Below are 229793 nucleotides of genomic sequence, written 5' to 3'. Positions count from 1 at the left end.
TTTGTTGAGCCGGAGGAGGGACCAAGTTTAAAGTTTTAGTTACAATAACAGACAGTTCTTGTATAGTATGCACTGTAAAAAAATGTTTGTAGAAATTACAATAAAACACTGTCAAATTACTTCAGAAATAAGACTTAAAATTTAAAATGGTGTATCACCGTAGTAGACACTTATTTACCGTAAATCAAAGATGACTCAAAGTCATAAACTGTAGGAAATGCACAGTTTTGCTGTAAAAATATAATATTTTCATGTAAAATAATGGAGAAATACCATGATGTGTGAATGAATGACACAATTACCCAAGAAATTACAGGAATTTTCAGTCTAAATTACAGTTTTTGTTGATATTTACATTTAAATTTACAGTAGAGAACCCACTCACTGTACTTTTTACGGTGAAGTTCTGGCAGCCACAGCTGACGGTATTTTACCCTAAATTAAACAGATTATTTTTTACAGTGTGCCTTTAAAGTCATTCATTTAATACAAATGCCAATTATTGTCTGGTTCCAGCTTCTCAAATGTGAGGATTTGCTGCTCTCCTCTGTCTTTATATCTCAGTAAATGGAATATATATTTGTTTTTTGGACTCTTGTTCTGACAAAACAAGTTTAAAGACTGTGGGAAGATGTGATGTGAACATTTTCAGAAATTTTACAGACTATAATTATCACTGGGAAACAAATAATCGAGATAAATTAGAAGCAGCGCAGGTCTAATGTGCAGTATGTGTGTATTTTTATCAACCCCCTGTCCCAGATAGAAAATGGAGCTGTGGTCAGTGAAAGCTTTAACCTTTACTACATCTACTGACTCACTGATATGTCATTTACAGTGAGCTGCACAATCAAACGACAAAAAATAGACTTATTCTACATGGAGCAGGGAGGAAAGTGAGTGGGGAAATGGCCTCTGTGCTTATTTTATTTAGTCTCTCTCTCCCTCTCTCTCTCTCTCTTTCATTTCATTTCTATAAATAGACAGACGCTTGGCAGCTGAGGGGTAGTCCACGCAGAACAAATGCACCCCCTGGCTGTTTCACTTCATTCCCCACATAATGAGCCAGACGGAACGCGCACAGATCGCCGCCGTCACTTCCACTCTCCCCAGGACCGAGGCAGGGGCCACACGTTGCCATGGAGACGTGGCTATTGGGCAGAGTGGGGGGGTGAAGTGGGGGGGGCATGCATCGGCGAGCTGACCCCTCCGCCTTGATCCCTGTCTCATCCTGTCTTCCCCTACTTTTGATTCTCTGCCCTTCTTCCTCTCTTTCATTCAGCACCATAAGGCACGGGGGAGATGAGTAGATGAGTGTGGAGTCCAGTGTCCTACACTCGTCTTCTGTGCACCGTGTCTCTGATGTAATGGAGTCAGTGCGGGTATCCCTCTCTCACCCATCTTCCTCTGCAAATATATTCCGGACCAGTGAACCACTGAATGCTCAGCTCCAATAGCTGCAGCTGCAGAAGGGGCACTCTCCACAGACGAGCTATACTATATTTGTGCAAATACTGGTCTCTATGGATCTTATTTGAGCTCAAAGCACATACAGTGTGAAGGCTTCGCGCCGGGCTCCTTTTCATCTGCATTGCACTCTGTATATTTATGGAGTGTCAAGGTTTTATTTGAGGAGAGGATTTATTAGTGCAGCGTAGTCAAGGTTATGTAGCTTTATATTCTTCCCTATATGATGATGTGCACCTATCAAGCCTGTGTGTCTGGATGAGGAGATGACAGTGATGCTGTCTGGCTGTAGATACAAACTTATTTCTAAGGCGATAGCTTGTGGCCTTTTTGGCTCGTGGGCCTGTAAAGTGAAGCAACTTTTTGTGATTACTGCTCAAGTCTCAGTCACACGAGTTGTGAGTTGTTTTTAATCAAACTTTTTGTTTGATTTTAAGGATTTTTATGGGCTGAAGAGATAAATGTATTCAATATTATGAAAGAAAAACTAAACATTAACTTTGTGTGTTCTCCCCGTGTCAGCATGGGTCCTCACCAGATACTCCGGTTTCCTCCCACAGTCCAAAAACATACACTTAGGTGAAATTGGTGACTCTAAATACTCTGACTGACTCTATACTCTGAATAGTTAGACTCTCTGTCTCTGTGTGTCAGCCCTGTGATAGTCTGGAGACCTGTCCAGGGTTAACCCCACCTCTCACCCAATGTTAGGGTGCTGGGATTGGCTACAGCACCCTGCGACCCAAGTGCAGAAAAGCAGTTAAGGATAATGAATAAATGAAGGATAAACATGAACTTTTACTGTCTTTATTCAGCTTGTGACCCCTCTGATTAATTTAGGAGTTGGTTCTTCGTGGACTGGTCACAGACCTCTTCTACATACTGTAGGAGCAAGACACAGACTTAAAGTTGTTAAGGGTCTTGCTGTTGCTGTTTTGTGCCTTTTTTGAGTCATTACACATCATTTTGAGTCTGTTTGTAGTTATTTAGGTCTCTTTGTAGTGACTTTGTCTGTGGTTGCTTTGCCCCATTTTGAAGTCATTTGGTGTCCCTCTGCAGCTCTTTTGCATCTCTTTGTAGTTGCTTTGGAATCCTTGTAGTTGTTTTTAATGTTTTTTGTGGCCATTGAATGTCTTAAGTCTCTTCAAGTGAGATTTTATTTGTAGGCCAGAGGGGCCTTTGCCCAGTAGACCCGTTCAGTAACCCATCCATGCCAATCTTCTCTAGTGACCCCTCCTAGAGTGGTATCTAGTTTTGGTTTAATTTGTGTTTTAATTTGTTTACTGTTATTTGACCAGGATTTGGATATATTGCTCTCTAATATTTCAGTTTCCTCCTTCTGGCTCCCAAAACATTTGTTGCCATACAGCAAAACTGTTGTGAAACATTCCGAGTTTGGTTAGGTTTAGGTAACAAAACTACTTGGTTAGATTTAGTAAAGATTATGGTCTGGGTCAAAATAACTCTATTTGTTATGAAGCTTGGTTGGGTTTTGGCAAAAAAGTAGCCTTCTTTATTGGGTTTAGTAAAAGATCATGGTATGGGTGAAAATAAGTATATTAGGTAAATAAGTCATTTTGGTTTGACACTTGATGTGAACATCAGCCTCATGGGTGCAAGTTTTGTGTGTTTTATCCGTCAATCCATCCAGACCTCCCTGCTACACAAACTTTGATTAGAAACATATTTTTGATCCATCAAAGATGAATAATCTTGGAGAAAATGTCTCCCTTAAAACATTACCATGCAGTTCCACTGTATGAAAATTAAATTTTTAAGGGACCAGACTGTCTGAAAAGAGGGTTATGAGCTCCACAAATGAAATACCATTCACCTACATCACATTTATCGGGTTAAAAGTAGAAATATCTCGAAACTTTGGCAAATAAACCCAGAAATATTCTCATGAACGAACTGCACTCGAGGTAAGTTTGAGTTGTTTTGTAGTTTGGGTGAAATGACCCTTTAATAACACAGTACTTCCATTAAACTCACACATTATGTCCCTACACTCCATGCATCTTTTAGAGTGAGTCCTCAAGGGCTGGTTGGTGCTGTGCTCTGTGTCTGACCCCCACCACCACACCACCCTCTAAACACACACATTCACCAGTGACAGGAAGTGGCCCTCCAGCCTTGAGGGTCTGTAGATCCTGATGCGAGGTGACTCTTTACCTTTCTCATTTCACAACTTCACTATTCATTACTGACCGTCATAAGTGGACGTCGCCCATGGGTGATGTCAGTGTTAACTCCTCTGATGACCCCCTCCTTCCTCCCCTCTTTCTCTCACCAGCCGGGCCCACTGTGTCACCGCCTCACTGTTTTTTTCCACTGAAGTCGTTGCAACTCGAGCCTACAAATTATCAGCATGTGCAGAGTGCCGAGCGCAGCACAGAACGGAGAGAGAAAATACAAATCACAAAGTGCAAGAGCAGCATTATTCTCTTGTGCTGTACTGTATCGTTTCCCTGCTCCAGATTCTGTGCTGCTGCATGCCAGACAATTTAATGAAACCGATCCGGAGCCGACGTCGAGCGTCCTGTGGCAAAAACAGGAAGGAGGAAAAAACAGGAAGGAGAGGTGAAGTTGCTTTACTCTCAGAGAATCAATGCAGCCAGTCAGTTTCAGGGCTGCGGCCATCAAGACGCCCGCCCTTGGACGCGCTGCTCCTCGCAGTGGGAAGCACAAGCAGGCCTGGTGTGTTGATTACAAGTATAATCCATTAATCATCGCTGAACGCATGGAGGACTTTGATGAGAGAGGCAAGAGCAGGCATTGAATTCCAATCACATGATGCATGCTGGCTGCAGGTAAAGAGCCTGCACACCAATCTGCCCACTGTGTTTTCTGCATCCACCCTTTTCCCTGCAGATAAGAAAACTTCATTAAAACATCCAACCATATTCTCCATACTAATTACAGCATTACATGGAGAGTGGGTGGAGGTGGTGGCGGTGGCGGGTGCCGCCTGACCAGATTGGCCCATCTCGTCCCTCCCGTCCCCATTTGGGAAGCGATTGTTTTTGAATTTCATATTTGAATTTAACAAGCATGGAAATCTGAACAGGCTAATAAGATTCTGTACCACAGTGCCGGACTATGTAATTAAAATCGGATCCAATTGATTTTTTTCCCCTGCTTTGCATATATTGGCTCCGTCCCAAAAGAAAAAGGGACTCCGCATGCTGCAATAAGATGACGGCTCCAAGCCTCTCCATGTTGTTTCTGGGTGGATTAATGATAATTCATTATTGATTGGCCACTAATTAATTTAAAAGACTTTAAAATACCTGTATTAATTTTACATACAGCCTGGTTTGCCCTGGGACTCTTCTGAGTTTCTCCTCCACAGTGCTTCAGGCCTGTATGATTCTGTAATTGGAGGTGGTGGCAGTGTCAACATCCTGCTTTGCTCCTGTCTCTGGGGCTTCTTGTGTCTCGTCAGCAGTGGTTATGGGTGATTGTGCTGCATCAAGGACTGTGTGCCCAGTGAAGCTCATTATCTACTGGCTATGATGCGTTTGACTGAGGTGGAAGATCACTAGGTTGTGCAATGCAACTACAAGAAGGGATGAGTGTTTGGTGAGAATATTCTCTTGAAATATAAGGAATAGTTAGATTTTTAGGGAAATACACTTGTTTGTAAGATTAACACCAGTCTTATTTCTGTTGTATGAATATGAAGCTGCAGCCAGGAGACAATTAGCTTAGCACAAAGATAGGAAGCAAGCTTAACTCTGTCTGTATGTACAAATTCTATGTGTTAATTTACTAATTAACATGCTGTATGTAGTGCTACACGGTGGTGTAGTGGTTAGCACTTTAGCCTCACAACAAGAGGGTCTCTCTTGCATGTCCTCCCTGTATCAGTGGTTCTCTTGGGTTCTACAGGTTCCTCCCACAGTACAGGGTCAGTATGACCATAGGTGTGAATGAGAGCGTTAATGGTTGTCTATCTCTATTTGACCCTTGTCCTATGTACTGTATCGTCCTCACGGCCAATGTCAGCTGGGATTGGCTACAGCCCCCCGCGACCCAAGTTTGGAAAGGTGGTTTAGGATGGATGGATGAATTAATGTTATTTTTTGTATTGTTTTAAATCATTTTAGATGACAAGTTGTGGTTTTATAGGTAGCTATGTGACTAATGACTTCCTGAAGTCTTATTGCCAGGCAGACAGCCACAACTTGTAAGAAACACAAACAAACTTGGAGCTGGTTACACTTGGTTTTGAAAAAATAATTAAATCTTATTATGAAATTTAGAAACTGGGACAATTACAGTTTCATTTTTTTGGATACATTTATTCATATTTAAACTATAATAATCAAGTCAGTGTAACAGCAGGAACACACTGCACAACATCACTTAACCACTCAATCACTTTAACTTTAACTGTAAACTTGAACTGATCTGAAGAGCAGGGTCTGAAGCAGTGGTCCTGATATTGTGACTCAACAGTAGTAACGTTACCGACCACGAACCAAACCTTGATTACGGCATGGACCATGGACCTAAAGCCTTGAGTCAAGGTCCAGAAGGCGACCGGCTACCATAATCAACATTGCTCTCATCTACACGCAACTTTTTTTTCTCATTCACGAAACGCTAAAATCGGGGACAGCTTTAGCCGGGGACAGGTCATTCTAAACGGGGACTGTCCCGGGAAATCAGCTACGTCTCGTCACCTTAATATGACCACAAGCATTTAGTAATAGTAGTAATAATAGGAGCGTCCGGATGCGTCCGGATGCGTCCCTGACAAGGACGTATCAGGAAGCTACGTCATTGATGCAGGCCTTTCTGATGGTACTTTTGATGACACAGCGTCAACGGTTGTATAAATGGAGGGGAGCACTGATGAAGGTGTTTAGGGTGAAGGTGAAACCAGATGTTTAATCTCAATTTGCGCAGAAGATTCAGTCCAAAGAAAACTTGATGACTCATATTGTAACGGTAAATGGACCTGCACTTATATAGCGCTTTTCTAGTCACTTTTCGACCTCTCAAAGCGCTTTACAGTACAGACTGCACCCATTCACCCATTCACACACACATTCATACTGGTGGCAGAGGCTACCATAAACGGTGCCACCTGACACCATTGGGAATTCATTCTCATGAATGCAGCATCGGGAGCAATTTGGTGTTCAGTATCTTGCTCAAGGATACTTCAACATGTTGGCTGCCATGGTCAGGGGTTGCCCACCAACCCTCCGATTGGTGGGCAACCCACTCTACCAACTGAGCCACAACCGCCCCAACGGTATTGCTAGCAAGATGGCAACTATCGACTTGAGTTGTTGTTGTTGTTATCTGACGTAATAAATGTGCACGGGGCAGTTTCACCTTCTAGCAGAAGTGGCGTAGGTAGTAACGAAATCTGAACACAAGTGGTCAGCTGGACACACTTGGAGACGCATGACACACACAGACGTAAACTGAGATGTATCTCACCTGTCCACTTGTGATCCGATCACCCAAGATGCTTTTTAAACAAGGTCTATGATATAATGTGTTGCTTAGCAATATGCAGTGGATTTATTTTCTACCTTTGGACAGAGCCAAAGCTGTTTCCAGTCTTTGTGCTAAGCTAACTGGCTGTAGCTTCTTTTTAATGGTCAAACATGAGAGTGAAATCTTCTCATTTAACTTTTGGCCACAAAGCACAAAGGCCTAACCATGTTTCCCAAAAATATCGTTTTAAGGGCCTTTTGATGATAATTTGGCATTCATAGCCTCTACTTGGTATGTTTGTATTATGTTTTTATTTTCGCATAAAGAAACACTTATGTGAATTGACACTCTTAACTCAAATGTGTTTGATCTGATATTAGTTTTGTAGAACGCAACACTTATAAATGTGCTATTTTCGCATTCTAGCTCTTGTGATTATGCACATGGTTCCAGTTTCTGTTTCTGTGCATACCATACATATTTAATCCAATATCATGCTCATTAACCCTCATCCTACATATTTAACATACAAGGACTGCCGACTGGGGACCCAAAGAATAAATTACTGTAAGGGAAATTTTTAACTTTTCTTCCTTCTTCAAAATCAACAAGCAAGCATTTTAGAAGTTGTTTGCTTGTTGTCTTGCAGACAAACCTAACAAAACATACATTAAAATGTTTTTATTCATGAGCATCATGCTGTAATCATTTGAACATACTAATATGTTTATGCAAGTAAAATGCAGCAATTGATGGCGTTTTCCAGTGTATCTGGGACTTCCACAACAGGAACAAAGCAGCAATAGTGGTTATTTTGGCCATGGTTGATGATGGAAAGTAGTTAATGGCAGCGATGTTTTCACTGCAGTATCTTACAAGAGTAGCATGAATAAACACAAATGTAATGCTGCGGTTAAACTCACAGGTTGCAGAAATGAAACGCTTGAGATTCTGCTTTGAAACATGCAACAAAGGCAAAAATGTGGCCTGCTACAGACAAGAAAGGCTTGTTTGTAGCTTAGCTGATTGCTGGAAATACCTTTGCTTTGTAACTGAAACAGTTGGTAATGAGTTGTGACCTCTACTGGTCAGCAGAGTGAGGAGTCAGCAGTCAGTGGCTATATCAAATAATCAATATAACAGGTTTGTTGAAAAATGATGATTTATCCCAATAATGAGAGGTCCTTGAGCAGAGTCATAGATGTGGAAAACAAATCTAAGGCCGGAGATATTTGCTATTTAACCATGCGGTTGTGTATAAAATCAGCATTGTTTACATTCTTGTCTGTGTAAAACCATAGACTGTATATAAATAATGGACGTAGTCGCCGTGATGTCACCCATTGGTTTGTGGACTGCCCATTGGAAGCATCGAGTTCAGCTTTACACTCGTCGCCATCTTGTGTCGCCATCAGACTACTCATCAGACTACAGCCTCTCTACACCTCAACCTGACTGATTCATGTTAGCATTAACTGGAGCATTAACTGGGATGTTAGTTTTGGCTAGCAAAAAACAAAAACTAAAGGTGTGTTACCAAAGAAAAATGAGCAGCGACTCCTTGGAGTGTCTGTTAGTCCAACCAATCGCTGAACAAGACATTTTTACTGAACAAAACATTCAAATAAGCTGTCATTAAGTGAAAATATAGCGTGGAAGGGTCAAAATTATGAGACCAAACCGCTAAACGTCCTTTTTTATATGTATATAACGTTGTATATAACTTTATTGACACGTTGCCGTGGATATGCATTGTTCTGCTTCTCTCCTGATGACGGCTCGCCCTGTTAGTGACCAGTCAAAGGTAGCCACGCCCCAAATCATATGATTCTTTATCTTCTATTTTCTTCTAAATGGGGCCATTATTTACACTATTAAGATATATTTGTCTTGAAAAGGATTTTTTACTAGTGATTGAGACCATAGTGTTGTCCTAAAAATAATGTCTGCGGTAATAAATCAAGTGAGAAGTTTTCTCATTTTGTATTGAAATGAATGGACCGAAATGCTTTTGCAGCTGCCGTCAGCGCCCCCTGCTGGAATTTTCGGTAGAATGCAGCTTAAGGCACTTCCTGGTTTGCCTCCATGCTCAGACCCGGAGGTTGCCGCTTGAACTCATCATGTCTTTGAAGGTTTGTTTGCTCTCTCTGTGTTTCAGCAGACACTGAAAACTACAACAAAAGACATAAAAGTTTCAAACACACATACAACTCCTTATAACTGTTAGGTCTCTCATGGTAGTGTCCATTAAGAAGCACATTAAATCAAATCAAATCTTCAAATGCATCACCATTGTCCATAATGAGGTAGCAACATGAAACATAAAAAGGCAAACCACTTGGACCACATGTATATTGTTACTCTGTCGCACACTCTTCATCTAAAACCATGTTTTTCTGACCCATAATGCAACTGACATGACCTCACCACACGACCTGACATTTCCCACGATGCCCTCAACTAGACTGTGACCCTGTTATATTCTGTAGTTAAAAGTTCACATACACAATAAACACAAAAATGAAACTGTGCCTGAGACAGTTACATTCAATATTGTTCATTCTGAGATCACGGTAGAAAAAGTGGCAGCAGGCCTTTTTAGATGATTAGTAAGGCCCTTTAAATTAGGCACACTGCCCCTGCTGCTCATATGTGTATCGCATCTTAAGAACACACGAGGCAGCCATCGTGCACGTGCAACCATGGAGTTAACATCAAGTATATTTCCAGCCTAAGGAGAGGTCCGGTAGTATGAGAAATTAGCTTTGGACATTCAGACACACAGCAGAATGCCTATAAGGATATGACTTTATTCATAATAGAATAACACACCCCTGAGCAGTGGTGGAAGAAGTATTCTGATCCCTTACTTAAGTGAAAGTACTAATACAACACTGTGAAAATACTCCATTACAAGTTAAAGTCCTGCATTCAAAACTTTCTGAAGTAAAGGTACAAAAGTATCAGCATCAAAATTCATGTAGAGTATCAAAATTAAAAGTAGTAGTTATGCAGAAAGGACCCATTCACATTGTTAAATATCTTCTAAATATATGATTAGATTATTTGTATTGATGCATTTATGTAAGCAGTGTTTTAATTTTGCAAAGGTAGAACTAATTTCATCTACTTAATATACTGTTCTGAGGTTTAATTTAAAAAAAAAATCTAATCGCTTTAAATGTATCATGTTGATAATGTATATCAAATGTATCATGTTTTTATGTTGAATCTCAACCTAAAAAGGTAACTAAAGCATGCAGATAAATGTAGTGAAGTAGAAGTAAAAAGTTACATAAAATGGAAATACTCAAGTAAAGTACAAGAACCTCAAAATTGTATTTAAATACAAATACTTGAGTAAATCTACTTAATTACATTCCACCACTGCCCATGAGATATGACAAAAGTGCCCCTAGGGTGTGTGGGAGCCCCAGTCTGGAGGATCTTCAAACATTTGTCACTGCAACTATAAAGCTGGCACGAGAAGAGCTGTTTGTAAATCTTACATCTAGCTTTCGTCCATCTCAGCATTTACTGTATAAAGCCTGATGTCTGTGTGTGTGTGTGTCTGTGTGGTGTGGTGTGAGGGGGTGTTTGTGGCATGTGTCCAGAATAAATGTCAGTGATTCAGTGATCATCTTCCTGCTGTCACTTATTTGTGTGTCTTGAATTAGCAACATGTGACCCCCACACACTCTCTCAGTCTGTAGGGGTAAAATAGTGGCTGATACCTTAATTACAAGCTTCTCCTCTTTACTCCTCCCCCTGCCTCCTGCTGTGAACACTTGTCACAGTGGGCTGTGGGGCCTGGATCAGATTCATGCTTTGTGGTGCAGGTTTCTTCTCTCAGCCGATGGTGACGTAGCTGCGCGCCTTTAACCGAGCCTGTCTGTGCGACTTTTGAAAAAAAAAATGGGGGGCGGAGGGCTGTAGGGAGCAACCATTTCACACCTGCACCGCGAATAATAGGCCGAATATTAATAATTATTATCCGAGGGATGACAATTTCTAGATAGATCTCCAGCAAAGCTCCAGAAACTGAGTCAGCGCAGAGGAGGAGACGCACCGTGGTCATTCCGATGGTGCGCAAAGTCCAGCTGACAGGCTTTGGTAACTTGACTGCACAGCGGAGAGCTTTTCTAATGTAAGACAGTGTTTAATATTAATTTCAGCGTGCCGATTCGGTAGAGAAGAGAAGCCGGGGGAAGAGAGGAGCGACATCATAGATTTCCTGCAGCGGAGAGAGAGAGAGGGGGAGGAGGAGAGCGCTGATTCACGGCTTGCAGGAGGAGGGAGAGCCGTGCGGACGCTCTCACAAGATCCATCTCTAATCTTAAAATACCGACCCCCCTCCCTCCACACCTCCTCCTCCACCTCCTCCCTCGTCATTGACAGCTCTGCGACCCGGTCAATCCGTCAGACAGGGAGGATCTGGGGAGGAGGGCGCCAAGGCAAGGAGAGGACGAAAGGCGATCACCTCTGGCCGGTTTTTGATCCAATCGCCAATACAGCGAGCAGGCTGGGGGACCTGCCTCTCCGTACATGAGGACGACACAGTGGCTGGGCTTTTTTGCTCCGAGGAGCACGTTTGACTCAAGAGATCCAAACAGCGAGATTATACCGAGACTGTTGAGAGGGTGATCCGAACCAAACAATAATAAAGGGGGCGGACTGGAGCTATTTCGCAGTTTCTACATAAACTCCCCGGAATACAAATCCAGGTAATGAATAACGCATGATGCAAACTCAGTGATATGGAATAATCAGTGTGTTAATGCAACATCACCAGTGATAGATAAATGGATATGTGAGCGATCATAGTGGGCACATTAGATGAAATTTAACATCCGTGTCGATAAGTGATGTGATGTGGTCCGTCAGTCCGGAGCGCAGGTCTGAACCTGTCTATACTCCCATTGCTCCTCATCATCGTGCAGATATGATCCATTGCAACGGGCTGCAATGGATTCGTGATACCGTCTAATGGGTGTGCCATTAAAATAATTGGCGTCTGTCAACGCAAGTATCGGATACCGGTGCTTACAGCCTGGTGAGCCCATCCTGCTGCTGATTGGCTGAACACCTGGACCCCCAGTTTTAATATATGAATCTGTCGCTTTATGTTCTGGCATCTTCTGCACGGCCTGGCAATGTTTGGAGTTGGAGACAAGTGCTTGCAGAACATATAGGCTCCGTGCATGTTTCCACGTAGGCCTGTGTGCACCCTATAAGTTGTCGTGCGGGCCTATGGGTGCTCCAGCAGGGATTCCCCCCTCAGGTAGCACTGACATCGGTTTAGTGAGCGAAAACGGCCTTCCGATGATTAATCAGCAACAGCTGAGGCTCTCTGTGTGTCTGCTGAGTCCATGTTTACGCGCATCTCAAATAGCCTCCTTAAACAAGACCCTCTTCCCAAAATAGGGAAATAGATCTGTGAGCAGAGCAGCAACTGTCTCAGCCGTAATGCTGCCTGCATCAGTATAAAGATGCACCAAATCAAACATTAAAAATCTACTGTCTTAGAGGCGTTAGACTGATTATCACTGCAGCTATGTGAATTATTTTATTAATTTATCGGTTCATTAGTTGATCCATACAGTTTCAGAAAATCGTCCAAAATGACCAAAAAAAATATCACAACTTATAAATTTAGTTTAAATATAGGAAGAAAACAAGCTGGAACCAGATAACTTTTGGTACTTTCACTCTAAAAAAAAAAAATCCATTTTAAGTTTCTTTAGCATAAAAATTAGTATTGCAATACATCTGAACATATTTGTTTACTTGGTTATTTTTGTTGATTTGGACACATTTCATGATAAAAAAATACATTCAATTTAGCTTATATTAGCATGTTATGCTAGTAAAATGCATTTAAGCGGAAATGTAAAAGGAATTTAATCAGTTTGGATTTATGTGAGAGGTTACTTTCGCCCTCATGACTGTCTAAATGGTGTTTCAGACCTTCTACAACTAACATGACATGATAACATCAAACATGAACTTTTAAAAAACTTTTTTGACATTTCATTTTGAAATGTGTTATAATATAGCCTACTTGTATGTTCAATATGATAATATTTGCACAGTTCTAACATAAAATAAAACAGATTATTATCTTAAGGGAAATTTATTTGGCAGAGATTACTGGACAATAACATAAATAAACAATATGCATACATATTACGGTTAAAACAACAAAAACAAAAATGATAGTTTACTATTAAATGTAAAGACCTGAAAAAAACAAGGCCAACCCCATTTATTAATGTTTGTATTGGTCTGCTTTATAGGATGGGATATACAATTGTATTGATAAATTGTGGTATCAGTATTGACAGTTGAAATATATATATATATGTATATATATATATATATATATATATATATAATTTTGACAATTTTTCATAGCTGAAATAATAACTTTTCCCCTGAACTTTATAATAATAACACTGTGAGACATCCTCAAGTCGCTACATGTTATTGCATTATAAATATTGAGGCATTAAGTCAAAGATTATCTGACGTCTGACCTGGTAAATATCACTACATTTTCTAATGAAAGTGGCTAAAAGTTGTGTAAATGGAGTTTAAGTGGGTTCACCCTCAACTATTTGTGGTTGAAGAGGTCAGTGTTGGACTTAATTGGAATATGTCAGAGCTGAACTTCACCCTTAATTTAGATGATGTCAGTTGCAATGTTAAGTTTCTGTTTTTCTTCTAAGTTGGTTTTTAATACTTCCTGGTGGCAGCTGAACAGTGTTGATTAAACTGCAGCGCCGGTCCTCCCCTACATTCACAATTCAGAATACAATCCTTAAAACAGTAATTAGTATGCAAATTGTTTTGTGTAGCTCCTAATTTAGGGGTCACGGCTCTAATGTTGGTACACATAGAGAAATGGAATCGTTCCCTCTGCGTCAGCTGACGCCAACTAATATACTTAGTGTTGTGATAGGAAATCAATATTTAAAATACAAAATCCTTGTGAGGTCACACGGCTGAACTGTCCGTCTGAGAGCTTAAATGTCATCCTTTTAATGTTCTGTCTCTTAAATAAAGTTATCAATCAGTTAACTAACTAATCAAATCAATCAATCCATATTGGATATTTGACAATATTTCTTGCAATATGAAGATTTTGTTAAAGGGGCTTCTGTGGTTCTGGTTCTACCAGTCAGAGAAGGTCCAATTAGCAGGTGCATTGTGGAAATTGTAGGCTCCAGCATTTTCAGAACGTCTAGGTAATATTGCTGCGCTGATGTTCTCCTCGGATGATCTCATTTTCCAAGTTGAGAAGTTCTGACTTCGGTGTGTTCATGAACTTTAAGTCTTAATGTAAAAACAACACGGACACTGTAAAGAAGATGTGTTGTATTTTATTGCTCAGAGCGTTTGGGCAATGCATTTGTTTTCTAAAACTAAAACCTGTTATTAGGGTTAATTAGGGTTGGTTTGAGATAAATCCATTTTCAAATTAATCTAGGTCAGTCTATGTGGACAGCAACTAACGGTAACAACCTTGTACCACATTACAAATTACATGTCAGCAAAAAATAAATATTCAATATGTGAATGTTAACATCAACCCAACATTTACATTTTTTTCTGCCATGTTTCTGCTTAATGTGACGTCAACTCAGCACGTCATGTAGCAAAAGTTTACACCACCATCTTTTCCTAACCTTAACCAAGTGCTGTAAGTCCCCGCATTTGTAGTAAACATTTTACAGATACATGATTACAATTCATATTTTGCAACTTTGTAGATACTTTAACAACATCTCCTCATTATATTGATAAGAAAACATAATCTGCAAGGCATAATGTTTCTTTCAAAGCATGTTTTTGCAAATTAGTGTGATATTAATGTAATTTACAGGAGACGGTTCTTACAGAAGTGAAATAGTAAATAGCTTGAGAACTCCATTCAGGCCATGGTAGAAGTTGTAATAGTAGATTATTAGAAGTAGTAGTAATAATGCAGGTGGTAGTAGTTTGTAGCAGTATTGTTAGTGATAGTATAGGCAGTATAGTAATGGTTTAGGTAGTAATATTATAATATATGAGAACAGAAGTGTAGTAGTAGTACTATAACGCTTGTCGGGTAAGGAATTTATTTTTAAATGCATAAAAAGAATCAAATAAGATCCAAAATTACTGCTTGGAATAGTGCAAATATCTAATGTGTCCTTAGGGAGACCTGGGAATGAGCATAGTTTACAATTATTAAATAATCTTCACGCAGACTGAAATGTGTAAAGAGATGCAGAGAGACAGGACAACTGAGTCCTTGTGTCCAGTGTTACTGTCCGGTCTTTATGTCTTTAAGATCTTCTGTGTCACCCTGATAGTTTGCTCTTGGATTTATGGGTATTTGGCCTGTTTGTCATTTTGTTGCTCCTCTGTTGATCCAGAGTAGGTTGACTGAGCACATTAACTATTTTTCATCACTGCCCTCCTTCTATATTCTGATAACACACATCCACACATGGAGACATGAGAGTCTTCAGCATTAAAGCTACAGTTAAATAATGGACAAAATTTCAGATTATTTAAAACAAATGCGATGAATATTTTTTATATAAACAATGGCTGCTGGACTCACATGCAAGCGAGCTTGTTTGTAGTGAAAACAGACAGTTACAATTGTTTCAGTAGTCTGAATTTTTTTCTGTTCTGATTCGCTGCTCACAGTGCACATTGCATTGTTTTTGGCTGTAGTAGCTGCTTTAAGATAAGAAAAAACCCTCCAAAAACCAATCCATGGGTCCTGTATTCCCAGGGTCCAAGGGTCCTATTTCCCCCAGCTCTATATAGCACATAATGATGTTCCCCAGTTCTGTATTCACTTAATGTGACATAAGGATTCGATTTTGGGGACTATTATTGCACTGGCTCAGGTCTTATTCTACATAATAGTTACTTTTTTGTATTGAGAAAGACTCACCAAAAATTTAGCAGTAAAGGATAAAGAAACGCAAAAGATAAGAAAGGGAGAAAAATAATTATGTAACATTTTGGGGTTAGGAAATCAATAAGTTAGTAGTCGGCTTTGACCATTTCCATCAGGAAAGGCTCCAAAAACCAACTACTGCCATCTGCAAATAAGGTTAACTGGATAATATTTCTGAAATATTTTAACTTAAAAGAGGTCAAAATGAACTGAGTACAGTAAAGGGGTTAATGTGTTTTAACAGAATATTGAACTGGGGAACATAGATACAGTACACAGACTAGTTAGCCAGCTAGTTAGCCAATGGGTGAACAGTTTGAGCATCGAGCTGCTAAAGAGCCAGTTATTTTCCTCAGGAGTCGGTGGAGACTAAAATGGAGCTAAAACTAAAGTTAATGCTGGATTTGTATTCACTGGATGGACAGAAACACGACATCAAATGAGTGCTAACGTTGCTACATATCCATAATTATTTGTTCTTTAGCTGACTGGTCTAATAACAGTGACAAATAATGTAATTGTCGTAAGTATGAGTTGATTTTGATTTGACACATTGGATTTAGGATACGCTTACTCTTGTGTATCACCATACAATGAAATGACCAGTCATTTAATAATTTCCGCCTCTCTAACCTTTAAATTCTGGATGCTTCATCTGTTTCTGCCTCATTGCAGTTTGTGCCCATCCACCCCAGCTAGCCACCATGCAATAAAACAGACAGGGAGACTCTAGCAGGTCAGCAGTGCTGCTCTGATTTTAAAACAGGAGGATGCACTTCCTTTGGCCTCCCTGCTGTCACCGTTTAAATAAGTAATTTATAGTATATGTTGAGGTTTTATGGCTATAATTGGAATCATTGCATGCATTTTCCAAGAAGTTTACCATTGTAGGTGAGTTTCAGGCTGACACAAAAGCCCAAACAGCTGCAAAATCCATAGTTTTCACATTCAACTTTTCTCTCATTAAGTTTCAAGTTTGTCACTCAATTATTTCCTTGTTGTTTTTGTTTGTGCTCAGCGCCGCTGATTCTCACAGGGATTGCATAGCTGGCTCCTGTCCATATAAATGGCTCTGCTGATTCAGTTAAATTTAAGTTGCTTGTCTCCTGCTTCTGCTGCCGTTTGCTGTCATCCCCTTTTCTATCCTCCACATCAGCGTGCTGCTCTGCATTCAACATCTTTTTCTAGTATCTGAGGAGTTTCATTTCAAGCCGAGAGATCCTGTTTTTAAAAAAAAACTTTTATCGCCTTTTAAAAAAAGTACTTCTGCAAAGACATATCTCTCTGAATGTTATTAATCCCTTAAAAGACATCCTAATAATACTGATAGTGATGCAATTATTTGTATCTGTGAACCATTAAATTGGAAATAGGGGGAATAATTTATTCCAAAATATATTAATTGGTTCTGCTAAAGCCTGATTTGCACACAAGGCGTTGATAGAAACTTTGCCAGTTTGTTTTTTGCAGACAGTAGGTGTGACGCTGCTCAGGTTCCAGAGACAATATTTGGCTTTTAAATTGGTGTGAGTGCTTCAAATATGCCAGCTCCAGTTTGACTATCCACACCTCCATTGAAAAATTTGTCAGTTATCCAAACTGGCCAGTAGTCCGTCTGGATGATGGATATCATTTCCAAAAATATCACCTGGAAGCTGAAGTGGTTGGAGTTATTTTAAAAGTCTTCAGATCCAGTGTACTCCACAAGACTTAAATCAAATAAGAAATCTGCATTACACAGCATAACACATGCCTTTTAATGGATGCTTTTACCCAAAGTGCTTTAAAGTGCCATGAGTGCGTACTGTACACATTTTAGTGCGGGCGGCCCCAGAGGTAATCAAGCCTTTAACTTAGGAATAAGAACACAAGAATGCACTTTTAAAAAAACTACATTTAGCTCAACAAAAGCAAAGGGAAACAAGTGTGACAGTAATAAAAAATTTGAATCCTTCGGTGAATTTGGGACAGAAAGATTAACTTACATAGTCTGGATCTCTCTGAAGAGATACTTCAAATTCAGACTAAAGTGTCTGTGTGTCTCAGGGGCCCTAAGGTGTGGTGGAGGCTACAGAGGGGCCCCGCCCATCCTCCTGAACCACCGAATAATCCCAGGTACCACTGAGAGTTACGCCTTTATAATAAATCCCCTGTGTTATCTCCTAAAGCGGCTCACATCTTCTAACTTTGTGGTGGTTAACTGTTCTCCGTGCTCCCGGTGCCTCTGGCCTCAGCTGTTAGCATCAAAAGAATTGTCAAGTCCTATCTCATAAGAGCTGAAGAGGTGCGTAAGATGCTTAGCCTGAGCTTTTATGAATTCGGACAATGTCGGCATTGTTATTGTAATGCTGCTCTCTCTTGCAGAAGTGGTAAGTGTGCATTTAGAGCTCAGTATATAATGAATTTGGACGGGACATCTGTACCCTTTGTTTCAGTTTGCCTCTTGACGGTCTCTTGCCTCCCCTCTGCTGTTTTTTTTGCCAATGCGACATTTTGGACAGTGCTTAGTTTGGCAACATTGCACGCCTGCTGAGCGAGCTGTTTGGTTCAGAGCTGTGTATTACCCCTGAGATCTCAGACAATCACACTCAAATCCACATTATTGGGTGCACGTATCCACATCTAAACTGAAAAAAACCCCTTTATGATTAGAAATGAAGCCACAGGCTATGATTTTATTAAACTAATGTTATCTACATAGTTCACATAGTGGTGTACAGACCTGAAAATCTCATGAATTTCTAAGCATGGGGACGGATTTTCCAGCCCGCCTCTCATAGATAACATAAAGGGCTCATGACTATGCTGTTTGTAAAGGAGGCAGAAAGTCATTGAAGGATATAGTGGGATCATTTGAATATTTGCACTCATATGAAATAAGGAAATTATATTCTTGCTTGAGATACAGCGTGTGTTTCTCCATGTGAAATGCAGACTATGGTTGCAGCGATATATCTATTTTCAAGGTGTGTGTGTGTGTGTGTCTGTGTGTGTGTGTGTGTGTGTGTGTGTGTGTGTGTGTGTGGTGTGTGTGTGTGTGTGTGTGTGTGTGTGTGTCTTTTTGTTCAAATGGGAGATGTGAAGAAGGAAGACTTATGACACATACTTCTATAAAAGTACAGCACATTTAAACTAAACTAAATTAGATAAGTACTGTCATGAAACACGTCAAAGGCAGTGTTAATATTGACTTTTCTTTCTAAATGTATAAACATTGGAATTTTATGGGTTGAAAACACTCCCTCTACTTTTTTAAAGCCCTGAACCATGTGACTGGTTGTTTCGAAAAAAAAAAAAAAAAAAAAAAAGTTTTAAAAAATGCTTAATTGTTATTAATTATAATAAAAACTGTGAAATAGCATGATATTTTTTGAGGCGTCTCATACTGTGAATATCTAATACCATTGCAAAAAGCAAAGCTACATCATGCAGTTGTTTTACCACTGTTTTCGCTGTCTGAAACCATCTATATAATCTCTGTTGTTTCTGTCTGTTGTGTTCAGGTGGTGGGTGGAGAAATAGCACAGCCCAGTGCTGGATCCCAGGGGGACTGTCAGTGTGGTAAGGACCCTTGAGACGAAGGAGGGTGCATGGAGGGTTCAAGGCCTGTAAAGCCAGGGTCGTCAGCCTGCCTCTGGTTGGGGCTGGTCTCTGTGGCTGTAGCCTTCCTCTCTACAGAGGCCCGGACCACTCCGAGCCCTCTCGTAACCCCCAGTAATGCAACCTGTGGGGGAAACTCCAAGTGTAATCCTGGGATCATCCTGCCCATCTGGTATCCCGAGGATCCCTCAATGGGGGACAAGATCGCACGTGTCATTGTGTATTTCGTGGCCATGATCTACATGTTTCTCGGAGTGTCCATCATTGCTGACCGATTCATGGCAGCCATTGAGGTCATCACCTCCCAGGAGAGGGAACTTGTCATCAAGAGGCCCAATGGGGAAACGACCACCACCACGATCCGGGTGTGGAATGAAACGGTCTCGAACCTCACTCTCATGGCCTTGGGCTCGTCCGCCCCTGAGATTATGCTCACTGTTATTGAGATCTGTGGACATGGGTTTAAATCTGGTGAGCTGGGGCCCAGCACAATTGTCGGCAGTGCAGCCTTCAATATGTTTGTCATCATTGGCCTCTGTGTGTCTGTCATTCCCCAAGGAGAGGTACGCAAGGTCAAACACCTCAGAGTGTTCTTTGTCACTGCAGGCTGGAGCATCTTTGCTTACATCTGGCTCTACATGATTCTGGCGGTGTTTTCCCCAAACGAAGTCCAGGTCTGGGAGGGTCTCCTCACACTGGCCTTCTTCCCCATATGCGTACTCCTTGCGTGGGTTGCAGACAGAAGACTGCTCTTCTACAAGTTCATGCACAAGAAGTATCGCACTGACAAACACAGGGGTGTCATCATTGAGTCGGAGGCCGAGCGCGCCAAGGGGATTGAGATGGACGGCAAGATGGTCAACTCTCACTTCATGGACGGAGGCGCAGCAAGCAATCTTATCGGTCTGATCGAGAGCAAAGAGGTAGACGAGTCCAGGCGCGACATGATCCGCATCCTGAAAGATCTGAAGCAGAAGCACCCCGAGAAGGAGTTGGATCAGCTGGTCGAGATGGCCAACTACTACGCTCTCTCGCACCAACAAAAGAGCCGTGCCTTCTACCGCATCCAAGCCACACGCATGATGACAGGCGCCGGAAATATCCTGAAGAAACACGTGGCAGAGCAGGCGAAGAAGAGCGTCAGTATTCAAGAGGTGCACGTGGAGGAGCCAGAGGAGTATGTGTCTCGAATCATCTTTGAGCCAGCCGTCTACCAGTGCCTCGAGAACTGTGGCGCCGCCATTCTGACCATCACCAGAAAGGGCGGCGACATAAACAAGACGATCTACGTGGATTATAAGACGGAGGATGGCTCTGCCAACGCCGGCGCCGACTATGAGTTCTCAGAGGGTACAGTAGTGTTCAAACCAGGCGAGATGATCAAGGAAATAAACATTGGCATCATAGACGACGACATCTTTGAAGAGGACGAGCACTTTTTTGTGCGGCTCAACAATCTGCGCGTCCTGGAGACGGAGGACGAGGTGCTGTCCCCCAACAGTCTGCCGTACCCGAAGGCTATGCTCGGCATCCCCGCCGTGGCCACTGTGACCATTCTGGACGACGATCATTCGGGCATCTTCACCTTCGAGAGCAGCTCAGTGCATGTCAGCGAGAGCATGGGTATTATGGAAGTGAAAGTGATAAGGACTTCTGGAGCAAGGGGGACGGTCATTGTGCCTTATCGCACCGTGGAGGGCCTTGCCAAAGGAGGAGGGGAGGACTTTGAAGACACCTACGGAGAGCTCGAGTTCAAGAACGACGAGACCTGGTAAGACAGCAACTCTTTTTTTTTTTCTTCTCATGATTGTGCGGCCGTTGCCTTTCCAAATGTGTTGTTGAAGATTTAATGTTTGCGTTTTTTAATCAACCAAGGTTATTGAAAATTAAAGAGTCGTAAATAAGTGTTTTTTCTTCGTGTTCTTGTTTTTGCATCTCTTTGATTTGTGTTTTGTTTCTGAATTGGGGTTTGATGGAATGAACCTGTCAGGAAACAATAGCTTCAGTATATAAGATATGATAGCTAGCTTCAAAGCTGTTCAGCAGTCTGCCAGACATGCTTCCCATTCTTCGTTTGATACAAAGATGTTGTCGTCTTGACATCATTTAATTTTGAACATACTTTGGTTACCCATTCATGTGCTGTTTGCACTCATCACTCTGTGAATTTTAAAGGCTTTTTTCTTTCTACATGGTTAGACAGCGCAACGTCTCATCTGAGCGTGCACTCTATATCCCCTTGTTTTCCTGTCAAGAGATTTTGCTCTCATCAGAGCGCTTTGGTAGCAATTCTGTGTGTGTCGCATGCAATAGGGATTCAACTTTGGGATTCGTCACACAACTGTGGAAACAGGAAGTCCTTAAGTAACCCCCCCCCCCCCCCCCCCCCCTTCTCTAATCCCTGCTGCTTTTGTTTCTTCGAACTCTGGATTTTTTTGGTCTTTTCTTTTTGTATTCTGTCTGTTATGTCTGCTTCAATTAAAAGAAAACAGTATGGAAGAATAGGAAGAGAGTAACAAAGATAGGCAACAACAAAGGTCAAAGGCCGGGCTCAGGCCCATGTAATATTGAGTACATGGCAGTCTGTGTGATGATGAGTGACAAGACTGGAGGATTGGCTCCTTCTGGGGGCAGCAAAGCTAAAAAAAAGAAATCTTGCAATTTGGTAGTAAGCGTCTATGAGTAATCGGGATGTTTTATGTAAATTGCGTATGTGCTGCCTTGTCAGCGGTACCATCTGTGTACAAGACAGCACACAGGCTTACAACAGAGTGGGCATATTTGACAATGTTGCAATAACCGCAACATACTCTACTGTAGTACAAATCACACCGGAGCCGTATTGTGTGTTGTATAATAGTACAGCCTTTTGTCCTGAGCATGTAAGTAAGGCAGTGCTCTGAGATGCTGGCATGCGTACAGAAATGCGCCTGAGAAATATTGATTTGTTTATTTCACAGCTTGCATCCGCTTGCATCTCACACATCGGACTGCAGGCTCTGAATCAAAGTGACATGCCTCTGTGACATCCCTCTTCCCCCACCAATCAGGACACTCTCAGCATGCTGTTGCTCACTGGCAGGGTCTGTGCTCCAGGGTGTGGGTTCCTGAGGGCTGAGGCAGCCCAGGAGACCGGCGGCGGGGGGAATGAGTGTCGGGGTGATCAGCATGCTCTTGGGGCCCGCTGAGCTCTCAGGGTTTTGCTTGATTTATGTGAGAGACGCTTTATGGGCCAGGCCTGAAGGCTGCCGGGGGAGTAGAGGGGAGAGATGTGGAGAAAGACTATTATTATGAGACTGCGGTGATGTTGTTGGCATTGTGAGGGAATGCTGGTCTATCGATCTGTTCATTGTGTTGCGCATCGTGCTGCGAGTTAGATGTTCTTACAGTGCAGCAATGCTCCGTAGTGAGAGTGCACAACTAGACTCTCTGTGAACTCATGAATGCTCGTAGTGATCTGGGACACTGGGACATACGGTCAAATAATTATCGCTTCAAACATCTTAATATGAAAGTACTTGTGTTTAAATGATCTCGGAGAATAACCTGACTTTATTTCCAAATAATATTTCAATTATTCTCATATATTCATATTAGGGATGCACCGATAAGACTTTTTCAGTCAGATACGGACACCAGCGCTCTGATACCAGTGTTTAATTAATTATCCATATGCCTCATTGTGTGGAAGTGACTCAGTCCATTCTGTTATATGTAAGGCAACTTAAACATTGCTTTTATAACTTTGTAAAACTAAATGAAACAATATAAATATCCTGAATTCAAGTAATTACACTGAAAGTGGAAACCTTTTTTTAATACAGCAACAAATTGGTCAAAACTTAAAAAGGAATTAAAATCCCATTATGTAATGTTTATAGTATATAAACATTTTTAATTGAATAGATCAGCCCCACTGTCACAAATACCCGATCCAGCTATCAGTATCAACCCGATATCAGTATCAGTGCATCACTAAGCATGTCGGTTCCCTCATCCTACATTTTATGATTTTTTAAAGAAGAACCACATGTTCACATCTCACCACTTCGGCATTTGAAAAAGTATTCTTATTTTCTTTCTTGCCAAGAGTTAGGAGAGAAGATTGATACCACTCTCGTGCCTGTACGTGGGCAAACCATGTAGCTGGAACCAGCAGCCAGTTAGCTTAGCTTAGCATAAAACATGGATACATGGGGGAACATGTCTGCCTCTACTCACACATTGTCCTTTTTACACTTTACTTTTTGAACAGATTAAACAATCTAGATATAAATCCATAATCTGAGTTTTGTTACCATTCGAAAAAGCCTGACTAGCTCTTTTTGTCTCTTTTCCACCCTGATGCTAAGCTAAGCTAACCTGAAGTTTCATATATTTGGCGTACAGACATAAGAGTGGTAGCAATGTTATCATCGAACTCTCAGCATGAAAGCAAACAAGTGTATTTCCCAAACTGTCGAACATCATTGATGTCCTAGTCGATAAACACAACTCCATTATGCATTCAGGACATGAAGATTTATTATTTAATTGTAACATTGCATGTAGATTAATTATTGGGTTGAAGAGATTGAGGTTAAAGGTCAGGCCAAAGGTCTTAATGTCTGACATTTGACCGCTTTAGAAAGAATTAAAATCACACTGTTGCTTTTAAATCAGTTGCAAATGTAAACTGTGACATTTTTAGTGAAATTGCAAAGAAAATAACAATATGATAACTGAATAATAAGTGTCAAAATAATCGCCCATGGCATAAATGTCAAGAAAACGGCCTTGTTGACATATGTGCGCACTGAGTACAAACTAACGAGATGTGACTTTAACTGCAGAGGGACAGCACAAGACATATTGTGGATATTAAGCTAAACTCACACAGTCAGTCAGAGCTGATTAATGTACTCACTATAGAATAATGATACATTTCTCAAAACATACAGGACATTATTCAGTTAAGCAGTTAAAACAATGAAAATTGTTCATATGCATGAACACGCTCGAGTATTAATACGAACCCCCCCTTCAGAGACTTCTGGATCTTTTGTAGAAATGGCAGACTGCTGTTACAGAACTCCCAACAAATCTCCAGAAATTTCCATAATTACACTCGGATAGTTATGAATTAGATTCTGTGTGCATCCATAAAAAAGACAAAGAGGAGCAGTGGAAGTGACAGCTTCATCCAGAAGCATACTAGAAGATTCATGAGAACATTTCCATACACAAAACAAAGGGGATGAATGTGTAGAATATTCACTAAAAGGCATAATTACAATGATGTTTCTTCTGCTGCCTTGAAAGCTCTCCTCAGGGTCGTTTTCACACGAGCGACATGAAAAAAAACAGAATTTATTTGCCTGCATTTCCTTCACATTCATATTCCATCTGAAATTGACAATGGAAATGTTATGTTTATTTCCATTTTACATAAATGTTGAAATGACAGAAGGATTCCCTCTTTGGCACATAGTTAAACCAGTTTTCCGTCTTGCTGCTAATTTAGTGTTAATTGTGACGACTAAATGAGGACAGAGCGGCTCCCCGGCTAAAGGGCAAGGGCTTTTTTTGATGTCCTTTAGGACAATTAGACCACATAATGCTCCGGCACTCATGCTCTCCTTTTCTCTCTCCCCCTGTTTTACGAGGCATTGACTCTCAATCTCTTTTGACACACTTTGGGCCCATTGTTATCAACCAGAGTGGAAATTTATTACAGTCCTAATCTGGAGCTCTGGAATACATCACTCCAATTCTTAGCCAGACAATAGTCCTCAGCACGAAGGATGAACTTTAATAGTTTCTTGGTGGCAGTGCCTCCGCTCCGAGCTGACGGATACGAACCTCATCTAGTCACCTTCTTAAATGTACACTTAATGGCTGTCAGAGCTATAAAGTGACTCACAAGTTAAATATTGCTTCTTAATAGGTCATGTAAAGCTAACAGAGACATTATCTGGGGTTAGTGACTTCAAGCCTTTTCATCTTGTGACCTTTAAAGACCATATAGACCTCTCAGGTCATCTGGGTCAGGTACAGTGGTTGAAAAAGTGTTTAGGTCCCTTCCTTAAGTAAAAGTACTAATACCACACTGCAGAATTACTCCAAGTAAAAGTCCTGCATTCAAAACTTACTTCAGTAAAACTACAAAAGTATGTGTGTATGCTTTAAGGTATAAGTATGCATCATTCATTTTAAGTTTATTATGTTTTTTTATGTTAAATTTTGACCTGAAAAGTAACTAAAGCTGTCAGCTAGATGTAGTGGAGTAAAAAGTTCAATATTTGCCTCTAAAATGTAGTGAAATAGAAGAATAAAGTTACATGAAATGGAAAAACCCAAGTACAAGCACTTCAAATGAATTGTACTAAGTACAGTACTTGAGTAAATGTACTTAGTTACATTCCACCACTGGTCTACTTTCTGTCCCCAGAGTCAAAACTCAACATGGAGAAGCAGCGTTAAGTTTTAATGCACCAAATATCTGGAACAAACTCCCGGAAAACTGCAGTTCTGATGCAACTCTCAGTATTTTTAAATCAGGGTTGAAGAATCATATAATCATTCATTTTTTACGCTGTACCTCTAAGTCTTATTTTTAATTCCTTTATAACTCTATTTTAGCTTGTTTTTGTTAGATTCTCTTGGCTCTTAAATTACTGTTTTTAATTGTGTGGAAAAATGGGAAATATAAAGCACCTTGAATTTTGTGTCAGCTGATATTGACCCATCACAGACGTATTGGTATTGATATATATGTTATCCTATATGAACAGATGAAAACTTTTTTTTCAGAACATATAAAGCTGAAAACAATGCTAGAAATGGTGTTAGCTATTTATTCTTTATTTAAAGAATTTTTAATATTTTTACTTTTATTTATTATTTATTTTCTCTGTTAATTTCAATGTTTGACAATGTAATACAATATATAGTAATGTTAAAATGTAAGTTATAAGTAATTTTTTAAAGAAAGCAGCCTTTTAAGTACATTTGCATTGTCATATGGGCGCAAAATTGGTGCAATATCCACACAGAAAAGTTCTATTTTGATTCCAGCATTTTGCCCTCTAAAACTGGATCGGTCAAGTTCAACTTTTTCCACTATTTTCTAACATTTTATAGACAAAACAATTAAGCAAAAAAGTAATCGTAGGATTTATCAGTGGCTACATTAATCTTTAGTCACAGCCCTGAACAGCACTTCTTAAATCAACCTTTTTAATCCTCTTGTGACCCCTCAGAGTCGACACCCCCATAAACAGCCTTTAAGGGGGTCCCGACCCCCACATTAGTCACCACTGGTATCTAGGCGATTTTGCTTCTGAGAATGTTAAATGGCTTGAGGTTAGGGGCTTCAGTTTCCTTTGACCGAGAGAAGATAACACAGCTGCTAGGTGGAGAAGCTCTATCCCCAGAGACACCCATGTTTAACTAGGCGCTGATGGATTCATAAACAAATGAGTGGTGTGCAGCGGACAGACCAGAATCAGCCAAAGTAATTGCCACTGTGGTCACGCTGTATGAGCATGACTCTCCTGTGCTTGTAAACCTGCCTTATATTTTTTTATAAATAGCATCATGCAGGGGGGTTGCATTATGTTCATGTTATTGGATGCATGGATTTGTCCTCTCCCCATATCTTCCCCGCCTCCTCCAGCTCCTGCAGCACCCTCACCCAACCTTTTTCCTTAATATCTCTTGAATGTGTAGTTGTCACCCCTCTGGGCATCATGACTGACAGAACACATGTCCACGCTGATCCTCATCCTGCTGACCACTCAGCTTTTCCCCCTGCCAGCACTTTTCCAGACATCCTGGAATAGACCCACAAGGTTTACCTTACCACCCTGCAGCCAGGCCTCTCACACAGCCAGGATCAGCTCAGCTCAGCTAATCATATTCAGTGCTGTACTTCTGTTGTTTTATTCATACGAGCCTCTTACTTTCTGTTCTCTCAATAATTGGAATGTGTCTTTGTATTTTTACAGTGCCTCAGGGTGCAATCACACTTTGTTTTCTTTGGTAATGTGGTGAAGTTTGTTTTGTAGTATTTTTGTATTTGCTTCATTACAGTTTACGTCAGGTTAGAATTGAACTAGGGCTTGTAAACAAAAGGCACACTGACTCACATGTGGCTTTTGGACAGTTTTGGTTTTGTGATGTTATCAGGTCTGAGACTGGCAGGAAAGGGACCAAAACAAATCTCATTCCAATTGTTGTAACTTCCATTTAAGAAAGTGTTTTGCTGTTTTCCAAAAGTTTTTGTCCAGTAAATTGTCTGTCCTTGACGATACTGACTTATAAAGTGTGTTGCTAGAGAGGTGTTTTCACGTTCCTCAACTCCTTCAGTACAAGAATGTGATATTCCAAAATGTGAGGAAGATGAAGTTTGATGTCTGTGCACTTTTCTGAAATCTTAGATCCAACCATACGCCTGGCACGCTAGATAAGCTAACAAATGACACAAAGATGCCAAATTTTCTTACCATTTTCAAACTTCATCTGCTAATTGCCAATTTTGATGCTCAACAGACTCTCATCAGGTGGCTCGAACATTAATAGATGAATCTCTCCAAAGTTCCCTTTAACATATAAAATAGACCAGAAGCCGACAGGTCCACAGCAGTCTCCAAACTGCTAGCCACTGCTCTTTCACCGGTCAACCTAGCATGAGCAGCGGTGGTGGACGTGGTAGAGCCCAGATTCACAATTTCAAAAAAGGGACAAAGTGTAGATGAGCGTCCAACCCATCGGCAAAGATTTAAATTTTTATGTGGGAAAACTGTGTGTTTGGAGGACTTGTAAAGCATGATGTATTGATTTGGTGACTTGCAAATGTTAAAAAAAACTTGCAGGCTTCTTTGTTAAACCCAAGAAACATTTAGTTTACAACTGAATGTTTAAATTTAGACACATAACCACTCAACCTCTAGTGGCGCATGGAGCTAAATGCTACATGCTGACAATGACCATGCTAACCTGTTGGTGTTTAGCAGGTATATGGTACTATGTTTACCATGTTAGCTTAGCGTGTTAGCATGCTAACATTTGCTAATTAGCACAAACGTAGGGTTTTTTTTTAAGTACAGCTGAGGATGGTGGGAATATCATTCGTTTTGCTGGTATTTGGTCACAACTTTACTGGACAAAGTTAAATTATGACCTGATGATGTCATTTGATGTAAAGTTAAAGGATTACCACTGTTAGTAAGACATGTTTCACTGCACAAAAGACCATTTTAAACCTGCTGCTAGCACTAGGTGGAAAGTCACCAGAGTCTCCATTATTCGTCCTCGGGGCACCGTGTATATCGGTACTAAATTTCTTATAGTTGTTGATATTTTTAGGTCTGGACCAAAGCAGTCAAACAACACTGCTATCCATCGAGTCGCACTGCTAGCGTTGCTAAAGTCAAGCCCTCTGTGGTGCAGTGAATGCATTCTTAGTAGGAATTACTGGCTGTAAAATGGCATGAAATTGTTTTCTGTACCACTAACACCTTTCCTTCTGCTGCTATCCTCTCAGATCAGTTTGTTAACACACACACATAAAGACAGAGGTCCTTACACAGCCACAGACGTACAGTACTGGAAGATTCATGGGAACATTTCTTATCTTCGCAAACTTATTGTAGCTTTTGCACTTTGGCTCCTGCTTACAAATATTGTACAGAACACACACACACACACACACACACACACACACACACACGCACACACACTCTAACTCGCGCACAGGTTGAGTGGCAATAAATATGCTGGCCCTGCGTTTGTTCCTCCCAGTTGGGGGAATGCAATTAAGTTAAAGCTTATTTATAACACGATTCAGTGCAGGGCGTGTCGCCAGCTCCGAGCCTCCCCCTGAGTGTTTGTGTGTAAATCTGACTGAGGATCATATATTCAGGCTCCCCAAACTTTTGACAGTCTCTCTGGCCTAATAGAGTTAGAATGAAGGTAAATGCATCAGTTTGAACTGTTTGACTGTCAAAGCGTTTAGCTACAGTGTTTTAACAAATCAACACTGCACTGTTTTATAAATCTGTTTTATCCTAAAAAAAGATGAATGAATCCTGTAAGTACACAGTGATTGATAGTGTGAACTTTAAATAACTTTGTTTGTGAAGTCAGAGTTCTTTTATGGAGAATTTGAATGTTTCATTTTTGGAATCCCAAAATATATATGCATCAGCATTTAAAGCATCCAAAATAAAATGTTTAAATAGTTAAGCCATATACTTATGTATAGTATGTTTATTTGCCTTAAAGCAACCCATTGTTGTTGTTCCTATAAGCTCATTATGATATAGAGCTGAACATGGAGGGGTGGTGTGGTGGATCAAATCAAAGCACTCATGTTGGATTGTTGTATAATTAAAAGGTCAATTCACCTTTTAATTACCCCTGGTGGTATCCAGGCATCCTTTTAAAGCGGTACACATTGTATTCTGTGCTTTCTGTATGTTGTAACAGGTACATTGTTTCTGGGGGGGAAATAGTTGTTTTTAGTCTCTCTAGCACCATGGCTTTGGGGATGGCCAGATGTTGATTCACCACTTTGGTCTATACTGAAATAGCTCAACAAATTTTCATCAAGATTTCTTCATTTTCTAGATTAATGTCCCCAGACTTTTTGATCCTGACATTTCCTGTAGGGCCACCATGAAGTTGACATTTGTGGTTTTGAAAGAAATGTCTCAACACATATTGTATGGAAATAACTTTGGTAAACCCAGATTTGGTGATCTGACTTTTCCCCTCTCGCCACCATCATGAAAATATGAATTTGTCGATTTTTTGTTTAATAGCTAACATGTTTACATTTACATCCTCTTATTCACTCACATTTTAAATTAATTTTCAGTGCATTGTTCTAAGATGAGCACATATATCTTGGAAACCGATATCTTGTAACCTGGGCAAATTAAATCCCTCCATGCTGGCGAGGAGGCATACATTTTTTTCTTTTTTTTCGTCTGTACATACGAATGTCCAGCCTCACAAATGCGATATCACAATTTCCAAGATTTTAAGATCCACTTAGACTCACAGATGAACTGATTTGATTTTGGTGGTCAAAGGTTAAGGTCCATAACTCCAGAATAACTACACTTATTTTGACAGAATTTCACACAAAAGTCTGATGGGATAAAATGATGAAGTGATGACATTTTTTATCCAAAAGGTCAAAGGTCAACACTTTTCTACCCATTAAAAATACCATAACTCAGGAACTGAAGAGGATATTGTGTCCATATTTCACACTTTGTCAGATACTGAATTGGTGACACTAATCTTGGGTGCCCACCTTGAAACTGTGGTGATTGTGTCGATCTTCTATGCTGTAGGGTTAAAGGTATGTGTGAAGCATCCATGTTTTAGAATTTTTAGAATTTCTTCTTTGCAGAAACATTTATATTTAAAGCATTGTGTGTTGTCATGGCTAGATATAGAATGAGTCTGGACAGACATTAATGTAAACAATTTGACTGGTTGGCATACAGTACAACCACAAGACAGTTTTTCTAATTACTTTTTGTAATTAGGATAACTGACCCTTTAAACTGTATTCAGCAACATTTGCCTTATTTTCTTAATTTGGCATCCTGCTGGTTAATTATAATCCTGAAGCTCTCCTGCAAAACACAAACAAAAAACCCAGATCTTCCCAAATAACAAGTCGTATTCAACACTAAAACATCCGTGCTGCAAAGGGAGCTGCTCACAGCAGATGTGATCATCCGCAGCCTGAAACCTGAGTACACTGTGGTATTAGATGTGTTTCTTTAATTAGTGTGAGCTAGTTTGTGAGTAGACAGCTCAACTACTCTGATGCTGCCTTCAGTCATATCAGATGTGCTGTAAATAGGAACTGCCTGCTGGGAAAAACTTTTCATGTCGGCCTCCTGGAGGTGACAAGTAGGATATGTGGGAACTTTTTATTGGCTGTGGTATCTCCAGCTTGACGGCACAAATTGTGGAAGTGTGTCAACAAAAAGAGAAAAGCAAGAAAAGCCTGCGTTTGGAGGCTGCACATTTTTTACACAAAGCTTGTATTACAAACTGGAGGTGTAGTGTTTGAAGGACATGGGTGTTTACCAGGCAGCAGATGCTTTCGAGTTGTATTATGAGAAATGTAGAATCTATCATTTTAAAACAAAATATTCAACCTAAACGACAGAATAGGTCAATACCATCCATAACGACCGCGTTCTATAAATAGCGAACATGTCATTATGCATATACGTTAGGGCTGGCCGATATATTGATAGAAAAAATATATCGATATATTTTTAAATGTAATATGGAATTAGACCATATTGCATATATCGAAATCATTAAAAAAAAATCTTTCTTTATGTATAAATGCTGCTAAGGATGCTAGGGTCTGTCATATTTAGTTCTTTTGTAATGTTCAGCATTCTTTTCTCATATAAATATATTTATTTAAAAAAAAAGATTGGCCTATTTTATTTCATGGGTTATTTTTATTTAAGATATTCATTTTTAATTAAATGTATTGTAATGTATTAAATGTGCACTTTATGGAGCTTTTATTTAAAAAAGAGGTAATCCTGTTATACGGTATCTATGTTCACTTAAATAAACAGTTTCAATAAAACAACTTGTGACATGTCATATTTGGCTTTGACTGAACCTTTGCTCTCACTTTGCGATAAAAATATCAGGATATATATCGTATATCGATATTCAGCCTAAATATATATCGGGATACGACTTTTGGTCCATATCGCCCAGCCCTAATATACGTACGGTTCACGGTTCTGAATAAAAGACTGCAGTTTAGTTGAATTTAGGCTATAAAACCCCTGACCTGGTTTAGGGCAAAAAAAAAACCTATGCTATATAAAACAGCTTAAAAAGTAAATAAATGTACGTAAATGCTGGAAGTGAAGTAGTTATGAGGGCGACGTGACAACCAGAAGTGACAAAGTTATGTTAAAGCATGATGCACGTAAACGTGAGGCACAGAAGTGATATGGACTCAGCAAGACGCCCAACTCTTCTTTTGTCCTCTTCATCTTCTAACTGCTTGTTTTATCTGATCCAAAAGTCCAAAACCTATATATAACTTTGATTCATTGTTGCATTTCAATCAATACGTTTCAGCTGGAATTTATTTTGTGTTTCTGCCTAAAGATGGTCTAAAGAACCCATTCACTATCAAAAAAGTTGTTGATTATTCCTCTCTAAATTGACTAATCAATGAATCCACTAACTGTCTCAATTCTCATCAGGTTGGTGCTCTCTCTTGCTAAATTTAATGGCATAAGATCTGTGTCTCCACACAACAGTTCATTCTGTCTATATGTCACTTTGCACTTGAAAGAGAGATGAAGAGTGGTGCGTTCAATACAAGTCGCTGCTCTCATTTCATTCCCTGCCTGCCAGGGTGACAGTCTGGGGTGCCAGTGGGGGTGCCCTTCCTGCCCCTGCACCTACATCCAGCATCTGCATACTTTGATAAAGGTCAGTCCCGCTCCACAGCACCTTCCTCCATGTACAGTGCAGCAGCATTAAGACGAGGAATTGATCCAGCTCACAGCGAGAGGGGCTAAGGTTGCACAGAGCTGCGTGGCGAGCGGGATTTTAGCAAAAGGCTGCAGGAGATGAGAGAAGCTGTCGGCTTTTAAGCTTTTTTTTTCAACCTGCAGTTGTCTTATTTTTCATGCCTGAAACAGTAATAGAAAAGCATATGAGAGTGTGTAGCTTGTTTGCAAATTTTCAAATGTAGAATGTGATTAGAGTGTGTGAATTCGGCTCACGGCATTTGACGTCTGACCAATATACAAAATGCTTCACTGAGCAACCCTGAAGGCGGATGAGAGTCAGTCAAGCTGAATGAATGAATTCCAATGAGGGTCTTTTTTTCTCTTTTTTAAATGAAAGTCTGCCCACTTTTTCTATAAAATGCTAATCTGTGTCATCTGTTTTTCTTATGGAGGTGGTGTCTTCTGTGCCGAGCGCTCATTGCTCAGGCTTTACTTCCCAGAGATCTCCTGTCACTCAAACAGTATGGATCACACTGTGAGAAAAAACAAAACAATCTACAACAGTTTGAATGAATGCTTATTGTGCAGCTCATTTATCAAGTATCAATTTAAATGCTGGCAGGTTCCAGCTTCTCAAGTGTGATGATTTACTGCCTCTCTTGCCTATTTTATGTCATTTTAAACTGAATATCTGGGGTTTTGGGGCATTGGTTGGACAAAACAAAACATTTGAAGTCGAGCTGAAAGATGTATCATAATTGTTATTTATATTGGTGATACATTTTAACTGTTCTAGTCATTTTTTTCGGTAAAGTGCTAAAAAAAAAAACCTGGTTCCAGGTTCACAAAAATTAAGATTTCCTTCTTTTTCATGGACATAAATGTTCACCCTTGAGAACTTATAATGGACATTTTTTACTTTTTCCTTGTAAATCAAACAAAGATAGTAAGAACAGTCAAGTGATTGGTTAATCAAGCTCATTCAGCTAATTCAGCTCCAGATTAATCATTACTGACAGTGATTGTTAGTTGAGGCCTTAATTTGTTACCTTGGCCTCTGAGAAACATTCCTTCGACATTTTATTTGCAATTTGTCATTAAAACAATGAGTTATAGTTTTGCAAGATGGTCAATTGACGTTATTTATTATTTATTTAATTGTTTATTCCTTTATAAGACTACCAGCAAAGAGAAGTTTTTAGAGGCAGAAGTCGAATCGTAACTTTTATCCATCTTCTAGATAGAAAATACTTTGTGGTCTGTTTTTTGCAGTCCTGTCTCATCCATCACTGTTCTCATCTGGTCCAGTCAGTCAGTCAGTCAGATAGTCAGTCAGTCGGTCGGTGACACGCATTAGTGCTGTGAACCCTGGAGAGAGCCTCAGCTGACACCCTCCTCTGTTTGCCCTTTGACTCTGGACAAGTGACGTCCTGTCATGAGTTGGTGCATCGGTGCAGTTTGAGGGAAGCTCAACATTCAGGCCTGGAAAGTGACACTGTGTGTGATTTGTGGACTTGACAAAAGTCTTCAGAGTTTTCAGGTCAAAGAAAGAGAGTCAGTGGCTCCTCGCTTTGTTCAGCTGTAAATCACAAGGGGGGCTTGTACCACTTGAAGTTTTTTTTTCTCCAGTCTTTGATTATGAGCCTCCTCTCTCCACAGCCCTCCATCTCTGCAGTGCAAAACACCCTGAACTGATACTCGCTGTGATCTCACTCCAGTTTTACTCTGTACACTCTCCACAGTCCCAGGGCTACTCCTATCCTCCTCTCCTCCTCTCTCTCTCTATTTCTCTCTCTTTCTCTCTCTCTCTTTCTCTCTCTCTCTCTCTCCGTGTGTCAGGCCGGACCAGCATGCTCTGCGGGCAGCTCAGGGGACCTCCTTTAGGGGGGAACTCGCTTCTCCATATTATTCACAGGGTGCTGCAGCAGAAAATGCGCCAGAATGCATCAGTAGTTCCTCTTTACCCTTCTCTATCCTCTTCCTGCATCCCCCCCCAACACACACACACACACACACACACCACACACTTCATCCCTTTTTCCCATACCTCCTCCACCTCCACCTCCTCCTTTGTTTCTCATCATTTTCCTGTTGGGGCAGCAGCTCCGTGGTGCAAAAGGCAGGCATGGATCTCAACATTCATGTATCAGCTGTTTTTAAAAAATCGCTTGAATTGTGTTTCAAAGCGAAATTAACTCGCCTCTCGCTTTGCAGGAAGACTTTTACAGAGCCAGCAGGATTTCTGAGATGATTTTACTTTTATTTGCAATGTGGTTTCTATATTTAGATGGGATGTCTGCTTCAGATACCCTTATCATGGATTCTTTGTGTTTGCTGAGCAACATCCACCCTCCTAGAAGCTGGTTGCTGATTAACGCCGTTTGTGACGCTTCGGTGAGTTTGTGAGATGCTGCGTCTTAAAGAGAGCGAAGGCAGCACATACATAGTTGAATCTCAGTGCAGAAAGCCAGAGAGGGATGCAATCTCTAATTTGCATCCCTCAACTTCTTCCTCTCCTCCGTCTGTCTCCACTTTGCTTCCCCCGAAGAAACTCCGATCCCTGAGGCACAAGCTTGCCAAACTCTCTCCCCCGTAGCTCGAGGACAGAGTTGAAGACGGGCTGCCTGCTCAACACACATCGAATGCTTCTGTGTTTGTGTGTGTGTGTTATTTCTCCATGATGCATCTGTGCCAGTGGGAGAAAAAGGTTCACTCAGGAGAGGAAATGGATCTTTTGTGTTCCTCCTAATCCTCCCTGTTGATACTCGAGTGGCAGACTTATTAGGCGACTTATGCTCTGCAGCAGGGGGAGAGTCTCTCTCAGGGCTTTCCATGCTCTCCTGGATGATCATATTTACATCAAACTGAAAACGGTAGGCGCATAAGGAGGGGTCCTCTTTATGCAGAGTGCACCACATCCCTTAAGAGGTTGAAAAATGATTGTGGTAATAGCGCAGCAATCCCTCCCATTTACGCTCACAACAGGGCGAGTGCTGTCTGATAACTCGAAGCCCCGAGGATTTTGGCAGACGGCACAATACAAATCACGGCGGGAGAAGTTGAGCTCATGGCGTCCTGACAGGAAGACGTAAGCAGAGGCTGCAGGGTGGCATAAACAAGCCGAGGTTAAAGGTTAGCTCTGCAGACCAGGAGGAGACGACGCCCGAATCCAGGCGACTATTCTTGTCCTGGCCCCCTTAACTTTCATCAATGTATTTATTTAGATTTCTATTCTTGTCCTCGTTGGGTTTTGATGTCTCTTTCTTTCTCTCTTGAGACGAGATGCTTTTTGAAAATTCCCTCTGGGTTTCTTGTCTCACCTGTGGAGTTTATATTTATGTTCCGCTCTTGTTTTTAGCCTTTGTTCAGAAAATCTCAACTCAGACAATCTTCGCCCTCAGAAGTTATATCTGCCTCACCTGCCCCAGGTGTTAGACATCTCCGTTTTTGTGTGTGAGGGTTTGAAGGTTTTGGTTTTTTTTCAGAGCAGGGTCGTCGGGTCCACATTCTACAGCGCTCGAATCTTCAATGTATATCTGGAGAGATAAAATGTCTGTTTGTTCCCCGTGTGTTGTGCTTCTTGTTGACTTCTGATGTTTTTGTCAGTTGTTTACCACACTTCTTCTTTTATTCTATTAAAAGTCTCAAACTAAACTCTCTCTGTGTTATTTCGGTTTATCTATGGAGTCTTATTTATGTATTTTCTTCTATTTTTTTTTAATTAAAAAAAAGAATCCCTTTAAATTCTTTTTGGTATTTTTGTTTCTATTTGTCCATTTACCCCCAAAGAAAACTACCAAAAAGAGCACATGGTCATAATTTAGTCTCAAAATACTTATTTTCTAAAGTAAAGTAAAGTAAAGTAAAGTAAAGTAAAGTAAAGTAAAGTAAGTAACAATTTTTTTTCAATCTTTAGACAAAAAGGATTATGGCAAACATACTTGATAAATACTTGATTTTTTAAGTATTTTCCTAACTTTTTGCAAACTGTTTGGCAGGAAAATAAGACTTTTACCGCGCTTATCAATATTTGTAGAATAACTATATGTCAGCTGACTTTGTGTAACTGAAGCAGTTAAGCAGGAATTCATAAAAATGAACTCAAAAAAGAATTATCACCCGGCTCTGCAGGTCTCGTCAGCTCCACAGAGCGTTTTAGCATCATTTAGCTCATTGTTTTGTTTTTTTCCAGCCTGCTGCTATATGTTCTGTTTCACTCACGCTGTTTCATCAGAGTAATTTAATTTTTCAGTGAAAAATCTCAATGAACACTACCTTTCCAGCAACAAATAGCAGACAGACAAAGATAGCGACTGGCTGGTGGCGCATTTAGAGATGGTGGAGACCAAAACAGAGCCAAAAGGACAGTGAATATTTAACTCAACTCCATTGACTGGCACCAAATAGGATCATGGTGCCTTTTAACTGCTGTATGTGCAACTGTTTGCTACCATGGGGTGTTAATGTCTCAAAGTTGTGTTTACAGCTTGTCGGTCTGCCTCCAAGTGGCAAAAAAGTAAGCTATGGCAGATATGGACTCAAGAAGCCTTCAGTGCTAAATTGTCAAATCAGTCCCTGCGGTTTGGCTGGTCCCTGTGTGTGACATCAGATGTTAATAAATGTCAGACAACAGATTCTGGTACATTTATTGCACACTGTCAATGCAGCGGTTTGGATCTGGACCCATGTTAGGTGTTAGCCAACCTTGGCCCACATGTATGTGGGAAGGCCAGATGTGCTAGAGGCTTGGTAATGGAGGTGGAGGGTGGGTAGGAGGGGCATGGAGGGTCAGTTTGGCAAACAAATGTGCCCATGCTGCCCCTCTGGGGTCCTGGAGATGGGTAGAGCTGTCATGTCGAGGGAGCTGGCGAAAGATGAAGAGGTTACGCTGCTTGGATCACAGCTCTGCCAAGGCCTCCGGGACCTCTTTCTCTTTACAACACTCAACCTAATCTCCTCCACTATCGCCCCTTTCATTTCCCTCTCCTTTTCTTCTTTTCATGTTCTTCTGTCTCTTATCGTGTCGGGGGCCCTTGTTCCTGGCTCGCTTTCGCTCTTTTCCCCCCTCCCCGCATTTTTTCTCTTGGTTTTATCTCTCCCAGCCTATTTTCAAGCAACCTTTCTTGGACTTTTTTTTTTTTAACCATCTTTCTTTTTTCTCTCCATCCTCCTCCACTTTATCTCAGTCTTAATTTCATTTCATTTGAATCGTTCTAATTCCATTTCGTTTCTTCTCACCCTGCCACTGTTACTATTTATTATTTAAACCCTCAGCAGGGCCTCCGTATGTGCTTTCCCCTCTTTATAGATGTTGGCCTACTTCTGTCTCAACCTGTGATTGTGATTTGGATTGAGAACTCCGAACCGACGTCCCTCAGAGTGTCAGAGTAGCAGGGCTGAGGCGTCAAACTTGTTCAAACTGGTTATGTACATGTAACAGAATGCATTAAATCATGACTATAGTAACATGCATATTCTGCTTCGTATTGGATGAATAGAACTTTTAGCTCTTGATGCATTTTGAAGTATTTGCAGTTTCAGCTGTAGGGATGAATTGAATTTTCTTTTCAGAATAATCTGTGTTTATATTTTTTTTTTTAACTTTGTTTATCTTTAGAAATACCAGACAAAAAAAGCATTTGTTTCCAAAGCCCAAGACATCTTAAAATTACTTTTATTGTTCAACAAGATATTTAATATTCAATGATATATAACAGAGAAAAGCAGAATATTTTAAAACTAACTACTACAATGATTAATCATGGAGCTGAAGTTTGGAAGAATATTGCTATTTTTCTGAATTAAACAGAGGTCTGTTCTTGTCAACATACATTGTATTAAACAAAATAATTAAATGAAGCACTATTGCAAACCTGTCAAGCAAAGAAAATTCAATCTTTAAGTAAACTTTTACACCCATGACAGTTATTTTTACCAGCTCTCACTATATGCAAAACTACATATTTGGCTGACTAGAATCTGACTTGTTGGCCTTGTTTTCTTTCATATGCATTTTTAATGCAATAGAAATGTATAATTTAAAAGAATACCACGAAAAAAACAAAAACAAGAAAAAGAACTATACCAACTATATAGCCTATAGGGTTGCCAACTCCCTGAAAAATAAATAAGGGACACCTCATTGGCCGGCCGACCAGATTGCCTTCACCTATCCTGGCATAGCATCTTTTTTTGAGAGTGAAACAATTTTTTAAAGATTTGACTCAAACCTGAATTGAATTAGATGCATATTTTTTGTATGACATGAATACATGGAAAACAAATTATTATCCTGCAATTCACTTTAATCCGAAATAACAATGGGGACCTGGTCTTCAAGAATGCAGTGGGGTTTGCTGATAACAATTTGATTTACTTATTTTATTGGCTTTTAAAATGCAGCATGTATGCAACCTAATTGGCATTTTGGAAGATTTTGGCATTCCATAATGCCAAATCCAAATTGGTTCAGTAAAAGGCATGACATTCATGTCATACACACATGGGGACCTTGATGTCCCATCAGTACTATACAAAGAAATATGGGAGTCCAGTGACTGTTTACATGCATTTTGCAGGTTTAGGCACAAAAAATGTGTTGTTAGGGTAAAAGAAACGTCACTTCCTCTGACTAGTGGGACGCCAGAACAATGGTATTGCTTTGTACTTTGTCTCGTCCAGCTGAAGCTAACCGGCGTTAGCCACAGCTAGCCTTAGCTAAAGCGTAATTTACTGTCTTCCCCCTGTAGCTATTTCTTGTAATTAAAATATATACACATGAGCTAATATCTTGCTAACTGAGTTTTTTCCCCCACATAAATAGCACAACAGTATCCAGTCAGTAATGATTAATAAAAAGAGACAAACTAGTGTTGCTAAAGGTTGCTAACTTAGCATAACTGCCATCTGTAGTGGAATTCACTATTTGTTGTAGTTGAGCTTTTCTAAAACACTTCTTTAAATATAGTAAATTGTAAATCTGGTTCATTTTCATGTAGGCTGTCCTCTTTGTGTCTTGTCTTGTCATGTCTTTCTGCTAAAAGAAAAGAAAAGAAAAGAAAAGAAAAGAAAAGAAAATTTCACAGGAAATAAAGCCACTGACACGCGATTAACTAGTAAGTTGCAAGCTGTTCCCAACATGTGTATGTTCGGGTTATTTTTTAACCACAGCATTTCTAAGGACTAAAACTTTTCTAACCTTCACACCAATGTCAAAAGAAATGAGAGGGTGTCTTCAAGATGTAAACTCCAAAAAATACATTTGCCTTCCTGCCACAGTCGTGGAACCTGTCATGTTAGATATCATCTAACTCAGTGTAGCACTGCTCTTCAGCATGCCACCAACTGAGGCTGCAGCAGGACAGCGGGGAGGAGGAGGTGGTGAAATGAAACATGCGGGGAGCAAGAGGAGATGGAAACGGATAAAAAGGGAGGGAGACAGCTGAAGAGGGAGAGGAGAGGAAGATGGTGAGGCAGAGAGGAAGAGACGGCTTCAGAGGGAACAGGGTGCAGAGAGAAAATGATGGAGACACAAAATGAGAGTTGGAGAAAAACAGACGGAGAGAAAAGAGAGAAAAATGTGGAGTGTGTTTGAGAAAGACAGAAAAACAGTGTCTGGGACAGCAAGAGAAAATGAAAGGAAAAGAGCAAGTGAGAGAAGGAGTATAGGAGACGGATAAAGAGAGCAGTCGAAACGAGTGAAAGTTAGAGCGGGTGAATAAGAAATGAGAGAGAAAATGAGAACCGAGCCCCCCAGATTTCTGTGCAGCAAGTTGGCAGATTTGATGAGGCTTGACCAGGTGTGGGGAAGATGAGTCGGTGGAGGAGGAGGAGGAGGAGGGGAGGGGAGGAAGGGGCTGGCTACTGTAGATGGGATTGAATTTCCTCACGACAAGCATTGATTATAGGAGCCAACGCGGTGAAAATCTCCCGTCGTAGAGATAAGAGAAGGAAGTCGGGCCAGATCTGTCTGTGAGATCAGCAAGATAAGGTGCGGGAGATTGTTTGGTTGAAACAAACTGAAAACAGCCAGAAAACAATAACCTGACCACCAGGCTGATGCTTATTTATTCTGCAACTTCTGGTCAGACTGTCAAACAGAAAGGAAAGTTTTGTTCTATAATACTATATTTGAAAAACATCAGTTCCTACTGATATCATGACTCATATAATGTTTAATCCACTAATTCTACCATTGTATAAGACATTTGATGCTTCCGAAATACCATGCACTACATACCCCAAAGTGAACTGTCATTTATCATACTTTTTTGTGCACAAACGGTGCCAAGCTCAGTTCTTCCGGCATCTGCAATACCTGACAGCAAGCATAATTAACCAGCTTTTAAATTACACATAGCAAAATTAAATTTGGACACTTACATTGAAGTCACAGAGCTACCATTGTCTCATTAGCCCCTTTCATAGTGCCATTTCATGCCGGGACAATTACGGCTCTGTAATGTCTGGCCTCCACTATGAACACGCCTGAAGTGGGATGCCGGGATCAAATGATCCCACCAATTTTCCGCCTCCAGAGGTAGTCACAGAGGTGGAAAATTGGTGCGACTGTTAGAAGCGGAACCACCGTCGCTAACTGTGCACAGCAACTGCCGCTAATTGTAAAGCATGCAAACTGTCCATGTGGTGTCCACCGCCGATCGTAAACAAACCGCCGTCGCTAACTGTGCACAGCGCCCTCCGATATTGTAAACAAACTGACATGCTAACTGTGCACAGCGCCCTCCGATATTGTAAACAAACCAGCATCGCTAACTGTTCACAGAGTGTCCAGTGCTTGTTGTAAACAAACGGAGATCGCTAAATGAACACATACTGCAGCAGCACACACATACTGTACTGCGACAGAGCTAACTGTGTAGCCTATTAGCACTGCGCTATTGCAACTATCGTCTCCTCCCACCTCGTTCCGTGACGCCGGACTGCACTCTGAAAGGGTACGAATATCACACCTTCACGGGAACACTATGAACAGCCTATGGCGAAAAGGCACAGAACTTTTCGGTAATATAGTGGGAAATTAGCTGGAAGGCACTATGAAAGGGGTTGCAAACTGTCATATTTCGATCGAAATAGTATGCAATTAACATGCTATTGGTTTCATACTAAGGTTTCTAAGCGTTTTGTTGGCAGTTAAAGGAAACAAGTATTGTATGTACAGTGGCTATGAGAGCTCAACACACTGCAGCTTAAGATAAACACATGCAAATAGACAAAAACACATGCAAATTAAGAAAAGATCTACACCAATTTGATGCGCTTAGAAAATAACATGCAAAAACAGAAAACAGAACCACACATAGAAATGCTGCAAGTATATGAGACTGTTCTCTTTCCAAGCTCCTAAAATGCTTCGTCACGACTCTCAGCGTCTGTATGAGATGCATCAGGCTTTTAACTAATTCCGATGTAAAAACCATCTGCAGAAATATTAGACGCTCATAGCAAGTGCTCCGGAAGCCAGGTGACATAGTATAAAGAGTGAGAAAGTCCGCTCAGGGGGAGGATAAATATTTATTTTCCATCACCCTAAACCGCATGCGAGCCATGTATCTTTGTCTAATTATATCCTGTCACTGTTCTTACCTTTAGTATGTTTTTGTACATGACTTTAAAGATGCATTAACAAGCTCGCTGATCACATGCTTACACTAACATTAAACGGCTGTTATTATGTTGACATTTTCATCCACGGCACCTCGCTGTAGCACGAGTGCGTTCATTTGTACCACAAGTAGCTCCTGTGGGAAACGAAGGCTGTATGCTTTCCCATTGAACTATACAGGACCGTACCAAAGTGGGTGTCAGGAAAGAGCCAGGTCTTTGAAACCAGAAACAGACAAGCAGCACGTGTTTCTTCTTCTCATTGTCAGAGAGCTCAGAAAGAGACAGGCCTAATTAAAACTTCCTATGCTATGAATTCTCTTTGATCTCTCTATACAGTCCCAGTGGACGGGCTTCAGTGTCGCATTTCCCTTCTGTACTTTTATCCTATAACCCACTGCTTCCCCTTGTTCTATCCCTTTTTTCCTTTATTATCATTTTCGTCTGAACAATATTCATTTAACAGCGTGTGTGGAAGTACGCTTTCTGGGGAAGAGATTTTATAGGAATCAGTTTTACATGTGATAAAACTATTTCTATTAAGTTTTTCAGAGAACTGTATCAACCTTTTTTTTAAAAACCACTTTAAGGAAGACCCTCGGGATACTTGCAACATCAAAGGGCCATTCACACTGTAGATCTGGTAATATTAGCTTATAATTTTTTTCTCCTGACAAACTTTGTTTCGATATTTTGGGGAATTCGCTGATTCTCTTTTAGGCAGACTTGGATAAGAATATTGGTACCACTTTCATATTTGTCTGTTAAATATGGAGCGAGAGCAGATGGTTAGCTTAGCTTAGCAGATTGGGAGAAGGGAAAGAGACAAAATCTGCCTACCAGCACCTCAGAAGCTCTTTGGTTTTTGTACGGATTAAACAAACAAGATATAAACTTGTTAATTGCATTGTAGAAGCGGTTTGTAGGCTGATTTTGTGACTCTTTCGTCCTGTTTCCAGTCTTTATGTTAAGCGAACCAGCTGCTGCTGTATGCTTCACATTCTTCTCATCTAATGCTGAATCAGAAAGCAAATATGAGTATTTCAAAAAATGTTGATCTATTCCTTTAAAGTGAAAATCAATTTTGAAGGTTTGTCCAATAAGAACCTTAATGCCCTCATTCTCAATTCTCGATTTCCTTTTAGATTTATTACAATAATTACAGCTTTAGGATTTTATGAGTAGATGATAATTTACTTCCCTAAACTGCAAAGTGAACTGACTCCAGCGCTGCTTCAGAGTAATGGTGCTAATTTTTTTTCCTGTGCAAAATGGACATTTTAAACCGATTATATAATTAGACTTCAAACTTTACATAATAGGTCTGAATACAAAATAATTTTTCTGAAATGAAATCTGTGAGACATTTTCACGGCTTTTATTCCGGGATCAAATTTGAGAAAAACAAATTGTTATTGCACTTCTGGATGAAAAAAAACTGCAATTTCTGTTTGACTTATAGATGTGAAGATCAAAGCGAGCAGAAAAGCAGGCATCTCTCGCCTCTAACATGTTGGGGGGCATGCTCCTTCATCCTCCATGCTCCCTCCCGCCCTCGGTGCTCTGGTTTTGCGAGTGTCGAATCCTCTGAGATATTTAAAACAGCTCATTTTGAAGCCAGCATTGTTTTTCATCTTCCCTCTTGTGAAAATCCATCCTTTGATGTTTCCACATCCTGAAAATTGCTCTAATTCCCTTTGCCACTATTTATGAAACTGTTAATTGAGCAATTACTGCAGTGTCGATCTGTCAAAATTACCAGTTGTAATGCTATACTGTTTTTTTGTTTTTTTTTCCTAACCTAAGTTTAAAGGGATCTGGAACCTCATTTGCGCGAACAACCGAGAAAACTCTGACAAGGTAATTTGGCGTCAAGATAAAGGCACAAGCAGACACTTTTAATCTTATGATGTTTGAAGTTTGGCCTGCTTCTGAGTCAGCCCAGATTAAAGATGGAGTGCAGTAGAAATGTGTGTGTGTTGCAGAGAGACAGCTGAGGTGGAGGTGCTTCTTCGTTGATGGGTCCTGGTTAAACATGCTATATCTTGTCTTCGGGAAGTAGCGCACTGCATGGCAGCCCCGGCTAATGGGAATCTGCTGCCTGTCATCTATGGCCAGGCCATTTCATCAGAATGTCAATAAGGTGGGGGTGAAAAAAAAAGTAGTATAGAATTTCTGTTGCCTACTGATGAATGCAGCAATGGTGGAAGCAAAAAGGAGAACAGAACAAATGTGGCGCCCAGAGGGGAGGGAAGGCCAGCTCCGACTTGGGGGAGATATAGATTGATGAGGGATTGTTCGCTGGGAATGAGATTTCATAAGAAGCTGTAGATTTTCTCCCTCCAGCTGCAGGTATGAAACAGAGTTGTGTCACAGGAGCAGTAATACAACCCCCCACCCACACACACACACACACACACACACACACACACACATACACCTAATGTTTACCATTCAGCCACACCGACAGAGCTCGGCCACCGAAGAAAGTCAGACGTTTACTGCTTGTGTGTGTGTGTGTGTGTGTGTGTGTGTGTGTGAGCTGATAGAGCTCTTTTGCCTATGACTAATAGATGAAAGCCCGAAAGAACTGCAGCTGAATAATTGAGGTCTTATGTAATGATAATTGCGGCCCATAAATAGGGATTCACCTTTGGCAGAGCACAGACTCCATTTCCACGCCGCATCCTCGCGTTGTGAAGCCGAACAAACTGTTTCCGTCTTCTTCTTTTTTGGCTAGACTCCCTGTCTCTCCTTCATCTCCTCTTTATGTCTCTCTCTGCCCGTCTTTATGTCTTTCAAAGTTTTTTCTCTTTTTTTACTCGTCTGTCTGAGTCTTTGTCAGTTACACACAGACACACAGACACACACACACACACACACACACACACACACACACACACAGTAGTGACAGTTTCAAAGCAGTGCCTTGTGGAAGAGTCGGTATTGAACAGGAGCCTCAGTGAGATTGGTTGCTTTAATTGCTGTCAGAGGCAGGATGGGAGTGGCAGCGAGCTGGAACAGCTGAAAGGTTTCATTCCAAAAGGCTGTTTTGTAAAAAAAAAAAAAACCCAAGAAAACAGTCTCGCCACCTGAAACTCACCAGCAACATTTAACAGCACAGGAGGAACAACTCCAAACTTTAGTATTAGAGATGATTCACCCAGATTACAAAGTCAACTATATTTTCTCACCTTTAGAGGGATCTGGCTAGAAGTAACTGTACACTTATGTGTAAACCTGTACATAAGTAGCAAGGTTGGAACACTTTTTGGCCATGTTTGTCTCATTTCTGATGCTTGATAAAGGAGTCAATGGTGGACACCAAAAACTCTGGCTGGAGTTTTTCAGTGGTGGAATGTAACTAAGTACATTTACTCAATTACTGTGCTTAAAAACAATTTGGACGTACTTGTACTTTACTTGAGTATTTCCATTTTATCTAACTTTATACTTCTACTCCACTGCATTTTGAGGCAAATATTGTAGCTTTCCGTTCCTGTGAGGTTCATTTTGAGTTCCAGGAACGTCAGTGGCAGATTTACCACACAGAATTCTGAGTCATTTTCCAAAACGATGGGTCCTTGATTACAGACAGAGATAGACAAAAGCAGCTAGGCTTCTCATTTCAAGCCAGTGACGGTTGACTTTGTTGGCTGAAACGACAACTGTTGCTAGCTAACTAGTCAAGCTAACATTAGCGCCATGAGTTGGTTGAGAAAACTGTTTCTAGCTGACATATAAATACGCTTTCCAGCAAAAAAAAAAAAAAAAAGCCTTTAAAATGTGTCTTGAAATATTCTCTTGATGGCTACACACTAGCCTGGGTATACCCAGACTGCCTTGCGCGCTCGAATTTGATTTCGAACCTCCAGGCGGTCTGGCAACGAGGCGATTATCTTAGCCCTGTTTTAGGGATCCAATCACAGAGCGGGGAGGGACGGTGAGACGATGACGCGTACTACTCGGCACTTGGAAGCTTTCCGGATCCAACATGGCTGCTGCAGACGCGAAACTCTCTTTAGCTGAAGATGGTGTTTTAAATAGTTTAGAGCCAAAGTTGAAAGGCGAAAGGTCTCTCGGCAGCTCCGCTGTCCCCCGGCTCGGAGCGAGATCACCGGTAGCGGGTCTATTAGCGCCGCACGGGCGGTTTCTGCGGCTCGTTGCGCCGAGCCGGTGAGACCGCCGGTCACCGCCGGTGATCTCGCTCCGAATCGGGGGACAGCGGAGCCCCCAGAGACCCGCAGCAGCTTGTTTATTGCCCATAAAATCAGTGGATGTGTGTGGCAGAATGACATGAGGGGGAATAAAGCGTGAAAATAAATAATCTTGCAGAAAGCGAGAACTGGAGAAGCAAAGCAGCAAGCAACACTCTCTCACAGACACACACACAACAAACATCCATCTCTGTTGCTCTACTACGTCATCTGGTATAACTGATCTGATTGGCTAAGAGCTACCTACAGACGCTTTGATAGACATTCTAAGCGCCCAATAAACGGCTCCGGAGGATCGTAAACCACACCTCCTCTACGGAGAAAAGCATTGTAGGTGTCCAGACCTAATCTCCAATGAGATTTGGTCTGGTGTTAGCCAGGCTAGCTACACACATGATATTGTGCTAAAAGACTCAAGGCTTAAGCTAACAGGTCCCAGGCAGAAAATCAACATGCGAGGGGCCCAAGAAGAAATGGAAACAAATGTGAAGTGTTTATATCTAGTCCAAGCATGAGGGAAGATGTAAGATCAGATTGGTATTTCCCTCTAACGTAACACGGCACACTGTGTTCTGATGTTATTTTAAACTTTGAGAAAAACATACTCGATACCTCTTTTGATAACACGTCAAAAAGAAGAAAAAAATGTCCTAGGTACACAACATAGTTCTTGCACAGTGCTGGCTCCAGTAACATGTTGGGGTGGTTGCTGGAGATAATGCCGTAACAGCTACAGGTTGAGGACCAGTTGATTTTCCTCCCTGTTTCATCTGCAGCCTTGGGTTAAAAAATCTAATTATAGATCTGTGTACTTTTGATGCTATCTAATGTTTAAATAACAGAGATTGTATGACAACCTTACTGTGTTCCACTTTGAACCACACAAAAGAAAAGCCTCTGAGGTTAAGGACTAATCAATGTGTTTGCAGGAACTAACATGATCATTTAGGCGATGATGTGTTTTGTTGGAGTTGCTGGAGTGTTAAAATCTCCAAATCCAATCAGTAGCAGGGCAGAGCTGCTAATGTTGGACTCAAATCTGTCAGCTAGACATTAGCTAATGATGTGGCCAATTGTTCTTGGAAGTAATGCTCGGTTACTTCAGTAGGAAGGTGGTTAGTCCGCAACATTTGCAGTTGACATGAGTGCAGATACACTGTTTGATCCATTACTGACTCATATTTTGTTTTTTTTTTGTTCTGTAAAGGCCAAAAATCACCCTCCAAACTCTTTATATAACCTCAGTTGTATGGAAATGTTTTAATTTGGTGGAGCCAAATTACCCTTTAATACTGACCTGCTTTATTTGACCCTGTCACCATTTTGTACACTGTAAAAAAGTTTGTAGAAATTAGAGTAAAACACTGTCAAATTGCATCAGAAATAGGGCATAAAATTCAAAATTGAATATCACCTTAGAAGACATATTTAATTACCATAAATCAAGGTATAGTACAAAACTTTTAAACTGTAGAAAACACACAGCTTTTTCATGTAAAATTAAAGGAGAAATACCATAATGTCACAAGGACACTATCACCCTAAAAATAAAGGGACTACATTACATTACATTACATGTCATTTAGCAGACGCTTTTGTCCAAAGCGACTTACAATAAGTGCATTCAACCTGATGGTACTAGACATAGACCATAGGAAGCGAGTAAGTACATAACTTTAAGAGCTAACTGTCATTGCTAAAGGAGTGCTATATGTTAAAGAAGAAAAGAAGAGAAAAGAATAAGAGTTTTTTTTTTTTTTTTACTACTCAGTCTAAATTACAGTTTTTGCTGATATTTACATTTAAATTAACAGTAGAAAACCCACTCAATGTATTTTTTATGGTAAAGTTCTGGCAACCACAGCTGCCGGTATTTTACCGTAAATTACACTTTTTTTTTGTACAGGAGATTTTTTTTTCTCTGTCTTGTTGTTGTCCTCTCTCCGGCAACAGCAGCAGCAGGGCCGTCGTGTGTGACCGGTTGCCATGACGGGTCACTGGATCTTTACCCATAATGCCCCACTTCCTGGAGCTGCTTGGCTGTGTGGCACAGACGCCTCTCCCCATCCTCAGTCTCCCAGTGCTCACCTCGTCGCCAAAAGAAGCAGCGGCGGTGGCCTTGATGAATGCCTGGTTCATAACAGTGATGTGACTGAGGGACGGGGGTGTGGGGGGTAATGATTTAATCATCCTATAATGGATGGAGGACATCATTCAGGCCTGGATTAGTGCAGGTGTTTGCCACCCCAAGAATACTCAGGCTGATGAATCTCATTGTCAGCGCTGAAAGTGATGGTGCGCTTTAATCTTCACTGTGAACTGCAAACACAAGCTATTTTTGAAGTGTCAACGATTCATTTCCAGCAGCAGATACATGAGAATTAGCTCAAGTGTTCATTTGCGGACGCTTTTTGCTTTTTGAGTCTCGCTCGCACGATTGAATGGTGATTTTATTTAACACCGTTTCCATGGCTGCAAGTAAGGATTATTTTCTTTATTGATTAATCTGTCTGGTATTTTCTCATTTAATTGATTGATTGTTTATGTGAAATGTCAAGCAATAGTGGAAAAATGCCCATCACAGTTTCCCAGAGCACAAGGTGTTGTTTCTAAAGGTCTTGTTTTGTCTCATCAGCATTCTCAACCCCCAAAATATTCAGTTTACAGTGATATACAAGAGAGAAAAGCAGAAAATCTTCACTTCTGACATGCTGAAACGTGGAAACATTTGACATATTTGCTTGAAAAATTGCATATTGATGTAGTTGATTCGTTTTTATCTGATTAATGAAATTATAATTATTATATTAAATGTCCAGGAACTGATCAGAAAGAAATAGTTGTAGCCAGGCATCCAACATGAGATTTTATGGATAAGATGAATTTTCAGTCTGGATTTGGTTGGACTAACCTCACATTTATAGTGTTAGTGTGACAGTAACAAAAAAAATGTGTGAAGCAATTAAAGAATCCGCCTTAAAAACAGTTTATAGTGAAGTATTTTAAAGATGTTTATTTTTTCAGGTGGATCATCTTCTACCAGAAATACATTAAAATATAAAATAAATATAAAATAAATAGATACATGTATTTTAAAAATGATAATATCATTCAATGCAAAAGTCATTCTTATGCAAGATGTAGAAGATGTAGTTCAAATTATTTTAATTAAAAAAAAAAGTGACACATTAAGACAAAAATAGAAAGAAAATTTGAAAATAAAGAGACATATGATAAAATACTGGTAGAGGGAAAAAAAGCCAAATTAAGTAAATACATTGAGCTGTATAAAAATATTCACAGAGCCTTATCTCTAATAGCTTTTGGTTATTATGCCTCTTCTAAGATCATTTATGCCAGTAAATGCTAAAACACAAAATCCTTCAGATACTGACGACATGACCTCAGTGTCCTGGAGCAAAAAACAAATAATTGACAGATTATTCAGTAAGAAAGCAGCCTGCATGTACTTATTAGTGAGCCAGAAATAATATAAACCATATATAAACTCCATATCATTATTTTTGACATTCACAGTTTTCAAAGTTATTATACCATCCCCAAATTGGGATGATTTCTTCTTCATTTGTGGCATCTGCTCCCACATAAAAAACAAAAAAATACAGTCTAACATGCACTATTTCTTTTTTCTTCTTCCTCTTTTTGAACACCCACTCACTCTCTATCTCACACAGGGAAAAAAAAAAGAATTAAACAAACATGTGAGACTTCCAGTCAATTCTCACGGGCCTCAAAGTCATTTTGGATAAAAATGAATGGAAAATGAAAGTGTATAAAGTGCTCTTTGTGCGAGAGTCCGGTCTTTGAAAGTGGCTATAATTGGAGAGTTCGACAAAAGGGAAGGAGCGACATGGGAGAGCTCGTGGGACTCTCCAGCCCCTTGATTTGGAGACAGGCTTGTGTGACAGAGCGGGAAACACAGGGAGAGAGAAAGGCAAAAATGTGATGTGATAGATGCACACAGAGACACGCAGATAGGGAAAATATGACCTGCTGGTTTGGTACGAGCTTCCTCAACAGCTTGAAGTTTCCATGCCAAATCAGGTATTTTTAGACCGTCTGCGCATAAAATCTAAGCGCCTGTTTTCTTTATTTTTGTCAGCCTGTCATGATGTCAGCCAAGAATTGTCAACTTATTCATAAGTGGCTGTCTGCATTGTTCAAAGGCTGTGAAACAGTCTGAATGAACAGCTTTAGATAGAATAAGAAGAGTATCCTACAGGTACCTAGTAGGGCTGGGCGATATGGACCAAATATTAAGGCTGAATATCGATATATATACAGATATTTTTATCGCAAAGTGAGAGCAAATGTTCAGTCAAAGTCAAATATGACATGTCACAAGTAGTTTTATTGAAACCGTTTATTTAAGTGAACATAGATACTGTATAACAACAGGAGTACCTTCTTTTAAAACCAAAGCTCCATAAAGTGCACATTTAAATAAAATAAAAATCTTAAATAAAAACAGCCTATGAAATAAAGTAGGCCAATCTTTTCTGAAATAAATTTATTTATATGAGAAAAGAATAACGAACATTACAAAAGAACTAAATATGACAAACCCTAGTAAGGGCAGCATTTATATATAAAGAAATATATTTTTTTAACTATATCAATATTATCAGGCTGTCTCATTCTTCAAGAGATTCTACCAGACTAACTGAATTTCCCCTTGGGGATGAATAAAGTAATTTTAATTGATTTGATTTTTGATTTTGATTGATTGATACGTGATATGGTCTAATTCCATATCACATTTAAAAATATTGATGTATTTTTTTATATCGATATATCGCCCAGCCCTAGTACCTAGATGGCCTGTGAGGATCCATGCCTGTGCCTACTGCCGTGGCAGCACTTTACAGACTGTAGAAGTCACTTTGGGACGAGTAGTAAATGTGTAGATGGCTGGCCATGTGAGAACATGCCTTTGGGATGCCATCCAGGCCTTTATTGGCGTCAAGAGATGAAGGGGATTTTTGCAAGGTGAGCTCCACGGTTACAATTACATGGTGTGTCCCTGCAAGATGAGGATACGTGTGTGAATGTCTGTGCACATTTAGACACGGCTACAATTCGTTTGTCTATTTACTGTATCTGCATACGTGTTGTGGGCTAAAGTATGTCCACAGGCTAAAGGAGTCAACTCAGCGCATTCCAAAAATGTAGTCCGGGGGGCCGCCTCGCAGGCTATACGGTTACAAGCCGTCCAAAGCCGGCCCGTGACCAAATGTGGATGAGTTCTCAGTGTGGTTTCGTGCCGAGGCTTAATCATATCACCCAGGGATACATTATACACTCCAAACATTATCTGTGGTATGCAATGAAGAGCCAAGCTTTACACAAGTATTCTGTGACTTGTATATCTCTATTTTTCATGAAAGAGGGATTTCAGATGATGATGTAACGTCCACCTCTGGGGGCCATGAGGGGGCCCGAGGTCTCAGACAACAGTGACTACGAATGTCAGATTGGGTTTTTGAACTTGAACTTGAAGATGCAGCTGTCTGAAGATAAAATTGTGTTTGACATGGATAATTTCTGTGCCGATTTAGCTGGGAGCTGATCGTTTTTCTACTGACACATCTGATCAGAGTCCATTTGATCACCACTTTACCCTGTTAGCAGTGTTAGTTAAGTAAAGTAAATTAACAGGTCAATTAAGATCACTTTTTATGGTTTCTTCTTAATGGCTGATTCACAAACCAGCTGTCATATCTATCTGTGAAATTAATCTTTGCAGTACCAAATATGACCTGTAGGCTGACAGGTGACTCCTAAAAGTTTGTATTTGGCTCCTTAATAGATAACAGCAACTTGCACTCACAACAGATCCCAAAAGATTACTTAGAGTAGCTGCACACATAGGAACTTCTCAACCTACTGCAGCATAATCCCCTTCTAATCTGTATGTTGTATGATCGGTGTATTCTGTTAATACATAACTTTTGTTGTGTCCTCAAGTCCTGATTGCTGTGAACACAGAACTTATGGGACAACAGCAGCAATCCTAAATCCTGCTTCTTTTCTCTATGTGGTTCCAGTAACAGCTGAGCAGAACGTTGGCCACTATTTCAGCTCGATGCGCTCCGTGCTCAGATCAGTTGTAGACTTAAATACCAAAACCAACCGATCATGTTTCCATCAACAAATTAGTGTGCACATTTTGCACAACACCAAAATCTTGATGAAACTGTTGAAAATGCACATACATTTTTTATGCTTGTTTGAATTTGTTTTTCTCTTTTTCGAAAAATAGTTAATGTACTAAACAGGCGATGGAAACGCTTCTGACGTAGCCAACATTTAACTCACATGATCATGTTTCCACTCGGCCAGAAAACCGAAAAGAACAATTCTAAATTTCCTATAATCCTTTCTCTCACACAATCTCTTCTTCTGCAACCTATTCTCAAAAATGTCAATATAGGTCGAGTGTACTTGTCTCCGTATTTCACCGCCCCATGTTAAGTTGTTTAGGTAAGTTACTCCTTCACTTCTGGCATTTACGTACATTTATTTACTGCTTTATCTGTCTTTTATAACACCTTACCAGGAGTTTTGTTTTTGCCCTAAACCTAGGTCAGTGGTTTTACTACATAAATCCACAGAAACTGCAGCGTTCTTTACAACCACGGACCGTACGTGTGTGCTATTTTTAGAACCGCGATCCGCGTTATTAGCAGTGAAGCGCAAGCCGAGATACATACCTACGTGCCGTAATTTGTGGTACTGACACTTCTTCTGCCGTTTATGTTGGAGAACTTGTTGTAAATTGCCGTCTTCCGACCAAAGTACGTTTATGCAACTTTGTTTATTTGCTCTAAACCAGTTGATGGAAATCTCCCTAATCCCATTTTCTTTAATGCGACATTTCAAAAATTCACTTCAAAATTTGCTTTAATGGATTTGGATTTACACTGCTAGTGTGTTAGTCAGTCTCTGAATTCTTTCTGACTAAAGTGTGCTCTGAGCCTCAAGTCCATTGGTTCCTACATAAATCTTTAATACCGGATCATAAATACGGGACATTGTAGGTTTTTTTTTCCCCGTTTCACTCAAACAGGAATAAATTGCACATTTGTTGGGGGCTGTCGTCACTTGCTGCTGAGTGCTTTCAGCAGTGGGAGGGTGTTTGCAGGATTGAGCTAAATTAAACCACAGTGTCCATGTTCATGATAATGAAGGAACATGTCAACCACTGTAACAGAGTGTATGATTGATGCGTTTTTAATAGTTTTTGGACAACAATGCTTGTAAATTAGATCATTTCATTGTTGTTGTTTTTTTAGTCTAAAAAAGTAGAATATCACCAGACTTTCCCACTAAACGGGCTTTCTTTGGCAGCTGATAAAGCCACACAAATGTTGACAAAAAGACTCAGCTTATACTGCATCACAACAGTTAATTTACAGGTTTTATATATATAGATGTTATTTTGAGCATTGACAAAAAAGCAGCAGCACAGCAGTTGTTGCTAGGGAATCTGTGATGTAAATGCAAAACCTTTTTAAGTGAGTGTGTGTAAATATAGGCGATGTGTGAGAGTGTGAAGCGGAAAATAAAAGAGTGTAAGAACATCTACTGTACGCTGTTATTTTGGGGAATGCACATGCAGAACAGCACCTGTAGTGTTTTTACTGTGTTTGTGTGAATGCACGGGGCCTTTCGTTTTGGGGGTAAAATAAATATCACCTGAGCCCCAACGAGGTGGCTGCTCTTTCACCACAGCTCCAAATGTCAGGAGGATGGATCACATGTTTCCAGTAACAGTACCCTCCCCACTCAGCCTCCACACACCCTCGTGGTCCCCGGGCATGCTTCTGATGGAAGTCGATGTGATGTGGTCCTCGGCCGCAGGAGTGGCGCTGCTAAAACAGATGAAACCGGCTCTAAGAGGCCCTTGTTTCCTGCCTGCCAGGCGCTTATAGAGATGGATGGAGGGGAGCACATCACAAGCAGCACATGAGGAGATTACTGATGAAGGTGTGGAGGGGATGAGCAGCATCCTCAGCCCCTGGCACCCAAGCCAGCCAGGTCTCTTTGGAGGGCTGATGATGGGATTTATGTATAAGCAGAGGGAGGGGGGGGGATCAAGTGAACACACAAAGAAAATAAGACAAATGAAACACTGGTGAAGAAGAAGAGAGGAGCAGAAAAGAAAGAGAAGGGCAGGGAGGGTGATGTGATGCATGCTGGTTGTGGGAGCGCCTCTGCTCTGCTCTGCTCTGCTTTTGCTCTGTCCCTCCAGGAAGTCATACCGCTTCTCCTCTCCATCTGAAGGAGGCTATGTCACCATGGCAACCGGAGAGAACCTGCGCCCGTCTCCCCGGCTCGCCGGGGCTGGGCTGTACGTGTGCATGCATGAATGTGTTTGGCGCAAACGCATCGGGTTCATCGCCGCTGCATGTGTGCCTCAGTCTGATGCGTCACTGTCATTCTGTCGGTGTGTGTGTGTGAGTAAATGTGTGGTTTTTTTGTGAGCATTAAGTGCAGGCATGCGTGTGCGAGAGACACGCACACACACAGAGCCTCACATTCACAGTTTGTACTGCAGGCTTTATTTTTAGCACGTGGCACTTATATAATCAGGGTGACACTGGGGGGGAATAAAAGGAAGGGGGAAAAAACATCTCCTGCATTTTCTTTACCCTCTATCTGCCGCTTTCGCTCTTTGTTTTTCCTCCTCTACATTTTCCTTCTCTTGCTTTCTTTCTCTATTACATCTTCTTGTTTCCCCCACCCCTCTTTCGTCCTCTCCGGTCTCTCTCTTCTCCCCGTTGCTCCCTGCCTCATTATATATTTGACTCCACATCCTCTCTTCCCTCTTGCTGCTCATCTCCTCGTGCATTTCTGTTTCCCTCACCCGTCATCTGTCTTCCTCTTTTCTCGCCTCACCTCTGTCTCCCCTCTTCACGACGCTCTGCAGCCATGGCAGCGAGAGGAAGGGAAAGAAACGAGCGAGGGCGGAAAGACAGAGAAGGGAAATGGAGGGGGAAAGAGTGAGAGAAAATGAGGCAAAGGGTAGACAGAGACAGAGAGACGGATGAGTAAAGAGGTTGAAAGGCAGCAAGAGAGAGAGGGATGTGAAGTGTGCACAACAAGAGACAAAACCCCTCAGCTCCTCTCTCCAGAAGAGGAGACCAGGGATCCTCTCAGACAGGCTTCCTCGCTGCTTTTTAAAGACTCAGATCCCCAATGGGCTGTGCTCCACGCTCTTATTCATTCTCTCCTTCTTCTTCCTTCTTCCTCTTCTTCTCTTTTGGCCCATTCTTCAAGGCAATTTGAGAATAGATGACATGTCAGGATTACTTAGTGGGATCAGTACAGACCGGGCTATGGAATCCCCTCTGCCAAGTCGGTGGGAATAACCCACTCGGCCTTTCTCCTGTTACATTCAGCAAATCACAGCTCCCCTCGTAAACGGCCTCTCCGTGGATTAACGTCGGGGTTCGCTTTGGAAACAGCCGACACTTGCTGTGCAGTGTATAGCCGAGGTGTGTTTGATGTGATCGAGTGCTACACAGGCAGAATGCCACATCTGAGGAGTCATCAAAAAGGGGAAATGGTGCCTAACTGTATGTACAGCATCCTACAACCTCTGTGGAAAAATTGCTTACGCTATCAGCTCTAATTACTTTAGCCTGACACACAGTAGTGCCACATGAAGTAACTCAAACACTGTAGTTAGGGAAACATTGTGAGCAGCTGCTGATGTGCAGCTATTTGAAGCAGCTAAATTGCATACCAGTTGCATTTGGTAACTAGAAGGGCACTCAAGGCCGTGACCTATCTCGCAATGTTAACAAAACCAATTAGTGTATCTGCCTCGTGATTCGGATCCGCTCCAAAATTTTATGGGTTCTTCCTTGGCCCGTGTCACACACTTCCACCGAGTTTCAGGCCAGCAGTTTTTCCATAATCCTGCTGACAAACAGAAAGCAAAGTGAAATAAAAACATGAGTTAATAAAAGATTTCTTTACAAGTGATCAAAGCAAGGACAGAATGGTCTGTGCTTCTTGGATGGATGGTACTTTCATTTTAACTGATCAAACTTTCATGATGTGTTTGAATTCAATTGATAATTAATATTCAGGCATCTTGGCCTCAGAATGAGAATTCTGATTACCTCAAAGTTAATATTAGTTTGAACAAATTGTTTTTTTCAGTCATCCACTGGCCCAACCCTGTTTGGGGTCGAATTAAACTGTGATCTAAAGTGTCTATTATCCGTCATGTATGTTTCTAAAGGCAGTTCCCTTAGTTAATAATGTATATATTATTAGACATAGGTTATGTATTCTATAGTCTGTGGCTCTCAGCCCATTGGTGCTAAAGATGTATAATCTTTGATAATGAATCACAAATATATTATTTCATCCTTTAACAGGGCTTGGTAATTTCCGTAAAACAACATCTTGGCATGGTAGTTTTTAGTAAACATTAGTCAAACAGGAGTATTTACATGTAGATGACAATTCAAATTTGAAGCAGCTCCTAACTAGACTTTAAATATAATCTCACTGTGAGCCTAAAATGTAAATTTATAGTAAACACTATTCTACTGTATTGATGCCATATAGTGTCATACAGCACTTTCAGAGAATGGTGCCATTATTTACAGGCATTTACTGTATTATAGTTTGGTCCAGCTTTATCTTAGATTTCTTCTTACCTGTAAATCATCAAATTTATGCATACTGGACATTTTTACCGAACATATCGGTCTACATGGTGAGAAAGTGGTGTACTGGGCAGGAAACACGGTCTTTGAATGTAGATCCTGTTGGTGCTGTTGTGTGCTGGGTCTTTAGAGATGTAAATAACACGTGTTCTGCTCCTTTGAACATTAATTCAGGTTTTTCATTTTTCCGTTTTGAGTAGTTCCAGTTAAGCTGGTTTAAAACCCCAGCCGGTGTAGTTACGGTGTGTGTGCCAAACTTCTGCATTGCTGGCTTGGAAACCTGCCGCTTTCATCACCGTTGTCTTGACCTTCCATCCAATATACAAACGTTGCATGCATGTCCCGAGCTCTCAAATCTGATAATATGGAAAACTATCTCAGGTCAATCAGGAAATTACATCTGGAACCTGTCCAGGGATTACGATGGCAGGCGTGGACAAAGCAGTGTAGTATTATTGTTGATCTTGGATTACAGAGCGAGGCAGCAGAGCGATGACCTATCATGCTGTTGTTGATACAGCTTTTTGGTAACGGGGCTCCTGCTCTGGCTTCTGTTGTTATTTCATCCGGCTCAGTCATTGTGCGAAACCGGGGGTTTGATGCTCACTGTTGCAGCAGAGTCAAGGGGAAACCGCCAGTTTAGCTAGCGCCATGGCGGGACTGCTCTGCTGCTCCACGGTGATGTTTGGTCACAGGCGGCTGCAGATGGGGTTGTGTTTGTTTATATGCACAGGAGATTGAAACAGGCGTTGAGTTTGCATTGCGAAAAGCCATGTGAAATGCATGAATGTGTATGTTTACATGCGTGTGCAGGTGTTGTGCAGCTCAGCCGTGTCTTTTCAGGCGACTGACAGGAAGCCAGTGAGGGTTTTCCAGTGGCTGTATAGTTTTGAGCCTGACAGCTCAGTGACACATCATTACATATTGCTCAAGGCAGTGCAAGCAGCAGTGACCTTTTATGCTGCTGCTGAGTTCCCTGCACATGTGTTCTTGTGTTCATGTGTACGTATGTGTGGGAATTCTGTTGTATATGTGTGCATCATGCGTTTGTACTATCTACTCTTTAATTAACTTTCTCAGTTCATACCTCCTCTGACATTCACCACTGTTTTGGTGGTGTGTATTTCCTTTGCAACACAATCCCAGAGTCTTATTTTGCTTTAACATGTATTTCTCCTCTTGTTGCAATAAAAAGACATGCACAAAGATGCACACATATTGGTGGCACACATGGTGTTTAATCTGTTATTGATTTTTTTTTTTTTTTAAATCGATACAAAATGATACTCGCCCTCTGACCCCCAGGCAGTTTCAGGGTATTTTTTTTGCTCTTTTACATTTTACTCACTTGGCCTTGTATTTCGATACAACATATAATACAATACACCGCTATGGAATCAACACAATAATGGCTACTGATTGTGGGAACAACTCAAAAATGTCTTTTGTGCAGTTTAACACAGTTATAATGCCATGCATCATGAGAAAAGAAAAGGTGCAAGTTGAATTTCTCTTACCAATAATAAAATAAAATAAAAATTGAATAGAAAAAGAATATTCAACTCTTTTCCAAGTGCCCACAAGTGTCATGAATATTGGGGGGGAAATTGGGTCTTCACCATAGGTCTCTATAGGTCTCATAGGTGAACTGTTTGCATATTTTTTTTCAAACCTCAATTTACAATCTCTCCTGTCCTCTCATCTCTCCAGCCCGCAGTATTGTCCGATTTTCACTGAATATTTGTCACATGACTTTGTCTTTGTTTGTCTCAGTAAAATCAATCATTGCTGCACAGTGTTACTGATGAGCACAAAATGTAATGTTTTTACAGGTTTGAGTTATTTCAAACTTTTTGGGTTTTTCTGGGGGACATTTTAAATAAGAAATATAGAATACAGTAATTTTGAAGAAATATCACAATTTCAAGCTTCGTTTGGTTACTTTTTCAAACAGAAATGTGGCGATTTTTTAAAGAAGACCTTATGACAGCGGTCAGTTCCTTGTCAGATTCTTTTGAACTCTACTGGAGGAATAATTGCCATTTTTTTCCAAAAGCTATTCCATCATTCTCATCTTGATGATGGTGGTGGACTGCATAACATCAGTACGAGACCTCTTACAGGTCTTGAATTGGGTTCAGGTCTATGTTTCACATAATTTATTCACAACTAAATTTCCTTCCATCCATATCCTAATCATTTTCTGAAGTAATTTACAGTACATCCTTTCCTCTCACCATCTTGATCCCAAATCCAGGTCAATTAAGCCTGCTCAGCACTATTATACATGTCACAGAGCATGACAGGATGTTAATTGCTTAATTGTATTATGCGCTACATCTGTATGGAGGCATCTGTGTGTGTGTTATGTTTCTCCATTCACTTCTACTGGCCGGTCTTTATCTGGCTGCAGAGCAAATAAGGTCAACTAGCAAGCTAATTGCTATTTATGAGGGGAAAAAGGCCAATATTAACCATCAACTAAGCTGACACCTTGCTGTAAACACATGGCAGTAGTTAAAAGAGCCTAATAACAATAACAGCATTATTATCACCGATGCTGTAGTGAATATGGCTGATAAAGTGAACACCAAGCTAACTCACTTTAGCTTGGTGTCATGATGTAGCTTGTAGCTTGTTACATTTAATCAATTTCTGATTTTCAACCTCAAACAATACATAAGAAAAGATACTTTAACACACTTAATCTTATAGTTAACTTCGATTGTAGGTAGTCAGTACAGAGCCAGTGCCAGCTGGTTCCTTACGTTTCTAGTTGTTAAGCTAACACTATAAGCTAACCCTCGGGCTGCTAAACCGCTGACTGTAGCTTCATATTTAACCAACAGAAATGAAAGTGTAGTTTAATTGGGGTTTGTTATGTAGGCGTCAGGGTTTCAGGACTCACCAATTCAGGGTTGCGATGGGTGCGTTTGTCGCAAATTGTCAGATATTAAATATTGCATTAGCAATGGTGGATTTTGGGTTGTTCTGACATTCTGCTAAAACTTTCCCGACAATGCTGAGGAATTGAATTTACCGCTCGCTTGCTTAAGTAGCTTAATGTAACAATTAGCTACCAAAGATTGGAATCAGCCTGCCGCTAATTCTTGCAATAAATTTACAGTATTGTATTGTAAAAGCTTAACATTGTTTAAGTAGCAATCTACATTGTTCTTAGTTTTTGACAGGTTTTTCTTCCTTGATTACCTGCCACCTATCACTTAGGTAGGAAACTGAATATTCTGATGTTCGCGAATTCTTACATTACCTCGTGTAGGTCTATTCTCTATAGCTACAAAGAAATTGTGTTTCCGTCATTGTTTGAAATATGAAGACTGAGAAAAGTGCCTAAATATACAGTAGACATTGTTGAGGATGTGTTAAGTTAAGGGCACCCTGATGAAACAGAAGAGCAAAGGCCTATGTGCCGCTGCTGAGCCCCAGACAGCCTTGGTACATAATAACCCCTGGTGGTATCACTCCCCTCATCTAACTCTCGGCAAATAAGCAATGAAGCATGTTTCTCAAAATGTCCATCTATTCCTTTAAAATAGGACAAATTGAAACCTGCGCTCTCCCAATAGGTTTCTCTTCGTTCTCACAGGTTGTCACACAAGGACATCTTTGTTTTTCTCTCTTTTCATTGCCATCCTTTCATTCAAACAGGGCTGACCTAATATTTAGGACGTGAGTGGTCTGGGATGGCATCCTTTGTCAAAATTCAAAGCGCATATGTGTGTTTTTCCCTCCTCTCGTCTGGCTGCGAGGCGAGGCAATATCGAGCGAAGAAAGTGTTGACTCAGGGGGAAGGAAAGTGTCAGATTAATAACGAAGACGGGCCATGAGAGGCAGCGGAGGAAGCAATAGAAATTAGACAGGGTGTCCTCATAGTTCAGCCGGCTGAGGCGTGTGCCGTGTATTTGCAATGATGCAGGTTTACATCAGGCTCATATAGCTCCAGTGTCCCTCCCTTTGCTCTTGTCTTTTTTTTCATCTGCGTACTAATGAGAGCAAAAAGGCAGACAACATTTTAGTTTTTAATAACAAAGATGGGTCATGACAGGCGGCGGAGGAAGCGGGGAAATTAGACAGGGAAAGAGTCCCTGGATGAGGTGAGAGGGAAGGAAGGCAGAGTGGCAGGGGAGAATTAAGGGAGAGAGGCAGGCGGGTTAGAGCTGCAACCAATGATCATTTTCATTATTGATTCATCTGTCACCAGTGGTGGAAAGGAACTAAGTACATTTACTTCAGTACTGTGCAGCCTTTAAGTACAATTTTGATGAACTTGTTTGAGTACTTCCATTTCACAGTAAACAAACTTCTTTCCTAGCACATTTCAGAGGGAAGTACTGTACTTTTTACTCCACTACATTCATCTGACGGATAAAATTTACTTTGAAGATCAATATTTTACACAGAAACACACATTAAGTGTATAAGATCAGATGCAGTATTGAAGCTTGAACTTTTCAACAGTATGTAAAGAAGTTAAAATTCACTTGATATGCTAATCCAATAGTATTATATAACACTGAAAGAGACCATGTCGACATGTATTTTTTAAGCCTTACAAGCATTTTGCTTCTACTTTGCTTGCTACTTAAAGGGATATCTCTGATGTGTGGTTGTATGAGATATAATTCAAGAGTCTGTGTATTATCTACACAGTAGATGGCGGTTAGCACGCCCCCAGTTTAGAGAAGCAGGCAGGAGTACTGACACAGGAGCTAAGCTAAGTGCTGCTATGGATAGGGGCAGCAACTAAACATATTCAAAGCCACCAGACTCCTTTGACAAAAACAGTAATTTTACCTTGCAGAACACAGACGTTTTTGGCCTACCACTGCTTCTGTGGTTGTGGTTGTTTGGTGAATCCATACTAATACTTTAAAACTCCAGTCACACAATAATACAAAGAAACTAATTGATCAAACCATCGGTCGACCAGCAACTCCCTGATAAAATGTGTTTTTGTCAAAGGAGTCTGGTGGCTTTAAAGAGTAGATAATGGCTCCAACCATGTAAACTTGGCTTCTATACCGTAACTCCTTCCTGCTTCTCCAAACTTGGGACATGCTGACCGCCATCTACTGTAGGAAATACTCTGACTATTAATGAGTACCTCATGCACTTCAGAAAGTTCCAACATTGAATTGGGAACATCCATTTATACGGTATGTGTCTTAACCACTCAGCTTCCAGTATGGTTTTGCTATTCCACTACTGTCTATTGCTTTTCTTTTGTGTGTATGTGTGTGTGTGTGTGTGTGTGTTAATCTAGTAATAGTTTAATCGATGCAGTGTTCCCAGTTCCTAGAAGCTACGTTGGCATCTCTTAATTGCATGTGTTGTCTGACCAAAACCCCAAAGATATTAATTGTACAGTGATGTAAGAGAGAGAGAGAGAAGCAGCGAATGCTCACACTGAATAAACAGGGACCATGGAATATTTGGTATGTGTGCTTGGTAAATGACTTGATTAATCAAAAGTGTTGAATTAATTTTCTGTAGTGTGGGTAATCAATTAATCTACTAGTCGTTTTAGTGCTAAGGGAGGTACAAAGGAAGTAGTGCATAGAAAAGGACAGATGAAGTTAAGGTGGGAAGAAAGACATGAGGGAGGAAGTGATGAAGGAAAGATGGAGGAAAGGAAAGAAAACAGCAAGGAGGAGGAGGAGAGATAGGATTTAAAGGAGGACAGAGTGGAAGGTTGGGTGTGTGTGTGTGTGTGTGTGTGTGTGTGTGTATACGTGTGTGTGGCTCGGGGAGGGTTTATGTGACACATGCCATCAGACAGGATCAGGCAGAAGCAAATGAAGTACATGGCATCTCTCCCTGCATCCTGCATTATGCTAATGAGCCTTCTAATGCTGCTGCTGCTCCTCACTGAGTTCATGTAGTGCATATAACACACACACACACACACACACACACACACATCCTAGTACTTCTTCTTTGTGAGGGCCCTGTTTAGAATAGTGAATTCCCTAGCCCCTTACCCTAACCCTTACCTAACCTTCACCATCACAACTAAATGCCCAACCCTAACATAAACCTAATTGTAACATTAACCCTAAAAGAAGTCTGAACTCTCAAACAAGCCTTTAAAGAAGTGAGGACAGGCTGAAATGTCCTTACTTTACAAAAATGTCCTCACTCTGTTGGTCAAAAATGTGTTCCGGTCCTCACTATGTAGGAAGTACTAGAACACACACACACACACACACACACACACACACACAGAAGAGCAGGAAGGTGTGTGAGTACATGCACGTGTATACTTGCAAAGATATGTGCATGCACATGTAGGCCTAAGCAGCCAGTCTTATATAATCCTGCATGCACACCTTGCGCATGGTTGCACAGATTTTGGTCAAAGGAAACAACAGTCCACCGCTCCTCCTCCTCCACCACACTGCTGCTTTCTAAGTCCTGTTTTTTTAAATGTCTACACTTCTGATGATCAGATACGTAGTCCATTACTCATGTTTGTTAATAGAAAAGTCACTGACGATGACATCATCCACCCCCTCCTCCTCCTCCCCCTCTTTGCCTTTCTCTCCCTCCTCCTCCTTGTTACCATTTTGCTGTGGGTCACATGACATCGTGTCACTCTCTGAGTCAGGATGTGCAGTCCAAAGCCAGATTTGTTGCTGGTCAGTAGCAAAAACAATAGAAAATTTTGCTTAGTGTATAGGGTTTTCCTATGAGTGGTCCACATACTGTCATGCATGGCAGTAGCAGCAGGAATAGTGCAGCTTTAAAGGGGGGATATTATTCCCTCTTTTAATGTTTATACTTGTTTTTGGGGTTTCTGACAGAACATTTAAATGCTGCAATGTTTTCTCATCTAAGCAGGCCACAAATACGGACTGGGTTGTCTTATTTTACAGTTTGTGGGCTTGTATGCACTCCATGTACCCATATGTATGTGCACAACCAGTGAAAAAGTGAGTTGCATGGTATGTCCTCTTTAAAGTAGAAACCATCTGTCTCCAGAGCTACATACACACTTTAAGACCCCACAAACTGTATAACAACCATCAAAAATCACTATTTTGTTCGGTAGCAGCCAAATGACCATGGCAAACTGTCTGTTCTACTCTTCAAATTCTATTTCTATTGTATTTCTTCAACAGCTTTTTATATACAGTATGTTCTACTGTAGGAAGTACCATTTTTATCCTGTTTTTTATTTTATTTTCTGGCATAACTGTTCTAGAAATATATTTTACCTATCACAATTTCACCTATGTGCATCCACCATTGATTGTATAAATAATAAATAGCGTCCACTCATTCATGTTACAAAATAACAAGCATGGTTCAGAATAATGAAGTGCATGAGCCATATTTGTAGACTGGTAAATGTCGGGAAGCCAGTGAGGGACGGCAGCTCTTCGTGGTTGGCTCTGCAGAGGCTGGTTGGGTAGCATGACCCTCTGCAGCCCGTTACATCCTCCTGGTAAAAGCTCCTCACTGTTGCGTGAAAAGCAGCAGCTGGTGCGGCTGATACACATGGCTCTCCTCAACCTCCTCAGGACAAAATGGGGAGTTGGGAGGGACGGGGACTGTGGGGAGGGGAACTGATCTAGATTGGGAGAAAAAGGGGGAAAACAGACCTAAAACAAGTATGTTTTATTGGTGTATTTCCTCTGAAAGTAGATTAATTCCTCCTTTAAAAATGTGCATGGATAAAATTGCTTAGCCTTGAACAGGAGGCATAAAGTGGATGAGTCAGATGAGAATAAAAGATGAAATGCTTGTGCACAATATGCATTGTAAATTGTGGCATTAAGCAAGTTAACACAAGAAGTTCCTTTGATAATGACACACCCAAACTTTACTTGTTGACTTTTTCCACATAGATTGTACACGTTTATCCAGATTTTTTGCAGGTGCTTCTGAGTGTTGCAGTATTCACCAGGTGCCACTCTGTTGGTGGTAACATTGAGGCCGGAGATAAGAGGGCTGGTGTTCATCATGTGGTCGTGGTGGTTTTGCTCAGATCTCGGTCGTGTGGGCAGTAGCGTTTGTTCAGCTGTCAGAGGGAAGCTCCCACTGAATGTTCATTCATATCTCGTCGGTCACATTAACAATTTATGCCAGAGTGATTCTTTTTCTTCTTTTGCTTTCTCAGGCTGAAAAAGGTTGACATGAATATTGACGATAGGAAATGTGCTGTGTGTGTTCACTAGAGAGACAGAGAGAATTACCAGGCTTGTTGGAGTGAATGAGTGCAGACGCTTGTGGATGTGCAGCGTTGTGTGGATGGAGCTGGATGAACCTGCATCACAGTGGGAATAGAGAGAGCCGAGGCCAGGGCCCGGTCAATCACTGTGTCTTACACAGCTGACAGCCAAAATATGGACGCTTTGGACAGCTCATCAAACACAGATGTAGTTAAAAGTTAACTTTAATATCTAAAATTGGTATTTTGGTTAACTTTGGTTTACTGGTATTTTGTATAACAGTAATTGAGGCTTGGTCCAAAAGTATCCTATAAGACACAAGTTACAAAGAATTTTATTCAGTTGTATTGTATGTATTGTATGTATTAAACCTCTGAAGTCCAGGAGATTTTGGTTCAAATTTGTCAACTTCCTATGCATTAATTTCTGACTGTGTTTAGCATCTTCTAGTCTGTCCTTACATCACATGCATGGCTCCTTTTTCTCAACACAAACTTGGCTATCATTCAGATTTTTCATTTTATTTTAATTAACAAAGTATAAAGCTGCCAGGAACCCAAAATACGAATAAAAGACACAGATGGCTATGGAAATGTACCATTTTTTTAACCATTTATACACACAAAACAGCAGAAAAATAAACAAATAATAAAACTACAAAACAGTCTTTTTGCATGTTAATTAAAAATAGTAATAGTATTCATTGTAGAAAGAAAATTCACATTTTAAAAATGGTCTAGAAACATAAATGGCACACTGCACTTTCAATTGGCTTTCTCAGCTTGTCTACATATCATATATAAATAAAGTTATTACTGTAAATAAAATATGTGTATTTTCAAAAAATATATGGACTCCAGAGGGTTAAGCCTTTAACTCTTTTACGTCACATCTTCAATATAAAGCTGATGTATTTCAGTATAGTATCTTAATTACCCAAAATATAATGTGACTAAAGTCAAAGTCAGTTTTTTTGTCAATTTCTTCACATGTAGCAGACATACAAAGGAATCAAAAGTACTTACAGTAAAGTAAAGTAAAGTAAAGTAAAGTGCACAGCACAAAAAATAGAGACAAACTTATCCTAACACTAAAGTTGATAATAAAAAGTGCACAATAGATGAAGACATTTAAAAATAAACAAATAAGAGAAGAGAATCAGAGGTCACAGTGTAGAAGTAGCAGCAAAGTTATATATAAATTAAAAAGTTGCAATAGTGCAAGACAGTCAAGATTCAATAAAAATGACAAATATATATGTTCAGCCCTGAATGATGGAGAGAAATGATCTAATTATGATTATTTGACTGTGCAATTGCATTATGATTCACAACATTTGCGGATGAGTGATTGATAAATATTTGCATAATTATTCAAATTTTTTAAAAAAAATCTATTAAAATGATCATGATCATGATCATAATCCTACAAACAAGGATTTTTTCCTAAATCTGTAGAATACGATTTGAAGGCTGGGACATCTCTGCAGCGCCACAATACTTCAGTTACTTCAGTTCAGAACATTTTCCTTAACAGATTTTGCTCTAGTCCATATTGCGATGTCAAAAACTTTCTGGTGTGGTGATTTTCTTGCCATTTACCAATGAATTTTACCCTGATAAATGTCTGAGGACTGAAATATAAAACGAAGAACATTCATCTTAAATAAAGTGAACGAGAAAGGGTTGTTGTTTTTTTAGTATTCTAGTTGTCAGTTGTTTTTTCTGGAGTATTAAATGAAGCGAGAGGAGTTAGTTGACAGTGTAAATAATCTCTGCATTGTTTTAACCACTCAAACCTGCTGTAAGTGTCTCTGTTGATGTGCTTTTGAGCAAACCACAGAGCATGTACCTCCTTCAGAGGGCTGCATTAGTGTCAGCAACAGAATACATTTGCGGAGAAATGAAAAGTTCTCTCCATCTGATATTGCTTTCATACAAATGTGATGCCTCACGCTGCAGTACAAAGCTGCCATTGTCTGGGTTTGATTCCCTGCAGAGCCACAGTCATCACCATCAGCCTGCTTGTTAAGTACAATTCTTAGGAAGAATTGTTCACCGAATGGACTAAACATCTTTGTTCAGAATCCATCCTGCTGTTGTGTCCGAGAGAGAACACAGACAAACTCTGCGCCCTGATCAGATGACACTCATTTAAAACATGTCAGCCAGCTCCTCCCTGCGGGCCACGTTTTTTCCTGCCATGTTCCTATGTCATTTCTTTCCCTCCTTGTCACATGTCATCCCCGTTTGTGTTGATTTACATCAGACTGTGTCTGGCGGCCTTCCCGCGCAGAGTCAGACAGATAACTCTAATGGTAACTAACTAATGACGCCTGGCTGTGGATTTGGCTCAAATTGAATGAATGAGGGTCTGTGTGCGACGAGTGGAAAATCCAAGCGGCCGTTGCATGCCAGACGGATATAGCAGGCAGCCAGTCTGTGTACCTCCCCGGCAGATTGGAAGAGGAGGAGGAGGAGGTTTGGATGTGTGAACAGCTGGTGACTGAATAAAGAGGAGTTTGCGGTGATGGGAAGGAAGCAGTGCAAGAGAGGAAGAGATGAGAGGTCAGCAGCACCAGGCAGGAGTCTAGAGATGGCCTGCTCCGTCTTGGACACGAGTCTAACATTCTTTTTAATTTATCTTCTATAGAGCTAGTGATTAGCACTGTTGCCTCACTGCAAAAAGGACCCCTGGCACAGAAGAAAAGACCTAGTTGATTAGGTTTCTGACTGAGATAATAGACCTGGAAGCATCAGAGGGGTAGCCATGAGAACAGCTGGTCGTATCCTTTACATGCAGAGAGAAATAGCTTCCATTCTTGCATCTTTAATGGCAATATTTCATATTTTGATACAGGTTACCAGCAAAGCAAACTAGTTTCTACAGAAAAGCAAAAAATAAATCATGAATTAATTCCCAGCCCACCTTTTTTCTGTGCAGTTTGGGCTTGTTTAAAGCAAACAGATTTCATCACAGATTCTGCAGACAGACACGCAGGTCAGGAGGGGCCAGGGCTCCAAATTGCAAGTGCCTGCCCGTGTTAGTCCTGTGGTGGACTGGCAATCTGTCCAAGATTCCCACCTGCTTCTTTGACTATGAAAAAGATCAGGCATGCATATGTTACTTCCAACATTTTCATATCTAACATGACATTATTTTTTTAGGCAACCTTGAGCAAATAGTTTTAATTGCCTTTTAAGCATGCATTAACTAGGATGCTACTGCAATATCAAAGTATTGTAGGAATGATTAATTAACCAATGATTAATTAAAATCCCCCTCTAGACACATTTTAAAGTATGTAGAAAAAACAGCCTCTATTTACCATGTTCATCATCTTAGTTTAGCATGTCAGCACACGAACGTATGATAATTAGCACTAAAAACAAAGCATAGCTAATTTCTAAGTAGTGTAATAAAATAGAAAACTGGCATAATGACTGCGCCGGATGAAAAATAAAGGGTTCATCAATGTTATTGCATCAGTCATTCATCCTGAGGGGACATTAATGTCTGAACCAAATTTCATGGCAATCCATCAAATAGATGTCGAGGCATTTTCTGTTGGCATCGTATGTTGAGATTAGCTGCCTTTAAATGTAATCCATATTTGTGTTTACATTTAGAAAATGCAATGTGTGTGAAGAGTCTCCTAGCAGTTTTGAATTGCCCGTGGAAGAATTCTCCTCAAGTCTATTTTCGTCTTGTGATGTCAGTGACTTTGACCCCGCAGCGGACGAAGCATCAGTCAGGAACAAACCTAAATCCACACCTTTGTTTCTGACTCTTGTTGTGCTGGTGGCTCCGACATTGACCCCTTTTTGATAGAGGTTAATCCCTCAAACATGCACACTGAATGAGCCATCTCCAGCTGAGTGGCAGGTTTCACTGTGGTGGGGGCATCTGGAGGACGCCAGCATCATCTCCTCTTCTCCTCCCAACTACTTCCTTCCTCTCCTCCTTCCTCGCATTTGCACCGCCTCCGTATTCGTCCCAGCCGGCACACCTAGGGGGGCTGCGAACAGGTGTTATTCCCCTGTCAGGGGCCACACTTGAAGGAGATGGCGGGAATGAAGTTGGCATGGAGATGACTGGGAAATCAGGTCAGCATCCCCGACTCACACACAAACATAGCCGCACACTGCCAAGAAAGTCTAAAAATAACGATGTCACCGACGGGGGGTGGACAGGAAAATAAAGTAAATGAAAGCAGAAGCATTTGCTGAAGTAGAGGATGTGATGAGCGGAAGGGTGGCCTGCAGAGAAACAGATATGGAGGTGGAAGATATACATAAAATGAGAGAGTGGAGGAGGAGGAGGTAGTTGGAAAAATGAGGCAGGGGATGAGGATGGTAAAGGAGAAGCTAGCTGGACGAGGCAAACCGTATCCACCATGATTGTTCCTGCCACACCTTGTTAAGGCGTCCCGCTGCGCCCGCCCCCACCCCTCCTCTATCCTCGGGTGCTGACACACTGTGTTCCTGACAAACACAGTAGGGGGGACATGGGGAAAAAGCAGAGGAGCAGAGGAACAACGGCTGCAGGAAGCTGCGCTGCATTTTTCAGGCTGAATTACATGGTCACGCAGGGTGGGCAAAGCAGGGACTCGACGAGCAAGAGAGGAAGCAAGATGACACGTACTGTAAAGAGGGATTAGCTCAAGCAGTAGGGGAGGGGGATGAATATGAAACGGAGTCAGACCTGGGTCAGATGGTATTTGCAAAAACTTCTTAGTGTTTGCTTTAACTTGCCCGATGGGTGGGAGGCTGCTCGGTGCCATGAGAATACATTTATGCAGAAAAGAGCAGAATTGTGTAACTGAGACAATAAGAGGCAGATTGAACTTTTCAACCTCGGGAGTTTTTCCAGGAACGCAGGATTTCTTTTAGGAACTCGAGAACTTTTTCTGCATTTCACTGGAGCAAAATGGGGCCTAAATGACTGTTGGTGTTTATAGCAGCACGACAGTGAATTACAAAAAAACAATATAATGATGAGTTTTATAAACCAATATTTTACCTAATGCTCATAGCTTTTTCAGAAATCTGCTCGAAATTTTTTTTGCCAATCCACATGTGCTAGAAAATGGTAAAACAATTCAGTCAAAAACACTGATATTATCTGTGTTTATTGAACTTAAAAACACTTAAGCTGCATGACATATAAAGAATGACACCATCAAAGTATAAAGATTTGTTATTTTGTATTGGGGAAAAAAACTTTTGCTGTTATATTCTAAATAATATAAATCCCCCATCAACAGACTCATATTTGTAATATTGATATTTTAAAAATAAATTAATACATTTTAGTATTCATAAACAAAGCAAAATGATAATTCCAGTTCATAATGAAACTGTGATCGCAGCCTATCTGGTTTATAAATGCACAAGTATCTGTGGTGTTGAAATCAAATAATTTCCTTTCGCAACAAACCTTTAAATATAATTGAAGAAAATAAAAAACTTTGAAAATAAATGGAAAAAAAAACCCCTACCCTTGCAGCAGTGCTGAAGGAAAAATAATTCTCGCCAGACATTATGCCCTGAGAGATTTAAATATATCAGACGTATATTGGTCTTCAACAGATTTTCCCAGACAAAAAGCAATGCACAACAAAAGCTTTTAGGTCCTCAGTTTAGTTCCTGGGAGTATTGACTAGAACAGGGCCGAGGGAGCCAAAGAGGGACGGTGCAGGGATAGAGAGATGAAGATGGGGGATGTTAAAGGGACAACAAAGCAGAATGAAAGCAAAAAGATCAGGCAGGCATCTTAATTGAATAGGCATGTACAGCTGTAGAGCCCGTCCTCCAGAGGTTTTCAACAAATGTCACAGTGAATGAGGAGAGTGATGGAGGACGCGATCGATCCTTTTAGTTCCCGTTCATTCCACTTCTCCGACCGTCCTCGGTACCAGAGGACTGAAATGTTCCTCCACTGTGAGACCAGAGCCCCCACTGACTGACTGACTGACTGACTGACTGACTGACTGACTGGATGATCTTGGTCTCCCCTCTCCCCTCGGGCAGGGCGAGCAGCGTCAGACCTCTTCACTACCCCTCTCTTCCTCCACTGTGAGTCCCTGCCCCGTGCATGTTTCTTCTACATGGCTGACGGTTTCAGATATTCCGCTCCACACCAGCTCTCCTTTTAGTGCAGCTTCCATTTAACAGCAGGAAAAGGGAGGATGATGAAAGGCTTCCCGCATAACCATATAGGTCAATGTGCATTTTACATATTCCGTATTTATCAGGAACATCGTTTAGTACAACGAGGGCTGCAGCAGTATGGCAGTTATCATGCTGTGTACATTTGCTTATCTGTAGCATTGAAAAGAAAAATACAAGCAGAGTTTTCAACTTGGGCCACACACACACACACACACACACACACACACACACACACACAGTGATCGTTTATTTGTCTATTTATAAAGACAGATTGCTTTTTTCAAGGTCCTGATCCTTTTTTCCTCCTAATTTCTTCTGTTCAAAAAGAAGATATAAAACTTTATTTTAGGGAGATTTTTTAAATATATTTATTTCCATTATTAAAAAAAAAAGAAAATTAAATTATAATAGTGTTTGTTTGTTGATCCATCACAAATCTCATACATTTTTAAATAATTCTGCTTTATTTAACACTCTCCTGTCACCTTTATGAAATAAATATGATCATTCATAACAAATTTCATAATTAATTTTGACTTTGTATGCAGCGGAAATGTTTTTTTAATTAAATAAGTCACTTCAGCATTGAACAAAATACAACATATGCTTGTTTGAGGGTATAGGAGAAACATTTTCTTAATTAAAGGACAACTTTATACCCAAAATGATCATTTGTTTATCAGTACCCAAGTTTCATTGAACTTATTTCACTTCATTTTTGGATTCTTCATTAACCACTAAAGTATGCAAGAAAACCAAGATATTTTCAAGGTAACCCTGGGTAAGTAACTGATGAACAAATGATCATTTCAGGTGTGAAGTATTCCCTTAAAGATGATATTGCGCCCAGAGTTTGTGCTGAGAAGACACGATGCTCGTGACTTGTTTTGTCCAGAGGCGGATGGATCTGATCCGATTTGATCTGCTGAACTGAAATGATACTGACTTGACTTGGCATTATGATAAGCTGTGATGAAGGTTCATGATATCAGGAGCTTATCAGCCCACGCAGCTCGCTGTTTGTTAATCAGCTACAGTTTCCAGTAACACTGATGTCTGTCAACTGCTTGCACCTGCTGATAATGTTAAGCTACGAGGCCCCGGCTTTCCCTAAACAGGTGAAATACTACAAAATTTGCCCCTCCGCGCTCTGTGCTTAGTGGACAGATTGCATGACTCCAGCGTCCAATCCGATCTCCTGCGCTGTTAGCTAATGGTAATGAGGATTCAGGAGGACGGATGATGGCAACACGCTCCATGGGATGGAATTAGCGCTGAGCATTTCAACTTTCCCTGTGAGGCAGTGGCCCTTTTATCCCGTCATTATTGGCGGAGACAATGGTGTGGTTAATCTTTTTAAGACAACACAGCAGAGGGCCAGGAGGGAGGGAGGAGCCGTCCAATAATCTCATCAGAGACCAGAGGACATACACTATGATGGAGGAGAGTTCCTCCCTGTGCAATCATCCTCCTCCTGTGTGTGTGTGTGTGTGTGTGTGTGTGTGTGTGTGTGTGTGTGTGAGTGTGAGTGTGAGTGTGTGCAGGCTGGGAATACACCATACAACTATGTTTCCTCTGCATGTGTGTGTGAAAGCATCCTTCAGTGCATTAAAGGAAGCTGTAATGTGTCGGGGGAGCTGTCAGATGTACAGAGCACATGTAAGGTGGAAGTGTGAAAGAAATTCAAAACGTGTTAGTGTTCAAGTCATAGGCTGTGATGCTATGAAGGGAAGCTAGTGAACAGGATAGGGCATGCTTAGAGACCAGAAACATAGTGTCCATATAGCCTTTTATTCTGAGCGACAGCGTCTTTAAAAAAAAAAATTGTTCGCTATGCGGACAGTGTCTGCAGGCAAACCTCCAGTTGTTGCTCATGGTGAAAAAACAATGTCAAACAAACAGATAGTAGCCAGACTAAATAATAAAATGCAAAGGGGGGATGCTAGTCTATCATACAACAGTGATAAGAGTGGTGATATGTTGTCAGCATATTGTTGTCACCCTGAAAACGCTTTTACACCTGAGAAAAACACTTTTACAGAAAATATGAAATTACTTTTTCAGTGTTAATTGTTGCACAGAGTTTCCCATTTCTTATCTTCATTTTTATTACATTTGTACACTATGTATAGTAAATATGAAGAGAGTACTGCGACTATTTTGTAAGTACGTAAGTTGGTTTTGTTTTTGTTAATATTACCTTAAACACTGTATATGTCGCCACAGGAATGAGTGTCATGCGATGGTGGAGTAGTTCACTAGCATAATGTTAGCTTTTTACTTCTGTCGGCTGCATTAACGATTCAACCATCATAAAAGTGGTGTTAATTTGTGAAGATTATCCTGCTGAACAAAATGTGTAAGCATCATAAACGTGTGTTTGCCACAGAGTTTATATTCTGCAGTGATCCAAAATCCAATGCAAAAATCCCATTGGAGAATCCTGATTAGGCCCCATGGCTATGCTACTTCCGGGTTGGCCTACAAAAATATGTAATTTTGTTTCCTCTCTTTTCTGACTACAAATACTTTTAGTAAAATGTGACCATGACATTCAACTTTTTTTCCATTACTTTTATGTTAATATCAGTGACACAGAGCTGGTAGAAAATTGGCCAAGAGTTTCCCTTTTAGGGTGCTTAATTTTTCACTTTAGACTGCGAGCTAGCAAAACCATTAGCCGAGTGTGTAATGTTATAGGAATTAAAGACTGGCATGTGTAACCGGTCAAAAATACTCTAACTGATTAACAGGTAACTGTTTACATCCCTGTTTTTTAATAAAACCACTGAAATATTACTGTCAAAGCCACAGTGACAGTGCTGTAAACATGCTAGCATAGCTCGGCTGGCCATGTGACCCTCGTCCTAGTGGTCCCTCTGGATTCTTTCCTTTTCTTTAAAATTGTACTAGACCTTAATGTTTCTAAACATACCGAATATGATATCTTTATAAAAATGGGAAATTTGTGAAATCTGTCTAAGATGATGCACAAGATATAGATTTGTGTTGAAAGGAGTGGTTAAAAAACGGAGTTCCAAACTTTAAGAATGATGTTTGGAGTTGGAACAAACTCATGCATTATATATTATATATGTGACACTATCACACTGAGGACATTTTGAGATAGTGAGTAAATTTATGGGGAAAGTTTAAGAGGTTAAACTGCAGTACCTCTCCTGCACCCCCTCTCTGGGACAACAGTCTTCTTGCTCTGCTTCCAACATGATTTCTTTTCTTGCTGCAGGTTCATCCCTCAGCACCTACTGGGACAAGAATATATATAATATAGAGGAAAATTGATTCAGAGAAGGTTAACCTTGTTGTTAACACCCCGTTCTTCCACCGCAACCCTCCTGCCTGCTGACGAAAGTCAATCTTGCACCTGCTTGCCACACTGGACTACAGTTTAAGGAGTGGACAGCGGGGGCGTAAATTAATGTAAAGCAGGAGTTCACGACCTTTGTTTTTGGCAAGCAGCCCTGCGTAGAGGTGTGTTGAATCCCTTTAACCCCAATAACTATGGAGGAAAATGTTTAGGTTGAGCCTTTAGACTACATGCAGCGTTTTAATCCTCCACAGGGCAGAAATGAATCTGCTCTCATAAGCCGGTCAATGGAAATTCATTGGCAAGCCGTGTGACGTTTATAGCGCTTCTATGCAGCCCAAAGGCCAGCAGAAGACGTTCCACAGTCATTTCTGTATAATTACGAATTTATCAAGGGACCCATTTTAACATCAGAAGACACTGTATTGGTTGCCAGCCCCGAAGGTTGGGCAACTGTGATGTACTGTAGAGAATTGCAATGTAAAACCTCGCCATAGGCGTGTTATGTATGTGTACTGTGGAGCATTGTGTGTACAGGACCCCAGGCTATGAATAGTGATCATAATTTCATGGTGTGTTTTCAACTGTTTGTGTCAGTGTGTGCTAATGTGTGTGGCTGTATTGTGTGTGTGTGTGTGTGTGTGTGTGTGTGTGTGTGTGTGTGTGTGTGTGTGTGTGTGTACGTGCGTGCATGCGTGTATGCGTTTGTGCGTGCATGCGTGTGTGTGTGTGAAGCCATTAAATGTCAGAGAAAGTCGAGGTCTCTGGCTGGCACACACACACACACACACACACACACACACACACACACACACACACACACACAGACAGGCCCCTCCAGAGAAAATCCATGTCCCTGACTATTTTTAGAAGTGTATGCCTCTTCCTTATGCCATCCACTTCTCAATCAGTGATGTCTTTCTGTTGCTGCAGCAAATCAAATGCACCCCCACTGTCAACCAATCACGTGCACACAAATGCACACACATCAACACACACTTGTAGTTCTATACAATTCATGTAAGTTCCTGATTGGCATAATGCATGTCCTCACAGTGGTTCCTAACCTTTTTATTTTGCCTCTGACCACTTAGTTCAAAGCAACATTTCCTTTTTTATGTGTCTCTTATTTTATTAAGTTTGGATAGCAACATTGCATAGCCGAATTTTCTCCTTATTATTCTGACCATTGTTATCTTATTGGGATAATTCATTCATATTCATCTTATGATGGTCTTAAACCCTCAGAAAACCACAGTCTTAACCATTTGTATCTGGAGGTAAAACTAAAACATGAAGACACTGACACATCTGTGATAATCCCACGTTGCACCAAAAAAATGTGTGTGAAAATGATGTTGCTAAGCAAATGGTCCACAAATTTGATAGGCTATTACATGCATTGCCTGATGGTGTTGCATTGCATTGCATTGCAGCACATTTTGAGTCAGGTTCCACCTTTTTATCGGAGGAGCTTCTTTGTTAAGACACTTGCTGCTACCTTAATAGCCATAATGAAATGAATGAAGAGGTCTAAAGATGGCTTCACGCCATAACCTTAACCCAAAAATTATTTGACTTGTGACACATTTACATCATATGAGATGTTTGTTGGATAGATTCCAGTGTTCACACCATTTAAAAATACTGTGTTTTGTCTCTGTCCATCAAATTTAGGTTTAATTACTTTAAACAATGGATTTTTGCAGAGGTGAGGTATCTATATCTGTTTGGTTTCAGGCACATCTGTATTATCAAGTCGGGGCTCAAAATCTATTGTTTTCCTTGTACATGCACTGGTGCATGTAAGCTTTAAAATTACCAATACCACAAATGGTGTACCTGCACCAAAAACTTGGATTAGTTTGATGAATGATAGTTTCCATTTCTGGACATTTTTCAGTGCATTACAAAATCATTCAGACTGACTTTCTCAGTAAGGAAATGCAGTGAAAGTGCTTAATATTTTATATGGTCATGGGAACACCAAACCTAATCATATTGACACTGCTTTGGTGATGTCATATATTTAACGTATTTTAAAGACTTATTTAAGTGATGTATAATAAATTATTACTGTAATGCAAGCTGGCTGCTCCAATTATGAATACCGTAATAACAGGAATAGATGTGCACCGAAATTCAAGCTATTTAGTGTTTTACTGTTTACATTGTGTCCTCTTTTGCACCCAAGCATTATGGACCATGAGTCTCACAGTCAATGCACGACAGAGAACGTATATTCTGTATAAGTTACGTGCCCAGCTGAAATTTGTGTGCCCTACCATCCACATGCATGTGCTATTTCAAGCCCTATTATTCTAATCAAATCTGAGCTTCCCAGTCAGAATTAAGAATCGGCTGTTGAAGTGAATGCTATTTACAAGTCGAGCACTGGTAATTAACGAGAATGTGTCACAGACCAAGTACTCACCAGCCCAAAATATCCTCACTCTAGAAAATGTCCTCCTGTTAAAAATGTCCTCGCTCTCAAGGTCTAAAGACCCAATTGGTCCTCACAAAGATAGAATATCACAAGATGCAAGCACATAGAGTAACATGCTTCAACCCCTCCCCCGCACTTGCTCCTTCCACTGTAACTGTAAAAGTGATGAAATCCACAGAATGCAAAGGAAAACATAATGCACAGCAACATTTGCACCGATTCACACATACTCACACTCATGAATGTGCTTTCTGTTGCTTGATTAGAGATTCACTGAGGCATGACACAGGGTTGTTGGTTTATTTATTTTTTTCTAACTCGTTTCCCTCCTTCGTTCCTGTCTGCAAATGCAGAAATAATAGAAGCATGTGTAGTAACACTAATGTGCAGAGCAGAAGAAGGGCTGCCTAATGTGTAAAACATGTGCTGTGAGTTGGTCAGATGCCCGGGTCCAGAGGAGAGCAAGACAGCCACAGAGAGGCCAAACGTGACGGACAGGTGAAGAGATAGTGATAGCAGTAAATTCTAATTCAGACACAATATACAGAATAAAGTGTTTTATAATGACAGGGTGGCCACTTAATTTTCAGAGAAGTATTTTAATGGGATAATCCAGGTTTAGGTTTTTTATTTTTATTTCAGAATTTACAAAAAATGTGTCAGTTTATCTGAGCCTCATGACAATAGGTGGTACTAGAGGACATGTGGACTACTTGCAGGGCTAGTTGGTGACTATTGGTGCGTTCCATTTGATCCAGGATGTTTAAATTTCCAAATTCCCAGTCAGAAATTTTAACTGGAAATGCCCTCTGATGACTGGGAAAGTCTGAAGAACCTCACTCAAGCCCCAGGAACAGCACTGAACTTTGAAGCTAATTTGACAGAAAGGCCAAACGGTTTAATTTCAACTCCGGGGTCCATTATGTGATGCCATTGAGCCCAAAAATACTTTTTCCTCTGGACTTATTAGTGATCTAACTAAATAATAACACCTTTTATTCAGGAATACTGAAATAAATGGATGCAAACATATTTTTTTTTTAATCCAAATTTGCTCGTTATTATCATTAAAGACACGTCTTTCTTGAAATGATGAAAAGTACAGACAGTCTGGTTCATAATGTAGATAAAAAAATAAAAAAGTATGTCTGTGTTTTGTGATAAAGTGGCAAAAAAGTGCTGAAAAATGTTTTTCTCTGTAGCTGACCCTGTGCTATGTCCTCCCTGGAGAGGAGGTGAGAAGAGTATTTCTGCACAGGCATCAATAATGCATCACATTTAGCCCCTCTGGACAGTATCATGACCTTTATGTTTGCTTTGTAAATTATGATTTGTGCAATGGAGGTCAAACATCTTGGTACAGTATTGTTTTATAGACAGTTATGGTCAATTTCAATGAAGAATTGAGGTCCACAATGAAGAAGGAGACAATATTTTGGCTTTTATCTTGTCTGACAAGTTTAATACTAGCCGCAACAGTGTGGAGATGTGGTTCTCAATCAAGTGGAATTGAGGCTCAATGGCCTGCAAATCTATATTCCAAGCAAACAATACATCAGCTCATTTAACTGATTGCCACACCTTCAACCAGGGAAAAAAAAAGCAATTAATTAGTGAAATCAGCCACTGTCCCATTTCGGTGGAGTGAATTTCTTGGGCCATGGTGGAACATGATGTCGAGCATTTCTGTATCTTAATCCATGAATAGCTGATAGGGCTCCCAGGCTAATGAAGAGTGAGAATATGTGGAAGTTATTACTGTTCAAATACAGCTTGTAGGACAGCCTGATATAATATGTGAGGTATATAGGATTTAGAAATAAAGCAGAAGCGGCTCTTTGTTGATAAAATTCTTCCTCAATTCTTAGTAACCAGCTGGTTTCAAAGTGATTTTCTAAAGTCTGATTGCTTCATAAAACCTAAGTAATGTCTTAGCTGGAAAATATTTTACTGATTTGTACATTTGTTGAAAGAAAACTGACCCGTGTCTAGTCATAAGGAATGAACTATTAATACATCTATATGATTTTGGATCACTGGAGAAAATAAGCTCTGTGGCAGACATCCGTTTCTGATGCTAATGTGTTTAGTTCAGCATAATCTTCACAAATTAACTTTCATGATGTTTGAAGTGTTAATGCAGCCGACAGAAGTAAAAAGCTAACACTCTGCTATAGTGAACTACACCACAGTTGTACAACTTGAATGTCACTACTGTTAGCTTCAGAAGATCTCCGACAAGCTAGCCAGCGGTTTTGACGAGCGAGCGAAACCGTAGTCTAATAAATTGTTTAATAACTAAATCTACAATCTACCGGAGTTTGCAAGAGCATGAATAGAGGATGTGAGGCCGATTAGTGAGAGAGTTCCCGTCCGCGTCCGGTGTGATGACGGATATGTCCCCGACAACCACTGTAGTCTCATTTAGCAACTTGTTAGCAACCACCTTTTTAAGGGCACGTAAAAACATTCACAAGTCGGAGTATTTACTAACATATTTTATGTCATACAACAAAAAGCGAACATCTCTTCAGCTTGTGATAACCACAGACCTTATTTCAGGGATCTAACCACAAACCCATTCAAAATCGTCTTTGACTTAAGAGGTTAGACCCCAGGGCGCTAACACACTAACATGCTAACTTACTTCCTGGTTAAAGAACTCATTCCTGTGGTGCCCTCAGGACTATTTAAACACACTTTTAATCTAATAACATTTGAAACATTTGCCATCAAGTATTACTAGAAAATCAAACCTACAGCACAAGTTTGAAAAATCCCGTCCAAGAGGGACTTCTAAAGGCTAAATGAACAGGATGTAGAGTTCATGTGGAGCATGACACCCACAGCCGGCTTTCTATTTCTGGACCTTGTTTCTATACATGACAACAAGGGTTACGCTTTATTATTCCCGTGCACTACATTTCTAAGATTTACTGTTCCCTGATGCAAAGGGGAGCTTGTCGTTCTCCCCAGTCATTCATATATGATGGTGTTTGTCATTTGGCTGCGGGCAGTTTGACTTGGCCGGCTCCGGCTCTCTAAGCTGTCACGGACCCACGCCACGACACCCAGAATAGCCCTGGTGCATTTTCTTGCCCTCAGCCCACCCATCTCCTCCACTCCCACCAGGGTGCTGCTCCAGCTTTCATTTTGGAGGCCTGGCTGCATCCTCTATTGCTTCCCTCTCTTCCTCCTCTCCCTCTCTTGTCGCCCCCTATCAGACACTTTCATCTCTGAGTGTTTTATTGCATTGTGTCCTTGTAGAGGAGGACCTTTGGGCTCGCTCCAGACATCCAAAAAAATATAGCTCACTTTTTTCCCCCCTCCTGCTCGCCTTGCTCTTGGCTCAGAAAATATGGAGCTGGCTGTCTGTTTTTTCAATTGCTTCCCCGTCCTCTCCCTTACCATTGAGTGTCCTCTCCCTTTTTTCATCTTCTCCTTTTGTCTTTTTCTCCTTCAGCACTGGCAGTCAGTATGTTTTTATGGAGACAGTGTTGCAAGGGTGCATGACAAGTGAAACCGACCAACTCCTCTCCTCCCCCCGTCGCCAGGCCTCTCTGTTTAGTGACAGTCTCTTGTCTCTCCAGAAAGTACATTTTATTCTCAGCCGTGTCCCCCATGTCTTTAGTATTCCTGCTTTCTCTGGGCTCTCTCCTTCTCTGCTTTCTGTCCAGAATTCTGACTCTGGCCTTTTTGTTTGACTTGTATTGGAAGATAATTGTACTTGTGTGACTCAGCCGACTTTATTTTAGATGAGAGGTGTTTGCTGCAAAGCATGAAGTGATGAGTTTAATGATTTGAGTCCAGAGAATCTCAAAAGTGAACTAGGGCTGCAGCTACTGATTTATTTTCATTATCAATTAAGTTACAGATTGTATACTAATGTATATTAATTGCTGCAGCACAATTTTTCAATTTCCCTGCAAAAAAAGAAGTATTTTTATAAATTTGCATAACCTTTCTGTTGTGTTTTTTTAATCCAGAATAATGTAAGTGACTTATAAAAAGACATATCTGGCTCCAGATAAGGCCTTATTTTGTTCACCATTTTTTTTTTATATAAATGCTTCTGATAATCTACAACTCTGCTGTAGAATTCCCTGTTTTGGTCTTTCTTCATCTTCATTTTTCATTTTGTTTTGTTTTTAAGTTTGCAACATTGTTATTTGTGATGCTGCCTGTCTTGGACAGGGCACTCTTCAAAGAGAGTCTTTATCCTGGTTAAATTGGGGTTAAATGAAAATAAAATGAAATAAAAAATCTGACATTTTCTGGATAATTTAACAGATAATCCAAAAATAGTAATCACACTCTTAACTTCCTCGTTATGTTAGGTTTTGAAAAAAAAAGTTTGTTTACATTCTGTTTCTCACTAAAGCACATTGTGTGTCCTTAAGGTGTTAAATTAATTTCCCTGCAAAGCAGATTTGCTTTACATTTAAAACCTGCTTTGTTTAAATCCATTTTTTCTGAATTGTTGTGTTACCAACACCTGTTGATTTTGTAAAGTGATTATTAGTTGGAAGGTGTCACCAACATTCATTCATATCAAGAGAAACAGAACCAGAACCCCTCATGTAAACATTGCTCCACAGCCCTAATAGTGGTCAGAAACTCCTCAGGGATCATTTTAAACTGTAATATCTTCAACACGTCTTCCAAAACCAAAGAATGGGTCGCTGCCAAAGACTCTCGAAACTACATATATGATTGTTGTATATATTGTTATATATATAACGTCGTAAAACCAAACTACTTGGCTATGTATAGGCAATAAAACCAAGATTATTATTTGACATTGTTACATCACATACCACCTGTTCAGTGGACAAAGGATGTCCCAAAGGGGCAGCGACCCCAGCTGCCAATAACCCTTCCTCAGATTTGTTCTCAGACAACTTAAAACCCCTTGGTGTTTTGATATTTGGCTCATCGGCCCGCTGGCAGGCTCATGGCCCTATAGTGGGCTTAATTTTATGGTTATAGAGAAGATATTGATATATGTAACTAAGAGTGTCAGGATATCTTAACGGGAAGTTGGCCAAATAACACTGCAAAGTTAGGCTATTTTCTGCTAGGTGATTTGGCATGGAGATTGGTCAAAGTGGTCATGTGATCTCTGATGTCATTTATAAATAAAAAAAGGTTCTAGTCTCTTTTTCACAAACATGTCTTACTTTATACATAGTTTTCTCATGCATTAAAATGTGCTTTTTTACCCACTGTATTTGAATATTTCTAAATCTTGGGCTCAATAAACAGGTTTTGAATGACATAAAGTGGGTATCACTGGAAAGCTGAGACTCTTGTGGATTCATTGAGCTCACTTTTATTTATGTGTGATGACGTTAGTCTCCATAGGAGCCCATCACAGCAGTTTGTGAAACTTGGCATCACTATATAAAATGACCTGCTGTAACCTCTGCTCTTTAAATAACAACTTTCAGATGATGTACACCACTTCTATGTGGTATGTATTGTTGATACTGCCCACAACCCCCAATTCTCAGTTAAAGTGGGCTGAATGATAAGGGATTAAGATCCAGATCTTCTCCCAGTTAAAGTATATATTTAAAAAAACAACCAAGATCTAAAAAGTGTATTTAAAATGTGGCTTTAAACTGAAAGAAAAGTTACACATTATACCTTTAAACAACTAATTTAATACACTTGTTGTTCTCCGTCAATCAACTGATAGATTAATTATAATTAACACAAAACACAGCAGGCTAATTGAGGGTTGCGATCACTGCTTAACGTGGCTTTGCTGATCCAGATCAGGACTGCAGGTGACAGCTCTGTGCAGAGAGCTTTATCCTCAGCATCCCTTTGTTGTTCACTGTGTCATCCATCTTTGGGGTGAAAGGGATGTTCCTGCTGTAAAAGGAGAGAGTTACAGTTGCAGCACAAAAGAGGCATATGTGCAGCCTTTCTCAAGTGTTATTGGCGTGTTTGGACAATGGGTTTAAGGGCTGGAGTAACAGCGTGACACAGGAAGTGAGCTGACACTGTGTGATCTCCTTCTCCCCCCTTCCTCCACCTGCATCAGCTGCTGAGCTTTATGTGTGTGTGTGTGAGTTTGTCACAGAAGATGAAGTAATAGACTGTGTGTCAGCAGACGGAGGTAAACCTGTTAGGACTCTTTATTCCCTCCAGGGACAGCTTCATTGTACTGTTTAGCTCCGTGCAGCCAAAATAGAACTGAATGGAAAAGGTTGAAGTTTTTACGTAAAGTGGTCGCGTGTCATGTGTCGCATTTAGAGAGAGAGAGCGAGAGAGAAAGCCGGGACTGGTGAAAGGGGTTTTGTATCCATGACAACAAGTAAGAGCGAGAGCAGCAAATGGGAGAGGGTCGGGTGCATTAGATATTCGAGTCCTGAGAATGTGAGAGATGCACGGGATGATGCAGGGAGGTATCTTGTCACTGAGGGCACATTCGATCGCGCTCCTCCTCTCTTAAATCTAACACGCTGTAACCTGACCAGCTGCCCACTAGGTAAGCTAAATAAGAGATTTACTGTTCCCACGGAGAAGGATCCAGGTTGTGTAAGACCACGAGGCTGCGTTAAAGATGGTGAGAGGGCTGAGGAGGGACAGCTGCAGTCCTGCCTTGGAATCCGGATCATTTCATGTACACATGATTCCTCTCAGCTACAGTATTAATACACTTGGCCGGGCCCTCGCTGCGAGCCCTCATCATGAGTTACACGTCCGTCAGTTGCAGGAGCACGCACCTCACTGCGAGGCTTCACCTTTCCATCTGCTTTAGTGTGAGTTTGTGAGTGTGTATCTTCTGATGAAACATCCCCCGCCTCTGTCCTCTAACTGATATTGTAAAGTCATATAATATTTTATTGATCACTCTTTTGCCGTGACCTCTCACCCTTCCGCCAGAGTCAACTACAGCTCTGTGTCCCCTGAGCTCGTAGTGATTTAGGGGTCGATTGCTCAGGCTGAAGGCTGAACACACTGCTTTTTTTTCTGTTTTTGGGGGGTGAAGTCGCTGACAGTAAATAATAGTGGACGTGGTAAATGTGACATCAATGACTGGTTTGTAACTGGTTGTTTTGGAGCCAGCAGACTGTATTTATGGTGGCTAAAACAGACAGAATAAAGCCGAGATCAGAGACACAGTGGAAGGAGTGAATCCAAAGTGGAGCTCCATGACAACAGATGTGCCAGTTTGTGGCACTTGAACGGAAAAAGAGAATATTCCAACTGAGCTGTTGCTAAAATTCCATTAATATTCCCATTTTCATGCTGTCAAGGGGTGTAACGATACATCGATAGAGATCGATATACCGATTAATCGGTATCCACGATCCAACTGCATTGATGCATATTGTCGTCTTTAATATATGCTTTTATGCTTTTATTTTGACAATCTCCCTGTTTTGTTTTGAGCAACAGATAGAACAGATCTTGGGAATGGTCTTTGTTTATAATTAAAAGATCATCACAGGCTCTTTAAGTTAACCAATAAAAAAACATTCGCACATATATGAATGTGGCACTTTATTGTAAATAGTAGGACTATTTTAATTCTTCATATTAAAAAAGAATGGATTGTTTATAAAATGGTAAAATTATTGTTTTTGTGAGTTCATTAATGAAGTTGTTAGTTTGTGCTAAATGGGCATAATCACGTATTAATCCCTGGCCACTGAATCGGACCAGATCTGAGTCATACAGCAGCAAACTTTGTGATGTTGACTAATATTGTATTAGAGTCTCACCCCTAATGCCGCCGTGCATACTGCAATAAACGTTACATCGTTAGCCTCATAGCATAATTGCCTAAGTAATTTTTTGGCCAAATTGTGATATCTGCCTAACTTCACTCTCCTACCACTGCTGCATCTTTCTGCCTTATTGCCTATGTTCTTCCTATCAGAACACTTGTTAGAGTCCAAAATCACTTTCTGCCTTAGTCATCTCCTTGACTTAGGCATTTTTGCCGCTACATACAAACCAAACTACATTATTTATATGTAAGAGAAAAATTGCCTTAGTCAGGGCATATTCTGCCTAAGTCACTTTTATCTGTCATGAAATCGATGTGTTTAATTTTTTATGCAAACTTGTTCACACTTCTATTTGAACTTACTGTTACAATATCAATTAAGAATACCAATGGGCTTACTGAAAAATTGTGTATTTTCTTGTTTCCCGAAAACGTTCAAATATGACTTAGGCAAATATGCTATGAGGCTAACGACATGTTGCTTGTCACATCAAAATGAGAATAAAAGTGGAATGAGTGGAGTTACATTTTTTCAAAGTTTTCCACTGGTGGCACACATGTTTGACCATCTGAACACAGCCTCTCTCCTTTATTTCTTCAAAAACCTTCTTGAGAAGGTCGACGAAGTGATATTTGGGCATATCCAAAAACCTGTTGGCATCCAGTGGTGGAATGTAATTTGACTTGTTGTGATAACATCAGTGATTATAATCTGTTGTAGAAATATTAAATTGGCTTTGTAATTTTAGTGAAAAGTTTGAATGGCTTTGTTTGGGTAACTTTCTAAATCAAAGGACTTAAATAGAGAGACATAGTCATAAAATGTGAATGTTAAAACCCCAAATAACATTAATCATTAAGTTTAAAAGCAACATGCTTCCAAAATATTGCAAATTATTGCAAAATTGTGGTAAAGTGTTTGCATTAATTGTCACAGCAGTCTGAGATAATCTCCGTGTCTGCTGTTTTATTAATTTTCAACTTCACTTTTTGCAGGCATCAAGTGAATGTTTGCTATTTAGTTAAATTAATGTTAATGTCACTAATGAATCTTCATTACCAGCAACTCTGTGTCTGTCTTCCATTTGTATTACTTCTAAATCACCACTACTCCCATCTGTCGGCTGCTCTGATTGGACAGCAGAAACAAAACAAGAGTGATTGTGAACTGATTCATTTCTTCAAACTTGAGGCGCATAAACAGCACACAAATCAATCTCTCTCTCTCTCAAAAAAAAAAAAACTGCTTCTAAAATTGCTCCCAATGTAATCGCACCCTTCATGCTCAAGGACACTTCAGCAGGGAGGATGCTTGCCAAAACGGGGGCTTGAATTTGGGTCCTCTGGATGAAAGACTGTCTGTTTGGGCACAAGGCCACCACGCGCCTCGTGTGATTGAATATAACAAGAGATACTCACATCACGCCTTGTATTTTGTTAAATTTGTGAATGTAGTGAATATATATCTCTCATTTTCTCTTTCTGGGTTGAGTGTCCAAACTGGGAGTCTCTTTGGCAGACATGTATTATTCAAACAGCATCTGGCACCGCTGCACTAACTCTCATGCTTTTGCCTTAAACAACTTGCAATCAAAGCTATTGCATCTGGCTCAAGCTCGGCCAGCAAATTTGCAAGTGGCCGAGCAAGAGAGTTTTGTGTGATTGCGTGACTCATATTTTGTTTGCTTTATGTAATATTGATGCCTGACTTTAGCCGGCCGGTCGCCATTTAGAAAGGGATTTTACTTCCTTGTTTATAAAAGTTTTAGCTCCTTGTCAGTCGGTCAAGTACGCTTTGATTTGTTTGCCTCGCTGGATGCAAAGAAATAAAGCAGACGTGCAGAGAAAGGAGATGAGGACGGGGCATTTACAGGCCTTGTGGGTGTGGAATATTAAATCTGATGTGAGTTTGTCATCAGATTGGCAAGAAATCATTGACAAATGTGTTTACTGGCTTTTTTCTGTGATTGCTGGGAAAAGCAATAATCAGGACTATAATGAGCGAGGCCCATAATCCCTGCGCTTGGTGACAGAAACCAGGCCTGCTTAATTAAGGCGCTGATTTCCCACGAGGCACTGGGGCCTTTTTTTCCCCTTGTCCTCTTCCCGTCTTTATTGGCTTGACTTTATTTGGGATTTTGAGTGGAGGCGTTGCCATGATCTGACTAGGCTGAAATGTGGTTTTAAAGCTTGTTTTTTGATGATTCTCACGGTTGCTTCTTTACTATAATTCTCTTCCTGGCCTCTGTACAGGTCGCCTCATTCTAGATGCAGATTATGTTTTCTACTCAAACTTTTTAGGAACATAACTCCTCGTAATCCCCCCGCCATCAAGGCCTCCATACTGCAGCGAAGTGAGAATAATGTGTGCTGTTTAAAAACCATGCTTCACTCCCCCCACACGTGCTTCAGCTGTGGTTAAATGCAGTCTTGCATAAGGGTGAAAAGCAACTGCAAAGCACTCAGTGGATTAAGATGGAGATGGAGGCAGAGGAAACTTTCAAGAGAATTCGGGAGGTCGTGGTTAGTTCAAACCTGAAAGCCCAGGGCCAGGGGTCGGTGGCGGCAGGTGTTTTATACAGAGGACCAGGGAAAGAGGAAAAGGTTGTATTTAATTGCAGCACTTTTAGCTGCTGCTCCTTCTCTAGCCCAGACTACATAAGTCTTCCTGGATTTTGTAGAAATCTTCACAAAAAGGGAAAATCTCCACAAAGGGGAAAAAGACCTCGCAGAGGAAAAGCTGAGCGATTCCGGGGTCAGTCTGCAAGTGGAGATCGGATATCACACGTAACACATATCACTTCCTCTGGTGTGTACTCCACCACAGTGGTTTCACACTTCTACACAGTATTATTTAGTGTTTGTGGAACGAGAGCCAGAGAGGAGACCAAAACAGTAAATCTGCTGTCGAAGAAGAGGCATTGGAAAGTAGAGAGGAGGCGGGCAGCTAGAGCAAATTTCAGCCGCAGTGTGGTTTTTGGCCGCAGAACAGAGGGAGAAAGCAACACTCTGCATCTGCATCTCCATCTCTCTCTGACTCCCTGCACCACCTCCACTTTCATGTCTCACTCCCTTCACAGTTCTCATCTCTTCTTTTCCCTCCTCCATCTGCTCTGGACTTTGGGAAGGCAGAGGCCGCTGGCTGCAGGCAGCTCAGTGCAGCGGAGGTGTGAACCCTCTAATCGCCTGTCATTACCCAGTGGCACTTCCCACACTAATACTCAACTTAAGGGTGCTATGTCTAGCATGTTAGCATCAATAAATCATTACCACGTTCAGTTTGACACATAAGGGTAATTCAATTTAACAACTGACAACACAGTGGAGAAGACTGACATCCTTTTTACTTTTTACTCTCCTACAAGTTTCATTTTGTGGGATTTTTCTGGTAGTCTGCTGGATTTCTTCACAGCATCAAGGGAGGATGTTTCATACCACAAGATATTGTAGTTTTTTTTAGGAGTTTTTCCCTGGCCGATGTGAGGGTCTAAGGACAGAGGATGTCGTACCATGTACAGTCTGTGAAGCCCTTTGAGGCAAATCTGTGATTTGTGATTTTGGGCTATATAAATAAAATTGACTTGACTTGAAGCATCAGAGTATCTGCAGTGAGAAGTATCTATCAAAATGCTACTTTACAATCAGCATCCAAGGAACAGTTGCACATTTTGTGAAATGCGCTTGTAACGCCCACAAATGTAATAATGCCCACAAACTTAATAAACCACAAACGTAATAACGTAACATGCGATTTCCCACAAATGTAATAATGCAATGAATAATGGTCGTTGTAATAGTTAATACATTTGTGGGAAATCGTGTGTTACGTTTGTAGTAGGCAGCGGCTACTACGTTTGTGGAAAATGTATTACGTTTGTGGGATAACTGCATTAAAAGCTGCAGATTTTTATTACGTTTATGGTTTATTACGTTTGTGGGAATTATTACATTTGCAGGCGTTACATGCGCTCTTTGACTTTCTTGTTGGGAATGAGATGACCAAACTCTCATTCTATGAGCTGAAGCTAGGAGTTAAATTGGTTAGCATAGCTTAGCATAAATACTGTAGGCAGGGGCAAACATTAAACCAAGCTCAGTCCAAAGTAAGGTATCATAGTTGCAGTAGGCAACTCCCCATAAAACATTTTTGACCGGGCGTCTGGTCCTCTAGATACGGGTTAGAAAGGGTCTGCTGAACCTTACTTACTTTCAGAAGGTGGTTATCATGTTACTTAGTTGGTTGATTTATGTTTGTTTTTAGGCAGCGACCCTTTTAAGGCCATAGTATTTGTGACAGGAGCAAAGGATGAAATCAGGTGATATAGTATAAAGAGTGACACTGTCCTCAAAGTTTGGAGTCGATTGATGGGCCAAAACAAACATGGGACTTTGACCAAGGTGACCACAAGTTACATTACAAACTGACATATTTAAACTCAAACCATGATGATTTTTAACTTAACCAAGTAGTTTAACATTTGTGGTAGAAACTTTTCCCAGGAGGAAACAGCTAGCTGGAGTCTGTTTTAAAAGCCCATAAATGAAAACGTTACCTAGTTTAAATCTAACTTGTTGCTTTATGCATCAGTTTGAAATGTTCACTTGATGGAATGGGTGTTATAAGTGTTATATCAGTCTCATAAATATGGATTAGAAAGGGGCCTGCTGCACCTACTGGTTAGTTCAAAAAGCGTCGATCATCACACATGGCAATGTTCACATTTTTAAACAATTTGAATCAAAACAAAAGCACTTGGTTAGGTTAAAGCAACAAAAAGTTCATGATTTCATCACAGAAGAATCCCACCCGTCCACAGTTCCTGCAGTGGCTCTCTTTACCCCAGAGTCCTCTAAAAAGTGTCTGTTACACCTGATAGAACCAATATCACAGCAGCTCAGGCACCAAGGTAAAACAAAAAAAGAAAATGTATCAAGACACCGTAAAGCTCGCACACTTATGAGTCAGTGTGTGTGTACATCATGAGCACACAGTTCGCCACGCGCTGTCACACCCTCTGTGTCTTTTCTGTCAACACACCACAGTGAGACCATTCATATAACGCCACCGTCCACTGCAGCAGGACCGTCCCTGTAAACACTGCACTGTGATTTGTGTTTGTGTGCACAGCAGGTGTTTGATTGTATCCCTATCACTCCACACACACACACACACACACACACACACACACACACACACAGAGTGCCTTTTGCAGCTTCCACAGAGGCTGGTGCCAGATGTTGGGATAGATGGATGAATTATTGATGATCGTCACAGACAAATGCAAATGTTGCTTAATGTTCCCCACACGTGGGAGGCATGAATTGAGTGTGTGTGTGATTGTATATCTGTGATTAAGGGTGGCTATTCATGTCGAGCGTGAATGTGTATTTACTTTTGTTCGCACTTGGGTGTGTGTCAGAGGTGTTGTTGTGTGTCCACTGTGAATACGACCTTGTGAGATATGGGCATACACAAATGCAACAATGCATTAAAAAAATCAGTACATAACCTGCAATTGTGTGTGTGAGGCTGTGGTTAAATGTCTTTTGATCACAGCAATAGTCAAAACCAGGATCAGAGCTCCAACAATTAGTCAACTAATCAATTTGTTGAACAACAGCAAAATAGTTTTGATGATCATTGAAACTTTAAAATACGTTTTCATGAAAAAAAAAATTGCCCAAAAAAATCTGTTTTCAGCTTCTCAAATATGCCTTATTTTTGCTGTTTTATATCATATTATCACTTTGGACTTTTGAGGGACTGGGATGGACATTTTCCACTTTTTCTTTGATTTTAAAGACAGAACAATTAATCAATTAATCAAAGAAATAATTGGCAGATTAGTTAGTAATACAATAATAAAAAGAAGAATTATCACATAATGATTATCTCTTCCTTATCTTCTCTCCCTTCTATTATAGTATCTTCTTTTTCTTTTTGAATAAGATGCTCGTTAAGATTGCATTTATGGCATGTGGGAATATTTACTACACTTATTGGCTCAACAAGCAACAAGTTGAAAGCTTCCTCACTCATTAAAAGACCAAGGTGAAGTTTTTTGTAGTATGTCGAGTTTGGGTGCACTCAAATGTACAGAAATTCAAACCTTGCAGTGTCAAACTGGAACAATCTGTGACTGCACCCTGTCACAATCTGTTAAAATCACAGAAACACTATAATTTCCAGCAGCTCTGTTTGCTCGCTGTACATCATGAGGACTAATTACAGGTACTGTAGCTCACTCTGGGCCAACGCCACAGTGTAAAATGTAGGTGACAAGTTAATTTATGTTGTCAAGCTCCAGAGAAATATCACAATATGTTGGTAAACTGCAGCTGCTCGAATGTTTCCACGATGCTAACGTGCCTGTTTATTATTACATGATTGTTTTTATTGGCTTCCATAAGTCCCTTGTCACATTCGGGCCACAGAACTAAACTGTGGCACAGAATCTGATATAATTGGACTTTAATGGTGCCAAAAGAGTTGATTTGCTCAAAGATATTGTTACTATATTAAGTTAGTGTAATGCTGGATTATCAAGCAGGCAAAGCAGGCAGCTGCCTCAGGATCCCACAACTCTGTGTGTCAACTGGTTTGTGCTAATTTTATTGCACGGTTATTTGGCACTTAAGCACAATATCAGTTGACATGATAAAAGCCGTGAGGTAGGTTCTGCTTTATTACTCAATCTTGCAGCCCTGTTTTAAAGCCACTCTAATCAATATTTTTTATATTAACAATGGATAAAATGATGATGTATAATGTAAAAGGAATCACTCGTAGTGAGGAACCCACAGAGAGTGATCAACAGACTGCAGTCCTCCGCAGCTTTATGTGGCTTTTTAGTGTCTTAGCTCATTGTTTTGGGGTTTTACAGCTCACAACTTTACTGTTCTGGTTCACTCTCACTCTCATCAGCATCGTTTCCAGATGCAGGAGGCAGCTGCTTTTAGTGAGACGCTTTGATGAGCTCACCGTCTTCTCCCTGCCTAGCAACAAACAGCAGACGGACTACACTGGGAACTAGTAGTGAAGCATTTAGCAGCTGAAGAGCAAAATATGTATATGAAAAGAGAGATCATAAACTGACACATTCTGACTCCCAACTCACCAAATTTCAAGACTTGGTGTCCTTCGGCATCAAATAGTAGCTTTTTATTTATTTAATTTTATTAATATTTTTTTGCAGGAGTTAATAGAAATTTCCACTTACACTTAACTGCGAAGTTAGAATAAACCATAAGTAGACTAGTGTAGCATAGTGGCTTTTCAAAATAAACTTGTTTCTTCACAGGAAACATACTAGGTTTAGGCACCAAACAACTTGGTTAGGGAAAAAGGAAAAAAGAACAGGATTTGGGTTAGAATAACTACTGCCATACGTAACTATTAGAAGCTGTTATATAGGTGATGTAGAATATGATGTAATGTATCTATGTACAGAAGTTAATTCACAGGTTTACTTTACCTATCAACCTCCCATCCTGTCTGCCCTAAACGGACTTTAGCGGTCTTTATATCACTTTATTTGCTCTAAATGTCTAAATAATGACATGGGTGGTCTTATATTGGTTACTTGACAGCCCTGGTGTGTCACATACAGACGCAAAGGGAACTTGCACTTGCAAGGGAGCACTTCAAGTGTTGATATCTGACGAGTCAGGAATGGGAACGTGTCCTCCTGCTCAACACTAGGTTGCGATATGAGTCGTTTCAGCGGGTTAATACAGCCCCCCTTGACCTCAGTTTGACACCTTGTGCCGTTGCTACTGATCGGCTACTGCGACCGGCTTTCTTGAATGTTTTTGTTCCTGGTCATACTCCAGCGTGGGGATTCTCACATGCGTTTTCTTGTCATACATGCCGGCGGAAATCGATTTCCAGTCGCATTATCTGGGTGTCCTAATCGGAGTAAGAGAACTGCGACATTAGTTGGACTAACACGTTAACATGCACTTCAGTTGTCCAGTTATAGTCAGATTAAGGCAATAAGTGAGTTTTCTCAAGTGTTTGTAAATGTACTGACTGTTACTCTGTCTTTCCATGATGTGTAAAGAGACAACTGATTGCTTACATATAAACTTAATATGTCATATGTCATGTTGTATTTACGGGATGAGCAAGTAGACCAGTATCTGTATCTGTATCTGTGCTTGGGATGGGCAGAGTTTAAACCAGAAACAATGTTTGACTTAACCCCAAAATGGGTTGAACTTAACCAGTAGGAGAACTTTTTCCAAATGTGGTTTTTCTTTCATCACAAGCACAAATATTGACACATTTTACACGTAAAAAGTACATTATCTGTTACGAATAACTGCTTTTTTTGAGTACTCTGCTCAATGCTAGTTTACTATATGTTGTGCTTCCCCATAATTCCCAAAAATCAACTATTTCTGTTCTAAAGAAGGTTCTGTATGCGACAAAATATTGTTTGAAGACCTTCATCAGTTTTGTTGCTAATTTACCATGTTTAATCAAATCCCCACACAGCAAGTCCTGGGGCCAGGTATCAGTCTGGCATTGTCAAGCAGCACACACTGCAGAGAAAGTAGAAGGAACAGGGGGGTTAATGAAGGCCCAGCCGCTCATTTTCTTCCCCAGGGCCCTGTAGCAGGTTAATCGGCCATGTCATTAAGTGCATGGCTGTTTTTTGCATGTGTGCATAGTGGTGCAGTGATCGTGTGAGGCTATATCTGTGGTTTCTCCGTGCCTGCTCTGCATGCATGTCAGGAACAGAGAACTGTTTCCCCCCTATAGCAAGGCGGTGTGTGTTTGCCAGATCCCACTTGTCCATTAGACTCCAGTGCTTCCTCTTCTCATTCCTGGTGAAAAAGCAGGGCGCTTTTCCAGGCGGCAGCACTGCAGACATCTCGCCCAGCAATCTGAGGAAAGCCCTGCCGGTGGGATATGAAGAGAGAGAAAGAGAGATGGATTGTTCTGCTGTCTGTAGTGCGCTAACAGGATCTTAGATAGTAGACTCCCCATTGGCGAGCAGGATTCACATCCAGAAATACATATACACCGTCCAAAGAAAGGGATTTAGCGATGCATTACAGCAGCAATAGAATACATTTTAATTCCTCTAGAGATGCTCAGATTAATAGTTTTATATACTTGGTGTGTGCAGTGTGTATAAATATCTGTTTGAGCTTGTGTGGGTGTATGACAAAGTCTGTGCCAGTGCTTTGATTGACACGAGCCACGCTATATGTCACGGTGCTGGAAGTACATCAGCGGGATGTCAGGCAAGGAGCTGCTTTTTGACTCGATACATGATACATGAGCAGCTATCCATAATGAATGCCGCAGTGCCACTTATCATATTAGCTGAACTCCCGCTTTCCAAATTCAGCTCCCTAAATAACATGCGTAGAAATTGCATTTTTGCTCGGATGAAGAGGGAAAGCGTCTCCCCCATGAGATGTCAGACGCATAATAAAGTATGTCATCCCTATTTCAGGGCTAGCTGCGCCGCTGTCGACTATTGTTGACTCTTCTGCGGCTTGCGAGGGAATGCTTTCTGAGGCCTAAGAGAGCGGATGCTGCGAGTGTCATGACTTGACTGAGCATTGGCTGTTTGTTGTCGTTTGCATGAGTCCAATTGAATTCAACAAAAGCTATTCCTCCAGGAGTCCCCGCCGTGATATGGCGAGGCACTGAGACATCTGGGTACCTACTGACCACTTAACTGCCTGCACTGGTCAATAACTCTTTAAAAAGATCAATTAGAGCGATCAGTGGTGAGAATGCCGCCGGGGCTGAGGTGCCATATTGAGCTGTTTCTGTGAGATGATGTCACACGCTCTTTTCCAGAGAAAGAGCCTCACCCCTCCAGACATTTGACTTCATTAAAGGGGTGTTCTCCTCAAACCGGAGCAATAAACCCCGCAATAAGCTGCTTCTCTCTTATCTGCCTCGTCTGTGCCTCGAGAGGCAGCGGGTGGGGCGAGAGAGGGGAGTCCTCGCAGTGTCCAGCCAGCCGTCTCATTGAAAGTGTTCTGACTGAAACATCGAGCCATAAAAATCGATTTAGATAGCGACAGTTTCTTTCATTTATCGTTCACTCACCTTTTTGCCCTTGTGAAATGTCCGTTTACACATTTTACAACCTGATTGATTACATGCTGCTGTTTTCAGTTCATTGTGTTCTTTTTATCCTCTCTGCTGTGGAGTGCTTCTTTTTTTTTTTTTCGCCCCTCCGTTCTACTTGTATCAGACAGCGTGATAAATGTGGTTGTCATGACACCCGTGGCAGCCAATGAGCTCTCTCCGGACGCTGCGAGCGTGTCGAGCCCGGTCAGCTGACAGACAGGCCCCGGTACCACAGCCAGCTGACCTTTCACCTCCTAACCTTTCTTCCATGCTGATTATTAATCCTACTTACAGTGCACTTCCTGTGTCCCTCCATCGCAAATTAACCTTTTCTCTTCTTTTCTCTCCCCCTCTCTGTCCTTCCTTCTCTGTCTTTTTCCTTTCACACCCCTTCCTGTTTTCCTCCCCCTCTTGCAGCAAACTCATTCACGTGAAAATTATTGACGATGAGGAGTATGAGAAAAACAAGAACTTCTTCCTGGAGCTGGCCGAGCCTCGCATGGTAGACATGAGTCTGCAGAAAGGTGCAGTACTATTTCTTCCTCTCTTATCTCTCGCTCTCACACGATGTCTCTTCTCTCACTGTCAGTAGCTTCTGTCTCTCCCCAGGCCTCTTTGTCTTCTCTTTGACCTGAACTTTCACTCTGCTGTATCTGCTCCACCCCCCTGCTTCCCCATGCTTTTACATTACACCAAAAACTCCTGCACACTCCAAGCACAAACACTCCATCCCCATCATAATGACGCTCCCCCAGACGGCGTCTTCATCTGCATAAAAAGAGAGCAGCGAGTCTAGGAGCTGCTCTCTTTTTCTATCTCCACGGAGCAAGTGGCCATTATTATGTAAAGACACGTTTTACCTAAATTCGGAGTCTAGCAGCTATTTTTAAGTATGTGCCTGCTTGGGTGAAAAATGCAAGCAAACTGCTGTTGCTGAAATGAGATTATTGATTTATTTTCCGCTATAAGACTGTATAACTCACAGGACTGTTTGAATTTAATGGTTTGTATGAAACTTTCTTAACAAGCTCCTTTTCTGATGTGCAGCTCATACCGAGGTCACGTATTCATGTAACTCACTGCAAGATTGTAATCCTCTTCACAACAAGCTTGTCTTCAGGCTTTTGTTTTTTTGCAGCAAGGTGAATAAAGAATAAAAGTAGGATGTGGAAGCAGTCAGATCAGTGTAAGTTTTCATCATGAGTTTTGTTTGCTTTCTTGTTTCCAGCTTGTCGTTGTTAATGTCTGCTGAAACAAGCCAACAGGCATTTTGAGAAGATTTGCGCACCGTTATCTAATGCAGTGTTATCTAACCATGCTCAAGGCCAGGGGACGGGAGAGGCTCACAAGCTGGTGCGGAGGGTGCACAATCTAACACTTGGCTGTTGCCTTCAAAACACTACAGCTCATTATGTTTACGTTATTGGGTCTGGCAACGCTGTCTGAGTGGCGCCGGCGCCCTGTGTTCTCCAAGTACGAGTCATGATGAAGAGCAGTTACTATGCAGGTCTTTATGAGTGACGGCTGCATAACTCCAAACACTCCTCCGCTGCTCTATGATGCTTCTTATTTTTTGATTCCCTTTCTGTGTCAGCGCAGGTTTTACCCACACAAACACACTGATAAACACACACACAAGCTGTCTGTCACACATCTCTGTTTGGCTGTTTGTGATATCAGTAAACTCTGAATTTTTTTCCGCTCAGTTGTTCATTTCTCTGAGCCGAAGTAAACGCCCGCAATGTAAAATCTGCTGGAATTTCAGCCACTGCAGGTATACTCGCATATAAATGCATTGCTTAGTGTCTTCATTAACTATTCTACATTAACTCCCAAACAACAAGCAGCTTTGCTGTCAGTCTTTGTGCTAAGCTAACCGACTACTGTCAGTAGCCTTTTATTTAACAGACAGACGTGACAGTTGTTTTCCATCTTTTCATCTAACTTTTTGCTTTACGGTGTTTCCCAAACTGTCAAACTTTCCTTTGATGCTAACCTTGGGCTAAACTTAAAGTTCTGATAGCAACCTCAATGCCAAGTCTTTCATCTAAATATATAACTCCCCACAACTTAAAGCAACACTATGTAACTTTTTTTTTAAAAAGAACATCCTTTTGAGAACTTAGCACCTTTACTCAGTTTAGCACAAAATTCAGATGTTACTTTGTTTAATTAGTCCTAATTCGCCCTGTGTGAACACTAATGTACAGTGGCTAATGTTATCTAATTAATGTAAACCTCAAATAGATATTGCTGTATACTTGACATTGAGTCTATTTGCTGACTCCCTATTTACTTTTTTTTGTTTTTAGTCATTTTAATCTTGTAGGACCACGGTTCTCAAAGAGACACTGATTTCTACATCCGACCAGGCTGACACACCTCTAATCCACCACACCCTAAAAATATACATCATAGCCACCACTGTAAATAAAATAAAATCAATCGTAAAACAACAATAAAAAGTGTGGCAGCAAAAGTTATCAAATACTTACAAATAACCATAAGTTATTTTAAATATCATTTCTTTGAAAATATGGATAATATACAGCAAATATCTGTTTTTAAATATATACGTATACATGTAGAATAACTAAAGGTTGTTTGTTTTTTTACTTTAATATGATGGAAAGTGTACTTTTTCCCGATTTTTTTTTCAATTCCTTTTTACATTTTTATTTTACTTTAAATTTAAAGTTTTTCTGTAGCAAAAGAGAACATTGCCTTGATTTACATTAAGCAATATGGTGGGTATTTTATGAATTTTTACACAGAATTCACTTTAATTTTCAAACAATCAAGACCATTAAGCAATTGAATAATACTATAAAAACCAAAAAATGATATACCATTATAATAATTTACAGATTTTTTAATATTTGTAATAAAATAAATGTACCTCTTTTATGCCATTTGCACAAGAAACCTTGTAAAATAATTCAGTACATTTCTGGAAAATAAAATAAAATGTTTTACAGTGTATTTTTAACTGTATTTTTGCATTCATGTGCAAATAATCAGAACAATGCACTGCAATTGCATCTCTCTCACAGCAAAAGTTACATAAAAGTAACAGAATCTTGCTTTTAAGTTAACCAATGTAACTTCATTTTTCAAATGCAAATTTGAATTCGTAATTGATAAAACGCACTCTTGCTCAGTTCAAGGCCCTCAGATGCTGCAGCCTTTCTTAACAGACTTAAGCAGATATTGTTGTATAACAGACGTCGCTGTGTTATTTCGCTGAGACTTTCCGTACCACCGCTACACTGTCTTAGTACGTCACAGATAAACATTTCAGAAGAAGAAGTAAACACATTGTGCCAATTTATATCATATAATTGCCACTTGTGGGCACAGGGGCTGCCATTAAACAAAAAGTTTCAACAGACTCTCTTTAAATGTGTTATATTCTTAGATGAAGAGCTTTTTCTGCCCTTGTGAGGACATACAGGTATATTCAGTGGTTTGTGGTTTATTAGGCCTGCTGTCTCTCCCCAGTAAATCATTTTTAGTCCAATCAAAAAGTGAAACAATCACAAAAAGTCTGCGGATCAGATCTAACAAAAAAGACACAGGTCATTCTTTATTTCTCACAGCCGTCGAGTTTCCTGCAGCAGGATTGTTCAGGAGTTCGGTGCACCGAACACGAGTCAGGATCGTTCCAGACAGAACAGGTGTAGAAGAAGAGAGAGGTATCGGCTCAGACGGAGGGAGAGAAGACGATAGGTAACGACAGCTGGAGCTAAGGATGACATATGCCAATGGCCAGGTTTAGTCTGAAGAGATCAAAACAGGTGCTTTGTTCAGAACATACACCGACAGGGGAAAGAAAGTGAAACCGTGTTTGTGTGTTTTATTTCTTTGATTCCTGCATGTAGACAAAGACACACATGAAGCTCAGGCTGTCTTTAACACGCTGATTCACCTTTGCACCTGTTTCCTTGTTGACGTATTTATTGCACAAACTGATTAAAATGTTTCTCATTGTAATACTTGAAAGATGACAACAGAACTGTGCCGCTAATGAAAGCGCAGACAGTGTTGACAATGAGTAATACGAGATACGTCTCCTTACTATTTTTTTAATGCGGGAGGTAATGAATGTTTGATCAAGGGTAATAAATGTTTGATCTATATATGATGAGGAGGTAATGAAAAAGCTTTTCTGTATTATTTCCCATGCAGGATCATCTTTTATGAATGTGCTCGTGCTGATGAAATTGCTTTGATTTGAAATTAGAGAAAACTCAAGCCAGTGTTTAGCAGAGAGGTTACATATATTCTCCCGTTGCCACAGTAGGTGCTGCCGGATCGCAGTGATGTGAATGATATGATAATTTCTCACTTTTCATATATAATGTGGCGATTATATTGTTGTTCATAACCGCTGATGTGGGGCTGATTGGGTTTGTTTTTCTCCTTATTAAAGCCAGAGTGGAGGAGCAGAATTGATGAATATTCTATGAGAGCCTTTGTTTTGTTTGGCTTTTTTCATATTCAACAGCCTTGCTCCATTTTCTGATGCAGACTCTCCATCAACAGTGCTTTACAACAAAAATATCTCGTTTTTTTTTTTTTTTTACCTTTTTTTTTTCTATTATAGACGATCAAAATAAAAAAATCTCAGATCTCATTTTATCTCTCTGATGTTTTCGTGTGTTACCAGCAGTTGCATCACTCATTGCAGCTTGTCCAGATTTGTTCATACAGTGGGATGCTGATAGCAGAACCTGGCAGATGTGAGCGAGTCCTAAGCTGGCAGGTCTGACTTTGGACAGTGTGTGAGTAATGAAAGCAATCAAGCCAACAGTCACCCTGACCTGTCAGTCTGGAGTTGTTTACTGCCGGCTCCAGCTATGCCCTTCTCTAACTTATACTGAAGTGGTCAATACCATTAGCACCTCTGGTGAGGTGGCCAGGCTAGCCACTCCGCTGCTGCTGCTGCTGAAGCTGCTGAAGCTGAAGCTGCTGAAGCTGCTGAAGCTGCTGCTGCAACACAACCTTGTAAAATCAGAATTAGAGCCCTTCCCAGTCCATGCATGGCATTACAAGAATTTACATAGTTACGAGACGTAACTATGTAAATTCCAGTGCTCACATTGTCCCTGTAACACCTTTACTCCCGGCATTTACATGCATTTATTTTACTTTTCAAACTATCTTTCATAACGCCTAACCAGTAAGTTTTGCCTGAACCTTTGAGAAGAAGTTTTGTAGCGTAATCGTAAAGAAATTGAAGCCTTGTAACTAAACATTCCCGCTTTGTTTTTAGCGGGCGGCCATTGAATGGGCTGTTTCCTCAGGAGGTGAAGCAGGCCCCTACCTGCCCATTGGGATGGGATGATAACATTAGAAACAGATGGTTTTATTCAAGCTGTGAGATTTTTGTTCTATTATTTTAGTAATGAAAATATTTCCATTCATATCGATTTTGCATCTCAATAAAACCACCTGTCAATGTACTGCAAACAGCTTTCTTTGAAATTACAATGTAAGCTAAATCAACTGCAAAAAACAACAGATATTGTTAAAACCGGACGGCAACATCCTGGTCTAAGCAGTGAAGCAAATACGGAAGTATTTAATTCTTTCAAAAGTCAATACTGTCGGATGCAAAAGAAGTCCGGTCCTATCTATCTCACTATTTACCCACTGCTTATTTAAGACTAATTGAGGAAACAATGGGGAAATTCAACCTCTGCATTTAACCCATCCTTTTTTTACACACAAGGGAACACCATGCAAAGAGCAGTGGGCAGCATATTACTGCGCCCAGGAAGGTTAGGTACCTTGCTCAAGGGCACGTCAGTCCTTGACCTGTCAGTCATGGGATTTTAACCGGCCACCCTCTGGTTACAAGCCCGATTCCTAACCTCTGGGCCACAGTCTATGGTTAATACAGGACTGAAGTTTGATTTGCTCTCACATTTTTTAAGACCAAAATCCCTTTTAGTGGTTACCAAAACTCAGACACGGCACCTGTCAGGCCTCGTCACTGTAACATTGAAACAACCTCGTTTTTCACTGGTGGGCAGTTTGTACTTTGCAAGGTGGGGATGTACTTTTGCTTAATTCCATATCGGCCTGCACCCTGACACAGAAGGCACAAGGACGTGAGGACAGAACCTCATAAATAACGATTTATTATAACACAAGACAGCATTTACCCCATTACATGTATTTAATATAGGTTGGCACAACTGAAGATGATCTTTGAACCAGAGGATCAGAGTTCGTGCCCATGTGTCAGCAAGTATCTATCCAGCGTATCCAGAGGACCCTGCAGGGTGCTGCTCTGTATCTGACTGTGACCTCTGACCTCTCTGTTGGGCAAAAACAAAACTTACCCCACACAGAAATCAATGAATACAAAGTCACAGTCTACAGCTGCATGAGCAGCCTCTATGTAGTAGTGTAAATACCGAACATTAATTATGCAATTGATAAAATGGCAGAAAATATTTCATAAAAAGAAGAAGTCTTCTTATTGCATATCTGGTCCACAACAGTCAAAAAAACCAAAAGATTCACTTTAAAATAATATAATAAGGAGGTTTTATAAGGAATTGTGCAGGGGGCAACAGTATCAATGGAGGCTCAGTGAATGGAAGTGAAAAAAATATTACATTAGTTATTACATTAGTTATCAAAAGAAGATCACATAGAATAGCTGAAATGTGTGTGATATAGTTAAAGAGTTAGTTTGGATATTCAATGGTTTGGGGAACTTTAATGTTTTCCCACTTTCTCAGATTCAGAAACTAAAATGTGCCTCAGGACAGACCTTTCATATGTAGTCAGTGAAGTTATATCAAACATCAAGATTAGGCTATCTTAGTTCAACTGCCGAGTGTCTATGGGATCAAATAACCAGCCTGGGCTCCTAAGAATTATAAACCCATACAACTAAACTGCTTTCAAGAGAAACACATTTTCTCCAAGATTAGGTTCGTCCATTACATATCACAAAAATGATTGTATCAAAGTCCATGGATGACCATGGTCTGAGGTGGTCGTGATGGAGAGATGGCTCAAAAGTGTCAACTCTCAGTTATTTAGCCACCAAACATACTTGTTTTCACCCAAACTTTGATCTTTTACTAAACCTGACCATGTCAGTTAGTTGCCATAACCTAACAAATGGGTTTGTTTAACCCAAACCATGGTGTTTTAACAAACCTAACCATGTAGTTTTGCTGCCTAAACCTAAGAAATAGATTCATTTAACTCAAACCATGATCGTTTAATAAACCTAACCATTTAGTTTTGGTGCCTAAACCTTACAAATGGATTTATTTGACCCAAACCATGATCTTTTAATAAATCTATCTAATAAGCCATGTAGTTTTGGTGCCTAAATATACAGAAACTGAGCTGCAGCCATTTCACAACATTCACAACATGTTTAAACTGTAGCTTTGTTTTTTAAATGATAATCTTAACCACTTGTTTAAAACTTTGATTGTAATCGGAGAAATATGTTTCCCTCAAAACGTAATGCAGTTTAATTGTATGGGAACCTCATTTTTAGGAGACAGGGTGGAAATGTATGATCCCATTGGCATTCAGCAGCACCTTTTAGGTTAATATAGCTTTGTATGAAGGGAGGACCACAGATTCAAGTTTGCATGTTCTCCCCGTGTTGGCGTGAGTTTTCTCCAGGTATTTCGGCTTCCTGCCACAATCCAAAGACAAGTTTTGTTGACTGTGAAATTGTTCATCGGTGTGAATGTGAGTGTGAATGGTTGTCCTTCTCTATGTGTTTGGCCTGTGATAGTCTGCCGACCTGTCAAGGGTGCGCCCCACCTTTTGCCCAATGTCAGCTGAGATCAGCCCGCCCCCTGCGAACCTGTAAAGGATAAACTGTTACAGATGATGGATGGATGGATATATATAGAATAATCAGGACAAACGGCAAATCATCACATTTGAGAAGCTGAAAGTAGTGAATGTTTGGCAATAATGCTTGTTACAGGACTTGTGCTAAATCACCAGTTCCTTAGTTTTCTCGTTTGTTATGAGTAAGGGATAGTAAGTGGAATAAGATGCAGTAAATAAATGATGAGTCTTCCTCCTGAGGCTGAAACTTGTCATGGCAAGGTCTGAAGTACACATAGTCGTGCTGAAGAGACATTAAGAATGGACAGAATGGGGAAAAGAGGAAAGAGAGGACAGTGAGCTGCTCTGAAGTGTCTTAAAAAATCAGTAGATGAGAGGAAGAGGTGTGGGGGGCGGAGAGTGTTGGGGAGAATCGGAGGTGTAGGACCTTGAAATGACACTGCAAAAGGTGTGCTACAAAGCAGGCGTTGGCAGCGTCATCACTCATGTACGCTGGTGTGTAAGAACTGTGTGTGCGTGTGTGAGACTTCCCTGCGTGCATAAAACTGACTGAGAACACTAAAGTGGGTATTCTGGAAGTATTATATTATCATGTGCATGTGTCAGTGTGTTTGTGCACGCGTGTGTGCGTAGCTGTAGGATTAATGCCCCTCTCCCCCCGCGGTAATCCATCTCCCACCCTGCCACTTTCCATTCAAATCATGCCTAGCGTGGGGAAATGTGCCACCCGTCAGCCCCCTCGCTCAGAGTGAGCTCTCGTGGCATCTAAGGGCACTTCACATGCTGTTGTTTGAGCTTGGCCGGGTCCTTCTCCCGGTCCTCTCCATCTCACTGACACACACATAAATTCATTACCTCCAAATGAGCTGTGAGTCATATCGTGCAGGGATGCTAAGCCGGAGCAACTCTGAAACAGCAGCACAGAATAGATGAAGTTAGCAGGGAACCTTTTTGATATAATGGAAACTCTCTCTCTAAGAAAGTGGAATGATTTAGATGATGTCTTCATTACATTACAGAGCATCCTCATGTAGAATGAGAACAGGTATTTGATCAGGTTTGGGTGCTTGTAAATGAGTCTGAACAAAAATTACTTTGTAGGAAATTAGATTGGCCTTCAATCAGAGACACAATGGCAAAGCTGAAATTTTAAAATGCAGAGGCCTCAATCTAGTCTCAGTTAACTGCTCACAGACTAATAAGTAGCAGCAAAAATGGTGCAGAGTTCACAATTATAGGTTTTGTAATAACAAGACTGGCTTTACATGGTGAAACTTCCTTTTAACTCAGAAAGTAGGTTGTGAATTGCATGGAACATTTTTATTCAACTTGACAGTTAGGTGAAGCAATTAAACTAAAATGAGCTAGTTAGATTCTTCTTTTTTTAATTGCTTTTTAATGTTTCTTCGCTCGATTATATCAAATGGGAACTGTCAGGAATAGTCGTGTTTCCATCAACAAATTTTTCTGTGCGTTTTGAAGATTTGCATGAGAAAAGCTTGATGGAAACCAAAATTCAGTAAACTTTCAAAAATGCTATAGTTTTTACGCTCGATTGAGGTGTTTTTCTTTTTCGAACAAAAAAAAAAAAATGCCCTACACAGGACATGGACACACTTTTTTCGAATATATTGACGGAACGAACATTTAACTCACTGCCTGACTGAGCTGTCATTTAAGAACAATTATAAGTTGCCCAATTGAAACCAATTCCCGAAGAAGTCTCTTCATTTTCTCTTGCAGGTTGATCAAAGTTGTCCGATTAGCAAACTCTACTTCTTCTACTTCTTCTTCTCCTGTTTACAGACGGATTAGCCTACAGCAGTACATTACACTGCCATCTTCTGACCAAAGTATGTTTATGCAGCTTTGTTTATTAAACCAGTTGATAGAAACGTCCCTAGTTCGCATTTTCTTTAATGCAACATTTTCAAAACTGCTTCCACTTTAATGGAAACACGGCTTATGAGGATTGTAAGTGGGCAGAGCTTTATTGTATTGGATCAAAACTTTAAACTTTTTGTAACTGCTGCACTTGAGGACGATCTTCCATCACTGACTGCTGCTGTTGAGATGAAATTACACTGACTTTCCAATATGATGGCTTTATCTAGATGGGATTTTGTTAAGCCCCTCTTCTTGTTTATGTTGCAAGAGTATGTGCGTGTGTATAGGAGGAGGGCTTTACATGTAACACCTCAATATTGCAGCATTAAATATATATTACATTTTAAAGAAGCAGCTTGGTTTACAATCACAACCACATGAAACCTGAAGTAACCACTTGAGGTTTCACTGGAGCCTCCACACGACCTCCTCCAACTCCTCAGCTGATGAATAATGTCTGCCTTCTCCACCGTGATGGACCAGGAGCACACCACGTCTGAACTTCGAGCTCATTACATTCCCTTTTGCCGGGGTCACGGGCTGCATAAATCTCTATGACTCAGTGAGTTTCATGAACCTGCCCTTTGTGTTGCTTTAAAAGTCAAGCTTATCATCCCTTTGTTAGCAGTCAACCTGAATTTGACCTCAAATGAATCTCTTCCTTTCAGCGTTGTCTCTGTGTCAAGGGAAAGTGTTATTTGCTTCTTCAGAACAGTGAAATGGAGAGCTAGAGGCAGTGTAGGATTAGCAACATGGGGAATGAAAGGCCACATCCAACACTGTAAGTAGTACCACTACAGCATCAATATCTCATCTCAAGAACTTAAACTGTTAAAAATTCTGCTAGTTAGTGGCAAGCCCGGGGGCCACATACGGCCCGCACCCTCACTTGAAGTGGCCCTCAGTACAACTACATGCATTTGAGCATGAAATCGTAAAAGTGCAGTGTAAAAATGCACAAAATTACTTCTTGCAATTAATGTTGGTCTGCTGTTCTTGCACTGAAAAAAAAAGAAATCACAGTAAGTGGTTATTTTTTATTTGCTTCAAACCTTTTGTATTTTTTACATTTTATACTGTTATACATGCATTTGAATATGAAATATGTTAAGTTACTGCACTGTAAACATATTTAAAATTGCAGTTTCATCATATCTGGTTAAGTGCACGGTCCTAAATGTGGCCCTGTGGTAGTGGTGATGAAAAATGATGGCCCCCTCCAGCATTTAAGTTGTCCATCCCTGATTAAGGAGGTTAAAGGTGACTGTGACCTCACAAACTACGTTTTTTGGCCTTAACTCAATGGTCATAAATTAATTATGACAGGATTTCACACAAATGTCTAATAGGATGACATGATGAAGTGATGACATTTTTATATCCGAAAGGTCAAAGGTCAACTTCACTGTGACTTAATGCTCTGCAAAAGTTAGGGCTGTTAAGTGGTTTAAAAAAATCTAATGGATTACATGCTTTGTAATAAATAATCTTAATGAATCACATTTATCAGTATTTGCAGTCAGAAGCATTTAATCCTCTGAACCCCAACAAGCCGTTTCAGGACATTTTTTGCTCTTTTTACATTTACACAAGGCCCACAGTGAGTACACTGTGGCCTTGTGCTTCACTGTTTTATATATATGAGTCATGCACCTCTATGGAATCAGTACAACCATGGTGAGAATATGAAACAACTCAAAAATGTCTTTTGTGTAGTATAACAGTTATGATGACATCATTTTCTTTCTTTTTTTTTTACACGCAAGTTGAATTATTCAGATAAAAAAATGGAATAAACTGTAGTTTTACAATATATTTCCAAGTGGCCACCAGTGTCATGAATATTGGAAAAGAAATTGGTCTCCACATGCTGTACATATTGCATTACATTTTTACAACCTCTATTCCCAGCCTCTCCTGTCCTCTCCTCTCTGCTCTGTGTAAACAGCCAGCAGTTCTGTCTGATTTTCATGGAATATTTGTCACATGACTGTCTCAGCAGAATCAATCATGGCTTCACAGTGTTGCTGAGGAGTGCAGAAAGTTTCTTAGTTTCTGAATAGACATAAAATATTAAATATATATTAAAATCATCTTATGTCCCAGACAATCATTCCATGTTTTTTCACTTTTAATGACTGATTTAGTTAATCTGTCATGCATAGACGTTTCTGAATGCCTCTTTCAATCTTCAATCACTTTGTTGTCTCAGAACTTTGTCTAGAAAACTATAGATTTCTTTTTCCTTTTACCAAGGAAATTGTAAGAAAATATTAGAACACACAAAATAAAACCATTAATTTCCTGGTAATTCAAATGATGGAAATATCTACGTTAAGATAATTAAGTGATTTAATTATCTAAAGAAATTAACAGATGTCATCATAATGATACAAAAATCCCCTGAATCCAATGTTTCTATAGTATTGTTGATTGGTTAGCGAAATTGGCAATTATTTTGATAATCAAGCAATTGCTTCATTAATTCTTTAAGCAAAAACTCCTACCTTTTTAACAAATTTTAGACATTTTATAGACTTAAAAAAATAATTGGTTGATTTAGAAAAAGCTACCTCAGTGCACAGCTGAACAGTACAGACTATGTCATTATATTGCCCACCCCTATAGGTTTGTTCATGTCACCAGGCAACAAAGCTCTGTGGCCATCAGTGGTTTAAAATTTCTAGCCAGATTTATCTCTGATGTAATTGTTTTTTAACTCATTAGGGTCTTTGCACTCAGATTATAATCTCCAGGCGTCGTGGGGTCGAACACACTCTCTCCTCCGGGGATCCCACGTCTGTTCAAAGGGCTGAAGTGCTCAATCCCGGGCCTGGAGGAACTCTAAATGACTGATATTGAATCAATTAGCTGCCTAATTGGGCTGAGATAAAGACTCCATTTCCTTATCGCCAGCCCCACCAGCCATTACAGATGGCACTGGGGATCTCCCAGTGGATGTGCCAGTAGGTCACAGTGAAGCTGCTGATGGTTTTGGCGATCTATCTGTAAGCCAGGAACGAGCTAGTGTGCACTGTATGTGAAGCAAACAGGAGAAAACACAGTTCAACATCATATAGGAATTTAGCAGAATCAATGAATTGTTTATGATGCTTTTGATCATTTGAAAAATGAGTGAGTGAAGTACGTATTATAATGGGTTTAAAAGGTTTAGAAAGTTTAAAAAGTATTAGTCAGTGTTAAGGATAAACTGTTATTGGTAAACATCAAGTTAACATAAGAATAAGAGATCAAATAAAATTATTTAATACCCAAAAAAATTGAAATGGGAGGAAGGCTGTAAAAATATTGAATTTATAACAATGACTCAAACAGGAAAAGTACAGCAGTTGGATTGTTGGTTGCAAGATTTTTAAGAGTTAAATGTTACTATCACACACACAGTAGGTTTGAGTATTAGTTTTTAATGTGAGCACATTTGAATTAATATGTGTACTGTATGTGTCAATCGTCATATGAAGCTTAATGGAAACAAAAACTTTGTTAAAACTTTCTAAAATAAACATGAACATTTTTATGCTAGCTTCAGATGTTTTTTGTCTTTTCCGAAAAATTGTAAATGACGGGAGATGGAAATGCTTTTCCCCAATAAGATCTGATGTAGCGAACTTACATAATTTAACTCACATGACTGATCAGCTGTTTCTGCTCTGACACAAAAGAACAATCATAAGTTTCCTGAAGACTTTCCATTTTCTCTTGTGGGTGGCCAAAATTGTCCGATTACGAACCTCTTTTTTGTTGTTGTTTTCTCTACTTCTTCTACCATTTACTGAAAAACAAAACAAGGATGGGTTAAATGCAGAGGTTGAATTTCCCCATTGTGGGATTAATGAAGGATAAATCTTAGAAATCTTATTTGCTCTAAACCAGTTGATGAAGACGTCCCTAATTCCAATTGTCTTTAATGCGACATTTCAGAATTTTCAAAATTCACTTTGACTTCAATTGAAAAACGGCTATTGTATAGGTTGTATGCGTGTATGCATGTATTTATATATTCGTGCATAAACAATTATGTGTTGAATTTAGGGGTGTTGTGATAACTGTCACATTTGAAAAATCATTTAAAGATTCCTCTTAAATCATTTAAAGATTCCTCTTAAATGTTTTGGTGACATACTCCCTCAGTAGGCTCATGTCTGTGTCAATGCATGATTTGAAATGATGACCCCTAGTCAAATGCGTTCCATGGTCAATGGAGATGGACATTTGAACTATTAACAGTTAATTGAGTAATCTAGAAAATAATCCGTAGATAAATCAATAATGTTAATCTTCAGTGGCAGAGTTATTTCAGAGTTAAAATGTCTAGTTTGATGAAGACAGACGTGGTTGAAACTTGCTGATTATTCCATTGTAAGAGAAGTCATGGTTGTTTATTTTCATAATAATTAAAACAACTCCAGACACGACGAAGGTTAGTATTTAGCACGAGGTAGCTTTGAAATCATTATTCAACTTTACCTCAATTAACTCACAGCAGGAGAAATTACTGCTTGTAAAATGAATCATCTTGCAGAAATGTTGAGCCAGTAAATCAGCACAACACAACAGACAGTGAATTAGTTTGTTCAGCATCATTTTGACCTCAGTCAGTTTGTCTGGAGGACAGGACAGGTGGTCTGGAGGACAATGTCTGCTGTCCACCTCTGTCCCTCCTTTTTTGTGTTTTTTAGTTCTGACTCTGATTAAAAAATAAGACCTTTGCTGTAGCATCCTCTGTGCTGTGTAAGTGTGTGTGCGGGGTGGATTACACTACCATTTGCATGATTGTACAGTGGAACCTCCCACAGCAATACCAGCATGTAAGGACACATCTGTTACTCCGCGTCCCCTGGGAAAGGTATGTCGAGTGACTATTTCCACCATGTGAACAGACATGCAGAGAGTGATCAGCTGCAGTCTTCACAAGGACACGCGGAGAGTAAAAAATCTGAAGATCTGTGGATTATATGTCATTTGGTTATCAAATGACACATTTTACGTGGGTCTCAATTAAATTTTATTCAGTATAGTCCTCGTTAATGAGGGATTATGCCATCACATGCATCATTATGCAACAGAACCTCCCACAAAGCAACTCATTATTACCTCAGCTAATGACACACTGGAGCCACTAATCTGCTAATACCTGCCGTTTTCGCAGTCTCCTGGTGCTTCTACCATCAGTTTTCCAGAGGCTTGCCGAGCTTTGCCCTTGTTTCGGCAACTGGGCGGCAGAAGCGGTGAAAGCTCGGTGTGTGAGCGATGGGGAACAGCTGTCGTTCCCCATAGGAGCCGCAGCCTCGCCACCTGTTGGCAGACGATTCAGGGACGCGACCCCAAGATCTCGATCGGCTTCATAACCACAGCTGAGTTTAGGAAGAGCAGAAAGAAATGGATGGTGGATGGATGGAGACAGTGGATTGACTTTGAAGTCTTCAGAAGATGTGTGCATATAAATTTCCCCCCAGGTGCTACTGATATATCAGTAGTGAACAAATGCATCATAAATTCAATTTCTTTAGATTGCGCCATAATATCATGATAGTGAATTCCATGGTGATTGTGTAGTGAAAATCTTCTTGACATCCCCAAACAACAATATCAAAACTCTTCTACATGGTATCATGTTTTCAGTTTAATAGTTTAAAAAACATTTGTTTTAAATTTTGGATGAACTGTCCCTTTAAAAGCAATAGTTTGACATTTTATACTGAATACATGCACTTCCTCACTTTCTTATAGACAGTTAAATGGGAAGATTGATAGTACTCTTATCCGAGAAACGTATCCACTTATCTAACCTTCAGCAACAAAGTGAAGAAGTATACTTCCCCAAAAAAATAAACATTATTTTCCTTTCATCTAGTGAAATATTCATGTTCAGTGCCATTGCTAAGCTAACCTGCTGTTGGCTGTGGCTTTATATTTGCTGTACAGTTAATAATGAAGCTACAGCCGGTTAGCTTAGCACAACGGCTGGAAACAGGAAAACAGCAAAGTCCGTCCACCACCACCTCTAAAGTTACTTAACACATTATGTCTCGTTTTTTTTATTTTTACAGAAAGTAAGTTGTTGTTTTGACAGGGGTCATGTGTGGGACTATTTCAAAGCCAGGAGCAGTCACTTCCTGCAAGTATCTGTGCTAAGCTAAGCTAAGATAAGCTAAGATAACAGAAGAGAAGAGAAGCTAATCGGCTGTTGGTGGTAACTTCACATTCAGCATACAAACAGATTTGTATTGGCCTTGTTATCTAAGTCTCAGAGTATAAATATGTTTCTCAAAAAGATCAAATAATTTCTTTTAGCCATAATATTCACATATTCTGTAGCTTTTGGCTGAGCTGCCATTAGCAGAGAGAACAAGAGATAAAACAATAAAGAAAGACAAACGCAAGTTATCACACTTGATCAGTGTTTTGTGCAGACATCTCAGTTGAGTCAAAACAGAAGCACATACCATAAAATTAAGTTTTAAATAAATTAGAGGTGGCTGCAGGCAGAAAACTGAATGTCTCTCATCATTGTCCCACAGCGTGTCTTTTATTCATTATCTTGGTTCAAATTGGTGTCAGATTTGACTCCAGATATGAAATAACATGAGCAACCTTCAATGAAATGATTATGAGCCATCATTTGGAACATATGAAGGTCTGAGGTGTGAATGGAGTCTTTAGCTGCTTCTTACTTTAGATTTTGTAGCTTTTTTGAATGCAAAATATCTCACAGCACTGACACAGAAGGTAATACACTTGGGTGCAAGGCATAAAGAGTTCTTCAAATTGAGCCAATTAGCACTGATGGAAATACAATTCAGTGCTTTGTGTGAAATCTTTTTCTAAATCACTACCCTGACATTTGAGATCAAGCTCTGAAAACATCTCTGATGCACGATTTTGTCTCGTCTTAATTGCTGGGGATCTGAGCTGCACGTTGCACACCTGCCTCGTGAACTTGCGTCAGTCCTGGTGGGGGGTTGGCAGTTTGGCTCCCAGTCTAAAATCTGTTAAATCCCCTCTCTGTTGTCAGTAAAGTCTCCAGGTTCGTCCTCGGCTTATTTTAAAAGTGCACAAGGCCCTCTTTGAATACAGATGACACAATTAATACTGAAATCTGAGCGGGATTACCTTAATATGTCAAGAGACTTCCGAAAATTAGAGTGGTGTGACACTGATTCTATTCCCAATGCAAGAAATGGATTTAAGTAAAGATTATTATGTAATCATAAAATGTGCCCTGAGGGCTGTGTGTCACAGGTGACCTGCAGGATTCAGTCAGCGAGTCTGAGATATGGATGCAGGTTTGTCTGTGAAAATGAGTGTTTGCTCATGTGTTTCATTGCAAAATATACAAGGGAACACATGTAAATATCTGCACACCTTGCAACAAGCACATCTGACTTTCACTCCATGCTTTTCTTTCACCTCTTATCTTTCTCCGTCCAGTCAAAGCCTACGTAATGCACTGGATTTGGAATTGGTGGTCAGGGATATAGGCAGATGGGTGTTCACCTCCCCGCCTGCTCCACCAGCCATGGCACAAATGTCACGACTCAGAGGGCCTTCGGTTGCCTCAGTACCACAGAGAAATCACACTGGCACGGATGAATAGATTTAATTCAAATGGGAGCCCAGCGCTATTCATGCATTCGCAGACCCCGACTTCATTAAAGCTCCACTTCTTTCTGGGGTCACGAGGAGGAATGTCAGAGGCAGGGTGTGACATGATAATGAAGGTTATGAAGTGTTAATGCACTTTCTACATTACTGGACTTTGTTTGATTGAAAAATAGTCATTTAAAAGTTTGGAAATTGAGTTATTAAAGTTGTAATCCTTATATTAAGTTCTGGTTGATTTGGCGATAACAGAAAGTTTAGGTCCCAGAGGAGAAACTGGTATATCTGTTTACAGTACAGTACATTTTAATAAGGAAGTCAGTCAACAATCGCCCCTTTTCCCTCACGCATTAATAACTGTGGTCTGATTTCATACAGTTTTCTGCACAATAGCAGGACACACTCAAGTTAAAGTCATATACCCATTATTCAAAACCGATCTGCAGACGAAAAATGCAGACATTTTAAATGTTGCTGTCTTGTGGACGTACTTTTGATGAATGATTGCCACTGGCACTAACTCACAAATGCATTGCATTTTTATGGACTCTTTGAAAGAAAAGTCACTTTGGTGTTTCATCACCTAATCACTTTTATGAGCAGCAGAAGTAGTTCCATTATTAGCATAAGCAAAAACTTAATACAGCTCTGATAGGAATTTAAGAGAGTGAACTTTAAAGGTATAATATGCAGGAATTTTCAACAAAAAAAAAAGACTGAAACAAAGAGTCAAAACTAACTATTTTCTCCTTATTTTGCTGCTTGAATGACATTTTCTGGCATCAGCAAGGAGCTTTTGGGCCACACGTGCAGTGTGTAACCCACAGCTAACAACAGTGTGCAGGGTGGGCAGCCCGTCCCCAGGTTGTCAAATATTGACACTATGTCCCGCCCCTCAGCGCCTGATAATGACGCTTGAGGGCAGAATGAAGCTGTGCAGAACTTGTAGCAATCAAAAAATAATCAATAAATATAATGTTATTTCTCTCCAAGGCCACTCCCTCTCTTCATTCACTGTCAACTTTGCTCGGCCACTGCTGCTTTCTTCAGCCTATTTCAACCAACAATGATACATATTATACCTCTAAGATGGGTGACATAATTGTTATGCTGGTTTCATTTCCTGTGAATCATGTTTGAATGTGAAGGCTATTTGAATCCAGCACAGGAATGGCGGATTTTGCCATGTAATTGCAAAATATATATAAAAATGGGATTTAACTTTTCTTCAGATAGCTTGTAAACTCAGCATGAGTATGTGTGTTGCATTGGCAGCAATAGTTTTGCGAGAATAGTTATCAAAAGGCAGATGTATTGTTTTGCAATGTCATTCTACTACAGAGAAGAAGTGGAGGATGCTTTTCCCCCTTCGCTAGCGCCGAGCTAACTGTCAAAGCAGCATTGATTGTATCAACATGCAATTAAATGGTAATTCAGTGATGCAGTGTTATTGTGGGAAGCTCTGCATGAACGGTCCCTTTAATTATCCCTGATTGTGATTATAACGTCGTTGTGCATCTTTATCTTTATGTACATTGTTTGCCCAACTTTCCATGAATCAAGACAATGGTGGGACTGCAGTGTATACTTACAGCACCGCCTCCAAAGTGTGGAGGTCACAGCTAACTTTCTCTGCTGTGATTACTGTGGTGTTGTACAGTAGTTAGTGTAGGATGTGAGACGACGTGTTGGTGATTTACTGTGTCTTTACTCTTTCTTCAAGGACAGAGCCATGAAGTAGGGCTACTTCAGCCGTCTATGCTGCTGCTGCTGCATTCTTATCCATTTCCTCAGCATCATGCTCGTGTTTTCAGCTGATAGGAGGGTTACAGGGGCAGCCGTGCACAGGGAATGGCAATAGAAGGTTGGCGTATTGTTATCAAATTACATTCATCCCTCTGCTCCAAATCGCCACGATGCTGCTTTTAAACAAATGTGTTTCATTCCGTCGGCCTGATGTGATTTATGTTGCGATCTCTTTCTGTCCCAGATTGGGGTCGCGGTTGAAGGACGGGACCCGTCACTTAGCAAATGACACAAGCGTTTACGTCAACGCCCCGCGTGCCTTCAGTGCATCTACCCTGCCGTCGGTGGCCCTCGACGCGGATGCAGAGTCATAGCGAGATTGTTGTCTAGTAACGGTTACCATGGATGCCACACTGTGTCAGGGGCTTAGGTGTAATGGATTTAAATTGAACTGTTGAATTTGGAGCCGGGAGAGGCAGAGAAGAAAAGTGGGGAAAGGAGGAGGAAGGCTGTAGAGACCGAGGGAGGAGGGCGCGACAGAAATAGTCTGAGCATAAAAAAAGACAGAGGGGTGGAGAGAGACAGACACAGTCAACCAAAGAGACAATGAGCCACAGATAGAGGAGAGGAGGGAGAGTGGGGGGAGTTGCTCTGAAAGCCCTCACCATCTGTGATGAGGAGCTGGAAGAGCAGTAATTGTTCCTGAGAGGTGTGTGGGGGCTGTTCTCAGCACGGAGATATGGATGAGCCGCACTGCTACCTGCCATGCTGGTGGCACACCACAGTGTCAGGCCTGTCTTAAAGCACAGGTGAGGGCCAGCAGGGGCACTCACCTTCGATGTGGGCTCTCATTAATGTCGATGTCAGTAATGACCTTCTCAAACCCCCCCCCGAGAACAACTTCGTTCCACACCGCCACATCTAGCGCTCTGAGGAAGGGCAAGTCAGGTGCTTTGCATTTTTCTCACAGCAGCGAGAGTCCATCTCTTTCATGCCGGACAGCTCCCTGTGACGGTCTGATTTATTCTTACCAGAATAGTTTGTTTCCAGGTGGCCTAGACGTCGCCTCAGATGTGTGAATGGGAGTGTTTGTGGTTGTTTGTCTGTGTTGCTGGGATCAACCATGGGTGGATGACTGAAAGGGACCACTGGGCACAGGCCAAAGCCTCAGTTGGAAGTGACTGTTTCTGTTGGAAAGTCACAGAGCTTAGTTAAAAGTAGAGACCTGGTCACATTTTAAATTACATTGGATTGCATGCATGCCTCATTTCCCAAATTTGAATCCAACACATGAGTGGCGGACTCTGCCACTAATAGGGATGGGGGGGGGAACAATTTCTTTTAGTATTACGATATTTTAAAGAGATTTTTAATCAGTTTCTTGATGCCTAAATCAATCAGTTCGTTTACATGCACAGTTTAATCGAGCTATGCTTAAAAAACGATTTTGGCGTCTTATCAGACTTCTGTCCCAGTTTACATGCAACTGAGAAAATGTAATAACTGACGGGAACATGTCCTCCTCCTCAACACTGGGTGGCGATATGAGTCGTTTCAGTTGACCTCCAGTTGACCTCAGTTCAACACTTTGTGCCGTTGCTACTGATAATAACTAATGTGATCGGCTAATGTGACCAGCTACTGCGAGCGGCTAATGTGACCTGCTACTGCGAGCGGATAATGCGATCGGCTAATGTGACTGGATACTGTGACCGGCTTTCTTGAATGTTTTTGTTCTGGGGTCATACGGCAGCGCGGGGGGTGGGGGGTGGAGCATGCGCACATGTGTTGTCTTGTCATACATGCTGGCGAAAATCCTATTCCAATCGCATTATCTGGATTTCCCAATCGGAGTTGGAGAACTGCAACATTATGTTTACATGCACTTCAGTTGTCCAGTTATAGTCAGATTAAGGCAATAAGTCTGGGTTTTTTTTCAAGTGTCATGTAAATGTACTGAATGTATATATCAAATTCAGTTGCTTCATTTCAGTGTCCACGGAGGTAGAAGGAGTTTTTTTTACGATTGTAGTCAATGAGTGACATCAAATCTATTTAAAGAAAAACAGAGCCAAAGCCAGACAATTGCACTGCCCTGTCTCCAATTCAGCTAGCGCAAACCAAAGCACCAGGGGTCTGATCCTGGACCGCCTTGACTCCCTGCCAGTAGTGAACATGGTGAAAAACAATTGACCTGCTAAACATCATGTTAGCATATTGATGTTAGCATTTAGCTCCAAGCACTACTGTAACTGCTAGCTGCTAGCACTGTAGCTGTAGACACTGTTTCCTTCATCTCACAGCTGGTGCTACAGTAATATTAGTACAGAAATATAAGAGAGAAGAGCAGAGTCACTCTGCTTAAGGCTGTCTCTGATGGTTTCCTGTTATATTTAGTATAATATTTGTGCAGAGGAGTGTCAGTGTGGATCTCATGTGGCAGGAAGCAAAATAAGTCATTTTGTATCTATTTCAATCTGAGTGTTTTGCTCCTAAGTTGGAAGGGTTGAGGGCTTTTACATGTCTGTGCCAGGGGCTTGTTGTCTCATAATCCATCCATATGACTGCAATAAGCGGGTAAAAGGAGGAATGAATGAGTTTATGTCCTTGTTTTTGCTTCCTTTTTTAGAGGACAGCACCATGAAGGTCATCGTTCAGTAATTCCAGAATAAACCGCAGACGGTTAAGTCTTGAGAGTGGTTATTATTGTGTCAACAAAAGACTTACATTGCTTAATCATTTGTTTTAATTTTGTGGTAACAGCCATTCTGGAGGATGTCCCATTTAGGAACAAAATTCTTTAAATACACATGATAAAATATTCATACGCAGGCTGTCTCCTGCCCCAAGGGTAAGACATGAAAGTATTAACAAAAAAAAGTAACTTCCACTGCAGTCCTCTGTGGAAAATGGATAATAATGTTGAAGTTATTAATGTTGCGTATGATAAGTGGATAGTGAGGGCTTCAGAAAGGATCCTTGGGGCTTCACCTCTGTAGAGAGACGACTCGGAGGCGGCCGTGGATCTGTCTGTGCGCCCTCGGCCGGGCAGGGCTGTTAATCAGTGCTCAGGGTTACATCAATGATGTCAGCACAGTGGCCACAATACATCACACTGAGCAACCGGGAGGCGGTCCAGTCCAGCACAACTTATCCAGAGAGAGAACCCCCCAGCTGGAGTGTTTAACTGCGTGTCTGCATTTTAAAATATAAGAAGATATACAGGGAAGCAAATATAGCAAAACTGTAGCTCAAATAAGGACATTTTTACCAACCTACAGTTGTCACTTAAAATAAGGACTTCAGGGTGAAGATGGAAATCAGTTTTTTTTTTTTTTTTTTTTAAAGATATTGGATAGTGGAAGTAGTCAGATATTTGACTTAATTTAAGTACACTTTATTTTAGCAGTAAAAGATCAAATGGATTAACATCAAAATATGATTGAAGTAAGAAGTTCTCATTATGCAGAATGGCATGTTTCAGAATAAAATATGTATTATAATATTGAATAGTTATTGATGCATTAATGTGTGTAATGTGCAGTCATGGTGGGAAAGGGCCAGACCCTGGACAGATGTGGGTAATAGATTGATCATCGCATGCCGTTGGGTAATGTGGGATAATCAGGGATTTTTAAGTACATATATATATATATATATATATATATATATATATATATATATATATATATATTAAAAGACACATCAGAGACCTAAATTGTTTATTAATTGTTTTAACCTGATCAAGAAGTTTGCGAGTGGTCCTCATTATGGTAAACACAACAACAACAATTAATTAAGAGTTGGATGTGACGCTGTCAAACTGTGGAAATTCCAGAATGAAAGTCAGTATTTTGTCAATTTAAAGTGAAATCCTAAATTTCAGATGTTAATCCAGAATATTGCCTCATATTTTATAAACAACTCACAAATTTTGACTGTAAAATCTTCAGTTCTTGGTTTCCTTCCACCACTATACGAATATTTGTGAGTAAGTGTGATATCCTTTACATGTTGGTGAGTAAGCGGTGAACTTGTGAACTGTATAAATGTGTCTTTATTTGTTTGTGTGTGTGTGTGTGTGTGTGTGTGTGTGTGTGTGTGTGTGTGTGTGTGTGTGTGTGTTTGTGTGTGTGTGTGTGTGTAAGGCCTGGTCTGATGACATTATCAGGGTTGGTAATCTGCTCTGTAATTGCCTGCTGCTGACACGGCAGCGAGGCTGATATGGCTGCAGAATAAACAGACTGTTAACAAGTAGAGGGAGCTCGTCGCCACTTGATCCACACAGCACAGTGTGACATCTGGACTGGACGAATCTGGGAAAGGAGGAGAGAGAAAGAGAGAAAGGCAGGCAGACACAGAGAAGCAGGGAGGGAGAGATGCATGAAAACAGCAGAGGAACATGGAGGCAGAGAGAACAGGGGAGGGAATCTTGTGAAAGACTGAAAGAGATGTGGAAAAGGTGGCAGTGGGGAGGTATTTACCTCAATCATTTTTAACTCCATTGCAACATATAATCAGCTCACAGTTTTCCTTTAAATTAGTTGAATTACTTGGAGTCAAATTTCACCCCAGAAAATCGATCACGCTGAAGAAACTAATGTGGTTCCTTTCTACCACTTAATTGTGAATCTGAGTCATTTAAAATTTTTGGAGAGAAACAATGCAGAGTGGTTGTGCACATTGTAAAACTCTTCTGGACCAACAGAATACAGTAATGGCGGTATGTCACTGGTTATTGTAGATTCTAGTTCATAGTTCAGGGCAGGTATGCTCAATTTGTTTGCCAAATGACAGGAGGCCAGGGGCGAGTTAGAAACAAAAATTAATAATTAGGGCTGCAAAAAAGATTAATGTAGAATATGACGAGAGTAAAACGAGATGTGCATTGGTTCCTTTTTACCTCAGCACTTTATTAAACTGGTCACATAGTCATTATCGTACACGCTCAAGTGATTGCTTCATGCTCAATGTTCCCCCGACATATACTTAATTTCGAAAAAGTGCTTTCAGTATTTCTGCTGCATCTACCTGGAACATCTTACAACATTTTCCAATTGTTTCTATGGGCCAGTTTACTATGATGACCAATTACTCTGCTTTTGACTGTAGGCCTAACTGACTTTAACGTTTTCCATGATTTCCAATGGTAGTCTGTCTGTTATTTGTTCTTTTGAGATATAAATAAAGGATAAATTAAATTAAATTAAATGACTTGTAAGCATCACAATATTTAAGTCAGACACATATATATTCCCTTAAATACAGCACCTCCTGCAATCTTTATAGTCAATTAAATTAAATTAAATTAAATGTGCAGCCCCATTAATAATATTTATCAGATAAAATAAATAAGAATAGATTATAATAAATAATGCTTTTTGGGCCATCTGCATTTTTAAAAATTGGTCTGGGGACCAACTGGCACCCTGTCCCAGACCAGATTTGGCCCCCAGGCTGTAAATTGAGTTTGAGTAGTTTAGGGACATCCTGTTTTAATTACTGAGACATCTTTTAAGATTTCACCATATAGACGGCTACTGGCTTAATGTTTTTTTTTTTCTTTTTGTGTTGTGAGGTTGTTAGCTATATTTTTTGTAAAAAAAAAAAAAAGACATTACCGTGCCACATAACCTTGTTCACTGAAAAAATGTGTCCTTTTTTTGCTATTTTCTGATAAAAAAGTAAATTTGTTGGCTGCTCTACCTAAGGTAAGCTGTATTGGACCACCAGACCTTCAACCTTTTTCAGTTCAAGGACAGGAAACATTCAATTTGACCACTAAGTGTTTAGGGGCATTTTATACCTGTCATGAATAATTGACAGCAGAGAAATGACAGAAAACAAGGTGAAAGACAGACTTACACCAGGGAATGAAACAGGAACCCAGTGATAAATGGGGAAATAGAAAGATACGGGAGAGAGTGCGGTACAGAGAAAGGGAATTAAAGACGGGAGATAAAGAAATGAGACAAAAGGCTGTGTAAGGATAAAGGGAGAGATTCAGAGTGAAACAAAAGGCTGGAGAGGAACAACCACCAGAGAATTGGGCAGGGATACTGAGAGGAACCAGACTCTTGTTAATGTGAGACACTGTCCCATGTGAGATGCAGCATATGGGCCGATTAGGAGTGTCTCTAGTGCGTCCAGAGGCAGGCTGTCTGGGGTTTGTAGGCTTCCCAACCAGCCGTCATCAGAGATACAAATATGGATGCTTATAGTGAATTGATTTATGTTGCTACGTTTTATTTTCACTTGTGCTTCTTAAAGGAACAGTATGCTGAATTACATTTCTACAAATAGCTAGTTACATAGCCTATCTGTTCTGTAAAACTGCAGAACTGCATGAATCCAATTAGCTTAGTTTAGCATAAAGACTGGAAATAGGGGAAAACACCTAGCTTGATTCTTTTTCCAAAAGTAACACAATCTACCTACAAGCAACTCTAAAGTTTAGGACGACGGTATGTGGGGAAATAAAAGCAAAAAAGGGACTTCGTTGCTAGCCGTTTACCCCAGTTTTTAATGCTAGCGCCAAGCTAAGCTAACCGGCTGTGGTTTCATAGTTAATAGACAGACATGAGAGTAGGACCAATATTTTCAAATAAACACTTAAGTACCCGTAAGTTTAGTTCCCAAACCAACAAAATAATGTTTTAAGGTGGAGGCCAAAGCTGAGAGAGAACAGCTCCAGAACAGTTCTGATAGAAAAGAGATGTGCAATATGTGGTTTAATAATGTAAACCGCACCACCCACCAAGTTGGAAAGGAATTTTTTTATTCTAAAATATCACTAAAATTACAACATTTACCATAGCCAGAAACATTAAAAAGATAAATTATCACATACTTTTCATATTTTCCAATGGTTCTTGAATTAATCATCTGGAACGAATACTTCTGTCAGGAAAAATATTCAAATCTAAACTTAAAATAGTGATATTTCATTTAAAAAATACCTTTTTCATGTCTCGTTAAAAATTGTAACCAAAATTAAAGTGGTTATATTTCACTCCTAGTGTTGACATGACAGAGAACTGACAGCTTAATCATTTCAATTTTGGGGGGGCAACTTTATTTCTTCTTCTGTGTCTTTTTTTTTTTTTTTTTTTTTTAATCTTTTGAGTTACAAGACAGGGTTCCTCGAACAGCATGACATCGCAGAACAGAATCACACGCATTTCCGTTTTCTTTTCCGTTTTTTTTTACCAATCACATGGTGTATACAACACAACCTTCCCGACAATGTACTAAGTAAAATGCGTACAATTTCAGTGACCTATTGTTCCATTTCTCTTCTATTCAATAGGAATGTCTCAATCAATTTATAATGTCAATGTTAACTTTAGGTTCAACAAGATTCTGTGAATAACATCAAATGTTGCGCTCCTCTGCACACCTGTAGGCTGTTTACACAGATCAGAGAGGAGAGGACAAGAGAGGCTGTAAATAATTATTCTAGAAAAATGAAATTCAACATTTTTTTATGATGTAGGGCTTTTTAACTCTGTTAAAAAAAAAAAAAATTTTTACTCTGACAGCCATGACTGTGCTGTTTACATAGAGGTGCACTGAAAAATAAGGACACAGTGAGTAAGATGTGACAGGAGCAAAAGATGTCCTGAAACTGCATAGGGTTCAGAAAGTTAACAGCTCTCTCTGTAATGTTATGAAACATCATATTGTAATTTTTAAGGCACTTAACTACCAATAAAAATGTAAGAAGCTTTAGCTCTTTTTGTTCTGGAAGAAACAGTGACGTTTTCCTGCTTTGTGCTGTAAAACAAACTACTAAATTTCAGGCGAGACTCAACTCGTTGGCTCACAATATAAAAATACAGTGTTGTGACGGGTAGAAGCTGCCAATTTTCTTGGCAATGATCGTATTTGTTTACAGTAATCACCCTAATATCTCAAGACGAATGTGTTAAAGATTTATTGATGTCAAAATGCTACACGTAGCGGCTTTAATTAGCTCGGCAAGATTAAAAACATGACTTTTCATCCGTGAAAGACCTCCATCAGGATGCTCGAGTGAAATCATCCAGCATTCAGTTAAATTATCAGTTCATTCAGTCTGGCAGCGCTGCCTCAGAAGATGAAGTATGGCGTGTACTCAACATTTTGACTCCCTCCGATTCCGTGCCGTCAGAAACATGGATACAGCATAACAAGATGATGGACGCGTTACACAGCCTGCATATTGAAAGATAATAAAGGCAGCTGAGGCATCCGTCTTTGTCATCTTGCGTCTCTCCGACAGTGTGTGTTTGGTGCGAGTTGAGTAGCGGTGCAGACCGGCGACGTGGCCGCTCAGCTGCAATCCTGAGCCGTTATTATTATTATTTAACAGATCACTCCGAGCAGCAGGAAACACTCTGATTGTCTGCAGCGTGTTTTCACTCAAACTCTGTGCGCTGATATGTCTGTAGGTGGATGTACTGTATTGGTATAAATATCCTCGCACATGCATTTGTGTGCATACACCTTCTGAAGAGTGATGAGTCATCCTCAGTACAGTAGATTATGTCTTTGTCATGAAGCTCCATGATTCAACAGTTGCAGAAAACAGAGAGACATGACTCATCCCGCAAAGTTTCTGCACCTTCATCTCTCCACACATCCATCCTCTTGTCTTCTCAGCCATTCACTCCTTCCTTTAAGCCATGCAAGTGCAGTGGCTCCTTAGATGGCATCTCCAAGTAACATATCTCAGTGACTATTGGATGGATTGACATGAAAGTTTGCACAGATCTTCATGGTCCCGACAGTATGATTCCAGGAGACTTTAGGGATCCCCTGACTTTTCCCTCGAACTCCACTAACAGGCTGACCTTTTTGGCTTTTATTGAAATGTCACAACCACTTTTGGATGAATGCCATGAAATTTGATACAGACATTCATGTCCCCCTCAGGATGAATTTTAAGCACTTTAGAGAGAGTCAGACTGGCACTTTCATCATGTCAATCCACTCTTAAATGTCCCATATTGTAAAAAAAAATAAAATAAAAAAAGAAGTAAGATTTTCATGTCCTTTTTTGATTATAAAGCAGTTCTTCAGTTGCTTTATAAATATTATAAAAGTATCAAAACACTTAATCCACAGAGAAATGCATTCAGAAACCATGCCTGTATTATACTTTATATAGAAAGAGTGTGACTATAATGCCCCAATGGTCATTCCCCAGCTGCAATGATGGCGCAGAGAGACCAGAAGCGCAGATGCAGAGGAGATGGAAACACTGACCAATCAGAGCAGACTGGGCTTTTTCTGTATGGGAGCCTAAAGAGACATGCACTAAAACGAGACAGTAAGAAAATAATGTTTTTTTGAACATTGAAGAATGATGTTTCCAAATTAGAAGTATGAACCAGAAAATGACCATAATATGTCCCCTTTGAGTCTATTCACCCGGGCCTTAACACACCAGGGTTGAGATTAATTCGTACATCAATATATATTTTTTCAGGACAGTATAAGTATTTTTACACAGAGGGCAAACATTACACATCTGAACCAAGATGGCAAAGTACAATCTTGACAAAGGCAGTGCATTCACTCCTTCTTTTCTTACCTTTCACAATAAAAGCCCTAGACATGCAGAAAAATGTATCAGAAGAAACTCAAATTCACACATCCAGTTATTACAGGATCCTTTAATTGCAGCTGTACAGACAGTGTGCAGGACTTCTTTGCTTAATTGAACAAGCCTTGCAAACCTGCGTCACTGCTGGTATGAAAAGTTTTGATGCAAAATATTTGTAGGCTTGTGTTTTGCATCGTCATGTCATTCTCGTCACAGCCCGGTGTGAAAGACTCTGAGTCAGTTCCTTCTTTGCTTTATCAACTCGTCCATTCTTCCAGTCCCACCAGTTTCCTCCTGTCCATCAATTTGTTGATTCCTCTTCTGCCATATTCCATCCATGCTTTGGTTGTGTGTGTGTGTGTGTGTGTGTGTGTGTGTGCTTGTCCTGCACTGTATGCTCCATAACTCAAACTCTTTCCTTCAACCATCTCATTATTCCTCCATCCCTTCAATTCATCCTCTCCTACCTCCACCAATCCCTGCATCCTCCCATCGCTCAATCAATCATCCATCCATGTTGCTATTCTTCTATCCTCCCATATATCCATTTATCATCGCTACACCTCTTCATCTCTCCACATCCCATGCTTTCTTTAATATCCCTCCTATATTCTTGCTGCTCGCCATCCCTTCCTCAGTCCATTCCTTTACCAATCCATAAATCCATTCACCAATGCATCATTCATTCATCCTGCCAGCCTTCTCCTTCATTAATCCTCTCCTTTCTTAAACGATCCCTCCATCAGCCCGCTTCCATTCCTCCATCCCTCCATAAATCCATTCACCAATTTATCCATTCACCTTTCGTGCATCTACCAGATTCTCCATTCTTCTGCACATCTTAAACCTATCAGTCAATCCATTCATCCATTCATCCATCCATCCATCCATCCATCCATCCATCCATCCATCCATCCACCTGTTCCTCCGTCCATCCATCCAATAACCACTCATCGATCACTGCATCTCTGTCCTTCCCTTCTTCCTTCTATCTACCACTTGTTTCAAATTTTATCAGCCCCTCAAATTGCTGTTATCAGTTGTCATCAGCCTCATACATACGGGTTAGAAGGAGTCTGCTCCACCTACTAGATGAGCAAAATGTCATAATCACACCATCAAATGGCTGGTTGCAGTGGTGTTAAATTTAGCTGCCAAAATATGTGGTTACGGTCAGAAAAAAATGAATTACAAGCAGCAGTGGAAGAAGTATTTAGATCCCTATAAACATGTGCAATTATTTTAAATCGAACACATTTGTTCATGTTAAATCTTGACCTGAAATTTAGCTAGTAACTAAAGCTGGCAGCCTCTAAAATGCAGTAAAGTAGAAGTATAAAGTTACTTATGTGTACCGGTACTTCAAAATTGTACTTAAGTACAGTACTTGAGTAAATGTCATTAGGTACATTCCACCACTGACTATAAGGTCAGATTTAAGAGAAGAAAAAAACAACATGGTTATGTGCATGGTAGCCTAGTCTTTGCTGCAGCTCGATTCCTACCTGTTGCATTTTGCTGCATGTCACCTCCTCTCTGGTGACATCAATCTGTATCTATCCTATCAAATTTAGACAAAAATCCTAAATCTAAAAAGTCTTGCATGGTTAGATTCAGTAAAAGAAAATTGTGGTTTGTAGTAAATATCTCACTTTGCGCATTTCAGGTCAATTACATGATACAAAAATGACCCTTACATGATATAGATTTTATTTAAAAAGTTTCTATTCATTACTTAGTTTTACACAGGATGCAAATATGAGTCTCTGGGGTGAAGTGCTGTGTTTGAGGAGCCATCCACCATCCCACCCTTCCTCCTTGTCGCTCATTATACTACTTCACTTCCTCCTTCGCTCCTGTAATAATTACTATGGCCACTAGAGGTCAGCACCTCACAATAAGTTTTCATTTAGAAGCACTTAATAGGTTGATGTACCTTCTGAACCTAAATATAGCAGGATTTAACAGATAACAGCCTTCTGAACCTACTCGAGGCCCCTTTTAACCCACTTCTATTATAGCATCTATTCAATGGTGTGACATAATTCGAATCAGGTGTATTTACAGTACCACACGTTTTATTTCTCCATCCCTTGTTCTATTCTATTTATACCTCTTCCATATTCCATCTCTACTTCCTCCACTTATTCCTTTTGCCATCCTTCTCTCCTCCACCAATCCTTCATCACACCTTTTTTCTATCCCTCTATCGCTCCATAAATCTATTCAGCCATCTCCCCTTTACCTCCTCTCTGCATCCACCAGAATCTTCCTTCTTCTGTCCGCCTTTTTTCCCTCCCTCCACTCATCCACACATGCCGCTCCAGGCGAAGGCCCAGATCCACCTCCAGCCTCGGCAAACCAGAATAGCCCTGATAAGTCAAATGATGATTCTGTCTTAATGAGCTGTGGAGAGAGAAGGCGTACATTAGCGGCTGTACTGACGCTGTGACTCAGAGCCGGGCCGTGTGTGTGTGAGGGAGAGAGAGCCAGAGAAGGACTCACTCTTTTGTAACGAGACAGATCTGATTCGGCCGAGCGCAGGAGAACACGCTGATGATGACAACGGTTAAACACAGACACCCCACCCTACCCCTCCACACACTCACACACACACACAGACACACACCTCCACCCCTCCAATTACATCCCTTTGGTTAATCTTCCCTATCGCAATTGTACTGCTGGCAGAATGACAACCTTCTGGATTGTGAGCGCAATCGCTGCTGTGAGTCTGCTTTTGAAAACACTTCTGTTTGTGTGTGTGTGTGTGTGTGTGTGTGTGTGTGTGTGTTCCTTTATAAATAGCTTACATGTGAATTGCAATTTTTTTGTATTTGCAAATTTGCATCTGGTTGTATTTGCATGTGTGTTGCTTTTCTGTCAAGCTGAAATCTATTAGTTTATTGACTTGAATAGAAAATTAAAGTTATAATATGCAGGAATTACCACTTACTGTTTGTAAACATGTGGCCTCTACTCCTGCTCAACAAAAGGGAAGGCAAACTCTGGACTCGCTCTTGTTTTGGAACAAGCGTTTGGCCTCGTTTTATTTACGTTTCTCGGTGCTCTGTACACTAGTTTTTGAAGCTTTAGAAAATCCTGCATAATATAGCTTAAACAAACAAATTCAATGTGTTTACTTTCTGATATTTTTTCCTTCTTCCCTGAATTTTGGCAGTGTTGTTGTTCCCCTTTTTTTTTTTTTTTTTTGTTACTTAAAATAGGACTGTCTCAGATGATATAAGTTAATGTTATGACAACCAGTTTTGACGATTTCAACATAGTTTCTAAGAAAGTCAGTTTGGAACTGGAAGCCTGTCAGAGGAAAGTGGCAGAATGGTTGAATTTGTGAACAAACATGGCGCCATAGTTTCTGAAGTGTGCAAAATTGATTCTGTATCCTCGAGTGAATTAAGCTCAACGTCTGATGTTTCTTTCCAAAATGCACCCTGGGAGTTGTAGTTAAAATCCTTTGAAAAGTTTCCATATACACAGGCTTTACATTCAACTATTTTTTGACAAAGAACTAGATGTTTTTGGTTGTTAAACTTTCTCAGTCAACTGGGATAATTTCATGTCAACTCAAGCCAGTGAAGTGCTCCAATCTCTGAATCACATCCCCTATGTACAATATATTGAATGACCAAAATAATGAATTAATCAAAAATAATTAACAGATTCATGAAAAATGACGGTAGTGGCAGCCTGAGTTCTTCTTAGTTTGCATTCATTCATCTTTATTTGTACGTATCTGTGCTTATGAACCTGTATATTTCATGTGGTTTGCCTTCATCTGTTCCTATTTGTGCATCTATTTATCTGAGTGTGTGTGTCGCTCCCTCACCGGCCTTTACTAAATGACAAACTGTTATCACTGACTGGGGCACGGCCACTCCGTCTCACCACAGCTGGGTTTTCCAGCACACTTGGCTTCAGATCAGCGTGGCTCTGGCTAGTACTAATGATAATGAAGCAAGTCGCCCACAGCAATTAATGCACTTAGCTACTAATGATGATTAACTGCGGACTGTATTTGATTTAAGAAGTTGATAAGCTGCCTCCGAACACAAACAGGTTAATTAGTATCATGTCTCGGTTGGAAGAGGTTTCAGAAGGAGCCGGACTGTTCGTGGGAGACGTGACAGCTTTGTTTTGTCCTTCAGAGCCTCTGATCCCTTTAAAGTGTGAAAATTTTGTCCTTGTTTGTTGGATGTAAGGAGAAATTCTGATGAAGACGTCAAAAGGAAGAGTTGTCAATGTGAATCTCTGGAGGATGAAAGGCACGGAAAGGCTTTCTCCTCTCTCTTCATCCACTTATAGCGTATCCTGTCATGCAGTTATCTGCCTCGCTGGATGACTTTTTACCCTTTTCTTATTCTTAATCATATCATTTAGTTATGGTTTACACTTTGCCGAGGGCACCTCAGCACGTTGCGCTGTGTCACCGGTCTGCTGCGACTACAGCAGGCAGAGTCACAATCAAAATGCTGAGAAAGGGGCGTGACGGTCCCGAACATCTGCATAAAGCACCTTCATCATCAGCATATCTTATCTTACATTGTGTGCATGTTTATGGCTGGATGATTAGCAGCCTCGCCCCCTGATGGATCATCAGAATACTAGATCTGACTGAGTGAATGAAGAGAAATCTGTTCTCTCAATGAAGTGCATCTTTTAATCACAACGTCAGACTGATACAATGAAGTTATTCATGCAGCTCATGCAACCACATGCAACGTCTAAACCAAGGTTATAATAGTTTTAGATTTTTCATTAGTTTAGTTTTAATTTCGTTGTGAATTTTTGTTTTCAAATTCAGTTAGTTTTAATTAGTTTTTAGAGTAAGTTTGCTGTTTTTTATATCTTTTTTTTTTTTTTTTAAATGCTTAGTTTTTATTAGTTTTAGTGTTAGTTTTAGTTTTTTGTAATGGGGTATTTGTTGGGTGCCAGATTCAAAATGTCACAATAAATTAAACCTTCATTTCCTTTGCCTTATCCATCTTAGCTCCAATGAGGTTATTAACTATTGCAGCTCCAAGTGTTTTGGATTTTGGTTGAGTGAAGTGCTGACCTTTTTTGAAGGCAATTGATTCACATAGTCGTGTAACATCCCAGTCTCAATAAACAGATTTACTAAGATAAGATAAGATAAGATAAGATAAAACTTTATTTATCCCTTGGGATTGCTCCCTCAGGGAAATTGAGTATATATACTAGTATACTAAGGCTTCCTGTATGAAAAAAGTTGACAAAGACGAAAGCGAAGGACATTTTCACTTTAATTTTTAGTTTTGTAACCACACAATACAGTTTCAGTTATCTTTTTTTTTTTTTTTTATATTTATTTTTGTTTTTAATTTCAGTTAACGGAAATTATTTTTCAATTCTAGTTTTCATTATTTCGTTAACTATAATAACCTTGGTCTTAACAAGCCTTGAATCTCAATTCTTTTTTGTCTTTTTTTGGTATTTAAAATTTAAAATTATTTCTAGCATGTTAAAGGAAAATATTAGTAGGGCTATAAATAATAAAACAAAAATGATAACAAAGTCAGAAGCCAGAATTAAGAAAAAATTAAATAAGTAAATTTTAAAAAATCAATAAACGCATACAAATGTATGCATATCATATAATAACCTATAGTAATTCCACCTCATTGACTAAAAAGATCAAATACAAATCCCACCTCCCATTCACCCCTTAACTAATCGGAAAAGTAACCATTTCAGACAATAAAAGACATAATACAAAATAAATAATAAAACACTTGTAAATCAGTTTAAGTGTCCAAAAGGAGTGGGAAGAAGTGCAAACTTATTAAATCCTAGATAACATTTACATTGTTAACAGAAAATAGGAACAAAGTTAATAAAAACAGAAAAGAAATACATGTTTAAATGTTTATATAGACATATTTATTTCTCTTTTTATAAAGAACAATATAAAATACAAAATAAAGACAAACAGTTATCCCTGCAAACACCTTACTCAGCCCTCATCTCATCTTTTAGATTACTTTTCCTTTTTTTTTTAACTCTTAGGATCAGAGGTGGGAGGAAGTTACACATCACATTGCGGTGACAATTGGGCCAGTCACAAATCACTTTTATTTATAACATTAACTAAAACTGTTGCAGTCCGTTTACACTTGATGAGTCTTATTATAATTTGACATTTTCTATTAATCAATAACAAACCTCCTGAATAAACAACAACAGAGAGTGGGGCTCTGAAATGACAATACAGATTTGAAATTTGTAGAGACGGATAAAGTTTGATGTTTTGGTGTTTCTGGTGTCATCAACAACAAAATCTTTGAATTTGTTTGTCTGTCTCTAGGTAGGATGCCAGGTTTGTGTGCGTTGTCCAATCATGTTTTTTTTGTTTTTTTTATGTGTGTTCTCAATATCTAGGAAAATGAAAATATTTGATTAAAAACCGTCGAGATCTTTGAGACATCTGTCTGAGTCAGATAAGTCAAATTTATTAATGTCAATCACGCACGTCTCAAGTCCTTGAAGTTGGGACTTTAGTCTGACTCGGGACAAGTAAATGACTCGTAAATGACTCTCCTTTGGATATAAGATCCCCGCCTCATTGGATGCCAATAAGGGACAAAAGGGACTTTTTTTTTAATGTCACGTTTATAAGCCCCACATTTAAGAGTGGGACTGTAATCAAATAGTATAATTTTAAAAGGTCCAAAAATAATTTAGTAAGTCCAATATAACAAGTAACCGTTTAGTTGTATTTCTGTGTGAAATGACTCAAGCATCTCTGTAATTGTGTGGATGTGTTTAACTTTTCTTCTCACTGCAAATGGGACTATTTTAAAAGCTGATACCAGCCGCAGTGTTTTAATTAAAACTCCGTATTCTGCAGATATGATATCTAATTGTCGATCTGACATTTTCAACACCCTAATAATTACTAAGATTCTGTATCTACAGAATAGAAAAGTTTCTGCAGGAGCATTTAGGCCTCCATGAGACACTGAAACTTTACAAGTTTTAAGTTTGGCTGGCAGCGATTCACAGCAGGATTTGTTGTTGTTTATTCGCTGCCCCTCACCTTTCTCCCATCTGAAGCTGTCAAATAAGATCTCATCATCCTCACCTCCGACAGTGGCAACACTGACTCTTACATGAAAAAATAAGTACATGTATATGTATATGTATATGTATATATCCACCAACTATTATATTTCAGTTTTTGTACAGAAGAAGATATTTTTTTATGCACAACAGCAATCTGGAGAACAAACAAATCTTATAATTTAGGTTGACACTAAAAATATTTGATATGATCAGAAAAAAACACTGCTGTTACGATTACCTTACCATTGTAACCATATCCTTTTTATAAATCTGTGTCTGTCATCCTTTAATTTTTCACAGTTGAATTTTGAAATGATATTGAGCCTATTAAGCGTATTAATTAGAATACAAAAATGATATATGTCTATGTATATAATGAATTGACTTCAGGAGTTATTTTAAGAAATTAGACAAAAAAATAAAAATAATCAAAACTGAGGTATCTGTTTTTGCAATTGAACTCTTAAAATATTTTTACATTAATATTCATTTATATTTTGCCATGTAGGGCTTAATTTATTTAAATATAGGCACAATGTATTTTTTTATATCATTATATTATTAGGTAATATATATTATTTTATATTATTGTAAATAGTAGTAGTAGAAGAAGAAGTGGAATTAGATAGTATGCGATCTGATAATATATCACATGTTGTTATTTTCTATTATATTCTTACGTTAAATATTATGCAATATTAACAATCAGCCCTTCACATCCTTAATGTGAATCCTTATTTATTTATACATAGAGTTTTATTGATGTTTTTACAATTACAAATACAATTTAAGATCTCAGCAATAACAAAAAACATTTAAATAACAATACAATAAATGGATAAAATAAAAATAAATAATAATTAAAAAGTAGTATTAGATAATATGCAATCTGATAATATTATATCATATACATATACATATTTTTAATAAAATGTTTACATTATATATTATGCAATGGGTGGAAAATTTTAAAAGATATTACCACTATTGTTAAAATGCATAGTTCTTGCAAATGTATGTATTTTTCCAACACTATTTAATTCTGTTGCTGTTTATTAGAGGTTTATAAGTCTGACAGTTGCTGTGAGTAATAAAGTTCTGAGTTCATGTTGTGCTCGTAGCTGGAGATAATGACACAAAATACTGTGCCATTTTGTTGATTTCTATCAGATATGTTTTCCCTTAATAAACCCTGATCATGTCCTTGTTCCCATAAAAAACTACAAATCCCACATTGCTCCTCTCCCTCAACCAGCTGCATAATCAGCACCATATATATTACACCTCAGGGTCAATACCAATTCCTCTGTGAGGCCATCACATATCTCTTCTCCTTATTTTATGCATGTGTCTTCCATTCCCACTGCTCATCCTCTTTCTGTTTCCTCCCCTCCTTCCCTTCCTTCTCTCCTCTCCTCCACAGCCCGGTTGTTAGCTGACGGTAAGCTGTCCATTCCTCCTTTTAGCATCTCCACTAACCATCTTCTCTGCGTTTGTGTGTGCTGTGGTTTAAAAGATCAACCCTGAATCTCACATGATGACAATAAAGAAGGTTTATTTTCCTGCTGATGAAGATTTAGAGTCACTTCTTTGAGAGGTTTGATATAAATAAACTGCTCGCCGTTGCTGTTATCCTCTCCTCCTGTCACTGCCACAAACAACGTGCTCTTTTTCTGCTCTCTCCCGCACTTAATGATGGATTTTCACGCTAATCAGCGGATTAATTAATCATAAATCCATAAATCATGTTCCGCAGTCAAGAGGAAGGTACAAACACCTGATAACCGCTGAGATAAAAAACCTGCAGTTCCAAAATTAGACATTTAATTACCTTTGTGGGACTGCGTTATTATTTTTTTCCCTCTTCCTCGTCAGGGAAATTGTGTCATGTAGATGGTGCAGCGCAGAGCAGGGGAATGGCTGGATAATCAATTTTTAAACATGAGCAAAAGAAATCCTGTCAGGACTTGAGGGTACACACTGTCTTGGGTGTGTAATTGATTTGGCTTAAAAGTGTGTGTGTGTGTGTGTGTGTGCAGGAACTCGTGCACTGGTGTATTATGCATGCCTCTATATGTGTGTGTGTGCATGCAGACACGCCCTCCTATCAAGGGGACCGGGCTGTGATCTTTAATGGCAACGTTAATATTTAATGGTAAGCGTGTTGTCAGCAAAGAGCAGCAGGCTGGGACTCTGGGCTCGTATAAAAGATGACAAGGTCTCTGCACCAGGTGGCTCAGTGGGGGTGTCACACACAGAGCGGGATGAGAGGCCTTTGGATGCACAGACGCTCCTTCTTGATAGAGTTTGACAGCACAGAATTGATGTTATGGCGCTCTTTGTAGTGTGCACTGCACTCAGGAGTTCTGTGGAGCATTGTGGCTTCTTTTTTTTCTTACAACAGAGCCACCCAGGACACGTCTGATAGGCAGATAGAAGGAGTGATCAGGTGGCATTTGAAGGGGGAAATATTAAAAAGGCCTTGAAAGAGCCCTGACATTGAATGGAAGGCCTTGAAATGACTTGATTTCTTATTGTTGCCTCAGTTCTGTCCTACAATTATTTATGTGAATCCTTATTTATTTATGCATATATTTTTATTGATTTTTTTATTACTATTATCAAAAAAAATCTCAGCAATAACAAAAAATACAATACAATAAAGGGATTAAATAATAATAATAATAATAATAATAATAATAATAATAATAATAATAATTATAATTATAATTATAATTATAATTATAATTATAATTATAATAAAAACAGGTGATGGATAGAATGCAATCTGATAGCTTTATATAATACATATTTATATTTTACATTGTTATTTTTATTATATTTTTACATTATATATTATGCAATGGATGGGATATTTTACTATTATCAAAAAAAAATCTCAGCAATAACAAAAAATACAGTACAATAAAGGGATTAAATAATAATAATAATAATAATAATAATAATAATAATAATGCAATCTGATCTGTTTTATGTAATACATATTTATATTTTACATTGTTATTTTTATTATATTTTTACATTATATATTATGCAATGGATGGGATATTTTACTATTATCAAAAAAAAATCTCAGCAATAACAAAAAATACAGTGCAATAAAGGGATTAAATAATAATAATAATAATAATAATAATAATAATAATGCAATCTGATCTGTTTTATGTAATACATATTTATATTTTACATTGTTATTTTTTATTATATTTTTACATTATATATTATGTAAGAGATGGGACATTTTATCACTTTTTATCACATTACAAAGAAAATTTAACAACAAAGTGCCCTTACATTCTCAGCTATAACAAAACAATAAATAAGGGATCAAATAAAAAATTATAATAATAATTTAAAAAATAAATTAAAAAAGTATATATGTAATAAAAGTAAACACTTGTAAGGCCATGGACTGTCACTTCATTTTTCAATGTGAATCCTTATGATGGAGAGTTGTGTTGATGTGGCATTTAAAGTAAAGTACATTACATACTTTACACTTACATTACATTACTACACAATTGATATTATGGTATGATTTGGCTCTATATTGTCTATGTTTATACCCAGGAGAGAGAAAAAAACACTTGAGTGGAAGAAAAATATGGTTCGGTCACTTTCTTATCATTGATGAGAGGAAAACAAAATGACCAACCAGCCCTAAAAGATATATTCAGATAATTCAGAACATAGCAATAAATGTTAAAATGTGCATTTTTCTGTTGTTACGTGATTGAAAATGTAGGATTTTGGTAGGATTTTTAGACAAAGTCAGTTAGAACAAGCACTCTTTACGACACGTGGGACCTTGGAAGTCTTTGTAAAGTCCAGAGTTTGGGATAAAAGTAACATAATGGGAAATGGTTTAAAAAAAATGAATCTACACTTAATATTTGCCTTTGCAGTGCTTTGTATGGGACTAATCAAGCATGCAAGTTTGTCCAACCTTTATATAACAAAGTTGGACAGCCACCAAGACTCTCGCCACAGAGAGAAAGCTTTTAGAAAACCGACTTTAAGTAAGAATTACTACAATAAATCTTCTAGTTTTTCACTTTGCACTGACTGAGTGTGACAGACATGGCTGCATATATATTTAATACTGCATATAAAACAAATCTTGTCTCTTTTTCTGATCGTTATAAAGGCAGCGAGGCGAAGCTCTGATGTTTTGTTTGTGTTGTGCAACACACCATGCTAATCAGCTGTGTGTCCTCACAATTTGATTGCCATCTTTCTCACTGTGATTTCTTTTTTGTTTTGCTCCCTGACGCCCTCTCCGCTCAGATGTACCAGACAGGAAGATGACATCAGACGAGGAGGAAGCCAGGCGGATCGCAGAGATGGGAAAACCGGTGCTGGGGGAACACTCCAAGCTGGAAGTCATTATTGAAGAATCATACGAGTTTAAGGTGGGAAAGGTTACTCTTCAAACAGAGCGAACGCAGACGGATTATTACTGCTGGAATCAGTGTTTTCCATGCAGTCGAACAGAAAACACATCATGCTCAGTTATTCAGCTGCCACCTTGCATCAAACAACATATTTCTAATTTTAGCAGCTGCTCTTCAGAGGCCACCCACACCACATAAATGCATTTTTTTTTTGTGGGAGATATGGTTTATATGCATCCTCTTACGTTTCCCAACCAAAAAATCTACCCACCATATTTGTTTCTGGCGTGTGGTTTTATCATGCATCAAACAGATTTTTGATGCCTTGAACTTGATGTCACTGCCATCATGTGGTGGAGCTCATGTATTTCTCCTCACTTGTGCTCAAGCAGCATCTGGACATAAATAACACATGTGTTTCATTCTTGTTTTTATCACACAGAGCACAGTGGACAAGCTGATCAAGAAGACCAACCTGGCTCTGGTGGTGGGAACCAACTCCTGGAGAGACCAGTTCATGGAGGCCATTACAGTCAGTGCAGGTACGGTTTCCTGCTCAGAAACTCTGTTACCTAACATCAACCGCTGGTAACACTTTACAATAACCATCATTTATAATTGGTAAACAGATAGTTTATTAATGTTTAATCATCATTTATAAACCATATATAGGCCATTAAGAATGGTAAATACATATTTTATTAATGTTTAACTAACTAGATCATTTATAAATGACAAATAGATGGTATATTAATGTAAGTTTATAGTTACTTTACCATTTACAAGCGATTAAATTATAATTAATAGTTTATCAATAGTTTTAGTTGCACTCATTATAACATTTTTAACACCATTTTAAGTATGTTAATGATTTTGAAATAATTCATAGACCTTTAAGAAATTGGTTTAAAACATTTAAAGATTAAATATGTATAGCACTTTGTAAATAGTTAATAATTGGTCTATAAACTATCTATAAACGCCACTTGGTTGGTTATTGTAAAGTGTTACCAAACCGCTTGATAATAATTATTTATTTTAAACATTTGCATAGCAGTAAAAAGCACACTTTTACAGAACATCCTGGTCAGACAGTCATGTTATTTATATATTTTTAAGTATTGTTTATATTGTTGTGGACGGTGGTGGAAAGTGACTAAGTACATTTACTCAAATACTGTACTTAAGTACAATTTTGATGTACTTGTTCTTTACTTGAGTATTTCCATTTTATGTAACTTTTTACTTCTAATTCGCTAGGGCGAGATTTAACATAAAATATATGATCAATTTAAAGTGATTAGACTTTTTTAAAATGATATCTTATTACAAGATATTAAGCAATTAAATGAGCACTGTCTTTACAAAATTAAAATGCTGCTTGCATAAAAGTATTAATACAAATAATCTATAATGGATTTAGAATATATAAAACCGTCTGAGTGGGTTCATTCTGCGTAACAAGTACTTTTGCTTTTGATACTTTAAGTACATTTTGTTGCTGATACTTTTGTACTGTTACTTAAGTATGTTTTCAATGCAGGACTTTTACTTGTAGTGGAGTAATTTCACACTGTTGTATTAGTACTTTTACTGAAGTAAGAGATCTGAATACTTTTTCCACCACTGGTCATGGATATTTAGTTCTGCAGTGGTGAAATGCAACTAAGTACATTTACTTAAGAGCTGTATTTAACTACAATTAAACAAAATTTCCATTTTATACCAGTGTTGGAAGAAGTATCCAGATCCCTTACTTAAGTAAAAGTAGTTATACCACACTGCAGAATTACTCCACTACAAATAAAGGTCCTGCATTCAAAACTTACTTGATTTAAAGTATCAGCATCAAAATGTACTTAAAGTATAGAAAAATTAAAAATACTCGTAATGCAGAATGGACCCACTTAGATTGTGAAATATATTTATAATATATTATTGGATTATTATTATCATTGATGAATTTATGTAAGCAGTGTTTAACTGTTGTCCAGGTAATGCTCATTTTAACATCTAATAAACTGTTATAAACATGTATAATTATTTTAAACTGACCATGTTTTTCATGTTAAATCTTGATCTGAAAAGTAACTTAAGCCGGCAGTTTAATGTAGGGGAATCATGAATTAACCAGTTTGTTTTCATGGAAAGCAACAGATATTTTCTGGGTGAAACTTTTGACCGCTAGAGTATGTGATACCACTTTTTATGAAACTTTTGTGAACTTTTTCATTTGTGAAAGGTTTCATTATCCCACAGTCTAAATGCTGAATCATTTGGAAGTTCTTTGTGTTGTCTTAAGGGACAAAATTGACCCGCAAATATGTTGAACAGCAGAAAAAAACAACCTAAATTATCTTTTTTCAAGATGAAAATTGGTTGAAATGTTTAATCTTACTTGCTGTTGCTTTTATTCACCTTGTGGTTAGGGGCACTGATTTTTTTTTTTAAATCAGAGAAGATGAGTATTTTGTAGCCAATTTCCTTATTGTACCTTATATAAGACCATATAACAAGAACACCAAAGAAGTTCAAGTTTGTCATTGTTTCACTTCAGTTTATCTGAACTGTTAAGACGTAAAACCCTGATATTGACAAAGTTATTGATGCATCAGAGGATTTCTCTTTATGAAAAATAAAATTTGGGGTTTGTAATTTAATGATACTGCTTTATTTTAGAGATTTGATAATGCGGTAGTTTTTTACGCTTAGGACAAGGCGAGTATCAGAATGATAAGACTATACAAGGGTTAAAGGAATAATTTGACAATTGGGAAAAATTAGCAGAGAATTAGATGAAAATGAGTACAACTTTCAGTACCAACAGTGGTATCAATCTTGCCATCTAACTCTCTGCATACTGAACGTTCTCATCTCAAAGTATTGGCTCCCACCAACTTTAACCCAAAAGTATTGGTGTCAGTAAGAGCCGTCAAAAACTCATTATAGTGGAGTCCTTCCAGAAAGCAAAGCTCTTGAAGCTCTGGACTAATCTCATGTCCGTAAGATAAACCTCATCCATCATGTGGGGCGACAGCAGCATCAGATCAGCCCGCAGTGCAGCTGCCGCTCCGCCCGCTGCAGTCACAGCGAGCGCCGCGAAGGCCTCGCCTCGTCACTTTGCTGCTGAAATATTTAATCCAGTGGTGCTCTTTATTTTTTCATGATACACCCGTGGCTGCAAAATGCATGCGGCTCACATGGCCTGACACTTTGAATCAGCACAGTGTCCCTCCTGTCCGCTGAGTTTCCTGTGAGCTGCTGGGACAGAGAGGACGCCCCGCTCCTCCGTCAGAGGAGGGGGTCCATTTACATTTTTAGCTGCTTCAAGATGACACTTTATGAAGTGGAGCCCATAAACTCAGTTCACTTTGACAGAACAAATCAGAGGTGTGGGCTCCAATCATATGATTTAACCATGACTTGGGCACATATTTGAGGACTTTAGACTTGCAGTTTAACTCGGACTATAACACTGACTATAACTTTGTCTTAACATACTTGAAATCTTTCCCCAAAGTCATGCTATATGCTATAAAAGAGCAATGTAATATAACTGTTGAAATGGCTTTATATTTGGTGAAGAGCACATTATAGCCGTGGTTCCATTAGGGGAAAGAGTGGCCGATGGGAAAGCTTCAGGCCACGCCTTCTTAAATGGACGCTCACTCAGTGTGTCTCCATTATAAAAAAGGCCCCCAGAGGGATTTACGCAACTCCGGAGGTGTCGTATGGTTTTCCATCGTCGCCTATTCGCTTAGAGAGAGCTTCGACCATGACGTCATATACGCTACGGATTAAAAACGGGAGAAGCAACTGTGGCCGCCTTCGCTTACTGTGCACAACGTCTGCCGCTGATCATAAACAAACCAGCATGGCTAACTGTGCACAGAGTAGCCGCTGATCATACACAAACGGGCATGCTAACTATACTCAAAGTGTCCCCACTGATTGCGAATTAACCGGCGTTGCTAACTGTGCACAGTGTCTGGTGCTTGTTGTAAACAAACAGAGATCGCTAAGTGAACACCTCCTGCAGCAGCAGCACATACACACTGTACTGCTACAGAGCTAACTGTTAGCCTATTAGAATTATTGGACTACTGTGCAGCTCGTTCCACGACGCCGGGCTGCACTATGAAAGGACAGAAAATTACGCCTTTGCGGGATCACTATAAACGCCCTAAGGCGAAGAGCTGGAACAAATCTTTCCAGCAATATAGTGGGGATTTGCGGGACCATACTATGAAAGGGGCTAATGGTTATTGTCGCTTGTGACTACTCGCTACTTTGCCTGCTTTTACAAATGGCGCGTGTTGTTGTGGCGTTGAGTTCTACATCACATCCTGCTCAGCATTTTTTTCAGCTTTTTTCAGGAGAGAAAAACAGCCCTGCTCTTCCACAGGGCCAAAAAACGTCTGGTCAAACGACGGAAGGCTCATATTTAAATTACAGGTGTTTTTGGCGAGTGACACAAGCCTCATTCAGGGTATTCGACTGTAGTGGAAACACGGCTAATGACTTGTTAAGGACTCAGAATTAAACTTGAGACTCTTTTATACTTTGGAGGTAGAAATATTAAGTGTAACCTAAAGTCTAATGTCTGTTACATATACAAACTAGTTAAGTATATAGACTTTATTCCCATTTATTAAAATGCAAACACTACATGTTGTTCTAATTAATTAAAAACGCCCTGTGGCTGTTATTAATCTGTATTCATAGCACATTTGAACCTGGATAAACACAACAGTAACTCTCAGGCAGAAGTGATATGATGTCTCATGCTGAAAAATAAGTCAATGTGCCATTTTAAGAGAATGTTGTTCTCTTTCTCCCCCTCCCTGTCATCCCTTATCTCCTTTATCGATCCTTTATCTCGCCAACGTTTTCCCACTCCTCTCTGGCTCTTTATCCTCCTCATCTTTGTGCTTCATCATCTGTCTTTCTTTTTTGTTTTCCTGTCATATTCTCTTCTGCTTTTTCATCGCTATATCTCTTCTTCTCTTTTTTTTCTCTCTGCCTCTCTTCTCTTAATATTTACTTTCCCTCCCTTCCCCGTCTCTCTCCTTATCTTTGCACAAATATTCTGCTCCTCTGCTGCTCCGCTCTCTCCTGTCATCCCATTATGCTTCAATATCCATCCCACCTTTCACCCCTCGGCCCCACTTCTCCCAAGCAGATGAGGATGAAGAGGACACAGGGGAAGAGCGGCTGCCGTCCTGTTTCGACTACGTCATGCACTTCCTCACCGTCTTCTGGAAGGTGCTGTTTGCCTGCGTTCCTCCCACGGACTACATGAACGGCTGGGCCTGTTTCTTCACCTCCATCATCATCATCGGCCTGCTCACGGCCGTCATCGGCGACCTGGCGTCTCACTTCGGCTGCACCATCGGCCTCAAGGACTCGGTCACTGCTGTGGTGTTTGTGGCACTCGGTACATCTGTCCCAGGTGAGAAAATGATGATAATGTTCGTGTTTGTATTGTGAAAAATCAGTAATCTAAAGTTTTCTATATTCATGTTTTTATGTCATTTGATGGATTATAAGTTTCTTTTCATACTGTGAGGAAAACCTGTGAGCTTTTGAGACTTTTTCACATAGTGAACATGCTTTGTCATCTGATATTTTTATTTCCTCCAAACTGACATTTTCATTTTCCCGACAGGAATAATATGTCACCAAAAACTTTGACTCTGTCAGCATATTTGTTATTAAAGGTCCAATGTGCAGCATTAATAAATCATCACTGCATTTATTTTGGGGGGAAAAGGATACAGAAATGTGATAAACAAACAAGACCAATAGAGAGAAGATTGCCAGCCTGCACAGTGTAATTTATATTTTGAGCGACAGGTGGATTCTGGCAAAAAAAAATTGCTTCCAGCATGTTTATCTTTTTCAGGAAAGATCTCAGGACAATGGTGTGAAATTGTGGTAGACTGTTCTTTATTTCTGGAAACATTGACTTACAAAACTAAATAATAGCTTATTTTTATGTGACGTCATACATCAGGGGGGCAGGTAACTGGAGACTGAAACAACAACTACCAACAATGATTTGCACCGTTAACAGCTATTCCAATCAATCTAATCTGGAAAAAAAACTACAATAAAAAACAAACAAAAAAACTACTTCTGAGTCCTGAACAATAGTAGAACATAAAGGGGTGAAGTTCAGAAAGCTCACAGAGAAACAGTGGTAGATGTGGATCAAAAACTTTTGTCTGGAAGAGCAGAGGGTTTCGTGCCTGACCTATATGGAATTTTTGGAACCAATTTTGATTTAAGAGGCGAAATATTCACAGATTACGATATGGTAGCCAGTATGTTGAATTTTTGAGCTGGAATGAAAATAGAACTTTTCTCTGTGGATTGATGCAAAGTTACTCATAAAGCAGCTTCCTTAAACAAATAACTGTATTAAAGAACATTATATTATAATATTATTATGCATTGTAAATGTAACATACAGACCCCTTATTAGAACACGTCACTCTTGCGCCACACACAATTGCACATGCACGTCAACTGCCAAAACAGAAAAGGTACCAAAAGAAGTGTTCATTTTTATACATCATTTTTTATACATTTACTTACACATTTTTTATACTTGTCTATCCCCGAGTGACAAGTTATCATAATATCGCGACAGCATTTGACAGTAAAATAAGGAAAAACTCCCTTGAGAAAGTAGTCTTTTTTACTCGCTAGCATCTGCTTATGTGTATTAATTTTGCTGTGGAAAGGATATTACATTTTCTGTTGAGTTCTTTTAAAGATCTAAAATAGAATTACATTTAATTCCTAAATGGATAAAAAATGGTTCACTGTGTCTTTATGTTGGTGAACTCCGCCTAGATGGATCTTTCCCAAGTTTCCAACTTGGAATTCCAACTTCAGTTTTTTCCGAAAACAATGAAAGCAACATTTGGAGACAGTTTGGAAAAGCTGATGTCATGTACAGTCATGGAAACAAATATTAGACCACCCTTGTTTTCTTCCATTTCTTGTTCTTTTTAATGCCTGGTACAACTAAAGGTACATTTGTTTGAACATGGTTTTCTTTATAATGATTCTGGTTATTATCAAGAAAACCATGTTAAATGTCTAGATATCAGCTCTTAAATTAAACTCTTATAAGCTATTTTTGTTGTTATCATTATATTTGTCCAAACAAATGTACCTTTAGTTGTACCAGGCATTAAAATGAACAAGAAATTGAAGAAAAAGGGTGGTCTGATAATTTTTAAATGTATTTCTTTGCACCAGCCACAGTTCAGCAACATTTTAATGTAAATCTAATGACTTCTCTCTCTGCAGACACCTTTGCCAGTAAGGTCTCAGCAGTCCAGGACACCTATGCGGACGCCTCTATCGGGAATGTGACCGGCAGCAACGCCGTCAACGTCTTCCTGGGGATCGGCCTGGCCTGGTCGGTGGCCGCCATCTACTGGCACACGAAAGGGAAGCCGTTTGTGGTGGAAGCCGGCTCGCTTGCCTTCTCTGTCACTCTCTTCACCATCTTCGCCTTCCTGGCCATCTCGGTGCTGCTTTACCGGCGCCGGGCCCACATCGGAGGAGAACTGGGCGGGCCCCGGGGACACAGACTGGCCACGTCAGCCTTCCTTTTCGGCCTCTGGTTCCTTTACATCCTCTTCTCCAGTCTGGAGGCCTACTGTCATATAGAGGGCTTCTAAACAGGAAAGACTTGAGAGAATACAAACATACAGGGGTTTCAAGTACAACTTCAGAGGTAAAAGGGTGAAATCTCACTGTGGAATTTGGGTCAGTCTTGTATGGTATGAAAGGTTTGGAGAGGTAGACCCAGGGTTTTCCCAGACACCTCCCTCCCTCTCTCTCTCTCTCTCTCTATCTCTCTCTCTCTCTCTCTTTCTCTCTCTCTCTCTCTCTCCCTCAACCCCTTCTGTAAGGATGCTTTGAGGTGAGTATCCTGCCCTCTAGTGCCGTCAGGCCTGTTCGTCCCGGCTGCAGGAGAGCCGTCCTGAGCCTGCACGAGTGTGCTTACAGTTGGGATTGGGTTACCACCAAGTCCAGAAGATGCCGGGGTGGTCCTGCATTCCACTGGAGGAGACTGAAGTCTTATATCCGGAGAGAGTTGAGTTAATCAGAGGTCTATATTTTTCTCAACATCTGACGAGAACGACTTTTTTTAAAAAGTATTTTGGGGATAAAATGCAAAAAATATATAAAACAATAAAAAAAAACACACACACACACACACACACAAAAAGAGGAATAAAAGAACTATTTTCTGATCTACGTTATAAGGAATAGCAAAAGATATTATTGTAAATGGGAATATGTTGTTGAGTGACAGTGGAATTGATTCATAGTATTTATTTTTATTTGCATAGTTTCCTAAGGAGCACTGCAGAGTTCTCAGAAATCACACAAAGAAGAAGAAGAGGAGCGACAGTGACAGTTCATACTGGCAGACAAATCACCATTCAAACCGGCGAGGAGGAAGAGGTGGACACAGTGAACATGGTCAAACTGCCCTGAACATTACTTCCGTACTCTATACGTATCTATATATAATATATTTCCATATTTTCTGTATATTTTGAATATTTGTTTAAATGTGGTCACCTTCTGCTCTAACAACAGAGGATTGCTGTGGCTAAGCGGGAGGGGAGGGGAGGGGAGGGGGGTCAAACTATATACTGGAACGATGTCTTCACATTTCTAAGAGTTATGTATCTTGCCTAGGTAAAAGTATGACATTGTATTTTATTTATTTACTGATATCTTGGTCTCACTCGAGTTTTCACCTTTTCAATCAGAAATCTGAAAAAGAAAAAAAAAAAACAACGTGTTGCTGCAGAGGTAAATTCAGAGGTATTTTTGTACTGTTCCTTCCATGCACTTTGCTGTATAGTTCTATTTACGGAGACTTCTACTTACATGTGCAAAAGGCCAATATTAAAGGTGTCACTATGGACTGAACAGAGTGCCTGTGGAGGGAGAGGCGTTTGCTGCAGCTGCCCACACTGACGAGCTCTTTGCTCAGCTGAACAACTGAAGAGTTTCTTCCTAAAATGGTGCACAACCATTTTTAAAGCTGCATTAATAGATTTTTGTCCACCAGGGGGCAGCAGAACGAGCTGAAAACACAACACCTGCCGTATTATAACCTTACAGAAAGCCCTGATACACCTAGCTGCTAGCTGCTGTTCCAATTGAGAGTTTTTTCATAACCATTTCTGGGTTGCTTTTTTATTTTAAATAACTGAGTATCTGCTAAATTCAAACCTTTGTGATTTTAATAAATTAATGAATTTGCTGCCACACAAAAAGCTAATACTCCTCCAAACATGACCACCATTATAAAAGAGACATCTGTAAAACTATGGACAGGACACCTCAAACAGGATTAATTATGACTTTTAAATATGACTTTTTCATATGAATTGTTCATCCATGTAAAACTTTCCTCGTAGAGAGAGCAGTGATTTAAAAATCTGTGACTTCAGCCAATGTAGGCTCTTTATCCCCGTATGCAGTTAGCTGGAAGCTTTTTTAGCGTATTCACCATTCTAACTGGACTGAAAATGCGCCATCTTTTGGTCCAGTATTTATTATTATATTATAAATTATATTGCATTTGATTTTAATTATCTTCCCTGTTGACAGAAGACTACTGTTGAGCCAGGTCATGTTCCACGGCAGAAATAGTAATAGAGTAATTAGCATTATTACAAATTATTGTGATTTTGAAGCAGATCTTTTCTATGGCCAAGAGGCTATGGTGAAAGTCTTAGCAAACAATAGCTTATTAACGTTAACATTCATCTAAAGTCGTGATGACTTTTAGTCTGATATTCAGTCTCCTTGTAGCTCTGCTTTGTTCTCCAACAACTCCTGAGGGAAATCTTTCTCCTTTGTTCAACGTTTTTCACAAGCTTGATGCTAACTTTGTTCGGTGTTAGGAAGTTAGCATACAGTGGAGTTAGCTTAACCCTCTGGAGTCCATGAAACCACTTGCACATTTTCATGAGGTGAAGACATAAAAATTAAGCAACGTCGAGCCTTGCCATCAGCTTCCCTCCAAATTTCTGGCTTTAAACTAGATACCAGATTTTTTTTGATGATATTCGGCCAAGTAAAACCGGAGATAATGTCAAATATATTTAGTATAAAAACATAGAACTAGATATTATCCTCATTTCACCTGTTATATTTTATATTTGCAACATGTACATTTCTGTGTGTGAAACATAATTTTCAAGATCAGATTTGATGTTTTCCTTTGTTTCTTTTGGGTTAAAAAATTTGATCAAGTAAGTCAAAGTTAAAAATGTACCATTTTCGAAGATTTCAGAAGGTTAAATTGCGAAAATAGCCTATTTTAAGAAACTGAGTGGGATTTGTTCAATAACAATTAGTAAAGCTTCAACAAACCTTTCCTTTTTTGACATAAAAAAAAAAGTCAGTTGAATCATCTGATTCAGTTTTTTTGTTGGCAGCAGTTCAAAATATGACTATGCTATACTATATAACACATTTTGTCATAACTTTTGCTCATTATGTAAAGCGTAGGTGTCAGTGCGGCTCATTTTGGATTGAAACTCTTCAGTGAAGAAGCAGGTGTGGGTGTGGGAGCAGCAGGTAGCTCCAGGTTGAATTTGAAAGTAGCCTGATATTGAAACTGAATGCTGTTTAACACACGACTGGTGCTTTCTTTTTAAAAATGAGAGAGAGAAAAAAATACACATTTGAAACTCCCAAGAAGCAGCAGAAAATATGTTTGTTACTTAATTTACATTTGAAAAAAAATGTATGTTAGTATTATAATCAGTCACTTCTTGGCTAATTTAAAAATTTAAAAACCCAAGAGATTACCAAAGAGATGGGATGCAACATCTGTTTAAAAAAAAAAAAAAAAAATTAAACAAAAAAATGAATAAAAGAGTGACAGTAAGTGGCAGTGACACTGTATTTCCACAAGGGGGATGTCAATCTCCGGTCCCTGTGGTCATCCCTTCTTCTACTTCTCTCGGCACTCCTCCTCCTCCTCCTCAATGTTCTTCCTTTGTGGTGAGCAGTGTTGTAAATACGTCTCGTGGCTGAATCGGATGCTCTTTTCCTGGCCCTGGACCACACCTGCTCACCCCACTCCGTCTCTATCTCTCTTACATATATAAACACTCACACACACACACACACATTCAGAGCAGAGCGATGGGTCCACTGCTGCACAAGAGGGAGGACAGTTGGGCGGACTGTCCCATTCAGAGGCAACACAAACCCACATTATGTACATAATTTTCAGTGTATGTTTACATAGACACAGTATAGGTGTCCAGGGGGGGTAAGCATGTCAACACAACTCTCACATCTCATCTACAGTACAGGTTATCTGCAGTCGCTTCATCTGAGCCAGAAGTGTGGAAGTTTTTATTATTTTTATTTTTGGGGCTCACTTTGTCACCCTTTCCCTTGTTCAAGTCCTGCAACAGGAAGTATTTTCAGTCTTGAGTTCAGCAGGTATTCATGATGTCAAGGAATTGCCAGTGTTCTTACTTTTATCTTCGCCTTAAGTGGCTATTTATATTGTTCATTTGGTTGTAATTCTTGATTTTTAATCTGCCGGGATGTGTTGAGCTGAGCGTCGGCCAGTGTGTGTGTTTGTGTGCTGTGCATGTTGCCGGGCTGTGCGTCCTCTTCGCACTCGTGTGCACAGGCGGGGGTTGTTCTTCACAAGGGCACAACTCTAAATTAGTTCTGTCATTTTGTCTTAAAATACATGTCTTAATTCTATAAAAGATGTATTTATCATACACATCACCTCTCAAGGCACCAGTCTTTTTTTTTGTTTTTCTCAGCCTGCGGGATAGAAGTGAAATATCACCGTGTAGGAGTTGGACTTGTGGGTAAAGAAGTCATGAGGAAAGTTTTATTAATTAGGTGAATACTGTTCTTTTAACTTTTCTTGTGTAACAGAAAAGGGGCACATTTTAACGGATGGGTATGTTTTTCCTGGCCTGCAATGAGATGTCAAAATAAAAAAGCAAATTTCCAAAGCTGACGGTGTTTTTTTAGATCAACCCTTTTTGTTCTTTTGTTGTGGAATAAAAGCAGCTTTCTGGTTCATAAGCAAACACTGGTTGCTCTGACTTAAATCAAGCCTGATTATGTGTCTTTGAATCTGACTGAGTATCATATTGTGACTGTCACCAAGTCACAAGTGAAGGAAGTAGACTTGTATTTTAGAGATTATAGGTTTTAAAGGTTTCCACAAAAAATAATATAACTGAAGATAAAGATCTCCAACATTAGTCTTATTAAAATGTGTTAGTTCTTGCTGTTATTTTATTATGTTGCAGAGAAAAAGCATAAGTCATGGAGGTGTGGATCCATGGTGTTTATTTGGAAATAACTCCAAATTATTGCATTTCATTTTCCTTTTCCCCTCCAATCCAGATACCAAGTGAAGGGATATTTTGTCCCATTAAATTCACATTTGTCTCAGCTTGCAGATACTTTTACTCAATTTCTGTGAAGCCAGTCCTCTGTGTCATATATTATAACTCATATCAACGATCTCCATGTCTGTTGGTTGCACTTCACTGCGTATCTGCAACAATATCTCCTGGCAGTGTTAAGCCAGACCACATTTTGCCTGCTGAAAGTGGTTTTGTGTTTTTCCATAATGCTGTTAAAGTAGCTGAGAGCTGAGCTGCAGAGGAACTGCTTTGTTTACATTTTGCAACAGCAGAATATTCCAAATTTATATGCTACAAGCTGCAGAAAAGTAACTTTAGACTGAAGTTTTTGTTAATATCTGTAATTTATTCAGGCTTTTTCAGACACATAAAAGCTTAATTGGTTTTCAAAGTGTCCTGTTTATCTCACTTTACCCTCCCTCTCTCTCTCACACACACTTGAACAAGTCTTTATTCTTTGCCTGATGAAAAATAAGGTAGTCTGTTAAAAGGGATCTCCATTGTGCTGGATGTCTGATAAAAAGAGCTTAATATTTGAAGTAAAAATCAAATCAAAAGCAAAACAAACCCTCTGCTGCCGCATGTATAGAAGAACATTTCCACCAGGAAAAAAACAGATATAAAGCTGAAAAGTCATAATAAAATAAAACATGTCAAAAGCATGAAATAGTCAATCAAAATTATAAGACAAAGAGTCCAAATGTTTACTTACTATCTCATTATTTTTAGTTAGTGAGCTAAAATTTTAACTTTTTATGGACTGTTCTGATTTACTGTAGTCATAATTTCAGTCAGAAGTTTGATTTATCTTGAAAACCAAGTTTGACTCACTATATGATAATTCTTAATTATCAAGCTAAAATTGAATTTATATTGTACAGCTTCGACTAGCTCACACTTTTTAATTATTATTTCATAATCCTCACTAATTTATTTATTTATACTTCTTTCTGATTATTTTGACTTAGTAGGCAAAGTTTTTGACGTATGTCATAATTTTGATTCACCATTTAATCATTTTGATATAGTAAGTAAAAAATCTTTCTTTTTATTAACATTTTTAAAGTTTACTGCAACTCATTTTTCATCTATTTTTTCCTTTTCCTGGCAGAAACAGGCTTCCATTATTTTCTTTAACACCTCTGTGACCTGCTGGTACCTTCTATCTATAAATACAGACACAAACACCAAATGTGCAGACAGACTCTCTTGAAATGTGTCAGGAAGTGAACTGAAGTGCAGCCTTGGTTGATTCTCATGTACAGTACCTGAAGCTGTTCTCAAAGCTACAGTAATATTCCTGGTGTCCTACCACATCATATTTAGGCTTTAAGAAGCTGTTTATTAACAAATATGGAGGAACTTCTGTTTGACTTTCAACCACACACACATGCACACACACCTTTATGGTCTCATCACATCACTGATATAGTTGGGGTTGTTCATTTGACTGTTTATGTTGACTGTTTTTTACTCCTTGCTATGGATTCTGTTTTTATTTTATTTCAGGGAATTGTGCATGGAATTTAACATCATTTGAGTATTTTGTTATGTTTTTCTTTTTCTTTCGTTTTTATTTGAGTGGGGTGGGGGGTCTATAACTAAATAAAGGAGACAATTTGAAGAAAAGAAAACGCCTCCTTGTATGTGTTTAACCCTCTGGAGTCCATCTATTTATTGAAAATACACATGTATTATTGTATTATTTACATCATGTATTATTTACAGTAATAGCTTTATTTATATATGATATGTAGACAAGCTGAGAAAGCCAGTTAAAGTTCAATCATAGCAGCTTTCACAGTGTGCCATTTATGTTTCTAGACCATTTTTAAAATGTGAATTTTCTTTCTACAATGAAAATTATTACTATTTCTAATTTACATGCATATAGACACCAAAAGACACCTGTGTCTTTTGCTTGTATTTTCGGTTCCTGGCAGCTTTATACTTTGTTAGTTAAAATAAAATGAAAAATCTGACTCATAGCCAAGTTTGTGTGGAGAAAAAGGAGCCATGCATGTGATGTAAGGACAGACTGAAATATGCTAAACAGAGACAGAAATTAATGCATAGGAAGTTAACAAATTTGAACCAAAATCTCCTGGACTTCAGAGGTTTAATTGGCGTGCAGCAGGTTCACGCTGTGAGGAGAGTGACCAGCATTTGACGCTGAGAGGAGGGTGGGAGCTAAACTGTTGCTGACGTGTCCGTGCACCAATAGGAAGCCGGGGATGATTCGCACGTTGGTACAATTGGCTTAAAATAAAGACTCCTGCGACCGAGGAGTTACAGCCATGATTGGGTGCTGGATTGTGCATTGAAAATCATCAAACTGGAGCTGTTTGATGGCAGCCAGCGCGGACTGAAAGACAGACGATGCTGCAGAATGGTGCGTCCGGTTTCCTGCAGTGTTTATGTGCAGGATTAGCCGCTACTTAGCTCCGTGTGTGTATGTATATGAGTGTGCAGACGCAGGGCGCCGCCAGCCAGCCAGCCAACCAGCCGCGTCAGGTGGATGCGCCTGCAGTGATCCAGGTCGCCCCTATGGATCGCGTCCATGGATGTCTTCAAACCCGCTTTGGACAATAGTTTGAGTCCCAAGGCGTGCGTTTCCTCATCGGAAGAAGCTGAGGCAGATGTTTTTCGCTGGCCGAGACCGGAGAATGGCATCAGCGCGGCGCCGGATGCGCTCCCCGCTGCACCGGGCTTCTGGACGGCCGTGTTCGACTATGAAGCGACTGCGGAGGACGAGCTCAGCCTGCGGAAGGGGGACCAGGTGGAGGTCCTGTCCAAAGACTCCCTGGTGTCGGGAGATGAGGGCTGGTGGACCGGTATGATAGCGGACCGTGTTGGCATTTTCCCATCTAATTATGTGAGCAACGGGAATGTCATTCCGGAGGAAATACGCGACACCTCGGAGCAGCAGTACTCAGTGCCTCCTCTGCACCGTGAGTATCCCATTGTGCTTCATGGCCCGGGGTAATGAAATCAGTTGGTAAAACAGAGCACAGGGCTGCTGTGTCTTCCCCTTGTCTGCTGTCAGAAGGCCAGAGAAAGCCACGTTGAGAGTGCTGTGTCATGGTAGTCGCAGTGCACTCCTGTTGGCCTAGAAACAGGCTGGCCCAGGCATCCTCGCAGCTTCAGGACCATTATTCATCACACTGCCTGTCAAACACACAGCCAGCTGCGGTTAGTGATGCACCCAGCTTCAAATTACAATGCACAATGTGCGCTGCATCCTCAGCAGAAAGAATATACAGCAGCACATGCAAGTGCAATAAATGTAATATTATCATCACATATTGTATGAAACTTCTTTGTGCATTATTGGTGTGATATGCATTGCATTTCATGGTGGCTGCTAGTGTTTGCATCAAAATTGTGCTGCACAAAATGTCAAATTGCTTCTGCAGCTGAACGTGCAGCCAAGACTTCAGATAGATACAGTAAGCAAAATCAAAAGCACTGCACTGTGGGGTCCGAAACAAGGATGTTCTGCAGCAGCACAACTCCATTAGAAAATTACAAATCTTCTGCCACTATGTAAACATGAAGACGCTGATATAACATGTGTTTTAAGGCCGGACGACCCACATCAGCCCTGTTTGTTTGGGTGGAGCACACCGCCTCAGCTGTCTTTGTTGGCAGTCTCAGTCTTTGTTGGCTTTCATCTCTTCAGCAGCAGCTGGCCTACTTTCACATACCATCCCACCTGAAATATTCATCAAGGTCAGTCTGCCTAGTAGACTGGTAGGAATCCACACCATGAGACTTTACAGCCACAGGCGCACAGAGGCTCCTGTTCATAGCATCACACACACTTTCATTTAAACCTTTAAGAGGAATGGATCATCTTCCTTCCTTCTCCTTACATCCCAGGCAGATTTAAGGACAGATGCTCACCCTTGGGTAACAGCAGAAGGGGTAGCTCCACCACATCCTGTATTTGGGGCAGCAGGGTGGCTTAGTGAAAGCATCCTTCAACTCCGTGACCTGGTTTTGAGGTTCTGTGCTATTAAACATTTGCCTTCCTTAAGAGTAAAACAGTGAATCCTTACCAGCTCCAGACACACTTACCCTGACCTTTAATGTCCTTGTATTGGAGGGTTGTGTGTTAAAATGTAACTGCCCTGTGAAGATCAATATTGTGTCAAGGGATTGTGTTTGTTTTGGGGGGAGTGCTGATTTTTTTCTTTGTCTCTATAAATCTCATGTTTGTCCTCTATTCCTGCATCCCTCCGCAGTCCTGGAGATCGATTTCTTAGAGCTGACCCTGGAAGAAATCATCGGCGTGGGCGGTTTTGGAAAAGTCTACCGTGCAGTGTGGCGGGGCTCAGAGGTGGCGGTGAAGGCAGCGCGGCGGGACCCTGACGAGGACCCGGAGCAGACTCTGGAGAGCGTGCGCCAGGAGGCCAAACTGTTCGCCATGCTCAACCATCCCAACATCATGGGCCTGCTGGGGGTGTGTCTGCTCGAGCCCAACCTGTGTCTGGTCATGGAGTACGCCAGGGGCGGCCCCCTCAACCGGGCCCTCGCGGGGAAACGCATCCCTCCGTGCACGCTGGTGGACTGGGCAGTTCAGATCGCCCGGGGGATTCTCTACCTCCACAGCCAGGCCATCGTCCCCATTATTCACCGGGACCTCAAGTCCAGCAACAGTAAGATTCCCTTTTTATTGCCACACATTGTTATTTCTGCAGTGTTTCTCCCAAAAAGTTAGTTTATTTTAGAGTAAACAGAACATTAATCACCTCCAGTTTTGATAATCATTTTAATAAGAATTGCATGTAGAGCTGCAACTATTTTTATTTAGTGTTTACATGGCAGATTTGATCAAAGGAAAAAAAAATAATTTCCCATTACAACCTCCAAAAGCCCAAGGTGACATTTCCATATTGCTTTTGTCTGACCAACAGTCCAAAGCTCAAAGATGTTGCATCTACAATTTTAAAAAACTAAAGGAAAAACTGAATACTCTCTATTACAGAAGCTGGAACAAGCGAATGTTTAACTTTTCTTCACTGGAAATGGCTTCAGCAATAAATCAATTATCAAAATAGTTGCAGATTACGTTTTTGTAAAAATCTATTTAACAAATAGTTTCAGCTCTCTCTTCATATTTATCTGTTTTATATATCATATATCATAGTTTTACACTGGGTTTTAAGTCAGACATAAGCAAGCAGCTTTGAAACACCGCTGTGGGGTTTAGCAACTCCTATCCAACTCCTAATATTTATCGATATAATAAGGTGAATTACAAGCTCGCTGATCAATATTTATGATCAGAAAGCAGAATGCCAAAGCCATGCCCTATGCCGCAATGTTAACATAGGTAAAAAATAAGTTGTTTATCTGTAAAATTTAAAGGGTTCATCTTTGGCCTATACTGCACACATCCACCAAGTTTAATGAAAATCGGGTTAGTATTTTTTCTGTAATCCTGCAGACAAACAGACAAACAACCATCCAAAAACATTAACCTCCTTTGCTTGGGCAACAACTTTTGTTTAAAGCCTTAGTCCTTTGTGTCTTTAGTGTTTTCTTCTGCAACTTTTAGGGTGAAACTTTTATCAACTGGATACAAAATCAAGAAATTGCTGTATCATCAGGTTTGTGGCAAAACTAATGGTATGCTGTAATGGACTGTAATACAATTATGGATAGCATAGTGGCCATTTATCTTAAGAGGGAATGTTTTTTTGTAAATACATGCAAGATAGAAGGTTGTTTTTAAACCTTGTCAAACCCCTGCAGATTTATTTTGTATTGGCTGTGGGACTTTATGCACCTTTAATGAAGCAACCCCATGTTTATTGTGTGCTTTCTGTAACATGCTGTGATGTGCAGTGTTGATAATTATGTTCAGAAAAGAGAGCAGAAAGCAAAAGGAGTTTGCATGTATGTTTGTGGAGCGGTTGTAATCTTGCATTTTACCCAACTGGATCCCCTAAATCCCAAGCCTATTACTGAGGATTTGCCCAGTGCTCTGCCCAGCCGGCTCCCTATTGGAGGCTGCACTGATACATACAACCAGCTGCTCATCCGCCATTGGCCCTTTCTCTGGTGATCAGCTCAGGCGCTTCACTTCCAATAGGCTGCTTTAAAGTGTTAAGTCAGTCTAACTAGTTGCCATCCTGGGCTGTCAGGGGGAAAACCCATGGCCTCTCCACAGTACAGGACAGGACAGTGACAGAGCAGCATGCCAGGCTTCTCTTTTACTTTTACTTTTAATCCATGCAAGTGTCTAATCCAGAGGTTTCTGTACTTTCCAAAATAACCTCTCAGGCTTTTTTTGTGATTAACATCCACTGTGTCAGTGGTTCCCAAACTCGGGGGCGTGACCCCTAAGGGGGGCCAGGGTTACAAAAGGGGGGGGCGTGGCAAGGCTAAATTGAAATCATTTCATTGTTCTCCAATGCTGCATTGTAAAAAATATAATCTGTTTGATTTACTGTAAAATACCGGCAGCTGTGGTTACCAGAACTTCACTGTAAAAATTACAGTGAGTGGATTTTCTATTCTAAATTTAAATGTAAATATCAGCAAAAACTGTAATTTAGACTGAATAATGCTGTTATTTTTAGGGTAATTGTGTCTTAAAATCAAACATCATGCTATTTCTCCATAAATTTTGCATGAAAATTTTATATTTTTACAGCAAATATGTGCGTTTCTTCCAGTTTATGACAGAAAAAAGTAAAAGTATTGTGCTATTCTTTGATTTACAGTAATTAAAAGTGTCTACTATGGTGAAATACAATTTTTAATTTTACGCCCTATGTCTGATGTAATTTGACAGTGTTTTACTGTTTCGAAATATTACAAATCCAAAAAACAAGGATGAAAAATTATGACAAGACCATTCTTGCTTGTTGTGTGGAGGCCGCCTTGACTCGAAAGTATTTTTTAGATAGAAAAGGGGGGCCCAGTAGAAAAACTTTGGGAACCACTGCGCTATGTCATCCTTCCTGCATAATATATGATTAAATCTGTGCATCATTTTTGATGTAAATCAGTTTCAGACCCCATTTTCTTGGGTTCTTTGTGGGGTCCACACCACTTTGTTGAGAAACTCCGGGCTACTCGGTGGTTGCAGAAGTGGCCCAGGATGTGGCACACTGAGATCCCACCCTGTGACGCATCACTGTGGTTATGAAGCGGTTGGTGGCAAAATCACGAAGCTCGGTTACTATAAAAGTCACAAAAGTCAAGATTTCTTTCTTGCATCTCATGTACAGAAACCTACCCGCTGACAGTTTATTTTAGCCATGTTGTCGTCATGGTTCTAAAACTCCAGAGTGAAACATCTAAACTACTGGAAGGTTTTTCTTTAGATATTTCTATAGTTACTCATGATGCCCAAAGGATATATCCTGCAAGACTTTGATGTCCTCCCTAACTTTCCCTATTGCACATTTTATGAGGTTTGTATATTTATGAGTTTGGTTTTTTTTGTTGTTGTTTTTAAGATTTTGTCTTTATTTGGAATTACATTTCAATAGCACATTACACAGCCATCACCATTATGATGATTGGCATTGTAATCCATATTTTCAGATTTTTATCTAGTTATAAACAGAAACGAACAGAACTTGGGGGTGTTTCCATCTACAGCAAGTAGAACAGATTAACAATAAAAATGAAAGTTACATAATATTTAACAAAAGAAGGGCGTGTCGGGGTGATATACAATCTCCACTTCTCCCAGATTTCCTCAAATTTGGCTTTCTGAAGCCTCACAGAGAAAGTGATTCTTTCCATTACAAAAAAATTGTAGATGATGTCATACCATTCGTCTTTCGAATGGCTGTCTGGCTTAAGCCATTTCCTTGTTATCATATTTGTTTTTAGTGAAATATCTTAACAAATATTTGATGACTTGGAGTAAAATTTGGTTTTCACATTCTTTTTTTTCATCTCATACACCACATCTTGATGTTTCAGACTCCTTGTAAAACAGTGATGGGTGAGGTGTACTCTGTATACCTAGACATTCAGAACATTAATATAGCAATAAATACATATTTATTATGTAAATAAATATCTGATTAATGGTGTCGTAATGCCGAAGAAGTTTCACTCCCTCTGCGTGTGTTGTAATCAGAAGTGTTGGCCCTTTAGGGATTAGCTCAGTGGTTCTCAACCAGCTGTCTGAGAACCCACAGGGGTCCTTGTGGAAGCTCCAGGGGGTCCACGAGGAAAATGTGGAACAGTTTATTTTCTCTATTAATTCACTTTAGAAGTGAGCCCAATGTGAGTAAAAGCCAATACATACTCTGCAAGAACAGAGAGATTTGTTTTCTCTCCCTGGGCTGCAAGAACAGAATGATGTCATTTTGTTCTTGCAGCCCTTGGAGAGAGAACAAATTTCTCTCTTCTTGACACATCATCTGGGCAGAACTTTTCTCTTGTGTGGTGTCTGAGAGCTATTGTGTGATTGGTCAGAAATTTGAATTTGAATGAGACGTGTGCTTCAGTGGGAGGGCCCTGTGAGAACTTCCCAGGAGTTCTTCAGTGGAGTTTCTCGTGAAGTATGAAATAGATTTTTTTCCTGTTCTTGTCACCTCGAGAACAAGGACAAATTTCTCTGTTCTTGTGGAGTATTTAAAGGGCTTAAGAGTGACTTTTCTGTTCATAGGTTTCCTTTCTTTCAAAGTTATCTCCTCAACTGTAACCTGACAACTATAAAGTACTTCATCATATCTAACAATCAAAATCCTGTCAGGTGGAGGTTCCTGAAGCAAAATCAGTAGTGACCTAATTTGTATCAATTTTTTTTTTTTTTTACACAAATGTATTACCAAAGTGAACCGTTACAGATAACAACACAGGAGCAAAATAGACATTTTACAGAAATATGCAGTAGGGTTTTTGAAATAAAAGTACTTATAGTTATATACTCAAACAAGTTCACTTAATATTTTACATTTGGAGCACAGACTTAAAGTTTTCACAGCTTTTTGGTTGCAGCCAGCAGGTAAACATTGTTTTAAACTAAGTTTTAATCCCAAAAGAGGAGGAATTTCTCAGAGGCAGAAAGTGAAACGCTGACTTCCAACAGCTGCAACAGAACAAACTGGTTTTGTTTGGCAGCATAAAAAGTGAAAAGGAAGGAAATCAGTGGTGCTGTCAGCAGAGTAGCAGTGGAGCATTAAACTCCTGGTGAGGTTGGAATATTTGATTTATACATTGTGATATATAAAGCCGACTAGCCTATATAATATGCAATTATTATTATTATTATGATGGAGAGATATTATTCACTTCTTTACATTTAGTTAGAATTCTGTCCCAGTCAGAGGAGCGTGTGGCAGCAGTGATTGATGCTTCGGTGTCTGAGACAGATAACGGTAAATAGCAGAAGACAACAACATTTAATGGCCTCAGCTTGTAGCCTGTTTAAAGAATTTCAAGGTTGCAGGGTGTATTTATCTTTAATGAGGTTTTAATGATAAATGATGTAGCCTCAACATGCTTTGGTTTGTCACCATTAAAAACAACACAACGCAGAGTTTTATCAGCTCCAGGCATCTAAGATCAATTCTGAAATATGCGTTCACGAGCTGAGAGCAGTCGTGAGATCTGATCGTACCCTCCACTCACGTCCAAATTGATAAATGCCGAGCCTTGCATAGAAATGACCGTGCACCCACTTTACGCTCACTTTCTATCGTACGCTCGTTTGATAAATGATCATCATGTTTAGCAAAATGCAAACAACTTTGCTTAAGTATGTAGAATCTCTGCATCTTATTGTACACAAACTGTCACTGCTCTGTTATATAGCACTACCGGCTCCTCCCACTTTGTTCGACAAAGCCGGATTGCAATGTGAATGGATGCCAATTTTACAGTGTTGTTTGCATTATTAACACACATTAGTGCAGCCGCCATTTCCACTCAGCCATCATCATGATTGCTTGTGACGTCAGACGTGAGAGCTGTGTCGAGGCCATTCCAAGGCCAGACTGAATTAAGTTCTTAACCCTCTGAAATTTTGGGCTCTTATGTCGGTTAAAAAAATCTGTTAAAAAATCTTCACCATGCCATGTTGGTATCAGTTTTTTCAGCGCAACCTCACCTATATCTCCTGATAATTAATGATTAACTTGATCAAAATTTTGAACCCAAAAGAAACAAAGGAAAACATAAAATCTAATCTAAACATAATTTTCAAATGTTTCACACACAGAAAGGTACATGTTGCAAATATGAACACAGGTTGCAAATATAACATATAACAGGTAAAATTAGGATAATCTCTAGTTCTATATTTTTATACTAAATATATTTCACATTATCTCCGGGTTTACTTGGCCGAATATCATCAAAAAAAATCTGGTATGGAGTTTCAAGCCAGAACTTTAGAGGGAAGCTGATGGCAAGACTCCACTATGCTTCATTTTTATGTATTCATGTCATGAAAAAGTAATGTGCAGGTGGTTTCATGGACTCGAGAGGGTTAAAGTCGAGTACAGCACCTTTTAATGTGGTCACAACTGAATGAAGCAGCATGTTAACTGAAAATCTTTTACCTGTATCCACCAAAATCTGTGTGATCTTGCAGCAAACCTATTTATAATTAATGTTTCAAAAACAAAATGTGTGATAGCACCAAAATAATACTCAGTCATTTGTCAGTTAGCAGTCCAAATCACTTAATCCACATGGTTTTGTTTTGTTTTTTAACCTTCAACCTTTCAACTACCTCTGCTGCCTCCATTTCACATAACATGCCGCTGAGTAGATGCTCTTATCTAAAGCACTGTGCATTACACTGAGTGCATACATTTGGAGCATGATTGGCCTCTGGGGGAATCTGCTGTGTTTCATGTTCTACCTCTCGAGCTACACGGGAGCAGAGTTTACTTACGCCACATGTTTGGGTTTTAGTTTCTGTGGAAAGTGCCTCTGTGGCATTAGAGACACATGAGCAGCAGATGAAGGGGCGCTTGATGTGCACCGCAGCCTGCAGACACACCCTCTCCACCGGGCACAGCCACAGCAGATGGCCTGGCATTGTGGAGCTGAATGGGGGAGAGAGAGCATGTGGTTAGGAGGAGCTCTTCTCTGTGCATGTTGGGAATGGGTTGTTTTTTTAAGATCCTATCAGAGCGAATGGGTGTGTCGTAACAGTCTATTTCTGTAGTTTAACTGTAGTATTGGTGTTTGTTTGAGATGTGAGATCATTAGCATTGATCAAGGCCGGTGTTTCTCATCTCTGTTGTAGTGGCTCACTGTTCTCTTCGTTTCTCTGTTTGTTCTCTTTTTCTCTACTCTGCTTTTATCCTTCCGATCCTTTCATCATGGCCTCCCACCAACCGCACCCTGTTTTGTTCATCACCATGTTTTGCGTTTCCTCATGCATTTGTGTTTTATCGTGGGTCTGATCCTCCTCCCGTTGCTGCCAACCCTCACCACCTTAAAAACCTTTTTTACTTTACCGCCAACCCGCCTGCCAATCCGAACCCCCCTCACATCCTCCAACCCTCCTCCCCATCCTCCCCAACCGAAACCCCCCCTCATCACCTCCCGCTCCACCTCTACCGACCGCTCCAGTCCTGATCCTCGAGAGGGTCGAGATGGAAGACCTCAGCAACAAGACTCTGAAGATCACAGACTTTGGGCTGGCTCGAGAGTGGCACCGCACCACCAAGATGAGCGCCGCCGGCACCTACGCCTGGATGGCGCCCGAGGTCATCCGCTCGTCTACGTTCTCCAAGGGTAGCGACGTTTGGAGGTGGGCAGCGGGAGAAGGTGGCTTATGCAGCAAACAGACTGCACCAGGTGGTAGAAGTGATCTGACCAGAGAGAGAATCAGTTTACCCAACATGCACGAGAAAAAGTTCAGCTCTGGCAGCAGTTGCTATAGTAACAAAGCAGACTGGCACACGAGGAAAAGAACAGAATGTCGTGTGCTGTGAGACGGGTACGAAACTAGATGAGGCTAAAGAGTACATCACTGTAATACGTTGTACAATATAATATAGCTCGATGTACTTGTGCAGCACCAAAGGTCGTCACAGGGGATCTGGTTTTTCTCTCTTATTAGAAAAAGGCATTAACGCAGTGCAGCGTGATCTGCCACTGTATATTCTAATAGTCCTTTTCCACTTCAAGGTTCAAGACTTTAATTTGGAACGCAGCCACAGTGGCAGGTGGAGAAAAAAGTTAATTTCCAATCCTGTATTTATATGTGCTGTAGTTTCCTTTAACACCATGTATCATTATTTTCACTTCTCTTCTCTCGACAATCTGTTGTGTTGCAACAGCATTAACTGTCCAGTTCAGCTATTCCTGACTGAGAGTGGGGTTTCCCTTTTAAAACAGGATTAAAGTGTGATCAGTGAGCCATGAGACGGCAGCAGGCACTATAGACAAAAGTCCTCAGGAGTGCCGACCATGGAGGGGAATTACTCAGTGAAGAATAAAAATTGGTCATATAAGAGACTCATTTTAACAATTTGTTTTAGCCTGTTTAGGTATCATGAGTGGGGTTTGCATTAACAACACAGAGAACATGAAAGTTTAAAGGTTCTGTGTGGAATTTCCCAACACATCAGTCACATTCCCATTTGGCCAGTTGGGCCCTCACTAGGGCTGGGTGATATGGACCAAAAGTAATATGCAGATATATTTAGGCTGAATATCAATATACGATATATATCCTGATATTTTTATCTCAAAGTGAGAGCAAATGTTCAGTCAAAGCCAAATATGACATGTCACAAGTAGTTTTATTAAAACCGTTTATTTAAGTGAACATAAATACTGTATAACAACGGTATCAGCTCCATAAAGTGCGCATTTAATTAAAAACATATCTTAAATAAAAATAGCCTATGAATTAAAATAGGCCAATCTTTTTCTAAAATAAATATATTTAAATTAGAAAAGAATAACGAACATTACAAATATGACAAACCCAAGTAAGGGCAGCATTTATATATAAATAAAGAAAAAAAATTAGAACTATATCGATATATGTGATATCGTCTAATTCCACATCACATTTAAAAATATATCGATACATTTTTTATATCGATATATCGCCCAACCCTAGTCACATCCTTTAGTTTTTTCCGGAAAAAACACCACTTTATATAGAAATCACTCTACAGGTTGCTGTAGGCAACTGAGAAGGTCAATTAATGTATGTAAATTGCTTCATATTGTACCTTTTTAATGTCTTTAAATGTTACCAGTTCCAGTATTTGCAGGTATTATTTGATCCCCGTCTAGTGTTAAATTGCTCACATTTATAATACCTGGGCTAATAGATGTATAAACTTCTAGATAACTATAAAAAAATCCCCAACTTTCTTATGTTAACACACTTCCCCCTGCTTTATGTTATTTGTTGCTGGTCATTTACCCACAGTGCATCAGTGTGTGTTTTTATGGACCCGTCAGCCGCTGCACTACGCTGTTGAGATTTTCTTATTTTGAGCTTATTCTGTCTCACCTTGATATTTACATGAGCGCAAAATAATGGCGTTCTAATCCCTTTTTGACATTTACTCAAACTGCGTGCTTCGCTGTCAACTCCCACTATTTTTCAGCAAACATCCTGCTTGACATTCATATATTCCTACATATATTTATGTTCAGAACCAGACTGTTGTGTATTGTGCAATAGGTGTTTTTACACTTACACCAAGCTCCTTATCTCAGGAGGATAATGTAGTATGAAAGGTAAACGGGGTGTTTATCCAAATTGTGTTTATGTTTATTCTCAGATTCATTCAGCAGCTTTTCTTTCCCTTTTTTCTTTTTTTTCTGTATACTTAAGTTATGGCGTACTGTTATGGGAGCTGCTGACAGGAGAAGTCCCATTTCGCGGCATTGATGGTCTCGCTGTGGCTTACGGGGTGGCGATGAACAAGCTGGCTTTGCCCATTCCCATGACCTGTCCTGAGCCCTTTGCACGTCTTATGGAAGGTAAATGGAATACTTTTCTGCTGCAGGAGAAGCATTACCCTCCAAATTACATGGAAATGATCTGAACTGTGTCAGTTTGAATGCCAGAAAGATTCAATTGAACATTTATTATTAAATTAATATAGAAAATTTAGTTTATCCACTGAGCAGCTTTGGATAAACAGAATATTTTATCACTTTCTGGAAGCATTTAAAGGGCCAAAATATTTTTTTTGCTGAGGCAAAATTGGCCCGAGTTTTTGAAACTGCTTTTCATCTTGTGCCACAGAATGCTGGAGCTCAGACCCTCACTCACGGCCGCAATTCACAACTATCCTGGACCAGCTGACGGCCATCGAGGAGTCTGGCTTTTTTGAGATGCCAGCAGAGTCCTTCCACTCTCTGCAGGACGACTGGAAACTGGAGATCCAGGAAATGTTTGATCAGTTGAGGATGAAGGAGAAGGTAAAGATGAAGCAGCTTTTTTGTAATTGTAATTGTCATTTATTTATTTCAAAACAGGGACAGCGCACAATAGGACATTAATCTTGTACAACAAGAGGATATGCATTGTGCCAGGTTCTAGCGGATTGTTATTTTCCACCTGTAGTCCCTGGGCAGGTTGATGGAACAGTACATAGAAAATGAGTATAGAAAAAGAAGTAAAATTACAGAACAAGGCAAAGAGACAATATATAAAATAGATAAATTGAAACATTGAAGCAAGATTCAACAGGACAGGACAGGCTGCCCCCAACACACACACACACACACACACACACACACACAATTCATAAATGTGTACACTCTTGTCTTGACAGTAGCCAACGCTTAGCAAGATGTGAGAAGGCATGGGGACTTGGAAGAGTATTCCATTGAGTCATGGCAATGCAAGAAAATGATGACTTCCCAAATACAATTGCTTTGGGGTACACTACACTCACCCCTTGTAACTAGGGATGTCCCGATCAGGTTTTTTTGCCCCCGAGTCCAAGTCCGAGTCATTTGATTTTGAGTATCTGCTGATACCAAGTCCCGATCCAATACTTCTATAATACATTTAAAAAATTAAGAATGCCACTTGTTGAAATTCCCAGTTTACATACCTCACAGTTTGCAATCGCAGTGTTATTTTTGTTCACTTTAAAATACTTCCAGACTGCAGACATACTCGCGCGTCGGTTTAAACTGCTGCCGTGTTGTTGGTTTTTTTCTTCTTCTTGTAATGGCGACGGCACCAACTTTAAGGTGCATTAGCACCACCTAGGTTGGAGTGTGTGAACTTCTACCTCGCTTATTGACATGCAGCCTGCAGTAAAATGATTTCATGCTGAATATACATATATCCGATCCGTGATCGGAACATAATGTCCGATTCCGATCAAGTCTGAAACCATGTGATCGGTCCCAAATTCCGATCACGTGATCGGATCGGGACATCCCTACTTGTAACAGTTGTTGTTATTGACTTCTTTTAGGTTGAGTTTAGGCTCTAATACTAGTACTAAAATACTATTTGTATTAGGAGGTCGGATTTCATCGTTTTTTTCCTTCACTTCTTTTTTTATTTTTGTCCGATCAGGAGCTGCGATCGTGGGAGGAGGAGCTGACCCAAGCCGCACTGCAGCAGAAATGCCAGGAGGAGGCGTTGAGGAGGCGCGAGCAGGAACTAGCCGAGCGGGAGATCCACATTCTGGAGCGAGAGCTCAACATCATCATTCACCAGCTCTACCAGGAAAAGCCTCACGTGGAGAGCAGGCAGGGCAAGTTCCGCCGCAACCGCCTTAAACTCAAGGATGGGAACAGGATCAGCCTGCCTTCAGGTACTGCACACACACTGTGGTGCTACAGCGTCAGTCAACAACATGCACAAACATGCACAAACATACAGAGCATATCATCTGGAACGTTTGTCATTGTATCAATTACATTTTAGTTTAAATGTTGCCTTCTTATAGGTTACATTCACACTGCAGGCTACAGTGGCCCGTATCTGATTTTCTTTTGCTCATTTATGACACAGATCTGATTTTTCATAACACAAATCACATGGAATCTGATTTCTTTTTTTCAAACTCACCATTTCACTTAATTTCATGAAATTTTTCATTGTTATGTAGTCCTTAAAAGAACAAAACAATGCCATTGCTTTACTACAGGTGTTATCTGGTTCATGTCTAGCTTTACTGTCTGTGTGGGTCATCTGCTTAATAACACAGGGTCACTGCCAAATACTGTAAAATACATACAATTTGTTGTTGGAGCAGCTTTCAAAAGTCCAGTGTTTATTATTAGATTAGATTTTCTAAGAACTGTGTAAATCATATTCTTAATTTCTATTTTTTTTTCTTATTCTAATTTAGATTTTCAGCACAAAATCACAGTGCAGGCGTCTCCCTCACATGATCGGCGGAGGAGTTTGCTCAGCAGCAGTTCCAGTCCTCCCAGTAGTCCTCAGATGCTGCCTCGCCTGAGAGCCATCCAACGTAAGCACCATCAGAATCCTATTTATAATGTTGTTATTATTTATTCCTGAAAAAAATTACCATGGGGCACAGAAGTTGTATATTCTCCAAGGACCTCTAAATTCACTTGGTTTTCTCAGTTCAGTTATTATTCATTACTAGCTGTTTAATGTTTTCCCTTGATATCCATTCCTTCTAATGTATTCTTTTTAATACGTCTTGTTTTGCAGTCACTCCACGGGAGGGTTGTACAGCCTGGGGTCGCAACACAGGTTTTTATCAGGATGAAGAGGAGAGTGAGAGGAAGGGGTCCAGGAAAAAGGGCCGATCCCGCGGGTGTGGCCCCTACAGGGAGCACAGCGCTGATGCCAGGTGAGGAGTAAAAAATCACCACAGAGGGATCCATAGATTCTGGCCATACAAAACAGCAACTTACCACTAGACCCACAGTATCTTATTTTAGGAGCAATCCTGGATGGGGCAACAGATAAAAGTAAGATTACATTTTTGCATATTTTATTATTGGTGGCAAAAAAAATGCTCAAACCGCTGCCTCCCACACCGTCTCAATGGCAAGAGCTGTTAACGAAGGTGTACATGATGCAAAAAGTAACTGCAAAGCTCCATCTGAATTTATATACATTTTTTAATTAATGGGCTCCGATTATTACTTATTTTAAATTACAAGAGCAATAAGGTACCTTGATGAGTAAATTACAAATCATTTTACATATTTATTTTTTTCCCTCTGTGTTTCTTCCTGTGTGTTACCATCATCTACAGTTTGTATGTTTGTTTGCCGAAATGTGATTTATTGTGTATTGATTGTATGTAATATTCAGATAATGTCAAGCTTGAATACATTTTTTGTAAAAAAAAAAAACACCACAGCTCGATTTAATCAGATTTTTAATCCAGAAATACCTTTACACACTTTCTCTAGATAACCTTGATGTTTTCAGATATGTCTTTTAATATAATAGATTATGGAAGAAATATCCTGTCTTTATTCAAGAGTGTAGATTTTCAGTAATAAAATTGTACGTAATTCAGAAAATTTGATAAAAATCTAAAATAGATAATCTCTTTTTAGGATTATTTTAAGATTAATTATACATAAATATGCTGCCGTCTTAAATAGGTGATGATTCAAATAGCTGGCTATTATGGTAAATTGGTGTATTTTAAGAGAGAAGCAGTTTTACAAACAGATGATATACTACCTGCCCCTACAGCGCTCAAAATGGGCGAAGGAACGCACCCAAGACACGGCATCTGTCATTTCATTGGTCCGCACTCTAGCTGTCTTCCTATTGGCCGGTGAAACACACTATTATAAGCACAGGGGAGGGAGCAGTTACCTCAACCTGAGAGGACGTGCTTGTTTGAGTGCGAGCACAAAAGTTTTGAGAGCGCAGACTTTAGATTTGAGCATGTGAACCTTAGATCTGAGCAAAATGTTTGTGTCCAAGAAGAAGAAATGTGAGCACAAGCATGTGATTTTTGAGTTCAAGCAAACATTTTGAAAGAAAGCAGCAGAAATCTGAGTGTGAGCACAAAATGTGAGCATGAGGAGAACAAACCTGAGCACGAGAAGGAGCTGTTTCACTCAAAAGGAATAAAATTGTGCTCTTAAACTGAAAATCTACGCTCTTGAATAAAGATAGGATATTTCTTCCATAATAGATCAGTTAAGTTGAATATAGTAAGGGTTTCTTCTAGAATTGTCACGATACTAAAATTTTCAACTCGATACCGATACTCAGGAAAATATTCGATACTCGATACCATTTTCGATACCACAAGGATAAAAACAAAGACCCCAAAATTCAACAGAAATATTTTTATTAACAAGAAAAATGCAACATGTAAACATTAACAGAACCACAGGTTAAATATTTATAATGAAAAACAGTTGTGCAAAAAGAAACTGCAACTATGATAACAAGCTTCAGATTCTCGATACTTTTGAAAATGAGTATTGTATCCGGATACAACATTTTAGTATCGATACTTTTTTGAGTATCGATACTTTTGACTACCCTAGTGTCTTCTATTATTTCTGTCTTCATGTTTCAGTGTGAAGCCTCCCCATGAAGGCAGCAGGCAGCGGTCCTGCAGCGCCCCAAACCTTCGCAGATCCCCGAGACACAGTCCAGCAGTGCCTGGAGTGCCAAGCCTTGTGGAGATGGGTACGCCTAGTGGGCTTATTACTTCTATTTTATCTGGCCTACAATATGAACACTCCAGTTGTATGCTGAAGGTTAGAGAAGTGGCAGACAGACTGGAAAAACATGAGAGGGGAATGAGTGAGTGAGATACTTTGCTCCCACATGGCTCTTAGTGGTTGACCAGAGAAACTCACAGATGTGCATGTTTGCAGCTGTGTGAATGTAAACAAGCTGATCCATAAAAAGAATCATGCACACTCAGCAAAACAAACTTGGATAGATGGGATTCAAGTGTCAATGTCACAGCAGCAGCAGGCCTCGAGTCGCTTCAGAAGAATGGTTATATGATATTCAGGGATGTCCACTGTGCAGCAAGAACTATTTTGTCTGTAAGCTGATACTGGTTTTCTCATTCAATGGTTTCTATTATTTTCAACATTGTAGATTAATACCGAAGACATCAAAACTGTGAAAGAACGCATATGGAATTATGTTGTAAAAAAAGAAGTGTTAAACAACCAGAATATGTTTTATATTTTATATTTTTATAACGATAATAATATTAATTACTTAAATTTATATAGCACCTTTTAAGAAACCAAAGGATGCTTGACAATACAGTACAATACAGTAGGATGACTAAAAAATTGGGCACTGATGACAGGTAGAGGAGGTTAAGTGAGTCCAAAAGCCTTTGTGAAGAGATGGTGCTTGAGAAGTTTTTTTGTAAATGTCCAAGGAGGCAGCATTTCGGGATTTGGCTGGGAGAGAGTTCCAGAGGGTGGGGGCTGCGGAGCTGAAGGCACGAGCCCCAAAAGTTTTTAGTTTGGTGCCAAGGGGACGGATGAGCAGACCTGTGTCAGAGGGGTGGAGGGGTCAGTGAGATATGGAGGGAGGGGTGAGGGCATGGAGAGATGTTTTTTCCTTTTGCTTTGATGGCAGCTTTGCACGCTTCTGGTATTCTCTCAGTCAGATTCATGAGGTTTTCACCTGGATGGTTTCCAGTTAACAGGTGCAACTTGTCAAAAGTTAATTTGTGGAATTTCTTGCCTTCTTAATGTGTTTGAGACCATCAAAGCAAAAGGTGGCTACTTTGAATAATCAAGGTTCGTACAGGTGCTTGAAATCCTTGAAAATGCTTAAATTTAAATGTTGTATTTTCAAGGTTTAAAAAGTGTTTGGATTTTGGATAAAGTGCTTGTAAATGCTTGAAATTCCTACTGTATTTCTCTTGCAATCTGACTATATCCATCTATAGACCCCTTTTAGTATGTAAGTACTCCCCTAAAACATGCAATTTACAACAGGTGTAAGATACTGGAAAAGCTTGAAAATTAACCTTGAAAGTCCTTGAAAAATGCTTGAATGCTTGAAAGTGTACAAACCCTGAATAATCTAACATATAAAACATATTCTGGTTCGTTTAACACTTTTTTTGTTTACTACACAATTCCTTGTGTTCCATCATAGTTTTGATGTCTTCAGTACCATTGAATGAGAAGATGTGTCTAAATTTTTGACTGGTACTGTATACCAAAAAAAAAAAAAATCACTTGACACACATCAGCTGCACTCAGGTGATCTCCATTTCACTAACTGTGACACTGCTGGCATCAACTACCTGAAATTTTGTTGAATACGGTCAGTAACTTTAAAGGGGATGAATACTTATGCAATCATTTATTTTACCTGATATATTTTTAATTAATTGATACTATTTTGTAAAAATCTGTTTTCACTTTGATATTAAAGAGGGTTTTTTTGCAAATTCTTTTTAAAAAGGCCAAATTATATTGACCATGATTTCATGTGTAAAAGCAACAAAAAGGTGAAACATCCAAGGGGGATGAAGACTTTTTTTGGCATGGTATGCTGCTGTTTACATGCTTTTTATGTTAACATGTGAATGATTCTGTTTTTAGAAAATGAAGACTGCTGCTTCACCACTGAGCCAGGAGCAGCTTCTGGTCAGTCCTACCTCTGCATCCCCTTCCAGAAGGAGGGTCACACGGCTGCTGCTGCTGCCGACGGTGAAGGAGACGAGTACTGCCCCAGCGGCCAGCTTCCAGGGACCCCACCGTGCAGGAAGAGCCCCGGTGGGGGCCGGCGGTCCGAGCTGGTCCTGCTGGGCTGTGGAGCTCTGCTGGCAGCCGTCGGACTGGGCTGCAACCTGCTGAGTCTGGCCCATCCGGAGGAGAGCATCAAACCACGGTGGGAAGGTTTCTTCCACAGAACAGGGGGGCAGAGGCGGAGCACCAGCCCCCCAACTCGCAGACTGTTCCGGCGGGAAAGCCCGCTGAAACCCCCGGCGCCCACGCTGCCCGAGCGAGGCTTGCCCTCCTCTTACACGCTGCTGTCTTTATCATCAGTGTCTGACTGCAACTCCACCCGCTCACTGCTGCGCTCTGACAGCGAGGAGCTGCTGGTCTGCCGCCCCGCCTCACCGCTCAAACACTCTCCTCTCTCGAAGCAACAGGCCGCCCACCCGCCGGTCAACCCGCTGGTCAACACCCACCTAGAGAGCTTCAAGCGTAATCCTCGCCAGTCTCTCACACCCACGCACGTACCATCTGCCCCGAGTTCCTCACGCAGCCTCCGTCGAACACCATCAGACGGGGCCATCAAGAAGAGCTGCCCCTCTAATAATCTGGAAACATTGCCAGAGAAACCTGCATTAGAGAACACAGGTAACGTCTTGTGTCTTCTTACATTCCAACTAGATGCAAAATGAAGCAAAAATGTTTTCTTGCATGTTACTGTATCAACATTTCTTAATTTTAGGGGCACCCTAGACACCACATTATTACATTTCTTCACTAGTAGGACACTGCATTATGTTGTCTCCCATTAAGGACACATATTAGGGTACTTCATCGTATTTTCTTCATTTATATGCACCCATTAGTACATTGCATTTAGTTTTCTTCACTGAAAAGGCACCCTTAAAAGGACTTAATCATGTTTTCTTTTTTGAAGGACGTCCAAGGAACTTTATTACCTTGTTTCTTTTGTTTTTTTCTTCCCAAACATAAGGGAGCCCCCCCTGCCTGAGTCCTGTTTTCAATCCTTTTTGTACCCAGATCTAGAAAAAAAAATTATTATTATGGTTTTGCTTGCAGCCAATCATGGCAAGCATTCTTTGATTCAATGCAATGCAGCAGCAACCCACACAGTCTGTGGTGTGATACAGTCAGGCATGGCTCCTTTGTTATTTTATTTCTTGTGGTTTTGGTAAGCTTGTGGTCTTTGATTATGTTATATTATTTACAGGAATTAACTGATTAATCAAGAAAATCAAACCAAAACATTGGTCTAACCCAGTGGTTCTCACACTTTTTCCGTCATTCCCCACTTTGGACAAGGGGGAGTTTTCAAGCCCCACCTGCACCAACACAATGCTAATGAAATACGCAAAGCTTAACATTTTCAAGTTACATGTATCTAAATTCTAACTCAATAACATCAAATAAACCAAGTTCACTAACACTTGGTGATCGGTCTAATAAGCGGCAACACACAGCTATAAGGACGCTTTGATCTCACACACGCTGCATTTATAGTCACACACAAAAAAAAACATGTGCAGTCACTCTCTAGTCTAGTGCGCGGCCTTGCTCCATATTCCAGGAGACTGGATCTCATTTGCGGGTGTCATGGAGCCGCTATCAATTATGTGGGAGACTCCTGGAACTGTTGGGATGTCTGGATAAAGATAGGCATTAAAAGGAAAAGTTCCTCCCGTTTGGCGCACCCCACCTGTCACGTCTCTATTCCCCACCAGTGGGGTGCGCCCCACAATTTGAGAACCGCGGGTCTAACCCAATACATTTCAGTCTGGACATATCAATATAAGTTTACTTTGATTGTTTTTTCTTCTTTCTTTATTTCCTTTTTTCCAACAGCAGGTGTCTTCAGAGGGTTAAAAGAAGACTGTCCTGAGGTCCCCCGGCTCCCTGATCCAAATCTTGTGTTCCCTCCAACTCCCCGTCGTCGCTGTGCTCCTGAACGCCCCAAAACCCTTGACTTTGTGGCTCGTCCTCGGCCTTCACCACGAGCACGCTGCGACGTATTTTGGGCGGACGCGAGGCCCAGGGGAAACGGACAAAACCTGGGTAACGGCGACTCTCCTGCCCACACCTCCAGCACAGAGACTCCTCCGACTGTAGAGTTCGGTAGGGACCCGGCGGTGCTACCCACCCCCATGGAGGCCCCAACGCCCTACTCCCCCCGCAAGAGGGAAAACCTGTTGGATCAGCTGGATGAGGGACAGTGCCGGGATGGAACCGTCCCACTCTGCAGACCGGAAATCAGCTTTCCCAAAGACTCCCCGTACCGCTACAGACCTGGATTCTGGTCTTAACTCGGCCTCGGCCCAACACAAGGAGGGGACTGTCCCTGCTGTTAGCCTTTGGATTCATACAGGTCTGGGTCAATTAGTACTGACAAAAATGAATCTGTTTAGCTTTAATGAGTACTTAATGAGGGTGGCTCACCATTCCCCATCTACAATATTGTTGCTAAATTACAGGAAGACATTTACTGTGAATATTCAACCCTTTCGGACATTTGCTATATTGCCATTTGTGATAACAACCTCAGATGTGGCATCTAAAACTGGTAAAACAAACCATAGAAAGTATAAAATATCATTTGACCCTGATAGAGTGACGGAATAACACCTTTTTTCTTGAGTTTTCTCACTAACAGAAACCCTGACATTTGTCATTCAACATGTAAATTATTTATTTGGGAATGAACTCATTAATGGCTTGGTAGCATAACGCCACTGACAGTTTCACAAAGCTTTACATACTTTTCTTAATTTCAAGCTTGAGTTTAAGAATGTGCATTTAATGAAGTGCACTTTTGGAAAGCGTCATGAATGTAAAGCTTCAGGTTTTTTTCCATCGTCGAAAAACAAAAAACCCCTGTCTCTGATTATTTGTAATTTGTCTGTAAAAGCATTATGTTATTTGAACCCCTCTGTATGATTCACTCTCCTGTGTTAGTGGCTGATGGATTCCTGTTTTGTACTGAGCACCTGTCATCACCAATCACATGTACGCAGTAATATCCCAGGGACGGGGGATGCTGTTGTATAATATGAGCACTTCTTTGCATTAGTAACCCGCGGTTTTCAGCCCTGTACGGGGAACTGTATTAAAAAAGAAGAATGTCACTGCTGCTTGGGTTTGAACTGGGACCGAAACACTGTCAGGAAGTCACAACCAAACATATCATAGAACTCATTAATTCCCCATCGAGTTCATTCTTTGTTTGTGACCCCGTTAGAGCAGCTTGTTTGGATCCCGACTCAACAGCTTAGAAACATTTCTTCCAAACTAAAAAGGGAACTTTGTATTTGTAAATTGTCTGCCTCATAAACTGTTGACCGAGATAAAATGAGGGATGTAAAGTATGCAAGCGACAAACTGCACGAGTGTTGAATGGCACATGGGTGAAGCAGGCCCTGGTGGCATGTGGAAATTAATTCCTGGTTATTTGTATTTGTAACAATTGATTTAATTGTATTTATTGATCAATGTATCTTGATTTATTTTTATAACTTTTTGCCTTGATTTTTTTTTAGAGTTAAATGTAGCTGCAAAGAAGTGCAGCAACATTTGACTTGCTTCTTATTAATTTGTCTGTTTCATGCATTTTAAATAATCTTCAGATTGTTCTTTGGGTTTTTTTTAAAACATCTTTGTCAAAGGTGCAAGTAGTTTCAATCCGATGAACTAAATCTGGCACGATTAGTTCAAAATTATTTGGTATCTCAATTGTGAGAATTTGCTGCTTTTCTTTATCTTGTCTGATAGTAAATTGAAGGTTTTGGACTTTTGTCCTGCGAAAAACAAGCTAAAGCTGGGCTTTATTGAATTGTAACAGGTGTTATTTAATTGAGATAATAATCAACAGATTAATTAATTATGTCAACAATCATTGATTGCAGCCCCAAATCCAACTATCAAAAAGGTATTTAACCAAACTAAATGCATGCAAACTGGTTAGTTTTTGTTTCTGCATTTTGTGTTTGTCTGGACTGCACTGGTGTTATATTTATTTTAAAAGTTTTACCTTTTTTTTCAACCAACTTGACAAGAAAATTTATAATATTGAAGGAAGTGCCAGGTTACTGGTGCAGCCAGATGTGGCAAATCCTACTAATTATCTGTCAGATTATAAAAAGAGCTAATTAATTATCTGTTATTTGAAATGAACAAACAAAAAATTATCAGACTCTGGTCTTAATGTCCGTTTGTCTCATTCGAATGTTAAGTGACCTCTCAGCCTGAAGGGAGATTTGATCCATGTGACCTGATGTACATGTAAACGTGAAAGCTTTTTCTCTGAGGACTGTGCAGAATGTGATCATGCTCAATGTACAAACACATTATTTCAACTAAAAGGGTGCTAGTTGAAACAAAGCTCTCTTGTCTGAGGTGTAGCCAAGGTGTCATTATCTGTCTGAAATGTTACCACGAATAAGCTGATCTTACTGTTGCTGATGGACATTGTTCAGGTTGGGAACAATACTGTTATCGACTGACTTGTATTTGCACTGGAACACACTGATTTGAGTAAAATCATACTAAACAATACAACAAAGTCACCACGTCTTTTATAAAGCTCTGTGTTTCCCTGTTGAATTAATGGGTTAAAAAAGCAGAATAATCCATATTTTTATAATAACAAAGCATTTAGCAGCTAAAGCTAAGCCACATATTTCCCTCTGGAGTTGGTGGATGCTAGCAGTAGCTTCTTGTGTATTAGCATTTACGTTACATTCCAGTCACAGAACTCCATTTCTCACAAATATAACTAGGTGGCCATATTTGAAGAACTTCTTTAGGGTGTTAAACAAGACTTAATGCTCTGCTACGTTCAACAGCTAACCGCTAACTTTGTCATTCTGCTGTTTGGTGCAGGATCGTGTCTATGTTCCCCTCTTTGTATGAGACTGGGGAACATAGGACCCTTTTCCCCGCTTTCCCCAAAAAGGGTTGTATGTTCCCCAGTCTGTTACTTTTTCCACCATTACTGCCAAATTCCATGGCAAATAGGCCTATGCAGGCCTATGGGCTGATTGATGCGCATATGCAAATAGGCCTAGACCTAACCCAAAGGGTCCTATGCTCCCCGGTATGTATTGCTACAGGGGAACATAGAACCCTTTTTGGGAAAATCAGGGAACAGAGGACCCGGAGAACATAGGGATGACCCCTTTGGTGCTATAGCTTCAGTTTGTGCCTCTCATGTTTTAGCATTAGCTACATTCAAAACACAATGGTAAGCATCCATTTCTAAGAGGAAAAATACAGTCCACTGTACAATAAAAAAAAATTTTTTTAAACCCTTTATTAACTCTGTTTCCCACCCAGGTAACAAGCTACCAGCTAGCTGCCATTTTGTTTGGAGTTAAAAACAACACAACTTATGGAAAGCAGGTAAAATTTATTTTATTGTGAAGCGGACTGAATTTTTTTAAATCCAGATGGTTAGAAGAGTCTTTGAGGATTCTAAGAAAATTGAAATTATTATTTTTTTTAAAACACCATGGGTTTTAAAAAATATATATTTTTTAGAGATGGAAGTTTTAGACATATCACAACGTATCTGTGGTTTACAGAAATGTAAAAAGGTGAACACTGGGCTGCGATTCATGTTTTTTTTATTTATTTTTCGGCAGAAATTATAGTCATGGGGAGGGTCATCAAAATCTGAGAAAGTATTTCATTAGATGCAAAATTAGTATAGGCCTACTCCCCCCTAGTGCAGGATGAGTCATTTTGAGTCATTCATTTTTGGAGTTTTAATCGTTTTCCAGAAAATGTAAAACTCTAAAATGTGTTAATAATATTTTACCTTCTGGTCATTGTTGGATCAGGTACTGGGCTGTACAAACAAAAAGACAGATCAAAATCTTTTGCATGTTTAATGAGATATTCTTCCCTTAAAAGAATGTCCTGTGTTACATATCTTTTTCTGCTTCGTGACACCATGCCTCATATTTTTTTATGGAAAATCAACCCCATGACTCAACCTATTACCCAAGCCTCAACATGGCAGCTACCAAGGTAACACGCTATAATCATCATCATAATAATTTCAATCAGCATTGGTTCACTTATTTATTTACACATGTGCTTTCATCAGCATTTTCCATCGATGGATTTTTAGCTTTCAAGGAACAAAGGAGAAAAATGAAAGGGAAACCTGCTGCATCACAACAAAAACGTACTTCAACCAATAAACACATTTATTACACGCATACCTTTACAGTAAACATACATTATTTCTCAATACATTAAATGCTGTGAATGAAGTGCTTTGTTTTGGCATTAATAAACACAAATAGCTTTTCTCTTCATTATATTTCCATGATTCATATAAAGTATTTACATTTTGTGATATGTCTCTTGAGTTCATACTGCAGTTAGCACCCAGGTGCTCTTGATTTTACTTGCCTACACAGTTAGAAACATACTAAATGAAAGCACCTTTACTTTAGATATAACCAAGAGTATAAAAAATGGATCTTTTCTTGTACTTTCAAAATAAAAGCATGGTGGTGTAGGTGGTTGTTACTCCTTGCCATTCAAGAGACATCTTGTGCGAGGGCACGTGCTAATTTACAGTTACACTCCCCTGCAGACGTGCTGGACTCACTCTATGGAGCTTGTTGCTCTTGTCTCTATCACAAGTGTTGGCCTGTATGTACAATGTTTGGACTGGCAGTGCATCAGTGTGGAATAGTTAAAAAATACTCAAATTTGGCGGCTTGGAGACAGAAACTCAGCATCTGGTACAATTTTTTAAAAAGAAAATGCTTCAAGCACACAACGATGAAGTTCAATCACATAACTGGCAACCGGATGCTGTGCAAGGCAAAAGCAAACAAATATCTCTTCACACCAAGACTTCTGACTCATGGTGTGTAAGGTCTGGGTGGCACACAGTAGGGCTTAATTTTAGGACGGGTGAGAAGTTATCAGACAGCCGGTGCTTATGTCGCCTCTTTCTTTTCCCTTTGAGCATTCCGGCGAATCTTCATCTCTGTCAGCTGGATGTAGCGGATGGCATTGGTGTCTGGAAAACAAAGACAGGAAAAGGCTGATTTTGTTCCCGCTCAGACAGGAAATGGTGCATCAATATGCTCATAAATCTTCCACATAAACTGAATTCAGTACAACATAGAAAAGAGGCGGCAGGAAATCATTTTTGGAAATGTTTTTTCAGGACCTTTAAATAAACATGTTTGGTTTCCAGATACAACACCATGCATTTAAAGTTTATCCTGTTTGGTTTTAAAAGAGTCTTACACTACAGAATCAATGCTGACAAACAATTATGTAATCAATTAGGGTTGTAACAATCAATCCATCTGGATCAGTGTATTGAATCAATAATCACTGATCCAGTATAATTGATGCAAAGTAAAAACATTGATTCATATAATACTCTGTAAGATACTGTAGATGCACCTTTATATTTTTTATTTAAAATAATATATTGTTTTTAGTTCAAACATTAGGGAAGAGCTCAGTAATAAAATTGTCCAATCACATATAATTATATAAAGCAATGAGTTACTTCCCAATGATATGATGCGATATGGCTCTGTCACGTCCTATTTAAGTCTTTTTGTAGTAAACGTGCATGTAAACAATGCAGGATTAAAACTATTTTAAGAATTAGCTCTGCAAATGTTTTATCGGGGGGATTGCATTCAATGCGATTGTTAGACCTTGGGGGATGAACACAATGTGTTTTAATGCTGAATGTGAATACAACTTTTGTTTAAACTCCACAGTGCACCATTAATCAGAAATCCCACTTCCATGGCTGCAACCAGGGGCCTGTTTGATAAAGCAAGTTTAACACATAGGCCAAGCTAATTTTGCTTCATCTGAGTCATTTTCAGTTGAAAAACAAAAATACATGAAAATGAGTTACACTGACCGAATTAGCTCTTCATCATATACAGAGGGTGTACAGTCATGGAAAAAAATATTAGACCACCCTCTTCTTCAATTTCTTGTTCATTTTAATGCCTGGTACAACTAAAGGTACATTTGTTTGGACAAATATAACGATAACAACAAAAATAGCTCATGAGAGTTTAATTTAAGAGCTGATATCTAGACATTTTACAAGGTTTTCTTGATAATAACCAAAATCATTATCAAATAGCTAGATGTCAGATACCTTTAGTTGTACCAGGCATTAAAATGAACAATAAATTGAAGAAAATAAGGGTGGTCTAATATTTTTTCCATGACTGTATATCTGCCTCTTTCCCTCAGTTCCCTGTCTGGCCTTTTTCATTGAAAATCTTTTTACATGTGACAATAGAAATACACAGTTGTAAGTAATGAAATAAATAATGGCTGAATTCCATTTATCTGCTTCAGTTTCATGGTCCTGGTATTATGCACGCTGACTCACTGACACACTATCATGACGTACTGGGACATTTGAACGTAACTTATTATTACTGATGCATTCACCTGGAAGCTGCATTGTTATGTTATACACTGTTGGGCAGTTTAATCTATAACACAGTATCATTTTTATGTTTATATATTTTGTGTGTAAAATTTGGAAGGACACAGGAGAAGTTAGCCTTCATTTCTTTCTACCAGAAATGGTCTATTTTAACCTAAACCATTATATTTTCCTAAGCTTAATCAAGTAGTTTTGATTAATAGCTTAAATCCTTTTGATTTGATAGTTTATTTGCCTAAATCTTGAAGGCTAAAATCATCCGTGTGTATAAAGTAACCAGTAACTTTAGCTGTAAATAAATTCAGTGGAGTTAAAAGTATAATATGTCTCAAATGTTCGGGAGTAGAAGTTGAAGGAGGATGCCCAAATAAAATGGGGATCTGCGGTCTAACCCACAGCTATGCTCATGGAAGAAAAAACACAGATTGAGTTTGAGATTGTACTGGTGCTCAGTCCTGACCTGACGGTTCCTGTTTGTTTGACTCCTTCAGATAGTACAGGGCCTTCTGGAAGTCTCCTAGGTGGTAATAAGCCACGCCGGACCGGTACAGAGCTTTGAAGTTCTTCCCTTCCTTGTGGAGTACTTTCAGACAGTATTCCTTCACTCGTTCATAGTTCACCAACTCCATTTGCAGCAGGCAGGCTGCAGTAGGAAGAGAGGAAAAGACAGTAGGGGTGAAAAAGTTACTGATAACACAACATGAGCAAATGTTTGTATTTCATTATACAGCACAAGTACTAATGTGTGTCCTGTCAGGCAGCCCGGTTGCGAAGGGTTCTTTGGTTTATTCTTTAATATATGACAAATAAAATGATTGAATTTGCCAAGGGGTGAATAAATATACCATCATCATGAAGTGGATATCAAAAGAAAGTGAGGCAGATAGTGGGGTAAGCCTGAGAATGACTCATTCGCTTTATGAATCATTCATGAGCTCAGGAGTAGTCCCAGAATCTTTCCCTACTGAAAAGACAGCAAATAAGTGTGTGTGTGTGTGTGTGTGTGTGTGTGTGTGTGTAACGTCTCTTACCAGCCAAGCTGTTGTAACACTCCAGCTCTGCGTTCTCCATGGCCCCTTTCTGCTCATCTGTCAGCGTGGTGGACTTGCTGATAGTGGGTAGGAGGGGGGACGGCGGCTTGGAGCCTGTGTCCGGATCCCCCAGCACCCTGCACAGCCCCTTTATCTCCAGCAGAGCGCGGTGATACTTGCCAATCGCCTCTCGGTACTTTTTATCCTTGTAGCACTGGGTGCCCTGGCATTTGAAGTCCAGCGCCCGCCTCACGACGTCGGCTGGCTCGTTGAGTGATGGTTGCTTCAGCATCGACCCACCATGATGCCGCTGCTGCTGGAGCTGCTGCTGGTATCTGGCATCTTTGGTCCGGCCGCTGCTGCTGCTGTTGGGAGGCTGAGCGCAGTGCTGGAGCCTCGGGGAGCCGCCGCCGCTGTCGGTGTGGCTGCCTCTGCCACCGTCCACCCTGCCTTCGTGCCCGGCTTTGATCACGCTCATTTTCTGTCGTTATTGTATAATAGCTGCCCTGGCGCCAGGCTGTAAATTAGCAGGGGGGAAATGAGCCTCTTTCACTGCATCCTCTCGGCCGTAGACGCGTCTTCGCCTCGCCAGTGTCGCAGCTACGTCTTCTCTGTGCGCACCCCTGCGCGATGCGCGCTCCTCCTGTTAGAGCCTGTTCGCGTGTTTTGTCCTCCAACCAGCCGATTGGTCGATAAATACAAGGCCATGGCCCCATGGGGGTCCTCCAGCAGGAAGGGGAGAGGGTTTGATATCATTATCAGTTAATGTAGAGATAATTTAATCATCACTTTGTTTGCAAACAGGGTGCGGGCAATGTTTTATTTGTTAAAAAAAAAGAAAAGAAAAAAAAAAACCTGTGGTGTTTATTCACAAAGGGAAATCAATAATCACATTTTTAATAAATATTTTATTAATTTTTAAAAAATCTTAATGGACAAAAATCACATTAAAGTTATTTATTTTTCATTTTATTATAAAAGATTTCAGTAAAATAAAATAGTTTACGCCTTTATGTAACTTAATATATGATTCTAATCGTGTATGTCTTGTATTACTGTGTGTTAATTGTAGTCAAATAAAAGCCATAAATCATTTTTTTAATTTACTGAATATTATTATTAATACTACCCCATTTTTATCATATTTATCCATCCCTTTGGAATTTACGATATTTCAGCCTCCTATGTTACAGTGAGAGAAGCACTTTGCAGCAATGAAAATCAGCCCCCCTCCTTCTACTTAAACATCCCTTTCTGTGTCTCGCTCTTGTCTCAGATCGGAGGAATGCAGTCATCTTCATTCAGATGAATCAGATAAAGATCTTCCAGCTTGTCGTCTCTCGCCCCAGCGGCTTGCAGCCTGCCTCCCCCAGACTGCACGCATTCTGCGCAGCCACTTTGGACACACTCATGACACACTCCAGTCCCTAATGACAGACTATGATGTCATTCAAACCGGGGGTTTATTCGAGGTAATGGTGTTATTATGTCCCTATTATGAAGAGGGGAATAGACAGCTAGGTGATGAATACTGTCGTCCCTCTTTGCTCTGAAAAACAGCTTCTCATTTTGACTGCCATTTTAATAATAGCACTGTGTGTGTAAGCTTGTGTATTCACCATGCTTAAATCCATCTGTCCTGTCACAAAGGGCAGTGAACTCAGCTGTCTGGGTGTGTCTCTGGAATTCCAGCTCTCTGGAGCAAATGTTGTTGATCAGAAATAAAGACCATGAAATATATTACATGTGACTGTGTACTGCTCAAACAGCTTGTTTGTGATTCACTGGGATCTGGAAATGCAGTTGTTATCAAGAAATTTACACACATGCACCCCTAAAACACTACATCCCTCTATTTCAATTCAGTTTAAGGCTTTTTATAACATAATAGTGCAGACACAATAATGCCGAATTAGGCTCAAACATAACATATTTAGATTAATTATATTAAACAATGTTGTCTTTGATTATTGTGTTTGCATGTGCATCATTTTGTGATAGGCTATATAATAGTCCAAAATAAGCCCCTTTTAATAAAATCCCTTTACATCGACTTATATGCTCCCGTTATTCCAATTTAACTAATTATAACTATTAAGTAGACGTCATCAAACTACGACCGGAAGCATCCCGAAGACGTCTTCTTTGTGAGACAGTTGTTTACATCATGGCGGCGGTGGATTTCAGAGGTAGCTAAATCGCCGGTTTTTAATTTGTTGGAAACTAATCTACATTGTTTTGTTTTCTAATGTAGCTATATTAATTGTATTAACAGTTTACGTGTTGTGACTATTGAGATAAAGCTGCTGCGTACGTTTGCTGTTGGCAGAGATATTTGTTAGAGCTCACTGAGAAGCTAACGTTAGCAACGGTTAGCATCTCCTCCGCTTTTATTAGCATAACGGCTAACTAAGCTAATACTGGCTTCCAGGATGATTAACCCTCTGGAGTCCATCTTTTTATTGAAAATACACATGTTTTACTTAGAGTAATAACTTTATTTATATATGGTATGTGATATGTAGACAAGTGAGAAAGCCAGTTGAAAGTGCAATCATAGGAGCTTTCACAGTGTGCCATTTATGTTTCTAGACAATTTTTAAAATGAGAATTTTCTTTCTACTATGAAAACTATTACTATTATTAATTTACATGCAAATAGACTGTTCAGTAGTTTTATTATTTATTATTTTTTCTGCTGTTTTTGTGTGTATAAATGGTAAAAAAGAAGGTACCTTTCCATAGTCACCTGTGTCTTTTGTTTGTATTTTGGGTTCCTGGCAGCTTTATACTTTGTTATTTAAAATAAAATGAAAAATCTGACTGATAGCCAAGTTCGTGTGGAGAAAAATGAGCCATGCATGTGATGTAAGGACAGACTGAAAGATGCTAAACAGAGACAGAAATGAATGCATAATAAGTTGAACCAAAATATCCTGGACTTCAGAGGTTTAATAAAACCACATTTTAAGTTAGTTCACATGTAAATGTCAGCAGTGTTGTTGGTTGTCGAGGATTTAAATAACGTTATTGAAATGATTAATTTCACTACAATATTTTTGTTAAAATGAATTGGTACTCAAAGGTTTAGTCGTTCTGAGACATAAGACGAGAAGTTGAAATCACTACTTATTTGAAGTACTCAAGTAAAAGTAGCAATACTACAGTGTAACTTAATTACAAATAAAATTCAGCATCAAAATATACTAGTACCAAAAGCAAAACTTTTCATTGCAGAATGACCCATTTTTTAGTTGTTGTTTTTTTTTTAATATTACTGGCTTATAATAAGTGATGACGTTTTTATTACATTCATGTTGCTGGGTAGTTTATCCTACAAAAATACATCGTAATTTATTAGTTGATTTATATTTTGTAGTAATATTATACATCTGCAAAATAGCTTTTAAATAAATCTAGCTGAGTAATAAGTGCAATATTTGCAAACAAAAGGTAGTGTAGTATGTGAAGTACTGTAAATTCGAAATACTCCAGTACAAATATCTCTATTCCAGTATAGTAGTATAGTACTTGAATTAATGTACTTAGTCACTTAGTTATTTCAAGCTTAGTATGGTTTAAAACTGAAATACTTTTCTAACCAACAACAAAGACAATAAAAATGAAAAACAACACACAAATTACATCAAATATTCACAAAACAAAAAAGCTTAGAAAACTATACACCCAGCTAAGTGATTTAGTTGTTCTGAGATGCTTACTCAGGTCTGACAGCCCCAATGGCAAAGCTATTTTTATTATACTACATTGAACACATCAATATATTATAACCTGAGGCTTTAATGATGATGATATTGTTTAATGTATGATGTATAATCAGAATGCCAAAAAAATAAATGTCACATGTAAGCAATGTAGCATTTGTTAATTTTTTAATTCAATTTGCAGACAACCTTCTTGGGATATCCTGGGTGGACAGCGGCTGGGTGCCGATTCTGAACCCTGGAAATGTACTGGACTACTTCTCTGAGAGAAGTAACCCCTTCTATGACCGAACCTGTAACAATGAGGTAGTGAAGATGCAGCGGCTTACTCTGGAACATCTAAAGTAAGTTTATCTTGCACTGTACAATTTGGTGTAATTTGGGAAATAGTTGCAGATAAATAAAGTAAAGAAATTAAGAGCCATATTGAACTAAGAGTGGCATCATTCATTCATTCATTATCCTTCTCTACTTATCCGCACACGGGTCGCGGGGCCTGGAGCCGATCCTAGCTGACATTGGGCGAGAAGCGGGGTACACCCTGGACAGGTCGCCAGACTATCACAGGGCTGACACATAGAGACAGACAACACGCTCCCATTCACACCTACAGGCAATTTAGAGTCACCAATTAAACCTAAGTGCATGTTTTTGGACTGTGGGAGGAAGCCGGAGCACCCAGTGAGAACCCACGCTGACATGGGAGAGTGGCATCATGATTCATGCAAATGAATTAACATGTGGCTCTTAAACATAACCACAAAACCATAAAACACAATGATGTATCGATTATTAAGACTTGTTCTGTTATAAAGGTAAGAAATATATTTTCAGTACAGAGCTGCAAGCTGCAGTAATTGGTGATCTTCGCAACACAAAAAGCAAACATTGTTTCTGTCTTGTTTTCAGTCAGATGGTAGGAGTGGAGTACATTCTTCTTCATGCTCAGGAACCAATTCTTTATATAATCCGGAAACAACAGAGGCAGTCACCAACACAAGGTAAGCAGTGTCACGTCTGATTGAATTTTCAGATAATTAAATTGTGGCATACCGCTTAATCATGATACAAAGTGCTTGTATATTTCTGTTCAATAAAGACGTAATTACCTGATGAATTGGAGCGTCATTAATAGTATATTTAATTAAAATGCCAGTAACTAGATTTGTGATTATATAGACTAATACTTGCCTAACAGATGTATTAGTATATTATTTACACTTCTGCTGTATGTCTTCATCCTCTAGTGATTCCCTTGGCTGACTACTACATCATAGCAGGAGTGGTGTATCAGGCCCCAGACCTGGGAACAGTTATCAGCTCCAGAGCGGTGAGAATTTATCATTTCATCCTGTGAAATACACTAAGAACCAAGTATTTCAAAGGCTGTTGATAGTGAATTTTGACATGACACAAATCATACTAAATAAATCACATCTTTTAGCTTTCTGCTGTCCATGGAATCCAGTCTGCTTTTGACGAAGCCATGTCATATTGCCGCTATCACCCATCCAAAGGATACTGGTGGCACTTCAAGGACCAGGAGGAGAGAGGTCAGGGTTTGTGATTTTTTTTTATTTACAGTTTAGACATTTTTGGGTGGTTATGTAATTAGTAGTGCGATAGTTAAAACAATGATAGTAAAGACTACATGAGCCAGAACTATGCTTCCCTGCAATCCCAGAATATTTAAATTGATGACTGGCAAAAGCTGATTAACAACTCTTTTTTTTTTCTATACAGAAAAAGCCAAACCCAAGTCTAAGAAGAAAGAGGAACCAAGTTCATTGTTTCAGAGGCACCGTGTTGACACACTCCTTTTGGACCTCAGGTCAAAGTTTCCCCCAACATTTTACCAGGTGTGTTAAACACAAAACTCTTATTAATGGTTCATTAATTTATTAATAGTCTTTTAATCTGAAAATTCCTATAAAATTAAAGATTTTCGATAAACGTGTTGGCATTTGACTAATTGTTGTTTGCAATTTCAGCCTAAGCCTGGAGAGAAGCCGATTCCAGGTATGACCTTCAAATAGTAGTTAATAGTTATAACAGTATCCCAAAGTTTAATAATAAATAGTCAGTCTGTGGACATCAATGCTTCACTTAGAATGGGCTGTAAACGAGTTTACGTTCATTCCTTCAAAATGTGCGTTGCTTTTTAAGTGTGTGTACTTGTTGTATTATTAAACTCAACCTTGGGTCTGTGAATAAGTGGCAGTGCTACTGTAACATAAAAACTGTACATAAGTTTAGTTTTTTCATGCAAATTTCAATGTAGATAGTGTTTTAGATTTATCGATTTAGGATATGATTAAAGATGACTCAATATACACAAAATTCTTAAGTTCTCCTCTGATGGCCTGCTCTTGTATTGCAGTTGAGGTGAAGAAAGAGCCTGAACCCCCCACAGAGGCTGTTAAACAAGAGGAAAGGGAACCAGCCACAAAGTCCTCCGCCCCAGCTCCACCAAGCAAACCGCCTCCTGAGAAGAGAGCAAGACTACAGTGAGAACCGTCATTCTTCTCACACTGTGGGAAGATGGAGCAAGGAAATGTAAAGTCCTACAGCACTAACTGAACAAACAGCTCGGAAGTATTTTTGTTCCCCCTCCAAATGTCTGCCACTCTGCTTATTTGATGAGTTTACAGGAGGCTAAGAATGAACTGGCACAAAACGTGTCAGTTGCTTGTCTCGGTGCCAGAACTACTTTTACACTGTAACCTTAGTCGTGTGCACGTGATGGGTTTGACATCATGGACATTCCCAGCAGCTGTACTACCAGCAGGGGTTAACTGCTTGATGTCAGCAGGCATTTAGCAGTTTTTACTTAGGATGACGTTGACTTTTTTTCTGACAATAAGCTGACATCAGCGTCAGTGTCGGTTTACGGCTGACATCAGCATAACGCTTGTGTTGTAGTGACTTCAGAGGGCAGTTTAATTCCTTGTCTGCTTTGTATGGTGATGTGTCATAATGCATCATCTCATCTGAAAAGCAACTTCTCATTTCAAACACTTTCATTGTTTTGTTTTTTGTAAGGAATACTTTTTGGTGTTTTTCTATTAAAATGTAAGAGCTACTTTGTCTATAATGTTTGTTAATGATTGTTGACATTCAATAGTCTCAAGTTTTGCCGATCCCAGTGTTTACTCATGATCTGAACAAAACATCCTTTAATATACTCCTGTATTTAAATGCAATGTAGATGTACGTAAGTTGAGTAATTTCATTTTATGTAACTTCATGCTTCTACCTGACTACATTTTAGAGGGAAATGTACATTTTGTTCCACTACACGTACCTGACAGCTGGAGTTCATGGTTAATTTACAAATAAAATTTTACATTAAAAAGGATGCTAAAAGCCCAATACATTGAAAAAAAATTATCTTTGCAATCCAGTGGTTTGGGGTCCCTTGTGATGTTTATGATGTTGATATGTTGGCATGCTAGCAGTTCCACTAAAGAGACATTTCCCTACTAAACTTGAAAGATTATAAATATTTCACATTCATAAAACAATTTATAGAAACGTACAAACAAATGTGTGCAGCATAATATCTTCTTCTGTTCCCTATTCATCATTTGGAGGGGGTCGACCTTTAGGTTGGGAACCACTGGATTAAACTACCAAACCTGAATAGGAAAAGTAGTTTAAAAAAATACAGTGTAAGACAACGTCAACACACTTAAATTTTGTGATACTGTATCGATTCTCAAAAACTCAATGTTAAGTTAATAGTAAAAGTACAAACTTATTCTCCAGGCTTACAAAAGGGGCAAACACTAAGCAGGAAACGAGTTTGAAAATAGTGAAAATGTGATCAGCAGGTGTCGCCATTTGGTCATATTTGATCTCATCTCATAATTGCCTAATGGTACATTTTATTTCATGCATTCGTGCCGTCTGCTATCACTGCGTCGACTCATGTTCAAGTCAAACATGCATACTCACTCAGGGAACATGAATGTTCACCAAGGAGAGGACGTGGAGTACAAAAATTGTGACAACACAAATCAATGCTGCGTGTTTTATTTTGGACATTTAGACAGTAGCTGCTTTCATGGCTCACATTTATTTTGGTCTTGTGAATTCACATACAAACTCTTGAAGGACATTGCCTCGTTTGATAACACAAATATTTTCACTGGTTTTATTTTGCATTATGAAGATGTCATATTTGGCTGTTGTGATCACAAAAAGAAGGATAGTGACGCATGTTTTCTGATTTAAAATGTTCTTTTTTGCCAAATACCACATACATAAAAATGTAAGTTTTCAAGTAAAAAAACAAAATTACTTTTGTTGAAGCCAGAGTTTGAACAGTATATCTCAACTCTCTCCTGTCTACAAAACAAAAAAAGTTGTGAAGACTGCCAACATATGCACTTAATGCGTTTAATGTCTTTAACGTGTAATCTTGCGTCTGTTTATTTTATTATTTATTAATTTGTTTTTGTTTCATTCTTTTCCATTTAATTATTCTTCTATTTTATTTTTTAAAAATATTTAATTCTATTTTATTTTTTGCATTGTTTATCTTTCTGTTACTCGTTTCTTCTTCTTTTTAACGGCATTGTATTGCTGTTTGATATTTAAAAAATAATAATAAATATTTTTTTTAAAAGCTTTCATACAAAAACATTGTAAAGTGTACATAAATTCAAAGTTTGTATAGCTTTCATGTTGGTAGATTTCTTAGATTTTCTTTCGGTTAATATATTGTTTGGTTTTATTTTCAAAGACAAGAAAGATTTTTGATTAGGTAGAAGAAGAAGAAGAAGGTTTTTGATTAACGTAATGACATTTATGGATATGCCATTTGGCTAACTGTATCATGAAATTGATGAAATAGTATTGCTTTTCTACAGTAGCTGCTGCCCGTAGCTGCTTCCATGGCTACTACGTACGGATGCCACGAAGAAGAAGTTTCTCGCAGGGCGTGGTGGGATAGGAGTCTCCTCGGTGGAGGACTGAGAACAGTGCCCCAGCTGGCTGGCTAGCAGCACAGAAGATGGCTGCAGAGGGGATTCTCAGGCCACTGTCTGAAAACAGAGCACCGTTTGTCATGTTTAACGACGACTAGCCAGCGTGTCACCCCGGTTGTTCCGTCGGTCGGTTCCGCTCGGATTGGTCGGAGGGGATAAACCACCATGGGGTCGCAGACTCTGCAGATCCTGAGGCAGGGGGTCTGGGCTTCAGTCACAGGCGGCTGGTACTACGACCCCGATCAGAATACATTCGTCAACGCTTTACATCTCTACATCTGGCTGTTTCTGCTATGTTTCCCCTTCACACTTTACATGGTGAGCCGTGTTGCTTTTTTAACCCGTTTACTATCCCTTTATTTGTGTTTTTGTCTTGACTGTTGACTCCGTAAGTTGCCAAACCAAGTGTCCGTTAGGTTCGCTGCCACGGTTGGTCTCAGTCTATTATCTGGAGCGGAGACAATGTAACGTCTCATTTAAACTAACCAAACGAAACGGAATATATTCACAACACGCAAAATATTTTATAAAACCAAAAGCTTGTCGGAATTACACGTAGATAAACCTCATTTAGAGGACAAAAAAAAGACAAAATAAGCTTTAAATGGCTGCCCCCTTGAGTGTACCATCCACCAAATAGATTGGACCAGAATGCTCTTTTGTTTAAATTCTGTGTTTATCACAGCATTGCAGTTAAGATCCGTTAGGACATTAACAGTCGATTACACTGTGGCCAGGATGTAATCAGTGAATTTAATTCCCCCACCCCCCTTTTATCTAGTTGTTTTCCTCCTGTCGGTAGTGATTTGCGGTATCACCAGTTTTCAGAAGCTACCAGCTGTGACTGCAAGAGCACAGCTGACAGGGATGTAACAGTAATCTGGAAACTCTAATGTCCAAGAAACACACTGCATGGACTGGCTGCTGTTTGCTCAGTTCATTTGCCACACGGTGTCTTTGTTTGTCTGCTCTGTGTTTACTTTTGCACAGTGGTAGCTCGCCCTCTTGTCTGTCTAAGGACTTGACACATCAGTATAAATAATAATCCACATGTGCATGTTATTTATAGGTCAAAAAAATCCAGACTCTTGATAGGCTACAGAACAAGTTGCCAGTGAATCATTATGTTCTTTTTTGTAAATACATCTCTATGAATGTATCCAGGTCAGGAAATGACTGTTTGCTAAGCATACTAACTTCTATATTGAGAAGCCGATGTTTCAAATCGGTTTGTGGTTTCCGTTCTATTCCTGGAGTGGAAATACGTTGGTCAGCTCTGTGGTTTATATCGGGCCACAGGTTTCAGTGGTGGTGCTGCTGCTGTTTGTTAGAACTGCAAACAGATGCAGCAGGGGGATATCTCAAGGACAACAGAGACGCAGAAGATGGAGCTCAGACACCTTGTGGTAAACATTACAGGTGCTTGGTGAAAGCCCACTTCCTCTGCAGCTTCACAATTGTAAGAGACATTAAATGGATGAGTCAGCGCAGTAGTTTTTAAAATACAGCAAGTGTATGTCAAAAATAAATGTGACAGTTGGTGCAATAATGTATTTAATCTTTCATTTGGTCGTGTTTAGAGGAGATAACTTGGATTCAGTTCATATGTTTCAGTCAACTGTCCCTTTTCATGACTGAATGTCCTTCAGCAAGACATTATTAATTGACCTACCTGCTGTCTCATTTGTATCTCCTCTTTTTTTTTTAAAACACGTCTTTATTTTCATTTTCAAGGAGAACAAAATAGTATTGAACAATTCTAATGATATGTTATATCACTCCTTGGCCCTTGAAATGAATAATAATATAAAATATCCGGTTAGCATCATCCTGTTTCCTCTACAAGATCTGATACCCTAAATGAACTTGTGCTTCTTTTTTTAAATCCCAGGCCCTGCAGCCAACCATGGTGATAGTGGGAATCTACTGTGGTGTTATCGCTGCCATGTTCCTGCTGCTGAAGACGGTGAACTACCGCCTCCACCATGCCCTGGATGAGGGGGAGGTGGTGGAGCAAAAGGCCAAGGATAGTCAGGGCAGCAGAGGTGGCACTGAGGGGGCTAACGATGGCGGTATCACTCGTCGGGAGGACAGCAACGGCCCGGGGTAAGTTCACGTCTCTGCCAGCCCAGTGGTGGACGAGATGTAGGACAAAGACGCTCCAGGAGTGTGACTAAACTGCTCAGATGATGAGGCAGACACAGGAAAGACTGTGTAGGAGTATTGTGTATTAGGTGGAAGACGTCATGCTTCCCCATCAATCGTGGTGAAGAGTCACGTGGAGTGTGGTTGTGGTGTCGTTTAAAGGTGATGTAATCTGGAGCAGAGGTCAAAGGTCTAGTCCTCGGGTGGTAAGAAGACACAGGTTGCTGTAGGGAGATCAATATATCACTTTAAAGGTTTCCAGATAGGGAAAATTGAGCACAGCTCTGACAGCAGCAGTGATGGGGAAAGTAAAGATTTTTATTTTTGCTACTTTTACATTTATTTAGAGACACCTGCAGAGAGAGAGGTATGAAATGCTGCAGTAGTTTTAGGCCGAGTTCAAACTATGAAACCAGGGCAACCTGGGAAAATTAATTTGAAATTATCAATTTTTTTTTATTCTGAACAAACACATTGAGAATGAGCACTGCACTAGTATTTTAAAAATACAGACCTGTTCAAGAGCACTAAGTACATTCTGGCACACCAGCGCAGGAAAGTCACCACAGACACCAGACACTAGACACATCTGATATATTGCGAAATACTGGGTGCTTTCCCTAGCCGAACCAGGTTTAATCAGCATTGTGTGAATGTTTTGGTAAGGGCTTTAATTTAGCGGATGTTTCTTTATATGTTTAAGTTTTGCACTCCAGCTTTTAAATGCCTCACAAGATTATTGCTTGACATTGAGAGCTGGTCTCATCTATATAAGCAGATTTAAGTTGCCCGTTGGAGTTTTCTTGGAAACATTGTTTCTGTTTACATCCTGAGCTTCTCACCAAAAAAACACATTGTTTGTGTCCTTGAGGCCTAAAAGACAATGTATTTCCTCCCTGATAAACTATTTTCAAAGCCATTTTCTTGTTTTGTTTTGAATCGTTTAAAACTTCCATTGTTTACATTCATGTTATTTTGCCAGCAGTAATTTTTCGATGGAGTGTTTCTGTGTTTCTTGGTGCGCTACAGTCACCATAGGGAAGGACTGATTGTTAGAGGGAGATAGCAGGTCAACAGTAGATGCTACATAAAAGTGGTATCCATCATCTGAAGGCTGGGAACCTGAAGATTAATTAGAGATGCAACAGAACTGTCAGTTTTTTTCTAGTCATAAATCTGTAATAAACATTGGGCTATTCAAAGTTTGAAGGTTTATAGTGTATAAAGGTTTGGAACATTATGATGGATATGGTATATGATGATCATTCTCATGCTCACATATCTCATAAATTGTTGAAGCAACTTTTGGGGTGGCACCATTTGTTATACAGATTTGATGTCAAATATAACTATTAACCAACAAGATTTCAGAAAAATGTCAAAAGTCAAATGTACCTCCAACATCCATGCTGTGATTTGGTATCAAACACTTTTGACATTTGGAGATTTCTGCAATAATTGAATATTTAGGTGATTGCATCACCCCCTTATTGTCAATATATTTAGGAAAGCCATGCGTCCTCTGGCCTTTAGTTTGATTTTGTTAAGTTTCATGAGGCTGTGATTATCCTAGAGGTCACAACAGGTCATTCTATACAATGAGGTCAAGGTTCAAAAAGTGCTCTCACAACAATAAAATGCTGCTATGAGGACTCGTGTTAATACACGTGAATGCAGTTGAGCTTATTTAATCCACAAGAGCCTCTGTGTTCCAGTTATACCCAATTTATGCAATTCCTGCACTGTTTAGGGACCCCACTATGCAGAAATATTCAAATAACCCATTTTTAGAGCAGGGAAAACTAACACAATCATGCTGCATGCAAAGTCCTGCGTGTTTAAGGCCCAAAGCCGCATTGGTTTACCATAAAGTGGGCATTTCTGAAAAGGGGAGACTTGTGGTTACCTGTAGAACCCAATTTAATAAAAATATCTGGAGGTCAAAGGTCAAGAGATTCCAGTTAAAATGACCATGCCAGTTTTTCCTTCACCAAAATGTAACCTATATTGGGTCATTATTTAGCCTCCTTTCAGACAAGATATCATAACATGGTTGCTACCAATGGATGCCTTCGGTCTTCTTCTTTCATATGATGAAGTTGAAGTTTATTTATTATTTTAGTTTAGTTTATTTATTTATTCTTAAAGACAGTCATGGAGCACCAGCTGCCTCGCACGTCTCTGAGCTTTAAGTTAATTTCTCTTTCAGTTGTCAGCATTCTCTTTACCCAACATGCAGCTGGTTTTTCCATTTACTCTCAGCTTTTTAGATTCTGCTCTGATGCCATGGTGCAAGAATTGTATTTGTGTGTTTTATGCCCAAGTGTGTGTGTATGTCTAGACACATAATATTGCCTTATTACATTACACGACAAAACTTGTTTTATGACTTATAATGATCGGACTAGATTTTGGATCGTCTTACTCCATAAATTAATATCTCTTCAATCATTGAATTTGAACAAAAATTCAGCTTGAAACCCATATGTTTTAAAGCCAAATATGTTGACAGTGAATTATGTGCTAATTATTGCTTTGATTAGGGTAATTAATGAGCTCATTAGTGCGAGGACTACGTTTAGCATGGTTAAACAATAACATTAGCAGCTATTAATGAATTTCACAAGCTGAAAGTGTAATTTACATTGATCACGTCATCAGTTATCATCAAATAACAAGTACTGTAATGTTCCAAAGCTCTGGGTGCCAGGATTTGGTCTTTTTTAATGAAAAGGTTAAGCTTTCATTCAGAAGGAACAAAAGCCAGTGAGGTTCCAGCCTTTTACTGCCCATGACTCGAAGAAGTGACTCATATTCACATTCCAGAGGGAGTGCTTAGCAGGACGCTGAGAGAGGGAAAAGGCAACAAGAAGAATGAGCGCTCTCGACCACAGGGGCAGACGCAGTCGCAGCTTTGCCCACACATCTGGAGCTACATTCCAGGTTGTTTGAGTTTACAGTAAAGCAGACGAGCCGAGCTGAAGTTGATTAAGGTGTTTTTCGCACCACCACCCACTCTTTTTCCCCTCACTGGTGCTTTTTCCAGTCTCCGCTCATCCGCTCTACGCGTTGTAGTTCGTTTATTTGGAGTGTTTGTGTTGTGGTTTGACCCGTTATGAAACATTTTTGGCATATGGAAATGATTTATAGACAATCCCTGGCAAGTTGTTTGTTTCGACATACCGACTGGTTAAACAAGCACGTCCGGGCTAAATATAGGCCGGGAGAAAATCTGCATGGATGCTTTCATCTGTTTTTATGACTTCAGTTGATTTTCAAAACCCATGGAAAGGATATTAAATACAGGCCTGTTTAATAAAGTTAAATGCTTTGTTTTGCTGTTATTTGAGTCAGGTGTCCTGATATTAATGACTTATAACAGAGACATCATCTTAACAGGATGGATGGCGCTTTTCAGTCTGTACCATCCGATCAGATTTGTGTCTGTGCTGGTAATAAAAGTGTATGCATGTGTTTGTGTGTCTGTGCAGGGACCCTGGAGGGGGTATTGAGATGGCAGATTTCATCAGGCAAGAGACTCCACCAGTGGACTGCAGCTCCAGGAACTCCTATATCGGGTTAGAGTCTCACCAGCAGGTAAGCAGTGCATACCGTACCAGGCTGAATATAAGATGAAAAGACAATGATGATTATCAGACCCACCCAATGCCCGAGGACATATTTTCTTTTCCTTGAACATACAGTGTAAGATAACCCATTTTTTTTGTAACGTAATTTCCTGGGGAAAAACTCTAATCTAATATTCAGGCCAACAGGGTATTTACCGTCAATGTACTGGTTTATGTTTTTGTAGTCTGTATTGGGGAAAATTCTCCATATTTGATATAGCTCAGAAGTCATGGATGATCAATGTCAATTAATCAAAAGTGTCAAAAAATGTAAGGAATTCTTTTTACCTTTGACCCATCTGAACATAACAAATATTAATAATTGTAATTTATTTATTTCAAGACAGGGACAGCGCACAATAAGACATTAATCTTGTACAACAAGAGAATATGCATTGTGCCAGGTTCTAGCAGATTGCTATTTTCCACCTGTAGTCCCTGGGCAGGTTGATGGAACAGTACATAGAAAATTAGTATAGAAAAAGAAAATGATTAAGTAAATAACAGAACAAGGCAAAGAGACAATATATAAAATAGATGAATAGAAACATTGAAGCAGATTCAACAGGACAGGACAGGCTGCCCCCCAACTCACCATATTCTGACATTTTTCAGACCAAATTGAGGGTCAGATGTAGCATTATAGTGCCCTAAAACAGAATCCATGATATGTACTGTCCAATACTTTCTGTTAATAATCTTGAAATATAGTGCTCTGAATTGTGGGGTGTTTGATAGAAAAATTACAGTTGTGCGACACTGCACCTGTCCGTGAAGACTCAAACTGATGATTGAGGCTGACATTTTGAGTGCCTAGAACACTAGGCACTCCATATTCATGGGGACAACAATTTTTAGAAATTGGTCTAGTGTTTAACAAGAGTGCTGGTGTCAGCAGCTGCAAAATGAGCTACAATGGCCGTTATCCTGCCATGCTTTCCTATGTACTGATGATAACACAGTAACTTGAGTTAATAAACTAGCTTACCTCTGCTCTATCTGCAGCAGGTTTTCTTACTCTTGGAACAGCATTTTTCATTAGGAAAATGTGCTTTGGTATTTCATTTTTCCCTCTTTTTTGGCTGGCAGTAGTTGCTCGGTCATAACAGTTAACTTACTTAATTAAAGGTGCAGTTTATGGATCCATTTGTAGCACAACTAGCCACAATCTCCATCTTTGTATCCAACAAAGATATTCGATGAAAGCTGTGCAAAGTGTTGCTCAACATTTTGTTGGCAGAATTTGGAAATGTGTAAACACATATTCTTGTATTTATTGAAAACCTTTTAGATGACACTAAGCTACGCTCTCTGTACCCAAACAAACTCTTCCTGCCACTCCTATCCAACTCTCACTCACATTTCATTTTGCGAGATTTCAGAACAAAAAACTTTCGATGTTGTTGTCGGACCCCTCTAACATCAATCCGAGCCTCTCAGCAGCAAATACAAGCACTTTGTTGGACATGAATTGAAATTTGCTATTTCATTAAAGCTCGTTTTACAGCTGCTCACTGCTGCGCTTTCTCAATACTTGACCAATTTCAAAAACTGTCGTCCCCATTAGTCACAAAAACATGGATAAACATATAGTATAGGTTGAAACATACTGAAATTAATCAAGCAAAACAAACATGAGATAGTGATGTAGTTTCAGATGTTTTTTGTACATGCTGTTCTTCAAATTATGCAGTGTTGAGCAAATGTGTTTACCTTTGATGCAAACTGTGTCTTGACTTGTTCAAAACACCACTTTATCAGTGCTTGTGTTACAAGCGCTGAATGATCAGTAAACTACCGCTTCACGGGAAAAATCTTTTATCTTCCCACGAATAAGTGTGTCAACTGCAGAGTCCTGGCCGCTTTTAAACCTCCTTTCATTTTAGTGTTGTATGTACTGAAACCCATCTGGTGTACACAAACACCGAGTTTAGTTTAGTTGCTGGACCAGAGGACGGAGCTGTGTGTGTTTGTGGGTCTTTTCATTAGGTATGATCCTCACACAGCTTGCTGTCAGCCGATATCTCCTTAAATATTCAAAGTTATTTAGCCATTTTAATTTGTGAGATATATTTAACCTCTGAATCCCCATGGGTGCCGCGCTCTCCGTCTTTGTACTGTGTGTCCTTGAGTCGCTAATCATCCGGCATGTTCTGCTCAGCTGCTGCGTACAGAGTTGGAAGGGAAGCCAAAACTTTTTCTCTGCGATGATAGAAGCTCCAGCTGTTTGTTATACACGCACGGCGTCCTCTTTTCTAGATGCTGTATTCTTTAATCATCACACACTTTGTCAATTTGCCTTCATGGACATTTTACTTCAGAAATTTGCTGCTTTTGATGTCCTGCCAATGTTTTTTTTTTCAAAGGCAAATGGCTTGACTCATCTTTTTGTTTAAATTTCAGATCGCATCCGCACATGGAAGAGCAACAGTAGCCAAAGGTAACTATGACTACCTTGTCATGTATACTTAAATCATTTGCCAAATCATTGTCCTCTGTGTCTGTGTAAGTACTGACCTCTTACAAGCACATTACCCTTCACTTTCACTGTCTTCTCTGTGACCCTGTGATGCATTTTCTTTTCTGCGGGATCACCACATCCCCGACCATGATCACCCCAGCTGCTCAGGAGATGTAGGCTGACTCGGCATAACGGTGACCTCAGCAGTCACACTAAGACGAGGCAGCTTTAGACAGCCACTGCCGAGTTAGAACAAAAAAAAATCATGCAATACAGTGTTGAGACCCAGCATGGGAGTCCTTTTCCAGGAAGTCTTTATTGGAAAACCGAGAAGAAGACAATAAATGAACTTGTAGCTTTGCTTTGGGATCATTGTACTGAGTGTTAGAGCGAGGCGGCTGCGTCGTCTGAATAATTCAGCAAGTCTGTTCGATGCCATTCTAATTAGCTGGCAGTTTGTGATGACAGGAAGTGGTCGGAAGTGGGACAAGGGCTCTGCTGGGGTTTAGTTTTTTAATCTTCTTCCCTTCAAGGATTTCATCTAGTCAGACTGTCCGTCACAAACTCCCAGAAAGTATCACCAAGTAAGACCATTTGAGGAACAGTCGCGTCTTTGTTCAAAAGTTATCTCGCACAGCCACCGGCGCACTCAATGAATCTATTTAGAAGAGCTCAAAATATTTGGTGGTTCCAGGTATAAAAGTTGGAGCACTTGGAGAAGTGGTGATTCTGTGGCAGGGGTATCTGTTTCACCAGTTATGTGTGGGTGCCCAGGGTTAGTGAATGTATTAATAATTGATTAAACATGTCATCACTTAATTGCTTTCTTCCTATCTTCGCAGGAGATGTGGGAAAGACTTCAGATGACATTAGTTTGACTCTTGTTGAGAGCTGCAGCCATGATCACGGTAAATATACATGCCATTATCATAATAACAAGAAGCTGTCTCATGTTGCTGGCTGTGACATGTCAGCACCGTCCTTCATGTTTCTTTTCTTTCTGTCCATTTAGATTTGCTATCAGACGCAAAGATGTACTGCCTTGTTCCCAATGACTCCTTCGCGTCCTTGCAGCCGTCAACCTCCTTGTGTCCTTCGGAGCTGTCCAGGGAGCCTGCTGATCTCTGTAATTCTGCTGCTTATCACTTCAGCCTGTCACACTCCTCGTGTGACACAGAGGTGGCCACTCATGCATCCATGCAATCTCAGAGCTACAGGAAGGAGCTCCGTTCTCGGGGCCTGCCTCGGACCTCTAGCTCGGCGGGTTCTGCTTTCCCTGACCCGTGTCTACCAGACTTTGCTCTGTACCCTCCGCCCCGGAGAGGCGGCCTCGACCCCGTGTGTGAGCTGGAGACCGCCAGACCACACAGGCCAGGGATTTGTGGCAGAGAGGCGGCCGAGCGGCTGTACCAGCAGGACCAAGCTGTGCCCTCCACCTCGGGAATAGAGTGTTACAGGCACAAAGAATCACGCAGAGTAGCCCGTTCGGCCTCCAGGGAGGCAGGGGAGGGTAGCTCAGGACTTTACCAGGTGGAGGTGGGTGGTGGTGGTGGGAAAGGCTCCAGTGGAGCAGGAAAGTCCCAGGGAGGAGAGCGCAGTGCTGATAGCTTGAGGAGCTTGAGTACTCGCAGTAGTGGCTCCACTGAGAGCTACTGCAGTGGCACAGACAGAGACACCAACAGCACTGTCAGCAGCTTTCACAGTGAACAGACCAGCTCCACACATGTGGAGAGTCTGCTCTCACTTTCAGGGGATGAGCGTGCGCGGGACAGAGGAGATGCTGTATCTGCTCCCGCAGACGGCAGGACTTCAAGCCTCGGCAGTATTAGCTCTCGAGGTCTCAGCAACCTTCCCTCTAGGGAGGCGAATAAAAACCCTCACGCCAATGAGCTGACTGCTAAACAACCTGCTGACACGCCGTCCTCTGCAACCCAAGAGCTGGTAGAACCTGGCAGGTGCCAGGAAGAGCCTGGCATCAGGACCAATGCCGATGGCTCGACAGGTGTAGCTGCCACCGAGCAGGAGCAGGCGAAAGACGACAGTCAACCAAAGTCAGCCAACAATGTTCAAAGGACTTCCTCCCTGTCAACAGGGCGCAGTGGACGCCGGCGGACTGGCAAGAAAAGGGCAAGCAGCTTCGATGCCAGCCGTCACCGGGACTACATGTCTATACGTGGAATGGCCAAGCCTTGTAGTGCTGTGTTTACTGGGGGTGGAGATGAGGACTCCAGCGATCAGAGTGAACTCAGTTGTGCCTCCAGTCTCCACTCCACCCACCACCTAAGCACAGACAGCTCATCTAGCACCACCTCCCGCTCCTGCCACTCACCAGAGGGCTGCTACAGGGCCCTGAAAGCCAAGCACACCGCAGCCTCCTCCTCCTCCACAGCGAAAGCTGCGGCAGGATCTGAGGCAGGAGTGCGAAGCGAAGGGAAGCGGCGCACCTCCCGCCGTACCCCCAGCACAGGCAGTGCCAAAACACATGCCAGAGTGTTGAGTTTGGACAGTGGTACGGCTGCCTGCCTTAACGATCCCAGCCGCCTAGGAGCCCCAGCCGGGCCCCGGCCCCTTACCACCTCCAAGTCGGACCTGGAAGCCAAAGAAGGGGAAGTCCTGGATGCGGCATCCCTGCTGGGTCGGGCCTCCCAGCTGGAGTCAGTGACCCGCTCCAGAAACAGTCTGCCCAATCAGGCAGCTTTCACTGAGCCTCAGGATGCCACTGCTGCTTCCCTGCGGGGTATGTACCACACACAGCGCTCTAACATACTGTACACATTGCATTCTCTCTGATTTACGACAAGTGTTTGATGACTCGTCCACATTTTATGTTGTATGAAATTCATCAAGAAGTGTTGTGTTTAACCCTATACATAGTTAATGGAGCTGTTAAATCCACTTGTTTATATATGTACTCTGTTGTGTGAAACATCAACAGAACTGTATTGTACTGAAATGGTCTTAGACACAATATATATGCTTGGATATTGGACATACTTTAACTGGAAACCACGCTGCTGCTCACTTTATTGGATAGATGCTTTCTGGCTTATGCAAAGGAGCATAAGGATAGAACTGACAAAATTGAGTGTTTTGGGTGTAGTTCTCCAGACATTAGGCTTTCTTCATTATTGCTTGAGTGTGCGTGTGTGTCTGCATATGAGACGTTGTCTGCCTTGCTCATTCAGTGTAACCATGGTGAGTTTCCATGGAGTGACAATTCTGACCCAAGCATCGTGTTCCTTGTGTAGATCACCATTAGTATGACGGCACAGTGTGTGCTTTGTGCTGAGGTTAGACAAACAGCAGCTCTCTTATTAGTGTCATACACACCGAGTGCCATAGACACTCCCTGCCCCGCATTCTTCATTTCTTGGTTCGTTTTCTTTGGCTTCTATGTGTTGTGGACATTTTTCACAATGTTGCTGTTGATTGTTTCTAGGCTTTTTCGAGTGTTCACCTCCTGGGATATACAATTTGAGGGGTAGAATATGCCTGTGCATGTCAACTGCTGCCTGGAAAGATTGCATTATTAGTGTTTGAGTCCTGCTGCCTGGATTTGTATTCACCTGACTCTGAGCCATCAAGGTCACAGTCGGTTTCATATAAGGGCATTTAATGGCAGTAGAATTTAGTGAGCTTTTGGTTGGTGAAAACTTTCTTTAACTAGACTTAAAGTTGTGGGTATTGGTGGGTATTTGCAGGACTGAAAATATTTGTATAGCACTCTGCTTGCACTTGGTATTATTATCATTGCAGCGAACCTGTCTTGTTAGTAAATACATAATGCATTTTTCTCATACAAATGAATAGTTTTGAAATTCTAAGTAAGCTCCCCTTGCCCAGTTTAATGCACCTGAGGGTTTTGCCACTACAGCCTGACTTGTTGTACTGACCTACATCCAGTGTTATTGTTGGCTTTTTCTAGCTAGAGTTTGCCGAGTCATTTTACTGCATTTAAAGTAGCAATATGTAAAATGGTATTCAATCACAAACTAGCCACTGTGTTGTGAGAGATTAAGATAACATGCTAAAATGAAATACTGGCCTCTTTGACAACAATGCTACAGCCTGTATGTTCTTTGAAATTTCCGTTCAAGTGCAGAACAACATTTCCTCTCTTTGTGCTACTGTTGCACTGTATTTAAGCATGAACCTTTAAATGTTTTTTGAAATTAAAATAATACAATTAGAAGCATTATATGTTACTTTAGCTGTTACTTTAGCCGAACACTAGCCACTGTGGCCACAAGTCACAAAGACAGCATGATGAGTGGTGCTAAAATGTGGAATAACAGAAGCACATGCAGAGAAGAGTTATAAAGTCAGCAGACTGACTCAGCAGTTATGCAGCAGTATCTTAAAGTTTGCCAAGTACAGCTGTGGAAGGAAAAATCCATATCGACACCCTATTAGGATAATGACCTCAGTAATTTTTTTCAGAAAATATAAAAAAACTAGTGGTCAGCATCCTGAGGAGATGATTTAGGCACAAAAAATTTGCCATTTTTTTGCCATTATTTTAAGAAGGTGACGATATTTAAGTTTGGTCAGTCTACCAGTCTAGTCCAGTGTTACCAGATGAATCATAATTATCATTTTTGTACTTATTACTTCTGAACCCAATTTCTTAGAGGAAGAATGTGTCATTATGTCTTCTAGAAGTTGCATTGTCTTGCTTTAATGCACTGAACTCAAAAGGATCTTGGGCAAATTCAGTCTTCAATCTACTTTGGAAAACGTGTCACTTCATACTTATGTTCCACTATTGTTGTAAGACTATTCGGGGGCATTTGTGTTCCAGTGTTTTGTCAGTCATGTTGTCCTCAGTGGACTTCTCGTTATTAAATGGTTGCTCTGAGGGAAACTCTTGATGAATCTATAAGTTCAAGCAGCAGATGTTGTAACTTTTGTTATTATGTTTTTTTTAAAGTAGCTGCCATTCAGCATAACATATGGAAATATCACCTGATACTAGTGTCCACATAAAGCTCTCAAAAAAGGAAAACACATCCAGTCTGACTGGCCAATGATGTCTCTCACCATGACAGCCCCGGGGAGCGAGGAGACGGTCATATTTCGGCGTGAACGTAGCACGTTTCGTCGGCAGGCTGTTCGGCGGCGACACAACGCAGGGAGTAACCCCACCCCACCCACCTCTCTCATTGGATCTCCTCTCAGGTACGCCGTGCATGGAGCAGGGAATTGTTTCTGTCGTTGTGTTGCCTGGTATGAGCATGCTACCAGGTGGCGCTCTCTCCTTCCCCACATCAGCCCCCAATTTGCGTCTTCTGCATGACATCAAGCAAGACGTCATCCATCATTGGATTGGTGTCTCCACTCTGCATGTGATGCCTTTCGTCCTCCTTTTCTCAAGACTTCACTCTTTTCATCCTGTTATCACACGATCTAATCCTTTTTAAATTTCACATTTTGAGCCTGGATCAAAGAATGGAGTCCTTCCAATCTCAAAGGCACAAGGCCTGACTAATCTACTTGGCTGACAGATGGTCTGCTCTCAGAACTCTGAATGATTTGTTCAATAAAACACATAGACGTCCTGCTGTATCACATCGCTTTGCCCTTTTAAGCGACCTTTCTTAGAAAGGAGATAAGGATGATATTGATCATTTTTGAAAATCAAAGGTTTAAGTCGGTCCCTGAAGGAAAATACAGTGTTTTTGTTGTTTTTAATTATGACAATCCCTAGCTGTTCCTGTACACGTATCAGACCAATTTGTAACTTAAAATAGGCTCCAACCTTGAAAACTTGAGTGACTTGGAACGACTGACCAATGCCCAGCAGAATACTTTAAATGATCTGTCACACCCAAGGTTGCAGCCTGATTAGAGAGGCCATGTCCTAACGGGAAGGTCACAGGTCCTCTCATGGGAACAACCTGTGTGTACTTCCTGTCAAATTAGCAAAGCATAAAGCCCCCAAGAGATGCCTAAAAAAAGACTATTACTGTATTTAAAGAGACATTTTAATCACTGTTAGTTACAAATATATGTGAAATGTTTACGTCCCACCTGTATTTTTCTGTGGATATATACACATCAGGTCCTGGGGTCTGTATAACTCCTCCAGTTTTGTTGTACTACTGCCAACAGCTATTCACCTCTAGCCAGGACTGTGTTTTCCTGCATCTATCTAGCAAGGTCACATTTCTAAATGCTGAGCCTAGAAAAATGTTAAGTAAGGAAAACAAGTATACAGCCTGCCAGGGGTCAATAAACTTGCAAAATGCTAAATCGTTCCCTCTTCCAGTGATCCCCCATCCTGCCCTGTCACACTTTTTTGACTTTCTAAGTAGTGAACAAGGCATCTTAGTGTTTTTTTTTCAAATAGTTTCATCCTTGTATAATTAATGAAAGTACTCTTAATTTAAACAAACTTAAGTCATCTACTATTGGTATAGTTTTTTGGCATTACTGAGAATGATCTCAATCTAAAATCTGCAGTAGAGCCGACCGATGTGGGATTTTTGAGACTGATGCTGATACTGATTTTAGAGGTGGTAAATTCATCAATAACAGATATGGTATATATCATCATCCGATATCATCATTTTTTGAGCTGGAATGAAAATACAAATACTTTTTTATGTGGATTGTGCACTGATCACCAGCTACATTCTCAAACATAAAACTTTTATTAAATAATATCTAACATTGTAAGCCAATTCTTCAAACGATAACTGAGAAAATAAAGGATAAATCGGAATAAGACAGAGAGCTAAATAAACATAATTACTGTTCAGTTTCAGTCACATGCTGACTTAAAAAGAATAAACAATTTCTAAATCACGGTAAGCAACGTTTTCTGCATTATATATTGTGTCAGAAAAGGTTTAATAACGGCACATATCAGACAGCATATACACCAATACCAATAAGTCTTGGATACGAAAATATCGGCCATAATATCTGTCAACTAATCTATCTGTCGGGCTCTAATCTGCAGCTGCACTACTTGGATTTATAACTTTTAGAAGTTTTAGAAAAGGCTTTCTAAATATAACATTTATATATTTTACACTCAATGTAACAAAACACACCCTTACCCAAATTTGTATCAGATATTAGCCATAATGTACAACACCAAACTTAACACCTGTTGGGAGCCAGTTTTGCCCTGGAGTTGGGGACCTCCACTATGACAACCAGCATCTGCATCACACCACCTAAAATCCCCCTACTGTAAAGTTACCACTTCCTCTCCCTGTGATGATGTTGAATATCAACAGTACCCCTCTGACCTCCACCACTTCTCATTTCCTCCCCTTCTCCCTTCTCCTCCAACAGTCTTCAGGAGGCTCTCAGCCAGGCCTCCCAGCCTTCTACTTCCCAGGTGAAAAGTCAGCCATCCAGAACCCCGTCCCAGGTTACCGTGCTGAGCGCAAGCGCCTCCCTGCTGGCCAGGAATGGAAGCACACACCTGGAGGGTTCTCAGGACAAGGCCTCAACTGTTGGCGCTACCAGCTTGCAGGATGATTTCGGTAGGGAGCGCATGAAGAGAGCTGACATGTTAAGATGAAGGAATTTCCCATGGAAGAGAGTTGGCTTGCTTGTTTGTGGAGATGTGAATCCATCATTTTATAGTGTTTGGCAGTATTGTTCTGGTTTTCAATGCTTTGGTTAGATTGCTGCAGTGGCTTTGATATTTTGGAATTGCTTGAAGAGAGCTTGTCTCGAATATGACTGTTGCAGTCAGTCATAGCAGAGCACTATTATCCACGGTCGGTGGACTGACGCTATCGGTCAAAGCCGAGCGCAATTATCCATGCTCCATTTATCGCTGTCTGTGATTGTGTCTGTAGCCAATACTTGACCTCACTTGGATGTTACCCTTTGGTCACAGCAATCCAACCCCCACTGTTGACAACAAAGTGTTACAGATTGCTGTTGATGCTGATACATAAACATGCTTCACTGATATCCTTATCATGTCAATGATTGTAGATAGAAAGAGCTGTTTTATGTCCCTCCCCTGAACTGCTGGTAAATGGATTACTGCTTCTACTTATAATTTGACCCCGAGCAGATGGCTATTATGGGAAACTTGGTGGTTTGAGTGTCTGTGTCTGTGCTTGTCATCTCGGAGCACTAATAATTCTTGTCTAACTGCACATGATTTTACTACTTACTGAGCTTATAAGCAGCCCTGATGTCTGAACACCAGTGCACAGTTGCACAAAGGTTCTTAAATATCTTAAATATGTCGTTCTCTTGAGGGGGAAAAATGCATTGCACAAATTTAACTTGGTTCATGTCCTTATAAGATATCCTTGAATAAATATCCTTTTATCCAGTACATTTCAAAGCTCTAAGGAATTCCTGAAAGTTCATTTTAGTTGTATGCTTATCCTTAGGTACGAAAAGGGAATATGCTTCATTTATTCATTAGCAAACTAGAAATGAGTGTTTTGAGACGTTGGATACATTTTTAGTTTTAGTTTTGGATTCACACTGGAAAATACTTTTGGGTTCTACATTCTTACCGTGCATCATATTTTCTCTTGGCTTATTTATGTATCAACAGCTCCCCACCTTATTCCAGCTTTGCCTGCTTTCTTCTTTTTCTCATTCTTTCCCAGCATTTTTAACAACCAAACTATTAAAAACACGAACAACACAAGGAGTTTGGATCGCAGTTGAGGTTTTCATTAACCTGAACTGAAGCAGTGTTGCCATGGCAACTTTTATGTATTCCTCCTGGACTGTTAGGAATAACGCAATGTTTTAGGAATCTATTTAAGCTTTTTCTGGCAATACTCATAAGCACTTAGTTTGGGAATGAAAAAATACCATTGTAAGAGAAGTAAAAAAGATAAATTTATATTCAACTATGCAGTGTGTGCAAAGATGGTGTGTGGACTTGAAATAATCCTTTCTCTCATGTTTTAGTTGACATCCTGTTGAGCTTAATGACGACTACATTTCCATCCTGCTTTCATACCTCATTGCAGGATAAATTACAATAAAGCTGCACTGAAGCAACAGAAGTACAATGTGAACAACGTGACTGCTGTTGAAGGAAATGACAGACTTGCTCATGGCCTCTTTGGGAGGAGACACATTCACTCAATGATCCCCATTAGCTCAAATGAACACAGTAATATGACCAAAGCCATCTAATTCCCTGCATGTAACCATGTAATTTAATGAAATTATTCCCACAGACGAACTCTTTGCTTGTGATTTCCGCCGACTGACTTTGTTTCCTCTCTCTCTTGTTGTTTTTTTGTTTCAGGAAAGCTCACGCCCTCCTTATATGAGGCTGGCGGGTGTGACATGTCGCTGGTCAATTTTGAACCTGCAACCAGACGAGCCTCCAATAACCTATGGTTAGTGTCAAACTGATAATTAATCTGAATTGTTCAGTGGGATTTCAGATGATTCTTTTCTATCACAATTCATTGGTCTCTCAAAATTGATGTCTAACAACAAGCAGCATTAACAAATAAAATATGTTAACTACACTGATCATTCTGATACGTCTGCTAGTTGATAATTTTGTTGCACCACAGACTCTTAATCAAAATCTGAGTCTGACAGACATTTATGGCTGAATCTCTCTGATGTTTCTTCATTCGCACTGCTCTTTCACCAGTCAACCTAACATGATCAGCCGTGTCAGGCAGGTCAGAAGCCAGAGCAGAATTGAGTGAATGTGCTTCCGGCCCATTTTCAGTTTTTTCTTATCAGAAAACCGTGTTAAAGATAATGTTTTTCATAGCAGAGTATTTTGCATAACTTAAAAACATTTCTGGAAGGGGCCTTTAAATGATGCTTAGTCAACATGTTTTTAAATGTGCCCTATCATTAATCTGACTAAACTTGAGTTTATCTAAATGTGCTCCAAAAATATTTTTCTGCTCTCATCATATTTGGCTGGAGTTTGGTCTTGCAAATTTTGCCATTCTTTATGCAGTCATTTCTTCTCCACAAGCCCTAGTGGTGTGTGACATGGCTGTAGTTTAAAAAAAAAAAAGTATGTATCGTACAGTACAAAAGCAAAGCAAATAGCCTATTGGCTATTTAGTTTGAGGTCACCAGGATATGATGCATCATGATTTAATACTGTAAGTGCAGCAGATGCTTTTCTCTCATCACTGCACTCATTTTTTCTAATGCCCTGCAGGGACACCGACTCCCACCTCTCCAGTTCTACCTCAGTTCGCTTCTACCCTCATGACCTGGTGAGTACCCATCCAGTGTGTGTGTGTGTGTGTGTGTGTGTGTGTGTGTGTGTGTGTGTGTGTGTGTGTGTGTGTGTGTGTGTGTGTATGTGAGAGAGAGAGAGAGAGAGAGACAGGAAGAGAGACAGAAGTCTGACAAACTGAAAAACATACAGAGACAAAAACAACAAACATGTTTTTTTCCTCTACATCCCTGTTTTGCATATATCTGCATATTATTTTTGGCATTCAAGATTGTCAGTTTGAACAGTTTTCTTGCTATGCTGGCTGTTGCTCCTCTCTCCCTTTTCTTGCCCGTTCTTGTTTCCTCAGACCGAAGACAAATCATATTACACCAATTGTAAAATCACTACACTGGCTACCAGTGGGCTCCTGAATTGATTCTGAAAATTCTTTATTGGATTTCCAAACCTTTTACAGCCTGACACCTACGTAATTATCTGATGTGCTCGTTCTATATGAGCAAGAAAGATGTCTTTGATCATCTGTTGCCCGCTTTTTAACCATTTCTGCAACAAGAATCCAGATGGCTCAGAGTGGGTGGGGTGGTGGTGGTTGTGGTGGTGGTACAGTCTTTATTTTGTGTAATTTTGTGCCAAAATCAAACACTCTCAGTAGTATTAAGATCAAATATTGAATTATATATTATATGTTATACATAAAAATACTGTAAAATACTGTGAATGGTATCATTAGTTAAAATGCAACATGAACAGGTTTGCCTGACCGTTGGACAGATCTCCCTCCCTCAGATCCGTCTCAACCGTCTGCTGACGATGGACCCAGAGCTGCTGGAGCAGCAGGACGGAGATCTGAGCCCGGAGCTCCAGGACGCACCGCTGGGACAAGAGGACCCTGCAGCCAACGCTGCCGCCGGTAAAGCCAGGCAGTACTACCGTTTGTGGCTTCTGCCCTTCCTGTGGGTTGGCCTGCACTTTGACCGGCTCACCCTGCTGGCACTATTTGACAGGTAAGACAGCCGTTGTCATCAGTTTTAGCTAAACTTTTACGAAGCAGAAGGCAGCTTTGTGCTTGGGTGCCCCTGAGTTACGCAGGGAGAGTCTGTCAAACTCCATTGCCCATTAATTATCTGTTGCCCTTATGTTATTTACCAGAAAAAGTTATCCATGGAACCCAAAATTGTTGTTCAAAACAATAACCAGATGTATCCACACGTTAAAATTGTTCCCTGCACAGCGTTAACCATTTATTTAATGAGGACAGTCCAACTAAAATTAAGGTTAAAGTCTGAAAACAGCAGCGTACCCCGCACACAACCTATTCCTTACAGAATAATCAAAAACACTTTAAACTCACTGATATGTGATGTGTCCATCTGCTGTTGGGTACCACAAGGTTTCATCCTGGGCCCTATATATTTTTTAATATTCTGCCATTGCTCTCTATTTTTAGACCCTTAATACTGTTGTGCTATGTGCAGCTACATGCAATATTTGAGATACAGCTATACCTTCTACTAAAACTGAATCCATGCTGTTTTAAAGTTGGTTCAGTCCCTTGGGGTTGTTGAATGCTGGATACCTCAACTTATTCTATCGCTAAACAAGGATTAGGCCCTACATTTCTTGACATGTAAACGTCAAAGGCAGAATGAGTAGGATTTCCCTTGAAAACACTAGAACTGTGTGGATGTGTGTGTATCTGCAGAAGCACATCGCTCTACCTGCATTTGTCTTCTCTTCTGACTGAGCCAGGGAAGAGGGTCCAGCTTTGAATATTGTGTTCTTAAACCACAATGGACCGATCCTACTCATTCTGCCTCTTAACTACCCATGTCGTTAGGTCAATTGCAAATTTAAAATCATTCCACTTGTTAAGGGATTTGGAGACCATGCTTTTATCTCCTCCTGTCTTGATTACTGTAATTGTCTTTATGTGGGAGTCAGTCAGTCAGTCAGTCAGCCAGCCTTGTCTCGCCTACAGCTCATTCACAATGCAGCTGTAAGGCTCCTCAAGAAGAAAGACCAAATCTAACAGTGAAATGTAGATTTTAAGATTATTTTGTTTTTAAAGCGCTGGACTGGAGCTAGGTTTTTTATATATATCTCAGACCTCTTCAGCCCCATATTCTGGTTTCCAGCCCCTCCAATTTACTGACCAATTGACATTTTTAAATACTGTTTTTGGACACTTTTTTTAGGAATACTTTGGAGTCTTTATAAATATTATTACCACCACATCACTGCTTGTATGCTGTCTGTATTGTTGATTGTGTCTTCTTGCAAAACACCACCTATATTTTTATTTATACTGGTTTTAAAACTTGGTTTGGGTATTACACACAATTGCTATTTAGTCTTACATTCAAGAACAGTTGAATCGACTCGCATGCTGACTTTTTATCATTTCGTTACAGGAACCGTGAGGTTTTAGAGAACGTGCTGGCCGTAGTGCTGGCCGTCCTGGTGGCCTTCCTGGGTTCAGTGCTGCTGGTCCACGGCTTCTTCACTGACATCTGGGTCTTTCAGTTCTGCCTCGTCATTGCAAGTTGCCAGTATTCTTTACTAAAGGTGAATACTTGAGTTACAAGCACAACATTAGTAAACTTGACCTGAAAAAGTGAAACAAAAATGTTAAAATTGATGCTCAAAAATGATGCAGTGCTTTATTTGCTAGAGGTTATGTCAAGACATTAAGCGTCCACTAGTCTTTATTATTAGAGAATTCACCTGTGTCTTTTTTTAATTGACAGAGTGTTCAACCAGACTCCTCATCCCCTCGACATGTAAGTAATTATAACTCATAAATCATTTTTCACTCTTGACACTTTTGGGGCCATTAAAGTATCCACATTTTGGGAAGTTTTTCAATTCCTCGCCCATGATCAAAGTTCAAAAGTGCAAAACAAATAATATACAGAAAATATAATGACCTTTACACTTTACCATTAGACTGATGGGAGACAAAGCAATTTCCTTTTCATCTATAATATGACCTGTGGTTATTTTTCAGTATTTATTTTCTGTTCCTGTTGTGGTTCTTGTAAATGATGTTGCTTTTCCCCCTCGAGTCTGTGTGTTCCTCCCTCCCTTGCGTCAGTAGCCTGCTCTGAAACGGCGTCTTTTATTAATGCAGCTCTTACTCAGCTGCAGGCACAAGCTTTAAATAGCTGGCCAGAGTTTAGACCACGGCTCGCTCTCACTCTTTGTTTCTATCTCCCTTTTCTCTCCCTCTCGTTCCTCCTCTTCCCCTCGCGTCGTCCCCTTTTCCTTCACCTCGCCTCACCTCGGGGAGTCCTTCTGTCATCACGACATCGTTGACACATTTTGAGCAAACCTGGTCTGTTTAATCTGATTGTTGATGCGTAAACTATCAGCACTCCCTTTGGTGAAAAAGCGGGACAGCTCGTAGCCTCTTGGGTTGAAACCTGCACACTGCAGACATGCATTCTCCCTCTCTTGTGAAACCCTACACTTGAAGCTATTTCTGTTTATACCTGTGTCACTGTCCCCGGGGCTCATATGACACTGATACTTCTGACTGAATTCTTTCTTGTTGGAATTATCATTTTATCAAGTTTTGCACAGAGTTTTATGTGTTGCATGCTTTTATCAACCGTGTATCACAAGGGCACACATTTTTAGTGTTATCTGGCATGGCAGGACTCTCTAATTTCTGGTGGTACAGTCGGTCCAAAAATAAGAGAGCAACTTGTGATCTAAAAAGCAAAACATACTTGAAGAAATCTAATTTGCAGTTTATTATTTTGTACAAGGCTGCAGGATCTGAATACTGAGCAGTACTGGGTCATAATGGGAAAGCCCAACTTGTATAATGAACCATTTGTATCATCATACCCTTGTCCCTGCAGGGCCATAATCGTATCATAGCATACAGCCGGCCTGTCTACTTCTGCCTGTGCTGTGGCCTCATTTGGCTGCTCCACTACGGCAGCCTGAGGACCACTTCATCCCGCTTCACCCTGTACGGAGTCGCACTTACCAGCTCCCTGGTCCTCGCCTCTGCCAGGGACCTCGTCATTGGTAAGCACACACCCCTGTGGCATTTATGTACAGTAAGAGTATTAATAACAACGTCCTCCATTAGTCAAAACAAAGAAGTTCAAAGTGACACAGAACAGAAAGGTCACTTAAAACTGGAGGAGACAGTTTTCTGGAAAAAGGCAAAAAAAAAAAAAAAAAAAAACCCCACCAGAATTTAAAACATACAGCTCCTTCTTGCAGCTCTCCCCTCTCTGCTCACCTGATGGAATATGCATGCGCTTCATACAGAAACCTGTATGAATACTAATCATTCACTTCAATTATCATGATCATTATTGTGATTCTGACACAGCAGCAATTCTATGAATTATTTTCCTTTTTTCTTTCCAAACTTGTGACTTGTAAAGCTCTTTGAGATAACGTACTGTGATTCAAGGCTCAAGCTAGTTGCATAAACATGAATTATTGAATTAGCAGCAGCCATAAACTTCTGGCAGCAGTTATCAGAAGGCTAAACTATTAGCAACATTTTGTTTCAATCTCTGAAACGGATCACCGGTATCGACACGCTTTATTGTGTTTAATGTCAGACTCTCTTCTTTGTAAGCCTGTGTTTTTTGGGTTGCTCTGTCTACAGTGTAGGCAGTTGGTGCCAAAACTAGAATAGCAACTTTCTCTGCAGGGTTTTTCCCCCCATTAAATCACACTTTCACCATCTTAAGGGACTCTCACTGGGCTTTGGTGGTATTACAGTATTTGGTACACCAGTGTATTTGGAAGGCCCGACAGTGTGATTTTAAGTATCATAAAAAAAATACAGCTGCGGCTCACTTCTATGTCTGTGTTATTGAATTGATAGATTCATTTTCAAAAGGTGCAAGAGGCAAATGTCTCTGTCCTTGAGCCAGGCAACATGGACCAAGCTGTTTTTGGGCAATTGTTCTTAGAGCTTGACAGATTTTATTGTTTGACTGATGTTATCGGCCATTAATGGCCTATTAAAAGCATATTAGTACTGGTGCATTTCCTGTCCAATATGTGCCATTATTAACTTCCTTTACACAATGTATAATTAGAAAATGTTGCTTGGCGTAATAGTCAACAATTGACTGACACTGAACAATAATGATGTTTATTTAGCTTTTTATTTATTATTATAATTTTTTTATTGAAAGCAATTTCACATTTAACAACATAGCAGTGTCATGTGAAAGAGAGGGCTTCCATTCTTTCATTTTTCTTTTTATAGCTTTTTATTTTATTCCTATTTATTCTTTATTTCAGTTCTCAGTATTCATTTATAGAACTGGCTGACAATGTAATACATTGTTTTAAAATGTATCATAATGTATAACAATGTTAAATAATATACTTTTTTGTTCGAGAAAGTAGCTCTCTTGGTAAATTTGCAGAGTGGTAAAAAAAATCAGGTAAAAAAATCCGTGCACAATCCACAAAAAGGTTTAAAAGGTTTATTTTAATTCCAGCTCAAAAATATTTTAATTTCCCCCTCTAAATCATAATCGAATGAACCATCATATACTATATACCCTGGTGAAAAGTCACAATAGCACACAATTGTATGCTATGGCTAGTCCATGAGGTGCATTAAAAGAGTAAAATCTTAAAATCAATTCTAAAATCAACAGACAGCCAATGCAGAATGGCTTATACAAAGTAGTTGTATAACTTTATAAATGTGGTCATTAAGATTACAATTAAAGAAAACTCCTACATTTCTGATATTAAGCTTAATTGAGGGCATCAGATAATTTATCATTGTTTGAACATTGTAGTTCAGCTGGAGATTTGTTGTACCGTATGTCCTGGTTGTCATAAAAGCTAGGACATTATTAATAAAACAAAGAAATGATACATGAGCAGATCCACAGCTGCATGTTTAATTGTCTTCCCGACACAACAGACAAATTGTAAGTGCGATATAAAAAAAACACAATCTCTCTACTCGAAGCAATCTTTATTTGTTTAGAGAGTATTAAAGCCACCTGTCAGCAAACAACAATCAACATTAATTGCTGCAGTTAACCTAGAGACGTGCCACTGTGCACCAATATGATCCAGTTAGATCTGTCGCTCACAGTCAAAGATGCAAAGCAATAAACAGCAAATCATGCTACCTGCCTTATTTATAACCCGAGGTCTCTGAAAATGATCAAATTTCAGGCTTAACAATGTATTAATTGATCAGGTTTTGTGTGTCTCTCTGCAGTCTTCACTCTGTGTTTCCCCATCATCTTCTTCGTGGGGCTGCTTCCACAAGTCAACACATTCGTCATGTATATCTTTGAGCAGCTGGACATCCATGTGTTCGGGGGCAATGGTGAGTGACTTGTCGATGCTCAACTTCTCTGCGGGGGTGACTTCGACCTCTACACAATGAGACAACAGACACTCACACACTCTCGCCTTTTATATGTTATGATACAGAAGGCCTAATAAGAGGCCAAAGTGCTGATTTGCATTCTGCCTGGCCTGGTGCCTGCCGGGTTGAGCGGTCTCATTGCTGACATCCCTCTCTGTGCTTTCTGCAGCCTCCACAAGCCTTCTGTCAGCGCTGTACAGCATCCTGCGCAGCATCATCACCGTCGCTCTGCTTTATGGCTTCTGCTACGGAGCTCTGAAGGTGAGAGCAACACCAGCTAAGCATCTAAATCTAATCTAGATGCAATATTATCAGCTAGATATCATTTGTGATCGAAAAGTAATCTGAGGACCGAAATCCAGTCCGAATGTACTTTAAAACTGTGTCCTCTACAGCTGGTAAAAGTACTGTGTTTTAACCATAACGTCAGTGTCAAATTAAATCCTCCACATTAAAAAAATCAAGGTGTTTCAAGACAGTGATGCACAGCTGAAGTGCAACAGTGTTATCGATCTACTTGTTGCCAAGAAATATTCTTGGCAGAGAGCAGGATTTGTTTCACTGTTAACTAACTTTGTTGTATTGGAGTGTTACCAACATTTTATTACAAAATGCATTGCACAGCTCTTTATAAGATACGATTATACACCTTTATTGATCCCCAGCAGGGACATTCGGTCTCTGCAGCAGTACAGGACAGGGATAAGTATAGAAAGTAAGATAAATAAATAATAAGAGATAAGATAAGATATGACTTTATTTATTCCGCAGTGGGGAAATGTAGTTGTCACAGCAGACACATAGAAGACAGAATAAGAATATAAAAAATAAGACATAAACAAACATTCTATACACATTCTATACATACATGTCTGATATTTGGCATTTATTAATAATACATATTTTTTGTGTTTTGTTTTTTTTTCCTGAAAGTACTTTGCATATTACAGATATTGCACATTACAGAAAATATATTTTAGCATGTTAAATAGGTTAAATAGGTTGTTGCATGTAGTAGTATGAACATGAATTAATAAATATATTTAAATATATGCAGGCATATACACAGTATAGTATAAGTGGAATATGACATATATAGAAAAATTACAGAAAGCCTAATATATATATATGTATATATAGGCATAATGTGGTCAGATGTAAACAGTAAAAGGTACATCAACTAATAAAAGAATATAATTTGATTAAATAATACAAATTTTAAACCTTACAAAAGCATTTGGAGGCAAATCACATGGTAAAAGTGAGTGGTACTGATAAAGTGACAGTGTCAACAGGGCTATGGAAACAGTGTACAACAAGAGTCAATGTAACATGCTAATAAATGTTTGTGTTTTCCCCCCCTAAAAAGCAACAGTGGCAATATGTCAAAACATTGGCATTTAAAGGGCTACATTTAAAAAAAAAAGAAAATAAATTAATGAATATTTGGTAGTCATGATCATGACTGGTGTTGGTAAAAAAATTAACTCAGTGAAAGTGTAATAATAATATTAATGTACAGCATTTTTAATCCGTTTACGAAAGGGACATTTTTGTCTTCTGAGGTTATCGGAGCAACTTTTCAATCATGATGTGTCATTAAACATTTTATATATTAAAACCTTGTCCTTTCTGTGTCGTAGGAAACCTGGGAGCCTCATCACATCCCCGTGTTATTCTCTGTGTTCTGCGGCCTCTTGGTGGCAGTGTCTTACCACTTGAGTCGTCAAAGCGGCGACCCTTCTGTCCTCATGTAAGTTCACAACAGACCTCACCCAGAGACGACAAATACTATCTGCGTTGTGGCGACTTCTCTGAGAAATAAATGTGAAAGTGATGTTCAAATATTTGCCTCAGCGAGTGTAAAAAAGACTGGCACTGATGGTCGTATGTGGTGAACTCACCCATCTGGCACATAAGCAGGCAAAAACACATCATCACAAGTATTTTCCATTAACTGCTTGACCCACATCTGCTAGAAAGAAATCCCTATTAATGAATAATCTGTGACTTTTCTACTCATACATATGCTGTGTGGATTATCTCCGACTGGGCTTTTCAAAGCATTTCAAAAATGCTCACTTCAAATAACTTGAAACCGCTTCAGACAATGGTTGTAGTGTTAACAGTGAGTGATTCCATCCCCAGGAAATTCACGGTATGTGTGTGAACCAGCTAATATTTTTGCTTTTTGCTTTATAGCTCGCTGATACAGTCCAAGATTGTGCCCAATTTAAAAGACAAGAACCCGGAGGACCCTCTGTCAGAAGTACAGGATCCTCTACCGGATAAGCTCAGGGCCTCGGTGGTGAGTTGACCTTTGTTCTTAAATATCAAGTATAACATTTGTTAAAGCTGCTAAGGTCTTTAAAGGAGGATTTTTTTTTCTTATCCCATCCCTATTGCGTGTTCTTGAATGCACAGAATGAGCGTCTGCAGTCAGACCTGATCGTCTGTGTGGTCATTGCTGTCCTGTACTTCGCCATCCATGTCAGCACAGTCTTTATTGCACTGCAGGTACAGTAAATGTTTTCTTATTTATGAAAAACTGAGCTCAATCTCATTCATACAAACTTTTACATATCTTTAATTGATGAGCAGAGGTGAAACAGAACATAGAAGTTTGGTTCACAACCTGTTTAAGGAAACAAAAAAAACATTTATTTTCATTAATTTTGAGCAGGTTGCATGCTTGGTTGATAGTCGTAGTGTATAAGGATTCATTTTCACTGTCTCTGTGCTCCTCAGCCTTTCCTCAGTTATGTCCTGTATGCACTGTTGGGGACGGTGGGGTTGCTCACTCACTACCTGCTGCCTCAAGTCCGCAAGCAGCTGCCCTGGTACTGCTTCTCTCACCCTCTGCTCAAAACTAAGGAGTACTATCAGTTTGAAGTCCGAGGTAAGAATGCAAGTAAAACAGCCCTCAGTATCGCAGCAGTATCTCCAAATCATAGTGATACAAGAAATCTGTGTTCATGATTTATGAAAATGTAACATAAGGCGGGTTTCCACTTTTTGAGTACTTTTTGGAAAGCGGCTGAGTGTTCCCTTACAGGTACTTTTGTAGCGGCCTACCTACGGTGTTCGAATGTGACAATAGACCAACGCGACAAGCCATGTTGCCAACTTAGCGACTTTGTTGCTATATTTAGCGACTATTCAGACTCCTCGAGCGACCCTTTTTTTAAAAAGCGACTAGCAACAAATCTAGCCACTTTTTCTGGTGTTACTTGAGACTTTTGGAGACTCGTTCCTAGTCTTCTTTACAAGTAGCGACATCCCAAAGCACTCAGAAGCGGCCCAGTCCTCCAAGAGCGGTCTCTCCCAGCTGCAGTCAGCAGAGCAGGAGATGTTAACCCCTCAGCGTCCAGTCTGCAAATGAATCACACATGCGCAAAATTGCTGCCTCAATCGTATCAAATCAGCATCGATTAGTCAGTAGCGGCTCAGAAAGTACCTACCTGAGGCAGGTACTCTCTGAGCCGCTGCCTGCGCCGCTAACCAGTGAAGTTGGGCGGATCTCAGGCGGATCCTCTCTCCCAAGTCACACCCATAGCGGCTCACTGGAGGGAAAAGCACCTAATGGAAACACACCTTTTCTATGCTGTGGATCATTCTTTCTCAAGAAAGTTACAGCAGACACAGGGTTAAATGAAGCAAATAAAAATAATCCCCCTTCTTTTTAATTCATATATGTAATAGATTGCCAATATCATGATGTTGCTTAATTGTAGAATACTTGCCTCGATTACTTACTTAACCTATCTTGTTCCTCAGATGCAGCTCACGTGATGTGGTTTGAAAAGCTCCACGTTTGGCTGCTGTTTGTGGAAAAGAACGTTCTCTATCCACTCGTCATCCTCAACGAGCTGAGCGGCAGCGCCAGAGAGCTCGCCAGTCCAAAGAGACTCGACACAGAGTGAGGATTATTACTATTTTACAACATATTTGTGTCTGCATATTTCATAAATTAATATAACCCTGGGAGGTGTATTATGTTCTTCATGAGCATACTGAACTTTTTTGTCAGCTTGATGATCCAAAAACTGTAAAGACGATTGATATAATAACCTTTAAAGATAAGAATCAGTTAACCTTGCAAACATTTCAAGAAAAAGTTTGACACAAGTACTATCATTACATCATTACATTTTGTGAAGTACTTATTTGTGTTGCTGATGCTGGACTTCACACAAATGATTATGGAATTTGCTTTTATAAAATGACTCACAAGGGGAAGTGACATTAACAATAAACTGTGTATCTGTGTACACTGTCAAAGCCAGTTCTGACAGACAATCCCTCAGCCGTGGTATATATGTATAATAAGTAGTATAATAATTTGCTAATGTATCGGTCAAGTTCGTCAAAATATTATCAAATATTTCCTCTAAACTTATGTGCACTTTAGTCATTGAATATGCATGAACAAAGAAGCGCCTTTCTGTCTGCAGAGAACACAAATAGAAGGAGACAAATGCAGCAGACTCTGAATCTCTCACTGATAAACAGGTTCTGGGTCAATCCAAACAAAAACCGAAATATTAACAATTTGTGGTTTTATGGTGTTACTGGTAGGCAGATTTACCGGTGGACAAAATGCTAAACTTTTCTAACAGTCTAATGGCTTATAAATAATATAAAGCTCATTCATTTAGAACAGTTTAAATATATTTTTAGCTACTTTCATCATGATTTTAGTGTCAACCTTTAAGAAACCCTCCCACGTTTGACTTCCTACTCCTCACTGATGTTATTTAAATGTCCTCCAGGGTGGGCGCTCTGATGATCACGGTGGCTGGCCTGAAGCTGCTCCGTTCCTCCTACAGCAGTCCCACCTACCAGTACGTGACGATCCTCTTCACCGTCCTCTTCTTCACCTTCGACTACCGCCATCTGTCAGAGACGCTGCTTCTCGACCTCTTCCTCATGTCCATCGTTTTTAGCAAGGTGAGAGGAATATATAATGAGCCGTACAGCTGGCACTGTTCTAAATCGGTATAATTGACATTATGCTTATAATTTAATGTCACCTAAAAGCATCATAATTAAATACAAGTGATTCATTCTGCTCAGTTATTTTTGTACCGGTCAGGGCAAAGTATCACTGTATTTTAGTGATTAAATCAAAGGCTTTGGTGTACTGAAGTTTACTGCATTTTATTTTTGATGCATTTTTTGTTCTTTACAGATGTGGGAGCTGTTCTACAAGTTGCACTTTGTCTACACCTACATCGCCCCCTGGCAGATCACATGGGGCTCAGCCTTCCACGCCTTTGCTCAGCCCTTTGCTGTGCCTCGTATCCTTTCACTGCCGTCTTTAATCACGACACATACTGTACGCTGAGTCACCAGTTTTCTTTGGAGGAACTGATAGCGGATAGTAGCACTGATGATGTTTCAGATGCAAAGTCATTGTCATTTCTGAGTCTGTAGTTGTTGGTGGTGTTGGACTGCACTGCCCTGTGTTTGGAGTGTTTAAATGTTGTGCTATTGTCCTTCTCATATGTGGAAATGAGGGTGGACAAAGCATTAGAATCCCTCTTGTATCTTACTATTCTCGTAAATCTAAGCCCCTGTTTCCATTTAACAGTAACATGCGGTCTGAGTGATCCGAACACAAGTGGACAGCTCTAAATACAGGTGAAAACACTGTCAGGAGGCATTGAGGACACATTGAGATCGGATGTCAAAAACCACATTTGGAGGTGCTTCAGGCTGCATGTGTCCACATTCAGATATTATGTATGTGACTCCACATTAGGGACCGCCTACTCAACTGCCACCCACTGCCCAATCGATCTGTGTATTTTTTAATGATGAATTAGTTACTAGGTTTAATTTTATATCAAAGTTATTTAAACACAAAACACATTTAAATATGCAAGATTACTGTGAAAACTAACCTCATACCTCTTCGGGGGCTAAAACTTAAAACATTGAACTCTTTGACGTTATCTTTACAGTATCACCTCACTTGATTTAGTTTTACGATTGACAGGATGAAGTCTCTTTTCGTCCTTTCAAAATAAAAGCATCCATTATCAAAACAGGCTATTACACAGTACTGTATATATATATATATTTTTATTTTGCACATGTATGCATGCAGCGATTAATTGATTAATTTATCATTAACGTTATAACGATGAAGACCACATCTGTCAGCTGCACACCTGTAAGCTGCTGTGCTCCATGCAGACATTTCTCAAACTTTATTTTGTAGGCTAAGGAAGATTTGTATTGCAACCGGCCGATATACGGTTAAAAACAGCAACGAATTTGGTGTTTCTCAAATGGAAATGATGTACGTGTTAATTTGCATACAGAGTGGTGGAGTGGAATCACATCACAAGTGGTCACTGAAGACGCATGCGGAGATGCATGCTACTGCCAGGTGAGAACATAGACTGAGAGCTGTCCACTTATGTTCGGATCACTGAGACCACATGTTACTGCTAAATGGAAACAGGGTCTAAATTTATGGTATTTCATCAAGATTGTCTTGTCCAATGGGTTGCATCAAAGCATACATGTTCTTCCAATCATCCTTGACCCTGAGCTCCTCCAGACTCTGCCATGTTGTTCGTCCAGGCCGTAGTGTCAGCAATCTTCTCCACTCCCCTCAACCCTTTCCTGGGCAGTGCCATCTTCATCACCTCCTACGTCCGTCCCGTCAAGTTCTGGGAGAGAGACTACAAGTAGGGAAACATTTTTAAAATACTGTTCCATGTTCAAATATAATACTATATGTGGGAACGTGTTTCTGAAATGTGATATTTTCAATCGTCTGTTTGCAGCACTAAGAGGGTGGATCACTCCAACACTCGACTGGCCTCTCAGCTGGACAGAAATCCAGGTGAGGACATAGAAATTAATTTTACAAGTTATCTGATACAGCTGTTTTCAACATTGTAACACGTGCTGAAGTTGAAATTCCTAGTTTATTTTAAAGAGAATATAGGGCTGCACAATAAATACTTTTTAACGTTTTTGGACTCATTACAATATATATAAACACTAGGGCTGGACGATATGGACCAAAAGTTATATCCCGATATATTTAGGCTTATCAATATATGATATGTATCCTGATATTTTTATCTCAAAGTGAGAGCAAATGTTTAGTCAAAGCCAAATATGACATGTCACAAGTAGTTTTAATGAAACCATTTATTTAAGTGAACATAAATACTGTATAACAGGAGTACCTTTTTTTAAAATCAAAGCTCCATAAAGTGCACATTTTAAAGATATTTTTGGGCATTTCTATAGCTTTATTCATAGAGAGATATTCAGAGTGAAAGGAGAAGACTTGCGGGAAAGGGCTCCGAGCCGGTTTTGAACCCGGGCCGCCCGCTCACGAGGACTGAGCCTCTATGCTATGCGCTCTACCACATAAATATATTTATATGAGAAAAGAATAATGAACATTACAAAAGAACTAAATATGACAAACCCTAGTAAGGGCAGCATTTATATACAAAGAAAGAAAGAAAAAAAAAGAACTATATTGATATATGTGATATGGTCTAATTCCATATCACATTTAAAAGTATATTGTTATATTTTTTATATCGATATATAGCCCATCCCTAATAAACACCACGAAGACTTCAATATATTTTATATAAAATATACCTGTCACTCTTTTTCTACTGGTGTTTTTTGTGTTCAGTTCAATGTCTAATTTGTTCAATAAAGGAATGTTTTTTCTAATCTGCCTTTCTTCTTTTCTTCCACCACTCTTCTTACCCTCTTCAGGCTCTGATGACAACAATTTGAACTCCATCTTCTACGAGCACCTTACCCGCTCGCTGCAGCACAGCCTGTGTGGAGACCTCCTCCTGGGCCGATGGGGCAACTTCAGCACCGGAGACTGCTTCATCCTGGCCTCCGACTACCTGAACGCTCTGGTGCATCTTATCGAGATCGGCAACGGCCTCGTCACCTTTCAGCTCCGAGGGCTGGAGTTTAGAGGTGAGACATCCATGTGTGGCACAGATGGAAGTACGCGGGAACAAATGTGCCAGGAGTTGTAATTATATTACACTTAACTGAAGCTAATGCGATCAGTGCTGCTAGGTATTGCATGTAATTGAAGTAATCAAGACTGATTTGCACCAGCTATTTGTTCCGTCCCTAAGTTTGGGAAAGCTAACATAAGCTTTCATGAGCAGATCTCATCCCTACATACCAACTTTGTGATAGTTTGTGATACATTTACACATTTACCATGTTCCAACAGAATAAATTTAAACTTGAAGGAGGTTTTAGATTGCAACTTAAAAGTATCTCAAAATCAAGTCAATATTTAAATTATATAAGGACAGATTTTTAATGAAACTCCACCACCTGTTTCTCCAAACAGGTTAATCTAAACACCCCAGATTTGTTTCCAAACTACTTGATCATGTTCTGGATATTGAAGCTATAATAAATGTGGATTATTAACCGGTTGCTCAGTATTTTTTTTATTCGTGTCTTTGCACTCCAGTGCATTAGTGCTGTCGTGCTTTATCGTCCTGTTAAACACACCTGTGAATGTGTTATCAGCATGACTTCAGCCAATAATGTTGTACTGTACAACACACCAGCATGTGACACACTGAACTTTTTACAGAATTGGAGACACTCCTCAGAGCATGAGTCATCAGATGTCTGCCAGCAGCTTTTTTTAAATGTCACTGTGGAAAAATATAATGTTTTTTTACAATCTTTTTGTGTGTCAACAGTGCTATAAAAAACACTTTATTTAACCACTGTTTATAAAGTTGAAACATGTGAGATTTGAATGGGTCAGAGGGAAAATTAGATTTTCATTAGAAAGTGTTGTCATTTTCATGCCTGGGACAACAAAAGGTACATTTGTTTTTGTACAAATATAATGATAACAACAAAAATAGCTCATAATAGTTTAATTCAAGAGCTGATATCTAGCCATTTTCCAGTTTTCTTGATAATGATTTTGGTTATTATCAAGAAAACCATGGAGAATGTCTAGCTATCAGCTCTTAAATTAAACTCTTGTGAGCTCTTTTTGTTGTTATCATTATATTTGTCCAAACAAATGTAACTAGTTGTACCAGAAGAATGAACAAGAAAAGGAAGAAAAAGGGTGGTCTAATATTTCTTTCCATGACTGTAGGTTCTGAACAAACTTCTGTTGTGTAAAGTAGTATTCTGTCTGTATGAATCTGTTGATATTTCCCGCTGCAGGAACTTACTGCCAGCAGAGAGAAGTGGAGGCCATCACTGAAGGGGTGGAGGAGGACGAGGGCTGCTGTTGCTGCGAGCCGGGCCACCTCCCTCACATCCTGTCCTTTAACGCTGCCTTCGGACAGCGCTGGCTGGCCTGGGAGGTGCTGGTCACCAAATACGTGCTGGAGGGCTACAGCATCACTGACAACAGCGCCGCCTCCATGCTGCAGGTGTTCGATCTACGACGCATCCTGACCACCTACTATGTCAAGGTAAGTGGGATGACGCTGGACTGTAGAAGGTGTAACTTATTCTTTTTAACATGATCTAAATCACACCTGGGCATTGGGCCCATTGGCTGTCCTTGTCCGGCCAGCATGAGGTTAACCAGAAATGAGAAATTAATACAAACACAGTGCTTTTATTTTGAAGGCGGTTTACGTATATATGCCTGATGTTAGGTACCTTAAAACATGTGTTGCTTTTTGCACAAAGTTTATAAATTACTGGTTTACTGCATAACATACATGCTCTATATCGTTTTTGTGGTTTGAATGTCTGTTTAGTAGCATTCCTGGCTGATGGACGGTCGACTCTTTAACTGATAGTTCACAAGATTTATTTAAAATCGTAGCTCCATGAACATAAAAATAAGACATTCTTTTGTCACCTTGTGAATCCACCGTAAGAGCTACGCGGTGGGAAAACAATAACAAGCATTAGCACTTGAGCAAACAAGCACTTTTACTATAGTTAAGATAACAAATATACCCACTAATATATATGACAGAAGAAAATCAACTTTAACAAACCTTGTGCCCTGTCAGCTAGCCACTATAGAAGCCTTTTAGATACTTTATATCAATTCTATGAACTACAACGCACTCGTTATTATGTACCGTTCGTTTTTCATTTTACCGTTCCACCTTTTATTTCCTGTCACTACCTTTCAAAATTAAAGCACCCGTTTCACACTGGACAGCACCTTTTCAAGATAAAAGCATCACAACATTGTAAAACACCTAGAAAATGTACAAACATGAAAAACAAGTTATATAATACAAAAACACCAATAGGAACCTTGCTAAATGTCATTAACAGTTGTGTTTAAAATAAATGGAAAAGTGATATAGTGATTGGTGTATTTACCACTTTTTTACTACTGTATTTGATTTACTCCACATTAGCAGTCTTATCATAACATGTATTCTATTCTGTATATCTTCTAAGTAGCAGCTCAAAACCAGATAATTTACTGTATCTTATAAAGAGATTAAATAAGTATTGAGCAGAATTTAGTTCAGAGTTTTGGTCCGGCCCCTGCAACCTTTGTGATATTGGTCATGTGGCCCCTTGCAAAAAAAATTAATTGCCCACCCCTGATCTAAACGCATCACACCTTCCTGATTTCAGGGGATCATCTACTATGTGATCGCTTCCCCCAAACTGGAAGAGTGGCTGGCTAATGAGACCATGAAAGACGGCCTGCGGGGATGTGGAGAGAGGAACTATGTCGACCTGGATCCCACCTTCAATCCCAACATCGACGAGGACTACGACCATCGACTCGCTGGCATCTCCAGGGACAGTTTCTGTGGAGTCTACCTAGGCTGGATCCAGTACTGCAACTCTCGGAGGGCCAAGGTATGACTGGATTATTGTTCTCTGAGTGACATTGAGAATGCAGTGGAACAGGCTTGAACTAGAAATAGACTACACTCATTTTGCTATTATACACAGTTTGACTTAATATGGATTGCATAATTAAAATATGTGAAAGTGTCATGTCTCATATGATGTCTCTGACACCACTTTAGATAAAAGTAGAATGATTATATTTGCATGTTTTTGGCAAAATGTGTGAGAGAGAAAAATAAACAAAGAAGGACGTTATAATTCAAGTTCATTGGATTTTGGCCAGTGGGGAAAAAATGCCTATCCCATAAATATCAAAATATCAAAAGCTCTACACAGCAGTTTGATTTTATCAGACTTTAAAGAATGATGTGTCTTGTTACTTCCCTAAGGGGTGCTATACTTGCGTCACTTGTTGTCAGATGACATGTCCTAATAAGTGATGAAAAGCAATGAAACAGTCAGGGCCAAGGGTTGAGTATCCATTCATTGTTTATGTAGAAGTTGGCACCAATTTGGAGTTGTGTTTTATAAATCTTCCTTGTCTCTGTTTTGATTTATAGCCGCTGGAGAGCGAGAAAGACTCTGCTCTGGTGCTGCTCTGCTTCGGCCTGTGCGTGCTGGGGAGGAGAGCTCTGGGAACAGCCGCTCATCATATGTCCAGGTTAGTTAGTTATCCTCATTATAATGAGTGAACTTTTTATGATGCCTTAAGGGCCAACAGATAGTTGGCTATGTAGGCCAGATAGTATAACAGAACAACAGAGTTTTCTAGGACGTTCATGTCTTTGATGTTTCCTCTGTAACTTTTACAAGAATATAGAAGCATACGTTATTAGAGAAGTAAGACAAACAGACACTTCTGTGCTTAAATATACAATCATGGAAAAAAATATTCGACCATTGTTTTCTTCAATTTCTTGTTCATTTTAATGCCTGGTGTAACTAAAGGTAGATTTGATAGCGTTTGATAATAGCTCATAATAGTTTAATTTAAGAGCTGATAGATATCTAGCCATTTTCCATGGTTTTCTTGATAATAACCAAAATCATTATCTAGAAAACCATGGAAAACAGCTAGATGTCAGCTCTTAAATTAAACTCCTATCAGCTATTTTTGTTGTTATCATGTAACCAACAAATGTAAATGGACTGCACTTATATAAATGAACTGCACTTATATAGCGCTTTTATCCAAAGCGCTTTACACACCCGTTCACACACATTCATACTGGTGGCAGAGGCCACCTGACACCATTGGGAATTCATTAATTCACCGATGAACGCAGCATCTGTGGGCCATTTGGGGTTCAGTATCTTGCCCAAGGATACTTTGACATGTAGGCTGCCATGGTCAGGGATCGAACCGCTGACCTTCGGATTGGTGGGTGACCACTCTACCAACTGAGCCACAGTCGTCCCATAGTACCTTTAGTTGTACCAGGCATTAAATAAACAAGAAAGCAAGGGTAAAACAAAGGTGGTCTCATATTTTTTTCCATGACTGTACATGCATACACATGCATATTTTCTTTCTTTCTTTTCAGTATGTACTCTGGATAAAACCTATTTCAAAACTTTCTGATTTGTTACATGTCCTGTCCTCTCCATCACAGCAATCTGGAGTCTTTCCTTTACGGACTTCATGCATTATTTAAGGGAGATTTCCGCATCTCTTCAGTGCGAGACGAGTGGATCTTTGCCGACATGGAACTGCTCAGGAAAGTTGTGGTGCCTGGAATCCGAATGTCTCTCAAATTACACCAGGTGAGACGCTGCAGGTGTCATGTTGTCACATAAAACTGCCTTCAGCCTCATTCTCAGGGTCAAATTTGATCTGTAACAAAATGTTGTATTTCTTTCAGGACCACTTCACGTCCCCAGATGAGTACGATGAGCCGGCGGTTCTTTTCGAGGCCATCTCCTCCCACCAGCAGAACCTGGTCATCGCTCACGAGGGCGACCCGGCCTGGAGGAGCGCCGTGCTGTCCAACTCCCCGTCGCTCCTCGCACTGCGCCACGTCCTCGACGAGGGAACCAACGAGTACAAAATCATTATGCTCAATCGACGATACCTCAGCTTCCGTGTCATCAAGGTGAGAACAGCAGCAGCAGATTAAAATTAGACTTGGAATCCTTGATTATTGCTGACGGTATGATATGAGAACATACCTTCTTATTTTGCAGGTGAATAAAGAATGTGTCCGAGGCCTTTGGGCGGGGCAGCAGCAGGAGTTGGTGTTCCTGAGAAACAGAAACCCAGAGCGCGGGAGCATTCAGAACGCCAAGCAGGCTCTGCGAAACATGATCAATTCTTCTTGTGACCAGCCTATTGGATATCCCATCTATGTTTCTCCACTGACCACCTCCTACTGCAACTCGCACCCCCAGCTTGGACACATCCTGGGAGGCCCGATCAGCATCGGGAACATCCGAAACTTTGTCGTCAGCACCTGGCACAGGTTTGTTGCTCTCTCCAGTTCGTTAGGTTAAGTGTGGTGCTCTTAAAAACACAAACTAAGTGGTAAATGTAGTAAAATAATATTTTCACACTCGAAGTCAAGTGCCACTTTGTGATCTGTTAATGTTTTATTTTTTTTTATTTTTGACTGTAGTTTATTTATGGATGATATTCAACTTTTCTTTGTAGGTTACGTAAAGGCTGTGGTGCTGGCTGTAACAGTGGAGGGAACATTGAAGACTCAGATGCAGGAGGGTTGTCCTGCGGCAGTGGGAATGGGACGGGTGGCGACTCTCAGCAGAGCTCAGTGTCACAGGGTGGGAACTCCGGACCTGCCCCCTCCCACACGTACCAGCCACACACTCTGGGTGAGACCTACTGAACCTGGCAACCGCTTTTCTCATAAATACTATACAAAAAGAGAGGTGCACAATTTAATGTTTTTAATGGATCTAGTAAATGTTTATTTTTTTCACAAAATGGGACCTGTAGAATGAGGGGATTTTGATGAAATATCATTATTTTAAGATCAGATTGGTTATTTTTCCTAATAGAAGTATTTGTCACACGTGATGTGTTCAGGGACTGACAGAATTTTCAAAAATCTGGCAATAATTTATTTTCTCATAGTTTCTGGCACTGATAAATTGTGTATTTTTTATTTTTTTAAAGAAAACATACCTTAAAAACCGTTGGCTGGTTGTGGAGTTCAAAGGGGTAAATAGGCAGGGAGGGTCTAATGACACTATTATGATGCATTATGGGAAATGTAGGATGCATCATTTTTGGAGCCTTACAAATATTAGAGACTGAAACCCAAAATACCTCATCCTCTGCTGCTTCAATTTTACTATTTAAAAACAAAACAAAATCTGTCTCCAGTGCTTCAATTATCTGGGTCTGACTTCTCCTCCCCGTGTCGTGTCCAGGCACCAGTCAGAGTTCCCAGTCTGTTCAGTCGGGGCTGGTACGCCACTCTCCCGCTCGAGCCTCTGTCGCCAGCCAGTCCTCTTCCTACCGCTACAGCAGCAGCCGTCACTCCTCCCTGCGCACCTCCACCACAGGCCTGGAGCCCTGCCGCCGCTCCTCCACCAGCCAGCTGTCTCTGCGCACGCTCCCCACCTCCCTGCAGCTCCGTCTGGGCTCCACCTCGGACCCCGCCGGCCCCTCCGCCTCCCTCTCCAGCCACAGCATCCCTCCCTGCAAACGTCACACGCTGGTTGGCCTCCTGGGCAACGACGGCATGTGCAGCACCGTGACCGATCCCCTCAGCCAGCATCATCACCATCATCACCACCCGCAACAACACAACCCCACCGTCTCCACCGTGCGCAGAGACGACATCTCCTACAGAGTGCAGGTTTGTAGATAATATGTTAGAAAAAGCAGGAAAATAAATCATGTCCACAAAACAGAAAGAGCTCTGGCATAATTAGCAGGGGAAATTTAGCAGCAGGCTTTCAGTTTCATGTATTAGAATAGAATAGAATGCCTTTATTGTCACTATACACATGTACAATGAGATTTAAGAGCTGACTCCAGAAAGCAGTGCGACAATAAATAAAATACATAAAAGATATACAGGAAGCGGTGCCAAAGAGCTGTTAGTGTTTCTCATAAATGGACTGCACTTATATAGCGCTTTTATCCAAAGTGCTTTACATTACAGACTGCTCTCATTCACACACACATTTATACTGGTGGCCGAGGCTGTCCTACAACGGTGCCACCTGCCACCATTGGGAATTCATTCACACACCGATGAACGCAGCATCGGGGGGCCGTTTGGGGTTCAGTATCTTGCCCAAGGATACTTCGACATGTAGGCTGCCATGGTCAGGGATCGAACCACCGACCTTCCGCTCAGTGTACGACCAATCTGCCAACTGAGCCACAGCCGCCCCATAAGTGACAAATCATCAAATTGCCTGTTTGTTCTGTTTATTCTCAGTATCTTAGTGTATATATACAGTATATATATATATATATATATATATATATATCTGCATGTCAGTCATCTGTTTAGTAACGACCCTCAGTCCTGCTGTGATGTAAATATAATTCTTCCGTGATGTCACTCAGCTCGTGGACGTCGGTCAGGTGCTGGAGAACATCAACCTATCGAAGCGGAAGGAGCTGCAGTGGCCTGACGAGTCCGTGAGACTGAGAGCAGGACGGACCTGCTGGAGGGACTGGAGCCCCTTAGAGGGCATGGAAGGACATGTGAGTCTTCATCAACAGCCACTAACACATCACTGTTAACTGTTTTACCCTTGATTGTAATTCAAAGAGAAGATGAAAGTTAGATTTTTGGATCTGTTGTAATGTGCTTTGTCACATCCATTTAGCTCAGACACACAAACTCTCAAATGATTATCAGGTTTGTCCTATTTTTTGGCCCGTAACACCCCCTGTGACCTACTTGCTCTGTAATAAACGGCTCATAAATTTGATTGGTCGCTTCCCCTCACAAAGCTGCCTCCTCTGTTGCCCTCTGCAGGTGATTCACCGGTGGGTGCCTTGTAGCCGTGACCCAGCCAATCGCTCCCATATCGACAAGACCATCCTGCTGGTACAGGTGGAAGATAAGCTAGTGCCCATTATTGAGACTGGGGTCATTGAGTTGGGTGCAGAGGTTTGAGACAAGCAAGCACACACATCACACACACACACCACACACCACACACACATGCTTGTGTGAAGATGAAGCCAGACCTCCCTGGCTTTCAGCAGGACGAAGGAGCCTGCAGACAAACAGGAAATGGGAGCTCTCCCCCCTCCCCCTTTCCTTATCGCTGAGGGGGAAAGGAAGCCAGGGAAAAGTGCAAGCAGAGGCAGAGCATACATTCATGCAACATCCTTTACTGCATCCACACACATCCACAATATCTGCCTTGCTTTGCGTCTCAGAAATGCTGCATGACAGTAAACAACCCTTAAGTTAAGTTAATTCTTGCTACTGGTAATTAATTTCTATGCATTTCATCAAATATTTTGTTGGCAATTCTGACAGAGATGAGTGTAAAGAGCGTGTGGAGATTTTTTTGTGTTTTGTTTGTCTTTAAGTACTTTGCCAAAATAAGCCTGGTATTGAATATCTGCCATGGTTTCACAAACGTGAAAGCTTTTATTTTTTTCGCTGCCAAGACCACAGAGAGAGTTGTGGTGCAGAACAGAGACTTGACGACGCTGCGCTCGACAAACTCCTCTGTCTCATTGTTGTCATTCCCTTTGGACTAGTTTGAAATTTGCAAGATTACTTTGCGCAAAGAAAAAAAAGAACTTGCACTATGATTTTTTTTTTTTTTTTAATTTACAGTGATGCACTACACTCTTTAGATAATATCACATTTTTATTTATTACAGACTCTGAATGGCCATGGTTACTGATGCCTTGGGAATGAAAAAAATGCAATCATCATTCTGTTTTCAGCCATTTTTATTTTACTATTTTATGTTTGATAAACTTGAAAATAACTTTTTACTGTATATGATTATATATCTATATAAATATATATATATTTACACAAATATATATATATAATGTCAATGTATAAAAGATTTTCTTTTCAATATTTATTACTGTGAACATGGTATTTACACTTTGTTACATCTTTTTTTTCATTTTGGGACAAAGGTTAATGTATTGAGGACCATTGGTTGAAAACAAGAGGCCGAATTTTGATGGACTGTTTCACTATTTAACTTAATTCTTTTCTATATGGAAAAATAAAAGTTTGATTTATTGCTGACATCTTTAATATGTCTCTTCTGATTGTTTATGTGTTTTTCTACTGAAGTCTCCAAAGAATGAAGTAAAGAATACACGCAAGTACTCATTAAATATTATCATTATCATATGCATTATCAACAGAGGCTTGTAGTAAACAGTATAGTAAATATACAAAAAGTTGCATAAGGGCAAAAGTTTAAAATGAAGCTTGTGATTTGCAGGTGCTGTAGCGTGGTGTGGGTTTATGGGTTACCTGCTGTGGTTTATATGATTTCTTTATGGAGTGCATCATATGAATCATATGACTTTCCTGTATTCTGCCCGCTTAAATAGGTTATAACGAATTGTGTAACATGCTGCTAAAATTGGTGTCAGACACTGTTTTGTGTGTGAAGAATGTGTAGGTCTGAGAAATGACATTCATATACTGTACATATTCTTACATCAATCTGTTTTAAAGCTGTTTTTAAGTGTACGTTTTTAAGATTTTATTACTTTATGCATCTTATAACTTGAATTATCTGAATTCTGGTTATAAGGAAATCTAAGCTAAGCTGAAAAATGCATAACACCAAATATTCCTTCATCCAGTCTTTTATTTAAGACTCTTTCCAAGAATAAGCAAACCAGATAATTCAAGAAAGATAAAATAAACAATAAGTAAACCAGTTAATATAGAAAAACTGAAACACACAGAAACATTGGGACATAAAAAATGTATGTTCACTTTAGGATGATATTACATAGACATGATGACTCTAATCAGGGAAATAAACATAGAATACATATGTTATAATACATGCACAATGAGTATATGCTGTTAACTGTTAATAGATCTGTCAGTAGCCACAGTGTTGAAAGATGTTAGTTTCTTTGCAAGGCAGTCTTTCATTTGTAGAACACAAGAAAACAACATAGATGAGCCCATAATTACCGACAAACTTTA

General features: G+C 39.9%; 5 protein-coding genes across 7 annotated transcripts; 4 read left to right on the top strand and 1 right to left on the bottom strand.

Moving 5' to 3' along the window:
* The first annotated feature begins 10896 nt into the window (after window positions 1-10896).
* Window positions 10897-144286, top strand: slc8a3 (solute carrier family 8 member 3). Its single transcript, XM_059352957.1, has 7 exons — window positions 10897-11651; window positions 19390-21257; window positions 95956-96062; window positions 135635-135759; window positions 136184-136283; window positions 140924-141193; window positions 143065-144286. Exons 2-7 carry the CDS (start codon window positions 19477-19479, stop codon window positions 143439-143441), a joined length of 2760 nt encoding a protein of 919 aa, XP_059208940.1. The 5' UTR covers window positions 10897-11651; window positions 19390-19476; the 3' UTR covers window positions 143442-144286.
* A 6227-nt stretch (window positions 144287-150513) lies between these two features.
* map3k9 (mitogen-activated protein kinase kinase kinase 9) lies at window positions 150514-173385 on the top strand. The gene is made up of 11 exons (XM_059353008.1): window positions 150514-151162; window positions 152459-152872; window positions 159777-159957; window positions 162010-162158; window positions 162427-162602; window positions 163720-163960; window positions 164501-164623; window positions 164833-164974; window positions 166682-166794; window positions 168696-169460; window positions 170679-173385. The coding sequence occupies exons 1-11, from the start codon at window positions 150772-150774 to the stop codon at window positions 171131-171133; spliced, it is 3150 nt and encodes a 1049-aa protein (XP_059208991.1). The 5' UTR covers window positions 150514-150771; the 3' UTR covers window positions 171134-173385.
* Window positions 173386-174698: 1313 nt separating this feature from the next.
* LOC131988016 (tetratricopeptide repeat protein 9A) lies at window positions 174699-178948 on the bottom strand. Its single transcript, XM_059352996.1, has 3 exons — window positions 178317-178948; window positions 177746-177928; window positions 174699-175866 (listed from the first exon to the last, which is right to left on the bottom strand). The coding sequence occupies exons 1-3, from the start codon at window positions 178792-178794 to the stop codon at window positions 175784-175786; spliced, it is 744 nt and encodes a 247-aa protein (XP_059208979.1). The 5' UTR covers window positions 178795-178948; the 3' UTR covers window positions 174699-175783.
* A 1472-nt stretch (window positions 178949-180420) lies between these two features.
* med6 (mediator complex subunit 6) lies at window positions 180421-185239 on the top strand. 2 transcript variants are annotated; one of them, XM_059352995.1, is made up of 8 exons: window positions 180421-180505; window positions 182226-182385; window positions 182951-183042; window positions 183289-183371; window positions 183486-183594; window positions 183785-183900; window positions 184033-184060; window positions 184422-185239. In XM_059352995.1, the coding sequence occupies exons 1-8, from the start codon at window positions 180484-180486 to the stop codon at window positions 184550-184552; spliced, it is 741 nt and encodes a 246-aa protein (XP_059208978.1). In that variant the 5' UTR covers window positions 180421-180483; the 3' UTR covers window positions 184553-185239. The 2 variants fall into 2 exon arrangements, with proteins under 2 accessions (XP_059208978.1, XP_059208977.1); XM_059352994.1 differs by having other exon boundaries at window positions 183486-183600.
* A 1754-nt stretch (window positions 185240-186993) lies between these two features.
* On the top strand, window positions 186994-228875 carry pcnx1 (pecanex 1). Of its 2 annotated transcripts, none has more exons than XM_059352952.1 (36): window positions 186994-187350; window positions 188924-189138; window positions 192669-192774; window positions 195210-195246; window positions 196110-196175; window positions 196280-198004; window positions 200316-200445; window positions 202573-202766; window positions 204521-204614; window positions 205412-205469; window positions 206222-206439; window positions 207847-208000; window positions 208183-208215; window positions 209302-209473; window positions 211665-211775; window positions 211987-212078; window positions 213461-213570; window positions 214020-214125; window positions 214242-214334; window positions 214566-214716; window positions 215595-215736; window positions 216590-216767; window positions 217009-217117; window positions 218389-218518; window positions 218618-218676; window positions 219582-219797; window positions 221037-221290; window positions 222432-222662; window positions 223217-223317; window positions 224270-224420; window positions 224519-224749; window positions 224841-225115; window positions 225304-225482; window positions 226044-226474; window positions 227197-227337; window positions 227615-228875. In XM_059352952.1, exons 1-36 carry the CDS (start codon window positions 187198-187200, stop codon window positions 227753-227755), a joined length of 6987 nt encoding a protein of 2328 aa, XP_059208935.1. In that variant the 5' UTR covers window positions 186994-187197; the 3' UTR covers window positions 227756-228875. The 2 variants fall into 2 exon arrangements, with proteins under 2 accessions (XP_059208935.1, XP_059208934.1); XM_059352951.1 differs by having other exon boundaries at window positions 206207-206439.
* The last annotated feature ends 918 nt before the right edge of the window (window positions 228876-229793 follow it).

The sequence above is a fragment of the Centropristis striata genome, chromosome 16 (assembly GCF_030273125.1).
Source record: "Centropristis striata isolate RG_2023a ecotype Rhode Island chromosome 16, C.striata_1.0, whole genome shotgun sequence".
Classification (NCBI taxonomy): domain Eukaryota; kingdom Metazoa; phylum Chordata; class Actinopteri; order Perciformes; family Serranidae; genus Centropristis; species Centropristis striata.
The sequence above is the reverse complement of the archived record's forward strand: the minus strand, read 5'-3'. Positions and strand labels throughout refer to the sequence as shown.

Excerpts from the sequence above, each read along its gene's own strand:
- slc8a3 (XM_059352957.1), top strand. The coding sequence starts at position 19,477 with ATGGAGGGTTCAAGGCCTGTAAAGCCAGGGTCGTCAGCCTGCCTCTGG. Across the intron at positions 21,258-95,955 it reads TTCAAGAACGACGAGACCTG|CAAACTCATTCACGTGAAAA; the intron begins GTAAGACAGCAA and ends CCCCTCTTGCAG. Across the intron at positions 136,284-140,923 it reads GGCCATTACAGTCAGTGCAG|ATGAGGATGAAGAGGACACA; the intron begins GTACGGTTTCCT and ends TCTCCCAAGCAG.
- map3k9 (XM_059353008.1), top strand. The coding sequence starts at position 150,772 with ATGGATGTCTTCAAACCCGCTTTGGACAATAGTTTGAGTCCCAAGGCG. Across the intron at positions 159,958-162,009 it reads AAGGGTAGCGACGTTTGGAG|TTATGGCGTACTGTTATGGG; the intron begins GTGGGCAGCGGG and ends TGTATACTTAAG. Across the intron at positions 162,603-163,719 it reads AGTTGAGGATGAAGGAGAAG|GAGCTGCGATCGTGGGAGGA; the intron begins GTAAAGATGAAG and ends TTGTCCGATCAG.
- LOC131988016 (XM_059352996.1), bottom strand. The coding sequence starts at position 178,794 with ATGAGCGTGATCAAAGCCGGGCACGAAGGCAGGGTGGACGGTGGCAGA. Across the intron at positions 177,929-178,316 it reads GTGTTACAACAGCTTGGCTG|CCTGCCTGCTGCAAATGGAG; the intron begins GTAAGAGACGTT and ends TTCCTACTGCAG. Across the intron at positions 175,867-177,745 it reads AAACAAACAGGAACCGTCAG|ACACCAATGCCATCCGCTAC; the intron begins GTCAGGACTGAG and ends TTTGTTTTCCAG.
- med6 (XM_059352994.1), top strand. The coding sequence starts at position 180,484 with ATGGCGGCGGTGGATTTCAGAG. Across the intron at positions 183,043-183,288 it reads GAGGCAGTCACCAACACAAG|TGATTCCCTTGGCTGACTAC; the intron begins GTAAGCAGTGTC and ends TTCATCCTCTAG. Across the intron at positions 183,901-184,032 it reads TTCCCCCAACATTTTACCAG|CCTAAGCCTGGAGAGAAGCC; the intron begins GTGTGTTAAACA and ends TTGCAATTTCAG.
- pcnx1 (XM_059352951.1), top strand. The coding sequence starts at position 187,198 with ATGGGGTCGCAGACTCTGCAGATCCTGAGGCAGGGGGTCTGGGCTTCA. Across the intron at positions 189,139-192,668 it reads GAGGACAGCAACGGCCCGGG|GGACCCTGGAGGGGGTATTG; the intron begins GTAAGTTCACGT and ends GTGTCTGTGCAG. Across the intron at positions 218,519-218,617 it reads TTCTGGGAGAGAGACTACAA|CACTAAGAGGGTGGATCACT; the intron begins GTAGGGAAACAT and ends GTCTGTTTGCAG.